Source organism: Pan troglodytes, chromosome 20 (genome assembly GCF_028858775.2).
Source record: "Pan troglodytes isolate AG18354 chromosome 20, NHGRI_mPanTro3-v2.0_pri, whole genome shotgun sequence".
NCBI lineage: Eukaryota > Metazoa > Chordata > Mammalia > Primates > Hominidae > Pan > Pan troglodytes.
Window position 1 is genome coordinate 11,603,930 of NC_072418.2, and position 263,846 is coordinate 11,867,775.

The window sequence follows — 263,846 nt, forward strand, 5'->3', positions numbered from 1 at the left end:
CAGGCACCTATAATGCCAGCTACTCGGGAGGCTGAGGCAGGAGAATCGCTTGAACCCGGAGGCAGAGGCTGCAGTGAGCCGAGATTGCACCACTCCACTCCAGCCTGGGTGGCAGATTGAGACTCTGTTTCAAAAACAAAACAAAACAAAACAAAAAATTACACTCCTTTGTGTGACACAAGGGAATAAAGACAATAATTTCTTTTTGAGGTGAGAGATTGGGTTTCAGGTGGGCAGGGAAAGGAGATTTTTTCTTTTTCATGTTATACTCTCATTTTTATTTACTATGTATGTATGTATGTAGTCCAGGCTGGAGTGCGGTGGTGCCATCATGACTCACTTGCAGGCCAGGTGCGGTGCCTCATGCCTGTAATCCCAGCACTTTGGGAGGCCGAGGTGGGTGGATTGCTTGAGATCAGGAGTTCAAGATCAACCTGGCCAACATGGTGAAACCTGTCTCTACAAAAAATACAAAACTTAGCTGGGTGTGGTGATGTACACCTGTAGTCCCAGCTATTCGGGAGGCTGAGGCAGGGGAATCACTTGAACCCAGGAGGCAGAGGTTGCAGTGAGCCGAGATCACCCCACTGCACTCCACCCTGGGCAACAGAGCAAGACTCCATCTCAAAAAACAACAACAACAACAACAAAAACCAAAAACCAAAACAAACAAAAAACCCCAAAACAAACAAACCAAAAAACCCAAACAAACAAACAAACAAACAAAACCTCACTGCAGTCTTGAACTCTTGGACTCAGGTGATCCTCCTGCCTCAGCCTCCTGAGTAGCTGGGACTACAGGCACATGCCATTACATCTGGCTAATTTTTTCTATTTTTTGCAGAGACAAGGTCTCACTCTGTTGCCCAGGCTGGTTTCAAACTCCTAGACTTAAGCAATCCTCCCACCTCAGCCTCCCAAAATGCTGGGATTACAGGTGTGGGCCACCATGCCTGGCCAGTATTCTATCATTTTTAACACATCAATCTCAGAAACTGGTAAATCCATCAAACAAAAGCAAACTAATGATAAAGAGGACTGGAATAATTCAATAAGCTTGATCAGGCAAGTAGACAAGTAGACTTTAACTCGTATTCCCAACAAGCAGAACGGTGGTGCATTGTTAGATTCTTAACACTGAAAAGTCTCTCTCTCTTTTCTTTTTTTGAGACAGGGGTCTTACTCTGTCGCCCAGGCTGGAGTACAGTGGTGCGATCTTGGCTCACTGCAACCTCTGCCTCCTGGGTTCAAGCGATTCTCATGCCTCAGCCTCCCAAGTGGCTGGGATTACAGGTGCCCACCACCACACCCAGCTAATTTTTGTATTTTTAGTAGAGATGAGATTTCATCATGTTGGTCAGGTTGGTCTCGAACTCTTGACCTCTAGTGATTGGCCCACCTCAGCCTCCCAAAGTGCTGGGATTACAGGCGTGAGCCACCACGCTCGGCCTGAAAAGTTTTTCTTGATATTATTATCCCTCAAATTGTGTCGACTTTCCTGATTCAAATTTCAAACACATATAGACTTAGAGAATCAGGGAAAGTCTGGTATTTCATTAAATGCAACTCTGAAATAATGGGCAATCAAGAACAGAAAAATAACTAGAGTTAGATAGCTTATTTGAGAACGTAGATATAAAAAACTCTTTCCTGAAATATTATTTTGGAATCCACTGGGATATTTCACAAAAATAATAATCAATTCTGATTGGGTAGGCTTTATCCTGTGATGATGAGGACAAAGCACTGAATAATTTTATAATCTTGAGTACTGCCTACTGACTTTAAGATAAGTGAATTAAGTCAGACACAGATAGAAAATGATGCATTGACCTCACTTCCGTGTGGAATCTAAAAAAAGTCATATAGACTGGATGTAGGCTATTGGTATTTTTTTTCAAGCAAACAAAACATTAAAACACATTCTAAGGCTGCACGCAGTGGCTCACACCTGTAATCCCAGCACTTTGGGAGGCTAACGTGGGTAGGTCACCTGAGGTCAGGCATTCAAGACCAGTCTGGCCAACATGGCGAAACCCTGTCTCTACTAAAAATACAAAAATTAGCTGGGTATGGTGGCACCCACCTGTAATCTCAGCTACTCAGGAGGCTGAGGCAGGAGAATCGCTTGAACCTGGGAGGCGGTGGTTGCAGTGAGCTGAGATCGTGCCATTGCACTCCAGCCTGGGCAACAGAGTGAGACTCCATCTCAAAACACAAAAGAAAACAAAACCAAAAAAATCCCCACATTCTAGGACACACATGATTACCACGTGGAAGCACAGAGCAGAAAAGATGAAATTTTAAAATAACAAATTTTTAGGGAAGCTATAAATAATATAGATATTGCACTCTATTTTTTTTTTAGAGATGGGGTCTCACTGTGTTGCCCAGGCTTGGAGTGCAGTGGTACGATCATACTGCAGCCTCAACCTCCTGGGCTCAAGGGATCTTCCTGCCTCCGCCTCCCTAGTAGCTGCGACTATAGGTGTGTGCCACCACATCCAGCTATTTTTTTCTTTTAGTAGAGATGGGGGTCTCATTATGTTGCCAAGGCTGGTCTCTAACTCCTGGCCTCAAGCAATCCTCCTACTGTGGTCTCCCAACATGCTGGGATTACAGGTTTGAGCTACTGTGCCTGGCCCATAGAACCATTTCTGACCCGTTTATGTCTTCTTGGTCTACTTCCCATTGTAGAGGACCCGTGAGATGGATAATATGCCACCCAGGGAACACTAATCTGGAAATTCTGGTGCATTTGAGTTTCAGAGAATGAAATAGTGGAAGAGAAACTTGCAACTGCCAGGGTTTCTTGGGGTCAGGGATGTGGGAATATAAAGGAACAGGATGGGTGTGATGGCTGGTATAGGAGTCAAGGGTGGGTGTGTACTGAGTGACAAAGGTGGGAGACCTTACACTGAAGTGGAATGTTGATTTTCCACCATGGCAATTTCTTTTTTCTTTTTTTGAGATGGAGTCTTGCTCTGTCGCCCAGGCTGGAGTGCAATGGTGCGATCTTAGCTCACTGCAACCTCCACCTCTCAGGTTCAAGTGATTCTCCTGCCTCAGCCTCCCGAGTAGCTGGGATTACAGGCACCCACCACCACACCCAGCTAATTTTTTTGTATTTTTAGTGGAGTTGGGTTTCATTATGTTGGTCAGGCTGTTCTTGAACTCCTGACCTCAGGTGATCCACCTGTCTTGGTCTCCCAAAGTGCTGGGATTACAGGTGTGAGCCACCGTGCCCGGCCTCCATGATGGCAATTTCTGTATCAGTGAAACAGGAGGATTCCCTGAGCTCCCTTGCAGGACATGAGACAGGGGTGTGGCTCATCTGTTTGGCTGCTGGGTGCACTCAAACCCCTTATGGGATGGGGAGCACACAGACAGGCAGGTGCAGGAGCCAGGGCCAGTGTCCCTGGGCTCTGGCCCCATGGCAGCGTCCACGGGTGGGAGACTGCAACTCCCAAAGCCCAAGTGGCTGTGTGTTACAGTGTGCTCCTTAGCCTTGCTGTCTGTGGATGGCTTAAGTGTTAACCAGCTCAGTGCCCTCTTGGTACCCAAGTCCTTGTCCAGCATCCAGGAAGAATCAGGTCACACATAGACTTGAAGGATGAATGCCAGAGTTTTGTTGAATGGGGGAGGTGGTTCTCAGTGGGATGGATGGGGAGCTGGAAGGGGGATGGAGTGGGAAGATGATCTTCCCCTGGAGTTTGGCTGTCCAGTGGCTAGTCTCCTCTCTGACTGTCCCCAGTTGAACTCCTTTTGGCATTCAGATGCTCCTTCTCTTCTCTCTGCTGTGTTGTTCTGCCATTCTTCTGCTTGTGGAGCCTGGGGTTTGAGGTTTATATGGGTACAGGATAGGGGGGCATAGTGGGCCAAAAGGTGACTTTGGGGCATGAAAACAGGATTGTCTGTTCCCATTTAGGGCCACAGGTCTCCAGGCTTGAGGGTGGGGCCTTTGCTGGGGAACCTCCCTCTTCTACCCAGTATTTCCTTGTCTCCTGTCCATATCATCAGTAATGTAGTTTGGATATGTGTCCCCACCAAATCTGATGTTGAATTGTAATCCCCAGTGTTGGAGGTGGAGCCTGGTAGGCGGTGCTTGGGTCATAGGGGCAGATCCTTCATAGTTTGATGCTGCCTTTGCAACAGGGAGTCTGTACTTGTGAGATCTGGTTAACTGTGTGGCACCTTTGCTCCCCCCAACTCTCCCTTGCTCCTGCTCTGGCCATGTGACATGCTGGCCCTCTCTTGTGACATGCTGGCCCTCCCTTGGCCTTCACCATGATTGGAAGCTTCCTGAGACCTCTCCAGAAGCTGATCAGATGCTGACATCATGCTTCCTGTACAGCCTGCAGAACTGTGAGCCAATTAAACCTCTTTTCTTTAAAAATTACCCAGTCTCAGGTATTTCTTTTTCCTTTGTTTTTTTTTGTTTTTTTTTTTTTTGAGACAGGATCTCACTCTGTCATTCAGGGTGGAGTGCAGTGGTACAATCACAGTTCACTGCAGCCTCAACCTCCCAGGCTCAGGTGATACTCCCACCTCTGCCTCCTGGGTAGCTGGGACTACAGGCACGCACCACCATGCCTGGCTATTTTTTAAAATCTTTGTAGAGACAGCATTTTGCCATGTTTCCCAGGCTGGTCTCGAACTCTTGGGCTCAAGCAACCTGCCTGCCTAGGCCTCCCATAGTGCTAGGATTACAGGCGTGAGCCACCGAGCCTGGCCAGGTATTTTTTTTTTTTCTCTTTTTCTTTTTTTGAGACAGAGTCTCGCTCTGTCACTCAGGCTGGAGTGCAGTGGCATGATCTTGGCTCACTGCAACCTCTGCTTCCTGGGTTCAAGTGATTCTCCTGTCTCAGCCTCCCAAGTAGCTGGCACTACAGGCGTGGACCACCATGCCTGGCTAATTATTGTATTTTTAGTAGAGACAGGGTTTCACCAAGTTGGCCAGGCTCTGGTCTTGAACTCCTGACCTCAAGTGATCCACCCGCCTGGGCCTCCCAAAGTGCTGGGATTACAGGTGTGAGCCACTGCGCCCGGCCAGGTATTTCTTTATCGCAGTGCAAGAACAGCCTAATACAATCATTTTCACCAATTCTGGTGTTCCCAAGGGATGACATGGTGCGAAACCACAACACACAACTGAGAGTTGCCTTTGGGACTTCACAAAGGTGGAAGATTGTTCTCTTAGTCCAGCATGAACCAGTCAGGGGTCACGTCAAGGAAGGCTCAGAGACTGTGTCCGACCAACATGGTTTATTTCTGCCCCAGCCAAGCTTCTTTGGACCCTGGCTGGGGGAAAGGCACCCCAGGCACCGGCAAGTTCCAGTCATTGCAGATCCTCCAGGTCTAGGTGTGACTGGTAGTAGCCTGGGCACTGTTGCTGGACGTTGTATTCTCCTTCCTTCTTCCGCCGGTGGGTGGTCACCTACGAGGGTGAGGAGGAGGCGTGAGAATGGACTGGTCAGCCGTCCAGGGAGAGGAGACCACAGGGGTGAGAATATGGCCAAAGCCAGAGGCCTTATGCTTCCTCTGTCTCCCTTCATTGTTTCATTTAATTTCTCCCTCAGTTCTTTTCCTCTTTTCACCACTTTCTTTTCTTCTGTCTCCTTGTTTCACTCTCGGTTTAAAAAAATTTTTCCCCCTCCGATATCCCCTTCATTTCTCTCTCCTCTTGCCCCTGAATTTCTTTATCAATATATCACATATCTACCAATGATCTATTTATCTATCATCTAGCTATCAATATTTATCTACCTGTCAATCAATTATCTACCAATCAATAACCATCAATTATCTCTCACCTCTCAATCATCTGCTATTTATAATCCATCAATCATCTATCAATCACCTGTCATCCATCAATCATGTATTTATCATCTACTTATCAATATCTATCAACTGTTACCTACCAATTTATTATCTACCAATTATCTATCAAAAATAATCTATTTATCATCTACCTATCAGCTATCCACCAATCATCTATCAACTATCAATCATCTATCGCCTGTCTTCTGTCTAAATATCATTTCTCTCTCAGCTCATTCTCAGTCTCTTTCTCTCTGGCTTTTGGTCCTGATCTCAGCCCCCTCTCTCCCTCCCTTCCTCCTCGACACCTGTCCAGCTTAACTGAGGCATAACTGACATAAAATAAACTGCACACATTTAAAGTGAATGTTTTGATAAGTTCTGATCATAACTTATTGAATCGTCACCACAATCAACATAAGGAACATCCATCCATCATCCCCAAAACTTTCGTCCTGGCCAGGCATGGTGGCTCACGCCTGTAATCCCAGCACTTTGGGAGGCCGAGGCGGGTGGATCACCTGAGGTCAGGAGTTCGAGACCAGCCTGGCCAACATGGTAAAATCCCCATCTCTACTAAAAATACAAAAATTAGCTGAGTGTGGTGGTGCGCATGTGTAATCCCAGCTACTTGGGAGCCTGGGGCAGGAAAAACGCTTGAACCCGAGAGGCAGAGGTTGCAATGAGCTGAGATCATGCCATTGCACTCCAGCTTGGGCGATAGACTAAGACTCTGTCTCAAGAAAAAACAAAAAAAAAACAACAAAAAAACTTTCCTCCTGCTCTTTTACAATTCCTTTTTCCCTGCCACTGCAAACACATTTTCATTCCCAGGCAACCGCTGATCTGATTCCTGTCCTTACAGATTAGTTTGTATTTTCTAGACTTTGTCTATTAAGGGAATCATATGGCATGTACTCTTTTCTTCATCTGGATTCTTTCACTAGGCATAACTATTTTGCAATTTATACGTGTTGCTGTATAATTTATTAATGTATTAATAATTCCTTTTTGTTGCTGAATAATATTCCATTGTCAGGATATATTTGTTAATGGACATTAGGGTTGTTTTCAGAGTTTGGCTATTACAAACAAAACTGTTATGAACATTTACTTGTGTACAAGTCTTCATATAGACATATGTTTTTATTTCTCTTAGATAAATTACTAGTAGTGGGATGGTAGGGTCTTACGGTAGGTGTGTGTAATTTTCAAAGAAATGGCCAAGCTATTTTCCACTTGCAGTTTATGAGAGTTCCAGTTCTGTCACATTTTCACCAACACTTGTTATAGTCAATCTTTTCAATTTTATCCATTCTTGTGAAAAGTGGCCTCTCATTGTGACTTCCGTGTACATTTCCCTAACCACTAATTTTGTTACATTTTTCCCTCTTACATTATTTTATTTACACTCTTTGCAATCACTTTTTCTCTCAATATCTTGTAATCAGCATATAGGTTGTGAAGTTTTTGAGATCTGCACAACATAGTAACTATAGTTAATAATAATGTAGATTTCAAAATTGCTAAGAGTATAGGTTGCCAATGTTCACACCACAAAGAAATAATAAGTATGAGAGGTGAGGGACATATTAATTAGCTTGATTGAGTCATTCCATAATTGTACATATACCAAAGCATCACATTGTATCCCCTAAATATATGCATTCATTATTTGTGAATTAATTAAAAATAAAATTATAAAAAGAAAATAGGAAAGCCACTCTGTGAACTGGGAGAAAATATTTGCAAAACATATATCCAGCAAAGGACTTGTGTATAGTATAGTATGGTTTTATAATATATTAAGAACTCTTACAACCCAATTGTAAGAAGACAAGCAACCCTTCCTTGCTCACCAGGACACTGCAGATCAGGCATGTGATGAGTCCCAGGAGTCCTGCCAAGCCGATGAGGATGACAGCCCAGAAGGGAAGGTCTGGGGAGACAAGGGCTGGGGTGAGCCACCTCCTGCCACATCCCAGGGCTCCTTCTTGGACCCTATGTGGCCTGAGGATGGGCACAGCCCTGGGGAAGAGAGCTTAGTGGCTCAACACCTCATGCCTCTGATGCCCCCAAAAACTGGGCCCCCAGCAAGCCAGGATCCCTGCTATCCCTTTACCATGCCTCAATAGTCTTTGCCATGGGTTGGCAACTTTGATCCTCATCCAAGACTCTGTGTGCCTGGTGCTCTTGGACAAGGCAAAGCACCATCAGGCTACCCCCTCCCTACCCTGGGCTGGGGCTTCTTTGAGACTTACCAGAATTCCCAGTTAAGGGCTCATTTCTGTTGGGAGAATACCCTAGAAATGAAAGAAATGGAGGGTGCATGTGAATGCGTCTTTTTTTTTTTTTTTTTTTTTTTTTTGAGATGGAGTCTTGCTCTGTTGCCCAGGCTAGAGTGCAGTGGCGTGATCTTGGCTCACTGCAACCTCTGCTTCCCGGGTTCAAGCAATTCTCCTGCTTCAGCCTCCCAAGTAGCTGAGATTACAGGTGCCCGCCAAAATGCCCGGCTAATTTTTGTATGTAGTGATGGAGTTTTACCATGTTGGCCAGGCTGGTCTTGAACTCCTGACCTCATGATCCACCCACCTCGGTCTCCCAAAGTGCTGGGATTACAGGCGTGAGTCACCACGCCCGGCCGAGTGTGTCTTATTCTTTTAAATACAATTTTACAAGCGTACAAAAAAGCAGAGAGAAGAGTATAATAAATATTCATCACCTAGATTTAGTGGTTTATATTTCCTTCAACTAAAACATATACATCCAATTTATGATTTATTGACATTTCAGTGAAAGTAAATGTTTTCACTGAAGTTTTAGAGGCCAGTAGACACCATGACATCTCACCCCAAATATTTCAATTTGTATCTCTAAAAAAATGACACATGGTTACATAAGCCCAAAGCCATTATTCCACCACAAGAGTGTCGTAAGTTAAATTCATGCCTCTGGGCATGTGGACCTAAATTGGGCTGGGCCCAAGGGCAGTGGTGGAGAGAATGGATCATCGCAGTTGGAAACTGATGGGACCTCTCTAAGTTTTAAATTTTTCACCCAAAAGCTTTTTCTTCTGCCTAAAAACACATTTAAGCTCTCCTTCCCTTGGTGGTTTTATCGTCATCTTTTAGAATTCACCTTCAATGTCATTTCCTCCAGGAAGCCTTCCCTGATGACCACACCCATGTATGAATAGGTTCACATCAAATAATTTATAATTGACAACTGCCTGTTCTTGTTATTCCTCACGACAGCATAAACTCCATGAAGATAGGGATGTAAAGCCATCATCGGGCATGGCGAGAAGGGTTACTGGTTCCTCTACTTCTACAACCCTGTTATAGCCAACTTCTTTTTTTTTTTTTTCTCAAGATGGAGTCTCACTCTGTCACCCAGGCTGGAGTGCAATGATGTGATCTCGTCTCACTGCAACCTCCGCCTCCTGGGTTCAAGTGATTCCCCTGCCTCAGCTTCCTGAGTAGCTGGGATTACAGGCGCACCACCATGCCTGGCTAATTTTTTGTATTTTTAGTGGAGGCAGGGTTTTACCATGTTGGCCAGGCTGGGTTTTAACTCCTGACCTCGTGATCCGCCTGCCTCGGCCTCCCAAAGTGCTGGGATTACAGGTGTGAGCCACTGCGCCCAGCCCATAGCCAGCTTCTTAAAGATGTAGAAGACATACCAATGGCTAACAAGCATATGAAAAAATGCTCGACATCACTAATAATCAGAGAAATACAGATTAAAACCATGTTGAGATACCACCTTACGCCAGTCAGAATGGCTGTTACTAAAAAGACAAAAAATAACAGATGTTAAAAAGGATGCAAGAAAAGTGAACTGTTACACACTGTTGGTGGGAATGTAATTTAGTATAATCTCTATGAAAAACGTGGAGATTTCTCAAAGAACTAAAAATGAAACTACCATTTGATCCAGGAATCCCACGACTGGGTATCTACACAAAGGAAAATAAATAATTCTGTCAAAAAGACACCTGAACCTGTGTGTTTATCACAAAACTATTCACAATAGCAAAGATATGGAATCAACCTAAGTGCCCATCAATGGAGGACTGTATAAAGAAAATGTGATCTCTCTCTCTCTCTCTCTACACACACACACACACACACACACACACACACAATGCAATACCACCCAGGCATAAAAAAGAATGAAATCATGTCTTTTGCAGCAACATGGATGGAAGTGAAGGTCATTATCTTAAGTCAAACAACTCAGATACAGGAAGTCAAATAGCACATGTATTTGACTAAATAATGCATAGACATGTCAATGCTAAATAATGCATAGGCATGGACATAGAGAGTGGAATAATAGACAGTGGAGACTTGGAAGGGTTGGGGACTGGAGGAGAGTGGATGATGAGAAATTACTGAATGGGTACAATGTACATATTCAGGTAATAAGCCCAGACTTCCCCACTGGGCTATAAATCCATGCAACAAAATTGTACTTGTGCCCCTTAAATATATACAAATAATAATTTTAAAAAGTAGTGTGCAATATGGAGCAGCCACAAGTGGCTTTTTAAATTAAAATTAAATAAAATTAAAACTTCGGTATCTCAGTTACATTAACCACACTTCAAGCTTAGTAATCACACATGGCTTTGTGCTGAATAGCACAGATAGAAACATTTTCTATCACTGCAGAAAGTTCTATTGGATGGTACTGATTCAAGGCAAGGTTTGGCAAACTACAGCCATGCTGGGTCCATGGCCTGTTTTTAGAAAGCTTGTGAGCTGACAACAATTTTAATTTAAAAAAAAATTGGGGCTGGGTGTGGTGGCTCATGTCTGTAATCCCAGCACTTTGGGAGGCCCAGGTGGGCAGATCACGAGGTCAGGAGATCGAGACCATCCTGGTCAACATGGTGAAACCCTGTATCTACTAAAAATACAAAAAACATTAGCCAGACATGGTGGAAGGCGCCTGTAGTCCCAGCTACTCAGGAGGCTGAGGCAGGAAAATGGCGTGAACCCAGGAGGCGGAGCTTGCAGTGGGCCGAGATCGTGCCACTGCACTCCAGCCTGGGCGACAGAGCGAGACTCTGTCTCAAAAAAAAAGAAAAAATAAAAACAAATAAAAAACAAAAGCAAAACAAAACAATAACAACAACAAACAAACAAACAAACAAAATTGGTAAAACAAGAAAAAGAAAAACCTGTGACAGGCATGTGAAAGGCTTGTTGATTCTGAAGGATCAACAGTGCTCTCTTGCACAACAATAATTCAGAGCCAAGGACAGTGCACATAGGCATTGGAAGGTCCCGTCTAAAACGTTATTCGCATTTGACTTGAAAAGAACCTTGTATGAAATCTAGTTATTCCTTCTGCAAATATGAGTTGAGTGTTTATTATGTGCCAGGCAGAATATGGGGTTCTTGGAATATAGTGGTGAAAGAGCAAACAGTTACTCTCTGTTATATTCCTGATACATGGTACAATGTATATAACTATTCTTTGAATGGGTAAAATTGGATATGCAAAGTTGAGCCACCTTGAATCCATCTCTGGAGTTGGAAAATAGGTCCATCCTACCACATTTGTTGAGGATGAATCACATACAGCTTGAAACTGGAAGCCCTCATTGACCTGCTGAGGCAGGAGGATCACTTGTGGCCAGGAATTAGAGACCAGTCTGGGCAACATAGTGAGACCCTGTCTCTACAAAAAATTTAGAAATTAGCAAGGCGTGGTGACACGTGCCTGTAGTTTCAGCTACTCAGGAGGCTGAGGTGGGAGGATCGCTTGAGCCCGGGAGTTCAAGACTGCAGTGAGCTATGATTGCACCACTGTACTCCATTCTGGTTAACAGAGCGAGACCCTTCCTCTAAAAGAAAAAAACAAACACAAAAAACCAGAGCCAGGTGCAGTGGTGCCTGCCTGCCTGTAATCCCAGCACTTTGGGAGGCTGAAGCAGGTGGCATGCTTGAGCTCAGGAGTTCAAGACCAGCCTGGGCAATGTTGCAAAACCCCATCTCTAGAAAAAATACAAAAATTATCCGGGTGTGGTGGCGCATGGCTGTAGTCCCAGCTACTTGGGAGGCTGAAGTGGGTGGATTGCTTGAGTCCAGGGGTTGAGGTTGCAGTGAGCTGAGATCATGTCACTGCACTCCAGCCTAGGTGACAGAGTGAGACCTGTCTCAAAAACAAACAAACAACACAACAACAATAACTAATCAGGGTAATTGTTTAACACTGCAGCTGCCTGGGGGTGGAGGAGCAATACCATCTAGGGCAGGCAAGATGGGAACGAAAAACCAAGTGGCTTGCTAAGTACAGAGAGATAAGAAGTCCAGAAAGGAGATGTGACTAGCCTGAGGTCACAGAGCTGGCCAGAAGAGGGCAAATGCCTCCCATATCCCTCGGGCGTCCTTTTCTTTCCTTCAATGATGGGTAAAGCTTAGGAGAACTAAGCCACTTTCTCCCAGTCTGAGAAAGCTCGATGATGAATCAACCCCAAGCCTTCAGATTCCCAGGGAAGGACCCAGGTGAGGAAGTGGGAGCTTCCACCTCAGTACCAATGACCCAGGGAGCTTTACCATCCACAAGGACACTGCTCCTGTCCAGGGTGAAGTTCTGCAGCTGGGTACCATTCCGGGTCATCCGCAGAAATTCCTCATAGATGGCAACTCTGTCTACTCTCCGAGCCAGTGGCGAGAAATTACACAGGGAGTCCACCCCGGTGTGGTGCCTGTTGGGGACAGACCTGGAAGGGAACAGGGATAAGCAAAGATATCTGCAATTTTATCATGATTCTAGGCTTTCTCCTTCTAGGCTCTTCCTGCAGGAACTTTCTGCAATGATGTAAACATTCTATGTCGGCCGGGCACAGTGGCTCACGCCTGTAATCCCAGCACTTTGGGAGGCCCAGGGCGGATCATGAGGTCAGGAGATCGAGACCATCCATACAAATCACGAGGTCAGGAGACTGAGACCATCCATACAAATATTAGCTGGGTGTGGTGGCATGTGCCTGTAATCCCAGCTACTTGGGAGGCTGAGGCAGGAGAATCACTTGAATCAGGGAGTAGAGATTGCAGTGAGCCGAGATCACGCCACTGCACTCTAGCCTGGTGACAGAGCGAGACTCCATCTCAAAAACAAAACAAAAAACAAAAAAAAATTCTACATCTGCACTACACAATGCAGCCATTAGTAGCTTCATGTTGTTATTAAATGCTTAAAATGCAGCTAGCGTGGGAGAAGAACTGAATTTCTAATTTTATTCCACTTAATTCATTTAAAAATAGCCACAGGGAGGTCAGGCACAGTGGCTCATGCCTGTTATCCCAGCACTTTGGGAGGCCAAGGCGGGTGGATCACTTGAGATCAGGAGTTCGAGACCAGCCTGGCCAACACAGTGAAACCCCATCTCTACTAAAAACAGAAAAATTAGCCGGTGTGGTGGTGCACACCCATAATCCCAGCTACTTGGGAGGCTGAGGCAGGAGAATCGCTTGAACCTGGGAAGTGGAGGTTGCAGTGAGCTGAGATTGCGCCACTGCATTCCAGCCTGGGCAACAGAGGGAGACTCCGTCTCAAATAAATAAATAAATAAATAAAGTAATAGCCACAGGGAGAACATTTCTGGAATGTTGGGGTAACAACTTCTTAATACCCATAAAATCAATGAGAACATTGGCCAAAATAGTCCAAATCAATTTTTCCAGAAGTCTAGAAGTGAATCAAAGGCTTGCAAAAATTCGAGGGGTGTTTAGTTAAGGAAAGTGTTAAATCTCAGTAAAAAGAGCAAGCTTTGTGGCATTTTAACTTGCATTATTTCCACAGTGCTCTTTCAAGATCCTCAGTATTTTTTTATTATTATTATTATTTTTTTTTTTTTTTTGAGACAGGCTTTGGCTCTGTTGCCCAGGCTAGAGTGCATGGCACAATGTCAGCTCACTGCAACCTCTGCCTCCTGGGCTCAAGCCATCCTCCCACCTCAGCCTCCTAAGTAACTGGGACTACAGCACATGCCACTATGCTCAGCTGATTTTTGTATTTTTTGTAGAGATGGGTTTTCACCATATTGCCCAGGCTGGTCTCAAACTCCTGAGCTCAAGCGATCCACCCACCTTGGCCTCCCAAAGGGCTGGGATTACAGTCGCGAGCCACTGCATCCAGCAAGATCCTCGGTAACTTTGAAAACTGGCAGCCTCAGAATCATGATATCTGTGAAAACCAGCTGCCTAGCAGTCAAAATAGCTTTAGAGTTCTCCAGACATCAATCTGCAGAACATAGTCACTATTTGATCTGTTTGGCAGCTCCTTGAAAAAGCCCTGTTCTCAGGGCTTATCTTTATTTGTTCTGATTCAGAATTTGTTTAGTGAGGAAAGCCTGTTCTCAGGGCAGTTGTCAAAAAAAAAAAAAAATCATTGGTACCCCCCACCGTTGGAAATGATACCTCTCATTGAAAAGCACAGTTAGGCTGCTAGATTCTAAGTCATCTGGTTTTAGTCCCCTCCTTCCCCCATCTTCCATGGGTCCTGATTTCAGTAGCTGATGTCTTAATGTAGTAGATTCTACACTCTAGACTCCATGGCCTCAGCACCAGGTACCTTTATGTCTGCTGAGATTTACACCAGCTCTCTTGAGTGTTGAAGCCATTTGGGCTCCAGCTTTAGGAAAAAGCTGGTTTTTAGTTAACAGCTCTCTCTTTCTAGGGCTCTCTTCCATCAAAGCTATGGCTTGGGGACACTTCTATTTAAAGGACAGCAGAAGTTCCTAGAGTCATTAGGTCCTGAGTTAGAACTTACCTGAATGTTGAAACTTGACAGTCAGAAAAATAACTCTTGATGCTGCTGTTTCGGAAGAGTTGGTTGAGCTGAAAGACAGGGCGATGTTTCTTAGGTCAGAATCCTGGCCCCAGTAGCATCAGAGAATTTTCAGCCACTGAGCACACTTCTCCGTCTATTTTGCTTCTTGTCATGACAACCACTTGCCCAGGTATGTATATCAAAGGGCATGCTCTCCTAGGGTATGACTTAGCTGTGTGACCTTGGGTCAGCTACTGAACCTCTCTGTGCTTGTGTATTAAATGGGAATAAGAACCTGTCTTTGTGGATTGTTATAAAAAGTCACCCTGTGGCTACCCAGTATGCATAAGTCAGTTTCTGCATGGCAACAGAGTGGACATACCACCCCCTTCTCACCGCGTCCTCAATATTCCTTTTGTTCCTCTGGTAATTGGTGGTGCCTGGCTGGGCTTTGTCCTGGGAATATGGTAGGTTGGTGATGGTGAAATTCAGGAAGAAGTGCTGGGTGCTGGAGCTGCTTGTTGGTTGATAAACTGATGACTCCATTTCTAGAATTTAAAAAAAAGTATGTAAAAATCCACTATCAAGGCAGGGTTTTAAGAAAGAGATTATTCCAGCTAGCTTACTTATTCCTGACAGTGTGAGCTGAGCTAGGCTTTTCTTTTTTTCTTTTTTCTTTTTTTTTTTTTTTTTTTTTTTTGGCAGGGGGGTCATTTGTTTTGTTTTTTGAGACAGTTTCACTCTCTTTGCCCAGGCTGGAGTGTAATGGCGTGATCTTGGCTCACCACAACCTCCACCTCCTGGGTTCAAGCCATTCTTCTGCCTCAGCCTCCCGAGTAGTGGGATTACAGGCATGCGCCACCCTGCCTGGCTAATTTTTTTTTTTTTTGTATTTTTAATAGAGACAGGGTTTCTCCATGTTGGTTAGACTGGTCTCGAACCCCCGACCTCAGGTGATCCGCCCGCCTTGGCCTCCCAAAGTGCTGGGATTACAGGTGTGAGCCACTGCGCCTGGCTGAGCTTGGATTTTAAAGGTGGGATGGAGGGTTTTAGGTAACAGCTCTATCTTGGATGGAGGATCTTCCTCCATCCATCTGTCCAACTTGTATCCATCCACCCATCTACCTGTTCAATTCTCTTTCTACCAAGCATTGTAAGAATTCCCTACAACATGGGGGAAAAGAGACTGGGTTTCTCTGGGGGTGTAGTCAGCAATTGCAGGTGCTGAGAAACCCAGAGTCTTCTAACTAATGATCTTTGTTCCTAAAGGGTCTTCTTGCCTTTGCTCTTCTCTCCCCCCACCCTCTATTCTGCACACAGCACCCAGAGGATGAGCAGAATTCATTTCATTTTCTTTCTAAAGCAGAACTCATGAGTGTGTCATGTTCCTCCCCAAGCCATTCCAGTGCCCAACAAAGTCTCTGCCCACATCTTTGGCTTCAACGGTCACCTCTCCAGTATCAAAGTGGATGCTCCAGCTGCACCAATCTTCTTAAACTTGCCCCAAAATGCCATATTTTTTTTTTTTCAGACGCAGTTTTGCTCTTTTTGCCCAGGCTGGAGTGCAATGGCACAATCTCGGCTCACTGCAACCTCCGCCTCCCGAGTTCAAGCAGTTCTCCTGTCTCAGCTCCCAAGTGGCTGGGATTACAGGCACGCACCACCATGCCTGGCTAATTTTTGTATTTTTAGCAGAGATGGGGTTTCATCATATTGGTCAGGCTGGTCTTGAACTCCTGACCTCAGGTGATCCACCCATCTCAGCCTCTGAAAGTGCTGGGATTACAGGCGTGAGCCACCGCACCCGGCCAGATGCCATATTCTTTCTATCTTCTAGGTTATAGATGCATGGAGCACAATTCTCCATCTATTACCCCTGGCTAGGTCCCATTCTCTGTCAGATCTCAGCTTCTTCACCTCTTCCTACACAAAACTTTCCAAGACAAGGTTGTGTGTTCCTCCTTGGGGCTCCCACAGGCCCCTGAAATTCCCTTATCATAGCAATGATCACACTGTATCATCAGTACATGTTTACTTCCATTGTTTATTTATTTTTTATTTTTATTTATTTATTTATTTTTGAGACAGAGTCTCCATCTGTCACCCAGGCTGGAGTGCAGTGGCGCAATCTCGGCTCACTGCAAGCTCTGCCTCCCGGGTTCACGCCATTCTCCTGCCTCAGCCTCCCGAGTAGCTGTGACTACAGGTGGCCACCACCATGCCTGGCTAATTTTTTTGTATTTTTAGTAGAGACAGGGTTTCACCGTGTTAGCCAGGATGGTCTCAATCTCCTGACCTCGTGATCTGCCTGCCTGGGCCTCCCAAAGTACTGGTATTACAGGCGTGAGCCACCATGCCCGGCCTACTTCCATTGTTTATTGAATGAATGAATTATTCATTTACTGATTCATTCATTTAATTAATCATTTTAATTGATCAATTAATCAATTAAATCAATTCTCAATTACATCAATTAATCAATTATGTACTGAATCATTTATTATTCATTAATTAAATGAACGAATCAATAAATTGATTCAAAATAAATGATCTATTGATTCATTCATTCAACACAATTCTTTTTACATGTAAAAATAGCTATTCTCTTAGACTCAGTGGCTGGTGTTCTGTTCCTGCCTCGTTGGATGATCTACTGCCACAGGTCACCTACATGGGTCTCCAGAAAGCTTCCCTTTCCCTCTCTAGAGCCTCCACCAATTCCACTGGTACCGAGAAGCCCCATCTTTCCTCATAACCCCACCTCTTCCAGTTAGGAAACCAGCCACCCCACCTTGTACCTGTCACATGGATGTCCACCAACTGGTAGGTGGAGCCCAGCCAATGGAATGAGGCATTCAGGGTCTTATCTAGAAAGACTTGCTCCACCAGGCTGGGGTCCAGATTGGAGGAGAACAATGCCTTGACAGTGACCAACACGGAGTCCATCCTAGGGACAGAGACCACAGGAATTCAGCCAGTACTCAGCATCAGCAGGGTCATCGGTTGCTGTCTTTAAAGAGAGAAAGATCTAGAGGCACCCACCCCCAGTCTAGAGAAGGGTTCTGATCAAAATGGGAGGCCTTCAGCTGGATGCAGTGGCCCACGCCTGTAATCTCAGCACTTTGGGAGGCTGAGGCAGGCAAATTGCCTGAGGTCGGGAGTTCGAGACCAGCCTGACCAACATGGCAAAACCCTGTCTCTAATAAAAATACAAAACTTCACCGGTTGTGGTGGCGCGTGCCTGTAGTCCCTGTTACATGGGGGGCTGAGGCAGGAGAATTGCTTGAACCCAGGAGGCAGTTGCAGTGAGCCGAGATCATACCACTGCACTCCAGCCTGAGCAACAGAGCATGACTCCATCTCAAAAAAAAAAAAAAAAGGCTTCCAGGAATTACGTCTAGAAGCAATAACAGTAACAATAATCGACATTTATTGAACACTTTTTATAGATCAAGACCACTAAGAAGTTACTTATGCATTCTTCATCATCACTCTGGTGGAAGGTATTGTTAAAATTATCCCAATTTCTCCCACATTTTCCCTCTTGATTTCTACTTTTTATTATTTTATTTTATTTTTTGAGATAGAGTCTCGCTCTGTCACCCAGGCTGGAGTACAGCCTCCTAGGCTCAGGCAATCCTCCCACCTCAGCTTCCTGAGTGGCTGGGACTACAGGTGTGTGCCACCATGCCTGGCTAATTTTTGTATTTTTTGTAGAGACTAGGACTCCCTATGTTGCCCTCACTGGTCTTGAACTTCTGGGCTCAAGAGATCCGCCTGCCCTGGCCTCCCAAAGTGCTGGGATTACAGGCGTGAGCCACTGTGCCCAGCCTACTTTTGATTTTATTTGTTTTTAATTTTTTGGGGTACATAGTAGGTGTTTTTATATTTATGGGGTACATGAGATGTTTTGATACAAGCATGTAATGCATAATAATCATCAGGGTAAATGGGGTATCCATCCCCTCAAGCATATATCCTTTGTGTTGCAAACAATCCAAGCATACACCTTTAGTTATATTTTAAAATGTACAGTCAAGTTATTTTTGACTACAGTCACCCTGTTGTGCTAGCAAATACTAGGTCTTATTCATTCTTTGCATTTTTTTGTTCCCATTAACCTTCTCCATATTCCCAGCTGAAATACAAAAATCTTTGAAGTTTAGAAATATACAAAGTCAGCCCTGTGTCCTGTGACCCTCCTCTTCCCAAGTATAGATATCTTCATTCCTTCATCCAGTCATCAGAGACCTGGGTTCAAATCCCAACTTTGACAGTTCTTGGGAAGTTCACTTTTCTGACCCTCAGTTTTCCCATCTGCACAATAGGGATGATTTTTGCACTCAACTCATAGATTCTGTTGTGAGAATTAAATGAGAGGAGGCTGGTTGATGTTAAATATTATTATTGGGCTAATATTTTGAGTTCTACATCAAAAAGTTATATTTTCCCAAGTGTCCAGAAAAAAAAGAAGGTGTATGCTGGGAGTTGGTGGCCCCATGAGGCTAATCCTCACTCCCTACCTTGAGGATTTATGGGAGGAGATGGTAGGATTAGCTAGACAGGGATGTAGGGGAGAATGGGTACCCCACTGGGGACGTCTAGCTCAAGGGTGCTCAGAGACACAGCCACAAGCTTGGTCACTGCTTATGACCTTCAGAACTTACGTCAAGTTGGTGACCAGGCAGAAGCGGAACGTGTCACGTAGTTGACTGCCTTTGTAGAGTGTGGTGACCTAGAAAGATGGGTAGGGAGAGTGGGTGAGATGGAGGCCTCTTAGGGGTGGAGGGGCCGCTGATGCCAGTGGAAAAAATCACAGGACTTGGAGCAAAGGGGACCAGAGTTCAAATCCTAACTCTGTTCCTAAAGCACTGTGTGACCCTAGGCACACCACGCCCCTTTCTGAGCCTCAGTTTGCCCATCTGTGAAATGGGAACGGTAGTCAAGAGAGTACTTTTGGAAACTGAGAGAGAACCAAGAATACGTAGTGAAGTGAAGCATTTGAAATGACAACTTAATAGACAAATCAGGTAGAAGAGGGAGAGAAGCACACAGGGCAGGGAAGATGGGAGGGGTGAGAGATGCCCCACCTTGTCCTGGATGTCTCTCAGCAGGGTGATGTACTCTGAGGATGTGGGGTCTGGATTACTGAGGTTCCAGTTGACGATGTGGAAATTTATCTGGTACTCACCCCAGATTGATAAATTCTGGGGTGCATAGCCTGGAGCCACAGAGAAGAAGAAAAGACAACATATGGTGGGGAAATGTTGATCACAAAATGCAGAGCCAGAATGGCCCAGCGGTCCCCTGCCTACTGTCAGAATCAGTCAATTTCAGGTCCACATGCTGGGCATTGCAGGAGCTCTTAGACGGAAAGTTGACCCAAAGAGAGGGAAAAATGGAATATTACACAGATTCTCCTGAGCTGAGCTTTCCTGCATGTGCTATGTAGTTCCCGCTTCTAGGAATGCATCCTTTTCATTTCCTGCAAAACTCCTGCTCACGCTTCAAGAGCCCAGTGAGAGGGAGCTCCAGGACAGCAGGGGCCCAAGTCTGTCTTATTCATTATTGTGTCCCGGCACAGGGCCGGGTATATAACACCCTCCTCCAGGAAGCCCTCCTTAATTTACTCCTCCTCTCAGCTCCCATAGTACCCTGTTAATAACAGCAGTGGGGTCTTTGTTGTGCCCCTAATTTGTTGTTAACTTGAGTATGAGTTTTTCAGAGACAGAAAAATGTGTCTTCTATCTCCAGACCCAGCACAAGGCTTGGGGCAGAACAGCCACCCATATATGTTTGCTGAATGAATGAATTAATGAATGTGAGTTACAGCAGAGACACAAATCTTTAATTTGCTCACTCATTCAATGATTCTTTCCATACTATGATGTGCTGATGTACTGAGAACCGAGGGTACAGTGGCACTCATAATAGACCGTAATTTTGTTGAGTTCACAGGGTAAGGGGGAATCAGATAAGTTAACAAGTAATTACAGTAAAGTGTGATAAATGTCAGCCTTGTGCCCACCTAGGAACTTTGGGACCATGTACAACAGGATTTCTCACCCTTGAAATTATTGGCATTTGGGGCTGGATCATTCCCTGGGGTGGTTGTCTCCTGTGCACTGGAAAATGGGCTACTGACCCACTAGGTGCCAGTTGCACCCTCCTTCCCTCCCTGAGTTGTGATACCCAAAAATGATTCCGGATATTGCCTAGAGTCTCCCAGTTGGGGGGTGGGGTGGGGCAGAAGTGCAGAATTGTCCCCTGGTAATAACCACTGACACAGAGGATCCTTATATAGAAGGGACCTGCTATCCTGTCCCAAAGGATGCCACGGCTCAGCCACTTGGGTTTTGAATTGAAATTCATTATGGATGTACCTGGAGGGGGGGTTCATTATGCTAAGTGAAATATACCAGATAGAGAGAAACAAATACTGCATGATCTCACTTATATGTGGGATCAGAAGTCAAACTTACAGAAGCAGAGAGTAGCATGATGGTTATCAGGGGCTAGGGGCATGGGGGTGGTGATAGAGAAAATGGGGAGATGTTGGTCACAAAATACAAACTTTTAGTTACAAGATGAATAAGTTCTGGGGATCGAGTATAAAGCTTGATGATTACAGTTAATAATACTGTATTGTAAACCTGAAATTTTCTATGAGGGTAGACCTTAAATGTTCTCTTTCTCTCTAACTCACACAGACACACACAGACACACGGTAACTATGTGACATGAAAGCAGTGTTAACTAATTTGATCATGGTAATCATTTCATAAGCTACACATATATTAAATCACTGCATTATACATCTTAAATACATACAATTGTATTTGATAGTTATACCGCAACCAAGTTGGAAACAAAAGTGAAGGAGAAAGAGACAAACAATTTATGACATTAATTTGTTCAAAGAATTTCATGCTATTTACTCAAAATAATGGGAAAGACCCTCCCCTTGGTGGTTTGGGGAAGGGTGTCCCCCAGCCAGGCCTTGGGCTATTTTTTTTAGAGAGGAAAGGGCATACAACAGGGACAAATAATAGTCATGGTGGGCCGGGCATGGTGGCTCATGCCTGTAATCCCGGCACTTTAGGAGGCCAAGGCAGGTGGATCACCTGAGGTCAGGAGTTCGAGACCAGCCTGGGCAACATGGTGAAACTCCATCTCTACTAAAAATACAAAAATTAGCTGAGCGTGGTGGCATTCACCTGTAAATCCCAGCTACTTGGGAGGCTGAGGCAGGAGAATCACTGTTGCAGAGCCGAGATTGCACCATTGCACTCCAGCCTGGGTGATAGAGTGAGACTCCATCTCAAAAACAAAGAAACCAACCCCCCAAAAGTCACTGTAAATCCAAGTTCAGCCTGACACTCACCATTGATGAAGAGGCTATCCCTGTCCAGGACATAGAAGCCCAGTTGGGTGACACCATGGGTCAGCTGACTCAGCTCCCAGTAAAGCTGCTGTATGTCCAGCCCGGGGCCCACAGGGTCAGGGTGGTAGGTGCAGGTGGTGTCCACGCCAGTCGCTGCCCCATCCTTCTCAGGCCTGGGGAGAGAGGCATTTGAGGACTCTAGAGAGGTCCCAAGACCTCTGCAGGTAAAGAGCAGTGGAGGGAGGAGCAGGGGAAAGCTGAGGAAGGGGTGGTCACAAAAGGGGTGGTTGTTACTGGCAAATGGCCAGGAAGTGGTCTCACCTGAGGGAGATCAGTTGGCAACCCAAGTAGAAGGGGCCCATGCTGCTCTTCTGGAACAACGGTCTGAGCTTGAGAGGAAGGAGGAAGAGGGTAAGCCGAGGAACAGAGGTTGGGGGTAGGATTTATCCCACCGGGAGCTGCTAGGACCAGGGTCTCACCAGGTGCTGAAGGACCCCCTCGGTGGAGTTGAATGTAGCTGAGCCCTTGCCCATATCTGGTGAATACTGGAGATTGGAGATGGTGAAGTTGAGTGTGAGGGTCTTCAGGTGGTACCCCATGGCTGCAGGAGGGGAGGAGAGATGTCTGCAACTGAGGGCTGGTCTGAGACTAGATCAGACTGCGCTCATTATTAACTAGTGTGGCCATCCAAGTCAGAAGCTATGTGTCTTCTCCCCTCCAAGTAACACCAATTCTCTTTGCTGAATATTCATCACATATATCCTCTCTCTCCTCCCCTATCCCAGTTCAGGTCTTATTTTCTCTCACCCTGATTAGCACCCTGGCAGACTCACTGGATGCCCTGTCTAAAGGACATTCTCTATACTGAACACAAGAAGAATCTTTCTGAAATGACAATCTCACTATGGCTGCCCCTGCTCTAGTACCATCCACAGCTCCCTATGGCCTTCAGTGTTAAGTTCAAATTTCTTGACTTGGCACTCAAGGCCCTTCCCAATCTGGCTCCTGCTGACCTTTCAGTCTCACTTATCCATCCACTCTGGGTTAAGCTTTATGTTTCATGCAAACCAAATTTCTCTCACTTCTCCCTATACTCTATGCTGTTTCTGGCCACTGAGGCTTTGCTCACAGATTCCCCTCCTTCAGTTATACTATTCATGCCCTATTTGCCTGAATCACTCTTAGTCATCCTTAAAGACTCAGTTCAGGTGAAACTTTCTCCAGAAAGCCCTCCTCCTTCCCAATTATGCCAGGTGTCTCACCCCAAAACATCTGACATTATGATGGTCTATTTATTTCATAAAATCTGGGACTCCACGAGGGCAGGTGTCTGATTGAAATGCTATTCTAATCTTCGAGGAGGAAAAATGGCCCCAAATACCTGTTGTGGCTTCTGACAGAGGAGGCAGGAATGTGGTGGCTGGCTTGGGAGCTGTGGAAGGAACAGTCCGTCAGAGAGGAAAAAAGCCCACCACCTAGTGGGAGAAACTCCCCTGGGCTTCATCAGTGGTCCAAGCCAGACAACCATTCACAGGTGGGCCATAAATGAGACTGAGGGAAGGAGTGACTGTGTGAGTGGAGGAGTGAGCAAGATGGATGGATGGATAAAAGGACAGGTGGAAGGAAGGACAAGCAGGTGAATGGGCAAGAGGATGAGTGGGTGGATGGGCAGATGGATGAATGGTTGGAAGGACAGAAGGAAGGAGAGACAAGCAGATGAATAGGCAGGAGGATGGATGGAGAGATGGATGGATGGTTGGAAGGACAGAAAGAAGGACAAACAGGTGAATGAGGAGAAGGATAGATGGATGGATGATGGATGGGTGGATGGATGGATAAAAGGACAGATGGAAGGAAGGACAATTGAGTGAATGGGGAGGAGAATGGGTGGAGAGATGGCTGGCAGGATAGATGGATGGATGGAAAGACAGAAATAAGGAAACAGGTGAATGAAGAGGAGAATGAATGGAGAGATGGGTGGATGGTTTGAAGGACAGAAAGAAAGACAAACCAGTGAATAGGGAGAAGGATGGATGGATGGATGGTGGATGGATGGAGAGATGGATAAAAGACAGATAGAAGGAAGGACAAGCAGGTGAATGGGCAGGAAGATGGGTGGATGGATGGATGGAAGGACAAAAGGAAGGAGGGGCTAGCAAGTGAATGGGCAGAAGGATGGGTGGGTGGTGGATGAGTGGATGGGTGGATGGGTGGATGGATGGATGGATGGATGGATGTATAGAAGGACAGAAGAAAGGAGGGACAAGCAGGTGAATGGGCAGGAGGATGGGTGATGGATGAATAGATGGGTAAAAGGACAGATGGAAGGAAGGACGAGGAGGTAAATGGTCAGGAAATGGGGTGGATGGATGGATGGGTGAATGGATGGATGGATGGATGGATGGAAGGACGGATGGTGTCTGAGAGATGACTGGAAGGATAGAAAAATGGATGGCTGGAAAGATAGATGAGTGGATCACTGGATGAGGCAATGGGCAAATTTAGCCAAAACCAGTAGCCAGCAGAGTCTGCAGCTTGACCATGAAGCCTCTGCTGGGGCACTTGGAGGAGATTTTCTTATCAGGAGGTACAGACTAACAAGGTCATCATCTGACCTCAACCTCTATCCCTGTAGGGAATGTTTGTTCAAACTTCTTCCTCCAACCCAGAGGGCCATGGAAAATTCACAAAGCCAAGACTATGGCTGCAGGTCTAAAAACAGGCCAAGGACTCAGCATTCTTCCTCCCACTGAGACGTTGCTCCTCACCACCTCAGGGGACCAGCCCGAATTTGGGGCAACCTTCCTTCACGAATGAGGAGAAAAGCTTGAACCAAGACCCATGGAGATTGAAATGGGCACTGGATTCAAAGACACGTACTTGTAGGAGACTCATCTGGACCAGGTTCATTGTAACCTAGAAACAAAGAAGTCACACATAAGAGGAGGTGGTGGAACCGTCCCAGATACTCCATGCCTTTGTCCTTATGGGGCCCCTGCCTGGATGCCTTTCCCTTTGTGTATCTAGAGATTATGGATACATTTATATATCATCTAATATTTGACTTAAATGTGTTCACCACTAGAAAGAATTTCCTGATATTTCAATTAGCACTGACCCTTCCCTACTCACGTCTCCAGCATGCCTCCAATGAGAGGCTCTCACTACCTTTGTGTTCACAAGTCTATCCTCCTATCCATCCATACCCCCCACCTCCCCTTCCAGTCCTCCTCCAATCTATTCCTCCACCCAATGAATGTTTATTAAGGGTTTACTATGTGCAAGCCTCCCTTTACATTTGGGGAATATAGGGTAGAACAAAACAGTCTCCACCCCTCTGGAGATTACATTAGGACAGGATGCACATGTAACCTATCTCTGTTCCTGGGGCCAGGCACATTGTGGCCTGGTTAATAGTAGCTGCTTGGTAAATCTAAATGAAGGAACAAAATGAAGCATATAAGCTGTGCAGTTTACAAGGGGGAACAGCTCCCTGCAATAGCCAAGTTGAAGGGACTGGATGTTAAAACTGAGATCATCAAGACCCAACCTGCACCTGTGTGTTTATCACAGCACTATTCACAATAGCAGAGATGTGGAATCAACCTGTATGTCCATCAACAGATGAATCCATAAAGAAAGTGTGGTATATATGCACAATGGAACACTATTCAGCCATAAAGAGAAATAAAACCATGCTGCTGAGGTTGCAGATAAAAAGGAGTGTTTATACACTGTTGGTGGGAGTGTAAATTAGTTCATCCACTGTAGAAAGCAGCAGGATGATTCCTCAAAGAGCTAAAAACAGAACTACCGTCTGACCCAGCAATCTCATCACTGCATATATGCCCAAAGGAATATAAATTTTTCTATCATAAAGACACATGTTCATTGAAGCACTATTCACAATAGCAAAGACATGGAATCTATTTAAATGCCCATCAAGGATAGACTGGATAAAGAAAATGAGGAACATATACACCATGGAATACTATGCAGCTATAAAAAAGAATGAGATCATGTCCGTTGCAGGAACATGGATGGAGCTGGAGGTCATTATCCTTACCAAACTAATGCAGGAACAGAAAACCAAATACTGCCTCTTCTCACTTATAAGTGGGAGCTAAATGATGAGAACACATGGACACATAGAGAGGAACAACAGACACTGGGGCCTACCTGAGGTTGGAGGGTGGCGGGTGGTGGGTGGAGGGTGGGAGGAGAGAGAGGATCAGAAAAAATAACTAATGGGTACTAGGCTTAATACTTGGGTGATGAAATAATCTGTACAACAAACCCCTGTGACATGAGTTTAACCATATAGAAAATCTGCACGTGTATGTCTGAACTTAAAAGTTAGAAAAAAAGAATGAATCCATGTCTTTTGCAGCAACATGGATGAAACTGAAGTTACCTTAAGTGAAACAAGTCAGACACAGACAGACAAATATCACATGTTCTCAATCATAAGTGGAAGCTAAACAATGTGTAGACAAGAACTCAGAGAGGGGAATGATAGATAAAGGGGGCTTGGAAGGGTGAGGGGGTAGGAGCAAGGTGGATGATGAGAAAGGACTAAATGGATACAATGTATGTTATTGGAGTGGTGGATACTCTGAAAGCTCTGACTTCACTACTGTGCCATCTATGCATGTAACAAAATTGCACTTGTACCCCATAACTGTATACATACAATGATGATGGTGAGGAGGATAGTAATAATAATAATAAAGAACATCAAGACCCAGACTAACCAAAAACTCACTGTGGGCATGGGCAAGTCCCTTCCCTTCTCTGTGCCTCAGTTTCCCTCTTTGCTAAAATAAGAATAATGAAAGCCCAGGATGTCTCTCTACATCCCGGTACCTACCTAAAGGTACCTCATATAAGTGATATGGGGTGCCCACCTCATGGGGTCATGATGATAAGCACTGTTCTTGGGTTGGCGGTGGAGGGGTTGAAAGGCGAGCTATTTTGTCAATTCTCCACGGTCATGCTTTGCCTCTCAGAACCCCATTTAGGGGATGCCTTCTTAAATGCTATCTTTTCCTGAGTTCTAGACCAATGCTGAGGCCCAGTGTGCCTGAAGATTAGATCCCATAGATCTTCCTGGTATAGGGACCTCAGGTAGGAGAGAAGCCCATCCCTCGTCAATGGTGAGAAGAAAGCAGGGAGGGGAAATTGTTTTGTTTTGTTTTGAGACAGAGTCTTGCTCTGTCACCAGGCTGGAGTGTAATGGCACAATTTTGGCTCACTGCAACCTCTGCCTCCTGGGTTCAAGCGATTCTCCTGCCTCAGCCTCCCGAGTAGCTGGGACTACAGGCGTGCGCCACCACACCCAGGTAATTTTTGTATTTTTAGTAGAGACAGGGTTTCACCATGTTGTCCAGGATGGTCTCAATCTCTTGACCTTGTGATCCGCCCGCCTTGGCCTTCCAAAGTGCTGGGATTACAGGTGTGAGCTACTGCACACGGCCGGAAATGTGTTTTTTGTCTCCCAAGTGCCCCCACCAGGAAGACTCTTCTGTGAGTTAAACATGTGGAGTGGATCATAGCACCGAATGCTGACAAGTGGAGTTCATATCCTGGTTCCACCACTGTCAAGGTAAATTGCTTAGCCTGTCTAAGCCTCAGTTTCTTCATCTGTAAAATGGGATTAATCAAAGTCCAACCTTGCATGGTGGTTATGGGAGGGCCAGTGGTAATGCCAAGACTTGAACCCCAAGTCTTTCCCTAGAGAACCGGGAAACAGACACCCTCCTGGACTGCAGTGGGGGCTGGGGGGTTGGGCAGGGAAATGGGGCTGAGAGCTGCTCACCGTTAAGGTAGAGGCTGTCTTTGTCCAGAGAGTAGGGGCCCAGCCGGGTGATGCCGTGGGTCTGCTGGCTCAGCTCATGGAACACCTGCTTGATAGGCAGACCTGGGCCGCTGAGGGGCTGCAGATAGGTGCAGAGGAGGTCTACCCGTGTCTCAGCGCCGTTCTTCACAGACCTGAGGAGGGAGAGGTGCAGCTTTGGGGGATGAAGGCCACCTAGCACCTCTCCACTTGTGGTCACTGCACAACTCACAGTCCATATTTTGGTCTCGTTGACAGTTTGCACTTTCTCCACCTGGCCTTATCTATCATCTCAGGATCTTTGCAATTGCTGTTACTTTTGTCTGGAAGCTTCTCCCCATTTCTCCTTACCTGGATAACTTCCTGGTCATCCTCCAGGTCTCAGCTTAGACGACTCCCTCCTCCTCCTCCTCCTCCTCCTCCTCCTCCTCTTCCTCCTCTTCCTCCTCCTATCTTCCTAGGCAAGGTCAGGAGCCTCCTCTGGGTCCCACAATCCTCCACTCTTCCCCTGTCACTGCCCTGGTCACCCTCTATGTAATCATAAATTATTTGTTCCTGTTCCTACCAGAACATGGTCTCCACGAAGGAGGAAATGAACCAGTTTAGCTTACTCTTATTATATTGAAGCCCCAGAACCCAGCAGCCCTTGACAACTCCCTGCAAAAATCAAAGTCCTAATGAATGGAGAAACACAATACAGCATTTACATACAAGTGGAAAAGGAAGGGAATTCTGACACATGCTACAACATGGATGAACTTTGAGGACATTATGCTTGGTGAAATAAGCCAGCCATACAGTATAAACCAGGACATATACCATATGATTCCTCCATTCATAGGAGGTCCTCAGAATCATCAGATTCACAGAGACAGAAAGTAGAGTGGTGGGTGCCAGAGGCTTGAGGAGGGGGATGAGGAATGAGTATTTCATGGGGATGGAGTTTCAGTTTGGGAAGATGAGAAAGTTCTGGAGATGGATGATAGTGGTGATGGTTGCACAATAATGTGAATGTGCTTGATGCCACTGAACGGGAAATATAGCTAAAATGGTCAATTTAATGTGATGTGTATGTTACCACAATATAGAAAAAAAAATCCAAGCCAGGTGCAGTGGCTCACACCTATAATCCCAGCACTTTGGGAGGCCAAGGCGGTCGGATCACCTGAGGTCGGGAGTTCGAGACCAGCCTGACCAACATGGAGAAGCCCCATTTCTACTAAAAATACAAAATTAGCCAGGTGTGGTGGCACATGCCTGTAATCCCAGCTACTCGGGAGGCTGAGGCAGAGGAATCGTTTGAACCCAGGAGGCGGAGGTTGTGGTGAGCCGAGATCATGCCTGGGCAACAAGAACAAAGCTGTCTTTAAAAAAAAAAAATCCAAGTCCTCCAAGGCCCTTCAAACTTGCTGATGTCTTGAGTCTCATCCTCTCTCTCTTTTCTTCTTGCTCTCTCTCTGCTCCAGCCACACTGGCCTCTTTGCTGTTCATAGAACATGCCAAGCTCATTTGCACCTCAAGACCTTTTCTCATGCTGTTCTCCCTGCCTGGAACAGTTTTCATGGACATTTGGGACACAGCCCAAGATTCATCCTGGGTAAAGTTGCTCTACCCATCACTTGCTATTTATTTATGTTTCATATCACTTTACTCCATTTGAAGCCATTTTACTTAGATATTTATGTTCCTGTTTAGCATCTGTTCTTCTCCACTGGGTGAGGGCAGGGACAGCATCTGTCTTATCACTCTAGTACCCAGCACCTGCCTCAGAGGAGCGGTGCCATGGGCATCAGTTGACTAAAAATATAAATGGAGAAGTAAATAGTAAATACCAAGAGAGTGCAAACTGACCCAAAGAAGTCAAGTTGGCAAGGATGCAAGAAAAGGAACTCTTATACATGGTTGGTGGGAATGGAAGAGGAGTGGTGTTATGGGCATGGGTTGAGTAAAAATATAAATGGAGAAGTATGTAGTAAATACCATGAGAGTGCAAACCAACCCAGAAAACTCAAGTTGGCAAGGATGCACTAAAAGGAAACCTTTTTTTTTTTTTTTTTGAGATGGAGTCTCTCTCTGTCGCCTAGGTTGAAGTGTGCAGTGGTGCGATCTCAGCTCACTGCAAGCCCCGCCTTCAGGGTTCATGCCATTCTCCTGCCTCAGCCTCTCCAGTAGCTGGGACTACAGGCACCCGCCACCACGCCTGGCTAATTTTTTGCATTTTTAGTAGAGACGGGGTTTCACCATGTTAGCCAGGGTGGTCTCGATCTCCTGACCTCATGATCCACCCACCTGGGCCTCGCAAAGTGCTGGGATTACAGGCATAAGCCACCGTGCCCGGCCTAGGAAACTCTTATACACTGTTGGTGGGAATGTAAATTAGTACAACCTCAAATGAAAAACAGTATGGAGATTTCTCAAAAAACAAAAAAAAAATCAGAACTACCATTTGACCCAGCAATCCCACTGTTGGGGATCTACCCAATGGAAAAGTATTAGAAATAAATAGTGGTGATGGCTGCATGACATTGTGAATATAATCAATGTCACTGAATTGTACATTTAAAAATGGTTAAAATGGCAGATTTTATGTTACATGTATTTTTGCCACAATATAAAAACATGTGATTTTCTTAAATAGATGCAGAAAAGGACCCTCTGAGAATAGCTCAACCCATATTTATCTAAAAGAAATGAGGCCATGTGTGGTGGTTCATGCCTGTAAAATCCCAGCACTTCAGGAGGCTGAGGCAGTTGGATCACTTGAGGCCAGGAATTTGAGACCAGCCTGGCCAACATGGCAAAACCCCGTCTCTACTAAAAATGCAAAAAAATTTAGCCTGGTGTGGTGTTGGGCGCCTGTAATCCTTGCTACCTGGGAGGCTGAGGCACGAGAATCGCTTGAACCCGGGAGGCACAGGTTGTGGTGAGTGAAGATTGCACCACTGCACTTCAGTCTGGGCAGCAAGAGCAAAACTCCTTGGGAGGTTGAGGCACGAGAATCGCTTGAACTCAGGAGGCAGAGTTTGCAGTGAGCCGAGATTGCACCACTGCACTCCAGCTTGAGCGACAGAGTCAGACTCTGTCTCAGAAAAAAAAAAAGAAAGAAATGAAACCAGTATCTTAAAGAGATATCTGCACTCCTATGTTCATTGAAGCACTATTCAAAATAGCCAAGATATGGAAACAAGCTAAATGACCTTCAATGGATGAATGGGTAAAGAAAATGTGGCATACACATATACAATGAAATATATAAGAAAGATGAAAATCCTGCCACTTGGGATAACATAGATGGAGCTGGAGGACATTAGGCTAAGTGAAATAAGCCAGGCACAGAAAGACAAATACCGCATAATCTAACTTATAGGTGGAATCTAAAATTGTCAGACTCATAGAAGCAGAGAGTAGGGTGGTGGTTGCCAGGGGCTGGGAGGAGGAGCAAATGGGGTGATGCTGGTCAAAGGGTACAAACATGATAACTATGTAGAGATAATAGATATATTAATTAGCTGAAACGTGGCCATCATTTTACAATGTATACCAAAATATCAAGTTGTACACTTTAAATGCAAGCAATTTTTATATGTCAAAAATCAAACTGTCATGAATAAATAAAAAAGTTATTAATACCAGTCAGAATAACTATTACTAAAAAGACAAAAACCAACCAACCAACCAAACAAACAACAAACAACCAGATACTGGCAAGAATAAAAGAAAAGGGAACTCTTATACACTGTTGGTGGGAATCCAAATTAGTACAATCTATGGAAAATGGTATGAGGATTTCTCAAAGAACAAAAATGTAGAACTACCATTTGACCCAGCAATCCCACTATTGGGGATCTACCCAATAAAAGAAATCGTTATATCAAAAAAAAAGAAAGAAAAAAAGAAATCATTATATAAAAAAGACACCTGCACGTGTATGTTTATTGCAGCACTATTCACAACAGCAAAGGTATGGACCCAACCTAAGTGTCCATCAGTAGAAGACTGGATAAAGAAAATGTGGTATATATATATATATACCATGAAATACTATTCAGCCATAAAAACAGTGAAATCATGTATTTTGCAGCAAGATGGATGGAATGGGAGTCCATTATCTTAAGTGAAACTCAGAAATAGTCAAATACCGCATGTTCTCACTTATAAGTGGGAGCCAATGGACTCCATGTCCATTAGCTCATGGTAGAATACCATACGTTCTCACTTATACGTGGGAGCATGGACCTGGAGTGTGGAATAATAGACACTGGATACTCAGAAAGGTGGGAGAGTGGGAGAAGGGTGGGGAACCTCACTTAATAAGTACAATGTACACTATTCGGGTGATACACCAAAAGCTACTGTCTGGAAGTCTACTGTCTGCAGACTTCACTATGGAATATATGCATGCAACAAAAACTGCATTTGCACTCCTTAAATTCATTTTAAAAAAAGAATGGGGCCAGATGTGGTGGCTCACGCCTGTAATCCCAGCACTTTGGGAGGCTGAGGAGGGTGGATCACCTGAAGTCAGGAGTTCGAGACCAGCCTGATCAACATGGAGAAACCCCATCTCTACTAAAAATACAAAACAATTAGCCGGGCATGGTGGTGCCTGCCTGTAATCCCAGCTACTGGGGAGGCTGAGGCAGGATAATCACTTGAACCCGGGAGGCAGAGGTTGCAGTGAGCCAAGATCGTGCCATTGCACTCCAGCCTGGGCAACGAGAGCGAAACTTCATCTCAAAAAAAAAAAAAAGGAAAGATAAAAAGATTTAAAAAAATATGTAGCCCACCCCAACCCAAGAGGGACCTCCCAGTCAGAACTCTAAGTTCTTGGTGGTGCGCTGTGGGTGGGGGAGTTTCTCACCTTAGTGCGATGACCCTGCAGCCTGTGTACCGTGCACCCAGGCTGCTCCTCTGGAACAAAGGACTGAGCTGCAGAGGGAGAAGGGAGCCTGGGTTGGTCAGAGGCAGGCAGGCAACAGCCCTAGGATGGGCATGGCAGGGCTGCAGCGGGAGGCAGGCCTCTCACCAGGTGCTGCATGATGTTGTCTGTGATGTTGAACTTGAGGGAGCCGGGTTGGCCCATGTCCGCCATGTAGCGCAGGTTGTTGATGGTGAAGTTCAGTGTGAATGGCTCCTCGCTGACCACCCCGGCTAGGGCAGGGGGAAGAGAGAGAGAGAGAGAGAGATGAAGCTCTTGGGGAGGATGATGGGTGGGTGGGGGGTGGTGTGGGACAGGGTGGGGGCAGTGTGTTCTAAGGACCCTGTGTCCGCCTCTTAATAAACCCAACGGTGACTTTTAATGGAGACAACTCCAGCAGCCAGTAAGGGTGTGCTTAATGATTTGGGATGTCCAGATGGGGTCCTTCTACCCAAATGCAGGAAGGGAAGATTCTGTAAAAAGTACCAATGGTTCTGATCTTTCCCAGGGTAAAGGCTGCATATTACCACACTGATGCAGAAGTCATGAGTCTAGACATTTTTTAAAAATTTATTCTCTCTCTCTGTCTTCCTCTCTCCCCATCGATTCTTCTCTGCCTTTCTCCCATTTCTCTCTCTCTCCTGCACTCACAACCAGGTATGCTAATCTTCTATGCATTGGTTAACATGGCCAACAATCTTTGCAGCCATAACCAACCTCTCAGCACTTCAGTTTACTCATCTGTAAAATGAGATGACAATGGTTCACAATGATGTTTCCTGCCTCAACAGTTGTTATAAAGCTTAAACAAGTTAATCATTGTAAATCATGTAAGCACTGCTGGGCACACAGGTCAATATGGGTACATGTTTATTATATAAAATATATCAGCAAATGCTTTCTAATCACTCCCTGTGTGTGTAACTTTATGAAAGTATGAGCTAAGGTTTTTTTTTGGTTTTGTTTTGGTTTTGCTTTTTTGTTTTGTTTTTGTTTGAGACAGAGTCTCACTTTGTCGCCCAGGCTAGAGTGCAGTGGTGCGATCTTGGCTCACTGCAAGCTCTGCCTCCCAGGTTTTATGCCATTCTCCTGCCTCAGCCTCCTGAGTAGCTGGGACCACAAGCGTGCACCACCACGCCTGACTAAATTTTTTTTTTGTATTTTTAGTAGAGACAGGGTTTCACCATGTTAGCCAGGATGGTCTTGATCTCCTGACCTCATGATCCACCCGCCTTGGCCTCCCAAAGTGCCGGGATTACAGGCGTGAACCACGGTGTCCAGCCAAGCTAAGGTTTAAGACAAACCTCTAGAAGAAAAGTTTACTTCTCCTTCTCTCCCTGCCTTTCTTCTTTTCACCACTCTTGAACTTCCTTCTGTTCATTCTTCCTTCTCTCCTTCTTTCTCTCCTGAACTTCCTTCTGTTCATTCTTCCTTCTCTCCTTCGCTCTTTCCATCCTTTCTTCTTCCCTTCCATCTTTCATTCTATTAATGCATCCTTTCTTTCTTGCTGGCTTCCTTCCTTTCATTGTACCTTCTATCATCTGTCTATCCTTCCTCTTCCTTCTCTCACTTCTTTCCTTCCTTTCACCCATCCATCCATTTATCCATCCAACCATCCATCCATCCATTCACTTATCCATCCATCTATCCATCCATCCACCTACCCACCCATCTGTCCATCCATCCATCCATCCATCCATCCATCCACCTACCCATTTATCCATCCATCCATCTATCCACCCACCCATCTGTTCATCCATGTGTCCATCCATCCATTCATCCCTTCACCCACTCACCCACTGATCCATTCATCCATCCATCATCAATCTTTCCTTTCTTACACCTCTCTTTTCTTCCTTCCATCTATTTATCCATATTTCCTCCTCCTTTTTTTTCTTTCATCCATTTTTTTCTTTCTTCAATCGACTCATCCATCCTCTCTCCCTTCCTCCTTCCATTCATCACTTCTTCTTTCCGTCACTTCTTCCTTCCATCTATCCACCTTGCCTTCCTTCCATATATACAGTATTGGTCCTACACCGCTCCAGGAACATTGGAAGGGGAGCAGGGGGGCGGGGTACAGAAATAGTCTGGCCCTTCCATAGCCCCGCCCACCGTTGTCCCACCAATGCCTCCTATTGGCTGAACCTAACAGGAAGCTAGTTAGCATGGGAGCCTGGGAAATGTACTTTTCATGAGTCAGACGTCTATCCCACAGAGCACGGGAAGGTTGGAGGAGGTTGGAGAATGGATCCGAGGACAAAAACAAAACAAAACAAAACAAAAACCCACATGTGGTATAATAGAGAAAGCCCATAAGAAGTCACATTCCTATAAAAGAGAAGCAGACAACAGAATATAAACAAATGAGCTCAAAAAAGTGGGAGAAGTATTGTGAAGGATTAACAGAAAAAAAAACCCCAGGATCTCGTTTGGAAGTAGGAGTGAGACAAATTCGTATAAGAAATTGACTTTTCCTTCACAGTCAGCAGAGTAAACAGACAACCCACAGAGTGGGAGAAAATCTTCACAATCTATATATCCAACAAAGCACTAATATCTAGAATCTACAACGAACTCAAACAAATTAGCAAGAAAAAAACAAACAATCCCATCAAAAAGTGGGCTAAGAACATGAATAGACAGTTCTCGAAAGAATATATACAAATGGCTAATGAACATATGAAAAAAATGTTCAACATCACTAATGACCAGGGAAATCAAAACCATAATGTGATACCACCTTACTTCTGCAAGAATTGCCACAATCAAAACATCAAAAAATAACAGATGTGACTCTGGGGGCCAAGATGGTCGACTATAAGCAGCAGCGCTCAGAGGCTCACATTGAAAAAAACTGTAATAAGTGTGTGATCCTTCCTGGCAACCAAAATGTCCAGGTTCCCTCATCAAAATTGACTAGAAGGCTGGCAGTGACCCACGGAGAGAAGGAAGAGCAGTGTGGTGTGGTGGCCCACCTGAGAGACACACGGGGAAGGGGAATCCCCTCCTTCCAGCCAAGGGAGGTGGTGAGTGAGCGGGCTACCCAAGCGGGGGAAACTGTGCTTTTTCCACGGAACTGTGCAACCCACAGATTGGAAGATCTCACTCGCAAACCCATGCCACTGGGACCTAGTGTCCCAACCCCAGAACACGCAGATTCTTACAGCTGGAATCTAAGCCTACGGAACTCCCCGGGGGAGGGGCAACGAGCACTGGCTGCGGCTGCCGGCTAAGTCTTTTTTGTTCCTTGGGGAAGGGGCGACAGCCAGCACTGGGACTCACAACTGCCTAACACGCTAAGCTCCCTGGGCGGGGGAAGGGCGGCACCCCTTTCAATAGCTCCAGGCTGTGCTTTTCCCCTGCTAGAGCCGGATAGGCTGGACGGCTTGGTCCCAAGACTTGCCCCACAGCCCAACATACCGGCTGTGGCAGTCTGCAGCCAGAGTGCCTCTTCAGGGCTAACCCTGACCCATCCTTCCTCAGTGGGCAGAGCTTCCTTGCAGGATCTCCAAGGACTCCAGCCAGAGGCTCAGAGACAGAATTTGGACTCCCTGGGCTTGGGCCCCTAGTGGGAGGGATGGCTGTAGTCTCTGTGGACCAGCAGACTTAGCCTCTCCTCTGGGAGTTCTGAGGAATCCAGGCAGCCCAGACAAGTGGTTTCCCCCCAGTGAAGAACCCCCTCTCCACCAGGGGACAAAGTGCTTCATTAAATGGGTCCTGCTCCCCATGCCAGTCAACTGGGCGAAACCCTCCAACAATAGTTGTCAGACACCCTATACAGGAGCGATCCTACTGGCATCAGGTTGGTGTCCCTCGAGGTCAGAGGTCCCAGAAGAGGCAGGCACCTATGTTTGCTGCTCTCCAGCCTCCCTGAGTGACACCTCCAGACATGGGAGCAAATCAGATGAATAGGGCCTGAAGTGAACCCCTAGCAAATTGCAGCAGCCCTACAGAAGAGGGACCTGACTATTGAAAGAAAAACAAGCAGAAAGTGACAATAACAGCATCATCATCAACAACAACAACCAAAAGACCCCCACAAAAACCCCACCCAAGGATCAGCAGCCTCAAAGCCTGAAACTAAAACTCCTGAAGATGGGAAAGAATCAACAAAAAAATGCTGAAAACCCAAAAGGCCAGAGTGCCTCTTTTCCTCCAAATGACCGCAACATCTCTCCATTAAGGGTGCAGAACTGGATGGAGGATCAGATGGATGAATTGACAGAAGTAGGCTTCAGAAGACGGGCAATAAAAAAGTACGATGAGCTAAAGGAGCATGTTCTAATGCAATGCAAAGCTAAGAACCTTGATGTAAGGTTAAAGGAATTGCTAACTAGAATAACCAGTTTAGAGAGGAACATAAACCAACCGATGGAGCTGAAAAACACAGCACAAAAACTTCGTGAAGCATACATAAGTATCAACAGCCAAATCGACCAAGTGGAAGAAAGGATATCAGCAATGACCAAGCTGAGCCTGAACTGAGCCTTCTAGGAAAACCAAAGAGCCAACTACACATCATCAAGGAACCTAACTCTCTTGAATTCCCTCCCATAATCCTGAGTCAGCTCCAAATGAATTGGTAGCGACTGAATTTTTTTTTTTTTTTTGGTAACCATTCTGAAGCTGTTTTGAACTGAGAGAAAATGAATGCTATTATCAATTGGTGATGTCTGCCATGAATGCTGTAATCAATTAATGATGTCTGTCATGGATGAGGGAGTGGAGCAGATGCCATATAGTTTTCCAGTGTAAACTCTGGCAGACACTAAAGTTGAACCAAGGCAGAAGAGGAAAGTTTCCATACATTATAAGAAAGCATACTTCATTCCTTCCTTCCCTGGGAAAATCCATATTTTCCTGTAGATCTAAATCTGTCGATCTACTATGTACAAGGTCCTGAAGCAGATACTAGGGAAGCACAAGGGAGTAAGACACAGTTGCTCCAATCAGCAGGTTTATGCACTATTAGGGTGACTGGATATAAACAAAATGTTCAAAGCCGAGAAATTGTGTTTGCAATTGACCTAAAAAAAATATGCAATATGACTTAAAGTGAGTGACAAAATAAAAGGTTCCCATGATTCTTTTGCCTATAATAATTCAAGATTTTTTTAAGAAATCATATTAAATAGTACTAAACACTGAGCATAGCACTTTGGTGCATATTCAGTAGCCAATAAGTTCATATATTATCTATTAACTTTGTTATCACCACCACCATCATAACCATCACCATCCCTGTCACCATCACCATCATTATTGTCATAATTACCACCATCATTACCAACATCACAATCATCATCATTACCATCACCACCACCATCACCATTGTCATCATGATCATAATCACCATCATCATCATCATCATTGCTACCATCAGTATCATCATAAAAATAGCTCTCTGAGAAGAGAGATTATTAATTGTTTCATGATCCATGCCATATCCCCAGGATTTGGCAGAGCCCCAGGGCTTGTCACAATGCTCAATAAAGTTTGTTGGTTGGCTCATGTTCACTAGATTTATAAAGAATTTCCATCTTTATTTGACTGATTAATAGAAGAGATGTTTACACTCATCAGCCATGCTCTAACAGAGGTGCCATTGGCTGGTACTTATTCAAGGGACCAGTAGAAGGGGTGGATCCCCAGAGTTTCCCAGGTACACTGTGGTAGTCCCAAGAGCTACAGAGAAACCCTCTTCAGAGGAAGCATCCAAGCCTCTCATGGCAGAAAGGTCAGCAAATAAAACTATTTACAGGCCTTGCTGCATATGGGGCCCGAGCTGAGTCTCTCTGGAGCTGGCCAGAAGGGAAAGGGAATAACTTGTGCCCTCCCAGCCCCTTCCCTTATGAAGAGGACATAGGGGCATAGGAAGAGAGGACAGCTCCTGCCCTGCTTGGTGTATAATTGGGGCCACTGGAGCATCGGTTGAATACTCACTGCTGGTGGTGGGTACAGAGCTCCGATGGGTGAAACCTGCATAGACAAGGAGGGAGGAGAGTGGGTAAGGGTTAAGGGAGAGGTGGGGAATCAAATAGGGGTCACAGATACCCTAGTGGAATGGAAGAAGTTTCAAGGAACAGGGGCCTTTGAAGATTCTCTATCAGTACCCTCACATCAGGGAAGAAGGTACTGAGGATGAACTCAGTCCAAGATGAAGAAACTATGAAGTTCAGACATCAGTCATCACATACAGACAACATAGCCAAGACGTCAATGGCCAGTCAGGGAGTGTGACCTCAAGTCAGAGAGTAAGAGGCTGTCCAGCAAAGAGGAAGAATCTCCAACCACATCACAGCCGCTCACCATTGACATAGAGACTGTCCCTGTCCAGTGTGTAGGGGCCCAGCTCAGTGATGCTGTGGGTCAGCTGGCTCAGCTCCAAATACAGCTGCTCTCTGTCCAGCCCAGGGCCTGTGGGGTCAGGGCCGTGGGTGCAGATGGCATCCACTCTGGTGGCTTCCCCATCCTTCTCTGGCCTAGGGAGGGCAGATAAGTGGAATGACATTAAATAGATTGCCTACGGGGAGGCATTCTGAGATTCCTGGGGGCAGGACAGGAAGGGGACAGAGGAAATGAGAATCCTGGTAGACAGGTGAGAAGCCATACTAAGATTCTCTGAATGCACCAACTTCCAGGCAGCCTGGGAATGTGAGTAGAGTCAGGAATACAAGAATTTTATAAAATTGCATTCTCATGGTATGGGGACAGGAGAGCCCAGACTTGAGAAATATTAAGAGCTGGAATTGGGGGTGAAAGCAAGTGGATGGGGGATGTTTATCTTGAGAGAAACCTTGGAAGAGAATTTAACACCTGAAGGAGAGGGAGGTAGGGAGAAGTAAGAAATTCAGAAGGATGACCAAGGTAGAAGCCTGATCTGGCTGATGGGCCCTGCAAATTCTCTCGATTGATGAGGGAGGTGGTAGGATCAGCAGATATGTTCATCCTGGAGCCACCAATGCCTGAATTCCACTTGTGCTGAGGACTTCCGTAGGGAGGGAAGGAAGAAAGCTGATGAAACTCCTTGGGCCTGGGAACACTTGGGGCAGCCAGACTGGTTATTCTCAGTTCTCACCTGAGCAAGGTCAGCCTGCAGCCAGAGTACAGAGGGCCAACACTGGTGTTCTTGAACAAGGGCCTTAGCTGTGGAGGAGGAAGAGGGAGGTGAGTAAGATGGCTGAGGACATAGAAGCGAGGAAGATGTAAGGTGGAAGGGGCTGTAATCAGGGGGCGGGGCTATCAGATGAGGGGAGGTGGGTGAGATCTTCTTCCATGCCTTGGAATGGGTGACGTAGGTGGAACGAGACAAGGTGGGCAGGGCAGAGTGAGGTGGGCAGGGCTCTCACCAGGCCCTGAAGGACCCTCTCTGTAGTGTTGAACTTCCTGGAGCCAGGCCACATGTTCTCCTCATACCGCAGGTTAGTGATGGTGAAGTTGAGGGTGAATAGTATCAGGAGATGGCTGGCAGCTGTAGTGGAGGTGGGAAATAAACACTATGTTCAAAAGTAGAGAACATTTAAGAGTTTGTAATAGACTTATTTCTAAACATATGCAACCAGATTTAAAGAGAGTGATAAAATAGAAGGTTTTCATGCCTCCCTTGACTATAATGATCAAACTTTTTCATAGAGCATGCTAAATAATAATAGTTAGATGCTGAGCATAACCTTTGGTGCATATTCTGTGTTCCATAATACTAGATACTATCTATTACCTTTGTTATCACCACCATCATCATCATCACCAACACTGTGACCATCATTTTCATTATTGTCATCACCACCAACATCAGGACAAAAACCATGATCTTCATAATCCCTATCATCTCCACCACCATCACCATCATCATCCACATCATCACCTGCACCATCACCACCAGGAACATGGTCACCAACACCATCACTGTTTCATCCTTACCATCATGACAATCACCACCATCATCCTCATCATCATCATGATCACCACCATCACCACCACAACCACAACCATCACGGTCCACATCACCACCACTAGTACCATGATCACCAACACCATCATCACATCATCCTTAACCATCATAACCACCACCACTATCATCATCATCCTCATTGTCAATATCACCACCACATTGTCAATCACCACCACAACCACCACCATCACCACCACCACTGTCATCCTTCCCATAATCACCACCACCACTATCATCATCATCATCACATCATCATTACTGTCAAAACCACTACCATCATCAATATCATCATCATCATCTTCATAATCACCATCATCATCACATCATGGTCATAAGCATCACCATCATTATTGTAATCATCTCCAGCAACATCATCATCACTACTATCCCACATCATCCTCAAAATAAAAGAAGCTCTCTGAGGGCAGAGATTTTTACCTCTTTTGTGTTCCCTGCCTTATCTCTAGGGCCTGGCAGAGAGTGGGTACTCAAAGAAGTTTGTTGGGTGACTCATCATCAGTAAATTTGCTATGATTTTTAATCTTATTTGAATGAAAAGGACAGAGATGTTGACTCTCATCATGCATACTCTAATAGAGGTGCCATTGACTGGTACTTACCTGAAGGGCCAAATATCGAGGCTGGAGTCTTAGATGCTCCCAGATACACTGTGGGGGTCCCAGGAGCTGAGGAGAAGCCCACATTGGTTAAAGCAGCATAAGCTCTTTAGCTTATGCTAAAGAGCATAAGCTCTTTCATGGCAGAAATGCCAGCAGATAGGAGTATTTCTGCATGTGGGGCTTGAGATTAGTGTCTCTCTGGAGCTGGGCCAGAGGGAAAGGGAATCACTTGTGCCCTCTCAGATCCTTCCCTCATGAAGAAGATATAGGGGCATAGGAGAAGGGGGTCAGCTCCTGTCCTGCTTGGAGTAGGACTGGGGTTACTGGAACATTAGTAGAATACTCACTGCTGGTGGTGGGCACAGAGCTCCGATGAGTGAAACCTGCATAGAGAGGGAGGGAGGAGAGTGGGTAAGGGTTAAGGGAAAGGTGGGGGACCAAAAAGGGGTCAGTGCTACCATGGTGCAATTGAAGGAGTTTCAGGGAACATGGGCTTTGAGGATTCTATACAAGTACACTCAGATCAGGGAAGAAGGTCCTGAGGATGAAGGTCTCCAGTACAAGATGAAGAAGAAACGGTGAAGTTCATATCAATCATCAAATACAGACAACATGGCCAAGACCAGTGGCCAGGCAGGGAGAGTGACCTCAAGACAGAGAGTAGAGGCCTGCTCAGCAAGGAAGAAGAAACTCCAACCACATCACAATTGCTCACCATTGACAAAGAGGCTGTCGTTGTCCAGGACATAGGGGCCCAGCTCAGTGATATTGTGGGTCAGCTGGCTCAGCTCCCAATACAGCTGCTCTCTGTCCAGCCTAGGGCTTTTGGGGTCAGGGTGGTGGGTGCAGATGGCATCCACTCCAGTGGCTGTCCCATCCTTTTCAGGCCTGGAGAGGGCAGGTGAGGGGAATAATAATAAAGTTTTGTCTAGGGAGGAGTCCCAAGATTGCTGAGGGAAGGACAAGAAGGGGCCACAGGAAATGAGAAGCCTGGTACACAGATGAGAAGCCACACTTAGATTCTCTGAGTGCACTGACTACTGTCCAGCTTGGGACGGTGAGCATACTTGTGGATAAAAGAATTTTTCTAACATTTCAGTGTGGTTCTTGCATTCTCATGGCATGGGGACAGGACAGCCTAGACTTGAGACAGGTGACAAGCTGGAATTGGGAATTAAACAAGTGAATGAGGCACATTTGTCTTGAGAGAAATCTTAGTTAGAGAATTTAACACTTAAAGGCAAGGGAGGTGGGGAGAAAAGAGGGAATTCAGAGGGATGGTCAGGGTGGAAGTCCAATCCTGCTGATGGACCCTGTGGAAACTCTCAGTCAATTTGGGTGTGATGGCAGGGGGCAGTGGTAATATTGGGAGACAGGTTAGTCTTGGAGCCACTGTTCCTTGAGTTCCATCTTTGATCAGAATAACCACAGAGAGGGCAAGAAAAAAGAAGTCCAGACTCATGGAGACTGGGAACAATTGGGGCAGACAGGTTGGCAATTCTAAGGTCTCACCTGAGCAAAGTCAGTCTGCAGCCAGAGTACAGAGGGCCAACACTGGTGCTCTTGAACAGGGACCTGAGCTGTGGGAGAGGGAGAGGGAGGTGAGTAGGATGGCTGAGGGGGTAGCGTCAGGGAACTAGTCATTGGGGCTGGCACCAGTAGGCGGGCCTGGCATCAGTGGATGGGGGCTCACGTCTCTGGGTGTGAGAGGAGGTGGGTGAGATCTTCTTCCATGCCCTGTCATGAGTGAGACAGGTGGAACTAGACAAGGTGAACTGGGCAGAGTGAGATGGGCGGGGCTCTTACCAGGCCCTGAAGGACCCTCTCCGTGGTGTTGAACTTCCTGGAGCCAGGGTGCTGCATGTTCTCCTCATACCGCAGGTTGGTGATGGTGAAGTTGAGAGTGAATAGCACCAGGAGAGGGCTGGCAGCTGTCGTGGAGGTGGGAAAGAAACAACATGTTCAAAAGTGGAGAACTTTATACATTTCCAAAAGGCCTACTTCTAAACATATGCAACAGGATTTAAAGAGAGAATAATATAAAAAGTTTCCATGCGTCCCTTGACTATAACGATAGAAGTTTCTAACAAAGCCTACTAAATAATAGTAGTAGTTAGCATACCTCTTGGTGCATATTCAGAGTTCTATAATACTAAATATTATCTGTTACCTTTATTATTACCATTGTCATCATCAATGTCACCAACACTGTGACCCTCACTACTATTGTCATCACCACCAGCATCAGCACCACCCACATCAGCACCAAAATCATGACCAACACTGTGGTAGCATCCCCACTACCATCATCATCATCATCACCACCACCACAATCATCATCATTTGCATCATGATCACCAGCACCATGATTACCAACACCATTGTCATATCATCATTATTCTCATCACCACAACCACCATCACAACCATCATCATTATAATCATCATTATCTTCATTGTAACCATCACAATCACTATTGTCAATCACTACCACAACCGCCACCATCCTTACCACCATCATTCTTCCCATAATCACCCCCACAACTGTCCTGATCATCATCACATGATTACCATCATAACCACCACCACTACCATCATCATCATTATTCTCATTGTCAACATCGTCATTACTATTGTCAATCACTACCAAGACTACCACCATCACCAACACCACTATCATCCTTCCCATAATCACCACCACCATTGTAATCATCATCACAGCATCACCATCATAACCCCTGCCACCACCATCATCATCATCACCACCACCATCTTCATAATTATCATCCTTATCACCATCATCATCACTAGCATCACCATTCTTATTGTCATCATCTCCAGTAACTTCACCACCACCAACTCCCATCACCCTCACAATAAAATAAGCTTTCTTGCAGCAGATATTTTTAACTGTTTTGTGTCCCCTTCCTTATCCCTAGAGCCCTGCAGAAACTAGGCACTCAATTAAGTTTGTTAGATGACTCCTCATCCGTAGATTCACTAGGATTTTTAATCTTTATTTAAGTGAAAATGGCAGAGATGTTGACAGTCATCAGGCATGCTCTAACAGAGATGCGATTGATTTGTACTTACCCGAGGGACCAGGTTTAGAAACTGGAGTCCCAGATGTTCCCAGGTCCACTGTGGAGGTCCCAGGAGCTGAGGAGAAGGCCTCATTAGTGAAAGTGTCGAACCCTCTCATGGCAGAAATGCCAGCAGGTAGGAGTATTTATGGACCTTGCTGCATGTGGGGCTTGAGCTGGGTCTCTCTCTGAAGAGACTTGGGCCAGAAGGGAAAGGGAGTAACTTGTGCTGTCCCAGCTCCTTTGCTCATAGAGGACATAGGGGCATGTGGGGAGGGGTCAGTTCTTGCCCTGCATGATGTAGGATCAGGAGCACTGGAAATCAGTGGATACTCACTGCTAGTGGTGGGCACAGAGCTCCGTTGTGTGAAACCTGCATAGAGAGGGAGGGAAGAGGGTGGGTAAGGGTTAAGGGAGTGGTGGGGAACTATATAGGGGTCAGGGTACCCTGGTGCAATGGAAGGAATTTCCCAGAACACGAGCCATTGAAGATTCTCTATCAGCACCCTCAGATCAAGAAAGCAGATCCTGAGGATGAACTCAGTCCAAGATGAAATAGAAACCATGAAGTTCCAACCTCAGCCATCACATACAGACAACATGGATGAGCATTCAATAGCCAGGCAGGGAGCGTGACCTCAAGGCAGAGAGTAGAGGCTGCCCAGCAAGGAGGAAGAGACTCCAACCACATCACAACTACTCACCATTGACATAGAGACTGTCCCTGTCCAGGGTGTAGGGGCCCAGCTCAGTGATGCTGTGGGTCAGCTGGCTCAGCTCCCAGTATAGCTGCTCTCTGTCCAGTCCAGGGCTTTTGGGATCAGGGCGGTAGGTGCAGATGGCATCCACTTTGGTGGCTGCCCCATCCTTCTTGGGCCTGGGGAGGGCAAGATTGGGGAAAGACAATACACGGATTGCCTAGGGAGGGGTTCTGAGATCCCACAGGGCAGGACAGGAGGGGGCCAGAGGAAATGAGAAGCCTGGTAGAGAAGTGAGAAGCCATACTTCCATTCTCTGAGTGCACTGACTCTTAGCAACTATGAGCAGAATCATGGATGCAAGGATTTTTATAAAATTGCAAAGTGGAAACTGCATTCTTGTAGCATGGGGTAAGGAGAACTCATACTTGAGACAGGTGAAGAGCTAGGTTTGGGGATGAAAGCAAGTGGACGAGGCATGTTTTTCTTGGGAGAAATCCTGGGAACAGAATTGAACCACTTGTGGAAAGGCAGGTAGGGGAAAGGAGGGAATTCAGAGGGATGACCAAGGTAGAAGCTCAGTCCTGCTGATGGGCTCTGCATCTCTCAGTTGAGGTGGGAGGTGGTGGGATCAGGAAGCACATTGGTCTTAGAGCCACTGCCTCCTGGATTCCACCTGTGCTGCGGACATCTCCAGGGAGTGCAGAAGGGAAGCAGGTCAAACTGCTCAGATCAGTCAGACTGGCTGTTCTCAGTTCTCACCTGAGCAAGGTCAGTCTGCAGCCAGAGTACAGAGGGCCAACACTGGTGTTCTTGAACACAGGCCTGAGCTGTGGAGGAGGGAGAGGGAGGTGAGTGGGAGGACTGAAGTCATAGGGGTGTGGTAGAAGGGAGGTGGGCAGGGCTGGCAACAGTTGGTGGGGCTGGCATCAGTGGTTGGGGTATGCATATCTGGGGGCAAGATGAGGTAGATGAGATCTTCCATGCTCTGCAATAGGTGAGGTGGGCAGGACTAAACATGGTGAGTGGGGTAGAATGAGGTATGTGGGGCTCTTACCAGACCCTGAAGGACTCTCTCCGTGGTGTTAAACTTTCTAGAGCCAGGGTGATGCATGTTCTCCTCATACCGCAGGTTAGTGATGGTGAAGTTAATTGTGAATAGCACCGGGAGAGGGCTGGCGGCTATAGTGAAGATGGGAAATAAACAGTGTTCAAAAGTAGACTAACACTTAAGAATTTGTGATAGAATTGTTTCTAAACATATGCAACATGATTTAAAGTGACAAAATAAAAGGTTTTCACGCCTCCCTTCACTGTAATGGTACATAGTTCTCATAGAGCATACTAAACAATAGTAGTTAGATGCTAAGCATAGCTCTTGGTGCATATTCAGTATTCCATACTACTAGACATTATCTACTACCTTTGCTAACACCACGATCATCATCAACATCAGCAACACTGTGACCATCGCTATCATTATTGTCATCACCACCAGCATCAGCACCAAAACCATGACCATCATAATCCCTATGATCCCCACCCATCATCAACATTACACCACCAGCACCACAACTATCATCATCCATATAATCACCACTAGCACATGGTCACTAACACCATTATCATATCATTCTTACTATCATAACCACCATCACCACCAACATCATTATCATCATTATCATCATCACCACCATCATTATCCTCATTGTCAACATCATGATCACATTGTCAATTGCCATCAGAACCATCACATCACCACCACCACTATCATCCTTCCCATAATCATCACCACCACTATCATCATCATCACCATCAAAACCACTACCACCACCATCATCATCATCATCACCAACATCATCAGCAACACCATCATTGTTGTCATCATGTCCACCACCCCTATCATTATCATCATCATCATCACAACAATATAACCTTCCTGAGGATAGAGATTTTTATTTCTTTTGTGTTCCCTGCCTTATCCCTAGGGCCCCAAAGAAGCCAGACGCTCAACAAAATTTGTCGGTTGACTTGTCATCACTAGATTCACTAGGACTTTTCATTTTTATTTGAGTGAAAATGGCGGAGTTGTAGGCCAGGTGCAGTGGCTCACGCCTGTAATCCCGGCACTTTGGGGGGCCAAGGCAGACAGATCACGAGGTCAGGAGTTCGAGATCAGCTTGACCAATATGGTGAAGCTCCATCTCTACTAAAAATATAAAAATTAGCTGGGCATGGTGGCATGCACCTGTAATCCCAGCTACTCAGGAGGCGGAGGCAGGAGAATCGCTTGAACCTAGGAGGCAGAGGTTGCAGTGGGCTGAGATCACGCCATTGCATTCTAGCCTGGGTGACAGAGCAAGACTCTGTCTCAAAAAAGAAAAAAAAAGAAAGAAAAGAAAATGGCAGAGATGTTGACACTCCTCAGGCATGCTGTAATAGAGATGACACTGAATGGTACTCACTCGTGGGTCCAGACAGGGAGGCTGGAGTTCTCGAGGTGGCCAGGTGCATTGTGGAGGTATCAGGAGCTGAGGAGAAGGTTTGCTGTATTAGTGAAAGCAGCAAACCCTCTCATGGCAGAAACACCAGCAGGTAGGAGTATTTATGGCCCTTGCTGCATGTGGGGCAGTATCTCCATCTGGAGCTGGGCCAGAGGGAAAGGGGAATAACTTGTGCTCTCTGTTCCTTCCCTCATGAAGAGGATATAGGGGCATAGAAGGAGAGGTAAGCTCCTGCCCCTTATGGTGTAGGATCAGGAGCACTGGAACATCAGTCAATACTCACTTCTGGTGGTCGTCATAGAGCTCTGATGGGTGAAACCTGCATTGAGATGGAGGGATGAGAGTGGGTAAGTGTTAAGGGAGTGGTGGGGTATCCTGGTGCAACAGAAGGAATTTCCCAGAACACGGGCCATTGAAGATTCTCTATCAGCACCCTCAGATTTAGAAAGCAGATCCTGAGGGTAAATTCACTTTGAGATGAAGAAGAAACCATGAAGTTTTGACCTTAGCCACCACATACAGACAACATGGTTGAGCCTTCAATAGCCAGATGGGAAGTGTGACCTCAGGCCAAAGAATAGAGGCTGCCCAGCAAGGAGGAAGAGACTCCAACCACATCAAAGTTGCTCACCATTGACATAGAGACTGTGCCTGTCCAGGTTGTAGGGGCCCAGCTCAGTGATGCCGTGGGTCAGCTGGCTCAGCTTCCAGTACAGCCGCTCTCTGTCCAGTCCAGGGCTTTTGGGGTCAGGACGATGGGTGCAGACAGCATCCACTCTGGTGGCTGCCCCATCCTTCTCAGGCCTAGGGAGGGCAGATGAAACAAATAACAATTTAAAAATTGCCACAGGAGGAGTTCTGAGATTTCCTGGGGCCAGACAGGAAGGGGCCAGAGGAAATGAGAAGCCTGGGAAAGAGGTAATAAGTCACATTTAGATTCTTTGAGTGTCCCGGCTGCCAGCCAGCCCAGGACTGTGAACAGAGTCATAGACGCAAGAACTTTTTATAAAATTGCAAGGTGAAGCCTGCATTCTCATGGCGTGGAGACAAGAGTACTCAGACACGAGACAGATGAAGAGCTGGAATTGGGGATGAAAGCAAGTGGATGAGGCATGCTTGTCTTGTGAGAAATCCTGGGGACAGAATTTAACAACTGGAGGAAAGGGAGGTAGGTGGAAAGGAGGGAATTCAGAGGGATGACCAAGGTAGAAGCACAATTCTCCTGATGGACTCTGCAGAATCTCTCAGTTGATTGGGGTGGTGCTGATGGTATGAGGAGACAGATTAGTTTTGAAGCCAATGCTTCCCGAATTCCATCTGTTGTGAGGACATTCACAGGGATGGCAGGAAAAAAAAAAATCCAAACTCTTTGCGACTAGGAACAATTGGGGCAGCTAGGCTAGCTCTTCTAAAGTCTCACCTGAGCAAGGTCAGTCTGCAACCAGAGTACAGAGAGCTGACACTGGTGTTCTTGAACAACCGCATAAGCTGTGGAAGAGGGGAGAGGGAGGTGACTAGGAGGGTTGGGGACATAGTGGTGGGGCACAAGTGTGGCGAGTGCAGCTGGCACCAGTGGGCAGGGCTTGTGTCTCTAGGGGAGATGGATGAGATTTTCTTCCATGGCCCTGGCATGGGTGATGTTGTTGGGACCAGGTAAGGTGGGAGGGGCAGAGTGAGGTGGACAGGGGTCTCACCAGACCCTGAAGGACCCTCTCCGTGGTGTTGAACTTCCTGGAGCCAGGGCGATGCATGTCCTCCTCATACTGCAGGTTAGTGATGGTAAAATTGAGGGTGAATGGCAGCAGGAGAGGGCCAGTGGCTGTAGTAAAAGGTGGGGAAACAAACACTATTGTGTTTGTTTGTATTTTTAATCTGTTGCATATAGTTCATATAGTTAAAAATAAGTCTATTGCAAACTCCTCAAGTTTCTCGACTTTTGCAATAGACTTGAAGAGTTTGCAATAAGTTTATTTTTAATCGTATGCAACAGAATTTAAAATGAATGACAAAATTAAAGGTTTCCATGCCCTTCGTGATAGAAATTATTTTTTTAAAAAGCATATTACATAATATTTGTTAGATTCTGAGCCCAGCTTTTGGTGCATATTCAGTGCTGAAAAATATCAGATATTACCTGTTACCTTTGTCATCACCATTATCATCATCATCATCATCATCACCATTATTGTCAGCATCAGCACCAAGACCATCACCACAACGATAATCCCCATCAATACTACCACAAACATCATTATCACCATTGTCATATCATCATTACCATCATAATCATCATCATTGTCATTATCTGAATAATCATCATCACGATCATTGTCATCATAATCACTATCGCCATCACTATTGTCATCCTCACCATCACGAATGTCACAATCCACATCAACACCACCACAAACATCATCATCATCACCATAATCACATCATCATTACCATCATAACCAGCAACATTACTGTCATCATCCAAACAACCATCATCATCTTTACCATCATCATCACCATTGTTATCATCACCACTCCAACATCATCACCACAATCAACACAACTGTCATCATCATCATTATTATCATTATTGTCAAAATCCCCATAATTATTGTCAATTGTAATCCCCACCACCACCATCATTCTTCCCATGATTACCAGCAGCATAATCATCATTATCCTTACCATCATCACCACCACCACCACCACTGCAATCATCATCACCGCCACCCCCATCATCATCATCACAATTATATAAGCTCGCGGAGGGCAGTGTTTTTTCTTTTTTTGTTCCCTGATGTATATCCAGGTCCTGATACAGAGGCAGTGCTCAATGAACTGGGTTGGTTGACCTATGGTTACTACATTTACTATGAATTTTCATCTTTAGTTGAGTGAATAATGACAGAGATGTTTACACTCATCAACCATGCTCTAACAGAGTGTAAACAGAGATGTTTACACTCATCAACCATGCTCCAAATACCATTGACTGGTATTTACCTGTGGGGCCAGGGAGGGATGATGGAGTCTCAGAGGTTTCCAGCTGTACTGTGAAAGTCCCAGGAGCTAAGGAGAAGCCCTCATCAGTGAAAGGAGCAAGTGCTCTCATGGAAGTAATGCCAGCAGGAGGCACTATTCATGGGGATTTTTGCCTGTGGGGCTTCAGCTGGGATTCTGGTTAGCTGGGGCAGTGGGGAAGGGGAATAATTTGTGCCCTCTATGTTCCTTCCCTTATGGAAAGGACATAAGGGCTTATGAATAGGGGTCAGCTCCTGCTAAGTTTGGTGTAAGATTGCGGCCACGGGAACATCAGTAGAATACTCACTGCTGGTGGTGGACACAGAGCTCCGCTGGGTGAAACCTGCATAGAGAGGGAGGGAGGAGTGTGGATAAGAGTCAAGGGGGAGGTAGGGGTTCAAACAAAAGTCAGGCCTACCCTGGTGGAATGAAAGGAGTTTCATGGAACAGGGGCCTTTGGAGATTCTCTGTCAGAATCTGAGTATCAGGGAAGAAGCTACTAAGGATGAAATCAGCTCAAGATAAAGAAGAAATCATGAAATTCTGACATCAATCACCACATACAGATGTGTCCTAGCCTTCAGTGTCCAAGCAGGGCATGTGACCTCAAGTAAGAGAGTAGAGGCTGCCCAGCCAGGAGAAAGAGACTCTAATCACATCAGAGCTGCTTACCATTGACATAGAGGCTGTCCCTATCCAGGGTGTAGGGGCCCAGCTCAGTGATGCTGTGGGTCAGCTGGCTCAGCTCCCAGTACAGCCGCTGTCTGTCTAGCCCAGGGATTTTGGGGTCAGGGCGGTGGGTGCAGATGGCGTCCACTCTGGTGGCTACTCCGTCCTTCTCAGGCCTGGGGAGAGGTGGTGAGGGGAATGGCAATAAATGAATTGCCTAAGGAGAGGTCTTGAGATGGCAGAGTGTAGGACAAGAAGGACAGAGGAAGTAAAAAGTCTAATACAGAGGTGGGAAGCAATACTTAGATTCCCTGAGTGTACTGGACAGCTTGGGACTGTGAGCATAGATATGGATATAACAGTTTTCCCAAAATGGCAGGGTGGATCCTGCATTCTTAAAGCATGGAAACAGGAGAGCTCAGACTTGAGATAGCTGAAGAGCTGGAATTGGGGATGAAAACAAGTGGTTGAGGCATGTTTGTCTTGAGAGAAATCCTGGTTACAGAATTTAACACCTAAAGTCAAGTGAAGGTGGGGGGAAAACAGGGAATTCTGAGGAATGGCCAGGGCAGAAGTCCAGTCCTGTTGATGGACTCTGGAATCTCTCAGTCAGTTTGGAAGTGGGGGCGGGGGCACTGCTAATACTAGGAGACAGGTTAGTCCTGGAGCCACAATTTCCTGAATTCCATCTTTGATAAGAATAATCACAAAGAGGACAGGAAAAAAGAAGTCCAAACTCATTGAGACTAGGAATAATTGGGGCAGCCACACTGGAAATTCTAAGGTCTCACCTGAGCAAGGTCAGTCTGCAGCCAGAATACAGAGGGCCAACACTGGTGCTCTTGAACAAGGGCTTGAGCTGTTGGGGAGGGAGAGGGAGGTGAGTGGCAGGGCTGAAGAAGTAGAGGCAGGGCAGAAGTGAGGTGGGTGGGGCTGGCTGTAGTTGGTGAAGCTGACATCAGTAGGTTGTATGGGGCTTTTATCTCTTGGGGTGAGGGGAGGTGGGTGAGATCTTCCATGGCCATATAGGTGACATAGGTGGGACTAGGTAAGGTGGGTAGGGCAGAGTGAGATGGGTGGGGCTCTCACCAGACCCTGCAGAACCCTCTCCGTGGTGTTGAACTTCCTGGAGCCAGGGTGACCCATGTTCTCCTCATACTGTAGGTTAGTGATGGTGAAGTTGAGTGTGAATGGCACCAGGAGAGGGCCGGTGGCTATAGTGAAGGTGGGAAATAAACACTATGTTCAAAAGTAGAGAAAATTTAAGAGTTTGCAATAGACTTATTTCTAAACATATGCAACAGGATTTAAAGTGAGTGATAAAACATAATGTTTTCACACCTCCTTTGACTATTATGATAGCTGTTCTTGATAGAGCACATTAAATAGTAGTTAGAGGCTGAGCATAGGTCTTGGTGCATATTCAGTGTTCCATAGTGCCAGATACTATCTAGTGCCGTTGTTAACACCACCTTCATTTTCAACATCACCATGATTGTCTCCATGAGTATTATTATCATCACCACCATCAGCACCAACCCCACCACCACCACCACCACCATCATCATTATCACCATTAACACCACAACCATCATCATCCCAATCATCACCTCCATCACCATTATCATCATCACCATCATCACCGTCAATATCACCATGATTGCCACCATCAGTAGGATTATTGTCATCATCACCACCACCATCATCATTATCCTCATCATCCCCATCACCACCAGCGCTATCATCATCACCATCTTCATTATCATCAGTGTCAACATCATCATCATTTTTGTCAATCACCACCACCATAATTATTACTGTCTTCACATAATTATTATCATCATAACCACTACCCACACCATTATCATCATCCTCATCACTGTCATCATAATTAGCATCATCACCACCATCATCTATATCATGATCATTATCATCATCATCATCACCATCACCACCATCATCATCACCATCACTTACATCATCATCATCACAGGAATATAAGCTATCTTAAGCAGAGATTGCTATTTCTATGTTCCCTGCTGTATCTCCAGGGCCTGGCACAGAGTAGGTGCTCAATAAAGTTTACAGGTTAACTCCTCATCACCATATTTACTACGACTTTTATCTTTATTTAAGTGCATAATGGCGGAAATGTTTATATTCATCAGGCACACTCTAATGGAAGTGCCATTGGCTGACACTTACCTGTAGTTTCAGGGAGGGAAGGCGGGATCCCAGAGGTTCCCAGGTTCACTGTGTAGGTCCCAGGAGCTAAGGAGAAGCCCTCATCAGTGAAAGCAGCAAGCATTCTCATGGCAGAAATGCCAGCAGGTGGGACTAGTATGAGGCTTGCTGCAGGTGGGTCTTGAACTGTGTTTCTCTTTTGGGCATAGGGGAGAGGGAATAACTTGTGCTCTCCCAGCACCTTCCTCTCATAAAGGGGACATAAGTATGTATGAGGAGGGCTAAGCTCCTGCCCTGCTTGGGGTAGAATTGGGAGTACTGGAACATCAGTTGAATACTCACTGCTGGTGGTTGGTATGGGGCTCCAATGAGTGAAACCTGCAGAGAGAGGGAAGGAGGATAGTGGGTAAGGGTTAAGGAGAGGTGGGGGGACCAAATAGGAATCAGAGCTACCCTGGTGGAATCGAAGGGGTTTCATGGAACAGGAGCCATTAGAGGTTCTCTATCAGCACATTCACCTCAGGGACCAGGGTCTGGAGAATGAACTCAGTCCAAGATGCAGAAAAAAATAATGAAGTTCTAACATCAACCATCACATACAGACAACATGGCAGAGGCTTCAACGTCCAGACAAGAAGTGCGACTTCAAGCCAGAGAGGAGGCGCTGCCCAGCAAGGAGGAAGAGACTCCAACCACATCAAAGCTGCTCACCATCGACATAGAGACTGTCCCTGTCCAGGGTGTAGGGGCCCAGCTCAGTGATGCCGTGGGTCAGCTGGCTCAGCTCCCAGTACAGCTGCTCTCTGTTCAGTCCAGGGCTTTGAGGGTCAGGGTGGTGGGTACAGATGGCATCCACTCTGGTGGCTGCCTTGTCCTTCTCTGGCCTGAGGAGGTTAGGTGGGGGGGGGTGACAATGAAAGGATTGCCCAGGAAGGGGTCCTGAGATTCCTGAGGGAAGGACAGGGAGGGGACAGAGGAAATGAGAAGCCTGGGAGAGAGGTGAGAAGCCACAGTTAATTTCTCTAAATGCACCAACTCCCAGCCAGCCTTGGACTGGGAGCAGAGTCAGGGACACAAGAATATTTATGAAATTGCAAGGTGAAACCTGCAGTTTGATAGCGCGAAGACAGGAGAGCTCGGACTTGAGATAAGTGAAGAGCTAGAATCAGAGATAAAAGCAAGTGGAAAAGCCACCTTTCTCTTAAGGGAGACCTTGGGAACCGAATTTTAAAACTTAAGGGAAGGGATATAGGGGAATGGAAGGCATTAAGAAGGATGAATGGAGTAAGAACCCAAACTTTATGTTGGGCTCAGGAGAATCTGTCACTTGAGTGGGGAAGTGCTAGGATCAGGAGACACGTTCTTTCTTGAAGCCACCGCCAACTGAATCCCACTTCTGCTGAGGACGTTCACAAGGAGGGCAAGAAGGATGCTTCTGGGGCCTGGGAACACTTGGGTAAGCCCTGATTGGCTATTCTAAGGTCTCACCTGAGCAAGGTCAGTCTGCAGCTGGAGTACAGAGGGCTGATACTGGTATTCTTGAACAAGGGCCTGAGCTGTGGAGGAGGGAGAGGGAGGTGATTGGGAGGGCTGATGAGGAGGGGCAGGGTAGAAATGAGATAGGTGGGTGGGGCTGACACCAGTGGGTAGGGCTTGTGACTCGGGGTCGAAGGTGATTCACATGGGATCTTCTTCTATATCCCGGGCATGGGTGATGCAGGTGGAATCTGGTAAGGTGGGCCAGGCAGAGTGAGATGGGTTGGACTCTCACCAGACCCTGTAGGACCCTCTCCGTGGTATTGAACTTCCTGGAGCCAGGGTGTCGCATGGCCTCCTCATACTGCAAGTTGGTGATGGTGAAGTTGAGGGTGAATGGCACCAGGAGAGGGCCAGGCACTATAGTGGGAGTGAGAAACAAACGCTATGTTCAGAAGTAGAAAAATTATGGGTTTGCAATAGAATTATTTTTAAATATACACAGCATTAAACGGGTTGGACAAAATGAAGATTTTTAATCCCTCCCTTAACTATAATGATAGAATTTTAAAAAACACATACTATATCATATCAGTTGGATGCTAAGCCTAGCTTTCATTGTATGTTTATTGCTCAATAATGTCATGTTATCCCTTACCTTTGTTAGCGCCATCATAATCACCATCATTGTCACCTACAGCATCATTATTGTCATCATCATTGCCACCACCACCACCGTAATAATCCCCACAATCACCACCAGCACAACCATCACCACCATCATCATGATCATCAATATCATTACTGTCATCATCACTGCCACCATCATCACCATGATAATCCCCATCACCACCACCATAATCATCATCATCACCATCATTACTGCCATCATCACCGCCATCATCATCACCAGGATAATCCCCATTGTCATCATCATCATCACTATCATTGTCACCCACACCAAAATTGTCATCATTACTGCCACCACCACCACCACCATGATAATCTCCATCATCACCACCAGCACCAGAACCATCATCATCACCATCACCATCACTGTCACCCACACCATCATTGTTGTCACCACCACTTCCATGACCACCACCATGATCATCTCCATCATGACCACCAGCACTATCATTTATCACACTCAACACATCATCATTATCATCATAACCCCCACCTTCATCCTCATCCTCACCTGTCATCATCCTCACCACCTTCATCATCATTATCATCATTGCTACCATAAGCATCACCATCATCATCAAAACCACCACCACTATCATCATCACTACCTGCCACAGGCATCATCACAAGAATATAAGCTCTCTGATAGCAGAGACTTTTATCTGTTTTGTATGCTTGCTCTATCCCCAGGGTCTGGCACAGAGGAGGTGCCCAATAACATTTGTAGGTTGACGCCTCATCACTAGATTTACTATGATTTTTACATTTATTTGAGTAAATAATGGCAGACATGTTGCTGCTCATCAGTCATGCTCTAACAGAGGTTCCTTTGACTGGTACTTACCTATGGGTCTAGGTAGGGAGGATGGAGTTTCAGAGGTTCCTAGGTGTACTGTGGAGGTCCCAGGAGCTGAGGGAAAGACCTCATCAGTGAAAGCAGCAAGCTCTCTCATGGCAGAAATGCCAGTAGGTAAGACAATTTATGGGCCTTGCTGTATGTGGGGTTGGAGCTGGGTCTCTCCCTGGGGCACAGGGTAAAGGGAATAACTTGTGCCCATCCAGCTCCTTTGCTCATGAAAATAACAGAAAGGCATATGAAGTGGGTTCAGGTCCTGCCCTGCTTAATGTAGGATTGGGGGCACTGGAATGTCAGTTGAATACTCACTGCTGGTGATGGGCACAAAGTTCCGATGGGTGAAACCTGCAGAGAGAGAGAGAGGAAGAATGGTGAATAAGAGTCAAAGGAGAGGTGGGTGACCAAATAGGGGTCAGGGTACCCTGGTTTAATGGAAGGAGTTTCATGGAACAAAGGCCATTGGAGATTCTCTATTACCACCCTCACGTCAAGGAAGAAGACCCTGAAGATATAACTCAGTGCAAGATGAAGAAGAAACCCTGAAGTTTAGATGTCAGCAATCACAAAAGACAAAGTGGCTGCACCTACAATAATCAGGCAGGAATTGTGACCTCAAGCCAGAGAGTAGAGGCCACTCATCAAGAAGGAAAAGCCTGCAACCACATCACAGGCACTCACCATTGACATAGAGACTGCCTCTGTCCAGGAGGTAGGGGCCTAGCTCGGTGATGCCACGGGTCAGTTTGCTCAGCTCCCAGTATAGCTGCTCTCTGTCCAGTCCAGGGTTTAGAGGGTCAAGGCGGTGAGTGCAGATGGTGTCCACGCCGGTGCCTGCCCCACGTTTTTCAGGCCTGAGGAGGATAAGTGAGGGGAATGACAATAAATGGATTGCCTAGGAAGAGATCCTGAGATTCCTGAGGGAAGGACAGGCAGGAGCCAGAGGAAATGGTACAGAGGTGAGAAGCTACATGTAGATTCTGTGAGTACACCAACTCCCAGCCAGCCTGGGTCTGTGAGCAGAATCATGGACACAAAAATATTTGTAACATTATAAAGCGGATCCTCTATTCTCAGGGGATGGGGACAGGAGAGCTCAGACTTGAGACAGGTGAAGAGCTGGAATTGGGGATCAAAGCAAGTGGATGAGGCATGTTTGTGTTTGAAAGAAATGCTGGTTGTAGAGTTTATTATCTGCAGGAAAGGGAGGTGGTGGGAAAGGAGGGAATTTAGAGGGATGACCAGGGTAGGGGCCCTATCCTGCTGATGAGCTCTGCAGCATCACTGTTGAGTGGAGAGATGTTACTATCAGGGACACCTTGGTCCTGGAGCCACTGCCTCCTGGATTCCACCAGTGCTAAGAGCACCCCCAGGGAGGGCAGGAAGGAAGTTGTCCAAACTTCTTGGGACTGGGAACAATTGGAGAAGGTAGGCTGGCTCCTCTAAGGTCTCACCTGAGCAAGGTCAGTCTGCAGCCAGAGTACAGAGGGCCAACACTGGTGCTCTTGAACAAGGGCTTGAGCTGCAGAGGAGGGAGAGGGAGGTGAATGGGAGAGCTGAAGTGTAGGGGCATGGCAGACATAAGGTAGAAGGGGCTGGCATCAGTGGGCAGGGCTTGTATCTCTGGGACCCAGGAGTGGTGGGTGAGATCTTCCGTGGCCCTGGCATAGATGATGTAGGTGGGACTGGCAAAATGGTAGGGCTCTCACCAGGCCCTGCAGGACTCTCTCCGTGGTGTTGAACTTCCTGGAACCAGGGTGACGCATGTCCTCCTCATACTGCAGGTTGGTGATAGTGAAGTTGAGGGTGAATGGCACCAGGAGAGGGCCAGGGGCTGCAGTGGGAATGGAAAGTAAACGCTATGTTCAAAAGTAGGAAAAATATGATATTGCAACGGACTTATTTTTAAACACATGAAGAATTTATCACGCCTGTAATCCCAGCACTTTGGGAGGCCGAGGCGGGTGGATCACGAGGTTGGGAGATCAAGACCATCCTGGCCAACATGATGAAACCCCATCTTTACTTAAAAAAAATACAAAAATGAGCTGGGTGTGGTGGCACTTCTGTAATCCCAGATATTTGGGGGGCTGAGGCACAAGAATCACTTGAACCCACGAGGTGGAGGTTGCAATGAGCTGAGATCGCGCCACTGCACTCCAGCCTGGCGACAGAGTGAGACTCTGTCTCAAAAAAACAAAACAAACAAACAAAAAACCATATGCAGCACTTAAAGTGATAGAATTTTGTAGAAAGCATACAATAGTAGGTAAATACTGAGCATAGCTCTTGATGCATATTCAGTGCTCAATATTGCCAAAAATTATCTATTCTCTTTGTTTCTACTATCGTCATCATCACCATCATCCTCACTACCACCATTATTCTTGTCCTTCTCATTACCACCACTATCATCAGCATCACCATTATCATCATCATCATCACAGTCATCATCATCATCACCACTGTCATCACCATTATCATCACCAACACCCACTTAATCATCATCATCATGGAAATATAAGCGCTCTGAATGCAGTTATTTCATCTCTTTTCTGTTCCCTGCTGTATCCCTGGGCATTAAAGTTTGTGAGTTGACTTACCGTCACTAGATTTGCCATTACTTTCCATCTTTATTTGAGTCAACAATGGCAGAGATGTTGGCACGCTCAGGCATGATCTAACAGAGGTGCCACTGAATGGTGCTCACCTGTGTGGCCAGGGAGGAAGGCTGGAGTCCCAGAGGTTTCCAGGTGCACTGCAGAGGTCCCAGGAACTGAGAATAAACCCTCATTACTGAAAGCAGCAAACCCTCTCATGGTGGAAATGCCAGCAGGTAAAACTATTATGGGCCCCACTGCATTTGAGGTTTGAGCTGAGCCTCTCTATGAAGCTAGGACACAGGGGAAAGGAAATAAATTGTGCCCTCCAAGCCTTTTCCCATAAGAAGAGGATGTAAGGGGATAAGAGGTAAGGTCAGCTCCTGCCCTGCTTGGTGTAGGACTGGGGGGACTGGAACATCAGTAAAATACTCACTACTGGTGGTTGGCACAGAGCTCCGATGGGTGAAGCCTGCAGAGAGAGGGAGGGAGGAGACTGGGTAAGGGTTAAGGAGAGGTCAGACCAAATAGGGGTCAGGGTTACCCTTGTGCAATGAGGAAAGTTTCATGAAGCATGGTCACTGGGATCCCTCACCAGCACCCTCACATGGGGGAAGAAGGCCTTGAGGGTGAAATCCGTGCAAGATGAAGATGAAACCATAAAGTTGAAAGTTCAATCATCAGATATAGAGCACATCATCAAATCCTCAATGGTCAGAAAGGGCATGTGACCTCAGGACAGAGAGTAGCATCTGCCCAGCTAGGAGGAAGAGCCTCCAATCACATCACGGCTGCTCACCATTGACATAGAGACTGTCCCTGTCCAGGGTGTAGGGGCCCAGCTCTGTAACGCTGTTGGTCAGCTGGCTCAGCTCCCAGTATAGCCGCTCTCTGTCCAGTCCAGGACCAGTGGGATCAAGGTGGAGGGTGCAGATGGCGTCCACTCCAGTGGCTGCCCCATGTTTCTCAGGTCTGGGGAAGGTAAGAGTGGGGAATGGCAATAAGTGGACTGCCTAGGGAGGGGTTCTGAGCTTACTGGGTGAAGGACAGGAAGGGGCCAGAGGAATTAAGAAGCCTGGTACAGAGTGAGAGAAGCCACACTTTGATTCCCTGAGTGCTTCGACTCCCTGCCAGCTTGGGACTGTGAGCAGAGTCATGGATGCAAGGATTTTCATGAAATCACAAGATGCAACCTGCATTCTCAGAGCAATGGGGAAAGAAGAGTTCAGTCCTGAGACAGGGGAAGAACAAGAATTAGGGGTGAAAGCAAGTAGATGAGGCATGTTTGGAGAGAAATTCTGGGAACAGAGTTTAACAACTGGAGGAAAGGGAGGTGGAGGGAATTTAGACGGGTGATGGGTAAGGGATCAATCCTGCTGATGGACTCTGAAGAATTTGTCAGTTGGTGTGGGTAGGGCAGGAAGGAATGTGAGCAAACTCTTTGGGCCTGGGAACAATTGGAGAAACCAGGCAGGAAATTCTAAGGTCTCACCTGAGCAAGATCAGTCTGCAGCCAGAGTACAGAGGGCCAACACTGGTGCTCTTGAACAAGGGCTTGAGCTGTAGAGGAAGGGGAGGGAGGTGAGTGGGTGGGCTGAGGTGGAGGGACGGGGCAGACATGAGGTAGGAGGGGCTGGCATCACTAGGTGGGGCTGGCATCTCTGGGGCCAAGGAGTGGTGGGTGAGATCTTCCATGGCCCTGGCATGGGTGATATAAGCGGGACTGGTAAGGTGGTGGAGCTCTTACCAGACCCTGCAGAACCCTCTCCGTGGTGTTGAACTTCCTGGAACCAGGGTGTTGCATGTTTTCTTCATAATGCAGGTTGGTGATGGTAAAGTTGAGGGTGAATGGTATCAAGAGAGGGACAGGGTCTGTAAAGGGGTTGGGAAATAAACACTATGCTCAAAAGCAGAGAAATATATAAAAGTTTGCAATAGACTTATTTTTGAACATATGCCAACAGGATTTAATGTGGATAAAAACTAAAAGATTTTCAAGCCTCTCTTGGCTAAAACGATAGAAGTTTTTCATAAAGAAGCATATTATATAATTGTAATTAGATGGTGAACACAGCGCTTGGTGCAGATTTAGTACTCAATATGGTCAGATGTTATTTTTTACCTCTGTTATTGCCATCTTCATCAGCAACATAACCATAGTTGTCGCCATGGACATCATCACTTTCATCACCATCAACATCAGCACCACCATTACCACCATCCTCATCACCATCACCACCACAGTGATCATAATCAGCATCATTACCACCAGCACCATCATCATATTATCATTACCAGGATAACCACCAACACAATCATCATCATCATCATCATCATCGTCATCATCTTCATTATTCTCATTGTTAACATCACAATCATCATTGGCAATCATCATCATCACCACAATCATCTCAAACATCACCACTATCACCACAATCATCACATCACCACCATCACATCATCATTCCTGTTATAATCAGCACCACCATTATCACCATCATCTTCATCACCATCTCCATAATCACCGTCACCATCACCAACATCAGCAGCAGCATCACCATCTTTATAGTCATCTCCATCATATCATCATCATCTCCATCTCCACCATCATCATCACCACCACCCTTATCATCCTCATCATCACAAGAATATAAGCTCTCTGAAGGAAGACATTTTTATCTCTTTTGTATTCCCTGCCATATTCCATGGGCCTGGCACAGAGTAGGTGCTCAATAAAGTGTGTTGGTTGCATCAGCAACACTAGATTTGATTTGCTATGATTTTTCATCTTAATTTGCATGAAAATGACAGAGATGCAGACACTCACCATCGACTGGTATCATTGACTGACTGGTGCTCACCTGTGTGGCCAGGCAGGGAGGATGGAGTCCCAGAGGTTGCCAGGTGCACTGTGGATGTCCCAGGAGCTGAGAAGAAGCTCTCATCAGTGAAAGCAGCAAGTCCCCTCATGGCAGAAATGTCAGCAGGTAAGACTATTATCGGCCCTGCTGCATTTGAGGTTTGAGCTGAGCCTCTTTATGGAGCTAGGGCACAGGGGAAAGGGAATAATTTGTGCCCTCCCAGCCTTTTCCCTCATGAAGAGGACATAAGGGGATAAGAGGTAAGGTCAGCTCCTGCCCTGCTTGGTGTAGGATTGGGGGGACTGGAACATCAGTAAAATACTCACTGCTGGTGGTTGGCACAGAGCTCCGAGGGTTGAAGCCTGCAGAGAGAAGGAGGGAGAGTGGGTAAGGGTTAAGGAGAGGTCGGACCAAATAGGGATCAGGGTTACCCTAGTGCAATGAGGAAAGTGTAATGATGCATGGTCATTGTGATTCTTCACCACCACCCTCACATGGGGGAAGAAGGCCTTGAGGGTGAAATCCGTGCAAGATGAAGATGAAACCATGAAGTTGAAACTTCAGTTATCACATATAGAGCACATCCTCAAAACCTCAATGGTCAGACAGGGCATGTGACCTCAGGACAGACAATAGAGTCACCCCAGCAAGGAGGAAGAGACTCCAATCACATCACAGCTGCTCACCATTGACATAGAGACTGTCCCTGTCCAGGGTGTAGGGTCCCAGCTCTGTGATGCTGTTGGTCAGCTGGCTCAGCTCCCAGTATAGCCGCTCTCTGTCCAGTCCAGGTCCGATGGGATCAACGCGGTGGGTACAGATGGTGTCCACTCCAGTGGCTGCCTCCTGCTTCTCAGGTCTGGGGAGGGTAACAGTGGGGAATGGCAATGAATGGATTGCCTGGGGAGGGGTCCTGAAGCTTGCTGGGTAAGGGACAGGAAGGCACCAGAGGAATTGAGAAGCCTGGTACAGAAGTGAGAGAAACCACACTTTGATTCCCTGAGTGCTTCGACTCCCTGCCAGCCTGGGACTGTGAGCAGAGTCATGGATGCAAGGATTTTTATGAAATCACAAGGTGCGATCTACATTCTCACAGCAATGGGGAAAAAAGAGCTCAGTCCTGAGATAGGAGAAGAACAGGAATTAGGGGTGAAAGCAAGCAGATGAGGCATGTTTGTTTGGAGAGAAATTCTGGGAACAGAGTTTAACAACTGGAGGAAAGGGAGGTGGAGGGAATTTAGAGAGGTTATGAGGGTAAGGGGTCAATCCTGCTGATGGACTCCGAAGAATTTGTCAGTTGATGTGGGAGGTGGTAGAATCAGGAGACAAATTGGTTCTGGAGCCAGTGCCTCCTGAATTCTATCTGTGCTGCGGCCATCCTTTTGTAGGGCAGGAAGGAAGCTGAACAAATTCCTTGTGCCTGGGAACAACTGGGTAAGCCAAGCTGGAAATTCTAAGGTCTCACCTGAGCAAGGTCAGTCTGCAGCCAGAGTACAGAGGGCCAACACTGGTGTTCTTGAACAAGGGCGTGAGCTGTGGAGGAAGCATAGGAAGGTAAGTGGGTGAGCTGAGGTGTAGGGATGAGTCTGACATGAGGTAGGAGAGGCTGGCATCAGTAGGCGGGGCTTGCATCTCTGGGTCCAAGGAGTGGTGGGTGAGATCTTCCATGGCCCTGGCATGGGTGATATAAGCGGGACTGGTAAGGTGGTGGAGCTCTTACCAGACCCTGCAGAACCCTCTCCGTGGTGTTGAACTTCCTGGAACCAGGGTGTTGCATGTTTTCCTCATAATGCAGGTTGGTGATGGTAAAGTTGAGGGTGAATGGTATCAGGAGAGGGCCAGGGTCTGTAAAGGGGTTGGGAAATAAACACTATGTTCAAAAGTAGAGAAATATATAACAGTTTGCAATATATTTATTTTTTATTTTTTATTTTTTGCAATGAAGTCTCACTCTGTAGCCCAGGCTGAAGTGAAGTGGTGTGATATCGGCACACTGCAACCTCTGCCTCCCAGGTTGAAGCGACTCTCCTGCCTCAGCCTCCTGAGTAGCTGAGTATACAGGTGCGTACCACCACTCCTGGCTAATTTTTTTTGTATTTTTAGTAGACATGGGGTTTCGCCATGTTAGCCAGGATGATCTTGATTTCCTGACCTTGTGATCTGCTTGCCTCGGCCTCCCAAAGTGCTGGGATTACAGGCGTGAGCTACCGCGCCCGGCCACGATAGACTTATTTTTTAACGTATTCTACAGCATTTAACGTGAAAGAAAAATAAAAGATTTTCATGCCTCTCTTTACTACAATGATAGAAGTTTTTCATAAAGAAGCATATTATATAATTGTAATTAGATGGTAAACATAGCTCTTGGTGTGGATTCAGTGCTCAATAATGTCAGATGTTATTTTTTACCTCTGTTATTGCCACCTTCATCAGCAACATAACCATAGTCGTCGCCATGGCTATCATCACTTTCATCGTCATCAACATCAGCACCACCTCTACCACCATCCTCATCACCATCACCACCACAGTGATCATAATCAGCATCATTACCGCCAGCACCATCATAATATTATCATTACCAGGATGACCACCAACACAATCATCATCATCATCATCATCGTCATCATCTTCATTATTCTCATTGTTAACATCACAATCATCATTGGCAATCATCATCATCACCACAATCATCTCAAACATCACCACTATCACCACAATCATCACATCACCACCATCACATCATCATTCCTGTTATAATCAGCACCACCATTATCACCATCATCTTCATCACCATCTCCACAATCATCATCACCATCACCAACATCATCAGCAGCATCACCTTCTTTATAGTCATCTCCATCATATCATCATCATCTCCATCACCACAACCATCATCACCACCACCTTTATCATCCTCATCATCACAAGAATATAAGCTCTCTGAAGGAAGACATTTTTATCTCTTTTGTATTCCCTGCCATATTCCATGGGCCTGGCACAGAGTAGGTGCTCAATAAAGTGTGTTGGTTGCATCAGCAACACTAGATTTGATTTGCTATGATTTTCATGTTAATTTGCATAAAAATGACAGAGGTGCAGACACTCACCATCGACTGGTATCATTGACTGGTGCTCACCTGTGTGGCCGGGGAGGGAGGATGGAGTCCCAGTGGTTGCCCGGTACACTGTGGAGGTCCCAGGAGCTGAGAAGAAGCTCTCATCAGTGAAAGCAGCAAGTACCCTCATGGCAGAAATGCCAGCAGGTAAGACTATTATGAAACTTGATGCATATGGGGCTTGACCTAGATCAGTTTGTAGCTGGGGCAGAAGGGAGTGTGAATCACTTCTGCCTTCCCAGCTCCTTCTCTTAAGAAGAGGAGCTATGGATTTATAAGGAGGAGGGTCAGCTTCTGCTCTGCTTTGTGTAGAATCAGGGGCATGAGATTATCAGTTGAATACTCACTACTGGTCGTGGGCACAGAGTTCTGATGGGTGAAACCTGCACAGAAAGAGGGAGTAACCTGAGTAAGGTTAAGGTAGAGGTGGATAACAAAATAGGGGTCAGGGCTACCCTGGTGAAATGGAACCGGGGCTGCTGGATGTTTTCTATCAGGACCCTCACATCAGGGAAGAAAACCCTGAGGGTAGACCCAGTCTCCAACATAAAGAAGAAACCATGATGTTCTGACGTCAACTATCAAATATAGACAACATAGTCAAGCTTTCAATGGCCAGGCAGTGAGTGTGACCTCAAGCCAGGGAGTAGAGGTTGCCCATCAGAGAAGAAGAGCCTCCAACCACATCATAGCTGCTCACCATTGACATAGAGACTGTTCCTGTCCAGGCTGTAGGGGCCCAGCTCAGTGATGCTGTGGGTCAGCTGGCTTAGCTCCCAGTACAGCTGCTCTCTGTCCAGCCCAGGTCTTTTGGGATCAGGGTGGTAGAGGCAGACAGCATCCATTCCAGTTGCTGCCCCATCCTTCTCGGGCCTGGGGAAAGGAGGTTGGGGGAATGACAATGAAAAGATTACCTAGGACAGGTCTTGAGATTGCTGATGGAAGGACAGCAAAGGAGAAGAGAAAATGAGAAACCTGGGAAAGAGGTGAGAAGCCACACTTAGATTCTCTGAGTGCACAGACTACCAGCTTGCTTGGGACCGTGAGTAGAGTCATGGATACAACAATTCTCATAAAAGTGCAAGGGTGAAACTTGCATTCTCATGGCATGAGAAAAAAGAGCCCAGACTTGAGACCAGTGAAGATCTTGAAATGGGGATGAAAGCACGTGGCTGAGGCATGATTGTCTTGAGAGAAATCCTGGGGACAGAATTTAACACCTAAAGGAAAGGGAGATGGAGGGAAAGGAGGGAATTCAGAGGAATGATCAGGGTAGGAGCTCAATCCTGATGACGGACCATGCAGATTCTGTTGAGGTGAGGTGTGGGGTTGTTACTATCAGGAAACACACTGGGTCCTGAAGCCAGTGACTCCTGAATTACACCTTTGGTGAGGATATCCCTAGGAAGTGTATAAAGGAAGATGTGCAAAGTCTATTGGGGTGAGAATAATTGGGGCAGCCAGGCTGGCTATTTTAGCCTCACCTGAGAGAGGTCAGTCTGCAGCCAGAGTACAGAGGGCCAACACTGGAGTTCTTGAATATGGGACTAAGCTGTGCGGGAGGGAGAGAGAGGTGAGTAGGAGGGCTAAGGTCCCTGTATGGGGACAAAAGTGAGGTGGGTGGGGCAGACACCCATGGGAGTGGCTGGCCTCAGTGGGTGAGGCTTGCATCTCTGGGGATGAGGGCAAGGTTGGTGCGATATTCTTCCATTGCCCTGGCATGAATGTTGTACGAGGGGCTCGGCATCCAGGGCGGGGGAGAGTGAAGAGGGCAGGGTACTAACCAGACCCTGCAGGACCCTCTCTGTGGTGTTGAACTTCCTAGATCCAGGGCGATGCATGTCCTCCTCATACTGCAGGTTGGTGATGGTGAAGTTGAGGGTGAATGGCACCAGGAGAGGGCCAGCAGCTGTAGTGGGAGGGGGAAATAAACACTATGTTCAAAGTGGAGAAAATAAGAGTTTGCAACAGACTTATCTTTAAACATGTGCAACATTTAAATTGAATGACTAAATAAATATTTACCGTGCATCCCTTCCCTATAATGACAGAATTTATTTATTTATTTATTTTTTGAGATGGAGTCTCGCTCCGTCACCAGGCTAGAGTGCAGTGGCGCCATCTCGGCTCACTGCAGTCTCCACCTCACTGCAATCTCCACCTCCTGGATTCAAACGATTCTCCTGACTCAGCCTCCCAAGTAGCTGGGACAGGCATGCACCACCACACCCGGCTAATTTTTGTATTTTTAGTAGAGATGGGGTTTCGCCATGTTGGCCAGGAGAGTCTTGATCTCTTGACCTCGTGATCTACCCACCTTGGACTCCCAAAGTGCTGAGATTATAGACGTGAGCCACCGCACCCGGCCCGACATAATTTATTTTTTAAAGGATGTTTTATAATAGTAGTTAGATGCTGAGCGTAGCTCTTGGTGTATATTCAGAGCTTAATATTGTCTGATGTTATCTGTTATCTTTTTTATTGCCATCATCATTGTTGCTATCATTGTCACCATCACCATTATTATCACCACTACCATAATAATCCCAAGCATGACCACCACAAACATCATCATCACCACACTCAACACATCATCACAAACATCATAACTGTCACTGACATGCTGATGTCCATCATCTTCATGGTCAGCACCACCACCACCATTATCATCAATAGCATCACTATCATCATCGTCATCATAATCATCATAAACAGCACCACCACCATCATCATCATCCCACTCAACATATCATGATTAATATCATAACCACCACCACCATCATCATCATCATCATCATCATCACATAAACAGAAGCTCACTGAGGGCAGAGATGTTTTTACTGGTTTTATTTTCCTTGCTGTATCCCTAGGGTCTGGTACACTGTAGGTGGCCAATTAATTTTTTTGGTTCACTCACTATCACTAGACTTATTATGATTTTCTATCTTTATTTGAATGAAAATGGCACAGATGTTTACATCAGGCATGCTCTAACAGAGACGCCATTGACTGGTACTTACTTATGGAGCTGGGGACGGGGGATGGAGTCCCTGAGGTTCCAAGGTCCACTGTGGAAGTCCAAGGAGCTGAGAAAAAGTCCTCATCAGTGAAAGCAGGAAGCACTCTCATGACAGAAATGGCAAGAGGGGAGACTATGGGGTCTGCTGCCTGTGTGGCTAGAGATGGGTCAGTCTTTGGAGCTGGGGCAGAGCAGAGCTTGAGTAACTGCTGCCCTTTTATCTCCTTTGCTGAAGAAGAGGACCTATGGGTTTATGAGGAGGGGTAGCTCCTGTTCCGCTTGGTGTAGAATCAGGGGCATGTGGACATGAGTTGAATACTCACTGCTGGTGGTGAGCCCAGAGCTCCGATGGGTGAAACCTGCATAGAGAAGGAGGCAGGAGAGTGCGTAAGGGTTAAGGAGACATTGGCAACCAAATAGGGGTCAAGGCTACCCTGGTGCAAAGGAATGAATTTCATGGTATGGGGCATTTGAAGATTTCCTATCAGCATCCCCATATCAGCAAAGAATGCCCTGAGGGAACACAATCCACGGTGATAAAGAAACTATGAAGTCCAGAACTTAGTCATCCCATGTAAAACAAGTGACAGAATTTTCAATTGCCAGGCAGGAAGTGTGACCTCTAGTTAGAGATTAGCTGCTGCTCAGCAAGGAGGAAGAGACTTCAACCACATCACAGCCACTCACCACTGACGTAGAGACTGTTCCGGTCCAGGGTGTAGGGGCCCAGCTCTTTGATGCCATTGGTCATCTGGCTCAGCTGCCAGTACAGCTGCTCCCTGTCCAGTCCAAGGCTTTGAGGGTTAAGGTGGTGGGTGCAGATGGCATCCACTCCAGTGGCTGCCCCATCCTTCTCAGACCTGGGGAAGGTAGGTGGGGAGAATGACAATGAAAAGATTACCTAGGATGGGTCTTGAGATTGCTGAGAGAAGGACGGCAAGGGACCAGAGGATATGAGAAACCTGGGAAAGAGGTGAGAAGCCACACTTAGATTCTCTGAGTGCGCAGACTACTGGCTTGTTAGAGACTGTGAGCAGAGTCATGAATACAACAGTTTTGATAAAAGTGCAAGGTGAGGCTGGGCATGGTGTCTCACGCCTGTAATCCCAGCACTTTGGGAGGCCGAGGCAGGTGGATCACCTGAGGTCAGGAGTTCAAGACCAGCCTGACCAACATGGAGAAACCCTGTCTCTACTAAAAATACAAAATTAGCCGGGTGTGGTGGCGCATGCCTGTAATCCCGGCTACTCGGGAGGCTGAGGCAGGAGAATCGCTTGAACCTGGGAGGCAGAGGTTGCGGTGAGCCGAGATTGTGCGATTGCACTCCAGCCTGGGCAAAAAGAGTGAAACTCTGTCTCAAAAAAAAAAAAAAAAAGTGCAAAGTGAATTCTGCATTCTCATGGCATGGGGACAGGAGAGCCCAGACTTGAGGCCAGTGAAGAGCTGGAAATGAGGATGAAAGCACGTGGCTGAGGCATGATTGTCTTGAGAGAAATCCTGGGGACAGAATTTAACACCTAAATGAAAGGGAGGGGCAGAGAAAGGAGGGAATTCAGAGTGATGACCAGGGTAGGGGCTCAATTCTGATGATGGACAATGCAGATTCTCTCTGTTGAGGTGGAGTGTGGGGGTGTTACTATCAGGAGACACACTGGTCCTGAAGCCAGTGACTGCTGAATCCCACCTTTGGTGAGGATATCCCTAGGAAGTGCAGCAAGGAAGCAGTGCAAAGCCTTTTGGAGTGAGAATAATTGGGACAGCTAGGCTGGCTATTCTAGCCTCACCTGAGAGAGAACAGTCTGCAGCCAGAGTACAGAGGGCCGACACTGGAGTTCTTGAACAAGGGACCAAGCTGTGGAAGAGGGACAGAGAGGTGAGTAGGAGGGCTAAGGTCCCTGTGTGTGGGTGCAGAAATAAGGTGAGTGAGGCAGGGCCTAGTGGGTGAGGCTAGCTTCAGTGGACGTGGCTGGCCTCAGTGGGTGAGTCTTGCATCTCTGGGGGCAAGGACGAAGTGGGTACATTCTTCTCCCATTACCCTGGCTTGGATGTTGTAGGAGGGACTGAGTATCTTGGTCAGGGCAGAGTGAGGAGGGCAGGGCACTAACCAGACCCTGCAGGACCCTCTCTGTGGTGTTGAACTTCCTGGAGCCAGGGTGACGCATGTCCTCCCCATACTGCAAATTGGTGATGGTGAAGTTGAGGGTGAACGGCACCAGGAGAGGAACAGCTGCTGTAGTGGGAGGGGGAAATAAACACTATGTTCAAAGGAGAGAAAATAGGAGTTTGCAATATAGTTATCTTTAAATATAGGCAGTATTTAAATTGACTGACAAAATAAATATTTACCATGCCTCCCTTGCCTTCAATGACAGAATTTATTTTTTAAAGGATATTATATAAAATAGTAGTTAGATGCTGAGCATAGCTCTTGGTTCATATTCAGTGCTCAATATTCTCTGATGTTACCTGTTATCTTTATTATTGCCATCATGATCATTGCTATCATTGTCACAATCACAATCGTTATTATCACCACCACCATAATAATCCCCACCATGACCACCACAAACATCATCATCACCACACTCAACACATCACTATTATCATCATAAACCCATGACCATCTCTGGCATCATCCTCACCACCATCACCAGTTATTGTCATCAACATCACCAGTTTCATCATCATCATCATAAACAGCACCACCACCACCACCATCATCATCACTAACATCATAACCGTCACTGACATCATCCTCATATCCATCATCATCATGGTCGGCAACATCAACACCATTATCATCAACAGCATCACTATCATCATCATCATCATCATCATCGTCAACAGCACCACCACCATCATCAACAGCATTACCATCATGATCATTATCATGATCATGATCATCATCATCATCAACAACTAGCACCACCACCACTATCATCATCACATGAATAAAAAAGCTCACTGAGGGCAGAGACATTTTTATTGGTTTTGTTTTCCTTGCTGTATCCCTTGGGTCTGGTACACAGTAGGTGGCCAACAAATATTTTTGGTTCACTCACTATTACCAGATTTACTATAATTTTCCATCTTTATTTGAGTGAAAATGGCAGAGATGTTCACACTCATCAAGCATGCTGTAATAGAGATGTCATTGACTGGTACTTACTTGTGGGGCTGGGGAGGGAGGATGGAGTCCCTGAGGTCCCAAGGTCCACTGTGGAGGTCCCAGGAGCTGAAGAAAAGTCCTCATCAGTGAAAGCAGAAGCACTCTCATGGCAGAAATGGCCAAACAGGGGACTATTATGAGGTCTGCTGCATGTGGGCATGAGCTGGGCCTGTCTTTGGAGCTGGGGTGGAAGGGAGCTTCAATAACTTCAGCCTTCCCAGCTCCTTTGCTCATGAGGAGGACTTATGGGTTTATGAGGAGGGGCAGCTCCTGCTCTGCTTGGTGTAGGATCAGGGGCATGTGGACATGAATTTAATACTCACTGCTAGTGGGGGCCACAGAGCTCCGATGGGTGAAACCTGCATAGAGAAGGAGGGATAAAATTGTGTAAGGATTAAGGAGATGGGGGTGATGCAATAGGGGTCATGGCTATCCTGGTGCCATGAGACAGGGACTATTAAAGGTTTCCTATCAGCATCCTCACAACAGAGAAGAATGCCCTGAGGGAATGCAGTTCACGATGACGAAGAAAACATGAAGTTCAGAACTTAGTCATCCCATGTAGAGCACATAACAGAATTTTCAACGGCCAGGCAGACAGTGTGCCCCCAAGCCAGAGATTAGAGTCTGCCCAGCAGGGAGGAAGAGACTCCAACCACATCACATCTGTTCACCATTGACATAGAGACTGTTCCTGTCCAGGGTGTAGGGGCCCAGCTCTTTGATGCCATGGGTCAGCTTGCTCAGCTCCCAGTACAGCTGCTCTCTGTTGAGTCCAGGGCTTTTGGGGTCAAGACGGTGGGTGCAGATGGCATCCATTCCAGTGGCTGCCCCATTCTTCTCAGGCCTGGGGAAGATAGGTGGGAGGAATGCAATCAAAAGATTAACTAGGAAGGGTTTTGAGATTGCTGAGGGAAGGACTGCAAGGAACCAGAGGAAATGAGAAATCTGGGAAAGAGGTGAGAAATCACACTTAGATTCTCTGAATGCACCGACTACTGGCTTGCTTTGAACTGCAAGCAGGGTAATGAATACAAGAATTTTTATGAAAGTGCAAAGTGGCTTGGCACAGTGCCTCATGTCTGTAATCCCAGCACTTTTGGAGGCCAAGGCGGGCAGATCACTTGAGGTCAGGAGTTCAAGACTAGCCTGGTCAACATGGTGAAACCCCGTCTCTACAAAAAATACAAAAATTTGCTGGGTATAGTGGCGGGTGCCTGTAATCCCAGCTACTTGGGAGGCTGAGGCAGGAGAATCACTTGAACATGGAAGGCGGAGGTTGCAGTGAGCTGAGACCAGCCTGGTGTGCAGTAAGACTATGTTTCAACAATGAAATAATAAAATAAAATAAAATAAAATAAAATAAAATAAAATAAAATAAAATTAAATTAAAAAGTGCAAGTTAAAACCTGCATTCTCATGGCATGGGGACAGAGACACCAGACGTGGGACCAATGAAGAGCTGGAAATGGGGATGAAAGCCTGTGGATGAGGCACGATCATCTTGAGAGAAATCCTGGGGACAGAATTTAAGACCTAAAGGAAAGGGAGGTGCAGGGACAGGAGGGAATTCAGAGGGATGATCAGGGTAGAGGCTCAATCCTGATGATGGGCCATTCAGATTCTCCCTGTTGAGGTGGGGTTTGGGGGTGTTACTATCAGAAAACACATTGATCATGAAGCCAGTGACTCCTGAATTCCACCTTTGGTGAGGATATCCCTAGGAAGTGCAGCAAGGAAGCAGTGCAAAGTCGATTGGAGTGAGAACAAGTGGGGCAGCCAGGCTTGATCTTCTAAGGTCTCACCTGAGCAAGGTCAGTCTGCAGCCAGAGTACAGAAGGCCGACACTGGTATTCTTGAACATGGGACCAAGCTGTGGAGGAGGGAGAAGGAGATGAGTAGGAGGGCTAAGTTGCGTGTGTGGGTGTGTAGGGCAGAAGTCAGGTGGGCAGAACAGGCATCAGTGAGTGGGGCTGGTTTCAATGGGCATGGCTTGCATCTCTTGGGGCAAGGGTGAGGTGGGTATGATCTTCTTCCATCACCTGGCATGGATGATAGTAGTAGTAGTCAGTAGGAGGTACTGACTCTCTGGGGTGGGGCAGAGTGAGGAGGGTGGAGCACTAACCAGACCCTGCAGGACCCGCTCCGTGGTGTTGAACTTCCTGGAGCCTGGGTGATGCATGTCCTCCTCGTACTGCAGGTTGGTGATGGTGAAGTTGAGGGTGAATGGCACCAGGAGAGGGCCAGCAGCTGTAGTGGAGGTGGGAAACAAACACTATGTCCAAAGTAGAGAAAATAGGAGTTTGCAATAGACTTATCTTTAAATATATGCAGAATTTAAATTGAGTGACAAAATATTTACCATGCTTCCCTTGCCTACAACAATACAATTTATTTTTACAAAAATATATTATATAATAGTATTTAGTTGCTAAGCACTGCTCCTGGTGCATATTCAGAGCTCAATATTGTCTGATATTATGTACTATCTTTATTGCCATCATCATCCTTGCTATCATTGTCACCATCACCATCATTATTATGACCATCACTGCCATAGTAATCCCCATCACGACCACCACGAACATTATCATCACCACACTCAACACATCATCATTATCATCATAACCCCACAACCATCACTGGCATTATCCTCATCACCATCATTGTCATTGTCATCAACATAACCACGACCAACATCAATATCATCAGTACCATGGTCACCATCATAAACGGCATCACCACAGTTATCATCATCATCACACTTAACACATCATCATTGTCATCATAATCTTCACGACCATCACAGACAACATCCTCAAGTCCATCACCATCATCATCAGTAATATCACCACCACCATCATCAACATCATCCCACTCAACATGTCATTATTACTATCATAACCACCACCACTATCATCATCACATGAACACAAGCTCACTGAGGGCAGAGATGTTTTTATTGGTTTTATTTTCCTTGCTGTATCCCTAGGGTCTGGTACACTGTAGGTGGCCAATACATTTTTTTGGTTCACTCAGTATCACTAGATTTACTATGATTTTCCATCTTCATTTGAGTGAAAATGGCACAGATGTTCATATTCATCAGGCATGATCTAATAGACATGTCATTGACTGGTACTTACATGTAGGGCTGGGGAGGGAGGATGGAGTCCCTGAGGTCCCAAGGTCCACTGTGGAGGTCCCAGGAGCTGAAAAAAGTCCTCATCAGTGAAAGCAGAAAGCACTCTCATGGCAGAAATGGAAAGAGGGTAGACTATTATAAGGTCTGCTGCATGTGGGCTTGAGCTAGGACTGTCTTTGGAGCTGGGGCAGAGGGGAGCTTGAGTAACTTCTGCCTTCCTAGCTCCTTTGCTCAAGAGGAGGTCTTACGGGCTTAAGAGGAGGGGCCAGGTCCTGCTCCACTTAATGTGGGATCAGGGGCATGTGGACATGAGTTGAATACTCACTGCTGGTGGTGGGCGCAGAGGTCTGATGGGTGAAACCTGCATAGAGAAGGAGGGAGGAGACTGGGTAAGGGTTAAGGAGATGTGGGAGATGCAATAGGGTTCAGGGTTACCCTAGTGCAATTAAATGAGTTTCATGGGACAGGGGTCATTAAGATTTCCTATCAGCATTCTCCCAAAAGGGAAGAGTGCCCTGAGGGAATGCAGTTCATGATGACGAAGAAAGAATGAAGTCCAGAACTTAGTCACCCCATGTAGAGCACGTGACAAAGTTTTCAATGGCCAGGCAGGGAGTGTGCCCCCAAGCCAGAGATTAGAGGTTGCACAGCAAGGAAGAAGAGATTCCTACCATATTACAGCTCCTCACCACTGACATAGAGACTGTTTCTGTCCAGGGTGTAGGGACCCAGCTCTTTGATGCCATTGGTCAGCTGGTTCAGCTCCCAGTATAGCTGCTCCCTGTCCACTCCAGGGCTTTTGGGGTCAAGACGGTGGGTGCAGATGGCATCCACTCCAGTGGCTGCTCCATCCTTCTCGGACCTGAGGAAGGTAGGAGGGGGAATGACAATGAAAAGATTGCCTAGGACTTGTCTTGAGATTGCTGAGGGAAACATATCAAGGAACCAGAGGAAATGAGAAATCTGGGAAAGAGGTGAGAATCTGCACTTAGATTATCTGAGTACATAGACCACTATCTTGGTTGGGACTGCAAGCAGAGTCATGGATATAATAATTTTTATAAAAGTGCAAGGTGAAACCTGCATTCTCATGGCATGGGAACAGGAGAACCCAGACTTCAGACTAGTGAAGAGCTTGAAAGGGGGATGGATGTATGTGGATGAGGTATGATTGTCTTAAGAGCAGTCCTGGGGACAGAATTTAACACTAAATGAAAGGGAGGGGCAGGCAAAGGAGGGAATTCAGAGGAGTGATCAGGGTAGTGCCTCAATCCTGATGATGGATCATGAAAATTCTGCCTGTGGAGGTGGGGAATGGCGGTGTTACTATCAGGAAACAACTGGTTCTCAAGCCAGTGACTCCTGAATTCCCTTTTTGGTGACGATATCCCTAGGAAGTACAGCAAGGAGACAGTGCAAAGTCTTTTGGAGTGAGAACAATTGTGGCAGCCAGGCTGGCTCTTCTAAAGTCTCACCTGAGCAAGGTCAGTCTGCAGCCAGAGTACAGAGGGCCGACACTGGTGTTCTTGAACATGGGACCAAGCTGTGGAGGAGGGAGAGAGAGGTGAGTAGGAGGGCTAAGGTGTCTGTGTGTTAGGGGCAGATGTGAGGTGGGAGGAGTAGGCACCAATGAGCAGGGCTGGTCTCTGTGGGCGGGGCTTGCATCTCTCAGGGGCATGGGTGAGGTTGGTGTTATCTTCTTTCATCACCTTGGCATCTATGATGTAGAAGGGACTGGATATCTGGGGCTGGCAGAGTAAGGAGGGCAGGGCACTTACCAGACTCTGCAGGACCCTCTCTGTGGTGTTGAACTTCCTGGAGCCAGGGCGAGGCATGTCCTCCTCGTACTTCAGGTTGGTGATGGTGAAGTTGAGGGTGAACAGCACCAGGAGAGGGCCAGCAGCTGTAGTGGGAATTGAAAATAAACACTATGTTCAAAGTAGAGAAAATAGGGGTTTGGAATAGACTTATCTTTAAACATATACAAAATTTAAATTGAGAGAAAAATATGTACATCTCCCTTGCCTATAATAATACAATTTATTTTTATAAAAATATATTATATAATAGTAGTTAGATGCTGAGCATAGCTACTTGTACATATTCAGTGCTCAATATTGTCTGATGTTATCTGTTATCTTTATTATGGCCATAATCATTGTTGCTATCATTGTCACCATCACCATCATTATTATCATCATCACCATGAGAATCCCCATCATGATCACCCAAACATAATTATCACCACACTCAACACATCATCATTATCATAATAACCACATGACCATCACTGGCATCATCCTCATCACCATCATTGTTATTGTCATCAACGTCACCACTACCATCATCAACATCATCAGTACCATGGTCACCATCATAAACAGCACCAACACCACCATCATCATCATCATCATCACACTCAACACATCATTACCATCATAACCTTCACAACCATCACTGACAACATCCTCATGTCCGTCATCATCATTATCAGTAACATCACCACCACCATCATCAACAGCAACACCATAATCATAAATTATCATCACACTCAATATGTCATTATTACTATTACCACCACCACCACCACCATCATATCATCACATGAACACAAGCTCACTGAGGGCAGAGATGTTTTTATTGGTTCTATTTTCCTTGCTATATCCCTAGGGTCTGGTACACTGTAGGTGGCCAATACATTTTTTTGGTTCACTCAGTATCACTAGATTTATTATGATTTTCCATTTTCATTTGACTGAAAATGGCACAGATGTTTGCATTCATCAGGCATGATCTAATACAGATACCATTGGCTGGTACTTACTTGTGGGGCTGGGGAGGGAGGATGGAGTCCCTGACCCAAGGTCCACTGTGGAGGTCCCAGGAGCTGAAAAAAGTCCTCATCAGTGAAAGCAGAAAGCACTCTCATGGCAGAAATGGCAAGAAGATAGACTATTATGAGGTCTGCTGCATGTGGGCTTGAGCTGGGTCTGTCTTTGGAGCTGGGGCAGAGGGCAGCTTGAGTAACTTCTGCCTTCCCAGCTCATTTGCTCAAGAGGAGGACTTATGGGTTAAAGAGGAGGGGCCAGCTCCTGCTCCACTTGATATAGGATCAGGGGCATCTGGACATGAGTTGAATACTCACTGCTGTTGGTGGGCACAGGGGTCCAATGGGTGAAACCTGCATAGAGAAGGAGGGAGGAGACTGGGTAAGGGTTAAGAAGATGTGGTGGACGCAATAGAGTTCAGGACTACCCTGGTGCAATTAAATGAGTTTCATGGGACAGGGGTCATTAAAGATTTCCTATCAGCATCCTCACAACAGGGAAGAGTGCCTAGAGGGAATGCCTCTCATGATAACGAAGAAACCATGAAGTCCAGAGCTTAGTCATCCCATGTAGAGCACGTGACAGAATTTTCAATGGCCAGGCAGGGAGTGTGCCCCCCAAGCCAGAGATTAGAGGTTGCACAGCCAGGAGGAAGAGACTCCTACCATATCACAGCTGCTCACCATTGACATAGAGACTGTTCCTGTCCAGGGTGTAGGGGCCCAGCTCTTTGATGTCATTGGTCAGCTGGCTCAGCTCCCAGTATAGCTGCTCCCTGTCCACTCCAGGGCTTTTGGGGTCAAGACGGTGGGTGCAGATGGCATCCACTCCAGTGGCTGCTCCATCCTTCTCAGACCTGAGGAAGGTAGGAGGAGAAATGACAATGAAAAGATTGCCTAGGACTTGTCTTGAGATTGCTGAGGGAAACATATCAAGGAACCAGAGGAAATGAGAAACCTAGCAAAGAGGTGAGAAGCCACACTTAGATTATCTGAGTACACAGACCACTATCTTGGTTGGGACTGCAAGCAGCGTCATGGATATAATAATTTTAATAAAAGTGCAAGGTGAAACCTGCATTCTCATGGCATGGGAACAGGAGAACCCAGACTTTAGACTAGTGATGAGCTTGAAAGGCTGATGAATGTATGTGGATGAGGCATGGTTATCTTGAGAGAAATCCTGGGGACAGAATTTAACACCTAAATGAAAGGGAGGGGCAGGGAAAGGAGGGAATTCAGATGGGTGATCAGGGTAGTGTCTCAATCCTGATGATGAACCATGAAGATTTTGCATGTTGAGGTGGGGCATGGGGGTGTTACTATCAGGAAACAACTGGTTCTCAGGCCTATAACTCCTGAATTCCCCTTTTGGTGAAGATATACCTAGGAAGTGCAGCAAGGAAGCAGTGCAAAGTCTTTTAGAGTGGGAACAAGTTGGGCACCCAGGCTGGCTCTTCTAAAGTCTCACCTGAGCGAGGTCAGTCTGCAGCCAGAGTACAGAAGGCCAACACTGGTGTTCTTGAACATAGGACCAAGCTGTAGAGGAGGGAGAGGGAGGTGAGTAGTGGGGCTAAGGTGTGTGTGGGTAGGGGCAGATGTGAGGTGGGTGGAGCAGGCACCAATAAGCAGGACTGGTCTCTGTGGGTGGGGCTTGCATCTCTTGGGGGGAAGGGGGAAAGTTGTTGCTATCTTCTTTCATCACCCTGGCATGGATGATGTAGAAGGGACTGGATATCTGGGGCTGGGCAGAGTGAGGAGGGAAGGGCACTAACCAGACTCTGCAGGACCCTCTCTGTGGTGTTGAACTTCCTGGAGCCAGGGCGATGCATGTCCTCCTCATACTTCAGGTTGGTGATGGTGAAGTTGAGGGTGAACGGCACCAGGAGAGGGCCAGTAGCTGTAGTGGGAATTGAAAATAAACACTATGCTCAAAGTCAAGAAATAGAGGTTTAGAATAGACTTATCTTTAAACGTGTGCAAAATTTAAATTGAGAGACAAGATATTTACCATATCTCCCTTGCCTATAATAATACAATTTATTTTTATGAAAGTATGTTATATAATAGTAGTTAGATGCTGAGCATAGCTAATCATGCATATTCAATGCTCAATATTGTCTGATGTTATCTGTTATATTTATGATGGCTGGCCATCATGATTGGTGCTATCATTTTCACCATCATAAACAGCACCATCATCATCATCATCACACTCCACACACCATCATTACCATCATAACCTTCACAACCATCACTGACAACATCCTTATGTCCATCATCATCATTGCCAGTAACATCACCACCATCATCATCAACAGCATCACCATCATCATCAATCATCATCACACTCAACATGTCATTATTACTATCATAACCACCACCACCATCATCACATGAACACAAGCTCACTGAGGGCAGAGGTGCTTTTATTAGTTTTCTTTTCCTTGTATCTCTAAGGTCTGGTACGCTGCAAGTGGCCAATAAATTTTTTTGGTTCACTCAGTATCACTAGATTTACTATGATTTTCTATTTTCATTTGAGTGAAAATGGCACAGATGTTCACACTCATCAGGCATAATCTAAGGGAGATGCCATTGACTAGTACTTACTTGTGGGGCTTGGGAGGGAGAATGGAGTCCCTGAGGTTCCAAGGTCCACTGTGGAGGTCCCAGGAGCTGAGAAAAAGTGCTCATCAGTGAAAGCAGAAAATAATCTCATGGTAGAAATGGCAAGAAGGTAGACTATTATGAGGTCTGCTGCATATGGCCATGAGCTGGGCTGTCTTTGGAGCTAGGGTGGAAGGGAGCTTCAATAACTTCTGCCTTCCCAGCTCCTTTGCTCAAGAGGGGGACTTATGGGTTTAAGAGGAGGGGCCAGCTCCTGCTCCACTTAATGTAGGATCAGGGGCATGTGGACATGAGTTGAATACTCACTGCTGGTGGTGGGCACAGAGGTCCGATGGGTGAAACCTGCATAGAGAAGGAGGGAGGAGACTTGGTAAGCGTTAAGGAGATATGAGGGACACAATAAGGGTCATGGCAATCCCAATGCAATTAAATGAGTTTCATGGGACAATGAGTTTCATGGGACTGGGGCCATTAAAGAGTTCCTATCAGTATCCTCACAACAGGGAAGAGTGCCCTGAGGGAACACAGTTCACGACAATGAAGAAACTGTGAAGTCCAGAACTTAGTCATCCCATCTACACCACATGACAGAATATTCAGTGGCCAGGCAGGGAGTGTGACTTCAAGCCAGAGATTAGATTCTTCCCAGACTCTAGAAGGAAAAGACTCCAACCACATCACGGCTGCTCACCATTGACATAGAGACTGTTACTGTCCAGGGTGTAGGGGCCCAGCTCTTTGATGCCATTGGTCAGTTGGCTCAGTTCCCAGTACAGCCGCTCTCTGTTGAGTCGAGGGCTTTTGGGGTCAAGATGATGGGTGCAGATGGCATCCACTCCAGTGGCTGCTCCATCCTTCTCGGACCTGGGGAAGGTAGGTGGGGAGAATGACTATGAAAAGATTACCTAGGTTGTGTCTTGAGACTGCTGATGGAAAGACAGTAAGGAACCAGAGGAAATGAGAAACCTGGGAAAGAGGTGAGAAGCTACACTTAGATTCTCTGAGGGCATGGACCACTGGCTTGCTTGGGACTGTGCACAGAGTCACAGATACAACCATGCTTATAAAAGTGCAAGGTGAAACCTGCATTCTCATAGCATGGGGACAGGAGAGCCCAGACTTGAGACCAGTGAAGAGCTGGAAACAGGGATGAAGGCACTTGGATGAGGCATGATTGTCTTGAGAGAAATTCTGGGGACAGAATTTAACACCTAAATGAAAGGGAGGGGCAGGGAATTCAGAGGGATGATCAGGATAGAGGCTCAATCCTGATGATGGACCATGCAGATTCTCCCTGTTGAGGTAAGGTGTGGGGGTGTTAGTATCAGGAAACACATTGGTCCAGAAGCCAGTGACTCCTGAATTCCCCTTTTGGTGAGGATATCCCTAGGAGGTGCAGCAAGGAAGCAGTGCAAAATCTATTGGAGTGGGAACAACTGGGGCAGCCAGGCTGGATCTTCTAAGGTCTCACCTGAGAGAGGTCAGTCTGCAGCCAGAGTACAGAGGGCCAACACTGGTGTTCTTGAATATGGGACCAAGCTGTGGAGGAGCGAGAGGAAAGTGAGTAGGAGGGCTAAGGTGCATGTGTGTGGGGCAGAAGTCAGGTGGGTGGAGCAGGCACCAGTGGGCATGGCTGGCCTCAGTGAGCAGGGCTTGCATCTTTTGTGGGCAAGGGTGAGATGGATACAATCTTCTTCCATAGTCCTGGCATAGATGTATCTGGGATGGGGCAGGAGTAAAGTGGGTGGGGCTCTCACCAGACCCTGCAGGAACCTCTCTGTGGTGTTGAACTGCCTGGAGCCAGGGTGACCCATGTCCTCCCCATACTGCAGGTTGGTGATGGTGAAGTTGAGGGTGAATGGTACCAGGAGAGGACCAGCAGCCATAACTGGAATGGGAATAAACACTATGTTCAAAGCAGAGAAAATAGGAGTTTGCAATAGACTTATCTTTCAATATATGCAGAATTTAAATTGAGTGACAAAATATTTTCCATGCCTCCCTTGCCTATAATAATGTAATTTATTTTTATAAAAGTATATTATATAATAGTAGGTGCTTAGCATAGCTGTTGGTGAATATTTATTGCTCAATACTGTCTGACATTTTCTGTTAACTTTATTATCATCATCATCACCATCACCATCATCGTCACCATCACCATCATTATCATCATCACCACCATGATAATCCCCATTATGACCACCACAAACATCATCACTCTCAACACATCATCATTACCATCATAACCCCACCACCATCACCTGAATCATCCTTATCACCATCCTCATCATTGTTATCAACATCACCACCACCATCAACATCAACACTATCATTATCATGATCATTATAAACAGCAACACTACCACCATCATCATCACCATCATACTCAATACGACATCATTACCATCACAATCTCCACCACCATCACCTGCATCATCCTCATTACCATCATCATTGTCATCAACATCACCACCACCATCATCAAGATCACCACTATCATCATTATAAACAGCAACACTATCACTATCATCATCACACTCAATACATCATAATTACCATCATAACCTCCTCTACCATCACCAGCATCATCCTCAACACCATCACCATCATCATCAACATCACTACTGCCATCATCAACAGTATGACCATCATCATCATCATCATCATAAACAATGTCACCACCACAATCATCATCATCCCACTCAACACATCATCATTACCATTGTAACTACCACCACCATCATCATCATCACAAGAATACAAGCTCACTGAGGGCATAGATTTTTTTAAAATTGATTTTCTTTTTCTTACTGTATTCCTGGGGTCTGGTACACAGTAGGTGGCCAAAACAAATTTGTCACAAGCATTCTTATACACCAATAACAGACAAACACAGAGCCAAATCATAAGTGAACTCCCATTCATAATTGCTTCAAAGAGAATAAAATACCTAGGAATGCAACTTACAAGGGACGTGAAGGACCTCTTCAAGGAGAACTACAAACCACTGCTCAATGAAATAAAAGAGGATACAAACAAATGGAAGAACATTCCATGCTCATGGGTAGGAAGAATCAATATCGGGAAAATGGTCATACTGACCAGGGTAATTTATAGATTCATTGCCATCCCCATCAAGCTACCGATGACTTTCTTCACAAAATTGGAAAAAACTACGTTAAAGTTCATACGGAACCAAAAAAGAGCCCGCATCACCAAGTCAATCCTAAGCCAAAAGAACAAAGCTGGAGGCATCATGCTACCTGACTTCAAACTATACCAAAAGGCTACAGCAACCAAAACAGCATGGTACTGGTACCAAAACAGAGATATAGATCAGTGTAACAGAACAGAGCCCTCAGAAATAATGCCACATATCTACAACTATCTGATCTTTGACAAACCTGAGAAAAACAAGCAATGGGGAAAGGATTCCCTATTTAATAAATGGTGCTGGGAAAACTGGCTAGCCATATGTAGAAAGCTGAAACTGGATCCCTTCCTTACACCTTATACAAAAATTAATTCAAGATGGATTAAAGACTTAAACGTTAGACCTAAAACCATAAAAACGCTAGAAGAAAACCTAGGCATTACCATTCAGGACATAGGCATGAGCAAGGACTTCATGTCTAAAACACCAAAAGCAATGGCAACAAAAGCCAAAATTGACAAATGGGATCTAATTAAACTAAAGAGCTTCTGCACAGCAAAAGAAACTACCGTCGGAGTGAACAGGCAACCTATAAAATGGGAGAAAATTTTCACAACCTACTCATCTGACAAAGGGCTAATATCCAGAATCTACAGTGAACTCAAACACATTTACAAGAAAAAAGCAAACAACCCCATCAAAAAGTGGGTGAAGAACATGAACAGACACTTCTCAAAAGAAGACATTTATGCAGCCAAAAAACACATGAAAAAATGCTCACCATCACTGGCTATCAGAGAAATGCAAATCAAATCCACAACGAGATACTATCTCACACCAGTTAGAATGGCAATCATTAAAAAGTCAGGAAACAACAGGTGCTGGAGAGGATGTGGAGAAATAGGAACACTTTTACACTGTTGGTGGGACTGTAAACTAGTTCAACCATTGTGGAAGTCAGTGTGGCGATTCCTCAGGGATCTACAACTAGAAATACCATTTGACCCAGCCATCCCATTACTGGGTATATACCCAAAGGATTATAAATCATGCTGCTATAAAGACACATGCACACGTATGTTTATTGCGGCACTATTCACAATAGCAAAGACTTGGAACCAACCCAAATGTCCAACGATAGACTGGATTAAGAAAATGTGGCACATACACACCATGGAATACTATGCAGCCATAACAATGATGAGTTCATGTCTCTGTAGGGACATGGATGAAATTGGAAATCATCCTCAGTAAACTATCGCAAGGACAAAAAACCAAACACTGCATGTTCTCACTCATAGGTGGGAATTGAACAATGAGAACACATGGACACAGGAAGGGGAACATCACACTCTGGGGACTGTTGCAGGGTGGGGGACGGGGGAGGGATAGCATTAGGAGATATACCTAATGCTAAATGATGAGTTAATGGGTGCAGCACACCAGCATGGCACATGTATACATGTGTAACTAAACTGCACATTGTGCACATGTACCCTAAAACTTAAAGTTTAATAAAAAAAAAGTGAAAAGGATGAGAAAAAACAAACAAATTTGTCCACTCAGTATCACTAGATTTACTATGATTTTCCATCTTTATTTGAGTGAAAATGACAGAGATGTTTACACTAATCAGCTATGCTCTCATAGAGATGTCATTGACTGATACTTACTTGTGGGGCTGGAGAGGGAGGATGGAGTCCCTGAGGTTCCAAGATCCACTGTGGAGGTCCGAGGAGCTGAGGAAAAGTTCTCATCAGTGAAAGCAGAAAGCACTCTCTTGGCAGAAATGGCAAGAGGGGAGACTATTTATGGGGTTTGTTGCATGTGTAGCTTGAGCTGGGTCGGTCTCTTGAGCTGGGCAGAGGGGCACTTAAATAACTTCTGCCCTCCTAAATCCTTTGCTTATGAAGAGGACTTAATGGGTTTATGAGGAGGGGCCAGCTCCTGCTCCTCTTGGTGTAGGAACCGAGGCATGTGGATATGAGTTGAATACTCACTGCTGGTGGTGGACACAGAGCTCTGATGAGTGAAACCTGCATAGAGAAGGAGGGAGGAGAGTGGGTAAGAGACAAGGAGAGGTGGGGGACCAAATGTAGGTCAATGCTACCCTGGTGCAATGAACTGAGTTTCATGGTACAGGGACCATTGAAGATTTCCTATCAGCATCCTCACATCAGGAAAGAATGCCCTGAGGGAACACAGTCCATGATGGTAAGGAAACCATGAAGTCCAGACCTTAGTCATCCCATGTAGAGCACATGACAGAATTTTCAAAGGCCAGGCAGGGAGTGTGACCTCTAGTTAGAGATTAGAGGCTGCCCAGCAAGGGGGAAGAGATTTCAACCACATCACAGCCACTCACCATTGACATAGAGACTGTTCCTGTCCAGGATGTAGGGGCCCAGCTCTTCAATGCCATTGGTCAGCTTGCTTAGCTCCCAGTACAGCTGCTCCCTGTTGAGTCCAGGGCTTTTGGGGTCAAGGCGGTGGGTGCAGATGGCATCCACTCCAGTGGCTGCCCCATCTTTCTCGAGCCTGGGGAGGGTCAGTGGGAAAAATGACAATGAAAAGATTATCTCGGAAGGGTCTTGCGATTGCTGAGGGAAGGACAGCAAGGACCAGAGAAATGAGAAACCTGGGAAAGAGGTGAGAAGCCACATCGACTCTTAGTGCATGGACTATTGGCTTGCTGAGGACTGTGAGCAGAGTAACGGATACAATGACAAGATGAAACTGACATTTTCATGGACGAGACAGGGGAGCCGGACTTGAGCCCAGTGAAGAGCTCGAAATGAGGATGAAATCACGTGGATGAGGCATGATTGTCCTGAAAGAAATCCTGGGGACAGAATTTAACATGTAAAGGAAAGGGAGGCACAGGGAATGGAGGGAATTCAGAGGGATGATAAAGGGAGAGGCTCAATCCTGATGATGTGCCATGCAGAGTCTCTCTGTTGAGGTGGAGTGTAGGGGTGTTACTGTCAGGAAACACACTGATCCTGAAGCCTGTGACTCCTGAATTCCATCTTTGGTGAGGATATCCCTAGGAAGTGCAGCAAGGAAGCAGTGCAAAGTCTTTTGGAGTGAGTACAAGTGGGGCAGCCAGGCTGGAAATTCTAAGTTCTCACCTGAGCAAGGTCAATCTGCAGCCAGAGTACAGAGGGCCAACACTGGTGTTCTTGAACAAAGGCTTGAGCTGTGGAGGAGGGAGAGGGCGGTGAGTAGGAGGGCTAAGTTTTATGTAAGAGCCAGGCAGAAGTGAGGTGGGCAGGGCTGGCCTCGGTGGGGGAGGCTTGCATCTGTCTCTTTTTTTCTTTTTTTTGTGAGATGGAGTTTCGCTGTTTTGCCTAGGCTGGAGTAAAGTGGCATGATCTTGACTCACTGCAACCTCTGCCTCCTTGATTCAAGTGATTCTCTTGCCTCACCCTCCCAAGTAGCTGGGATTACAGGCATGCACCACCATGCTTGGCTAATTTTTGTATTTTAGTAGAGATGAGGTTTCACCATGTTGGCCAGGCTGGTCACAAACTCCTGACCTCAGGTGATCCACCCGCCTTGGCCTCCCAAAGTGCTGGTATTACAGGCATGAGCCACTGCTCCCGGCTGAGGCTTGCATCTCTTGGGGCAAGAGTGAGTTGGGTGTGATATTCTTCCATTGCCCTGGCATGGATGATGTAAGAAGGACTGGGTATCATGAGCAGGGCAGAGTGTGGAGGGCAGGACACTAACCAGACCCTGCAGGACTCTCTCCGTGGTGTTGAACTTCCTGGAGCCAGTGCGACGCATGTCCTCCTCGTACTGCAGGTTGGTGATGGTGAAGTTGAGGGTGAACGGCATCAGGAGAGGGCCAGCAGCTGTAGTGTGAGTGTGAAATAAACATTATGTTCAAAGTAGAGAGAATAGCACTTTGTAATAACCATACGCAGCAATTAAATTGAGTGACATAATAAATATTTTCCACGCCTTTCTTATCTATGATACAATTCATTTTCTAAAGTAGATTATATAATAGTAGTTAGATACTGAGCATAGCTCTTGTTACATATTTAGTGCTCAATATTGTAAGGTGATATCTGTTATCTTTATTATCACCATCACCATCATCACTATCATTGTCATCATTATTATTATCATTATTGTCATCACAAGTACCACCAGCACCACCATGACAATCCCCATCATGAACCACAAACATCATCATCACCATCATCACATTCAACATATCATTAACATCATAACCCCACCACCATCACCGACATCATCCTCATCACCATCATTGTCATTGTCATCGATATCACCATTACCATCATCAATGTCACTAGCATAATAATAATAATCATCATCATCAACACCACCACCATCATCGTCACACTCAACATATCATTATTACCATAATAACCCCCACCACCATCACCAGCATCATTTTCTTCAACATCATCATCATCATCATCATTGTCATCAACATCACTATCACCATCATCAACAGTATCACCAGCATCACCATCATCATCATCGTCATCAACAGCACCACCACCATCATCATCATCATGACAAGAATACAAGCTCACTAAGAGCAGAAATTTTGTGTTGGTTTTGTTTTCCCTCCTGTATCTCTAGGATCTGGTACACACGAGGTGGCTAACAAATTTCGTTGGTCCACTCACTATCAGTAGATTTGCTATGATTTTCCATCTTCATCTAAGTAAAAATGACAGAGATAGCATGCTCTAATAGAGATGCCATTGACTGGTACTTACTCGTGGGGCTGGGGCTGGAGGATGGAGTCCCTGAGGTTCCCACATCCACTGTGGAGGTCCCAGGAGCTGAGGAGAAGTCCTCATTAGTGAGAGCAGAAAGCATTACCATGGCAGAAATGCCAAGAGGTGACACTTTTATAGGGTTTGCTGCATGTGGGCTTGAGCTGAGTCTGTCTTTGAAACTGGGGCAGAGGGGAGCTTGAATAATTTCTGCCTTCCCAGCTGCTTTGCTCAAGGGGAGGACTTATGGGTTTATGAGGAGGGGCAGCTCCTGCTTTGCTTGGTGTAGGATCATGGGCATGTGGACATGAGTTGAATACTCACTGCTGGTGGTAGGCATAGAGCTTCGATGGGTGAAACCTGCATAGAGAAGGAGGGAGGAGTGTGGGTAAGTTACAAGCAGATGTGGGGGACCAAACAGGGGTCAGGGCTACCCTGGTGCAATGGAAGGAGTTTCATGCAGCAGGGACCATTAAAGATTTCCTATCAGTGCCCTCACATCAGGGAAGAATGCCCTGATGGAATTCATTCCATGATGATGAAGAAACCATGAAGTCCTGGCCAGGTGTGGTGGCTCAAGCCTGTAATCCCAGTACTTTGGGAGACCAAGGCAAGGTGGATTACAAGGTCAAGAGATTGAGACCATCCTGGCCAACATGGTGAAACCCTGTCTCTACTAAAAATACAAAAATTAGCTGGATGTGGTGGCATGCACCTGTAGTCCCAGCTACTTAGGAGGCTGAGGCAGGAGAATTGCTTGAATCCGGGAGGCGGAGGTTGCAGGGAGCTGAGATCATGCCACTGCACCTCAGCCTGGTGACAGAGCGAGACTCCATCTCAAAAAAAAAAAAAAAAAAAAGATACCATGAAGTCCGGAAATTAGTCATCCCATGTAGAGCACAGGACCAAATTTTCAATTGCCTGACAGTGAGTGTGACCTCAAGCCAGAGATTACAGGCTGCTCAGCAAGGAGGAAGAGCCTCCAACCAATCACAGCTGCTCACCATTGACATAGAGACTGTTCCGGTCCAGGGTGTAGGGGCCCAGCTCCTGGATGCCATTTGTCAGATTGCTCAGCTCCCAGTACAGTCGCTCTCTGTCCAGTCCGAGGTCTTCAGGGTCAGGGCGATGTGTGCAGATGGCATCCACTGCCGTGGCTGAGCTATCCTTCTCTGGCCTGGGTAAGAACCTACATATGCTTAGTCCATCCACCTCTCCATCCTTTTGTCCTTCCTTTCCACTCTTTGTCAACCCCTAATGCGGACTCTGGGGAAACTGTGGTTAACAAGAATGTGGCTCTCAGGCCGGGCATGGTGGCTCATGCCTGTAATCCCAACACTTTGGGAGGCCAAGGCAGGTGGATCATGAGGTCAAGAGATTGAGACCATCCTGGCTAACATGGTGAAACCCTGTCTCAACTAAAAATACAAAAATTAGCTGGGCATGGTGGTACGTGCCTGCAGTCCCAGCTACTTGGGAGGCTGAGGCAGGAGAATTGCTTGAACCTAGGAGCCAAAGGTTACAGTGAGCCAAGATCGCGCCACTGCACTCCAGTCTGGGCAACAGAGTGAGACTCTATCTCAAAAAAAAAAAAAAAAAAAGAATGTGGTTCTCATCAGAGAGATGCCCACCATAAACAAATTACTAGGATGATTAGTGGAAGCAGAAAGCATTACCATGGCAGAAATGCCAAGAGGTGACACTTTTATAGGGTTTGCTGCATGTAGGCTTGAGCTGTCTGTCTTTGGAACCGGGGCAGAGGGGAGCTTGAATAACTTCTGGCCTTCCCAGCTGCTTTGCTCAAGAGAAGGGCTTATGGGTTTATGAGGAGGGGCAGCTCCTGCTTTGCTTGGTGTAGGATCCTAGGATAATAATGCCAGGGATCTGCATGGCCCCGAATAAGCCTCCTAAAGTACTAGGTGTGCGACAGCTATACTTAGGGTTAATCTGTAATCCATAGCAGTGGCCCTTGTACTGGTGCACGTAGCAGTGGCCCTCCTACTGGTGCCCATGGCATGGCGTTTTCAAATGGTGGGATCAGAAGGTTCAAGTCATCCTCTCTAGATCCTATGGACCAGCAGGGCTAGGAGATTTGTTATGAGACTCAAGGGAGCTAAATGGCTTGGGGAAAATGCCCTTTTTGGCTGGTCCGTCTGAAACTGTGGCTGGTCCAACATGCAGTCAGAAGGTCTTCATGTCTCAGCACCTGTTCCCGGCCACAGGACGTGGACTCACCTACCTAGCCACCTACTATTGAGTGATTAGAGGGAAACGGGCTCTTTCCCTACGTCCCAGGGTTGTGAGTAGCTCTATAGTAGGAACGACTTTATAGTAACAACTACCATTTATTAAATACTTCCTATGCAGCAGGCCCAGCATTTTGTATTCATAATCACATATTTTCATCCTCAAATATCCCTATGGGTTAGTACTGCTCAATTCCCCAAGTCAGTACTATACTAATTATATTATGTACAACACAATTATATATAAGATAAAATATATAAAATGTAGATCTGTAAATATAAACTTAATATAGAAATATATGATATCGTTTTGCATTTTATACATTATATTATATAGTATATATAATATATATTATTATACCTCTACCTAACATATATTAAACTGGTTTATATATAACTATTTTATATAATTATAGAACTCTATAACTATTATATAACTATTTTTTATATAACCACCATATACCTCTACCTAACATATATTAAACTGGTTTATATATAACTATTGTATATAACTATATAACTATTTTTCTATAACTACCATGTACATTTAGATGCTTCTTGACTCATGATGGTATTATGTCCTGATAAACCCATGTTTTTTATTTTATTTTTTTGTTTTTGTTTTCTTTTGTTTTTGGAGATAGAGTCTCACTCTGCTGCTCAGGCTGGAGTTCAGTGGTGTGATCTCGGCTCACTGCAACCTCTGCCTCCCAGGTTCAATCCATTCTCCTGCCTCAGCCTCCCGAGTAGCTGGGACTACAGGTACCCGCCACCACACCCAGCTAATTTTTGTATTTTTAGTAGAGATGGGTTTTCTCCATGTTTGCCAAGCTGATCTTGAACTACTGACCTCAGGTGATACACCTGCCTCAGCTTCCCAAAGTGCTGGGATTACAGGCATGAGCCATGCACCCAGCCTGTTTTTTGTTTTTTGGAGAAAAGAGTCTTGCTCTGTCATCCAGGCTGGAGTGCAGTGGTGTGATCTTGACTCACTGTAACTTCCATCTCCTAAGTTCAAGTGATTCTCACGCTTCAGTCTCCCGAGTAGCTGGAACTACAGTTGTCACACCACGCCTGGCTAATTTTTGTATTTTTAGTAGAGACAAGATTTTGCCATTTGGACAGCCTGGTCTCAAACTCCTGGCCTCAAGTGATCCACCTGCCTCAGCCTCCCAAAGTGCTGGGATGACAGGTGTGAGCCATCATGCCCAGCCCTGACAAATCCATTGTGAACTGAAAATGTCATAAGTCAAAAATGCTCTGTAGCCAGGCGTGATGGCTCACACCTGTAATCCCAGGATTTTGGGAGGCCAAGGTGGGAGGATTCCTTGAGCCCAGGAGTTCAAGGCCACCTGGGCAACATGGCAAGACCCTCCTCTCCACAAAAAAAAAATTAAAAAAAAATAGCCAGGTGTGGTGGCACACACCTGTAGTCCCAGCTACTCGGGAGGCTGAGGTAGGAGGATCACTTGAGCCCAGGAGTTCGAGGCTGCAGTGAGCTATGATCGCACCCGTGCATTCCAGTCTGGGTTACAGAGCAAGACTCTGTCTCAAAAATAAAAATAAAAATAAAAATCGACTATACCTAACCTACAGAACATGATAGGTTAGCCTATCCTACCTTAAACATGCTCTGAACCTTTACATTAGCCTACATTTGGGCAAAATCACCTAACACAAAGCCTATTTTATAATAAACTGTTGAATATCTCATATAATTTATTGAATATTGTACTGAAAGTGAATGACAGAATGGTTGCATGGGTGTTGAAGGTATGCTTTCTACTGAATGCATATTGCTATGGCATTATCACAAAGTTTGAAAAATCATAAGTTGAATCATTGTAATTCATGGACTGTTTATATATAGAATATATACTAGGTATATGTAGTTGTATGTATCCACATGTATACTATATATAATATATATTTGAATATTATATGTATTTATACTTATATGATTTAATATATTATATATACACATATTATTATACATGATGTATATTATATGTAACATATATGTTATATTATAACATATGTTATATGTTAATGTCAGATATGTTATATACATCACATACACATATATGTTATATACATTATATATAACATAAGTTATACACGTTATATATGTATATATTACATTATATACAACAATACATAATGTATATGTTATATGTTGTATATAATACATAACAAATACAATGTATACATTATATATAACAATTATGTATAATAAATAATTATACATCATATATCATATATAACACATTATATGTAACATAATGTATATTAAACTGATTTATAAAATATAATGTATATGTTACATATGACAGATAGTATATATTATAACATATAATATTGTTATATTATAACATATGTTATATGTTATAACATAATATTGTTATATTATATCATATGTTATATACATCACACATACACATATATGTTATATACATTATGTATAACATAAAAGTTATACATGTTATATATATTATATTATATATAACAATATATAATGTATGTTATATGTTGTATATAATATATAACAATTATAATATATAACTATATACAACAATTATATATTATATATAATTATATATAACAATTATATATTATATATAATTATATATAACATATAGTTATATATAACATTATATATAATATATAATTATATATAAAAGCTTTATATAATATATAATTATATATATCATATATAACATATACATTATATGTAACATAATGTATGTGTTATATATAACTTGTACTATATATGCTATAACATATATAACATGTATACAATATAACAATATGTATAATATATACATTATATATAACATGTTATATATGTATATAACGTGCATATAAAAATGTGTCTATAAACATGTTTATAAAATATGCCTCAATATGTATATAAAATATATGTCTATATATAATATATGTATTTTATATATATAATATGTCAGGAAATAGGGCACAGAAGGCTTCAGGCACTTGCTCAGAGTCACAGATAGTAAATGGCAGAGCTGGGTTGGTTTAGAACTGAGGTCTGCCTGAGTTCACCAATGCTCTTAGCCATTAGGGCCCCCCTGTCCCCTCTTCCCCCTGGGAAGGAAAGGAAACTGGAGGTAGATGACTGACAGTCTCTCTTGGGAGAGCCGCACTTGGAGATTCTGTGAGAGAGGTGTGGAAGGTGAGAATGCCAGGCAGGAAATGATATCAACCGCTGTCTACCCTAAAAGACCTGCCCTTTCCAGCACTCAGGGACAGTGCCCTCGGTGCCTCTCAGTCACCCTCAGACCGGCCAGGCCCTCTGTGGCTGCATCTGAGCCACTCAGGAGCTGACCTCCTGCCTGTAAGGGCTGAACGCCTTCCTTTCCTCCCCTCTTAGATTCTCTGGGCAAGTTCCCTTAGAGGGAAGTCAGATTGGGGTTTTCCACATGCTGCAAGTTCATAATGGGGGCAGAGGAGGAAGTGCCACCTAAGGGATAGGAGTTTGGATATAGAACCTGAAGTCCTGCAGTTGCTTTGTGTGTCCTGGCACAAGCCACTTAACCTGGGCCTCAGTTTCCCCTTCTGCTCCTGCTTCATGAGGCTGTTGCAAGCACTGATGAGGCATTAAATATAAAGTACATAATGCAGTGCCTTGGGTCTTAGGAATAGTTATCTGCTGCTGCTGGTGGTGATGCTTAGTATCCACGGGCAATAGTTGTTCCAAGTATGAACAGAGTCAGGGAGCCCAGAGACTAGGGTCATATTCACCTGTTGGGCTGTGTTTTTCTTAGGGAGGGTCTCACCTGAGTGAGGCTAGTCTGCAGCCTGAATAGAGGTATTCCAGACTGCTATTCCTGAACAAGGGTTTGAGCTGCAAGGAAGGAGAGGGGAGGTGAGAAACAACAGCTGTGGGAAGCCAGGAAGAGTGGGGCATTGGAGGGGTGGACCAGGGTGAGGTGGGCGTGGCTGAAATCAGTGGGTGGGGCAGGGAAAGGTGGGCATGGCTGGCATCAGTAGGCGGGGTAGGGTGAGGTGGGCTTGGCTAAAATCAGTGGGTGGGGCAGGGAAAGGTGGCTAGGGTTGGATGAGGTGGGCGTGGCTGGCATCAGTGGGCGAGGCAGTGTGAGGTGGGCTGGTTTGTCTAAGTGGGCGAGGGAGGAGTACGGTGGGCGGGGCTCTCACCAGACCCTGCAGTTCTCTCTCTGTGGTGTTGAACTTCCTGGAACCAGGGTGCCGCATGTCCTCCTCGTACTGCAGGTTGGTGATGGTGAAGTTGAGGGTGAATGGCACCATGAATGGGACTGTGGCTGCTGCAAGGAAGGAGAAAAGAAGGCCACGCCTGAGTCAGATCTGAACTGACTCTAAGTCAATTTCTGAGGACCCAGACGGAGTGCTTGAAGCAAGAGTCTGAAGCAGACAGGTGGGTGCTTTAGTTTGGACGGATAATGGAAAGCCAGGTAAGGAGAAAAGTGGGATGTTCCTAAAATGCCTTACCTGGGCCCAGAAGCAGGTTAGGGGACCAGAAGCAGGTTAGGGGACCAGGGTAGGTGTATTGGGTCAGAACGTGTGCCTACTGGAAGCTGAGGTCTCAGACTCTGCCAGGTGCCCATACCCGCCCTAACAAACTCTAGCTGAGAAGTTAAAAGGGAAAAGGACTGGAACAGTCTCATGCTTTGGGGAACAAGAAGGGAAAAAAGAGTCAACTCAATCCCATTGAACACTGAACAACAACAATAAAAATCAAACAGCAGTCCTTAAAGCAGACCTTCTCTCACCTGCTTTACTTGGCTACCCTTCCCTACTCAAGCCCAAAACTCCCAAAACTCCCAGAACTTGCCCTTCCTTTAATAAAGAGGAGACCACATGGTAGAGAGACATAGTTACCGTGGTTATGGCCACACTAGTGAGTCAGATTTGGTTTCAAATCTCCTCTCTGCCCCTCACCAGCCAAGTGACCATGGACATGTTACCTGTCCATACCTCAGTTTCTTCCGCTGTAATACAATGGGCAATATGGGCCAGGCGCGGTGGCTCACACCTGTGAGCTCCCAGCACTTTGGGAGGCCAAGGCGGGCAGATCACTTGAGGTCAGGAATTCGAGACCAGCCTGGCCAACACAATGAAACCCCGTCTCGACTAAAAATACAAAAATTAGCCAGGCGTGGTGGCATGCACTTGTAATCCTGGCTACTTGGGAGGCTGAGGCAGGGGAATCCCTTGAACCCGGGAGACGGAGGCTGCAGTGAGCTGAGATTATACCACTGCACTCCAGCCTGGGCGACAGAGTGAGACTCTGTCTCAAAAAATAAAAAAATTTTAAAAAGGCGGCGAGGGGCATAATGATATTTTGGAGGGAAATTAGGAAGGTTACATGACTGTTAAAAAGAGCACATCTCCAGGGCATTACACTGAGTGGAAAAGAAGCCAATTTCAAAGGTGACATGTTGTACATTTCCATTTATATAACATCTTCAAAATAAAATTGTAGAGACGGAGATGGAGATGGAAAGCAGAATAGCTATTCTATGCAATAGTGTTGGGCTCAGTGGGCATGATTATGAAGGCTAGCATGAGGGGAATCTTTGGGGGAATGGAACAGTTCTGAATCTTGATGGTGGTGGTGATTATAGGGCTATGCCCATGTGATAAAAATTGCATAGGGCTACCCACACGCACGCACACACACATGCATGCACACACGTGCACAGATGCACACACGTGCACACATGCACGCATGCACACACGCATGCACACATGCACATATGCACACACATGCCTGCACACACACGCACATACACAAGCTCACATATGCACACACGCGTGTAAAACCAGTAAAATGGATTTTAACAATGTCAGTTTGCTGCTTTTGATATTGTATTAGAGTTATGTAAGATGTAGCCATTGGGGAGAAACTGGGTGAAGGATACAGGGGAATGCTACACTATTTTTGCAACATCTCCTGAATTTATTTATTATTTATTTCAAAATGAAAAGTTATTTATTATTTATTTATATTATTATTTACTTTATATTTATTATTTATTTCAAAATGAAAAGTTAAAAATAAAAAAATACATAGCATATGGCATGCCATATAGTAAGTGCTCAATAACTTGGTTGTCTTTTATTGTCAATTGTAATTGCTTATTCCATTTCAGTCTTGCCCAATACACTGTAAACTTGGTGAGGGGAGGGACTGCATTTGACTTAGTCAACATCTTATCCCCCTGCCCAGCCCAGAATAGGTGCCTGATAAATATTTGTTAAACCAAATTCCCTGGTAGCCCCTGTGCTAGGTGTTCTTACATAGAGTTGCATTTAACATTTGCAAACAATTTATGAAATATTATTATCCTCAATTGGCAGGTGAGGAAACTGAGGTACTGAGAGGATAAGTAAATTGCTCAAAGTCAACATGGCTGGAGAATGAGGAGGACCCTTCTCCTGCTCTTGAGGAGTTCGGAGCAGAGCGAGGATTATCATGACTGCTCCAGGTTTCCTCACGCCATCCTTTACCAACATCTCCCAGTTATATATATAATTTGTATAACTATATATATGGAATATATATATTTATATACAGAGAAACATACATATATAACTATATACAGTTACAGATATAGAAACTATATATATAACTATATATAGAGAGACACTATATATATAACTATACGTTTTATATATGTGGTTACTATATGGTAACTATATATATGGTTATATATAGTTATGGCTATATAAATAACTATATATGGTTATATATAGTTATGGCTATATAAATAACTATATATAACATATATGTTATATGTATAGCCATAAATATATTTTTATATAACATATATGTTATAACATCTATCTATCTAACCAAATAGAAACTTTCGAACTGAAACATAAAGTAACTGAGATAAAAAGAATTCAATGGATGGGCAGGCAGAATGGAACTGATAGAGAAAAGGCTTGGTGATTGTGAAAATATTCTATAAAAATTATTAAACCTGGGCCGGGCACGGTGGCTCACGCCTGTAATCCCAGCTCTTTGGGAGGCTGAGGCGGGCGGATCACGAGGTCAGGAGATTGAGACCATCCTGGCTAACACGGTGAAACCCCGTCTCTACTAAAAAATACAAAAAATTAGCCGGGCATAGTGGCGGGTGCCTGTAATCCCAGCTACTCCGGAGGCTGAGGCAGGAGAATGGCGTGAGCCCAGGAGGCGGAGCTTGCAGTGAGCCGAGATCGCGCCACTACACTCCAGCCTGGGTGACAGAGCGAGATTCCATCTCAAAAAAAAAAAAAAAAAAAAAAAATTATTAAACCTGAAATTCGGAGAGGAAAAAAGATTGGTAAATAACAAAATGAACAGAACCTCAGGGTCTCTTGGGGCAACATCATTTCATTGGAGGTCCGAAGGGGAGAAAGAATCAGAGCAGAAAATAAACACTTTGAGACTCAAGAAGCTGAGAACACTTTAAGCAGGATAAACTCAAAGAAAACCATGCCCAGACACATCGTAATCAAACTACTGAAAATCAATGATGAAGAACAAATTTTGAAAGCACCTAGAAAAAGTGACAGCATTGATCATGGAATGACTTGCTTTGTAATACATGTTACATACGTACAAGCCGAGAGGGGTTAGACATGTCACATAAATGGTTGAATTGATTAGAGCAGAGCGGTGAGGATGTGGAGAGTGAACATCCTGTCTACAGCATGTAAAAAGTTTTCAGTGTTGTGACTCACAAAACATAAGGCCTGAAGGCAGAATTTAAATTACGGGACACCAAGTTCTATCTCATAACTCCAGAATCACAAGGCAGGGTTAAGGGTTAGGAATGCCCGACTTCCATCTTTTTTTTTTTTTTTTTTTTTTTTTTGAGATGGAGCCTAGCTCCATTGCCCAGGCGGGAGTGCAGTGGCACGATCTCGACCACTGAGAAAATTTCTGGCTGAGGCAGGAAAATTGCATGAACCTGGGAGGTAGAGGTTGCAATGAGCCGAGATTGTGCCACTGCACTCCAGCCTGGGTGACAGAGCGAGACTCCATCTCAAAAAATAATAATAATAATAATTTTTAAAAATTAGAAAGTTGAGAAGATACCAACCATAGCTGGTCCCCAGGAATCACTAGTGCAAAGCTCCTGAGGTTAGACAGAGGTTAGGGTGCTAGAACACCACTCAAGGCAGGGTGGCCAAAATTTAGAGAGTGGGCCTGGCGTGGTGGCTCATGCCTATAATCCCAGCACTTTGGGAGGCCAAGGTGGGTAGATCACTTGAGGTCAGGAGTTCAACACCAGCCTGGCCAACATGGTGAAACCCCGTCTCTACTAAAAATACAAAAATTTAGCCAGGCATGGTGGCGTGCACCTGTAATCCCAGCTACTTAGGAGGCTGAGGCAGGAGAATCACGTGAACCTGGGAGGCAAAGGTTGCAGTGAGCCGAGATCACACCATTCCACTCCAGCCTGGGTGACAGAGCAAGACTCCGTAAAAAAAAAAAAAAAGAGAGAGAGAGAGAGTGAGAGGGCGAGTGGAACAGGCTGAGTCTGGGTGGTCAGCAGGGAACAGACCATGCAGTGTTAAATTTCATAGATGCCAGAGAGGAGCTTCCTACCTGTGGAGCTGGGGATGGAGGATGTGGAAATCCCTGGGGAGAATGTAGAAGTCACTGGAGCTGAGAAAAAAAGAACATGGAGAAATGATTGGGTGTCTTCCTAAAGGAATATGGGACAGGAACTGCTCATTGGAATTTGGACTTCTATCTTGACTCACACCAAGACCTTGACAGGTTAGGGGCTGCTCTGAGGCTGTGGCTGGGCATGTAGGGAGGGAGAATGATCAGTTTCTCTTCTGAGGAATGCACCTTGGGGAGGAAGGGTCCCAAGGGCATTGGAATATCACAGGTTTGAATACTCACTGCTGGTGGCAGGGGTCCAGTACCGACGGTTATAACCTGCAGATAGGGAGGAAAGAGTAAAGAAGGACAATTATGATGGGTGAGAGGTAGGGGAGGGGAAGATGGTAGATCTAGAAATGGAAATAATGGGAAACTTTCATGATGAGCCCATCTGGACTATCCCTCAGCCAGCCAGAGGGAGGGGAGGGGCTTCCACCTTCGATGTGTGACTTCAGCTCACAAGGGAACCTCCATCTCTCAGCCCAGAGTGGCCAAAGTTGAACAAGTCATGGACATTTCATTGAGAAGAGGTGGGGCCAAGATCTTTTGTGAATGAAGGATAATGACTATATTTTATTTGGTACATATTTTGTGCTTTGTCCTTTGACAATAATGGTGGAGATCATCACTATTATTATTCCTGAAATAAAAATACCATAATAGCTGTCCCTATTTATTGGGAATCTAGTATGCACAAACAATAATAATAAATACATTACAAGGGCGGAAAGACACATGTATGGATGAGTGTGCTTTCTACCCATAAAGATAATTTAGTTTGATTCTTACTCTCTCAGCTTACCTCCTTTCACAAAATTTCATGATAGTATAATTTTTTTCCAACTTACTTTCTCTCTCTGTGTGTGTGTGTGTGTGTGCGTGTATGTGTGTGTGTGTGATGTAGAATTGACAAAAATGCGATGGGTGAAGGGAGTGGTGTTTTTAGGTAAAAGTATAGAGAAATGAGGAATAGAAATGGTTCATATGGGGCCGGGCTTGGTGGCTCACGCCTGTAATCCTAGCATTTTGGGAGACTGAGATGGGCAGATCACTTGAGGTGAGGAGTTCAAGACTAGCCTGGCCAACATGGTGAAACCCTGTCTCCACTAAGAACACAAAAATTAGCGTGGCATGGTGGTGGGTGCCTGTAATCCCAGCTACTCAGGAGTCTGAGGCAAGAGAATCTCTTGAACCTGGGAGGCGGAGGTTGCAGTGAGCAGAGATCGTGCCATTGCACTCCAGCCTGTGCAACAGAGTGAGACCATGTCTCAAAAAGAAAAGAAAAGGAGAGAAGAGAAGAGAAAAAAGAAAGAAAGAAGGAAAGGAAGGAAAGGACGGAAGGAAGGAAAGAAAGGTTTCATATGGTTTGGAATATTGGAGAAAATTTGGCAAAATGGGTGTGGTGGTAAAAACAAGAGACTTCAGGATGAGAGGGGTGGTGTTGCCATTGGAGCAAGAAAGGAACTGGGGAAAAGAGAATTTGTCCTGAGTGTTTCTCTAGGTCATGGATTGCATCTCCTTTGAGGCTCTGTGAGAGATACAAGGAAAGACAGAACCCAGGGCAGCCCTGTAATTTATCTGGGTTGTTCCTGAATTATCTCATTTGATTATCACAACAATCCCACGTAGTATTTTTATCCCATTCCACAGAGGGGACACTAAAGTCTGGAGAGGTTACATGGCTTGTCCTGCATCCAACAAAACAGACATCTGTCTGTCATTCAATAGTACCACACTGTTAAGCCGTGCCCTAAATTAGTCATAATCCTATGGACACAGAACAGGATGTGTACTTGATACTACAATGAAATACTTTCTGTGTATTATCTCCTATGTCAAGGATAGAGGAGTATATATCCTCTATTTCAAGTCAGATATAAAGGAAATCTCCAAGTGGATTCAGAGGGGAAGTAACAAATTCAGCATTAGGTTAGATCATTAGCATAGAGGCCATTCATGCCTCATTCCTGTCCTGAGATTGGGGCTTGCTCTATTTGGACGATCCACAGTGATGTCTTGTAGTTAGGAGCCTGGAGTTTTCATGAGTCTCCAATCTTCGGTTGGAGTTTTCATACTGTCCTGTGTCATAACTGAGTAATTCTGGGCTAATTACTTCCTCCCTGGATGCATAAAGGCTCTCTGTAGAAATGAGTATAGTAACTCACGGAGGTTTGGGTAATATTAATAGGAGATAATGCATATAAAGTTCTCATCACAATTCCTGGCACAATTCCTTTTTTTTTTTTTTCAGACGGAGTCTTGCTCTGTCACCCAGGCTGGAGTGCAGTGGCACAATCTCAACTGACTGCAACCTCTGCCTCCCGGGTTCAAGCAATTCTCCTGCCTCAGCCTCCCGAGTAGCTAGGATTACAGGCACATGCCACCAAGCCTGGCTAGTTTTTGTATTTTTAGTAGAGATGGGGTTTCACCATGTTGGTTGGGCTGGTCTTGAACTCCTGACCTCAGGTGATCTGCCTGCCTCAGCCTCCCAAAGTGCTGGGAATATAGGTGTGAGCCACTGTGCCCGGCCCTACAGTTTCCTTTTGATGAAAATGAGCTGCTGTTATGGTTGCTATTCTGGTGGTGGCATTGCTGCTTGGGTCATTGTTGCCATTGATGTTGTGTGAACAGTTATTATTTGAGGGGTATTTGCTCAGGGTGGGGTTATTTCATGAAGTCAGTGGATTCCACTGGCCCATGGAAACTGAGAATTTGCCTTGAGTTGTCATGATGGGGAAAATGAAGGGGAGGAGGGTGAACTGGGCACCCAGTGCCCACTGCAGAGACTCAACCATAGGACCCTCCCTCACCCATTTCTTTCCCCGTCGTCTGCAAACTCCAGCTGGGCTCTTACAGGATCAAGGTGGAGGAGGAAACATTTCATACCAGGAGGTGAAAGGGAAGAGGAAATTGGCCTCCTTTGATGTGCTAGGCATTGAAAGATGAGCCCTCAGAGAACTACGAGATTTGTACCAGAACTTGGAATCTGTGTACAGCAGATGCTCAACCTCAGCCCTATTGACACTTTGGTCTGGATAATGCGTTTTGATAGGAGGCTGCTTTGTGCATCGTTGGATGTTTTGCAACATCTCTGGCCTCTACTTACTAGATGCCATTAGCAAATGGCCGGGCATCATGGCTCATGCCTGTAATCCCAGCACTTTGGGAGGCCAAGGCAGGCGGATCACCTGAAGTCAGGAGTTCAAGAGCAGCCTGGCCAACATGGTGAAACTCCATCTCTACTAAAAATACAAAAATTAGCCAGGCATGGTGGCAGGCACCTGTAATCTCAGCTACTTGGGAGGCCGAGGCAGGAGAATTGCTTGAACCCGGGAGGCAGAGGTTGCAGTGAGCCTAGATCGTGCCATTGCACTCCAGCCTGGGCAACAAGAGTGAAACTCTGTCTCAGAAAACAAACAAACAAACAAACAAACAAACAAATGAAAATGTCTCCAGACACTGTCAAATGTGTCCTGGGGTGAAAAATTGCCCCTAGTTAAGAACTACTGGTGCAGAGTGACCTGGGATTGTAGGAGACCCCAGCTGCAGTATAGACACTCACCATTAACATAGAGGCTGTTTCTGTCCAGGGTGTAGGGCCCCAGCTGGGTGATGTCGTGGGTCAGCTGGCTCAGTTCCTGGTACAAATGCTCTCTGTCCAGCCCAGGTCTTGTGGGGTCAGGATGGTAGGTACAGACAGCGTCCACTCTGGTGGCTGCCCCATCCTTCTCAGTCCTGAAGTGATCGGGACATACAAATGGGAACATTCAGAGACGTGGGAGAGTTAAATAGTCTGCTCAACTCTGTCTTTAAAATGGAGACTCCCACATTCTTGGCCTTAGGACATCTCTATTTACTGGGTGTTGTCTCGTTTCTCAAACGCATTTCTTTCTGGGTCTTCTTTATATAGCCCCGTCTCCCTTCTGTAAAGAGATTGATCTCCAGGGTCTCATTCTTAACTGACCTCTCTCTCTCTTTTTTTTTTTTTTTTTTTTTTTTGAGATGGAGTCTCACTCTGTTGCCAGGCTGGAGTGCAGTGGCGCGATCTCAGCTCACTGCAACCTCTGCCTCCCAGGTTCAAGCGATTCTCTTGCCTCAGCCTCCCGAGTAGCTGGGATTACAGGCAGGTGCCACCACACCTGGCTAATTTTTGTATTTTTAGTAGAGTCTGGATTTCACCATGTTGGCCAGGATGGTCTTGATCTCCTGATCTCATGATCTGCCTGCCTTGGCCTCCCAAAGTGCTGGGATTCCAGGCGTGAGCCACCGCGCCCCACCCTAGACACTATTAATGCTTAAAATACTATAAAATGTCTCTAGTATGTCCTCTAACCCCAACTCCACCCTGAACTCTTGATGACACCCCCTCATCCCACAATTCATTCACTCCTCATGCAACTATACTCCATGCACTCATCCATCCACTCAGGCAGTCCCCCCATCGATCTCCTTTCTTCCCTCCTCTTCCTTCTTTTTTCCTGTCTCCTCCCTTCTTCTCTCCTTCCCTCCTATTCTGTGTTTTTTCCTCCCATCTCTTCTTTTTTCTTCCCGTCTCCCTCTCTCACCCTCCTCTCCCTCCATCACTCCCTTCCTTCCTTCCATTTTTTCATTCATTCATGCATGCAATTGCTACTTGCCCCACACTCTTGAATTTTATAGAACTTTTTTCATGTACTAGGCTATTTCTTCCATCTATCCCATTCCGTAAGATGTGCCACCCCTTTAAATAATATCTTTGCCAGTGTTTATCTTCTGGCCATTGTTCACTCAATTGTCAAACTTGGCTCAGGCATCATCTTCTCCAGCTTCTGCCCAGCTCTCCCAGGTTGAGCTAAAAGTCCTTTTTCTGGGCTCCTGTGGCCCTGTGTAGAGGTGTATTGTTGTCCTAACTCTGTTTCTCCTAGTGTTTTAAGTCCATGTGGTTGCTGCCTTCTCTACATTGTGGGCTTCTTGAGGGAAAGGCCCATGGTTGACTCTCTCAGTACCCTTAGCCCCTGTCACATGGCATGACCTGAGGCACCTCATTCCATGTTCACTTAATGAGTCAATGCTGCCCTTTCTAACAGGTGAGCCTCAGCGCTCCCTGCCTCTGCTTCTCTAAATAATTTAAGGTCCTTGAGAGACACCTCTTTCAGGAAGCCCTCTGTGATATACTCAGCCAGAGAGGGTGCCTTCTAAGTCTTCATTGATGGAAGACCCCAGTCATTGATAATCCTTGCTTACTGGGCGTCAGGCTCAGGTCCTCACCTCCAGGTGAGCTTGCCTGTGAGCGTGCAGCCCTTCATGATGTGAGGGAAGGAAGTCTCACCTGAGCAAGGTCAGTCTGCAGCTGGAGTAGCCAGAACCAATACTGGTGTTCTTGAACAAGGGATTGAGCTAGAGGAAGGAAGGGAGATGAGCAGGATAGAATGAGTGGACCAGGTGGGGCAAGGGCAAGGTGGGCCATGGTAGGCACTGTCCAGCTCTTACCAGGTGATTCAAGGTCTTCTCAGTAGAGTTGAAGATCAAGGAGTCTGGGTGCCCCATGTCTGGTGTATAAAGCAGGTTGGTGATGGTGAAGTTGAGAGTAAATGGTATAAGGACTGGACTCACAACTGCTGGAGAAAGAAAGGAAAGAGAGAGAGAGCCCATCTCAATCTCAGTTTTGAGCTGCATGTGGCGTAAGGAGCCAATGCTGTTTACCTGACCATAGTGTTCAGTAGGTGAGGTTTGAGATAACCCATCTGGGCTATCCCTCAGCCAGCCAGAGAAAGGGGAAGGGCTTCCACCTTTGATATGTGATTTCAGCTCACAAGGGAACCTCAATTTTCTCAGCCCACAGTGGCCTAAGCTGAACAAGTCATGAACATTTCATTGAGAAGAGGTGGGGCCAAGATCTTTTGTGCTCAAGTCTTGGGGCACAAATACTTGAGCAGGCAAGAAATCCAAATACAGCTGACCCGCCAGCAACACGAGTTTGAACTGCATGGGTCCACTTATATGTGGATTTTCTTCCACCTCTGCCACTCTTGAGATAGCAAGACCCACCCCTCTTCTTCCTCCCCCTCCTCAGCCTGCTCAACATGAAGAGGACGAGGATGAAGACCTTTACAATGGCCAGGTGCAGTGGCTCATGCCTGTAATCCCAACACTTTGGGAGGCCAAGGTAAGCGAATCATCCGAGGTCAGGAGTTCAAGACCGGCCTGGCCAAGATGGTGAAACCTCGTCTCTACTAAAAATACAAAAATTAGCCAAGCATGGCAGTGCACTCCTGTAATCCCAGCTACTTGGAAGGCTGAGGCATGAGAACCGCTTGAACCTGGGATGCAGAGGTTGCAGTGAGCCAAGACTGTGCCACTGGATTCCAGGCCGAGCGACAAACCAGGACTCCATCTCACAAAAAAAAAAAAAAGAAGAAGAACTTGATTTGATGATCCACTTATGATTTTCTTAATAACATTTTAACTCTAGCTTCTTAGTTTATTGTAAGAATACAGTATATACTACACGTAGCACACAAAATATATGTTCATTGACTATGTTATCAGTAAGGCCTTCTGGTCAATGGTAGGCTATTAGTAGTTAAGTAAGTCAAAAGTTATGGCTGGGCACGGTGAAGTTAAGGAAAGTCAAAAGTTACGGCTGGGTGCGGTGGCTCAATCCTGTAATCCCAGCACTTTGGGAGGCCAAGGCGAGCAGATCACCTGAGGTCAGGAGTTCAAGACCAGCCTGACCAACATGGAGAAACCTCATCTCTACTAAAAATACAAAATTAGCTGGGCATGGTGGCACATGACTGTAATCCCAGCTACTCAGGAGGCTGAGGCAGGAGAATCACTTGAACCCAGGAGGCAGAGTTTGCGGTGAGCCAAGATGGCGCCACTGCACTCCAGCCTGGGCAACAAGTGTGAAACTCCATCTCAAAAGAAAAAAAGTTATATGTGGATTTTTGAATGCATAGGGGTCAGCACCCTGAACCCTCATGCTGTTCAAGGGCCCAGCTATAGTAATAATTGCCAGGAAGGAAGTGAGCATAGAGGTAGAATAGAGATTGGCTGTGTGCAAGATGCATATATGGGGGAAATGGTACTTTATAAAGGGTGACCCAAGCTGAGATTTGAAGGACAAGAACACCAGGTGCAAAGACTCTGAGGGTGGAGGGATGTTTGGACCCTGGAGGAAAAAAAAAATGAGGCTGATATGGCCAGAGATGATTGGACACAGCTTATTCACTTACTCCATTCTAAAAATGGACACTGAAGCCTGGAGAGGTTACATGGCTCTTCCGGGGCCACACAGTGAGCAAAAGAGAGGACCAGGACTTAAAGTAAGACCTGTAATTTACCAAAACCTACACCATTCATTACTGCTTTTAAGTCAGAGTCGGTCTCAATGACTTTTTTTTTTTTTTTTTTTTTTTTTTTGAGACAGAGTCGCTCTCTGTTGCCCAGGCTGGAGTGCAGCAGTGCGATCTCCACTCACTGCAAGCTCCGCCTCCCAGGTTCACGCCATTCTCCTGCCTCAGCCTCCTGAGTAGCTGGGACTACAGGCATCTGCCACCATGCCCGGCTAATTTTTTTTTGTATTTTTAGTAGAGATGGGGTTTCACTGTGTTAGCCAGGGTGGTCTTGATCTCCTGACCTCGTGATCCACTGGCCTCAGCCTCCCAAACTGCTGGGATTACAGGCGTGAGCCACTGCACCCGGCCTCAATGACTATTGAAATACAAGTTTTTGGCCTGGTGCAGTGGCTCACACTTGTAATCCCAGCACTTTGAGAGGCCGAGGAGGGCGGATCACTTGAGGTCAGCAGTTCGAGACAAGCCTGGCCCACATTGCAAAACCGTTGTCTCTACTGAAAACACAAAAAATTAGCCGGTGTGATGGTGCGTGCCTGTAGTTCCAGCTACTCAGGAGGCTGAGGCAGGAAAATCGCTTGAACCTGGGAGAAGGAGGTTGCAGTGACCCGAGATCATGCCACTGCACTCCAGCTTGTGCAACAGACTGAGACTCTGTCTCAAAAAAGCCCCAAAAAAACAAAAAAACAAAAATTAGCCAGGCATAGTGGCATGTGGCATGAGAATCGCTTGAACCTGGGAGGCAGAGGTTGCAGTGAACCGAGATTGCACCATTGCACTCCAGCCTGGGCGACAGAGTGAGACTCTGCCAAAAGAAAGAAAGAAAGAAAAAGACAGGAAGAAAGGAAGAAAGGAAGGAAGGAGGAAGGAAGGAAGGAGGGAAGGAAGGAAGGAAGGAAGGAAGGAAGGAAGGAAGGAAGGAAGGAAGGAAGGAAGGAAAGAAAGAAATGGAAGCTTTAAATCCAGGCAAAAAGAAAGTGTCCAAGGTGGTATAGTGAGGACATCATTAAACAAGCATTAGCTTAAATTGTTGGATGAGATTGGACAGGGGGGGACACGCTGAGACTTGGTGGGCATCAGGACTCAGACCACACAGCAATTAATCAGCCACTGAATGGCAGCCGACGTTTCATGGGAGCTGGAAGCCAGATTCCTACCTGTAGCGCTGGGGGTGGGGCTCACAGATACGAGAGGCCTTGGAGAGAACATGGAGGTCATCGGAGCTGAAAGAAAACGCAGCGTGAATCGGGTTTGTTGGGTCGTATCATTTAGCGAGGGGAGAATAGGACTCTTGGTGAGCACTGGCATCTGTGCCTTGGCTCAGCCTGAGACTTTTGCTATTCTGGAGTTTCTGTGGGGATGAGAACCTAGGGAATGGGGGATACTTTCCTCCTGGAAGGCAGGCTTAGGGAGGAAGAATTCCCAGGGCATAGGGACTTCAGGGCCATGTTTACTCACTGCTGGTGGTGGAGATCCAGGACCGATGGTTATAACCTGCAGAGAGAGAGGGAGAGGAAGGAAGAAAGAATAAGAGTGAGAAGACAGGAGGAGGTTAAGAGAGGAAGGAGGGGTAGAACTCAAAACACAGGTGCACCAACCCTCCTGTGTGCTTTCTCTGAGGTTCATTCATGAATAACAACAGCTGGGGAGGCTGAGGCGGGAGAATCACATGAACCTGGGAGGCAGAGGTTGCAGTGAGCCAAGATTGTGCCGCTGCACTCCAGCCTGGGTGACAGAGCGAGACTCCGTCTCTAAATAAATAAATGAATAACAGCTAGTCTTTTTGTGTTTGGTTTAGTTTTTGTTTGTTTGTTTTGTTTTTTGAGACAAGAGTCTCCCTCTGTTGCTCGGGCTGGAGTGCAGTGGTTCAAGCTCAGCTCACTGCAGCCTCCGCCTCCCAGGTTCAAGTGATTCTCCTGCCTCAGCCTCCCAAGTAGTTGTCATTACAGGCACACGCCACCACACCTGACTAATTTTTGTATTTTTGGTAGAGACCAGGTTTCACCATGTTGGCCAGGCTGGTCTTGAACTCCTGACCTCAAGTGATCCACCCACTTTGGCCTCCCAAAGTGCTGGGACTGCAGGTGTGAGCCAGCATGCCCAGCCGACAGCTTGGTCTTATTAGTTAACTGCCTCCTACACTGATGCTCATGATATCCTCACCCTCATTATCATTAACAACAATGACAATAATCAATCGCCAGAGGCCCCTTCTTATTGTGGGGGTTCACTATGTGGCTGGAATACTGCCACCTTCATTAAATAAATGATGGGGACAAAATTTTCTGTTTCCAGCCTTATTTGTGTTTCCTTCATCCATTACGTATAATTTTGTCATTGCTGTCTGAGTTTCTCCTCTTTCCCAACTTTTCAAAGACAGGAAAGACTTTTGGCAGTATAGTTTCTGGAATTCTTTCATGTGAAATTGAGATAATAAGAGGGGAGGGAAAGAGAGAGAGAGAGACTGACTATGGGGAGGGGAGAGGCTGGGGGGTCCGCAGGAGATGATAAAGTTGCAGAATGAGAAGAAATGAGGAAAAGGGGATTTTAGTAAGTATGGTATGTTCTGAAACATGAATTAGATCCTCTTTGGCGCTCTGTGAATAGTGCAAAGAAAATTTAGACTTATTTTACATTTGATGGTCTGACTGATTTTCTTGAAACTTCTGAGACTGGTCCAAGTGGAGCCCTGTGGTTTACTTGGGTTATTAGGATTTTATCTTATTTGATCTTCACAATAATCTTAGGTGACATTTTAAAAATTAAAAAAAAATCCATTCCGAAAATAGGGCCAGGTGAGGTGGCTCCTACCTGTAATCCCAGCACTTTGGGAGGCCCTTGGGCGGATCACTTGAGATCAGGAGTTTGAGACCAGCCTGGCCAACATAGTGAAATCCCATCTCTACTAAAAATGCAAAAATTAGTCGGGCGTGGTGGCACGCGCCTGTAGTCCCAGCTATTCGGGAGGCTGAGGCAGGAGAATCGCTTCAACCTGGGAGGTGGAGGCTGCAGTGAGCCAAGACCGTACCACTGCACTCCAGCCTGGGTGCCAGAGGGAGACTCTATCAAAAGAAAGAAAGAAAAAAAAAAGGACACTGAATCCTCTTGACAGGATTAGTAAGATCTAACACATATGGCCGGGAACAGTGTCTCACACTTGTAATCCCAGCACTTTGGGAGGCCAAGGCGTGTGGACCACCTGAGGTCAGGAGTTTGAGACCAGCCTGACCAACATGGTGAAACCCTGTCTGTACTAAAAATACAAAAATTAGCCAGGCACGGTGGCGTGCACCTGTAGTCCCAACTACTCAGGAGGCTGATGCAGGAGAATTGCTTGAACCCAGGAGACAGAGGTTCAGAGGTTGTGGTGAGCCGAGATTGCACCACTGCACTAGGGAGAATGGGGAATGGGAAATTATTCCTTCAGTCCTGTTTGGGGTGATAAAAAAAGTTTTGAAAACAGATGGTGGTGAGGGTTGCACAACAATGTGAATGTATTAGTACTGCTGAGTTGTACATTTAAAATGTTTAGAATGGCAAGTTTTATAGTATTTATATTTTACCACAATAAAAAAGTTATTCTTACTTGTTCTTGAGGTCACGCTCTCAGAGGCCAAGGTGGACATCCCAGGTGTGGTCAGAGGAGTAAAGAGGCTTCCAGCCAGTGTATTGAAGGTGGTTGTTGTCTTGGCCACAGTGGGACTGGAACCTGTGGTAGCTAAATTAGTGGCTTCAACCATTGTAGTTCTCAAGATAGTGGTTGGACTCACTCCTTCTCCATGACTGGTTTTAGGTGGTGTTGGCATCTCTGATGGTATCAAGGTCATAGTGGTGCCTGTGACAGTCCTGGAAAATTCTGGGGGTCCAACTGAAGTTACAGATGGTGAGGTTTCTGGGTTCCAGGAGGTCACAGTTTGGGGCTTATCAGTTGTTATAGAGGCACTGGGAAGCCCAGAGACAGCAGGGGAAATAGTCAGAGTTAGAGTACTCGTGCTGGTCTCTGCTGAAGAGCTGGTGGCCAGTAAGCCTGTAGTCTCTAATAAACCAAGGGAAAGAGTTGAAGTTGGAATCACTGTGCTGGTTTCTGTCCCTGGATGGGTGGAAAATGAGGCTGTTTTTGCAGAAACACCAGGTGAAGCAGTTGGATTTAGATCAACTCTGCTGGTTCCAGTTACAAGTAGGGTGAAGAGAGAGGATGTTGTCTGAGTTGGGAGAGCTGTGCTAGTCTCTGCACCAGGTCTAATGGTGAGTGAGGCTGTGGTCTCTGATACTTGAGGAAACACAGTTGAAGCAGGAAATGTTTTACTTGTCTCTGTTCTGGGATGGGTGCTCAATAAGGCTGTGGTCTCTGGCATACCAGGAGAATGAGTCAAAGTTGGAACAGTTGTACTGGTTGCTGCCCCAGAACTAGTGATCTGTGAAGTCACCATCTCTGGTGCACCAGGTGAGATTGTTGTCAGTACAGCTGAACTGGCTTCTGTCCTAGGACTGGTGGCCATTACAGGTGTGGCATCTGGACTACTATGGGAAAAACTGGAGGTTGTTCTGGAAACAGGTGTGCTGGTCTGTGGAGGATGAGTGACCCAGGAAGCCGTTGTATCTGGCTCACTAGAGGGAACAGTCCGAATTGGAACAGTGAAGCCAGTCTGTGTCCCAGGATGGGTAGCCAATGAGGCTGTGGTCTCTGGTTCACCAGGAGAATGAGTCAAAGTTGGAATAGCTGTACTAGTGTCTGTTGCAGAACTAGTAACCTGTGAAGTCACTACCCCTGGTATACTGGGTGGGATGGTTGTAGTTGGAACATCTGACCTGGCGTCTACTCCAGGACTGGTGACCATTGAGGGTGCAGTGTCTGATCCCCTATGGGAAAAGTTGGGAATTGTCCCAGAAACCATTGTGCTGGTTTCTGCAGGATGAGTGAGCCATGTAGCTGTAGTCTCTGGTTCATATGGGGTCTCACTCAATGTTGGGAAGGTTGTACTGGTGTCTGTCCCAGAACTAGGGACCGGTGAGGTCACCAGATCTGACATATCAGGTGAGATAGTTGTCGTTGAAACAGCTGAACTGGCTTCTGGCCCAGGACTGGTGATGGCTACTGGGAGTGTGGTGTCTGACTTACTATGGGAAAACTTGGGAGTTGTCCTGGGAACCATTGTGTTGGTCTCTGCAGGATGAATGAGCTGTATGGCTGTTGTCTCTGGTTCATATGGGGTCTCCGTCAGTGTTGGGAAAGTTGTAGTGCTGTCTGTCCCAGAACTGGTGACCAGTGAGGTCAGCATCTTTGATGCACCAGGGGAGACAGGGAGAGTTGGAATGGCTGAACTTGTGTGTGTCTCAGAATAGGTGATAAATGAGGTTGTGGTCTCTGGCTCACCAGAAGAAAGAGTCAGAGTTGGAATAGTTATACTGTTGTCTGTCCCAGAACTAGTGACCTGTGAGGTTACCATATCTGGTACATCAGGTGAGACAGTTATTGTTGGAAAAGCTGAAGTGGCTTCTGCCCCAGGACTGGTGGCTATTGAGGGTGTGGTGTCTGGTTCACTATGAGAATAATTAGGGGTTGTCCTGGGAACTGTTGTGCTGGTGACTGCAGGATGAGTAACCCATGAGGCTGTTGCCTCTGATTCATGTGGGGACTCAGGCACTGTTGGAAAAGTTGCACTGGTGTCTCTCCCAGAGCTAGTGACCAGTGATGTCAGCACACCTGGTATACCAGGTGAAATAGTTGTTGAAATGGCTGAGCTGGATTCTGCCTCAGGACTGGTGACTGTAGAAGGCATGGTGTCTAATTCACCGTGGGAAAACCTTGAGGTTGTCCTGGGAAGAGTTGAGCTACTCTCTGCAGGATGGGTGACCAATGAGATATTTGTAAACGGCTCACCAGTGGAGACAGTCAAAGTTGGGACAACAGAACTTGCTTCTGTCCCAGGATGAGTGACCCATGAGGCTGTGGTCTCTGGTTGACTTGAGGCAACAGTTAGATTTGAAAACGCACTGGTCTCTGACCCAGAACTAGTGACCAGTGAAGTCACCAGCCCTTGTACAGTAGGGGAGACAGCTAAAGTTGGAATGGCTGAAATCGTCTTTGCCTCAGAATGGGTGACCAATGAAGTTGTGGTCTCTGGTTCATCAGAAGAAATAGTCAGAGTTGGAATAGTTGTACTGGTTACTGCACTAGAACTAGTGACCAGAGAGGTCACCACTCCTGGTACCTCAGGTGAAACAGTTAGAACAGCTGAGCTGGCTTCTACCCCATGACTGGTGGCCATTGAAGGTGTGGTCTCTGGCTCACTAGAAGAAAGAGTTAGAATTGGAATAGTTGTACTGGTCACTGCCCTGGAACTAGTGACCAGAGGGGTCACCACTCCTGATACCCCAGGTGAAACAGTTGGAGTTGGAACAGCTGAGCTGGCTTCTGCTCCATGACTGGTGGCCATTGAAGGTGTGGTCTCTGGTTCATCAGGAGAAAGAATCAGAGTTGGAATAGTTGTACTGTTTACTGCACTAGAACTAGTGACCAGAGAGGTCACCACTCCTGGTACCTCAGGTGAAACAGTTGGAACAGTTGAGCTGGCTTCTGCCCCATGACTGGTGGTCGTTGAAGGTGTGGTCTCTGGTTCACCAGGAGAAAGAGTCAGAGTTGGAAGAGTTGTACTGGTTACTGCCCTAGAACTAGCGACCAGAGAGGTCACCATTCCTGGTACCTCAGGTAAAACAGTTGGAACAGCTGAGCCGGCTTCTGTCCCATGACTGGTGGCCATTGAAGGTGTGGTCTCTGGTTCACCAAGAGAAAAAGTCAGAATTGGAATAGTTGTACTAGTCCCTGCCCTAGAACTAGTGACCAGAGAGGTCACCACTCCTGGTACCCCAGGTGAAACAGTTGGAATTGGAATAGCAGAACTGGCTTCTGCCCCATGACTGGTGGCCATTGAAGGTGTGGTCTCTGGTTCACCAGGAGAAAGAGTCAGAATTGGAATAGTTGTACTGATCACTGCCCTAGAACTGGTGACCAAAGGGGTCACCACTCCTGGTACCCCAGTTGAAACAGTTGGAGTTGGAACATCTGAACTGGATTCTGCCCCATGACTGGTGGTCATTGAAGGTGTGGTGTCTGATTTACTATGGAAAAAAATGGAAGTTGTCCAGGGAACTGTTGGGCTGGTCTGTGCAGGATGCGTGACCAATGAAACTGTTGTAGTTGGTTCACCAGGGGAGTTTGTCAGAGCTCGATTAGTTGTACTTATCTCTGCCGCCAAACTGGTGACCATTGAGGTCACCAACCGTGATACAGCAGGCGAGATAGTTGAAGTTGGAATGGCCAAACTTGTCTGTGCTTCAGGATGGGTGACTAATGAGGCTATGGTCTTTGGTTCACCAGGAGAAAGAGTCAAAGTCGGAATAGTCATATTTCTGTCTGTCCCAGAACTAGTGACCTGTGAGGTCACCAGATCTGCTGCACGAGGTGAGACAGTCATAATTGGAATAGCTGAACTGGTTTCTGCCCCAGGACTGGTGGCTATTGAAGGTGTGGCATCTGATTCATGATGAGAAAAATTGGGGATTGTTCTGGGAATAGTTGAGCTGGTCTCTGCAGGATGAGTGAGCCATGTGGTTCTTGTCTCTGTTTCATGTGGGGACTTAGTCAGTGTTGGGAATGTTGTACTAGTATCTGTCCCTGAAATAGTGACCAGTGGGGTCAGTGCATCTAGTTCACTAGGTGAGATATTTGTTGGAATGGCTGAGCTGACATCTGCCCCATGACTGGTGGCTGTGGAAGATACAGTGTCTAATTCACTGTGGAAAAAATTGGGGGTTGTCTTGGAAACAGTTGGGATGGTCTCTGCAGGATGAATAACCCATGAAGCTGTTGTATCTGGCTCACTAGAAGAAACATCTAGAGTTTGAATAGCTGGACTTCTCTCTGCCCCAGAACTAGAGACCAGTGGGGCTGTGGGCTCTGATTCTCTATTGAAAACAGATGGGGTTGTCCTGGGAACAGCTGTGCTGGTTTCTGCTCCCAGACTAGTAGCCAATGAGGATGTCGTTTCTGGAACATCAGGGAAAACATATGGGGTTGTGATCATCATTTCTGTGGGGATTGTGCTGGCCATTTGCATTGATGCATTGAGGGGAGTCAGTGTTCCCAAAGTGGGAGTATAGACACTGGTGGTCAAGGTGGCTCTGGAAGTGGTCTTCAGAGCTGTGGTGGTGGTCTTCAGAGCTGTGGTGGTGGTCTCCATTCTTTTTGTCCCTCCTGTGTGTAGTCCTGTGAATTGGGGAATGGGCACACAATTTGAACAAAATGATTACACTTACTGGACTAGCAATAGCTTATTTATTCTCCATAGGAGGAAAGGGAGAGAAATGTCTCTCGGTTACTAGGATGTGTCTGGGATGCTTCTGGAATGGGAAAAGAGATTGTGGTTGGTATTCCCCTATCTTACCTTGGTCTGTAACTTGGTTGCATCTTCACCTATAAATCCTCTGTGAATTCTTGACCGCTACTCTATTCCCTCTTCCCATGTGTTTCCTGCACTGTCAGCCTCTGAGCCTTGTTCAAGCTCTTCTCTCTGCCTGAAGTGCCCACTTCTCATCAGATTCCTTAAGTTCTGCCATTATTGAAATCCAAGCCCACATCCACCTTTACAAATTCACGCCAGAACTCATCTTTGCTTCTCAATATTTCCTTATCACACTGTCTGCATCTGCGTTGTACCATCCTTCACAGTCTCATTTGTAACAGCTATTCACGTCTGACTGTTTGGCATACGGTAAGTGCTCAACTAATATTTGTTGAATGATTGAATGAATGAATATGCGGATGGATGTATACTTAAGTGGATCTCCTCTGACTTGAGAGAGATTAAGTATTGTGTATCATGTGTTTGAGAGCTTGGGCTCTGGAATAAGATAGACCTGCCTGGGATTCTGGCTCTTTCTCTAAAGAGATGGGTGGCTCTTTAAGTTAAAAAATATTGCTGGACCTCCATTTTCCCATCTATAAAGTGGGGATAAGTACAACGGCCATCTCAAAGTGTTGGTAAAAAGGCGCCAAGCACAGTGCCTCCTGGGTCACCATAAGACATTACTACTATCACCACGACTATGACCTGCTATTGCTACTGTTATTACTATCACTTCTCCACCTACCATTACTGCTGTTATTGCTACTGTTACTACTACCTATTGCAATGGTTATTACTATGATTACTACTAGTAGTACTGCTACTACTACTGTTACTACCACTATTACCATTGCTACTGTTACTGCTACCACTGCTACTACTACTGTTACTACTACCACCACTCTACCTACCATTACTGCAGTTATTACTACTGTTACCACAACTATTACTACCTATCACTATGGTTATTACTATGGTTACTGCTACTTACTATTACTACTGCTGCTGCTATTACTATTGTTACTACCACTACCACTTAATATTACTACTCTACCTACAGTAGAGTAACAGCAGTAATGGTAGTGCTCTGTCATTACTGCTGTTATTACTACTGTTACTACTATTACTGCCTATTGCTATGGTTATTACTATGTTATTACTATGGTTACTACTATTACTACTATTGTTGCTGCCACTAACACTTATGATTTCTACTGTCACTACTACCACTGCTACTACCTACTACTACTACTGTTACTACCAACACAACTCTACATACCATTACTGCCATTATCACTACTATTACTACTAGTATTACTGCTTATTGCTATGGTTATTGCTACAGTTACTACTACTTACTAGTGCTATTGCTGCTATTGTTACTACCACTACTACTTACCATTACTACTGTCACTACTAATAATTCTACTACAAAATAAACATTTGCTAAATAGAATTCTCCACCAACCACACTAGACACTACCAGAGCTGACCAAGGTGACTGGAATACCTTTGAACAAGATTCCAGTAGCATTGATGAGACAGCAGCTGCTGACCAGGCTTTAGAAAATGGTTCCTAGGGAAGAGGAAGAACTAACTGGAGGCTTCTCTATAAAGCCCACAAAGCCTACTGGAGCTTGGTAGAGAAAGGGGGTAAAATGAAGGGGATTTTGACTCTGATTATGGAGCAGTGTCCCTGTGTTGCTGGATATACTCTAAAAACAATATGTCTGAGAATGCACTCTCAAGTGCTTCATGTGTATCTAACAATAATGGTGATGATGATGGTGATTTTGTTAATGGGAAGGAGGAGGAGGAGGAGGAGCAATTGCAGAGCACTTGACATGCACTGTCTTTTTGAACCTCACAAGAACATTAAATGGCACATTCTGGCCAGACGCAATGGCTCACGCCTGTAATCCCAGCATTTTGGGAGGAGGAGGTGGGCGGATCACCTGAGGTCAGGAGTTCTAGACCAGCCTGGTCAACATGGTCAATCCCCATCTCTACTAAAAATACAAAAATTAGCCAGGCTTAGTGGCGTGCATCTGTAATCCCAGCTACTCGGGAGGCTGAGGCAGGAGAATGACTCAAACTCAGGAGATGGAGGTTGCAGGGAGCTGAGATTGCACCTCTGCACTCCAGCTTGGGTGACAGAGCAAGACTCCGCCTCAAATAAATAAATAAATAAAATGAGATAAAATAAAATAAAATGCACATTGTATAATTCTTGTCATTTTACAGGAGAAAAAGAGAAATCCAGAGACCACAATTTACCAAGGTCACACACAGCTATTGACAGGGTGAAAACTTGAACATCATCGTATCTAAATCCTAAACCCATATTATTAACCATTGCATTATATTAATTCCCTAAAGGGACTTCTGGATCTTGTGGGGACCAGAATGGAAAGAGAATGAAGTGAGGTGAAAACGCCCATCTAGTAAGATGGATCTTAGGATACATTCTCCAGTTCAGTGGTTCTCAACCAGGGGCAGTTTTGCTTCCAGGGGACACTTAACAATGTCTGGAGATATTTTTGGTTGTCACAACTGTATGTGGGCAGAAGGTATGGCATCTAGAACAGAGGCCAGAGAGGCTGGTAAACATCCTACAATGCACAGCACAGCCCCCATCGCAGAGAAGTATCTGCCCCAAATGACAATAGTGTCAAAGTTGAGAAACCCAGATTTTTATTTATTTATGTATTTCATATTACTGCCTTTTAAAGTGAAAATTTTTTTTCAGAAATTTTGTTTCAGACTTTATTCAAAACAGAAGGAGGAATTACTAAATATTGTGACAAAGAAAACATATAACAGTGATGTCATAAACCATCTTACATTTATATCGTGTTTTTATTCCCCCCATTGTACTTACATATTGTGATTTAGCTCTCCAGTGATGACAAACAAAAATAACCCAGGAGCTCACCCATCTTCTTTATTTAAGTGAAAGTTTAAAAAAATGTACAGTTCCAAATTTTTCATCATGGGAGATATAATCCTAGGTATTTTTTTTTTGAAGTTTCTCTTACAAGAGAGTTGTGTCTGTTTTTCAACCAGGGCATACATAAAGGCTGTTAATTTATACTTCTTTTTCCTACATTTGCTAGAACTATTGGGATGTATTTTCAGACATTCTCTCTCTCTCTCTCTCTCTCTCTCTCTCCATATATATATATATATAGTATATTTTATTTAAATAAATAATATATATATTATTTATTTATTTATTTTTGAGCTGGAGTCTTGCTCTGTTACCCAGGCTGGAGTGCATTGGCACAATCTCAGCTCACTGCAGCCTCTACCTCCTGGGTTCAAGTGACTCTCTTGCCTCAGCCTCCTGAGTAGCTGTGATTACAGGTGTGTGCCACCATGCCCGGCTAATTTTTATATTTTCAGTAGAGATGGAGTTTCACCATTTTGGTCAGACTGGTCTCGAATTTTTTACCTCAGGTGATCCACCCACCTCAGCCTCCCAAAGTGTTCGGATTACAGGCATGAGCCACTGCGCCCAGCTCATAGTAAGTTTTTAATGAGCATTTTAAAAATTTGGTTAATATGGACAAATTTCTGAATATTTGATGTTGGACAAAACTCACTCAGCATGCCATGAGGAGAAAGAGAAGTGGTAACATCTGCCTGGTAACCATTAGATAAAGACTCAGTTCAGACAGGGAAACCTATGACAACCACACACAATTCTCTCTCTAAAGAATACAAACATTTTGTCTCTCTGGAGGAGGAAATATGGTCACGAGTCGCATTACTGGGAGGTAAGCAAAGTTCAACCTACCTTTAGGACTGGCAGGCGAAGTGGATGTCTGAGGGCCTTTGACTGGTCTTATGGTACCTCTGTGTGCTGCTTCATTGGGTATTTTTGTGATGTGTTCCATAATGCCATCAGTTCCTGAAGATGAAGGTGGGGAGAAAAACTGGGGTAACTCATCTCATTCAGAAGAAGAGCACTGTCTAAATGGATCCACTTCATTGGCCACAAACACTCCTCAAGTCCATCAGTATGAACTGGAGCTGGGACTATGTGCCATAAGTGGCCACACCTGTCCATAGATCCATCCACCTACCTATAGATTTGTCCATCCTTCCTTTCATTCATCCCTAGATCTGATCATCTATTCTTCCATTTTTTCTTCCTTTTATTCTTTCCTCCTATCACCCATTCTTCCTTTTGTCTTTCCTCCCTTCTTTCCTTTCTCTTGCTTTTTAAAAATTTAATTTAAAAGTTTGTATTTCAATAGCTTTGAGGGTACAAGTGGTTTTTTCTTATATGGATGAATCATATGTGGTGAAGTGTGAGATTTTTTGTGCACCCTCCTTTCTTCTTTCCATCCATCTTTTCTTCAATCTTTACTTCATTTCATCCTTCTACCTTTCTTTCCTTCAATCTATATCCCCTTCAATCCTGTCTTCCATCATCTTTCTTTCTTTTCATCCTTCCTTCTGTGCATCTATCCTTCCTCCGCTTCATCTTTGCTTCCTTCCATTCACTCATCTCTCCATTCTTCCTTTTATCCATCCAACTACACTTCTCCCTTCTCGCCATGCCATTCATCACTTGCTTACTGAACACCCGTGACTCAACTACTGAGTCACATAGTAACATATGGGTCAATAGCCACCAATGTGTCTAAAATTAGTGTGAATTACAAAATAATGTGAAGAAGGAGAGGGAGCAAATCATTCTCCTGGAGATATTGTCCAGTGAGGCAGAAACTCCAGTCGTTGGAGGGCCTCTTTGGATTTGTGTCCAGAACAAAAGTTGGTGCCAAGCTCAACCCTTTCAGAGGAATGGAATCCCCAAGAAGTTCCTTCCTTTATCTACTGACCTCTTGGAAGTAGTGTTTCCTCCTTCTAGGCTCTGGGTGCCTTCTACCTTCTTAGGTACTTTGTTCCCTCTATTTTCATTAATTCACTTTTTCCTTTCACTTTCCCTTTTGTCTCTTGCTCAACTCAAAGGGAGAAACCCTCCCTTATGTCTACGTAGTATTTTAGCTGTTCTTCTAATGCCCTATACCTCACTGATGCTCCCTTCGTTAGAATCCCTGAGAACCCCCATGTTGCCAAAGCACTTCTCACCTCATTTCAACTTGGCAATTCTGTGGTATTTAACAGAACTTACCATTTCTCCTTCCTAAAACCCTCCCCTCCTGTGGCTTCTGTGATGCCAGAACTTCTTGCCTTTTCTGTTACCTCTCTGACCACTCCTGTTTAGCCCAACAGTTAGGAGCATGAGTTCCTAGTGACACACAATTTGAGTTCTTATCCTAGTTCTATTGCTTTCTAGCTAAATGGCCTTAAGAAAGTTACTTAATCTCCCTGTGCCTAAATGTCTTCATCTCCAAAATAGGCTTCTAATAATCTCTACTTCAATTAGTGTTACAATTGAGGATCAAATAGCTGAATAAAACTGCACTTGAAACAGAGTAAGTACTGTTATAAATATTTTCTGTTGTCATTCTTATTGTCATCATCATCATTACTAGTAGTAATATTAGAGCACCTATCACGATACTGTAACGATTCAATTATTTGCTTATTTTTGTTTCTCCAATTCCTTAACCCAGTGCCTAGAAGTGAAATTAGATAAACACATGTTCGCTAAAAGAATTTCTGGTACAGGAATAAACTAGTTAACTCTTTTTTTGCTTCTTAGGAAGGGATCATTTCCTATGAGCCCCCAATAATGGGATTGTAGGGGCTGTGGGTCCTTACTTGTCAACCGTGTTGAGAGTGAAGGAACTTGATAAGCACTTGTCACTGTTCCCAGCTCAACACTCTCTGTCATTCTGGTATCCAAAATGGGCAATGAAGATGTCCTGCCTGGTTGGCTTGAAGTGTCCAAAGTACTGACCATAACCAAGCGTCCTTCAGTAGTGCTGCTCTCTGTCCCAAGACTGGTGTCCATTCTATGTGGGGTAGCTGAAGAGGAAGTTATCTCATGGAGGGCTGGGATGGTTGAAGAATCAGTGGTAGTGAAGGTTGAAGAGGAGAATGGCACAGGAGTGGATGAAGGCAGGCTCTCTGCAATGGTGGACGGAGTAGCATCCCCAGGGCCTGACTCTTTCCTAGAGAATGGACTACCTGAACCTGAGATGGCTCGTGGAACTCCAGTGGTGGCAAATGAAGTCATGGCCTCTGATAGAGAAGGCATCACTGTGCCAGTGGAAATAGTCTCAGCTGAAGGCAGCAAATCTGTACTCAGATGATGAGTACTGTCTGTTACAGACATAGTAAACCTGGATTCTGGGAAGGAGGTTATCCCAATGGACTCCGTAATAGATGGAGAAGCATTAAAGGGGGTGATTATGTCCACTGGAATTTCAGTATACTGTGAGGCTGGAGGCCAGTCTGGGGATGATGTTTTTGCAGAAGAGGTGAAATCAGTCTTGGAACTCTGTAAAAGGTGAGTGGACCCAGGAGAAGAAGGTGTATTTGTTGGTGTGACTGAGCTGGTGTCCAGGGACATGTTGGTCTTCCTAAATCCAGAAGTCAAATGAGAAAATGGCTCAGCCTCAAATCTTGTGGTCTCAAAATTAGCAGGCATTGATGTGGAAATAGAGGTTTCAGCCATGGAAGAGGGAGTACCCACTGGGTATGTAGCCTTGGATGGCTCCGAGTGGATTGAAACAGAGGAATATAGTTCATGTCCAGAACTGGTGGTTCCCACATTGGTCACTGCCATGCTTGAAGAAGGATGAATTTTCTCTGTATCTGTGGTGACTTCAGAGGCAGCCAGTATTTCAACTGAGGTGCCACTCAGATTTGGAGATAAACTGGTTCCAGGTTCTGTGCTCGTGTCTGTAGTCTTCACCATGCCTGGGGTGAGGAGTGAAGTCACAGAAAAAGAGGAGGAAGGGATACTCTGCGGTAATGTGGAAGAAACAGAAGGTGAGGTCGTGACAGGTAAGGACAACAGAGAAGATGAAGAGCTAGTTTTTTCCACAGAGGGAGAGCTCTTCCATGGTGGATTTTCAGGACTCCTACTCATAACAGTTGTCATCTCTGAGTGTAAAAATCTTGGAGGAACAGTTGAATGGGTCCTTGCCAAGGGGGCTGTTGTTGTGGCCAAGGTAAGAGTACTCTGTGCTGTAGCCCCAGGAGAACTTGTTTGGGTGGTGATGGTCATTTGTGTTGATTCTGACATCATGGATGAGGAAGAGAGCCTGGTGATCACTTCAGTGATGATGTCTGGAGACATCGTGGACTGATCAGAGTCAGGGATATGTGTTCTATTAGAGGACATGATTTCTGTCATGGAGACTTCAGTAGTAGCACTAGTGGGCACTCCAAAAAGGACTGCACTTGTTTCTGTGATTGAGGTGGTCTCTTCAGAGGTGCTAGTCTCCCTGAATCCAGGAGTCAGTGAGAATGTTGGCTCTGTCGGAATCCTCCTAGTCTCAGAGAAGGCAGGATTTGATGTGAAAACAGTGGTATCCTCCACAGCGGAGGTGATACCCATTGAAGGTATGGTTATGGTTGTTTCTGAGTCAGCTAGGACAGAGGAATGAGATTCATGAACAGAACTGGAGGTCCTCACTTTGGCCACCGCTGTGTTTGAGGAAGGATGAATTTTCTCTGTATCTGTCATGATTTCAGAGGTGGCCGGTATTTCAACTGAGGTGCTGCTCAAATTTGGAGATGAACTGGTTTTAGGCTCTGAGCTTGTATCCAACACTTCTGTAGTCTTCACCAGGCCTGGGAGGATAAGTGAGGTCACAGGAAGAGGAGAGGAGGGGCTACTGTCTAGTAATGTGGAGGACACAGGAGAAAGTGAGGTCGTGAGAGGTAATGATGTCAAAGAGGAAGATCCAGTTGTTTCCACAAAGCGAGGGCTCGTCCATGACAGATTTTCAGGACCCCTGCTCATAAGATTGGTCATCTCTGAGTGTGAAAGTCCTTGAGACACAGTTGAGTGGGTCCCTGACAAAAAGGTCATTGAGGTGCCCAAGGGAAGGGTAACCTGGGATGTAGCCAGAGAAGAACCTGTTTGGGTGGTGATGGTTATTTCTTCAGATTCTGTCATGATGGGAGAGGTAGACAGCCTGGTGACAACTTCATCGGAGATGTCTAGTGACATTGTGGACTGAGCAGGGCCAGGAATGGATGTTCTGCTAGAGGGCATAACTTCTGTCCTGGAGACCTCAGGAGTGGCACCAGAGGGCATCTTGTAAAGGACAGTGCTTGTCTCTGTGGATGAGGTGATGTCCTGGGAGGTTCTGGTCTCCCTCAGTCCAGGGGTCAGAGATGACATTGACTCTATCTCAATCCTTGTAATGCCAGAGGAGCCAGGCATTGTTGTGGAAACCATGTTGTCTCTTATAGAGGAAGAGGTGACCACTGGAGATATCACTTTTGTTGGCTCTGAGAAGCCTGGGGAAGAGGAATAGAGTTCCTCTGTAGCACTGGTGGTTTCCACATGGGACACTGCTGTATTTTCAAAAACCTGAATTGCCTCTGTCTCCGTGGTGGCTTTAGAAGTGGCCAGACTCTCATCTGAGGTGATATTCATATTGGGAGCTGAAGTGGTCTCAGGTTCCAAGCTTGCATCCAACATGTCTGTGGCCTTCATCATGACAGAGGTGAAAAGAGAAGTGACAGGGACAGGAGAGGAGTGGCTACTCCCAGATGGTGTGGAATAAAGTGGTGAAGGTGAGGTTACTGCAGATGAAGACACCAGGGAAGATGGAGGGCTGTTTGTTTCCACAGACAGGGGGCTTGGCCATGACACATCCTCAGGACCTCTGCTCATAGGAGTTGTCACCACTGACTGTGGAAATCTCTGAGTTGCAGCTGAGTGAGTTCCTGGCCAGGAGGCTGTGCTTGATGAGTCCAAGGTAAAGGTACCCTGTGAGGTAGCCCCAGAAGGACCTGTTTTGGGGGTGATGGCCATGTCTATTGATTCTTTCCTTGTGAGGGGGGTAGAAATTCTAATGATGGTTTCCATGGAGGTGTCTGATGACATTGTGGATTGAGCAGGGCCTGGGATGGATGTTCTGCTGGAAGAGATGGCTTCTGTCCTGGAGACCTCAGTAGTAGCACCAGTGGGCACACTAGAAAGGACAGTGCTTGTTTCTGTGGCACAGCTGGTCTCTTCAGAGATGCTGGTCTCCATCAACCCAGGAGTCAGTGAGAGCTTTGACTTTGTTTGAATCCTACTGGTGTCAGAGAAGGCAGGGGTTGATGTGAGAACATTTGTATGTCCTGTGGGGTAGGTGATACCCATTGAAGATGTGGCCTTTGTTGTCACTGAGTCAGCTAGGACAGAGGAAGGAGATTCATATGTATAATCTGAGGTTACCACATTGGTCATCTCCAGTTTCTCTGTATCTGTAGTGACTTCAGTGGTGGCCAGTATTTCAGCTGAGGTGCTGCTCAAATTTGGGGGTGAACTGGTTTCAGGTTCTGAGCTTGTGCCCAACAGCTCTGTGGTCTTCACCAGCCCTGAGGTGAGAAGTGATGTCACAGGAAGCGAAGAAGAGTGGATGCTGTCTGGTAATGTGGAAGAAACGGGAGAAGATGAGGTCATGACAGGTGAAGACAGTGAGAAAGAGGCAGAGCTGGCTTCTTCCACAGAGGGATGGCTCAGCCATGGCACATCTCCAGGAGTTCTACTCATAAGAGCGGTCATCTCTGAGTGTGAAAATCCTTGAGATGCAGTTGAGTGGGTCCCTGACATAAAAATTGTTGTTGAAGTGTCCAAGGTAAGGGTACCCCGTGATATAGCCCCAGGAGAACCTGTTTGGGTGGTAATGGTCATTTCTGTAGATTCTGTCTTGATGGGGGAGGTAGAGAGCCTGGTGATCACTTCAGTGGATATGTCTTGTGACATTGTGGACTGATCAGGGCTAGGTCCTCTGCTAGAGGACATGACTTGTGTCATGGAGTCCTCAATCATGGCACTAGTGAGTGCCTTGTAAGGAACAGTGCTTGGTTTTGTGGCTGAGTGGATCTCCTGGGAGGTGCTGATCTCCCTTGGTGTGGGGGTCAGGGTGGATGTTGACTCCATCTCGATTCTTGTTATCTCAGAGGAAGCAGGTATGGTTGTAGAAACAATGTCTTTTATGGTGGAAGAGGTGACCATTGGAGATGTCACTTTGGATGGCTCTGGGAGGCCTGGATAAGAGGAATAGAATTCTTGTCTAGCACTGATGGTGCCCACCTGAGTCACAGCTGTGTTTTCAGAAAGGTGAATTGCCTCTGTCTCCATGGTGGCTTTAGAAGTGGCCAGACTCTCATCTGAGGTGATATTCATACTGGGAGGTGAAGTGGTCACAGGTTCCAAGCTTGTGTCCAACATGTCTGTGGTCTTCATCATGACAGGGGTGAAAAGAGAAGTCACCCGGAGAGGAGACGAGTGGCTACTCTCAGATGGTGTGGAATAAAGTGGCAAAGGTGAGGTTACTGCAGATAAAGACACCAGGGAAGATGGAGGGCTAGTTTTTTCCACTGATGGGTGGCTTGGCCATGACACATCCTCAGGACCTCTGCTCATAGGAGTGGTCATCCCTGAGTGTGGAGATCTGTGAGTTGCAGCTGAGTGAGTTCCTGGCCAGGAGGCTCTGCTTGATGTGTCCAAGGTAAAGGTACCTTGTGAGGATGCCCCAGAATGACCTGTTTTGGGGGTGATGGTCATTTCTGCTGATTCTGTCGTGGTGAGGGGAGTAGAAATTCTAGTGATGGTTTCCATGGAGATTTCTGGTGATATTGTGGATTGAGCAGGACCTGGGGTGGATGTTCTGCCTAAGGAGAGGGCTTCTGTTCTGGAGACCTTAGTAGTAGCACCAGTGGGCATTCCAGAAAGAGAAGCACTTCTCTCTGTTGCTGAGCTGGTCTCTTGAGAGGTACTGATCTCCCTTAATCCAGAAGTCAGGGAGGAAGTTGGCTGTGTCATCATAGTTTCTGGGAAGGCAGGAGTTGATGTGGAAACACTTGTATTCCCCAGAGTGGAGGTGGTAGCCATTGGAGATGTGGCTTTTGTTGTCACTAAGTCAGCCAAAACAGAGGAAGGGGATAGAAGTTTATAAATCACAGTCCCTACATTGACTACAGGTGTGTTTGAGGAGGGATGAATTTTCTCTCTATCTTTGGTGACTTCAGAGGTGGCTAATATTTCAGCTGAGGTGCTGCTCAAATTTGGAGGTGAACTGGTTTCAGGTTCTGAGCTTGTGCGCAACATGTCTGTGGTCTTCACTGGGCCAAGGGTGAGAAGTGCAGTCACAGGATGAGGAGAGGAGGAGATGCTCTCTGGTAATGTGGAGGAAAAAGAAGTTGAGGTCATGGCAGGTGAAGACAGTGAGGAAGAGACAGAGCTGGCTTCTTCCACAGAGGGAAGGCTCGGCCATGGCACATCTCCAGGAGTTCTACTCATAAGAGTGGTCATCTCTGAGTGTGAAAATCCTGGAGATGCAGTTGAGTGGGTCCCTGACCAAAAGGTTGTTGTTGAGGTGTCCAAGGTGAGGGTACCCTCTGATGTAGCCCCAGGAGAACCTGTCTCAATAGTGATGGCACTTTCTGCTGATTCTGTCATAATGGGGGAAGTAGAAAGCCTGGTGATCGCTTCAGTGGAGATGTCTGGTGATATGGTGAACTGATCAGGCCCTGACATGGATGTTCCCCTAGAGGATATCACTTCTGTCCTGGAGACCTCAGTGGTAGCACCACTGGGCACTTCAGAAAGGACAGTACTTCCCTCTGTGGCTGAGCTGATCCTCTCAGAGCTGCTGGTCTCCCTCAATCCAGAAGTCAGGGAGGATGTTGGTTCTATCTGAATTCTGCTGGTCTCAAAGAAGTCAGAAGTGGATATGGAAACACTCGTTTCCCCCATGGTGTAGGTGGTACCCATTGGAGATGTGGCTTTGGGTGTCTCTGAGTCAGCTAGGACAGAAGATTGTGATTCATGTCCAGAAATGGAGGTCCTCACGTTGGTCACTGCTGTGTGTGTGGAAGGATGCATGGCTTCTGTATCTACAGTGTCTTCCAAAGTGGTCAGTCTCTCATGGGAGGTGCTGCTCAAATTTGAAGTGGAACTGGTTCCAGGTTCTCTGCTTATGCCCATCCTGTCTGTGGTTATCACCAGGCCAGGGGTGAGAAGAGAAGTCACAGGAAGAGAAGGGGAAGGGAAATCCTCTACTAATGTAGAGGAAACAGGAGAAGGTGAGGTCGTGGCAGGCAGAGACAGCAGGGAAGAGGCAGAGCTGGTTTCTTCCACAGAAGATTGACTAGGCCATAACATATCACCAGGGCTTCTGCTCACAAGAGTGGTCATCTCTGAGTGTGAAAATCTCTGAGTCACAGTCGAGTGGGTTTCTACCCAGTTGGGTGTTGTTGATATGTCCACAGTATGAGTACTGTCTGGTGTAGACCCAGGAGGATCTGTTTGTGTCTTGATCATCATTTCTGCTGATTCTGTCATTATGCTGGAGGTAGGGAGTCTGGTGATGGTTTCTGTAGAAGTCTCTGGTGACACTGTGAGCTGAGCAAGGCCTGAGATGGATGTTCTGCTAGAGGAGGTGACTTCTGTCCTGGAGACTTCAGCAGTGGCACCAGTGGGCACTCCAGAAAGGACAGTGCTCATCTCTGTGGCTAAGCTGGTCCCCTCAGAGCTGCTGGTCTTTCTCAGTCCAAGGGTCAGGGAGGATGTTGGTTCTGTCTGAATTCTGCTAGTCTCAAAAAAGCCAGGAGTTGATGTGGAGACACTCGTATCCTCCATGGTGGAGGTAATAACCATTGGAGATGTGACTTTGGATGTCTGTGAGTCAGCTAGGACAAAGGAAGTGGATTCATGTCCAGAACTGGAGGTCCCCACATCGGTCACTGTTCTGTTTGAAGAAGGATGAGTTTTCTCTGTATCTGTGGTGACTTCAGAGGTGGCCAGTATTTCAACTGAGGTGCTGCTCAAATTTGCAGGTGAGTTGGTTACAGGTTCTGAGCTTTTGTGCAACATATCTGTAGTTTTTGCCAAGCCAGACGTGAGGAGTGAAGTCACAGGAAGAGGAGAGGAAGAGATGCTCTCTGGTAATGTGGAGGAAACAGGAGAAGGTGAAGTTGTGGCTGGTGAAGACATCAGAGAAAAGGAAGGTCTAGTTTTTTCCAGAAGGGGAGGGCTCATCCATGATACATCCTCAGGACCCCTCCTCGTAAGAGTGCTCATCTGTGAGTGTGAAAATCCTTGAGATATAGTTGAGTGTGTCATTGTCAAAGAGGTTGTGCTTGACGTGTCCAAAGTACTGGTGCCTTGTATTGTGGCCCCTAAAGGACTTGTATGGGTGTTCATGGTTATTTCTGCTGATTCTGTCATGACAGGGGATGTAGAGAACCAGCTGACGGTTCTTGTGGAGATGTCTGGTGATATTGTGGATTGAGCGGGACCTGGGATGGAGGTGACGTCTTCCTTGGAGATCTCAGTAGTAGCACCAGTGGGCACTTTAGAGAGGACAGTGCTCATCTTGGTGCCTGAGCTGGTCCCTTCAGAGCCGCTGGACTCCCTCAATCCAGGGGTCAGGGAGGAAGCTAGCTCTGTCTGAATCCTCCTAGTCTCAAGGAAGGCAGGAGTTGATGTGAGAACACTTGTATCCCCCATGGTGGAGGTGGTACCCATTGGAGATGAGTCAGCTAGGACAGAGGACTGTGATTTATATCCAGAGCTGGTGGTTGCCACATTGGTCCCTCCTGTGTTTGTGGAAGGATGCACAGCTTCTGTATGTGCAGTGTCTTTGTAAGTGGTCAGTCTCTCATGGGAGGTGGTGCTCAAACTTGAAGATGAACTGGTTCCAGGTTCTGTGCTTGTACCCAAGATATCTGTGGTTGTCACCGGGCCAGAGGTGAGAAGTGAAGTCACAGGAAGGGGAGAGGGGGGGATATGTGCTAGGAATGTGGTGGAAACAGGATGAGGTGAGGTCACGGCAGGTAAAGACAGCGGGGAGGATGGAGGGCTGGTTTCTTTCACAAAGGGAGGGCTAGGCCATGACACACCTCCAGGACCTCTGCCCATGGAAGTGGTCATCTCTGGGTGTGGAAATCCCTGAATTACTATAGAGTGGGTTTCCACCCAAGAGGATGTGGTTGCTGTGTTCAAATTAAGGGTACTTTCTAGTGTAGACTCCGGAGGACCTGTTTGGGTTGTGATGGTCATTTTTGCAGATTCTGTCAGGACAGAGGAGGCAGAAATCCTGGGGATGGTTCCTATGGAGATGTCGTGTGACATTGTGGACTTCTCAGGGCCTGAGATGGATGTTCTGCTAAAGGAGATGGCTTCTGTCCTGGAGACCTCAGTAGTAGCACCAGTGGACACTTTAGAAAGAACAGTGTTTGCTTCTGTGGCTAAGCTGGTCTCTTCAGAGGTGCTGGTTTCCCTCAATCTGGTGGTCAGTGAGGAAGCTGGCTCTGACTGAATTTTCCTAGTGTTAGATAAGGCAGGAGTTAATGTAGAAACACTTGTATCCCCCATAATGGAGATGGTACCCATTGCCGATGTGGCTTTGGTTGTCTCTGAGTCAGGTAGGACAGAGGAAGGGGATTCGTGTCCAGAACTGGAAGTTCCAACTTTGGTTACTGCCGTGTTTGAGAAAGGATGAATTTTCTCCGTATCTGTGGTGACTTCAGAGGTGGCCAGTATTTCAACTGAGGTGCTGCTGAAACTTGGAGGTGAACTGGTTTCAGGTTCTGCACTTGCGTCCAACACCTCTGTAGTCTTCACTTGGCCTGGTGTGAGAAGTGAAGTCACAGAAGCAGAAGAGGAGTGGCTACTTGCTGGTAATGTGGAAGAAACAGGAGAAGGTGAGATCATGGCAGATAAAGACAGCTGGGAAGATGGAGGGCTGGTTTCTTCCACAGGGGGAGAGCTGGGCCATGGCACATCTCCAGCACCTCTACTCACAAGAGTGGTTATCTCTGAGTGTGGCAATCTCTGAGTCATAGTCGAATGGGTTATTACCAAGGAGGGAGTGGTTGATGTGTCTAATGTAAAGGTACTCTCTGGTGTAGACCCAGGAGGACTTGTTTGGGTCTTGATGGTCATTTCTGATGATTCTGCCAGGATGGGGGAAGTAGGGAACTTAATGATTTTCCTTGTGGTGGATATTTCTGGCAACATTGTGGACTCAGCAGAACCAGAGATGGATGTTCTGCTAGAGGAGGTGATTTCTGTCCTGGAGATCTCAGTAGTAGCACCAATGGACACTTCAGAAAGGACAGTACTTGTCTCTGTGGCTGAGCTTGTCTCCACAGAACTGCCTGTCTCCCTCAATTTAGGGCTCAGGGAGGAAATTGACTCTTTCTGAATTCTGCTAGTCTCCAAGAAGTGAGGGGTTGATATGGCAACAGTTGTGTCCTCCTGGGTGGAGGTAATAAACATTGGTGATGTGGCTTTGGGTGTCTCTGAGTCAGCTAAGGCAGAGGAAGGGGATTCATGTCCAGAGCTGGGAATCTCCACATTGGGCGCTGCTGTGTTTGTGGAAGGATGCACAGCTTCTGTATTTGTGGTGTCCTTGCCAGTGGTCAGTCTCTCATCTGAAGTGTGGCTCAGCATTGGAGGTGAACTGGTTACAAGTTCTGGGCTTGTGTGTAACATGTCTGTGGTCGTTACCGGGCTAGAAGTGAGAAGTGAAGTCACAGGAAGAGGAGAGGAGGAGATAGTCACTGGTAATGTGGAGGAAATGGGAGGAGGTGAGGTTGTGGCAGGTAAAGACAGCAGGGAAGGGAGAGAGCTGGGTTTTTCCAGAGAGGGAGAGCTTTGCCATGACATATCTCCAGGACCTCTGCTCATGAGAGTGGTCATCTCTGAGTGTGGAAATCTCTGAGTCAAAGTTGAATGAGTCTTTGCCTGGGACTTTGTGGTGGATGTGTCCAAGGTAAGGGTATCCTGTGAGGTAGACCCAGAAGGACCTGTTTGAGTGGGGATGGTCATTTCTGCTGATTCTGTCATGGTGGGCGAGGCAAAGAGCCTTGTCATTGTTCTTGTGGATATTTCTGGCAACACTGTGGACTGAGAAGCGCCAGGGATGGATGTTCTACCAGAGGAGGTGACTTCTGTCCTGGAGACCTCAGCAGTAGTACCAGTGGGGACTTCTGAAACAACAATACTTGTGTCAGTGGAAAAGCTGGCATTTTGGGAAACGCTGGTCTCCCTCAGTCCAGGAGTCAAGGAATATGTTGACTCTCTCTTGATTTTTGTAGTCTCAGAGGAAACAGACATTGATGTGGAAACAGTTGTATGCCCCATGGTGGAGGTGGTATCCATTGGAGCTGTGGCCTTGGTTTTTTCTGAGTCAGCTAGGACAGAAGATTGTGACCCATGTCCAGAACTGGTGGTTTCCACATTAGTCGCTGCTGTGCTTGTGGAAGGATGCATGGCTTCTATAGCTGTGGTGTCTTCATCTGTTGTCAGTATCTCATGTGAGGTACTGCTCAAATTTGGAGGTGAACTGGTTGTAGGTTCTGGGCTTGTGCCCAATGTGTCTGTGGTCATCACTAGGCTAGGGGTGAGCAGTGAGGTCATAGGAGGAGGGGTGTGAATGGTCTTTGGTAATGTTGAGGAAACAGGAGGTGAAGTCATGGCTGGTGAAGGCATCAGGGAAGAGGAGAAGCTGGTTTTCTCTATAGAAGGAGGGATTGTCCATGATAGAATCTCAGAGTCCTTGTTCATGAGAGTGGGCATTTCTGAGTGTGGAAATTCCTGAGTCGCCATCGAGTGTGTTCCTGCCCTGGAGGATGTAGTTGGTGTGTCCAAGGTAAATGTGCCCTGTGATGTAGAGCCAAGAGGAGGACCTGTTTGAGTGATGATGGTCATATTTGAAGATTCTGTAATGCCAAGGGAGATAGGCAGGCTGGGGATCACTTCAGTGGAGATGTCTGGTGACTCTGTGGAATGATCAGGGCCTGGAATGGATGTTCTTCTAGAAGAGGCAACTTCTGTCCTAGAGGTCTCAGGAGTAGCACCAGTGGTCAACTTGTGAAGGACAGCACTTTTCTCTGTGGATACGATGGGGTCCTGGGAGGTGCTGGTTTCCTTCAGCCCATGAGCCAGGGAGGATGTTGACTCCATCTCAATCCTTGTAATCTCAGAGGAGCCAGGCATGGATGTGGAAACAATGGTGTCCCTTATGTTGAAAGAGGTAACCATTGGAGAGGTGACTTTGGGTGGTTCTGAGTAGGCTGGGACAGACGAATAAGATTCCTTTTCAGAAGTGGTGGTCCCCACATTGGTTACTGCTATGTTTGTGGAAGGATACATTTTCTCTGTATCTTTAATGTCTTCAGAAGTAGTCGGTATCTTATGTGAGGTGCTGCCCAAGTTTGGAGGTAAACTGGCCACAGATGCCAGCATATCTGTGGTCTTCACTAGGCCAGAGGTGGGGAGTGAAGTCAGATGAACAGGAGAAGATGGCCTACTTTCTGGTAATGTAGTAGGTACAGGGGATGGTGAGGTTATTGCTGGTAAAGACAGAAGGGAAGAAGAAGAGCTGGTTTTTTCCACAGAGGGTGGGCTTGTCCCTGATATGTACTCAGGAACTCTACTCGTAAGAGTGGACAAATCTAATTGTGAAAATCCATGAGTCATAGCTGAGTGGGTCCCTGCCTGTGAGGTTGTGATTGATGTGTCCCAGGTAAGGGTACCCTGTGATGTCGCCCTATGAGGACCTGTTTGGGTGGCAATGGTCGTTTCTTCAGATTTTGTCAGGCCAGCAAAAGTAGAAAGCATGGTGACAGATCCTGTGGAGGTGTCTGGTGACATTGTGGGCTTTTCAGTGCCTTGGATGGATGTTCTGCTAGAGGAGGTGAGTTCTGTTCTGGAGACCTCAGTAGTAGCAGCAGTGAATGCTTTGTCAAAGACCGTGCTCGTGTCTGAGGATGAGCCAATTTTCTGGGAGGTGCTAGTCTCCCTCAGTCTTACTATCAGGGAGGAAGTTGTCTCAGACTCAATCTTTGTCATCGCAGAGGATCTAGGCATTGATGTGGAAAATATTGAGTCCCCTGTGGTGGAAGTGATAACTACTGCGGATGTGGCTTTATATGGCTCTGAGTCAGGTGAGACAGTAAAATAGAATTCATGTGGTGAACTGGTGGTCCCCACATTGGCCGCTGCTGTGTTTATAGAAGGATGCATTGTGTGTGTATCTGTGGTGGCTTCTGAAGTGGCCAAGGTGTTCCTTAAATTTTGAGGTGAATGAGTCACAGGTTCTAAGTTTGTGTCCATGTCTGTGATCTTCGCCAGTGCAGGGGTGGGTACTGAGGTCACAGAAACAAGAGAGGAGGTACTGTGCACTTGCAATGTGGAAGTTACAGGAGAAGGTGAGGTTGTCACAAGGAGAGGTGCCTGAGAAGAGAGAGAGTTGGCTTCTTCTGCAGAGAAAGGGCTTGTCTTCAACACATCATTGAGATCATTGTTCATGACACCGGTTGTTTCTGAATCTACAAAATCCTGAGTTCTGGCTGATGGAGTTCCTGCTGGAGTGGCTATGGTTGATGTGTCCAGGGTCAGTTGGCCAAGAGATGTCACCCCAGAAGGACCTGTTTGTGTGGCGATGGTCTTGTGTGTAGATATTGTCAAGGGAGGAGAGTTAGAGTGACTGCTTCTGGCTTCAGGTGAAATGTCTGGGGACTTTGTTGACTGAGCAGAAGCTGGCATGAATGTAGGATCATAGTAGGTGACTTCTGCCCTGGAGACCTCAGTAGCAGCATCCATGGACACACTGGAGAAAACAATGTTTGATTCTGTAGTTGAGTTCATCACCAGGGCGGTGCTGTCCTCTTTCAGTTCAGGAGTCAGAGGGGATGTTGAGTCTCTGTCAACATTTTTAGTCTCAGGAGAACCAGGTGTTGATGTGGAAACAATAGCGTCCTCCATCATAGATCCAGTAACATTTGGAGGTGTGTGTCCGGATGGCTGGGAGTGGATTGAGACAGAGGAATGTAGTTCATGCATAGAATTGGTGGTCCCCATATTGGTTTCTGCTGTGTTCTCTGAAAAGTGAATTGTCTCTGTATTTGTGGAGGCTTCAGAAGTGAGTATCTCACCTGAGAAGCTACTTGCACTTGGTAAGGAGCTGGTCACAAGTTCTGAGTGTGTGTCCAACATGTCTGTGGTCTTCCTCCTGCCAGAGGTGAGAAGGGAAGTCACAGGGAGAGGAGAAGTGGGGCTACTTCCTGATACTGTGGAATAAAGAGGTGAATGTGAGGTTATTGCAGGTAAAGGCACCAGGGAAGAAGGAGAACTGGTTTCTTCCACAGAGGGAGGGCTTTGCCATGACACGCCCTTAGTACTTCTGCTCATAGTAGTGGTCTCCTCTGAGTGTGGAAATCTCTGAGTCACAGGTGAGTGAGTCCCTTCCCAGGAAGCTGTGCTTGATGTGCCCAGGGTAAGGGTTGCCTGTGAGATAGTCCCTATAGGACCTGTTTGGTTGGTGATGGCCATTTCTGTGGATCCTGTTACAACAGGAAAAGTGGAGAGCCTGGTGATGGTTTCTGTGGGGATGTAGGGTGACATTTTGGAATGATCAGGCCCTGAGAAGGTTGTTCTGCTAGAAGTGATAACTTCTGTCCTGGAGACCTCAGTAGTAGTAGTAGTAGTGGGCACTTCTGAAAGGACAGTGCTGGTCTCTGTCACAGTGTTGATCTCCTCAGACGTCCTGGTGTCCTTTAATCCAGGAATCAAAGAGGATGTTGATTCAGTCTGAATTCTAGTCTCAAAGAAGGCAGGAGTTGATGTAGAAACACTTGTATCCCCCATGGTGAAGGTGGTACCCATTGGAGATGTGGCTTTGGATGTGTCTGAGTCAGCTAGGACAGAAGATTGTGATTCATGTCCAGAAATGGAGGTCCCCACGTTGGCCACTGCAGTGTTTGTATGCATGGAAGTATGCATGGCTTCTGTGTGCGCAGTGTCTTTGTAAGTGGTCAGTCTGTCATGTGTGGGGCTGCTTAAATTTGGAGGTGAACTCGTTACGGGCTCTGGGCTTGTTGTGCCCAATACATTTGTGGTTGTCACCAGAACAGAAGTAAGAAGTGCAGTCACAGGGAGAGGAGAGGAGGGGATGCTCTCTGGTGATGTGGAGGAAACAGGAGAAGGGGATGTCATGGAAGGTGACATCAGGGAAAACCCAGAGCTGGTTTCTTCCACAGGGGGAGTTGTCATCCATGACACATCTCCAGGGGTTCTGCTCCGAAGAGTGGTTATCTCTGAGTGTGGGAATCCCTGAGACACGGTTGAATGAGTCCCTCCCTGGAAAAGTGTTGTTGATGTGTCCCAGGGAAGGGTACCCTGTGATGTAGCCCCAGGAGTAGTTGTTTGAGTGGTGATGGTCATTTCTGCAGATTTTGTCATGATGGGGGAGGTGAAGAGCCTTGTGATCATTCCTGTGGAGATGTCGGGTGCTATTGTGGACCGATCAAGGTCTGAGATCGATGTTCTGCTAGAGGAGATTTCTGTTCTGGAGGTCTGAGTAATAGCACCTGTGGGCACATAAGAAAAGGCAGTATTTGTCGCTGTTGTTGAGCTGGTCTTCTCAGACGTGCTGCTCTCCCTCAGTCTAGGGCTCAGGGATGCTGTTGGCTCTGTTTGAATTTGGTTAGTCTGAGAGATACTAGGAGTTGATGTGGAAACACTTGTGTCCCCCAGGGTGGAGGTGGTACTCATTGGAGATGTGGCTTTTGATGTCTCTGAGTCAGCTAGGACAGAGGATTGTGATTCATGTCCAGACCTGGAGGTCCCTATGTTGGTCACTGCTGTGTTTGTGGAAGGATGCATGGTTTCTGTATGTGCAGTGTTTTTGTAATTGGCTGGTCTCTCATGTGTGGGGCTGCTCAAACTTGGAGGTGAACTGGTTACAGGCTCTGGGCTTATTGTGCCCAACACATCTGTGGTTGTCACCAGAACAGAAGTAAGAAGTGCAGTCACAGGAAGAGGAGAGGAGGGGATACTCTCTGATAATGTGGAGGAAACAGGAGAAGGGGATGTCATGGCAGATGAAGACATCAAGGAGGACGCAGAGCTGGTTTCTTCTACAGAGGGAGTTGTCATCCATGACACATCTCCAGGAGTTCCGCTCCTAAGAGTGGTTATCTCTAAGTGTGGGAATCCCTGAGACATGGTTGAATGAGTTCCTCCCTGGAAGAGTGTGGTTGATGTGTCCAAGGGAAGGGTACCACGTGACGTAGCCCTAGGAGTCGTTGTTTGAGTGGTGATACTCATTTCTGCAGATTTTGTCACGATGGGGGAGGTGAAGAGCCTGGTGATCATTCCTGTGGAGATGTTGGGTGTCATTGTAGACTGATCATGGTCTGAGAAGGATGTTCTGCTAGAGGAGATGACTTCTGTCCTGGAGGCCTGAGTAGCAGCACCCGTGGGCACATAAGAAAAGGCAGTATTTGTCTCTGTCGCTGAGCTGGTCTTCTCAGATGTGCTTCTCTCCCTCATTCTAGGGGTCAGGGATGCCGTTGACTCTGTTTGAATTTGGCTAGTTTGAGAGATATCAGGAGTTGATATGGAAACACTTGTGTCCCCCATGGTGGAGGTGGTACTCATCAGAGGTGTGGCTTTCGATGTCTCTGAGTCAGCTAGGACAGAGGATTGTGATTTATGTCCAGACCCGGAAGTCCCTACATTGGTCACTGCGGTGTTTGTGGAAGGATGCATGGCGGCTTCTGTGTGTGCAGTGTCTTTGTAAGTGGTCGGTCTCTCATGAGTGATGCTGCTCAAATTTGGAGGTGAACTGGTTACAGACTCTGGGCTTGTTGTGCCCAACACATCTGTGGTTGTCACCAGAACAGAAGTAGGAAGTGCAGTCACAGGAAGAGGAGAGGAGGGGATGCTCTCTGGTGATGTGGAGGAAACAGGAGAAGGGGATGTCATGGCAGGTGAAGACATCAGGGAAGACACAGAACTGGTTTCTTCCACAGGGGGAGTTGTCATCCATGACACATTCTCAGGACCCATGCCCATGAGAGTGGTCACCTCTGAGTATGGGAATCCCTGAGTCACAGTTGAATGAGTCCTTCCCTGGGAAAGTGTGGTTGATGTGTCCAAGGGAAGGGTACTGTGTGATGCAGACTCAGGAGGACTTGCTTGGGTGGTGATCGTCATTTCTGCATATTTTGTCTTAATAGAGGAGGTGAAGACCCTGGGGATCTCTCCTGTGAAGGTGTCAGGTGGCACTGTAGACTTATCATGGTCTGGGGTGGAAATTTTGCTGGAAGAGATGACCTCCGTACTGGAGACCTCAGTAATAGTACCAGTGGGGACTTTGGAAAGTAGAAAACTTGTGTCCGTGGAAAAGCTGGACTCCTGAGAGGTACTGGTCTCTCTCAGTCTAGGAGTCAAGAAATATGTTGGCTCTCTCTTAATGTTTGTAGTCTCAGAGGAACCGTGCACTGGCATTGATGTGGAAGGAGCTGGATCTCCCACAGTGGTGGTGATAACCATTTGAGTTGTGGCTTTGGGTGTCTCTGAGTCAGCCAGTGCAGGGGAATGGGATTCATGTCCAGAGTTGTTGGCTTTCACATTGGTCTCTTCTGTGTTTATAGAAGGAAAAATTTCCTTTGTGTCTTTACTGTCTTTAGAAGTGGCCAGTATCTTATCTGAGGTGCTGCTGAAATTTGGAAGTGAACTGGTCACAGGTTCCAAGCGTGTACGTAATATGTCTGTAATCTTCACTAGGCCAGAGGTGAGAAGTGAAGTCATAGGAGAGGAGAGCCTATCCTCTGGTAAGGTAGAAGAAACCAGGGAAGGTGTGGTCATTGCAGGTGAGGACAGAAAGGAAGAGGGGGAGCTGGTTTTATCCACAGAGGGAGGACTTGTCCATGATACATCCTGTGAAATTCTGCTCATAAGAGTGGTCACATCCAATTGTGAAAATCCATGAGACATAGCTGAGTGGATCCCTGCCTGGGGGGTTGTATTTGATGGGTCCATGGTAAAAGTATCCTGTGATGTAGCCCCATGAGGACCTGTTTGGGTGGTGATGGTTATTTCTGCAGATTCTGTCATTATTGGGGAGGTAGACAGCCTGGTGTTGGTTTCTGTGGAGATGCCTAGTGACACTGTGGACTGATCAGGGCCAGGGAAGGATGTACTGCTAGAGGAAGTGACATCTGTCCTGGATACCTCGGTAGTGGCACCAGTGAGCTCTTTGTAAGGAACAGTGCTTGTCTCTGTGGACGAGGTGATCTCCTGGGAGATGCTGGTCTCCCTCAGTTTAGGAGTCAGGGAGGAAGTTGTCTCAGTCTCAATTCTTGTAGTCTTAGAGGATTTAGGTATTGATCTGGAAATTGTGGTGTCTTCCATGGTGGAGGTGGTAACATTTGGAGATGTGACTTTAGATGGCTCTGGGTCAGCTGAGACAGTAGAATGTGATTCAAATGCTGAACCAGTGGTCCCCACATTGGTAACTACTGTGTTTATGGAAGGGTGCGTTGTCTCTATATCTGTGGTGGCTGCTGAAGTGACCAATATGTCATCCAAAGTGTTGCTCATACTTTGAGGTGAACTGGTCACTGTTTCTAAGCTTGTATCCACCTTGGCTGTGGTCTTTACCAGTGAAGAAGTAAGAACTGAGGACATAGAAGCAGGAGAGGAGGTACTGTGCCATTGCGGTGTGAAAGCAACAGGAGAAGGTAAGGTTGTGACAAGGACAGGTGCTTGAGAAGAGGGAGAGCTGGCTTCATCCTGAAAGGGAGGGTTTGTCTGTGACACGTCCTTGACATCATTGTTCATTGCAGTGGTTATTTTTGAGTGGGCAAACCCCTCAGTCACCACTGATGGAGTCCCTGCTGAGGTTTCCAAGGTTGATGTGTCTAAGGCAAGTGGAATCTTTGATGTAGCTCCAGAAGACCCTGTCTGGGTGGTGGTCATGTGGGTAGATATTGTCATGGGAGGAGAGTTTGAAAGTCTACTGCTGGCTACTGAGAAAATATCTGGGAACTTCGTTGACTGAGCAGGAGTTGGTATGAATGTTGCATCAAAAGAGGGGACTTCCATTTTGGTGGCTTCAGTAATAGCCCCCACAGACACATTGGAGAGGATGATGTTTGACTCTGTAGTTGAGTTCATCTCCTGGAGGGTGCTGTTCTCTTTTCGTCCAGCAGTCAGGGAGGATGTTGGCTCTCCCTCAATGTCTGTGGTCTCAGAACCAGGTATTGATGTAGAAGCAAGAGCATCCCCCATGCTGGAGGCAGGAACCATTGGAGATGTGGCTGTGGATGGTTCTGAGCTGACTTGGAGAGTGGAATGCAGTATATGTGCTGAACTGGCAGTCCCCATATTGGTTACTGCTTTGTTTATGGAAGGATGAATTGTCTCTATATCTGTGGTGGCTTCCAAAGTGGCCAGTATCTCATTTGATGGATTGTTCAAACTTTGAGGTGAATTGGTCACAGGTTCCATGCTTGTGTTCAACAAATATGTGGTCTTCACCAGTCCAGAGGTAAGAACTGAAGTCGCAGAAACACGAGAGGATGTATGTTGTCCTTGTAACGTGGAAGTGGCAGGAGGTATGGTTGTGACCAAGATAGGTGTCAGGGAAGAGGGATAGCTGGTTTCTGCCACAGAGGGAGGGCTTGTCCAGGACACATCCTTGGGACCTTTGCTCATGAGAGTGGTCTTCTCTGATTGCATAAAATCTGGAGTCACAGCCAATGGAGTCTCTGTCAAGTAAGGCATGGTTGATGTGTCCAAGAGATATGGACCCTGTGTTGCAGCTCCAGTAGGACCTGTTTGGGTGGTGACGATCACTCCTGAAGATTCTGTCATTATCGGAGAGGTGGAGGGGTTGGTGCTCACATCTGTAAATGTGTTGGTAGAAGTTATGAACTGATGAGGGCTTGAGATGGATGTTCCGCTAGAGAAAGTAGCTTGTGTCTTGGTGACATGAGTAGTAGCATCACCACTAGACACATGGGTAATGACAGTGCTTGTCTCTGTAGCAGAGCTGGCCACCTGGGATGTGCTTCTTTCCTGAAGTCCCTGGTTCACAGAGGACACTGTCTCAATCTCTGTGGTCTCGAAGGAGCCAAACACTGATGTGGAAGAAGTGATGTCCCCCATGATGTGGGAGGTAACCAATGGAGATGTGGCTTTGTATGGCTTTGTATGGCCTGGGATAGGAGAATATTCAGAACTGGTTGCCTCCATATTCATCACTGCTGTGTCTGCAGAATGATGAATTGCCTTTGTATCTCTGGAGGCTTCATAAGTGGATAACGCCTCACCTGCTGTACTGCTCAAATTGGGAGGTAAACTTGTGCCAGGTTCCAAGCTTATCCTCAACATGTCTGTGGTCTTCCCCAGGCCAGAGGTCTCAGACAAGAAAACTGAGGTCACAGGTGGAGTAGAGGAGGGACTGTGCCCTTGTGATGTCAACAAAATATTGGAAGGCGAGGTTGTAGCATGGATAGGTACCAGGGAAGAGGAAGAGCTGGTTTCTTCCACAGAGGGAGGGCTTGGCTGTGATGTATCCTCAGGACCTTTGCTAAAGAGAGTGGTCTTCTCTGAGTGTGTAAATCTCTGAGTCATAGCCAGTGGAGTCCCTGTCCAGGAGGCTGTGGCTGATGTATCCAAAGTAGGTGCACTTAGTGATGTAGCGCCAGGTGGACTTGTTTGCATAGCAAGGATCATTCCTCCAGATTCTGTCATGGCAGGAAAGTTAGACAGCCTGGTGATGGCTTCTGAGGGGCTGTCTGACGACCTCATAGACTGGGCAAGGAATGAGCTGGATATTCTCTTAGAGGAGATAATTTCTGTTCTAGGCCCCTTGGTGATCGCAGTGGAACCAGGGGAAGAGATAATACTTGTTTGTGTGGTTGAGCTGGTGTCCATGTAAGGGCTGACGTCCCTCAGTTCAATAGTCGAGAAGGAATTAGGCTCTGTTCTAGCCCTTGTAGACTCTGGCCATGTGGTTGTTGACATAGAAACAATTGCTTGTTCCCTGGTGGAGGTTGTAACCACTGGAGATGTGAGTTTGGATGACGCTGAGTGGGCTGGGATAGTGGAATGAGAAGCATGTTCAGAACTTGTGACCCAGCCTGTGGTCTCTACTGTGTTTGTAGAAGGGTGAATTGCCTCTTTGTCTGTGGTGGATTCAGAAGGGGCAATTCTCTCATATGGGCTGCTTTTCCAACTTGGGGATGAAGTTGTCCCAGATTCCAGCGTATTCAGGGTCCTTAATACACTGGAGGAGCTGGTAACCTCCTTGATGGTATCTTCTGAGACAGAATTCATCATCTCAGTGATCCAAGGTGCACTTGGGGTTGATTTTTCTTTCTCATTCCAGGAGTCAGATGTAGCTCTTGCCTCTGTTGTAAGAGCTGTCTGCCCTTGTCTCTGAAAAGTTGCATCTGGAGTTTTTGCTGTGTGTGGGATCACATCCAGAGTTGTTGCTGCTGATCTGGGCACCTGCCCTGGATGTGCAGAAGTGGTGGTGGGAAGCTGAGTGGAAGTCTGCTCTGCCTTTTTGCTTGTGGGATCTGGTCTTGAAAAAGTAACTCCAGAGCTCCTTGCCATTGCAGCTGGTGTGACTGCACTTGTAATGTCCCCTATAGAGAAGGGCAGCTGTGAGGTAGCTGGGCTGATCATGGTTTCCAAAGTGAGTTCTTGGGGAGTTGTGGCCCCCTGAGGAGCTGAGGTAGTGGCTGTGGCTGATGACAGAGATCTCCCAGTGTCCCAGTCAAGAGTGGACAGAGAATCAAACAGAAAAGTGGACAGGGGCATATTTGGGTCAGTCTTTGTACTAGCATGATCTGTAGAAACCATTGAAACAGGCACATCTTCTGCTTCTGTACTACTGGGAGTCCAACTTGTACTTAAAATGTCAGGAACTGAGATGCTCATCCTCTGGACACGAGAAAAAGTTGAGATGGGAGTAGATGCAGTTGTGTCTGAAGAACTCAATGTTCTTTCACTTGCACTGGTCTCTGTCTTTACAGCTGAAGCATCAGAGGATGGAGTGACCAGGCTGGTTCCAATGACAGTTATACGGCCATGGGGAGTAGACATGGAGTCTAATTCAGTGCTTGAGGCTAAGAATGAAGTTGTATGCATTGTGGAAATCGTTCCAGGAGATCTTGCAACTTTCAGGTTTGAAGTCATGTCTGTGACAGTCCAGGAATCTGATGCAGCTGTGGAAGACCAGGTGGAAGGGTGTTCTGTAGAAGTTGTGCGCCTCTCTGTGGCCGGGGTGCTGTCCATGGTACTCATACCCACTTCTGGGTTGGGTGTGGTAGTTGAGATTGAGTTGGTTCCCATGGTGGTGATGGTGGTGGAGATACCTGGAGTAGGAGCTGTGGTTACGTCCAGGATGCTCACTTCCGCAGGAGATGAAGTCTGAGATAGATGCCCAGCAGTAGGGGCAATGTCACTTGTCACTGCACTTACATTGGCCATCAGAGTCTCAAGCCCTATTGAAGGAGATGTGACAGATGATGCAGAGCTTGTTTTTCCTCCTGAGGGATTGGTGAGGCTTGTAATGCCTTGGTCTCCAGAGGGCAGAGATACTAGTGAGGTGGTTTGTGCTGTGGAGGTGATGTATAATGTGTTTGTGACATCAGGAGATGCACCAAGGGTGATGTCACTCCCAGATGTCTGATCTGACCAAGAACTAGTTGATGAATAAGCCTCAACCACAGATCGACTTGTCTGTTGTTCAGCTGCCATTATCTTATTATTCAGGACAGTGGAGGGAATGGCTGTGGTGCTGACCCATGTCTCGGTTTTATGTTTGGATTTATCTGTCAATGAGCTCACAGAGTTTGGGCTGGTTACAGGGTCTTCAAGGATATTGGAAGATGTGCTCAGAGAGACATGTGTGTCCCCTGTGGTCCCTCCAGTAGAGCCATGCCACATAGAGAATTCCATTCCAGTTGTCTTTGAAACCAGTTCTGGACTGCTTTGCTGACCAGTCCCTGTGATGCTTCTAGCAGTTGGTGACTCTAGGGAGACAGAGGACATTGTGGCCAGTGACTGCCTGGTCCCTCCTGGAGTTCCAGAATAAAGGTTGGTCCAAGCCTCAGGTGGGGATGGGGAGAGGGAGACCCTTTCTGTAGCCAACATATTTTCTGTTGGTGACTTGGTTGGTGATGTGGTTCCTGTGGGCAGGTGAGAGATGCTGGTGCTGCCACTTCCTAGGGCTGTGGACTGAAGGGTGACTGGTTCCACTGTGGTCTCCATGGGAACAGCTTTTTCTGGAGTCTTCCAAGGAGAATTTCTCACAGTGGACCTGATCTCTGGGCTGATGCCGGGTTCCTTGGAGCTCATGATTTTGAGAGTGGTAGACATTTCTGGGCTTCCTGGGGATGTGCCTGTGATTAGAAAGTAAGTCAGTGGAGTATATGCAAGTGGTACAGAAGATGAAGTTTTTTGGTTTGACACTATCATTCATTTCCTCCCGGGATTTCAATTAAAACTATTTCCTCCTTCCCTGGGAAAGAAAATGTTGAGCTTTTAATTCTCACACTTTAAGCCTCTGGACACCAGGGAACACATTAAACATTCCAAGGGAGATGGTGAAGTTAGAGCTTTGACCATCTGGCTTGCTCAGGAGAAATTATCACCTTTATCTCAGTTTTTCCCCATGCCCCATATAAAAGGGCTCTTTGCATAAGGGAGGATATGATGAACCAGGGCTCCACTCATGCAAGAGGCTACCCCCAAACTATTTCCACTTTTGTCTTTGGAGCTTGCCCTTGCTAAACCAATTTCAGCTTCCAACTTTCAGCCTCCTCTAGGTTCCCCCAAATCTTAGTTCACTGCAAAGCTACTTAAGGATTTGAGAAGAAGAGGATAAGGGAGATGAGCTCATTCTTTCTCGTCACCTTCATTTTCTTTCAAATTCATTCCTCCCTCTGAATCCTTTCCCTGTCCTTCAGGAAAATAACATCTACCTGTCAAAGGAGTGAGAAAAATGTGACATCCCAAGAGCACTCCTAGGGACCATATTTCACATTTTTCTAAGCAATTTGGCACTGCCAAGGACTTCAACCCATAATCCCTTCTTCCGTAGTAACAAACGCAACATTTGCCATCTCAGGTTCACCTAGGCCCTCCCTGTGAACACAGTGATGGTCTCTGATTTAGAAAGATCCTTCACTCTGGAGCAGAAGAAAGTACAGAAAGAATCGACTCTGTAGCATTCTCTCCTGCTGAATTAATTGGCTATTGATCATGTAAATTAGTAAGTTGAAGCAACAGAAGTGTTCAATTAGTAACATCTATTGGGGAAAAATGATCAATATCCTCAGAGAAGAGTGTCAAGAAGTCAAAGGAACTTTTTTTTTTTTTTAGATGGAGTCTTGCTCTGTCACCCAGGCTGGAGAGCAATGGCGTGATCTCGGCTCACTGCAACCTCCGCCTCCCAGGTTCAAGTGATTCTCCTTCCTCAGCCTCCCGAGTAGCTGGGATTACAGGTGTGTGCCACTATGCCCAGCTAATTTTTTGTATTTTTAGTAGAGACAGGGTTTCACTATGTTGGCCAGGCTGGTCTCAAACTCCTGACCTCGTGATCCGCCCACCTCAGCCTCCCAAAGTGCTGGGATTACGGGCGTAAGCCACCACACCCAGCCTAGGAACCTATTTTAAAACCTAGTCCTTGCCGGGTGTGGTGGCTCAAGCCTGTAATCCCAGTGCTTAGGGAGACCGAGGTACGTGAATCACTTGAGTCCAGGAGTTTGAGACCAGCCCAAGCAATATAGTGAGAACTATCTCTACAAAAAATTTAAGAAATACACACACAATTAACCAGGCTAATTGGTGATGATCACCTGCAGTTCTAGCTGTTGGGGGAGGCTGAGGTTGGAGGATTGCTTGAGACTGAGGAGGCTGAGGCTGCAGTGAACCATGAACACGCCATTGCACTCCAGCCTGGGCAACAGAGGGAGACCCTGTTTCAAAAAAAAAAATGCTGTCTAGGCTGGGCACAGTGGCTCACACCTGTAATCCCTGCACTTTGGGAGGCTGAGGTGGGAGGATCTCTTGGAGCCAGGAGTTTAAGACCACCTTGGGCCACATAGTGAGACCCCATCTGTACAAAAAAAAATTTAAAAAAACAACAACAATAAGCTGGGCATAGCACAGAGGCTCTAGAGCCCAGTGAGTGAGCTGGACTGCTGCCCAGCTACTCAGGAGGCTGAGGTGAGAGGATAGCTTGAGCCCAGGAATTTGAGGCTGCGGTGAGTACAGTGAGTACTGCAGTGAATATACACCGCTGTACTCCAGCCTGGGTGACAGAATGAGACCATGTCTCAAAAATAAATGAAAGAAAGAGAGAGAGAGAGAAAGAAGAGAAGAGAAGGAGAGGAGAGAGAAAGAGAGAGAGAGAGAGAAAGAAGAGAAGGAGAGGAGAGAAAGAGAGGAAGAGAGAAAGAGAGAAAGAAAGGAAAAGTTGCTAGCATTTACTTATAAAATAATGAAACTGAAGCCTTGTATATTTTTTCTTCCCAGAATCAATAAGCAGCACTTTTAGTCAGCAGCAAGCTGTCCTCCCACCTTGGCCTCTTGAGTAGCAGGGACTACAGGCCTGCACGATGCCCAACTTATTGGTTTTTTTTTAATTTTTTTTATAGAGGTGGGGTCTCACTATCTGGTCCAAATTGGCCTTAAGGCTTGGGTGAAAAAAATTAAGTAAAAAAATAAAAAATTTAAAAAGAACAAGAGAAAGAAAGAAAGAGAGAGAGAGAAAGAAGAAAGAAAGAAAGAGAGAGAAAGAAAAGAAAAGAAAGAAAAGAAAAGAAAGGCTTGGGTGGCATTAGCAGAGCATAAATGGAAACAAGGTCTATATTTACCTGCTGGACTGGTCTCCGTCTCCTCTGCTGGGGCAAGCCACGTGGAATTTCCTTGTGCTGCCTGGCTTGACATCTTTATGGTGGTCACTAGCGTTCCATCAGTTGCTGAAAGAAAAGGGCAATAGGAAGGTTTAGCTATCCATTACTTCAGAATGTCAGTTTTTGAGCTTTCTTTACATTGACTGATCTTTCTATTTTGCTTCAACTCAGAGGCTCTAGAGCCCAGTGAGTGAGCTGGACAGCTGCCCAGGTGACCTCCCATCAAACACTAGTCTAACAGGACATGGTAGAAAGCAGACACCAGGCACTGTCACCAGAAAGACTGACAGATCTCAGATGGGAAGGGGTTCATTTTATAAGTAATCACAAATTAAAATGTGACAAGTGGCCAGGCACAGTGGCTTGCCCCTGTAATCTCAACACTTTGGGAGGTCAAAGTGGGAGGATTGCCTGAGCCCAGGAGTTTGAGACCAGCCTGGGTAGGATAGTGAGACACCATCTCTACAAAATAATTTTTAAAACTAGCTGGGCATGGTGATGTGCACCTGTAGTCCCAGCTCCTCTGGAGGGTGAAGCAGGAGAATTGCTTGTGCCCAAGAGTTCAGGGTTGCAATGAGCTATGATCACTCCACTGCACTCCAGCCTGGATGACAGAGTGAGACTGTCTCTTTAAAAATAAATGAAATAAAATGGAGTAATATTCTGTTTAGAGCATGGATTCTTAACCTCTTTTTATTATAGGTCCCTTTGACAGGCTTGTGAACCATATGAATTCCTTTATAAATTAAAATAAAAATATAGAATAAAACAAAATAACAATATAAAATATTAGATTACAAAGGAAATCATTGTGGATAAAGAAAATCTGGTACACATACACCTCGGAGTACTACGCAGCCATAAAAAAGAATGAAATCATGTTCTTTAAAGCAACGTGGCTAGAGCTGAAGGCCATCAACCTAAGCAAAATAACTCAAAAACAGAAAATTAAATACTGCACATTCTCACTTATAAGTGGGAGCTAACCAATGGGTACATGTGGACGTAAAGATAGAAATAATAGACACTGGGACTCCAAAATACAGGAGGCTGGGAGTGAAGTGAGGATTGAAAAACTACTTATTGGGCACAACATTCACTATTTGGCTGATGGGTTCACTAGAAGCCAAACCTCACCATTATGCAGTATATCCACATAACAAACCTGCACATATACCCCTGAATCTAAAATTTAAAAAACAAAGGAAAGATTATATTGAAATGTTGTTATCAAGATCTTAATAAACAAATGTAATACAATAATACAGGCACTTCTTTTACTAACTCATTAAATAAGATCTATTGAAAAGCCTAATAACCACTATAATTATGAATAAAGTCATACATGATTTTTAAAAGTGCTTGCAACAATTGTCATAGGATATGAAAGTGTCCGGAATTTCTGTTGTTGGCAAAGGCACAGGCACCGCTAGGATTAATGTGGTTTGTTTTGTTACCTCTATTCATCAATAAAACAAATGCTAAATTTCAGTTCGAGGTTAGCAAAAATAAAGATGTAGTTTACAAATACCGCATGTTCTCACTTATAAGTGGGAATTAAACCTTGAGTACACATGGAGACATGTGAATTGAGGGTGGAGGCTGGGAGGAGGGAGAGGATTAAAAAAAATCTACTGATCAGGTACTAGGCTTATTACCTGGCTGATGATGTAATCTGTACCCCAAGCCCCCATGACATGCAATTTACCTATATAACAAACCTGCACAAGTTCCCTGAACCTAAAATATTTATATTTTCAAATATAAAAGTTTAAAAAATAAAAAAGATGTAGTTTATTTCCAGATTCATCCCCAGCACACTTGGGGAAGGAGCAGGGCATTCTTACTTTCAACCAAGGTCTTGGCAGGAACTGAAATAGAGCTTGCCCATGTTTCTGGAGAACTCTTTCTTCTGGCTGTGGGTTCTGTGGGAGAAGAGACAGGTAACAAGGATGTCGGGGTCTCAGATGGTGTGAAGGTTAACGTCTGTGTTTCAGCTGTTGTTCCCTCTTCTTCTGTAGTGGTCTGGCTTGAGGTTATCTCAGGAGGCTCCTCCTGGGACATATTTAGAGTGGATGTGGGAGAAAGTGTCAGAGCTGAAGTCTGAAGATGCACCAATAAGTTGGGCTGCCTTGCCATGGAAGGCCCAAGAAAGAGTGAAGTCTTTCTGGAGGTAGATGCAGTGGGGGAAAGGAAGCTTGTTTCTTTCTCAGTGGATAGGCTTATGGGAGAGGAACTAGAACCAGACCTTGCTGCTTGATCTGTGCTGAAGAGAGTTGTGAGTTTTGATGCAAGAGAGGTCGATGTCATAGCTGATGATGCCTTGCTTGGGTCTGGATAAGACATGCTCTCTGAGGCATATCTAGGGTCCCCTGTTCCTGAAGTGGGGACTCTGGGTTCATGCCCTGCCATAGAAGGGGAGGCAGATCCCTCAGGGGTTTCAGTAAAACCTGTTGATTGAAATGAGCTTGCACTTATGGCCTTTGTGGAAGTCATCATCCCTGCCCTTGGGTTTTTTTCTGGAGACTTGGACAGTGAGGAAGATGCTGTGCTTGCATCTGAGTCTGGAATGGTGTTCAGGGACTGTCCAGGAGTTGGTAAAGAAGCAGACTTAGTATCCAAACTTGGGACCTCAGAAAACTCAAATGTCAAGGTAGACTGTGGGATCCCCCAAGTTGGGGGAGCTGTAGTCAGTGAGGCAAAGGCCTTTGATGGGCTTGAGGAGGCAGAGACAGGTGTTAGGAGCCCTGACTCTGCACTGGTGGGCTTCACAGGTATCCCTTTGGGTGCTGTTGATTGAGTAGCTGTCAGTCTGTTCGTGGTGATTTCAGACATGGCTGTAACCTCACCTGGGTTCATGGTCAGAGGGAGAGAAGAAAATGTTTTGGTTCCAGTTGAGTGAGTGGACCCACTTCTGATTCCTCCAGAGCTGGCCATACCCTGGCTTCCTGTGGTTAGTGGCATCACAGATGCCCTCTCAAGCCCAGCTGATGAGTCTACCAAAGCCGTTGTCTCTGAGTTTTCAGAACTCTGACTGAATACAAGGGAACCAGTAGTTCCCGCAGGCAAAGTAGAAAGTGCCACTGTGGTCGAACCTTCATAGGTTGTATTCCGTGGAGCAACAACCTTAGAGGGGGAAGTGGAAGGAGGATGGAGTGGACTTTCTGTTACTCCTTGGATAGTGATTCCAGGGATGCTCCTATCTGGGTTACTTACTGTATTAAGAACCAGTGCATCACCATTTGAGGTCTCTGACATGGTCAGGGTAGTCTCTGGGACTGTGCCAAGACTATCCGAAGCTATAGTCACCAGTGGGGTGGAATCAAAGGATGTAGCTAATGAACTTGTTGGCTCAGTGGCAGTGAGAGGGATGGCTGGAGTGTCCGGGAGTAAAGTAGGGAAGGAAGCTCCAGACAGAGTCCCCGTACTTGGAAGTTTAGAAGGTGGCGTGGACACAGTTGAAAACAAGATGGTATCTGTGACCAAAATCTTTGACGTAAGTGTTGTGTCTGAAGTCTCAGTGACTACCAAAAGGCTCTCAGGAGTAGCTGAAGTTTCCCAGTTTGCTCCAGAGGTGGGTGTAGTTGGGGTCTGTGGTGAAGAATGAATGGCTTTGCTTTCACTCGTAGTGAGAAGACTGGCTTCTGATGTAGCACTGGATCCAGTGACCACTGCTGCTGAGAGATGGGGAGTGAAGGCAGTGGCTGGTTCAATAGTTGATGCTAGAAGTGAGTGTGTCTCTCCTGCAGGACTTGTCTTGAGAAAGCCCATGGCAGGTAAGTCAGTAGTACTGCCTACACTGGTCCATGTACCTGGTGCTGGAACAGAAGTCACCACAGAATTGCTAGAGGTAGGATTTTCTCCGGAGGCAGTGTCAGTGCTGACCATGGTGCTGAAAGTTCTTACAGGTCTAGACCAGGCTAATAGGGCCGAGCTTGTCTCGACAGGGTGGGTGATTGTAAAGGGTGGTAAAGTGGATGGAGTGCCACCCACATTGGAGCCCCCATCAAGAGAATAGGTGTTACTGGAAACAGATGGAGAGGTGGCTGTATTTGTCTCTGTTGTAGATGTGGGAACCTGGAGTCTATCTGAAGAGAAGAGAGATGGGGAGGAACTTGCTGTCATTCCTGAGATGCTAGTGGGACTGATGGAGGCTGTTTTAGTGACATCCATAGTTGAAGAAGCTATGGAGGTGTTGATCAGATCAGAAGAAGAACTGCTATCTGAGGGGAGCTCATTTGTTTTCCGTGCGTCAAGGATATCTGAGGTTTTTACTGTAGTTTCATTATCCAGTGAAACTGTGCTGGTCTCTGTGAAACTAGCAGTGAGAACTATGGGGGAAGTGGTTGGAGCAGCAGAGGTGATTGTCCTTCTCTCTCCCAGTGTAATGGAGGGACTGGCTCCTGTGGGCTTTGTAGACATAGCTGAACTCATCCAATCCCCAGGAATAGGTGTCACTCTTGAAGTCAACTCATGAGTGAGAGATGAAATGGTTCTAAATGAATGAGTTGTCTTTTCTGGGAAATGTGAGATAGTTGTCACTTCAGTATCAGGGGAGGGGGAAAAGGAGACAGTGGGAATACTCTCAGCCCCATCTGAAGGTGTGTCAATTACATCTGATGCTACTGTGGACAAGCCAGGTGGACCTGCGCTGTTTACTGGGATGCTTGTTTCTGTATTAGTAGTTGGATGGGACCCCAAAGGGATTGACACTGTCCATGGATCCTTGTTCATTCTAAAGGAAACCAAAGACTCTGAAGTGGGCAGGGATATTGTCCTAGTTAATTTGGTCCCTGCTGAAGAGGCTGTGCCTAAACTCGGGTTAGCAGTACTCTCAGATGTAAGGCCAGAAACATCTGATCTAGAAGTTATGGCCATTGGAAGAGGGACTTCAGAGCTGATGCTTGCCCCCACAGGAGTCTCAGAAAGACCTGTGACCGAGGATGCATCAGTGTTCAAAGTACTCGGGGCTGTATTCTGGGGACCATGGGTCTCTGTTTCTGGATTTCTTTGCTTAGCAGCAGATGTGGATGCAGCTGAAAAGAGTGGAAATTCAGTCGTAGTTGAACTTGGGTTTGAAACCCCAGAATGAGCTGAGGACAGTGCCTCAGATAAACTAGTACTTGGCCAAGTTGTAGTGGGGAGAGATGTAGTGAGGTCCCATAGCCAGGAAATGATTGCATTCCTCCTACTGATTGTGGAATCCAAGGATTCAAGTGAAGCTGAGGAATATGGAGAGGATGTGCTGCTTCCAGAAGAGACTGAATTCTCATGGGTAGGGGAAGCAGACACTGCCACAGAGTTAACATATGGAGTTGACTGTGTCTGCACAGAAACTTTTTCTGAAGAAACTGCATGTAGTGGTTGAGTGGACTGTTCAATTGTGCCTGTACTGGTCCATACAATTTTTGGTGGGGTGATGGGAGAATGTGTCATGGGTGCTGAGTTGATGTCTGGTCCTGAGGTTATGCCTGTAGAAATGACTTCTTCCACTGGAATGGATGAAAAAGGCAATGTTAAGCTTATGGCCCTGTTTCCAGGAGTGGAAGTCAAAGTGGTCTCTGCTCCGGGAGCTGAGGTCTCAGGTCGGGGATGGATTGAAGAAGACACTTCACTCTTCTCTGTGTAAGTCATGGAAGTGTGAGTGCTGGTTCCCATAGACAGGGACTTAGAAGAGGTATCAGAGCCGTTTTCCAATCTGGAGGCTCTAGTGACACCAGTATTCAATGACCTGTCAGTGGCCAAAGTCCCTGCAGAGCTGGTGTGCACCCCATGGCTGAGGTCAAGTGAATCTGTGGTCTTGGGGGCATTACTGAGAGTGAGAGAAATCCATGGTGTCACCTCCATTGATGGAGTTGGAGATGGAAGATCCATAGAGGCAGTTCTGAGTTTTTCTTTTCCTGTACTTTCAGCGCTTCCCAAAACTGTGGACATAAGGGTAGCTGAGCTGGACTCTGTCCTTGCTGAAGACTTGGAGATGTCTGAGGTCACAACTGTGGTGACCTCCTTGGTCCGAAATGTGCTGCCCCCTATGAATTCCACATCAGGAGTTGTAGGAGATGAGGTTAGAGGGATGCTTGTGCTCATCTGGCTTCCTTCAGCATAGCTGGGTTCAAGAGAGGAGGAGAGAGCTGTATTTCCCTGTGTGTTCAGCCTTGGGCTGCTTCCCTTACTAGAATCTGTGACTCCTTCAGTAGTTGACTCAGAAAGGACAGAGGAAACTCTTCCTGATGACTGGCTGATGCTTCTTCCTGGAGCACTAGTAACAAGGAGTCCCATTGTCCCAGCCATAGAGACAGTGGCTGTAGAACTTCTTTCCAGTGCCATGTTTGCGGATGTCTCAGCTGGGGAGGATGTTCCTATGGGAAGGTGGGCTATGCCCAGTGTGACTCCACTACTACTGCTCCCTGTTGTTGTGTTGTCCATGGGTGGAGTGGATTGAATGTTTGTTGGGCCAGTCTCAATCTCTCTGGACAGTGTGTCTGTAGATGGTTTCCAAAAAGTGGTTGCCTCAGAGGAGCTTCTCCCTTGTGTCCCGAGCTCAGGGTAGACTTCAGTAAGATGGGAAGGGGATGCTGAGGCTGGTATAGATGTTTGATCTTTGAGTGACTGTGTGACGTGAATAGGACTCATCTTTGCAGAAAGGGTGTCCTGTGCTTGTGTTGAGTGTTCAATCACACTGGTCCACGTGGTTGTCAGTGGGGTGATAGGAACAGTTGTTAAGTCCCCAGTTCTGCCCAAACTCCTGATTCCTAGGTGCTGATCCAACATTGTTGAATCTGTATTTCTAATGGCACTGGTATCTGCCTCTGACTTTGAAAGTTCATGAGAAGGTGTGGACATAGGTGGAAAAATAGCAAATGTACTCATGGGTGAACTTGGACTTGAAATATCAAGGTCTGTTGAAGCCATTTCCTCTGTCAAACTGGTACTCAGCCATGTTGCCATGGGGAGAGTGATTGTGGTCTGCTCACTGGTAGCAAGGACCAGGGGTTCCCCTGGGACATCAGAAGTTAGTTCCAATGTGCTGCTTCCAATGGTAGGGGAGGTAGGGATTACTACAGAGACAGGTCCTGGAGCTGACTGTGTCTCAAATCCAGATGATTTTTCTGCCAAATTTGTGTAATGTAATTGAGTGGAGTGTTCAGTTGTGTCTGTGATGGTCCATGCTTTTGTGGCCGGACTGGTGAGATTGGGTGAACTTGAGATTTTAGGACTTCCAGAGTAAGCAGCTGGGGTGGCGGACTCTGTCTTTGGATGGTTTTCTGTGGTTCGGAGTGTCCTCACTGAGTGGGGTGTAGAGACCTGAGCTGAACTTGTATCCTTAGGATCCGTAGTGGTGATGTAGGTGGTGGGGGCCCAGGTACTACCAGTGTTAGTCTTTCCAGGAGCTGTCATCTCAGGTGAAGACCCAGAAGAGTAAGCCATTCTGGCTGTTGATACATGAATGTGGGTCTCTATTGAGGGGAAGGTGAGAGGTGTGTAAGAGCCAGGTTTTACTACTGAAGCCACAGTAAGGTTGATGGTGCTTGGACTTTCTGAACTAGCGTGTGCTCCGAGGTGGATGCTGGGTGTGTTTGTTGATTCAGGGTAGGTGCTGAGGGTTGGAAGTCCCCCTTCTGATGCCTCCATTGATGTGGCTGGAGATGGAGTGTCCAAGGGAACCAGGGTGCTTTTTCCTATGGCACCACTTGTTGGAATATTACTTGGTGTCAAGGAAGTCATGGAAGGTAAGTTGGGCATGTTCCACTGACTAGTTTCAACTGTGTCCATTATCATGCTTGTGGTGACTCTCTGAGTTGAAAATGTGGAGCTCATTGTGACTTTGGGAGTAGGAGAAGAAGGAGATGAGGACAAGATGCCAAGCCAGGTGCTTCTAGCAGAGCCAGGATCAGGAGATGGAGGGTGAGTTGCAGTCATTTGTGGAGTCAGAGCTGAGCTTGTTCCAACTCTAGGTATTGTAATTTCTCTAGATGTTAAATGATAGACATCATCAGAAAATGTGTCAACGAATTGGCTTGTCCTTCCTGGAGTGCTTGAGCCAGCAGCATCCATGGACTGAGATGGAGATACTGACATTGAGACACTTTCTTTGGCCATGGTAAAATCCATAGATGTCTCAGAGGAAGCTGTGGTTCCAATGGGCAGATGGCTTGTGTCCAATCTTCCTTCAGTAATGTAGCCCTTTCCAATTGGGATGTTAGTAGAAGCCACAGCCATAGTGCCTGGGCCATTCATGGTCTCTGTTGTGAGGATGATTGTTGATGGTTCCCTGATAGAAGTTGCTTCCATGGAACTAGTTGCTGGAGAAGTGAATTTAGAGACCATTACAGTAGCAGAGAGAGAAGTGGCAGAGGTTGAAACAGTGGTTGTTGCTGAAGGTAACCCTGTCTTGAATCTGGGACTAGTCTCTGGCCAAGTTGTGCTTTGGGTTGCAGCAGAGTCATTAAACGTGTCTCTATTGGTCTGTGACATTGCTGCCGTCCCAGTGAGGTGAGATATTTTAGGAAGAGCTGAACCAGTTGAGTTTGTAACTGAGGTACTGCTCGTAGCTCTGAGCTCACTCACTAGGTGGGATGAAGAGAACTGAGCTGAACGTGTAGGCCAGGTGTCCATGGTGGGGAATACTGGGGTAGGGACAGAGGTGCTGGCCAAGGTGGTCCTTACTCTGGAAACAGAAGTCTTAGGTTGAGACACAGATGGATTCGAAGTTTCCTCTGTTTCTTCTCCACTAGTAAATAGATGAGTGAAAGGAGTAGATGAAGAAAATGTGGTTTTGACTCCAGAGACACTTGGGAGGCTGAGAGTGCTAGGACTCTCTGACGATTCTGAAGTCAGTGTCCCAGTTGGGTGGATGTTAGGTGAGTCTGTAGTCTCAGCAGAGGTGCTGAGAGTGAGGACACTCCCTGCTGTCTCTTCCCCTGATGGAGATGGATGAGTCAGAGGGGAAGTTACATTTCTGACTCTTTCAGGACTTGTTGCTGCATTGCTTAGGGTCATGGAGGAAAGAACGGCTGAGCTGGGCTTTGTCTTTGTTGAGATTTCAGGAGTCCCTGTGGTAATAGATGAGGTGGCTTTGTGGTGTGAGAATGTGCTGGTCGCTGACACTTTATCCTCAAGAACTGAAGCAGATGACAACAGAGGAATGCTGGTGCTTATCTTGGTGTGTCCTGCAGAGTCTGGTTCAGGGGAAGAGAAGGGATGTCTAGTGTTTAATGGAGTCAGTCCGAGGCTGGTTCCTTCCCTGGAAGCTGAGGACTGTAGAGATGATGTCTCAGGGATGACAGAAGAAACCATTGTATATGATGGCTTTGTCCCTCCTGGAGGACTTGAGCCAGCAGCCGTCTTGCTCACTGCTGGAGACACGGAGATTGGGACACCGTTCGTGGCCAGAGTCAAATCTGCGGATGTCCCAGATGATGCTGTGGCTCTGGTGAGTAGGTGGGTTGTGCCCTGGCTTCCCCTGGTGCTGCTGCCTCCTGTCATTGAAATCCCAGTGGGAACAGCTAACTGATGGGTGGTTGGGCCAGCTGTGGATTCTCCGATGAGTGTGTCTGCAGATGTTTCTTCAAGCCAAATCCCTTTTGTGGAGCTGGTCTTCAGGGTGGTGAAGCCAGAGACCACTGAGGGAACAGAAGTGCTGATAGGGGCTGCCACACTGGTTGATGCTGGGGGTCTCTCTGTTTTCATGCTAGGACTTGTCTCCACCCACTGTGTGTGCTGGGGTTCACTAAATTGCTGAGCTGTGCTTTCACTGGTCCATGATGATGCTTTTGAGGTGCTGGAAGTGGTTGCCCTCAGGATGTCAGAGCTCCCGTGGGCAGCTGTGCTGGAACTCTGCCTCCCAGAGGTGCTGCCTGTGGTTCTGAGCTCTCTTGTTGGGTGGGATGAAGAGACCTGAGATGGACTTCTGATCTTGCTGTCAAGAGTGGTAAAACCTAGAGTGGGGACCAAGGTGGCAGTCATTTCGGTCGCTTCTCCAGGAGCAGAGGTCTCAAGTGGAGTCATAGATGTATTCAAAGTTCCTTCTGTTTCCTTTCCACTCGTGGAGTGATGGGTGTTGGTCTCCTCTGAGACTAAAGTGGTAGATGGAGATGTGGTTGTCAGCGCTGAAGTGCTGGTGCCACCAAGGGTACCTGGACTTCCCGACCATTCTGAAGCCAAAGTCTTGGCTATGTGGGTGCTGGGTATATCCGTGGTCTCAGCGAAGGCATGGAAGGTAAGGATAGTCTCTGCTGTCTGCTCTGTGGATATTGATGGAGTCCCCAGAGAGGAAATTGTGCTTCTGACCCTTTCGGCACTTGTTTCTGCATTGCTTAGTGTCATGGAAAAAGGGATAGCTGAGTTGGGCATTGTGCTGGCTCTAGCCTCAGGCACCCCAGGAGACAGAGGGGAGGTGAGACTCTGGCCTGAGAATATGCTGGTCTCTGATATTTTATTATCGAGAACTGAAGCAGATGATGACAAAGGCACACTGGTACTTATTCTGCTGTGTCCTGCGGAGCCAGATTCAGGAGAGGAGAAGGGATATCCAGTGGTTGATGGAATCAGTTCCACGCTTGTTTCACCTCTGGAATTTGGGGTCCCTTTAGGTGATAGGTCAAGGAAGGAAGAATAAAGTGTCCCAAATGATGGATTTGTCCTTCCTGGAGTATGTGAGTCAGTAACTGTGGTCTCAGCTGGAGTCATAGACACTGGGGCATTTTCCTTGGATGCAGTTGAATCTGCAAATGTTTTCATTGGAGATGTGATTTTTACAGGAATATATCTTGTGTCCCAGGGGGTCTCTGTGCTGTCACCTTCAGTTGTTGAGGTCTCAGTGGGGACTGTGTACTTCTCAGTGACTGGGCCACTTGTGGTATCTACAGTGAGTGTGTATGTAGATGCTTCTTTGGTAAAATTTCCTTCTGTGGAACTGGTCCTGGTCCTTGGGGAACTCAATCCTGAAACCATGCTTGTAGCAGGGTAGTTCCTAGAGGGAGATCCATTGACCTGGGGACTCAGTGATGGGCTGGTTCTTTGCTCGGAGTGTGTCATTCCTCTAGAGGTTGACTCAGGGAGAGCAGAGGACATCACCCCCGAAGACTGGGTGGTTCTTCCCACAACCGAAGATGTAGGACTGGCCAAGGTCTTATCTGGGGAAGTAAAGGGCAGAGTATGTTCTGTCACCACGATTGCACCTGTAGATGTCTTAGGTGACAAGGTGGCTCCTGTCAGTCCTGAATCCATTTCTGGTGTGGCTTTAGTGCTCCTGCTCCCTGTCATCAAGGAGCGGGTGGGAGAAGATGACCCAGGAAGGCCTGAGGGTTTCAGCATGGACAGGTCAACATTTGCCTCTGGATGGAGGTCTAAGAAGAATCCCCTCAGAGAGGGTGGCCTCTGCAGAGTTTCTGAGCTCCCTGAAACTCCAAAATTTCTCAGGGTGGGAGATATGGCTGGGGTCCCTGCATTTGACCTGGGAAAACCTGTGTCTAGAAGAGCTGCCGTATGTATGGAGGTTGGGGGAATTGTGCAACGCTTCTAATTGAGAAGACCAAATCTCAGGGAGAGAAAGGAAAGGATAGTTCAACCACAGACAATTTCCTCAAATAAACACCTGATGATCTCAATTCTTCCCTTCAAACTTTTTAACGGATTCTTGGTGTCTGCAGAATAGAATTTCTTAGTGTATCATGTCTTAATGATCCTCTCTCTCTCTCTCTCTCTCTGAGAGTGTGTGTGCGTGTGTGTGTGTGTGTGTGTGTGTGATGTCTTAGAAACCAGGAACCAGGCTGGGCACGGTGGCTCATGCCTGTAATCCCAGCACTTTGGGAGGCTGAGGTGGGAGGATCACCTGAGGTTGGGAGTTCGAGATCAGCCTGACCAACATGGAGAAACCCCATCTCTACTAAAAATACAAAATTATTTTTAATTTTTAAAAAATAATTTTAAAAAATTTTTAATAAAAATAAATATTGGGTGTGGTGGCATGTGTCTGTAATCCCAGCTACTTAGGAGGCTGAGGCAGGAGAATCACTTGACCCTAGTAGGCAGATGTTGCAGTAAGCCAAGGTCACACCACTGCACTCCAGCGTGGGTAATAAGAGCTCTGTCTCAAAAAGAAACAGAAAGAAAGAGAAAGAAAGAAAAAAAAAAAGAAAGAAAGAAAGGAAGGAAGGAAGGTAGGAAGGAAGGGAGAGAGAGAGAGAAAGAAAGAAGGAAGGAAGGAAGGAAGGAAGGAAGGAAGGAAGGAAGGAAGGAAGGAAAGAAAGAAAGAGAAAGAAAGAAAGAAAGAAGGAAAGAAAGAGAGAGGAAGGAAGGAGGGAGGGAGGGAAGGAAGAGAGAAAAAGAAGGAAAGAAAGAAAGAGAGAGGGAGGGAGGGAGGAAGGGAGGAAGGAAGAAAGAAAAGGAAAGAAAGAGAGGACCGAGGGAGGGAGGAAGGGAGGAAGGGGAAGAAAGAAAAAAAGAAAGAAAGATGCAGATAGAACCCCTACCTACACCCTCCATGAGATGGAGCTAACGCTCAGTGTGTGATACTGGCAGATACTAAGGCTCTTGAATTGAGAAGTGGAGGTCAGAGAAGACACAGCACTTCTGTTCAGATCAGAGCAGGGGCCCACAGATGCACTCTCAGGAATCAGTGGAAGTTGCTCTTGATTAAAATCTCATGACCCTGGCCTGCCGGGTGCGGTAGCTCATGCCTGTAATCCCAGCACTTTGGGAGGCTGAGGTGGGCGGATCATGAGGTCAAGAGATGGAGACCATCCTGGCTAATATGGTGAAACCCCATCTCTACTAAAAATACAAAAAATTAGCTGGGTGTGGTGGCACCCGCCTGTAATCCCAGCTACTCGGGAGGCTGAGGCAGGAGAATCGCTTGAACCCAGGAGGCAGAGGTTGCAGTGAGCCAAGATCACACCACTGCACTTCAGCCTGGGCGACAGAGCCAGAGTCTGTCTCAAGAAAATAATAAATAAATAAATAAATAAATAAATAAATAAATAAATAAAATTTCATGACCCAGAGGTTGAATCATGTAAAGGTCTAGCGATGGTGATTTAGGACAGAAGAGGAAAAAAAAAAAGAATTTCCTGGCAGCTCACTATCTCTGGCTGTTTTTGTTGAGGGAAAAGTGCAGGGAAGATTTTCCACTTTGGGCATTGCTATGATTTGAATGTCCCCTCCAAAACTCTGTTGAAACTTAATCCCCAGTGTGGCAGTATTGAGAGGTGGGGCCTTTAAGAGGTGATTGGGTGATGAGGGCTCTGTCCCTATGAATAGATTAATCCATTCATGACTAATCCATGGATTAGTGGGCTATCATGGGAAGGGACTTGGTGGCTTTAAAAGAAGCTTCAGGCCATGCATGGTGGCTCATGCTTGTAATCCCAGCACTTTGGGAGGCTGAGGTGGGCGGATCACTTGAAGTCAGGAATTCGAGACCAGCCTGGCCAACATGGTGAAACCATGTCTCTACAAAAAATACAAAAATTAGCGAGACATAGTGGTGCGCACCTGTGGTCCCAGCTACTCGGGAGGCTAAGAGAGGAAAATCACTTGAACCCAGGAGGTGGAGGTTGCAGTGAGCCAAGATCGCAGCACTGCACTCCATCCTGGGTGACAGATTGAGACTCCATCTCAAAAAAGAAAAGAAAAGAAAAGAAAAGAAAAGAAAAGCTTTAAAAGAGGAAGTGAGACCTGTGCTATCACATTAGCACACTCAGCTGTCTTGACGTGTGATGCCCTGTCTACCTCTGGATGCCACAGAGTCCCCACCAGCAACAGGGCTCTCACCAGGTGTGCCCCTCTGGATTTCAACTTTCCAGCCTCCATATCTGTAATAGATACATTATTTTTCTTTGTAAATTACCCAGTTTCAGCTGTTCTGCTATAAGCAATGCAATACAGACTAAGATAGGCATGGCTCATGGATTTCTCTCAAGATGAGGCCCACCTTGGTTCTAAGCTGCCTCTCCTAGGAATTGAGTTTTTCCCTAGGCCGGTGGGGTAAGTGAAACTATAATTCATTCCTCATGCTTTCCCAATATTCTTTTCTACTCAGGAGCTACCAATTTTATCCAGGTCAAAATGATTGAAGAACCACGTCCTTTGCCCACTTTTTAATGTTTCTTTCGTTTGTTTGTTTTGTTTTTTTGCTGGTTTTTTTAAATTATAGATTCGTTTATGTTTCTTTTTTTTTTTTTTGAGATGGAGTCTCACTCTGTCACCCAGGCTGGAGTGCAGTGGTGCAATCTCGGCTCACTGCAACCTCCACCTTCCGGGTTCAAGCGATTCTCCTGCCTCAGCCCCTGGAGTAGCTGGAATTACAGACATGTGCCACCATGCCCGGCTAATTTTTGTATTTTTAGTAGAGATTGGCTTTCTCCATGTTGGTCAGGCTGGTCTCGAACTCCCAACCTCAGGTGATCCGCCAAAGTGCTGGGATTACAGGTGTGAGCCACCACACCCGGCACGTTTCTTTTAGATGCTGGATATTAGACCTTTGTCAGATGCAAAGTTTGTAAAGCTTTTCTCCCATTCTGTAGGTTGTCTGTTTACTCTGTTGATAGTTTCCTTTACTGTGCAGAAGCTCTTTAGTTTAATTAGGGGCCTATTGGAGGGTGGAGGGTGGGAGGAGGGAGAAGATCAGGAAAAATAACTAATGGATACTAGGCTTAATACCTGGGCGATGAAATAATCTGTAAAACCAACCCCAATGGCAAAAGTTTACCTATATAACAAGCCTGTACATGTACCCCTAAACTTAAAATAAAAGCTAAATTTTAAAAAAGAAAATAAAAGTCTTCTGATCCCAAATAAAACAACTTAGATGCAAAAAAGTGCTATAAGACATATACATTATTAGCTCACTCTTCTTCTGAACTAAGAGTTCCTGCTGGGCGCAGTGGCTCACGCCTGTAATCCCAGCACTTTGGGAGGCCAAAGCGGGCAGATCACCTGAGGTCAGGAGTTCAAGACCAGCCTGGCCAACATGGTTAAACCCCGTCTCTACTAAAAATACAAAAACTAGCTGGGCGTGGTGGTGGGCGGCTGTAATTCCAGCTATTCCGGAGGCTGAGACAGGAGAATCACTTGAACCTGGGAGGTGGAGGTTACAGTGAGCCAAGATCGCACCATTGCACTCCAGCCTGGGAGACAAAGAGCAGTACTCCATCTAAAAAATAAATAAATAAATAAAAATAAAAATAAAAAATCCTTCCAAGAGAGTCCTGAGGAGAGCAGATTACTTGAGGTCAGGAGTTCAAGACCAGCCTGACCAACATGGTGAAACTCCGTCTCTACCAAAAAATACAAAAATTAGCCGGGGGTGGTGGCAGGCGCCTGTAATCCCAGCTACTCAGGAGGCTGAGACACCAAAATTGCTTAAACTCAGGAGGCAGGGGTTGCAGTCAGCTGAGATTGTGCCACTGCACTCCAGCCTGGGTGACAGAATGAGACTCTGTCTCAAAAAAAAAAAAAAAAAAATCAGGGGTTATAGGCTGGGCTTCCTGTCCCCCAACTACTCAGGATTAGAATCTCAAAACAAGATAAAGATTAGAATTGCATACTTGTACGTGGTCATAAAGCTGGAGGTTAAATAAAAAGTTAGGGAGCCGTGTAGCTGGGGAGCAAACTCCAACACAGGCGTCCCTTGCACTTCCCCTATGGAAAAGATCAAAAATGTTTGTCTTCAAAGAGATTAACAAAGCTCCGGGAGACCATGACAATGTGGAGGAGATGAGATTGGAGCATACCTGCAGGACTGATTGTTGATTTTTCCACCAGACGGCTGCCTATTGGCCGTACTGAGGTTCCATGTGGGGATGACGAACTCTCTCCAGGCTCATGAGTTCCTGTGAGGAGAAAAGGATGGAAAGAGCACCTAAGTAAGGAAGCTCAGAACAGGGCATGATGGTTCCCACCTGTAATCCCAGCACTTTGGGATGCTGAGCAGTAGGATCACTTGAGGCCAGGGGTTCAAATCCAGCCTGGGCAATATAGCAAGACCCCATCTTTACAAAACAATTTAGAAAATTAACCAGGCGTGGTGGTGCTTGCCTGTGGTTCCAGCTACTCGGGAGGCTGATGTTGGAGGACCACTTGAACCAAAAATTAGCCAGGCGTGGTGGCACGTTCCTGTAATTCCAGCTACTTGGGAGGCTGAGGTAGGATAATTGCTTGAACCCAGAAGGCGGAGGTTGCAGTGAGCCGGGGTCATGCCACTGCACTCCAGCCTGGGTGACAGAGCGAGACTCAGCCTCAAAAAAAAAAAAAAAGAAAGAAAGAAAGAAAGCATGATCTGTAGACCAAAAAGGAATTGGGGAATTGGGGATGACAGTAGGTGAGGCATTCCAGGTTAAATAATGGCTTTGACCCAAGTAAGACATGAAAACATGCTACAATGGGAGTCCTTCTACCATCTTCACAGATTGTTTTGCAAATAGAGCATCAACATGGGTGGAAGTAGCTACACCGTCTACATTGCATTGACTCAGGAATGGCACAGGAGACTGTCCTCAATGACTGAATCACTGAGCCAGGAGTAGCTGTGGTCTCAGCTGGGAGAACCCATACTCTGGGCTGTATTCATGACCTTGGGAGGCTGCTGTTGTGAATCATCTGGATCCACTATGTGGTGCGGCTGGTGTGGATTTTGCAAATTCTGCTCTGGGTAGACGTGGCCTGGAGGGCAGTGGAGATGGCTGTTGTCCCCATGGTGATGACTGCTGTTGATATCTACCTTGCAAAAGTCGCCTCAGTGATCCTATTTGTTGGGCAATGCTGGGCTCGTTGGTTCCTCTGGTGACGACAAGCTTTCTGGTGCTTTGGGCAGCCAGGCTGTCACTGATGTCACACCTTTGGGGTGTTCCTTTGAGTACAGAATGTGCTCTGATCTTTCCCTGTTGCATCGCTGTCTTGTCTACTGGGTCAAAACATTAGCAGAGAAGATGCTACATGCAGGTGTTATGTGGAGTGCCTTGGTCCTCACCACAACCTGGGGAGACAAGTGCTATCCTTCCCATTTTACAGCTGAAGAAACTGAAGTCTAAGGAGGTGAAATGACAAGGCTCAGGTCCCAGAACCAGGAAGTGGCAGAGTTAGGATTTTCTTTAGAGAGTTAACAATATATATATATATTTTTTTTTTGAGACAGAGTCTTGCTCTGTTGCCCAGGCTGAAGTGCAGTGGTGTGATCTCAGCTCACTGCAACCTCTGCCCCTTGGGTTCAAGCAATTCTCCAGGCTTAGCCTCCCGAGTAGCTGGAACTACAGGCATGTGCCACTATGCCTGGCTAATTTTTGTATTTTTAATAAAGACGGGGTTTCACCATGCTGGCCAGGCTGGTCTCAACTCCTGACCTCAGGTGATCTGCCCGCCTCGGCCTCCCAAAGTGCTTGGATTACAACCATGAGCCATTGCACCTGGCCAAGTTAACAGTATTTTCTTTAGAGAGTTAACAATGTTTTTAAAGTAAAGTTAACAATATTTAAACACCATGATATAAAGTTAATATGTTGCTTTAGAGATGGGGTCTTGCTCTGTTGCCCAGACTGGAGTGCACTGGTACGATCTTAGCTCACTGTAGCCTCGAACTCCTGGGCTCAAGTGATCCTTCTGCCTCAGCCTCTCAAGTAGCTGGGACTACAGGTGGGTGCCACTATGCCCAGCGAATTTTTTTTAATTTTTAGTAGAGTTGAAGTCTCACTATGTTGTCCAGACTGGTCTTAAACTCCTGGCCTCAAGTGATCCTTCTGCCTCAGCCTCCCAAAGCACTGGGATTACAGGCACTAGCCACCACACACCACACACAGCCAGAGTTAGGATTTATTATTTTATTTTATTTTATTTTATTTCTTTATTTATTTATTTTAACATGGAGTCTTTTTCTGTCACCCAGGCAGGAGTGCAGTGGCATGATCTCGGCTCACTGCAACCTCCGCCTCCTGGGTTCAAGTAATTCTCTTGCCTCAGCCTCCCAAGTAGTTGGGATTACAGGCACGCACAACCATACCTGGCTAATTTTTTTTTTTTTTTTTGAGATGGAGTCTCACTCTGTCGCCTAGGCTGGAATGCAGTGGCAGGATCTCGGCTCACTACAAGCTCCACCTCCCGGGTTCACGCCATTCTCCTGCCTCAGCCTCCCGAGTAGCTGGGACTACAGGTGCCGGCCACCACGCCCGGCTATTTTTTTTTTTTTTTTTTTTTTTTTTGTATTTTTAGTGGAGACAGGGTTTCACCGTGTTAGCCAGGGTGGTCTCGATCTCCTGACCTCGTGATCCGCCAGCCTTAGCCTCCCAAAGTGCTGGGATTACAGGCGTGAGCCACCGCGCCCAGCCTAATTTTTGTATTTTTAATAGAGACGGGGTTTCACCACGTTAGCCAGGCTGGTCTCGAATTCCTGACCTCAGGTGATCCGCCCGCTTCGGCCTCCCAAAGTGCTGGGATTACAGGCCTGGGCCACTGCGCTTGGCCCAGAATTATAATTTAACTAGTAGTTTTTGTAGATGCTACACCCCGCGAGGAAGACACAAGTGCCCCCTGCTGGCCAATCCTTTTAGTTTATCTTCTTGTATGTATCAGATTTACGTACTTGTATGTATCAGATTTAGTTATTATTTACGTAGCTAAAAGAATCTCGGTCTATTTGGTTACTTTGGTTACCTAATACTTGACCTATTTGGAAATAGAAAAGGATGTTTCCTGTTTGTTTAGAGGCATTCCAAAGGTTCTACAGACAGTGATATTTCACTACCTAGTCATAGCCTTGTCCATGTCAAGTAGTTCGGGTGATTTCTTACCTTGGGTCCTCACACATTCTTAGTTCTTAGCTGAATCTTCTATTTTTGAAACAGGGTCTTGCTCTGTCACCCAGGCTGGAGGGCAGAGGTGTGATCGTAGCTCACTGCAGCCCCGATCTCTTGGGCTCAAGCAATCCTCCCGCCTCGGCCTCCTGAGTAGCTGGGACTACAGGCATGCACCACCATGCCTGGCTAATTTTTTCTTTTTTTAATTGTAGAGATGCAGTCTTGTCATGTTGCCTAAAGTGATCTCGAACTCCTGGGCTCAAGCAATCCTCCCTCCTCAGCTTCCCAAAGTGTTGGGATTATGGGTGTCAGCCGCCACGCCCGACCTCAGCTAAATCTTTTCTATCTTTGAAAATGCTACAGTACCCGATGTTTCCTAGAATTTAGATGGCAAGCTGTGTCATAGGGACATCTCGTGCAGGAGGGGAAAAGGGTGAAGGCATGACGCATTGCTGAACAAGACTAGTAGTAATACTTAGTTGGCGGGGGGGCGGGTCTTGAAATTTATGGCCGGGCGTGGTGGCCCACACCTGTAATCCCAGCACTTTGGGGGGCCGACGTGGGTGGATCACCGGAGGTCAGGAGTTCAAGACCAGCCTGACCAACATGGAGAAACCCCATCTCTACTAAAAATACAAAATTAGCCGGATGTGGTGGCGGGTGCCTGTAATCCCAGCTACTCCGGAGGCTGAGGCAGGAGAATCGCTTGAACCCGGGAGGTGGAGTTTGCGGTGAGCCGAGATCAAGCCATTGCACTCCAGCCTGGGCAACAAAAGTGAAACTCCGTCTCAAAAAAATAAATAAATAAAAATTAAAAAATAAATTTGGAAAGCTATTCCCAAGGGCAGGTAGCCCTAGATGATTTTCCAGGGAGACTGAAAAGCAATACTTACGAACATAGTTAGTCAATTTGTAACCTTAGGATTGACTAGGAACAAGTAGAGCTTGAAAGGGCAGCTGAGGCTGGGCGCGGTGGCTCAAGCCTATAATCCCAGCATTTTGGGAGGCCGAGGCGGGCGGATCACGAGGTCAGGAGATTGAGACCACGGTGAAACCCCGTCTCCACTACAAATAAAAAAAATTAGCTGGGTGCAGTGGCGGGCGCCTGTAGTCCCAGCTGCTCAGGAGGCTGAGGCAGGAGAATGGCGTGAACTCTGGAGGCAGAGCTTGCAGTGAGCCAAGACTGCTCCACTGCACTCCAGCCTGGGCGACAGAGCGAGACTCAGTCTCCAAAAAAAAAAAAAAAGAAAAGAAAAGAAAAGGGCAGCTGAACCCCTGGAGAGGCAGAGAATGGGGCACTTCTGTCAATCAGCACCACAGTGGTAGATGTCTCTGCCCCAGTTCCTGTGGGTAGGTGGGCTGTGTGTGTATGGAGTCAGGATTGTTGTTCTCTAGTTCGAGGAACTGAATGGGAGATAGGAAGGACTATGCTCCCCATTGCCCCTCCCCAGCCCCAGGCACCCATTATTCTGCTTTCTGTCTTTATGAATGTGATGACTCTAGGAACCTCACATAAGTGGGATCATACAGAATGTGTCCTTTTGTGACTGCCTTATTTCCCTTAGCACACTGTCCTCAACGTTCACCCACATTGTAGCATGTGTCACAATGCCCTTCCTTTTTAAGGCTGAATAATATTCCATTGTGGGGGCCAGGAGTGGTGGCTCACGCCTGTAATCCCAGCACTTTGGGAAGCCAAGGCAGGCGGATCACTTGAGGTCAGCAGTTCGATACCAGCCTGGCCAACATGGTGAAAGCCCGTCTCTCCTAAAAATACAAAAATTAGGCTGGGCACCGTGGCTCATGCCTGTAATCCCAGCATTTTGGGAGGCCAACGCTGGCGGATCACCTGAGGTCAGGAGTTCAAGACCAGCCTGGCCAACATGGTGAAACTCTGTCTCTATAAAAATACAAAAATTAGCCGAGCGTGGTGGCAGGCACCTGTAACCCCAGCTACTCAGAAGGCTGAGACAGGAGAATTGCTTGAACCCAGGAGGCAGAGATTGCAGTGAACCGAGATCTCGCCATTGCACTCTAGCCTGGGCAACAGAGCGAGACTCTGTCTCAAAAAAGAAAAAAATACATATATATCTTATATATATATATGCAAAAATTAGCTGGGCGTGGTGGTGCCCTATAATCCCAGCTACTCAGGAGGCTAAGATGGGAGGATTGCTTGAAGCCAGGAGGCGGAGGTTGCAGTGAACTGAGATCACGCCATTGTACTCCAGCCTGGGCAACAGAGTGAGACACCATCTCAAAAAAAAAAAAAAGAAAGAAAAGAAAAGAAAGAAAAAAAATTCCATTGTGGGGATGGTATATATTTTTTTAATCCATTTATCTGCCGAAGGACATTTGGATGGTTTCCACATTTGGGGCATTGTAAATAATGCTGCTATGAGCACCGGTGTATAAATACCTGCTTGAGTCTCTGTTCTGCTTTCAATTCTTTTCAATATATACCCAGAAGTGGTGTTGCTGGATCATCTGGAAATTCTATTTCTAATTTTTTTTTTAGGAAGCATCATACTCTTTTCCACAGTTGGGGCACCATTTAGACTCCCACCCGCGGTGCACAAGTGTTCTAATTTCTGCACATCCTCAGCCTCATTTGTTATAATATTTTTATGTTTTCCTGTGTTGTTTTGTTTGTTTTTGTAGCAGCCACCTAAACGGATGTGAAGCTTACAGTGCTCACATGGTGAATAATCTCTCCCTCCTTCAGCAGTCACACTTAACTAATTAATGTAAGTTGCATCCTCATAGGATGCACATTGAAACAATTCCAGCTTTCACCAGGGTTAGGAAGAGGGGCTTTGCTTTGTGTCACTGGCACCCACCCTCCTATTTCTGACAACCAAAAATGTCTCCAGATATGACAAATGTCTCCTGGGAGACAAAAATCACATTCAGTTGATAACCACTGTTTGGAGGCAGCATGTAATTTAATTCAGATTTTACAGTTACTCGGTCACATAGGGCGTTTGTTCCCAAGACACTGGAGGTTCAGAGAGGTTTCCTTATTTATCCAGAAAGTAGCAGAGGTGGGATTTGAACCCAAGCTGTCCAATATCAGTGTCTCCTCTGTTAACTGCTCTGTTGTGCTGCTTATAAAGTCATCATCCCAATACAAGGTTGGGCGCAGCGGTTCACGCCTGTAATCCCAGCACTTTGGGAGGCCAAGGCAGGCAGAGTCAGGAGTTCAAGACCACCCTGGACAACATGGTGAAACCCTGTCGCTACTAAAAATACAAAAATTAACCTAGTGTGGTAGTGCGCGCCTGTAATCCCAGCTACTCAAGAGGCTGAGGCAGGAGAATCGCTTGAGCCCGGGAGGCGGAAGTTGCAAGTGAGTCGAGATCGCACCGCTGCACTGCAGCCTGGGCGACAGAGCAAGATTCTGTCTCAACAAATAAAGGGAACAGAACTAGACTCCTAGGAAAGGGAGGACCTAACACCCAGAGGCAAGGAGCAGGAGGCAGCAGGAAGAACCTCAACAGGGCTCCTGCCTTGAACCCCCTCTCCCTGCCTGGGCTGGTTCCCTCCAAGGAGACACCTGGGGAATCATCTCCCAGCAATGGGAAACCTGCCTGTTTATGTGACAGGGTTGGTGGCCACACTCACAGCAGCCCCATCAACGCCATCTGCCTCTAGGACACTGTGGATATGGAGAGAGAAGGTGAGCGGGTAGATGAGAGGGTCAGGGGGAGGATGAGGACCGGGCTCTCTCCTGCCTGCTCCTGAGGAAGCCAGTGTTTGTTCATTTTTTTTTCCCCCTCTTTTGAGACAGTCTTGCTCTGCTGCCCAGGCTGTAGTGCAGTGGTTCAATCATGGCTCACTACAGCCTCCAACTTCTAGGCTCAAGCAATCTGTCCGCCTCAGCCTCCTGAGTAGCTGGAAGTATAGGTGCATGCCACCACACCCACCTAATATATATATATATGTGTGTGTGTGTGTGTGTGTGTGTGTGTGTGTGTGTGTATGTATATATATTTTTTTTATGGAGATGGGATTTCACCATGGTACCCAGACTAATTTCAAATTCCTGGGCTCAAGTGATCCTCCTCCCTCAGCTTACCAAAGTGCTGGGATTACAGGCGTGAGCCACTGTGCTTGGCCTGTTTTTTGTTTTTTGTTTTTGAGACAGGGTCTTTCTCTGTCAACCAGGCTGTAATGCAATGGTGCAATCATAGTTCACTGCACTCTCCAACTTCTGGGCTCAACCAATCCTCCTGACTCAGCCTCCTGAGTAGCTGGGACTACAGGCATTCACCGCCATGCCAGCCTGCCAATATTTGTGAGTAAGGCAGAAGACACAGAGTTTACTTATGCAGTCCTCATATTCAAATCACCTTTCTCTTTTTCTTGGGTGGGGGGGAGACGGAGTCTCACTCTGTCACCCAAGGTGGAGTGCAGTGATGCAATCTTGGCTCACTGCAACCTCCACCTCTTGGGTTCAAACGATTCTCCTGCCTCAGCCTCCTGAGTAGCTGGGATTACAGGCTGGCACCACTACATCTGGCTAGTTTTTGTATTTTTAGTAGAGAACATGGGGTTTCACCATGTTGGCCAGGCTGTTCTTGAACTCCTGACCTCAAGTGATCCACCCGCCTTGGCCTACCAAAGTGCTGGGATTACAAGGTGTGAGCCACTGTGCCCAGCCCAAATCATCTCTTGAAGACTCATTTTCTTTCCTTCATAAAATCAAGCCAATTGCAATCTTCCCAGAGCAGGAAACAAAATGCACAGTGGGAGGAAAATGAAAGAAGTGGACTCAGTGGGACTCAAGTCCCAATTACTCACTGTGTGATCTGGGGCAAGTCACTTAACCTCTCTGAGCCTTGTCTCCTCATATGCCCAACAGGGATAACAGCAGAGGGCTGTTGAGATGATGCAGTGATGTGATCCACCATGCAGGGTGAGGGAATTAGGACTTAATAAACTCCTGTTACTGTTTTTTTTGGGGGGGGTGGGGCGGTTTTTTGTTGTCATTTTGTTTTTTTATTTTTGTTTTTTGTTTGTTTGTTTTGAGACGGAGTCTTGCACTGTCGCCAAGCTGGAGTGCAATGGCGTGATCTCGGCTCACTGCAACCTCTGCCTCCTGGGTTCAAGCAATTCTCCTGCCTCAGCCTCCCAAGCAGCTGGGACTACAGGTGTGCGCCACTACGCCTGGCTAATTTTTGTATTTTGAGTAGAGATGGGGTTTCACTGTGTTAGCCAGAATGGTCTCGATCTCTTGACCTCATGATCCGCCCGCCTCAGCCTCCCAAAGTGCTGGGATTATAGGCGTGAGCCACCGCCCAGCCTGTTACTGGTTTTTATTATTTATTATTATCGAATTATTATCATTATTATTTATTATTTTATTATTACCTACCCACGGAGCTGATGAGTGACGCCGGGGAGGAAGGGTCGTGGGTCAACTGCCTGGTGGCTCCAAGTGTTCCTTGGTCTGTGGTTTGGGCAAAGACCACTGCGTCGAAAGGCAGCCCTGTGGAGGAAGAACCAGGTTGGTTATCCCAGCAGGAAGTAGAACGAAAAAAATAAAAAAAAATTTCTTCTGGACTTGCTCTTCTTTCCATAGGAATCTCTGCATAGTGACTCGTTCATTTACCATTTCATTTATTTAATATTTATTCCAGACCCTCAGTCACTCATTCATCCAACCAGCAAATATGTCTTGAGCACCTTTTATACGACAGCTGATTCTGAAACCAACCCGATAGTCTCATAGACAGTATTTATATACATATTTAAATACTTGAAACTGACATTTGTTATTGTTTAACTATTTTAGGTTTGGGGCTACATGTGAAGGTTTGTTATATAGGTAATCTCATGTCACGGGGTTTGTTGTACAAATGATTTTATCACCCAGGTATGAAGCCTAGTACCCAATAGTTATTTTTTCTGCTCCTCTCTCTCCTCCTAATGCTTACCATGAAGTAGACCCCAGTGTTTTTTATTCCCTTCTTTGTGTTCATGAGTTATCATCATTTAGCTCCCACTTCTAAGTGAGAACATGCAATATTTGGTTTTCTGTTCCTGGGTTAGTTTGCTAAGGATAATGGCCTCCAGCCCCATCCATGTTCCCGCAAAAGCAATGATCTTGTTCTTTTTTGTGGCTGCATAGTATTCCATGGTGTATATGTATCACATTTGCTTTATCCAATCTGTCATTGATGGGCGTTTAGGTTGATTCCATTGTCTTTGCTATTGGGAATAGTGCTGCAATGAACATTCACGTGTATATGTCTTTACGGTAGAATGATTTATATTTCTCTGGGTATATACCCAATAATGAGATTGCTGGGTCAAATGGTAGTTCTACTTTTAGCTCTTTGAGGAATTGCCACACTGCTTTCCACAATAGTTGAACTAATTTACACTCCCACCAACAGTGTATAAATGTTCAATTTTCTCCACAACCTTGCCAGCATCTGTTACTTTTTGACTTTTTAATAATAGCCATTCTGACTATGGTGAGATGCTATCTCATTGTGGTTTTGATTTGCATTTCTCTAATGATCAGTGATAGTGAGCATTTTTTTCATATGCTTGTTGGCTACATGTATCTCTTCTTTCAAAAAGTGTCTGTTTTTTTGTTTTTTGTTTTTTGTTTTGATACAGTGTCTCACTCTGTTGACCAGGCTGGAGTGCAGTAGCGATCGCGCCTCACAGCAACCTCCGCCTCCCAGGTTCAAGTGATTCTCCTGCCTCAGCCTCCTGAGTAGCTGGGATTACAGGCGTGCACCACCATGCCCGGCTAATTTTTGTATTTTTAGTAGAGACGGGGTTTCACCATGTTGGTCAGGCTGGTCTCGAACTCCTGACATAGTGATCTGCCCGCCTTGGCCTCCCAAAGTGCTGGGATTGCAGTTGTGAGCCACCGTGCCCGGCCTTTGCCCACTTTTTAATGGTGTTGTTTTTCTCTTGTAAATTTACTTAAGTTCTCTATAGATGCTGGATATTAGACTTTTGTCAGGTGCATAGTTTACAAATATTTTCTCCCATTCTGTGGGAAACTTACATTTGTTTTATCTGAGTTCCTTCCTCATTAAAGGACCCCCAGTCCTCTCAAAAAGTATCAAAGAAAAGAAACTCAGCAGATCATCATATCCAGACAATGAGATGTCAGACCCCTCATTCCTCATGATTGCTTCCTGACCCCTCTTGATTTCCTGTTTTACTACACGTAGTCACATTTCTTCCCTGCTATATAAACCTGTAATTTTTGTTGGTCAGGGAGATGGATTTAAGACTGAGCTCCCATTTTCTCACTGCAGCCAAGGAGATTAAAGTCTTCTTCCTTGGTAATAATCGTTGTCTCAGTGATTGACTTTCTGTGTGGTGAGCAGCAGGACCTAGCCTGGACCCCTGGTGTTTTGGCAACAATTCCAAGATTGGGGCACAGAGTGAGGAACAAGACAAGTCTTCACTCCCTCAAAAAGTTTATGTCCAGAACAGAAAACCAAATACTGCATGTTGTCACTCATAAGTGGGAGTTGAACAACGAGAACACATGGACACCAGAAGGGGAACATCACACACTGGGGCCTGTCGGGGGTTGTGGGGCTATAGGGGAGGTATAACATTAGGAGAAATACCTAATGTAGATGATGGGTTGATGGGTGCAGCAAACCACCATGGCACATGTATACCTATGTAACAAACCTGCACGTTCTGCACATGTACCCCAGAACTTAAAGTATAAAAAAAAAAGTTTACATCCTAGTGGAGAAAGCAGACAGCGATTCATCCAACAGATAAATAATTAATGTCCTTGCAGAGAGTGAAGGGAATTTTGAAGTCACTCTACCCATGGGAGAGAAGCATAATTTTCCATAGAGTCATCAGGGAAGACTTCTCATAGGAGGTAATATTTAAGGAGGGCCCTGAGAGATGAGAAGGTACTTATCACAGGAGAAGTGTGCTTGTGATGGAGGGAACTATATATGCAAAAGCCCAGAGGCTGGAATAAACCTGACCCACTCGAGAAATTTCAAGAAGGCCAGGGTGGCCAGAGTGCATTGAGAAAGCATGGCTGGAGTGTAAGACGAAACCAGCTGGGTAAGCAGAGGTCAGATCTAATGAGGAGAAAGAGGAGGAAGGGTTGCAAACCAGTGATGTATGAAGTTTAGATTTTCTTGGAAGTGCAATGGAAAGTCACTGGAGGATTTGAAGCAACGGGTGAGGGTTGTGACCAGGTTAGCATTATTAAGAGATAATTCTGCCAGAAAGCAAGGAAGTGCTCAAAGACTAAGGAGATGATGTTACAAGGACAAAGAAGAGGCTATAAAGTCCTCAAGATTGGCCAGGCACCGTGGCTGATGCCTGTAATCCCAGCATTTTGGGAGGCTAAGGTGGGTGGATCACGTGAGGTCAGAAGTTCCAGACCAGCCTGGCCAACAAGGTGAAACCCCATCTCCATAAAAATACAAAAATTAGCTGGGTAATCCCAGCTACTTGGGAGGCTGAGGCAGAAGAATCACTTGAACCTGGGAGGCAGAGGTTGCAGTGAGCCGAGATCATGCCACTGCACTCCAGCCTGGGTGAGAGAGCCAGGCTCCATCTCAAAAATGAATGAATAAATAAGCAAATAAAGTCCTCAAGATCAGAGGCTATGACTTCAAACTATACTACAAGGCTATAGTAACCAAAACAGCATGGTACTGGTACAAAAATAGACATATAGACCAATAGAACACAATAGAGAGCCCAGAAATAATGCCACATACCTACAACCATCTGATCTTCAACAAAACTGACAAAAACAAGCAATGGGGAAAGGATTCCCTATTCAATAAGTGGTGCTGAGATAACTGGGCTACCCATATGTAGAAGAGAGAAAAAAAACAAACAAAAAAGGAAAAAGACCATGGGATGTAAAAATGTGAATGACTGAAATTTTGGGGAAACTTTTATTGGATGTGTATTTTCATACCTACAGCCCTCACCAAGAAAATACACACAAACACACACACACACGGTCCTACTGAATGGCACTAAATTATCCACATACTCCTGATAGATTATTTCACTCCCTACAAACTTCTGAGATGGAAGAAGCCAGCTTCCTAGGACTCCAGGGAGGAGAGGAATTTATGATAAGATAGAGCAATCCCAGTTTCTTAGACTAACTAGCCAAACCCCTGTCAACCTAAATAGCAAACAGAGACAGACTCTCTAAAGGAAAATATGTTCATTTGGGAATAGAACATTGCAGTGGGAATATGCATGCCACTGTAATATACATGCCTATTCAGGAAGACAAAGCTTTTTAGAGGAAAAATTGAGGAGAATTGCATAATAGTTTTGAAATATTTGTCCTTGGCTACAAAGATCGATAACAAGGATAACACCTTTTCTGTAGAGACAGTGTCTTCGAAGGCTGGGCACGGTGGCTCACGCCTGTAATGCCAGCACTTTGGGAGGCTGAGGTGGACAGATCACAAGGTCGGAGTTTGAGACCAGCCTGGCCAATATGGTGAAACACCGTCTGTACTGAAAACACAAAAATTAGCCAGGCATGGTGGCAGGAGCCCGTAGTCCCAGCTACTCGGGAGGCTGAGGCAGGAGAACCACTTGAACCCGGGAGGTGGAGGTTACAGTGAGCTGAGATCACACCACTGTACTCCAGCCTGGGTGACAGAGCGAGACTCCATTTCAAAAAAAAAAAAGAGAGAGAGAGCAGCCTGGGTGCGGTGGCTCAGGCCTGTAATCCCAGCACTTTGGGAGGCTGAGGCGGATGGATCACGAGATCAGGAGTTCAAGACTAGCCTGGCCAACATGGGGAAACCCCATCTCTACTAAAAATACAAAAAATTAGCCGGGTGTAGTGGTGCGTGTCTGTAATCCCAGCTACTCGGGAGCCTGAGGCAGGAGAATGGTGGTGAACCCAGGAGGCAGAGGTTGCTGTGAGCAGAGATCACGCCATTGCACTCCAGTTCCAGCCTGGGCAACAGAGCAAGACTCCATCTCAAGGAAAAAAAAAAAGAGAGACAGCGTCTTGGGTTCAAGGGATCCTCCTGCCTCAGCCTCCCACACTGCTGGGATTACAGGCGTGAGCCACTGCGCCCGGCCTGCAGGAGTATTTTTTGCGTAAGGTTGAGATGGCCTTTGTGCAATGTTGTGGCTTTTGGAATCTTTTGTGATAGTTGTTATCAGGCATACCAGCATGAGAACCCTCCTTTCGTGGCCCTCCGTGACTCTATTTGCCCCCTTCATTCATGCAACACATATTTATTGCACAACTACTATGTGCCAGGTACTGCAACAGGCTGCATTTGGCAATGTCTGAAGACATTTTTGGTTGGTGGGAGTGCTGCTGCCATCCCGTTGTAGGGAACCTGGGATACTGTTTAGCACTTGACCAATATACGAGACAGCCCACCCTACCTCCCCAAAGGATTATGAGACCCAAATCCATTGACTTTTGTGCTGGGATTGAGAAACCTCGCTTCAGTGGGATTGGTCCAGGTTGTAGCATACAGGGTTGTTGCCATGGAGACAGGCAGATAACGAACCTGTTCGGTGGGTTGAGAGCAGCATCCAAAATAAATAAATAAATAAGAGAATATAATAGAATTAAAAGGCATCAGGGGCTGGGCACGGTGGCTCACGCCTGTAATCCCAACAGTTTGGGAGGCTGAGGTGGGTGGATTACCTGAGGTCAGGAGTTTAAGACCAGCCTGGCCAACATGGTGAAACCCCATTTCTACTAAAAATACAAAAAATTAGCCAGGCATGGTGGTGGGCACCGGTAATCCCAGCTATTCGGGAGGCTGAGGCAGGAGAATTGCTTGAACCCAGGAGGCAGAGGTTACAGTGAGCCAAGATCGCGCCATTGCGCTCCAGCCTGGGCAACAAGAGTGAAATATCTTCTCAAAAAAAAAAAAAAAAAAAGAAAAGAAAAAAGAAAAAAGTATTTTCATCATGCATCTATAAGCAAAACTGGTCACAATGTATTGCACACTGGTACACAATGGTAGGATGGTACTGGTACACTGGTATACAATACATTGCACACTGGTACACAATGTGCAATATATTTCTTACCATGGATCCCAGTCTAAAAAGACTATTAGACTTTTTAGCTAATAGTTAATAATTAATGTTAGGTCCTGCATTAGCTCATCGACTGATAGACAGCACCTGCCTTCCTCCCTACCTCATCTCTTTGCCTCGTTCTCTCAATACTGGGAGTCATTGAGAAAGAGGATGTCTCAGATCACAGGGGAGCTGGGTCAGAATCACTAGGGTCTTACAGACCCAGTCTGCCCAGGGTCAAAGCCCAGCCCTACCACATAGCAGCTATGTGCCCTTGGACAGTTTGCCTAACTAACTGCGCCTTGGTTTCCTTTTCTGCAAAATGGAAATGATAACAGGACGTACCTCCTATTGTCCTCCAAGTTGTTATGAGGATTTAATGAATTCATATCTGTAAAGAGCTTAAAAGAGTGCCTGGTACATGTTAGTGTTCCCTGTTAGCTATTATCATTATCATGACTTGCTCTAGAATAGCACTTACCCCAGAGTATAATTCTTTTTATTATTAGGGGAAGCGGGCAATGTGGGTTCAGAGTCACTGAGAGGGGGTGGATCAGAGCCAGGATAAGGATGAGAAGCCCGGCTCAGATTCACTGTGTATTGGGGACAGGGTTGGTAGAGCTGCAAGTGCTAGGACAGGTGCACCAAAACAGGTGTGACAAAGGATTAAATGAAGCAGATGGGATTGTTCAGGGCGGGATGAAAGGTCCAGGGAGGGTGAGGACAATCAGGCAGGCTGCCTCCCTGCACCGCAGTGTTTGTTTCCTTGACAGGTGGGAGGCCCAGCTCCACTCAGGTATGTGGCCAGACCAGCCAGGGCAGCCCCCTGGACCTCTCATCCCAGGCAGAGATGAGGAGAGGGACAGGGTGGGGCCCTCCAGCCCAGGATGGCCCCGGCCCACCTCCTCTCTCCCACCCAGGAAGGGCTGAGCCACTTTGGACAATGGGCTGAGTCCCCTGGCCCCATTCAGCCCCACTGGCCTGTCCTGTCCCCACAGGGACTGCTGGAGGTCCTTGGGGGATGTTGGCACCAACTGCTCCTTTGTCTTGCTACTTACCCTAGAAAGAACAAGCTAAGGGCTCTCCTCCCCAACTGAGGAAAGCAGGATATTTTGCCACGAGTGGCAAAGGAGGACCCCCGCTGCCCCAGAGGAAGAGGAGGGAAAACATATGTACCTACACATGCACACACACAAACACTCATGCACACTCTCACACTTATGCACACACAAAAACTCATTTGCATGCATGCACACACACTCTTACACATGGACACACATGCACGAATACAAACACTCATGCACACACTTAAACTTATGTACATACTCACACAGTCTCACACATGTGCAGACTCAAACACAGTCACTCATGCACACACTAATACACACACAAACGCACATACATATGTATGCACTCTCTTGTACATATGCATACACACACAGCTACACACTCACATGTAAGCATTCAAACACACCCACACATGGACACACATGCTGAAAAACAAACACACCCTCATTCATGCACACCCACACACCTATGCACACATGCATACACACATGCACACACATATTCACACTCACACACATATTCACACATGCACACACATATTCACACTCACACACATATTCACACATGCTTATGCACACACAGTCACACCTGTGCAAACTCACTCATTGCACACACTTGTAGACACATAGATGGATGCACACACTCACAAGTATGCACGCAAGCACTAAGTTGCACACTCACACATGGACACGTGCACACACTTATGCACATTCACTCTAACACACACATGCTCATGCAGACGCACAGGAAGCACACACAGACACATAATCACACACTTATCCACATGCATACTCACTGGGCAGGAACTCAAGTCCTAGAGTTCTGGGTTTCATCCTGGTTCTGCCCCAACTCGCTTCATTGAGTCCCAGTTTCCCTACAGTTAAAGCAGAAATAGCAGCATACACCTCCCCAGGCATTGCAACAAGGTCAACCTGAGATGAGCTAGTCGTGAATCTGTAACAAGAACCCCACCCCTCAAGTCTTAGCTTCTCAGTGAGGGCCTTTCCTTGAACCCACTTTATTGGAAAGAGCAATGTGCCCCCACAACACGCTCCAGCACCCCCGAGTCTCCATCCTGTTTCTTTTCTCCTTATTCCCTTCTTTTCTGGAGTGCAATGGCTCAATCTTGGCTCACTGCAACCTCCATCTCCCATGTTCAAGCGATTCTCCTGCCTCAGCCTCCCGAGCAGCTGGGATTACAGGCATGCGCCACCACACCCTGCTGATTTTGTATTTTTAGTAGAGATGGGGTTTCTCCATGTTGGTCAGGCTGGTCTCGAACTCCCGACCTCAGGGGATTCACCCGCCTCAGCCTCCCAAAGTGCTGGGATTACAGGTGTGAGCCACTGCACCCGGCCCCCTTATTCCCTTCTTAACAATGCATCACGTACTTACTCTGGTTTTGGTTTAAGGTCATCCCCCTTTGCTGAAAGTGTCAGCTCAGCAGGGATCTTTTGATTTGCTCACAGCCATCCCCTCATTGCCTAGAACAGTGCCTGCACACAGTAGGTGCTCAATAAACACTCATTGAACAAATTGAATGAATGAATCTCTTCAAAAGTATTGACTAAAGAGGTAAAGGGCCCTTCTTGATAGAGTAAAACTGCAAAGAGGACCCTTCCTTGATATCAGTGTGCAAAATCTCACATCAAGGGACCTCCCCTCCACAAAAAAAGAATAATAAAGAGTCTTTCTTTTCCAGGTTGAGAAAGGAGGGGGATGTCTCCTCTCCTGGGAAGAGTGATGACATCTCTAGAAGCCAGGCATGAAAGAAGAGAATGAAAACTCCATCCGGTGTGGATTGAGGCAGAGACCCTACTCACTTCCTGCGGTTCCTCAAAAAATTAAAAATAGAACTATGAGCCAGGCACGGTGGCTTACGCCTGTAATCCCAGCACTTTGGGAGGCCGAGGCGAGCAGATCACTTGAGGTCAGGAGATTGAGACCAGCCTGGCCAACATGGTGAAACTCCTCGTCTCTACTAAAAATACAAAAATTAGCCAGGCATGGTGGCAGGTGCCTGTAATCCCCGCTACTCAGGAGGCTGAGGCAGGAGAATCACTTGAACCCGGGAGGTGGAGGTTGCAGTGAGCTGAGATCACTCCACTGCACTGCAGTCTGGACAACAGAGGAAGACTCTGTCACAAAAAACAAAAAAAGAAACAAAAAAAAAAAAAACTGTGAGCTGAGCATGGTGATTGATGCCTGTAGTCCCAGTGACTTGACAGGCTGAGGCAGGAGGATGGCTTGAGCCCAGGAATTGGAGGCTGCAGTGAGCTATGATTGTGCCACTGCACTCCAGCCTGGGTGACAGAGCAAGATTTTGTCTCTAAAATAAATAAATAAATAAATAAAAGTAGAACTACCATATGATCCAGCAATCCCACTTCTTGGAACATATACTGTGAAAGGAAAATAAATCTCGAGACCCCAAAATCACAAAGACAAAGGGAAAAGTCAGGTTGAGAACTACATCAGGCAAACCAGCCTCCCATTTCATTCCCAAATAAGATAGCTACCAAATTGTTTGTTTGTTTGTTTGTTTGTTTTAGACAGGGTCTCCCTCTGTCACCCAGGCTGGAGTGCAGTGGCTCAGTCTCTGCTCACTGCAACCTCCACCTCCCAGGTTCAAGTGATTCTCCTGCCTCAGCCTCCTGAGTAGCTGGGATTACAGGCGCACACCACCACGCCTGGCTAATTTTTTTTGTTTTTAGTAGAGATGGGATTTCAGCATGCTGGTCAGGCTGGTCTCGAACTCCTGACCTCGTGATCTGCCTGCCTTGGCCTCCCAAAGTGCTGGGATTACAGGCGTGAGCCACCGCACCCGGCCAATAGCTACCAAGATTTAAAAGGCAACATACCTCCCTCAAAATTTGCCCACAAGGAAATTCTCTGTGGGACTCAAGATATTTACCCTAAAACAGTTCTGTTGAATTTCACCTTGGCAATGTAAATGGACAGCTTATCTTTACAGATGCGGGACAGAAAGTCATCCCTCCGCTCGCCTGAGACAAATGCATATCTGACTGCTTCCTCTGCCCTATTGTTCATGTAAAAATGCAGATTTATGGACCCAGACTAAGGTTTAAGTGACTATTCCTCTACCTCCCTCTCACGTGTAAACTGTGTATTCAGTGAAAGGCTGATCAAAGACTCAAAAGTAGCCGGGTGCAGTGGCTCACGCCTGTAATCCCAGCACTTTGGGAGGCTGAGGTGGGCGGATCACAAGATCAGGAGATCGAGACCATCCTGGCTAACACGGTGAAACCCCGTCTCTAGTAAAAATACAAAAAATTAGCCAGGCGTGGTGGCAGGTGCCTGTAGTCCCAGCTACTCAGGAGGCTGAGGCAGGAGAATGGCATGAGCCCTGGAGGCGGAGCTTGCAGTGAGCCGAGATCGCACCACTGCACTCCAACCTGGGCGACAGAGCGAGACTCAATCTCAAAAAAAAAAAAAAAGACTGAAAAGTATGCAACCATTTGTCTCTTACCTACCTATAACCTGGAAACCAGCCCCCTCCCCACCCCCCGGCCCACGCCGCTGCCACTTCAAGTTGCCCTGCCTTTCCAGACCAAGCCAATGTATCTTACACATCTTGATTGATGTCTCATGTCTCCCTAAAGTGTATAAAAGCAAGCTGCACCCTGACCACCTTCGGCAAATGTCATCAGGACCTCCTAAGGCTGTCACAGGCATGTTCTCAACCTTGGCAAAATAAACTTTCTAAATGGATGGAGACCTGTCTCAAATACTTTGAGTTCACAATCCAAACAAAATCAAATCAGTATCTCCAAGAGACATCTGCAACCCCCACGTTCATTGTAGCATTATTCAGAGTAGCCAAGATATGGAAACAATTTAAGTGTCCACCAATGGATGAACAGACAAAAAAATTGTGGTTTATCTACAGTGGAATATTATTCGGTCTTTAAAAAGAAAGACATTCTGCCATATATGACATCATGGATGAATTGGAGGACATTATGCGAAGTGAAATAAGCCAGTCACAAAAAGACAATTACTGCATGATCTCACTCACGTGTGGAATCTAAAAAAGTCAACCTCGCGGACAGGTGCAGTGCCTCATGCCTGTAATCCCAGCACTCTGAGAGGCCGAGGCAGGCAGATCACCTGAGGTCAGGAGTTCGAGACCAGCCTGACCAACACAGTGAAACCCTGTCTCTACTAAAAATAGAAAATTAGCCGGGCATGGTGGTGCACGCCTGTAACCCCAGCTACTTGGAAGGCTGAGGCAGGGAAATCGCTTGAACCCAGGAGGCGGAGGTTGCAGTTAGCCAAGATCATGCCATTGCACTCCAGCCTGGGCAACAAGAGTGAAAATCCATCTCAAGAAAAAAAAAAGGAAAGAAAGAAAAAATGCTAAAAGAGTTGATCTTAAATGTTCTCACAATCTCACTATTGCCCCCGCGCCGGCACTAACCGAGACTCAAACTCCTCGTTGTCGTATTTGTCGGAATAGTAAATTTGTTTGTGGGACATGACCGCTCCATCTGCGAGCCTTCAGCCCCAAGCTGCCAACCTCCAAGCAACTCCCAGCAGCAGGCAGGTATAAAGTTTTAGTTATGCAGGATGAACAAGTTCTGGAGACCTAATGTACAGCATGGTGACTATAGGTAGTAACACTGTATTATATACTTGAAATATGGTAAAAGAAGGCTGGGAGCAGTGGCTCACGACTGTAATCCCAGTACTTTGGGAGGCCAAGGCAAGCAGATCACCTGAGGTCAGGAGTTCAAGACCAGCCTGACCAAAATGGGGAAACCCCGTCTCTACTAAAAATACAAAATTAGCCTGTAATCCCAGCTACTCGGGAGGCTGAGGCAGGATAATTGCTTGAACCCGGGAGGCAGAGGTTGCAGTGAGCCAAGATTGCACCACTGCACTCCAGCCTGGGCAACAAGAGTTGCTCCAATTCAAAAAAAAAAAAAAAAAGAAAGAAAGGAAGAAAGAAATATGCTAAAAAGAGTTTATCTTAAATGTTCTCACAACATAAAAAAAGGTAATCATATGAGGTGATGATGGGTATGTTAATTAGCTTGATTGTGGTAATCATTTCACAAGATGTACATATATCAAAGCAGTGTATTGTACATGTTGTATATGTATATGGTGGGATTGCTGGATCATATGGTAGTTCTACTTTTATATAAATACATGCAATATTTATTTTTCGAGTATACCTCAATACAGCGGGGAGTGGGGGGGAAGTAGTCTATTACCTTGTTAATTCATTCATTCATTCATGTAACAAATATGTCTCGTACACTTACTATGTGCCAGGTACTGGAACAGGCTGAAGAGAGGAAGTGTCAGGAAGGAAATCCATATAGGAGAGCATCTGGGATGGAAGAGTGACCCTCATGTCCTGGTCTACCCAGGGCTTTCTTAGTTTTACTAAAGTCCCTCATCCAAGGAACTGCCTCAGGCTCAAGCGAACCAGGATATCCTACTGGTCATCCTACTGAGATCTGTGTCCTCCTGACCTGGCATTTGTCCCTGTGGCTCTGGGACTGTGATCAGTTTAGGTCCCTGGGCACAGCTCTGAGCTGCAGGAGTGAGGAGCTTTTGGGAGCATCTCCAAGGTGGAGAAGAAGAGGCTGGTACCTGGATTAGAAGTCGGGCCTGGATAATGGCAGGAAGATCAAGAGAATGGGTTCAGTCCTACCCTGGCTACCTGGGGGTCTTCTCTTTGAGCTTTTTTTTTTTTCTGAGACAAGATCTCACTCTGTTGCCCAGGCTGGAGTGCAGTGGTGCGATCTCAGCTCACAGCAGCCTCTGCCTCCAGGGTTCAAGCGATTCTCGTGCCTCAGCCTCCCGAGTAGCTGAGGCTACAGGCGTGTGTCACCACGCCTAATTTTTGTATTTTTTGGTAGAGACAGGGTTTCACCCTGTAGGCCAGGCTGGTCTCGAACTCCTGACCTCAGGTGATCCACCTGCCTCGGCCTCCCAAAGTGCTGGGATTACAGGCGTGAGCCACCACACCCAGCCCTTCCTCTTTGAGCTTCTGTCCTCTCATCTGTAAAACGGGGATGGTCATCTGGACCACTGAATCTACAGTCAGCATGAGTGCATGCCTGGATAATCTGCTATGTCTGGCCTTCTGGCCCTTGAGGCTCCAGGGAGGTAGGAAGAGTCTCCTTCACTTGCTCAACCCACCCTGGGAGAACCAAGTGACCAGAAGAATCCACTGAGCATAAAGAATGCCCAGGCCGGCCGGGCACCATGGCTCAGGCCTATACTCCCAGCACTTTGGGAGGCTGAGGCAGGCCGATCACTTGAGGCCAGGAGTTCAAGACCAGCCTGGCCAACATGTTGAAACCCCATCTTTACTAAAAACACAAAAATTAGCTGGGTGTGGTGGCACACGCCTGTAATCCCAGCTACTAGGGAGGCTGAGGCAGCAGAATCACTTGAACCCGGGAGGCGGAGGCTGCAGTGAGCCGAGATCACGCCACTACACTTCAGCCTGGGCGACAGAGTAAGACACCGTCTCACAACACACACACACATACATACACACAGAGAGAGAGAGAGAGAGAGAGAGAGAGTACACCCAGCCAGGCCTGCCCCTCTTGGACCTATTGTCTTCCTTTGCTACCCAGCAACTGGGAAGAAAGGTAATTCTCTCTCCAGGATTGGAGGAAACAGTAAGCAAACCTTTCTGCTTTTTGGTGAACCAAAAGTGGTGAAAGATAAACTGTAACTCTGAACTCTGGCAAGGGCAGGTTAGACCAGGAACCCACCTCACAGTTCCACCCATGCCCACTACACACACCCACTCCCACCAATGCCCCCTTCCCTTCATAATCCAACTCCCTTAACTTCATATCCCCCTGGCCAGGCCTGGGCTGGGACAATGACCACTGTTCAGGGACCCAGGAAGGGGCTCAGCAGCGCACGATGAGATCTGCCTACGTTCTGTGTCTTCACAGCCCTTCTCCTGGGACGGGCAGTACAGAACTCATTTCCTCGGCGGTGTGGGGGGACTCACGTACCCAGAAACTGCCAGGAGAGGAGAAATCCTCAACCTTCAGTCTCTTCCCAGGCAAAGGATAAAAACCAGCATTTAGGAATCATCCGGAAACTGGAGTTGGAATCCTGGCCGTGTGACTTTAAACAAAAGGCTTAAGCTCTCTGAGCCTGTTTTCTTTTCTGCAAAATGGGGGATAACGGTGCCCCTGTGTTCACCCATCAGGCAGGTTCAACGGAGACAACACATGTAAAGTGCAGGCACATATTACATAGAAGGTGAACCCTGTAAAATGATGGTGGGCCGGGCGCAGTGCCTCACGCCTGTAATCCCAGTACTTTGAGAGGCTGAGGCGGGTGGATCACCTGAGGTCAGGAGTTCAAAACCAGCCTGACCAACATGGTGAAACCCCCATCTCTACTAAAAATAGAAAAAAAAAAATTAGCTGGGCATGGTGGCAGGCACCTGTAATCTCAGCAACTCAGGAGGCTGAGACAGGAGAATTGCTTGAACCGGGGAGGCAGAGGTTGCAGTGAGCCAAGATTGCGCCACTGTACTCCAGACTGGGCGACAGAGTGGGACTCTGTCTCAAATAAATAAATAAAATAAAATGATGGTCACAGAGGTCCTTTGGGCTCTTGGAGTTTCTCAGCCACAGGGTGGAGGGAGAGGCAACTGGGAGATGGATTTCTCCAGCTCTGGAATTCTTCTAAAAATTGCTCTTTGGGGAGATGGAAATTCAGAGAGGTTAGATGTCTGGCTCAAGGATTCACAGCTTGCCAGCAGTGGGCTCAGATTTATGGCCAGGGATTAAGAGAGTCTTCTCCAGTGTTTTATGTCAAAAATCCCGCATGGTGTCTGGACTGACTCCAGGGGAATCCCTTGGGAAGGGACTGATGTGGCCAGAGGGGTGATGGGGATGGGGAGGGGTGTCAGCCCAAAGCCCAGTCCTCCCTGAAACAGGAGCAGGGTCTGCCCAATGCAAACAGCCCCCGGCATCAGACCCTGAGTGAACCTTGGGGACAAATGCAGTAAACAGCCTCTGTTGGTGGTGACCTGCTTTGAGTACAGGTCAGGGGGACACGCCCCACTGGAGGTGGTGGGGTTGTCCTATACAAACCCGCCCACCATTCAGGCCATTGTGTGGAGGCCTCACAATGGTGTCCAACCACAAAGCTCTCCCTCCGTCCCCGGCTGCCTGGCCTCGGTGACTCAGGGCTGGGGGACTGGGTTGCCTTCCTCACTTGCTGCTCAGGCTAGATCTGGGGCCTGAGTAGGGAAGGGCATGGGGGCAGGTGAATCACAGGCTGTCTGCATCCAGGGCACCCCCACTCCCCGGATGGGGGAGGTGGATGGGCCTCCCCCAACCCCAACCCCTTGAGGCCCCTCGTGGCCTCCGTTTCCAGGCCAAGCTGTGAGAAACAGTCCTTCCTCCTCCTCTGAGTAAATGAACAGACATCTGAGCACCCAGTTCATTATAGATCTCCTCTTCCGCAAGCCTCAGTTCATCTTGCACACGAGGGCTGTTTGGTGAAAAAGCCCCAACTTCCTGCCCCCGGAGGCAACCAGAGTAAAATAAGTTCTGGGTGGGTTTGGGCAGCCCTGGGTCCAGGTGTGAACAATCTTGAAACTTCCCTGTAGGGAAGAGAGGCTGGCTCCCTTAAGCCCGCAACAACACACAGAAACACCAAGCTGGATGCCAGCCCTTCCCTGAGCCCAGGGTCTTTTCTCTGGGCAGTAATGTCCAGGCTAATCTCCTAAAATGACCAACAGTTCTTGAAAGTCCCCTTTGGACCCAGGAACATGCCTCCCACAACCCTCCCACGCTGCGTTTCTGCTTCCAGTCCTTCCCTCGGTATCTCCCCATCACGCAGCCCAGATACATGCAGCTCACACGAAAGGACACAGATACGCCTGGTGGCTCCCTGCCTCCTAGTCCATGCCTACTCCGTCCCCGCTGCCGGGAACGCCCTTCTCTTTTGCTCCTAACTGTGCCTGTAAAATTCCAACCCTGTACAACTCAGATGCCACCCTGCAGTTTAAGACTCCCGCCCCCACCGCCGCCACCCTCACCCCATCAATGCCTCTTAGCAAAGTTCCTGCTCAGCCCTGTACCCCGACTGACTGGACGCCCCAGTCTCTCTCGCCCACCAGATCGGAGCTCCCAGAACCCTGCGGCGGCGACTTGCTCATTTCTGTCCCTGAGAGCTGGGCACAGATACTGGGACTGGAGGTGCCGCTAAAACCCCCTCAGGGAGTGAGTGTGTGAGTGAGTCGGTGATGGAAGGCATCCTTGGGTGTTTCCACACCCATCTCGGCAGATACTCAATTCACAATACAGCAGTTTTGTGAACTCGCCCACGTCAGTCTGGTAAATGCAGATTCATTGGGTCGGGTTGGAGGAGGCATTTACAGAAAAGCAAAAGCAAAAGCAAAAGAAGACCTCCTGGCTGTCCCTGCTGGGGCTTAGGAAGCACAAGTCATCTGTCATACCGGCCTCTCTCCCATAGGAATCCGTCCAGCTCCTCAATGAGCCCCAGCCCAGTCCCACTTACCTGGCCAGCAGGTGAGGAGGAGGCTCACGGCCAGCGCTAGCAGGGGCCTGCATCGGTGCCCTGGGTGTGCAGGGCCCTCCCGGCCCATCCTCCTGCCCGCCCAGGCTGTGCTCCTCACCCCCCGAGAGAGTCCCTGAGACTGAACCCAGCCCAGTCTGGCCCCAGCTGCAGGGAGGGTGGTGAGGACACACCTTGCTGAGCTTCTCAAGAGGGGCAGGGCTTGCCCTAGAGGGAAGCAGTGGGTGCCTTCCTGGCAAAGGTCAGCTGGCATGATTCAGTGCACTCAGTGACTGACACCTGCAGGCTGATACCTTCCGAGAGGGAGCCCCCACCGCAGACAGAGCCTGACTCCAGAGTCTGTTGCCAAACTGGGGGTCCCTCTGGGCTTGAAGGAAAACAGGGACCCCAGGCATAGACCTGTTCCATTCTCCAAAGCCCCCAGGTTCTACCTGACCCCCTCCTGCGCAGGGACTGGCACCGCCAGACTGGAGCTGGGTGGACCCTCCTCGGGGGAGGCACAGCTGCCTCTGGAGGGTTTTGGAATGTTCAGGAGTGTACGCAAGGCTGCATTCCCAAGCAGGAACTCCCTGGCTGCCAGGGGAGCTGAGGGCTGGCTTTCTCGTACCCTTCCAAAGCCCCACAGAGCCACACCCGCTATACTCCTGCCGTGCTCTGAGTCCTCCAAAACCACCTCGGGGCTGCAGTCCCTCACTCCCTGGTCAAGCTCTTCAGCTGCCCTTGACAGCAGCAGAGAGGCAAGGAAGGGGCTGGTGTGGGGTACAGGGAGGGGATTGGGGGTTCTTCCTCCTCCTCACCAGCCCTGCAATCTCCACCAGCTTCTTCTCACCGCAGGCCTGGGTGATGACAGTAGTCATTTCAGAAGTAGGCTCTTGCCCCTCAAATCGGCCCAGCACAGATTGCAGAGTGATCTTTTTTAAGTACCATGCCCCTCAAGACACCCCCCTGCTGTACCCCTTTGTCCAGGCACTCAAGAGACCCCCACCCCTCTAGCCTCTAACAGTCAGAGGAAGTGGGTTTATCATCACCCATCTTTTTTTTTTTTTTGAGATGGAGTCTCGCTCTGTCACCCAGGCTGGAGTGCAATGACGTGATCTTGGCTCACTGCAACCGCCACCTCCCAGGTTCAAGAGATTCTCCTGCCTCAGTCTCCCGAGTAGCTGGGATTATAGGTGTGCGCCACCACACCCAGCTAATTTTTGTGTTTTTAGTAGAGATCGGTTTTTGCCATGTTGGCCAGTCTGGTTTCGAACTCCTAACCTTAAGTGATCCACCTGCCTCGGCCTCCCAAAGCTCTGGGATTACAGGCATGAGCCACCGTGCCCGGCCTGTCATCACCCATCTTCAAGATAAGGAGACACCTGCAGGTGCCCAGTGTGAAGGAGGCAGACAGTGGATTTGGACCTCAGCGTGCCAGACACCCCCACGGGGCCACCCACTTCTCCTGGGTCTTGTACCTGGAGCCAAACTCCATGACCCTGTGGCTGGGCTCATGGCCCAGGGAAGTCTGTCAGCAACCCCTGGGGCTTATGCTCTGTGCAATTTCCTATTAACCATTTCTCTTCTCTCCTTGCTCTGTAGCCCTTCCTCTCAGCATAGACGTACCTTGAACCCCAGGAAACACCCTGGGCAGGCAATCTGGCCAAAACAGATAAATGAACAAGTACAGGTGATCAAGCTGGAAATGAGAGGTAGGTGGGAGATGCCAAACCCAGACTGGGAGGGGGCAGGGAATCAGGGAAGTCTTCCTGGAGGAGGTGGCATGTGCATCAAGATGGAAAGAGAGGCTGGAGTCCTCCAGACCAGGGGAGATGGAGAGAAGCGAAGGGAAGGGAGTTTCCCAGGGAGAAGACAGTGGCTGGAAGCAACAGAAAGGGAGGCAGGAAGGGGAAAGTTGAGCCTAAGTTTTGTCCAAACTCCCACCCTAGTTCTCTCTCAAGGTACCCGTCCCTCACTTAAGAAAAATCATCGCAGAGAAACAGAAGGCAAGCCAGTGAGTTTTCTGGGCAATCACTGTATTCCATTTCCCCTACCTCAGAGATGGGAAAACTGGGCCCCTAAAAAGAGTATCACCTATAATCGCAGCACTTTGCGAGGTCGAGGAGGGTGGATTACCTGAGGTCAGGAGTTTGAGACCAGCCCGGTCAACATGGTGAAACCCCGTCTCTACTAAAAATACAAAATTAGCTGGGCATGGCGGTGCACGCCTGCGATCCCAGCTACTTGGGAGGCTGAGGCAGGAGAATCGCTTGAACCCAGGAGGTGGAGGTTGCAGTGAGCGGAGATCGCGCCATTGCACTCCAGCCTGGGAGACAATAGCAAAACTCCATTTCAAAAAAAAAAAGAGAGAGCACCAGAATCTGCAAGATCAGCAACAGAACTGGAAACAGGCCCCAGGACTCTGGACTCCACAACCAGTGCTCTTCCCGAGTAAGCAGTGCAAATCCTCTTTCTCTAGCACACAGCAGCAAGTATCCCCAAGCGCCATGGTACATCATGCCTTAGGTCCAGGGGTCACCCGTTCTTACAAGGAGTGCATCTGGGAAAATGGGTTTAGATTCCAGATAGGTCATCATAGCTCCTGGTTTTTGTTTCGTTTTGTTTTTTGTTTTGTTTGTTTTTGTTTTTGTTTTGTTTTTTGGGGATGGAGTCTCGCTCTGTCACCCAGGCTAAAGTGCAATGGCGTGATCGCGGCTCACTGCAACCTCCACCTCCCGGGTTAAGCGATTCTCCTGCCTCAGCCTCCCAAGTAGCTAGGATTACGGGCATGCACCACCATGCCTGGCTAATTTTGTATTTTTTTTTAGTAGAGACAGGCTTTCACCATGTTGGCCAGGCTGGTCTCGAACTCCTGACCTTAAGTGATCCACCCACCTCGGCCTCCCAAAGTGCTGGGATTACCGGCATGAGCCACTGTGCCCGGCCCTGTTGTCCTAAATGAATAACCCAGGGACAGAAAATCAAATGCTGCATGTTCTCACTTATAAGTGTGAGGTAAACAACGGGTAGGTATGGATGTAAAGATGGGAACAAGAGACACTGGAGGGTACTACAGGTGGGAGGCAGGAGGCGGGGCTAGGGCTGAAAACCCACCTATTGAGTACTATGCATAGTATCTGGGAGACAGGTGCATTCGTACCCCAAACCTCAGCGTCATAGAATATACCCATGTAACAAACCTGAACATAATTTGTACCTCCTGAATCTAAAATAAAAGTGGAAATTATAAATAAATAAATAAATAAATGTTTTTAAAGTATGTTTTAAAAAATTAGGCTGGGTGCAATGGCTCACGCCTATAATCACAGCACTTTGGGAGGCCAAGGTGGGTGGATTGCTTGAGGCCAGGAGCTCGAGACCAGCCTGGCCATCAGGGTAAAACCTCATCTCTACTAAAAATGCAAAAAAATTAGCCAGGCGTGGTGGTGCACGCCTGTAATCCCAGCTACTCGGGAGGCTGAGGCAGGAGAATCGCTTGAACCTAGGAGGGAGAGGTTGCAGTGAGCAAGATCCAGCCTGGGCAACAGAGTGAGACTCTGTCTCAAAAAAATAAAATAAAATAAAATAGCCTCTGACTGTTGGTGGTAATGTAAATTAGTTCAGCCCCTATGGAAAACAGTATGAAGATTTCCCAAAGAATGAAACATAGAACTACCATTCAACCCAGCAATCCCACTACTACCTAAAGGGAAAAAAATCTGCCCAAAGGAAAACAAATTGTCTTATCTAAAATACACTTGCACCTGTATGTTTATTGCAGTACTATACACAAAAGCAAAGTTGTGGAATAAGTGTCCATCAGTGGATGAATGAATAAAGTAAATGTGGTAAGTATACGCCATGGAATACTATACACCCATAAAAAGGAATGAAATCATGTCCTTTGCAGCAACATGGTGGAGATGGAGGTCATTATCCTAAGTGAAATAACTCAGAAACAGGATGTAAAATACCATGTGTTCTCACTTAAAAGTGGGAGCTAAACAATGAGTATACATGGACACAAAGATGGAAATAATAGACACTGGGAACTCCAAAAAAAGGGAGGGTAGGAGGAAGAGTGAGGGTTGAAAAATTACCTATTGGCCAGGTGCGGTGGCTCATGCCTGTAATCCCAGTACTTTGGGAGGCCAGGGCAGGTGGATCACCTGAAGTCAGGAGTTCGATACCAGCCTGGCCAACATGGTGAAACCCCATCTCTACTAAAACTACTAAAATTAGCCAGGCATGGTGGCGCATTCCTGTAGTCGCAGAACTCGGGAGACTGACGCAGGAGAATCGCTTGAACCCGGGAGACGGAGGTTGCAGTGAGCCGAGATCACACCATTGCACTCCAGCCTGGGCAACAAGAGCAAAACTCTGTCTCAAAAAAATTTTTTTAAAAATTAAAAAAAAACGTGGATGATGAAATAATTTGTACAACACACCCCCGTGACATGAGTTCACCTTTGTAACAAACCTTCCATGTACCCTTGAACCTAAAATAAAAGTTTTTTTAAAAAGGAACTGGGGGAGAAGTGTACAGATTTCTGGGTGCTCTCTTCTCAAAGGTCTGCCTGCCCCTCTGTGGGAAAATGGAGAGGACCACAGCAGAATCAAAGAAGAAGCAAGGCAACCTCTGTCTCCTGCTATCCCCAGACTGACCTGGCCTCAGCCAGCTTTGCTTATGTGATAACATCACTAGGGGCAAAGAAGAGACGTCAGGGCTGGGTGGTGCTGGCCGAGCGAGACAGAGGGCTGAGGGACGCGGCTGAGTAGAGAAGAGGGAGAGAGATCAGTGGCAGAGACACAGGAGGCAGGGTCAGAGAGCAGGAGGAGAAACCCACAGTTATCACTAAACAGCAAGGTGCAGTGGGGCTTGTTTGTCTGAGCTTTTTTTTTTTTTTTTTGAGACGGAGTCTTGCTCTGTCACCCAGGTTGGAGTGCGGTGGTGACATCTCGGCTCACTGCAACCTCTGCCTCCTGGATTCAAGCGATTCTCCTGCCTCAGCCTCCCGAGTAGCTGGGGTTACAGGCACCTGCCACCATGTCCAGCTCACTTTTGTATTTTTAGTAGAGACGGGGTTTCCCCATGTTGGCCAGGCTGGTCTTGAACTCCCGTCCTCAAGTGATCCACCTGCCTCAGCCTCCCAAAGTGTTGGGATTACAGGCGTGAGCCACCGCACCCGGCCAGGGAGTGGATTTCAATGGCACGGGAGAGTCTCCCAGGGCAAACATCATGGAAAAGGTGGAACTAGAGGAAACTCAGAAAAGCAGTTGGCATTTCTTAATAAGATGGGGTTTCCACGTAGGAGAACAGACCAGCCTGGATTGTCAGGCTTACAAGTCACAGGGGACACTGGGCATGGTGGCTTATGCCTGTAATCCCAGCACTTTGGGAAGCCGAGCCTAGAGGATTGCTTGAGCCCAAGAGTTTGAGACCAGCCTGGGCAACATAATGAGACTCCATATCTACAAAAAATAAAATACAAAAATTAGCCAGGCGTGGTGGTGCTCACCTGTAGTCTCAGCTACTCAGGAGCCTGAGGTGGCAGGATGGCCTGAGCCTGGGAGGTGGAGACTGCAGTAAGCCAAGATCATGCCTCTGCACTCCATCCAGCCTAGGTGACAGAGTGAGACCTTGTCTCAAAAAAAAAAAAAAAAAAAGCCAGGCATGGTGGCTCATGCCTGTAATCCCAGCACTTTGGGAGGCCGAGATGGGAGGATTGCTTGAGGCAAGGAGTTCGAGACCAGTCTGGGCAATATAGTGAGACCCCATCTCTCTAAAAAAAAAAAAAAAAACCACAAGGGAATGACAGGGGAGCTGGAGGTAGTCTAGGTTCAAATCCCCACAGTAGAAGAAATGAACATGACCCTAAAAGTGTTTACCGAGAACTTAGTGTTTGCCAGGCATCCATCCGCGAAACCAGAAGAAAGGACACTGACATTAAATCACAGCATCCACAAATGACGTGAGTTCAATATTTTCTCTGAGCCACGCCCTTCCCAGAAGTGAATGGCTCTTCATTCTCGAGGTTTCTCTGTGAAGTGGTGCGTTTCATTGACCCATTTTACAGTGGGGGAAACTGAGGCACAAAGAAATTACATAACTCACACAAGATTGCACAGCTGGGCCCTGTATGTTTCCATTTGCAATGTGTTCAAGGACAGGCAAGAGGAATTGAGGGGAAAAAAGCCAAAAGAGTGTTCTGAGGTGGAGCGTGATGTCTCATGCCTGTAATCCCAGCACTTTGGAAGGCTAAGGCGGGCAGATCACGAGGTCAGGAGTTCGACACCAGCCTGGCCAACATAGTGAAATCCCATCCCTACTAAAAATACAAAAAAAAAAAAAAATTAGCTGGGCATGATGGTGTGCACCTGTAATCCCAGCTACCCGGGAGGCTGAGGCAGGAGAATTGCTTGAACCCGGGAGGCGGAGGCTGCAGTGAGCCAAGATTGCACCATTGCACTCCAGCCTGGGAAACAGTGCAAGACTCCACCTCAAAAAAAAAAAAAAAAAAGGGTGTTCTGAGGATGGGGGCACTGTCTGTCTGGAAAAGGGGTTTGAAGGAGCTTTCTACAGCAGTGGTTTTCTTTTCTTTCTTTTTTTTTTTTTGAGATGGAGTCTCACTCTGTCGCTCAGGCTGGAGGCAGTGGCGTGATCACAGCTCACTGCAAGCTCTGCCTCCCGGGTTCAAGTGATTCTCCTGCCTCAGCCTCCCCAGTAGCTGGGACTACTGGCGCCTGCCACCACACCTGGCTAATTTTTTGTATTTTTAGTAGAGACAGGGTTTCACCGTGTTAGCCAGGATGGTCTTGATGTCCTGACCTCGTGATCTGCCCGCCTCGGCCTCCCAAAGTCCTGGGATTACAGGCGTAAGCCACCGCGCCCGGCCAGCAGTGGTTTTCAAGTGAGGGCAATTGTGCCTCCCAGCTGCCATTTGGCAACGTCTAAAGACGTTGTTTTAACTGAGAGATAAGGGGTGCTACTGGTGTCTAATAGGTGGAGGCCAGAGATGCGGCTAAACATCCTACAACACACAGGACAGCCCCTTACAACAAAGTATTACCCAGCTTCTAATGTCAAAAGCGCCAAGGCTGAGAAATCCTGTTCTAGAAAAAGGGGGCCGCAGGTGGCTTATGTCTGTAATCCCAGGACTTTGGGAGGCTGAGGCAAGAGGATCACTTGAGCTCAGGAGTTCGAGACCAGCCTGGGCAACATAGTGAGATGTCCCCACTAAAAATAAAAAAAAAAAAATTAGCCAGGAGTGGTGGTGCACATCTGTCGTGCCAGCTACCCTGGAGGCTGAGACATGAGGACTGCTTCGGCCCAGGAGGTTGAGGCTGCAGTGAGCCATGACTGCCTCACTGTACTCCAGCCTGGGTGCTAGTATGAGACTCCGTTTCAAAAAATAAAATTAAAATTAAAAAAAAAATAGAGGAAGGGAACATTTTACATCGTGGTGTGCAATGGTTACACATATGTAAAAATTCATTGACACGCACTTAAGATTCAGGCATTTTGTGCACACTTTACTTGTGTCTGTTACATTGCAACAAAAAGTTGTTTTTTTTTTTTTTTTGAGACGAAGTCTTGCTCTGTCACCCAGGCTGGAGTGCAGTGGGCCAATCTCGGCTCACTGCAACCTCTGCCTCCCAGGTTTAAGTGATTCTCCTGTCTCAACCTCCTGAGTAACTGGGATTACAAGCGTGCGCCACTATGCCTGGCTAGTGTGTGTGTGTGTGTTTAGTAGAGATGGGGTTTCACCACGTTGGCCAGGCTGGTCTTGAACTCCTGACCTTAAGTGATCCACCCGACTCAGCCTCCCAGAGTGCTGGGATTACAGGCGTGAGCCACAGTGCTCGACCCCTTCTAAGTAATGACTCGGCCCACTGCCTCACCTCTGTTCATGCCCTCATCCTCTCTCTCTGCCTGCCTTCCCGAAATAGCTTCTTTACTCATATTCATCTTCTACCACCAGCTCCACCCTCCTCCAGTTCCCCTCCGCCCGCCCAGCCAACAGAGTGACCTTTCAAAAATGCAACACCGGCCATGCCCCGCCCCGGTCCGAATTCTTCAGTGCCTTCTCACCGCCCTCGGGACCAAGTCCAAACGCTGCAGCCTGGCGTTGAAGGCCCACCTTGAGCCGGGACCTGGCCTGCATTGGACTAACGTATGACTTCGCTTCTCACCCCCAAGCCTTTGCCTCGGCCTTTCCCTGTGCCGGAATTACCCTCCCTCCCTTTACCTGATTCTGTGTCCCCTAATTCTCTCCAGGCCTCCCCTACCTCCCTCCCCAGACAGAAAGCAGAGCTCCCCGCCCTGTTCCCAAAGCACCTTGTAACTTCCTTGTAAAATCGTTTGACCACAGGATCGCGTATCTGTGTTTTCATCTCTTATAACTCTCTCTAGTGTGTGAATATGACGAGGGTACCTGACTATGATAGGTGTGTCACACAGACAAAAAAAAAAAAAAAGCTTGTTGAATGATTTATTCATATATTGACCATTCACCAGGCACCAAGCGCTGGGGATAAAGAGAAGGAACAAGGCCGGGCGCGGTGGCTCAGGCCTGTAATCCCAACACTTTGGGAGGCCAAGGGGGGCAGATCACCTGAGGTCAGCAGATCGAGACCAGCCTGGCCAGCATGGTGAAACCCTGTCTCTACTAAAGACACAAAAAATTAGCCGGGCGTGGTGGCGCATGCCTGTAATCCCAGCTACTTGGGAGGCTGAGGCAGGAGAATCACTTGAACCTGGAAGGCAGAGGTTGCAGTGAGCCGAGATCAGCCCACTGCACTCCAGACTGGGTGACAGAGCAAGGCTCTCAAAAAAAAAAAAAAAAGAAGAAGAGAAGAACAAGGCCAGGTGTGGCGGCTCATGCTTGTAATCCCAACACTTTGGGAGGTTGAGACTGGAGGATTGCTTGAGCCTGGGAGGAGTTCAAGACCAGCGTGGGCAACATAGTGAGACCCCATTTCTACAAAAAAAAAAAAATTTTTTTAATTAGGTGGGCCGGGCATAGCAGCATGGAGCCCGGCTGCCGCAGCACCTCTGCTCCACGATCTGTGGGCATCCTCTTCACTGTGTCCATTGGATGTTTGCCTCCCAGACTGAGGGGGAGCTCAGAATGACCCAAATTCTCAAAAAAAGTTTCCTCACCGGGCGCGGTGGCTCACGCCTGTAATTCCAACACTTTGGGAGGCGAAGTCGGGTGAATCACGAGGTCAGGAGTTCAAGACCAGCCTGGCCAACATTGTGAAACCCCGTCTTTACTAAAAATACAAAAATTAGCCAGGCATGGTGGCGGGCACCTGTAATCCCAGCCACTCGGGAGGGTGAGACAGAATCGCTTGAGCTTGGGAGGCAGAGGTTGCAGTGAGCCGAGATGGTGCCACTGCACTCCAGCCTGGGTGACAGAGTGAGACAACATCAAAAAAAAAAAAAAAAAAGGAAAAAAAGAAAAAAGAAAAGTTTCCTCGAGCTACAGCTATCAAAGTCACTGACATTTCAAGAGGTTGTGGGGTCATGTATGAAATTAAAATTGAATCAGAAGAAGTTAAGGAGAAGAGAACTATTCAGCAGCACCAAATAGTGAATCAGTCACTACAAGAAGAAATCAAAGGGATGCATGGATTGCAGATATTTACCTCTGTCCCCAAACGCTGAGCACACCCTGGCTGCATAGATGCTGCTGCTTAAGACCTTGGATGAACTTGACTGACACCATTCTTCCCTAGGCATTTACCAAAAAATTTGTATATTTTGCTCATATACATTTCCATATTATAATTATAGAAGATGTATAATCTATTTAGATGTTAATTAAAGGAAACAACGAAAAAAAAATTAGCCAGGTTTTGTGGTGTGTGCCTGTAGTCCCAGCTACTCGGAAGGCTGAGGTGGGAGGATTGCTTGAGTCCAGGAAATGAAGGTTGCAGTGATCCGAGATCGCACCACTGCACGCCAGCCTGGGCAACAGAGCAAGACCTTGTCTCAAAGGAAAAAAAGAGAAAAGGAGAGAGAGAGAGAGGAGAACAAGATTCAGGAGGCTGATGCTAGAGGATCTCTTTGAGGCCAGGAGTTCAAGACCAGACTGGGCAGCATAGTGAGACCCCATCTCTAAACAAATAAAAAACTTAGCCAGGTGTGGTGGCACCAGCCTGAAGTCCTAGCTATTTGGGAGGCTGAGACAGGAGAATTATTTAAGCCCAGGAGTTCAAGACCAGCCTGGGCAACATAGTGAGATCCTGTCTCTACAAAATAAAAAAATAAAAAATTTAGACAGGCACGGTGTTACCTGTAGTCCCAGCTACTTGAGAGGCTGAGAAAGGAGGATCACTTGTGCCCAGGAGTTGGAAGCTGCAGTGAGCTATGATCACACCACTGCACTCCAGCCTAGGTGACAGGGCAAGACCCCATCTCTTAAAACAAAACAAACAAAAAGAGAGAGATGAACAAAGCAGATGCCGTGTATTTTCTGTACCCCTTTGTTTTGTTTTCATTTTTGTTTTGAGATGGAGTCTCGCTCCGTCGCCCAGGCTGGAGTGCAGTGGTGCGATTGCAGCTCACTGCAACCTCCAGCTCCTGGGTTCAAGCTATTCTCCTGCCTCAGCCTCACTCCACTTCCCAGGTGTGACAACCAAAATGTCTCCAGATATTGCCAACTGTCCCCTGGGGACAAAATCTCTCCTAATTGAGAACCACTGATTGATGTCAATACCAAAGAGTCTTTTTTTTTTTTTTTTTTTTTTTTTGAGACAGGGTCTCACTCTGCCCTCCAAGCTACAGTGCAGTGGCATGATCTCGGCTCACTGCAACCTCCGCCTCCTGGGTTCAAGCAATTCTCCTGCCTCAGCCTCCCGAGTAGCTGGGATTACAGGCACCCGCCACCACGCCCAGGTAATTTTTTGTGTGTTTAGTAGAGACAGGGTTTCACCATGTTGGCCAGGCTGGTCTCAAACTCCTGACCTCAGGTGGTCTGCCCTCTTCAGCCTCCCAAAGTGCTGGGATTACAAGCATGAGCCGCTGTGCCCGGCCAAAAGAGTCTAGACTAAAGAAAAGTCCAGTTATCAAGAAGAGACATGACTTCAAGTATAGTCCGGTGGCTAAAAGCTATGGCTCTCAGAACAGTTTATTGAGCACTTAAGATGTGTGGATTTTCGTGAGTATAAATTATACCTCCATATAAAGGAAAAATAGAGGAGGATAGTATTCTATATCTTTCTGTGGTGATGCTGATGTTCTATATCTTAGTAGGGATTTGGGTTAGACAGATGTTTGCATTTGTCCAAACTTAGCCAACGTACACTTGAGGTCTGTGCATTTAATTGAGTATAAACTTGACCTCAAAAGATAAAATTCTATACGTGAATACTGTCCTCTAGTTAATGCTCTGCGTGAAGAACTTTTTGTTTACTTTTATATTTATTTATTTATTTATTTTTAGAGACAAGGTCTTGCTATGTTGCCCAGGCTGTGGCGTGCAGTGGCACAATCGTAGTTCACTGCACCCTTGACCTCCTGGGCTCAAGCAATCCTCCCATCTCAGCCTCCTAAGTAGCTGGGACTACAAGCATGCACTACCACGCCCAGCTAATTTTTTACTTTTTTGTAGAAATAAGGTCTCGCTCCATTGCCCAGCCTAATCTGGAACTACTCTCCTCCTCCTTCGCCACCGCCGCCTCTTCCTCCTCCTCCTTCTCCTTCTTGTCCTTCCTCTTCTTCTTCTTCTCCTTCTCCTCCTCCTTCTTTTCTTTCTTTCTTCTTTCTCTTTCTTTCTTCTTTATTTCTTTCTGTCTCTCTCTTTTTCTTTCTTTCTCTCTTTCTCTCTCTTTCTGAAACCTCTTCCTCTTCTTCCTTCTTCCTTCCTTCCTCGTCCTCCTCCTTCTTCTTTCTTCTTTTGTGAGACAGGGTCTCACTCTGTCACCCGGGCTCTGAGTGCAGTGACACAATCATAGTTCGCTGCATCCTTGACCTCCTGGGCTCAAGTGATCCTCCCACCTTGACCCCCACCCAAAGTGCTGGGATTACAGGCATGAGCCACTGCACCTGGCCTGCAAAATTATTTCTATGTTTGAATTTTTTATGATAAGATTTTGGGGGAAATCCCTTGCATTTTTGCATGTTACTGCATACAAATTCTAATTTCACCTTCAAAAGGTGAAAATAAGAGTATACATGGCTTTGAAGTCAGATTCACCTGAGTTCAAATCCCCGAAGGGCTTCCCTTCTCACATGGCTATGCCCTTCCTTCTTCTGACCTGCTTTCTGTCCCATCAACCTGGGCTAATGATTTATTGAGGTGGGGTTTTAAGCACAAGCTAGGGAATCAGACACACTGGGTTTAAATCAAAGACCATTATTCTTAGTGAATTAATGCAAAACAGAAGACCAAATACCACGTGTTTTCACCTCTAAGGAGCTAAACACTGAGTACACACAGACATAAAGATGGGAATGATAGGCCGGGCGCAGTGGCTCACACCTGTAATCCCAGCACTTTCGGAGGCCAAGGCCAGTGGATCACAAAGTCAGGAGTTTGAGACCAGCCTGGCCAACATGGTGAAACACCATCTCTACTAAAAATATAAAACTTAGCTGGTTGTGGTGGCGGGTGCCTGTAATCCCAGCTACTCAGGAGGCTGAGGCAGGAGAACTGCTTGAACTCGGGAGGTGGAGCTTGCAGTGAGCTGAGATCGTACACTGCACTCCAGCCTGGGCGACAGAGGAGACTCCGTCTCAAAAAAAAAAAAAGAAAAGAAAGAAACAAAAATGACAACTCCACCAGTTCCCAGGTGTGCCTTCTTGGGCAGCGACTTCAGTGTTTTGTGCATTTGAAATGGGTAATGACAACACCTACTTTGCAGCATTGCTGTGAGGCTGAAATGAGGACTCCCGGTGCCCTTCCAGCAAAGCTGGTGAAGTGGCATCAAGCATGTTTATCTGTGAGAGGGTGCGAGACACCTGCAGTCACCCTGGGGGAGACTTTGAGAGACTTCAGAAAAGCAGGAGTGGGGCAGGGCCAAGGAAATATTTTCTTGCAATTATTTGCAATTACTAAATCTGTTTGCTTTTATCCTCCCCAGGCAATGGAACCTGAAAAACAGAGGTTTCAAAGGCACATCTGGGCTGGCACGGTGGCTCATGCCTGTAATCCCAGCACTTTGGAAAGCCGAGGTGGGAGGATCAGTAGAACCCAGAAGTTTGAGACCAGCCTGGGCAACACAGCAAGACCCCCATCTCTACAGAAAGTTAAAAAATTAGCCAGGCGGCCGGGTGCGGTGGCTCACACCTGTAATTTCAGCACTTTGGGAGGCCAAGGCGGGTGGATCACAAGGTCAGGAGTTCGAGACCAGCCTGGCCAACATGGCAAAACCCTGTCTCTACTAAAAATACAAAAATTAGTTGAGTGTGGTGGTGTGCACCTGTAAACCCAGCTTCTCGGGAGGCTGAGGCAGCAGAATCACTTGAACCCAGGAGGTGGAGGTTGCATTGAGCCAAGATCATGCCACTGCACTCCAGCCTGGGCGACAGAGTGAGACTCTGTCTCAAAGAAAAAAAAAAAAATTTAGCCAAGCATGTTGGTGCACACCTGTAGTATCAGCTACTCACGAGGCTGAGGTGGGAAGATTGTTTGAGCCTAAGAGTTCAAGGCTGCAGTGAGCCATTACCATGCCTCACTTCAGCCTGGGTGACGGGGCAAGATCTTGTCCAAAAATAATTTTTTTTAAAAAAAAAAGCACACCTGCTCTTTCCTGATTGTAAATCTTAAAAGCAGGATTAAGATGCCCGCCAGGACTTGCTGTGGGGTCTCCAGCCCTCAGCTCAATCCCCTATTATACTTATTAAGTCCATCTCTCCATATTTACTGAATTATGTAAAGGGTAGAGGCAAAGATAATTATGGTCTCAAGTATGGGTGACTCTGAAGCCAGAAGCCCCATGGGTTGAATTGTGTCCCCCTGAAAAATAGACGTTGATGTCCTAATGCCCAGTACCTCTCAGAATGTGACCTTATTTAGAAATATTGGAAATGAGGCTACCAGGGTGGGCTCTAATCCAATAGGACTGGTGTCCCCTTAAAAAGGGGAAATTTGAGGCCGGGTGTGGTGGCTCCCGCCTGTAATCCCAGCACTTTAGGAGGCCGAGGTGGGTGGATCACGAGGTCAGGAGTTACAGACCAGCCTGGCCAACATGGTGAAACCCCATCTCTACTAAAAATACAAAAATTAGCCAGGCATGGTGGTACATGCCTATAGTCCCAGCTACTTGGGGAGGGGGCTGAGGCAGGAGAATCGCTTGAACCCGGGAGGCGGAGGTTGCAGTGAGCCAAGACCATGCCATTGCACTCCAGCCTGGGTGACAGAGTGAGACTCCATCTCAAAAAAAAAAAAAAGGTTGGGGAGGAAATTTGGGCACCAAGACAGACATACACAGAGATAAGCCCATATGAAGATGACGGCAAAGATTGGAGTGAGGTATCCACAAGCCAAGGAACCTCGAAGATTGTCAGCAAATAAGGCCGGGCGTGGTGGATCACACCTGTAATCTCAGCATTTTGGGAGGCCGAGGCGGGAGGATGGCTCGAGGCCAGGAGTTCCAGACCAGCCTGGCTGACATGGCAATACCCCATCTCTACTAAAAATACAAAAATTAGCTGGGCATCATGGTGGGCACCTGCAATTCCACCTACTGGGAAGGCTGAGGCAGGAGAATCATTTGAACCTGGGAGGCAGAGGTTGCAGTGAGCCAAGATCGCGCCACTGCACTCCAGCTGGGCAACAGAGTGAGATTCTGTCTCAAAAAAAAAAAAAAAAAAAAAATTAGCAAACAACCAGACGCTGGGAGAGAGACATAGGACAGATCCTTCCCTCCACAGCCCCAGAAGGAACCAACCCTGTCCACACCTTGATCTCGGACTTTGGGCTTCCAAAACGGTGAGACACCAAATTTCTGTTGTTGAAGTCACCTAGTCTGTGGTACTTTGTCACTGCAGCCCTAGGAAATTAAAACACGCTGTAAATAGCAGTAAAGGAGCTGGTAGTGGGGCGGGAGAAGAGGGGGCAATGATTCAGTTCACAATGTCAGATTTTTGCCAGGGGCTGACAGGTACCAGGGAAAGTGTCAGGTATGAGGACGTGACAGTGACTGAGGGTTACAGCCCCTGCCCCCAGGGGGCTCAGAGTGACACTGCCGAGGTGGGTGATGAATAAGATATAGGTCCATGCCCCTTAGGTGACAACAGTGGGTTGGACCCACAAGGAGGGAGTTGACTCTAATCTGGGGCTCCATGCAACCTGAGGTTGGATGCCTAAAAGATGGGTAGTGTTGGCCAGGTGCAGTGGCTCATGCCTGTAATCTCAGCACTTTGGGAGGCCAAGGAGAGGACATCACTTGAGCTCAGGAGTTTGAGACCAGCCTGGCCAACACGGTGAAACTCCGTCTCTACTAAAAATACAAAACTTAGCCAGGCGTGGTGGCGCGTGCCTGTAATCCCAGCTACTCAGAAGGCTGAGGCAGGAGAATCACTTGAGCCCAGGAGGTGAAGCTTGCAGTGAGCTGAGGTCTCGCCACTGCACTCCTGCCTGGGCAACAGAGCAAGACTCTGTCTCACAAAATTTTAAAAATAGGCCGGGCCTGGTGGCTCACGCCTGTAATCCCAACACTTTGGGAGGCTGAGGCGGGCAGATCACTTGAGGTCAGGAGTTTGAGACCAGCCTGACCAACATGGAGAAAGCCTGTCTCTACTAAAAATACAAAATTAGCCAGGCGTGATGGTGCATGCCTGTAATCCCAGCTACTCTGGAGTCTGAGGCAGGAAAATCGCTTGAGCCCCGGGAGGCCGAGGTTGCAGTGAGCTGAGATCATGCCATTGCACTCCAGCCTGGGCAACAAGAGCGAAACTCCGTCTCAAAAAAAATAAATAAATAAAAATAAGAAATAAAGAAATAAATTACCCAGTCTCAGGTATTTCTTTACAGCAATGCAAGAATGGCCTAATATGCCTTGCCTCCAGTGTGAGCTGAACCTAATGACTCAGTTCTAAGGAACAGAAACCGGCAAAAGCAATGGTGTGTCACTTTTGTGATGAGGTTACAAAAGACTGCGATTTCCATCTCACTGCACTCTATCTAGCTCCTTCTTGGCTTGCATGCTTTGAAAAAACAAGTGGCCACCTGGGAGAAAGCCACGTGGCAATGACACTGAGGGTTTGGTTTTGTTTTGTTTTGTTTTGTTTTGTTTTGTTTTGTTTTGTTTGAGACAGAGTCTCGCTCTGTCGCCCAGGCTGGAGTGCAGTGGTGCGATCTCCGCTCACTGCAACCTCCACCTCCCAGGTTCAAGTGATTCTTCTGCCCCAGCTCCCGAATAGCTGAGACCACAGGCACGTGCCACCACATCCGGCTAATTTTTTCTTTTTGTTTGTATGTTTGTTTGTTTTTGAGATGGAGTTTTGCTCTTGTTGCCCAGACTGGAGTGCAATGGCTTGATCTCGGCTCACTGCAACCTCCCCCTCCTGGGTTCAAGCGATTCTCCTGCCTCAGCCTCCCGAGTAGCTGGGATTACAGGCATGCACCACCACGCTCAGTAATTTTGTATTTCTAATAGAGGTGGGGTTTCTCCATGTTGGTCAGGCTGGTCTCAAACTCCCAACCTCAGGTGATCCACCCGTCTCGGCCTCCCAAAGTGCTGGGATTACAGGCCTAAGCCATCACACCCGGCTGACACTGAGGGCCTGAATCTAATAGCCACTGGGACTAAATCCTGCCAACAGTGAGCTTAGATGTCAGTCCTCCCCTAGCTGATCCTTACAGTGAGGACAGCCTTGGATGACATCTGGATACCAGCCTAGGAGAGACCTTGAGGCAGAAAACCCAGCCCAGAGTCCAGGCCCACTGGAACTGTAGATAATAAATGTTGTTTTGAGCCCATTCATTTTGGAGTAATTTGTTACACGATGATAGCTGATACAAATGCCACACACCAACTGACTCATGTCCACTTCATTGACTTCCCTGTTTTTGTGGAGGATGGAGGCCTTCACTTTTCCAAATAAATTTTTTTTATTTTTACTTATTATTATTATTATTTTGAGATGGAGTCTCGCACTGTCACCCGGGCTAGAACGCATGGGCGCAATCTCGGCTCACTGCAACCTCCGCCTCCTAGGTTCAAGTGATTCTCCTGCCTCAGCCTCCTGAGTAGCTGGGATTACAGGTGTGTGCCACCACGCCTGGCTAATTTTGTATTTTTAATAGAGATGGGGTTTCACCATGTTGAACAGGCTGGTCTCGAACTCCTTACCTCGTGATCCACCCACCTCAGCCTCCCAAAGTGCTGGGATTACAGGCGTGAGTCATCGTGCCTGGCCTTCTTTTTTTTTCAATTGTTTTTTCTTTTATAGAGGTGAGGTCTTGCTGTGTTGGCCAGGCTGGTCTTGAACTCTTGGCCTCAAGCAATCCTCCCACCTCAGCCTCCCAAAGTGTAGGATTACAGGCGTGCACCACTGAGCCCGAACTCCAAATGAATTTTTGTTGCCTATGTGAAGTCACTTCAAAGAGGCTCTTATTGACCTCTGCAACAGAATCAAAGAAGTTGGACTTTTCTGTTTGGATTTCATAATAGTAAGTGAACCTGCCACTGGGCATTGCTTTTGTTTTTGTTTTTTGAGACAGGGTCTCCCTCTGTCACCCAGGCTGGAGTGCAGTGGTGTTATCATAGCTCAATGCAACCTCGACCTCCCAGGCTTAAGCCATCCTCCCACCTCAGCCTCGCGAGTAGCTGGGACTACAGGTGCACACCACCATGCCTGGCTAATTTTTGTATTTTTTGAAGAGATGGAGTTTTGCCATGTTGGCTAGACTGGTCTCCAACTCCTGGGCTGAAGCAAATCCTCCTGCCTCGCCCTCCTGAAGTGCTGGGATTATGGATGTGAGCCACCACACTCCACCTGGACTTCTTAACTAATATCTAGAAGAGAGCTGTTACTTCGGAAAAAACCCTCAAGCTTTTTTTTTTTTTTTTTTTTTTGAGGCAGAGTCTCGCTCTGTCACCTAGGCTGAAGTGCAGTGGTGCGATCTTGGCTCACTGCAACCTCAGCCTCCCAGGTTCAAGCGATTCTCCTGCCTCAGCCTCCTGAATAGCTGGGACTACAGGCACACACCACCACACCGAACTAATTTTTGTATTTTTAGTAGAGACGGAGTTTCACCATGTTGGCCAGGCTGGTCTCGAACTCCTGACCTCAGGTGATCTGCCTGCCTAGGCCTCCCAAAGTGCTGGGATTACAGGTATGAGCCAGTGCGCCTGGCAAAAATCCACAAACTATTTCAAGGAGAGGGGAAACCAAGATGTTCTGAGTGAGTAGAGGAAGAAGGTGAGGATGGAGCTGAGCTGGACCCTGGATGAGGGCATTTCAGGAAAATCTGAACCCCAAAAAATGACCCCGGTGGACACACTCTCCCCAATGCTGCAGACACTGCAATAACCAAATATCTAGCTAGTCATGTGAAATCTTCAGAGTTAACAAAAATTCCCTAAGATGTTGACAATTTAATTAAAACACTTCTAATCTACTTTTAAAAAAAAAGGTTAACTGACACATATTGTATATATTTACAGAGTACAATGTGATATTTCGATCCGTGAACACATTGGAGACAGATTAAATCAAGCTAATTTTTGTTTTTGTTTTTCTTTTTGTTTGAGAAGGCGCTCCGCTCTGTCACCCAGGCTGCAGTGCAGGGCCGCGATCTCGGCTCACTGCAACCTCCGCCTCCCGGGTTCAAGAGATTCTCCTCCTTTAGCCTCCTGAGTAGCTGGGATTACAGGCATGCGCTACGACGCCTGGCTAATTTTTTTGTACTTTTGGTAGAGACGGGATTTTGCCATGTTGGCCTGTCTGGTCTCGAACTCCTGACCTCAGATGATCCGCCCACCTTGGCCTCCCAAAGTGCTGAGATTAACAGGCGTAAACCATCGTGCCCAGCCATAAATCAAGCTAATTAACATATCTATCACATCACCTACTTAGCACTTTTTGCGGGGACGAGAATGTTTAAAATAGGCTTTATTAGGCTGGACGAGGTGGCTCATGCCTGTAATCCCAGCGCTTTGTGGGGCTGAGGTGGGTGGATAGCTTGAGCCCAGGAGTTTGAGACAAGCTAGGGAAACACGGCGAAACCCCATCTCTACAAAAAATACAAAAATTAGCCCAGCATGGTAGCTCACGCCTGTAATCCCAGCACTCTGGGAGGCCAAGGCAGGTGGATCACCTGAGGTCGGGAGTTCAAGAACAGCCTGACCAACATGGAGAAACCCTGTCTCTACTAAAAATACAAAATTAGCCAGGCGTGGTGGTGCATACCTGTAATTCCAGCTACTCAGGAGGCTGAGGCAGGAGAATCGCTTGAACCCAGGAGGCAGAGGTTGCGGTGACCGAGATTGCGCCATTGCACTCCAGCCTGGGCAATAAGAATGAAACTCCAACTCAAAAAAACAAAAATACAAAAATTAGCCAGGTCTGGTGGCATGCACCTGTAGTCTCAGCTACTCAGGAGGCTGAGGCAGCAGGATCACCTGAACCAGGGAGGGAGAGGTAGCAGTGAGCTATGATCACACCACTGCACACCAGCTTGGGGGACAGAGTGAGACCCTGTCTCAAAAAAAAAAGGCTTTGTTAGCAATGTTTAAATATACATGATTGCTAACTATGGCCATCATCCCATGCAGTAGATCATTAAAGTGTGTTACTATTGACTATTATTTAAAAGACAGGCCGGGCACGGTGGCTCACGCCTGTAATCCCAGCACTTTGGGAGGCCGAGGCGGGCGGATCACGAGGTCAGGAGATCGAGACCATCCTGGCTAACACGGTGAAACCCCACCTCTACTAAAAATACAAAAAATTAGCTGGGCGTGGTGGCGGGCGCCTGTAGTCCCAGCTACTCCGGAGGCTGAGGCAGGAGAATGGCGTGAACCCGGGAGGCGGAGCTTGCAGCGAACCGAGATCACGCCACTGCACTCCAGCCTGGGTAACAGAGAGACTCCGTCTCAAAAAAAAAAAAAAAAAGACAAAAAATATTTAATAACAGATGTTGATGAAAATGCTGAGAAAAGGGAACGCTTGTACACTGCTGGTCGGAGTGTAAATTAGTTCGACCTCTATGGAAAACAGTATGAACATTTCTCAAATAGGCCGGGCGCGGTGGCTCACGCCTGTAATCCCAGCACTTTGGGAAGCCGAGGCGGGCAGATCATGAGGTCAGGAGATTGAGACCATCCTGGCTAACACGATGAAACCCTGTCTCTACTAAGAATACAAAAAATTAGCCAGGCATGGTGGCGGGCACCTGTAGTCCCAGCTACTCGGGAGGCTGAGGCAGGAGAATGGCGTGAACCTGGGAGGCGGAGCTTGCAGTAAGCCGAGATCGCGCCCCTGCACTCCAGCCTGGGCGACAGAGTGAGATTCTGTCTCAAAAAAAAAAAAAAAAAAATTATCAAATAACTAAACAATAGAACTGTCATTTGATCCAGCAATCCTACTACTGGGCATATACTCAAAAAAAAAAAAAAAAAGTAATCAATATATCAGAAAGACTCCTGGCTGGGCATGGTGGCTAAGCATGTAATCCCAGCACTTTGGGAGGCCGAGGTGGACAGATCATTTGAGGTCAGGAGTTTGAGACTAGCCTGGCCAACATGGTGAAATCCCATCTCTAATATAAAATACAAAAATTAGCCAGGTGTGGAGGCAGGTGCCTGTAATCCCAGCTACTCAGAAGACAGAGGCACAAGAATTGCTTGAACCCGGGAGATGGAGGTTGCAGTGAGCTGAGATCACGCCATGCACTCCAGCCTGGGTGATAGAGCAAGACTCTGTCTCAAAACAGACAAACAAACAAACAGATACCTGCACTTGTAGGTTTATCACAGCACTACTCGCGATAGCAAAGATAAGAAATCAGCCTAAATGTCCATCCACAGAGGATTGGCTAAAGAAAATGTGGTACATATACACAGCGCAATACCACACAGCCATAAAAAAAAAGTCTTTGAGCCGTGAAATCATGTCTTTTGCTGCAACAGGGATGGAACTGGAGGTCATTATCTTAAGTGAAACAGGTCAGACACACAGTCAAATATTGCATGTTCTTACTCATACGTGGGTGCTAAAAAATGTGTTCATGTGGATGTAGAGAGTGGAATGACAGAGCAGATGCGGTAGGGTGATGAGAAATTACTTAATGGCTATGATGTACCTTATTGGGGTGATGGATACCCCAAAAGCCCTGACTTCACCACTATACAATTTATGCATGTAACAAAATTACATACCCTCTCTAGATTTATTTATGTATTTACTTATTGAGACAGAGTTTCACTCTCCTTGCCCAGGCTGGAGTGCAATGGCATGATCTTGGCTCACTGCAACCTCCACCTGTAATTCCAGCACTTTGGGAGGCCGAGGGGAGCAGATCACCTGAGGTTGGGCGTTTGGGACCAGCCTGACCAACATGGAGAAACCCCATTTCTACCAAAAATACAAAATTAGCCAGGCATGGTCATGCATGCCTGTAATCCCAGCTATTTGGGAGGCTGAGGCAGGAGAAACGCTTCAACCCGGAAGGCAGAGGTTGCGGTGAGCCAAGATCTCACCATTGTACTCCAGCCTAGGCAACAAGAGTGAAACTCTGTCTCAAAAAAAAAAAAAAAAAAGAGATGGGGTCTTGCTATGTTGCCCAGGCTAGAGTGCAGTGGCTATCCACAAGCAATCATCACAAACTACAGCCTCTGACTTCTGAGCTCAAGTGATTCTCCCACCTCAGCCTCCAAAGTAGCTAAGACTACAGGCACATGCCACGACCTGCAGCTGCACAGACTTTTTTACAACCTTTATCTTCTTGATTTTCTGCCTTGGCAAGGGCAGAAGCCCTGACCACATTGTTTACTGTACATCCCATGGTGTTTGACACAGGCGTTACCACCCAGCAGGTGCTCAATAAATATTTGCCAAACAAGCGAAGGAATGAATGAAGGAAGTTAGTGTCCACAAGACAGGTCTGCTTCACTCTGAGTTTGGAAACAAAGCAGATGACAGGAGCTGGTGGCACGTACACTCCCAAATGTCCAGTGCCAACACCTTGCCCTGCTCTTACTGGCTGGCCAGGCGGGAGCTGACTCGTACTTCCTCCAGCTCCCCAGCAGAAGCTGTATGGCACTTCCCAGCTGCTAGGAGGACCCCTTCTCATTGCACAGTTGGCCTCATGACAGCCTCGCCCTACTGCTCTTCATGGTCTCCTGGGCACACCTGTGGTGTTAGCCAGCTCAGGTAACATCATGACCAGCTGCTAATCTCAAGTGTTCACAGAAGCAGCTGAGAAGGACAGCAAGGAAGCATTCCCGTGAGGCCAGACTGGGAAAGCCCAGAAGGCTGAGGTGCACTGAGCTCTCCTGAAATATGTAAAGAGCATATTTGGCTCTAGGAGGTAGTGACTTAGAGGGTCTTCAGCAAATGACTTAAAAGAGGCATCCTCTACCTGATGCTTTCAGTGAGCCAGGCATTGTGTTAAGTGTTTGAATTTGTGCTATCTCTCTGTCTCCTTTTTTTAGATGGAGTTTCGCTCTTGTTGCCCAGGCTGGAGTACAATGGCATGATCTTGGCTCACTGCAACCTCTGCCTCCTGGGGTCAAGCGATTCTCCTGCCTCAGCCTCCTGAGTAGCTAGGATTACAGGCGTGTGCCACCACGCCCTGCTAATTTTTGCATTTTTAGTAGAGACGGAGTTTCTCCATGTTGGTCAGGCTGGTCTCGAACTCCTGACCTCAGGTGATCTGCCCACTTCGGCCTCCCAAAGTGCTGGGATTATAGGCATGAGCCACCGCGCCCGGCCTCTTTTTTTTTTTTTTTTTTTTTTTGAAGCAGGGTCTTGCTCTGTCACCCAGGCTGGAGTGGAGTGTAGTGACGTGATCTTGGCTCACTGCAACCTCTGCCTCCCGGGCTCAACCCATCCTCCCACCTCAGCCTCCCGAGTAGCTGGAACTACAGGAACCCACCACCAAGCCTGGCTAATTTTTTTGTAGAGATGGGGTTTTACCATTTTGCCCAGGGTGGTCTTGAACTCCTGGGCTCAGGCAATCTGCCTTGGCCTCCCAAAGCACTGGGATTACAGGTGTGAGCCACCATACCTGGCCAATGTGCTATATCATTAAATGCTCTTAGAGCCACATTGAACGATGAGCCACTGAGAACCAATGGGTTCAGCAATGTGTTCACAACCAAGGGTTCAAATCCAGAACTCTGAAGTCAGAGATGTACAAGAATAACCACTGGCCTCCCTGTCCCTCCCTACCTTACATGTGCCTTGCTCTGGGACAGACCCTGGAAACGCTCTAAAGCAGCTCTTACAGTGGAAATGCAATGCAAGCCATATATGTGTTTTAAAACTTTCTAGCAGCCCCTCCCCACACACACACATGTAAAAAGAAACAAGTGAAAATCACGTTAATAATATATTCCAGGCCAAGTGTGATGGTACACACCTGTCATTCCAGCTACTTGGGAAGCTGAGGCAGGAGAATCACTTGAACCCGGGAGGCGGAGGTTGCAGTGAGCCGAGATGGCGCCACTGCACTCCAGCCTGGGCAACACAGAGAGACTCTGTCTCAAAAAATAAATAAATAAAATAAAATAAAAAATAATATATTCCAGGTCTTGGCAAACTTTCAGTAAGGGCCCAGAGTGAGTATCTTAGCTTTCACAGGCCGTGAGAACCCTGCTCTGTCTTCCTCTTTTGTTGTTGTTGATTTCCCCAATCCTTCAAACATGTAAAAACCATCCTATTTTTTTTTTTCTAAGACAGAGTCTCACTCTGTCACCCAGGCTGGAGTCCAGTGGCGTGATCTCAGCTCACTGCAATCTCTGCCTCGCAGGTTCAAGTGGTTCTCCTGTCTCAGCCTCCCAAGTAGCTGGGATTACAAGCGCCCGCCACCAAGCCCAGCTAATTTTTTGTATTTTAGTAGAGATGGGGTTTCACTATGTTGGCCAGGCTGGTCTCAAACTCCTGACCTCAAGTGATCCACCTGCCTCAGCCTCCCAAAGTGCTGGGATTACAGGCGTGAGCCACTGCACCCGGCCAGTAAAAACCATCCTTAGCTTGAGATCTGGACAAAAAGGAACTACAGGCTTTGTCCATGACTGGAAGGACTCAAGAAACAAATAGTAATTCATTTTAAAAATAACTGAAGGAGGGCCAGGTGTGGCAGCTCACGCCTGTAATCCCAGCACTTTGGGAGGCTGAGGTGGGCAGATCACCTAAGGTCAGGAGTTCGAGACCTTCCTGGCCAATATGGTGAAACTCCGTCTTTACTAAAAGTACAAAAATTAGCCGGGCGTGTTGCCTGTAATCTTAGCTACTTGGGAGGCTGAGGCTGGAGAATCGCTGGAACCTGGGAGGCGGAGGTTGCAGTGAGCCCAGATCATGCCACTGTGCTCCAGCCTGGGTGGAGCAAGACAGAGCAAGATCTGGTCTCGAAAAATAAATAAGTAAATAAATAAATAAAATAATTGAAGGAGGAGAAGAAGGGGGAGGAGAAAGGGGAAGAAGAGAAAAGAACGAGGGGAAGAAAGGAAGGGGAGGGTCAGGGAGAAAAGGAGAGGGAAGCAGGAGGAGAAGAAAAGGAGGAAGAGAGAAAGAGGAGGTTGGGGCCGGGCACCGTGGCTCACGCCTGTAATCCCAGCACTTTCGGAGGCCGATGCAGGAAGATCATGAGGTCAAGAGATCAAGACCATCCTGGCCAACATGGTGAAACCCCGTCTCTACTAAAAATACAAACATTAGCTGGGCATGATGGTGCATGCCTGTAGTCCCAGCTACTCAGGAGGCTGAGACAGGAGAATCGCTTGAACCTGGAAGGCAGGGGTTGCAGTGAACTGAGATCCTGCCACTGCACTCCAGCCTAGCAACAGAGCAAGACTCTGTCTCAAAAAAAAAACCAAAAAAACAAAAAGAGGTTGGAAGGAGGGAGAAGAAACATCCACTAAATGCTTACATCATGTGGACGCCATCTTTGCTGGTTAACTCCTCAATGCAGCTTAAATTTCACTAGCAGAGAAACTCCTGATTCCCTCCCCTAGGTTCACCCTACCTGCCTGAATGCTACATGCTTCCCCCATCCTCCGCATCATCCTGTTTTATTGTGATACTTTGTTTCAAACTTGTCTTCACTAGTTGACTCTAAACTGCGTGAAGCTGCAACCAATTTGCCCATCCTCTGGCATCAGGCACAGTTTCAACGTCTACTAGACCAATAAAGAATCAAAGACATTTAAACACTGGCAGGGCCAATGTCTAGTTAGAAGATTAAAAAGGCAAGGACTTACTGTCTCCGGTCCTGGTGTGGGAATGTGACTGGTGCCTCAGCCTTGAGTGTGCAGGGTGTGACTGCTCAGTGGGCACGGGATACACTGGGATCCTGGGGCCTCCAGGGTCCCATCCCTGGCCTCTGGCGTCCAGCCTCCCGGAAGTCATAGGACCCTCTGGCCTCGCAGGTGACCTTGAAGGAACTGGGCTGAATGCTGCCCTTCTGATCAGCTTTCTCTTGTTTGGCTGCCTCTTGGTGTCCACAGAAGCATCACTCATGTTCCTGACTGTGGACAGTGAGCGTGTCCCCAGGGTTCTCCCACAGGAGATGGGCATATCAGGGCACAGGTCTTCTGCAGAAGGCTGAGATGTGGGTACATGGTGACCACCCAGGATTTCTGTGGCTGCAACCAGGCTTAGCAGGGCTCTGGTGTCCAGATGAGTAATTCCTCCTGGGGAGAGGAGAGAGAGGAGACAGGATCAGTGTTACCTCTTCAGTGATTTAGAAAACTCAGAGCCATAAGTATACTTCAGAAGAGGCAATCCTCTATAAGTCCTCCCTGAATAAGAACCCAAATTGCAAACAAATCTTGCAAACAAACCTTGCAAACAAAGAGCTAGTCTAGGCCGGGCGCGGTGGCTCACCCCTGTAATCCCAGCACTTTGGGAGGCCGAGGCGGGTGGATCACCTGAGGTCAGGAGCTCGAGACCAGCCTGGCCAACATGGTGAAAGCCCCCTTCTACTAAAAATACAAAAATTAGCTGGGCATGGTAGTGGGTACCTGTAATCTCAGCTACTCAGGAGGTTGAGGCAAGAGAATGACTTGAACTCGGAAGAAGGAAGTTGCAGTGAGCTGAGATCGTGCCATTGCATTCCAGCCTGGGTGACAAGAGCAAAACTCCGTCCCAAACAAAAAAAAAAGAGCTAGTCTAGTGCTAATCTGTCCAATTCTGGAAGCTACAATAATAAAAATTGAAAATAGCAGTCCTACTATTTATGGAGTCACCAGTGTATGCCAGCATTGACCATGCTTCCTCCCAATCTTTTCGGCAACTCTTGTCAATATTGGTAAAGTTTATAGCAGTATCCCTCAAGATTTGATTCACATAGGAATCATTTGTTAAAATGCAGTTTCTGATACGGAAGATCCTGCGGAGATTCTTCATGTCTAACAAGAACCCAGGTGACCATTCTGCTTCACAGACCTCGCAGAGAGTTCAAGTGGATATATTTGGGCAAACTGAGCATTTAGTGACTATTTGCTGGATGAATGAATGGATGGGTGGATGAGTGGACAGACGATAGATGGATGCATGAGCAGATAGATGGATTGATGGGTGGGTGGATGGATGGAGGAATGAATGGGTGAATAGATGAATAGAAGACGGATGGATTAATGAAAGATGGCTGCATGGATGGAAGAAGGGGTTGGTGGGTGAGTGCATGAATGGATAGATGGATGAGTGGATGAATGGATGGATGAGTGGATGAATGAATGGATCGGTGAATGGATGAATGGGTGGGTGGATGGATGCAGGAATGAGTGGGTGAATAGATGAATAGAAGATGGATAGATGAATGAAAGATAGTCATCTTTATTAAATATCGGATGAATGAAAGAGGCAAGTTCCCCCACAAGCCTCTGAAATGTGGTTATTAGAAAATAATTGTGTCCTGGAAGCCAGCTCAGGGCCAGGCACATCATAGGTTCTTAGTAATAAACAAGCACCTTGGCACTTGAAAAAAATATCCAAGGCATGAAGGTTATTCTCACATTTTTCTCTTCTCTCCTAAAGCAGGTTGTAAGACTCTCATGTGAGAGCAGCCCTCCCTATCCCGGGAGGAGAGGAACATCTTATCTCTGAAGACACAGGACACAGAGAAGAATCTGAACAAACAGGCCTGGCTAAGTTCCCCCAGTTTACTGGCAGAAGATCCTTTCTTTTTTTTTTTTTTTTTTTTTTTTTTCTGTTTAACCCAATCCTACTTGTCTATGACTATCCACCTCTTTATCAGACCTAGCATAAAAAATTACACAGGTTGGCCAGGCACGGTGACTCACCTGTAATTCCAGCATTTTGGGAGGCCAAGGCAGGCGGATCATTTGAGGTCAGGAGTTCGAGACCAGCCTGGCCAACATGGTGAAACCCCATCTCTACTAAAAATACACAAATTAGTCAGTGATTCACAGGCATCTCAGCCCTTTTAGATCATGCTCACCAAGCATCCTCCCTGGCCACTGCATGGTTTCAATAACCTCCCACGCACTTGGAACATCCAAACCTATAACTCCAGCCCCGCTCCAGAATCAAATACTCAGCTACCCTGTGGAGATAGCTGACCGACTCCAAGCCTAATATGGGTGTGACGGAGCCGATCACTGCTCTAGGTGCCGCTTTTCCTCTCTCTTGCTGAATGATTCCAACATCCACTTATTTGCCCCAAACTCCTAGAGATTACCCCATCTTCTTCCCTCATCCTCAGCCCCAAATACTATATTTCCTTCATATAACACCTGCTGTCATTTATGGTAATCACTAACTGGAGCTCCTACCCCCCAATAACCTTAGAGCTCTGCAAACAAACAGATGTGGGGAACCAGACTACGCCACCCCAAAATATGCCCCTTTAGCATAAGGACTGTTGAACTGAAGGCAATTAAGAAGTGGGCATGGGCTGAACGCAGTGGCTCATGCCTGTAATCCCAGCGCTTTGGGAAGCCAAGGGGGTGGATCACTTGAGGTCAGGAGTTCGAGACCAGCCTGGCCAACATGGTGAAACCCCGTCTCTACTAACAATATAAAAATTAGCCAGGCGTGGTGGTAGGCTCCTATAATCCCAACTACTCGGGAGGTTGAGGCACAAGAATTCCTTAAACCCGGGAGGTGGAAGTTGTAGTGAGCCAAGACTGCACCATGGCACTCCAGGCTAGAGTGAGACTCTTTCTCAAGAAAAAAAAAAAGCAGGTGCAGGAAGGCTGTCTATCCTCTTTCCATTTGCCCAAAAGCAAATAGAGACACAGGACAGAGAGCTGACTGTACTTGGAAATTGCTAAGAGAGTAGATTTTGGGCGTTCTCAAAAAAAAAGTATGGGCAGTAATATATATGTTTTGTTTTGTTTTGTTTTTGAGATGGAGTCTCACCCTGTTGCCCAGGCTGGAGTGCAGTGGCACGATCTCAGCTCACTGCAACCTCCGTCTCCTGGGTTCAAACGATTCTCCTGCCTCAGCCTCCTGAGTAGCTGAGATTATAGGCACCCGCCACCATACCCGGCTAATTTTTGTATTTTTAGTAGAGACAAGGTTTCATCATGTTGGCCAGGCTGGTCTCAAACTCCCAACCTTGTGATCCACCTGTCTTGGCTTCCCAAAGTGCTGGGATTACAGGCGTAAGCCACCGTGCCCAGCCAGTAATATGTATGTTAATTAGCTCAATTTACTCATTCCACAATGTATACAAATTTCAAAACATCATCTTGTATATCATAAATATATACAATGTTTTGTCAATGTAAAAAATGAAAAAGTGCCGGGCACAGTGGCTCACTCCTGTAATCCCAGCACTTTGGGAGGCCAAGGCGAGCAGACCATTTGAGGTCAGGAGTTCGAGACCAGCCTGGCCAACATAGTGAAACCCCGTCTCTACTAAAAATATAAAAATTAGCCAGGCATGGTGGTGGGCGCCTGTAATCCCAGCTACTCGGGAGGCTGAGGCAGGAGAATTGCTTGAACCCAGGAGGCGGAGGCTGCAGTGAGCCCAGATCATGCCACCGCACTCCAGCATAGGCGACAGAGCAAGACTTTGTCTCAAAACTAAAACAACAACAACAAAACAAAACAAAACAAAACAAACACAAAAGAAACCAAGGAAACCCTAACTCAATGCACTCCAACCTGGGCGACAGAGCGAGACTCCATCTTAAAAAATAATAAATAAATACAAAATTTAAAATTACACACCTGGCTCACATATTTCCACACTGGGTACTGCTATCTTGTAAGTATCCACATTTTACAAAGAATAAGATTGAAGACACAGAGAGGCTAAGCTCCCAGTGTAACACAGCTGATTAGTAGCACAGCTGGGACTTAAACCCAGACCACGTGGTTTCAAAGTCAGAGGACCTAGCCACTAGGCTACACTGCTGAATGCTATTGCCTCCATATCCTTCATCCATTATTGTGGGAAGGGGTAACTGAGGATCAGATACCTGCTCCCCAAGGAAGCCCTTTCACCTCGATTATCTACCCTGGACAGGAGTTGAGCAACATGTTTGGACTTGTCTGCCTCTCCCCTGCAGATTCTCAACCAGGGCGGATGTCAATCTTCTTCATTCACATCACACAAGCAAAAGGAAACTATTGGTGAGCGTCAGGTGGAAGAAAAAGTAAGGTGTGGAACAAAAAACAATTGTATTTCTGGATGGTTGCGTTTCAAATAAACGAAACTCACTCTCTGGGAGTGTGGCCCGAGGGACAGAACCAGGGTCACCGCCCGGCTTCCAGAAACACCTATTTCCAGCAGAAGTGCCCTCAACGGATCAGGGTCACTGGGACTCAAGACCTGGCCCCTTCCTAGGACTTTAGGGGCTGGCCTCCCAGGGAGAAGATAGAAGAGGAAGGTGAGCTCTTTTCTTTGTCTTTTTTTAGAACACTTCTATCTAGAGCCACACGCCCCTGTCACTAACGCCACACCGACCCACGGTCAGAGTTACTCATGGTCAGACTCACCCTAAACCTATCCTACACACCCAGATGCAGCCATTCCCAAGCCCTTACCCACCGCTGGTATGCTCCCTCAGGGACGTGCAGCCTCAGAGATATACTTCAACAGCATCTTCACACAACCCCCCGACCCTCTGAGACCCACCTGCTTACAAACATACAACCAGTTATTTGGCCCTACAACAGCATCATTTTCTTTTCTTTCCTTTTCTTTTAATTTAATAATTGCAAGGGAGCTTCGTAGTTCTGTTTCTGGTCACATATTCCCTTGCAAATCATGCCGTAAAGGCTGGGTGCGGTGGCTCACGCCTGTAATCCCAGCATTTTGGGAGGCTGAGGCAGGTGGATCACAAGGTCAGGAGTTCAAGACCAGCCTGGCCAACAAGGTGAAACCCCGTCTCTACTAAAAACTACAAAAAAATTAGCTGGGTGCGGTGGCAGGTGCCTGTAATCCCAGCTACTCAGGAGGCTGAGGAAGGAGAATCGCTTGAACCTGGATGGCAGAGGTTGCAGTGAGCTGAGATTGTGCCACCGCATTCCAGCCTGGGCAACAAGAGTGAAACTGTCTCAAACAAAAAAAGAAAGAAAGAAAGAGAGAAAGAAAAAAGAAAAAGAAAAGGAGAAAGAAAATCATGCTGTCGTCATGCCTGTAACCCTGCACTTTGGGAGGTCGAGGAGGGTGGATCGCTTGAGCACAGGGGTTCGAGACCAGCCCAGGCAACATGTGGAGACCTTGTCTATACAAAAATACAAAAATCATCTGAGGGTGGTGTCACGTGCCTATAGTCCCAGCTACTCAAGAGGCTGAGGCAGGAGGATCGCTTGAGGTCAGGAGGTCCAGGCTGCAGTGAGCTGAGATCACACCACCGCACTCTAGCTTGAGTGACAGCCTCTCGAGTAGCTGGGACTACAGTTGCGTAACACCACACCCAGCTAATTTTTCTATTTTTGTAGAGACGGGGTCTCCCCATGTTGCCCAGGCTGGTCTTGAACTCCTGGGTTCAAGCAATCCACTCTCCTTGGCCTCCCAAAGTGCTGGGATTACAGGTCTGAGGATGGCATCAAGGGAATACATGACTAGAAACAGACCTCCAAACCTCCCTTGCAATGATTAAATCTACCCTCCACATTGCAAGTCACCCCTTTAAAGGATAAAAGCTTTAAGGAAACATGACCGGGTGCGGTGGCTCACACCTGAAATCCCAGCACTTAGGGAGGTCAAGGTGGGTGGATCACCTGAGGTCAGGAGTTTGAGACCAGCCTAGCCAACATGATGAAACCCCACCTCTATTAAAAATAAAAAACTTAGGCAGGCATGGTGGCACACGCCTGTAATCCCAGCTACTCAGGAGGCTAAGGCAGGAGAATCGCTTGAACCCGGGAGGCGGAGGTTGCAGTGAGCCGAGTTAGTGCCATGCACTCCAGCCTGGGCAACAGAGCAAGACTCCGTCTCAAAAATAAAAACAAAACAAAAAACAAGAAACATTTATTTTCTCACATAATTCCTGTGAGCCAGGAGTTGAAGGGCAGCTTAGATGGGTGCTTAGTGGCTTTCAAGAGGTTGAAGTCAAATGTCCTCTGGGGCTGCAGTCATCTGAAGGCTTGATGTGGGCTGGAGGATCCAGTTCCAAGGTGGCTCATTCATTTGCTTGGCAAATTAGTGCTGGTTGTGGGCAGAAAACCTCAGTTCATTGCCATGTAGGCCTCTCTATAGAGCTGCTTGAGTATCCTGGTGACAATATGGAAGCAGTCATGTCTTTTATGATGTAAATTAGGGCCAGGAGCTGGGCACGGTGGCTCACTCCTATAATCCCAGCACTTTGGGAAACCGAGGCGGGCAGATTGCTTGAGTTGGAGACAAGCTTGGGCAACATGGCGAAACCCCACCCCTACAAAAGATACAAACATTAGCCAGGCTTGGTGGCGTGCACCTGTAGTCCCAGCTACTCTGGAGGCTGAGGCAGGAGGATTATCTGGGAACCTGGGAGGCGGAGGTTGCAGTGAGCCAAGATCCCAGCACTACACTCCAGCCTGGGTGACAGAGGGAGACTTCATCTCAATCAATCAATCAATAAATTAGGTCCAGGTGTGGACGATGGTCCTCAGGTATTATACCTTAAACACCTTGAGTACGACTTCTCTTGATCTAAAGACCAATAAATTTGCCTTCACTCACTCTTCTTTCTTTTTGAAGTTCCGGGCTTCTCTTTGATATCATTTCCCTTCAGCCTCAATAACTCTCTTTACTGTTTCTTTTAGAGCAATTCTGTTGATGATGACTTCTTTTCATTTTCTTTTACCTAACTATTTATTTTACTATCGTTCCTCCTAGATATTTTCACTGGTATAGAATTCTTAGTGAATTGTCATGTTCTCTCAGCATTTTAGAAACATTGTTCCATTGTGTTCTAGAGTCCACGATTTCCAGTGAGAAATCCAGTCATTCAAATCATTGTTTGCTAGAGGGTGTTTGGTGTTTGGTGTTTTTCTTTTTTTTAAGAGATGGGGTCTCGCTATGTTGCCCAGGCTGGACTCAAACTCTTGGGCTCAAGTGATCCTCCTATCTCAGCTACCCAAATAGCTGAAACTACGGACATGTACTGCGTTATTAATTCAAGCCTCTGCATTTTGGGGTCGTTTCTTCTATAACAATAGATAACTGGGACAGGTGCAGTGGCTCACGCCTGTAATCCCAACACTTTGGGATGCCAAGGTGGGCAGATCACCTGAGGTCGGGAGTTCAAGAAGAGCCTGACCAACATGGAGAAACCCCATCTCTACTAAAAATATAAAATGAACTGGGCATGGTGGCGCATGCCTGTAATCCCAGCACTTTGGGAGGCCACGGCCGGTGGATCACGTGAGGTCAGGAGTTCCAGACTAGCCTGGCCAACCTGGTGAAACCCCGTCTCTACTAAAAATACAAAAATTAGCTGGGCGTGGTGGCAGGTGCCTGTAATCCCAGCTATTCTGGAAGCTGAGGCAGGAGAATCACTTGAACCTGGGAGGCAGAGGTTGCAGTGAGCTGAGATCGCGCCACTGCACTCCAGCCTGGGCGACAGTGAGACTCCATCTCAAAAAAAAAAAAAAAAAAAAAAGTGTGGGGATTACAGGCAGAGCCACCATGCCTGCTGTCTGTGTCTGTTTTGTTGAGCCACCAACAGGCTGTTAACTTGAGTACATTTCTTCTGCTCTCTGACTTAGTGTACTCATCTGGAAAATGGGGGTGAATGTGCTCCCACACTGCTGAGCTGTAGAGGGCCTTAAATGAGTTAATCTCTCCCTGAAGTCTCTCTGTGAATGGCCCAACCGTGATCAGATTCCGTAAAGGGTAGCTGTGGTCATTCTTCTTTTTTCCCTCCTCCCCTCTTCCACTCATTCTGGTGACCCAAGATTTCCCAGTTCTTTACCTATGACTCACCCCACCCCAGAGCTTTTTCTTTTTTTCTTGAGATGGAGTCTTGCTCTGTCACCCAAGCTGGAGTGCGGTGGTGTCATCTCTGCTCACTGCAACCTCCGCCTCCCAGGTTCAAGCAATTCTCCTGTCTCAGCCTCCAGAACAGCTGGGATTACAGATGCACACCAGCATGCCTGGCTAATTTTTGTATTTTTAGTAGAGACAGGGTTTTACCATGTTGGCCAGGCTGGTCTCGAACTCCCGACCTCAAGTGATTGGCCCACCTTGACCTCCGAAACTGAGCTTTTTTTTCCCCTTCCTTTTTTTTTTGAGACAGAGTCTCACTCTGTCGCCCAGGCTGGAGTGCAGTGGCGCAATCTCAGCTCACTGCAACCTCTGCCTCCCGGGTTCAAGAGATTCACCTGCCTCAGCCTCCCAGGTAGCTGGGATTACAGGCGAGCACCACCACGCCTGGCTAATTTTTGTATTTTAGTAGAGACAGGGTTTCACCATGTTGGCCAGGCTGGTCTGGAACTCCTGACCTCAAGTGATCTGCCTGCCTTGGCCTCCCAAAGTGTTGGGAATACAGACGTGAGCCACCCCGCCCGGCCCAGAACTTTTTCTTACAGGCCTCTTGGACCACCTGACCCAGATACAGGACATTTCCTACAACTCCAGAGGAAAATCCCCTTCTTCCTGCCTCTACGGAAGTGACCAAGAGAAAGTAACACTCACTGTTTCCTCTCTTCCAGACCCTTCCGAAAATTCTAATTCCAGAAAGCTCATCTTATAAACCAAAAATAAAATTCTAAGCCCCCTAACTGACTGAATAGACCCCTCTTTTGGCCAAGAGGATCCCAAAGGAACCTGAAAAACTAGTTCAGCCCATGATAAGGAGAGGATTTGGACATTCCTCTTTGTACCCCTCCCTTTGGAGTTTAAGCACAACTGACCAGCATTAACATTAAAACAGAGGCCCAGAGAGTTGGCCAATATATTGTCTTTTTGTTTGTTTTTGAGACAGAGTTTCGCTCTTGTTGCCCATGCTGAAGTGCAGTGATGCGATCTCAGCTCACTGCAACCTCCACCTCCCAGATGCAAGTGATTCTCCTGCTTCAGCCTCCCAAGTAGCTGGAATTACAGGCACGCACCACCACGCCGGGCTAATTTTGTATTTTTAGTAGAGACGGGGTTTCACCATGTTGGCCAGGCTGGTCTCAAACTCCTGACCTCACGTGATCCACCCACCTTGGCCTCCCAAAGTGCTGGGATTACATGTGTGAGCCACCACGCCTTTTTGCCTTTCTAACTGAGCCCCTGGCAAATTCAAAAACTGTTTTGCTCTCTCTCTGCAAGTCTCCCTGGCAGATCCCTCAGTTATATTCGCACCCACCCCTTGAATGCTGTGGCTTCCAGAGATCCACCGGAACACCAAAGACTTCCATTCTCAACCACCTGAATCTCCGGAATCCCCTGCACCCACCTCCTCTCCCAGTGTTCACGAATCAGCTAATCCTTCAAGGTCTTTAAAATGTATCCACGTCTTCCTCCTGGATTATTGCCTCCTGATAGCCTCTCTGATTTCTTTCCACCTTGTGCCCTAACAGTCTGCTCTTTGTACAGCAGCCAGAAGGAGGCTGTGAAAAATAAGAGTCAAAGCATGGGCTGGGCGTGGTGGCTCATGCCTGTAATCCCAGCACTTTGGGAGGCCATGGCAAGAGGATTGCTTAGGCCCAAGAGTTCAAGATAAACTTAGGCAACATAGCGAGACCCTGTCTCTACAAAAAAAAAAAAAATTAAAATAGGCCAGGCGCAGTGGCTCATGCCTATAATCCTAGCACTTTGGGAAGCAGAGGCAGGCAGATCATCTGAGTTCAGGAGTTCAAGACCAGCCTGGCCACCATGGTGAAACCTTGTCTCTACAAAAATACAAAAATTAGCTGGGCATGATGACGGGTGCCTGTAATCCCAGCTACTCAGGAGGCTGAGGCAGGAGAATCACTTAAACCCAAGAGGTGGAGGTTGCAGTGAGCTGAGATCATGCCATTGAACTCTAGCCTGGGCAACAGAGCAAGACTCCATCTCAAAAATAAAATAAAATAAAAAATGAGCTAGGTATGGTAGTGCACACCTGTAGTCCCAGGTACTTGGGAAACTGAGGCGGGAGGATCACTTGAGCCCAGGAGGTTGAGGTTGCAGTGAGCTGTGATCAGCCACTGCACTGCAGCCTGGGGCACAGAGCAAGACCCTGTCCAAAGAAAAAGAAAAAGAAAATGATAGACCAGAGCTTAATGTCTTTCTATGGCTCTGCATGTATGTCAGAGTCAAAACTAAATTCCCTCCAAGGACCTATTGGTTTGTCCCTGCCCTCATGTCCCTCCCCAGATTCCTTCTCTCCCACCTCGTTCACTGTGTTTCAGCTGCTCTGGTTTATTTGCTGTTTCTCAAACTCACTCCTGCCTCAAGGCCCTTGCATTTGCTGTTCCCATTTCCTGGAACATCCTTCCACCTACCCAAATACCTAAATAGTTCCATCCTCACCTCATTAAGTCGTCTGCTCAGACGTCACCTCTTCAAAGACTGTGCTACCTCACCCCTGAACCCTGACACCCACTACCTCTCTTGACTTAGTAGGTGCTCAGTAATGTTTGTGGGATGAAAACATGATGGAAAAGAGCTTCTGCTCAAAGCTTTTTCTCCTTTTTTCTTTCTCTCCTTCCTTCCTTCTTTCCTTCCTTCCTTTCTTTTTGTTTCTTTTTTTTCTTTTTCTTTTCTTTTTTTTTTGATACATAGTCTCGCTCTGTCACCTAGGCTGGAGTGCAACGGCGCGATCTTGGCTCACTGCAACCTCCGCCTCCTGGGTTCAAGCGATTCTCGTGCCTCAGCCTCCTGAGTAGCTGGGATTGCAGGTGCCCGCCACCATGCCCGGCTAATTTGTTGTATTTTTAGTAGAGACGGGGTTTCACCATGTTGGTCAGGCTGGTCTCAAACTCCTGACCTCAGGTGATTCATCCTCCTCGGCCTCCCAAAGTGCTGGGATTGCAGGCATGAGCCACCACGCCTGGCCCTTCCTTCCTTCATTCCTTCCTTCCTCCCTCCCTTCTTTCTTTCTCTTTCTTTCATCTTCCTTCCTTCTCTTTCTTTCTCTCTTTCTCCTTCCTTCCTTCCTTCCTCCCTTCCTCCCTCCCTCCCTCTTTTTCTCTCTCTTTCTCTCTTTCTTTCTTCCTTGTTTTGCCATGTTGCCCAGGCTGCTCTTGAACTTCTGGGCTCAAGGGATCCTCCCAGCTCAGCCTCCCAAGTAGCTAAGACTATAGGCACGTACAACCATGCCTAGCTAATGTTTTGTATTTTTAGTAGAAATGGGGTTTTCCCATGTTGCCCAGGCTGGTCTTGAGCTCCTGGACTCAAGTACTCTTCCCACCTCTGCCTCCAAAAGTGCTAGGGTTACAAGTGAGAGCCACTGCGCCTGGCCCTCTCTCTCTCATCTCAGATTTTTCTCTCCACCTTTGCCACTCCCAGATGTTCTCCTCACTCCTGTCTCCTTCCGTTGAAAAACCACCCTCAAGCTACTCGTGGATGAAGGATGTGGACCACCCCACCCCTGGATCGAACCCCCAAGCCCCACCTCTATCACCCACAGCTATATTTCCTTGAGCAAGTTGCTTAATCTCTCCAAGCCTCTGTTTCCTCAACTACAAAACATATACAAATAGAAAGTGATACATGACGCTTCATTGTAGTAACCGTTGCACCATCTGCGTGTATCCCATAATGTCATGTAGCAAACAACAAAAATTATTAAAAAGAAAAAAAGACGATCTGATCTCACAGATCTGTTAAGAGGATTAAATGGGATTATTCATGTAAAGCTCTCCATTTGTGATGTCATAGTGTAAATATCAAATTAACGGTGGAACGAGCTGTTGCAATCAATTCTTATCTAAATACAACTAATAATAACAATGCTTAATGGGATTATTACTAATCATAGTTGTATTACCTCTTATATTAACCTCTCAGTCTCTCCTTACCATATTATAGATCATCAATAAATATTTATTGAATGAACGATTGAATGAATGGTTATTGAATTTTTGTAAGGAGGGAAAGATCACGGACTTCTTATAAAAAATATAAAAGTCAGTCCGGACGCGATGGCTCATGCCTGTAATCCCAGCACTTTGGGAGGCCAAGGTGGCTGATCACTTGAGGTCAGGAGTTCGAGACCAGCCTGGCCAACATGGTGAAACCCCCCATCTCTACCAAAAAAAAAAAATTAGCCAGGTGTGGTGGTGTGCACCTGTAATCCCAGCTACTCAGGAGGCTGGGGCAGGAGAATCACTTGAACCTGGGAGGCGGAGGTTGCAGTGAGCCGAGATCATGCCACTGCACTCCAGCCTGGGCAACAGAGTGAGACTCCGTCTCAAAAAAAAAGAAAAAGAAAAGTATAAAAGCCAGGTCTGTGGCCAGGCACAATGGCTCACACCTGTAATCCCAAGACTTTCAGAGGCCAAGGCGGGCAGATAACTTGAGGTGAGGAGTTTGAGACCAGCCTGGCCAACACGGTGAAACCCTATCGCTACTAAAAATACAAAAAATTAGGCCAGGCTTGGTGGCTCGTGCCTGTAATCCCAGCACTTTGTGGGACCGAGGCAGGCAGATCACGAGGTCACGAGCTCAAGAGATGGAGACAATCCTGGCCAACATGGTGAAACCCTGTCTCTCCTAAAAATACAAAAATTAGCTGGGTGTGGTGGCGCGCCTGTAGTCCCAGCTACTCAGGAGGCTGAGGCAGGAGATGGCTTGAACCCAGGAGGCGGAAGTTGCAGTGAGCCGAGATCACACCACTTGCACTCCAGCCTGGTGACAGAACAAGACTTCGTCTCAAAAAAAAAAAAAAAAAAAATTAGCCAGGCATGGTGGTATGTGCTTGTAATCCCAGCTACTGGGGAGGCTGAGGCAAGAGAGTCGTTTGAACCCAGGATGCAGAGGTTGTAGTGAGCTGAGATCAAACCACTGCACTCCAGCCTGGAGGACAGAGTGAGACTCTGTCTCAAAAAGAAAAAAGAAACAAACACAACTGGGTCAGGCAAGGTGGCTCACACCTATAATCCCAGCACTTTGGGAGGCTGAGATGGGAGGATTGCTTGAGGCCAGGAGTTTGAGACCCACCTGGGCAACATGGTGAGACCCCAATTTCTACTAAAAGTATAAAAATTAGTGCCGGGCACAGTGGCTCATGCTTATAATCCCAGAACTTTGGGAGGCCAAGGTGGGCAGGTCACCTGAGGTCATGAATTCGAGACCAGCCTGACCAAAATGATGAAACCCTGATTCTGCTATAAATACAAAAATTAGCCGGGCGTGGTGGCACTCGCCTGTAATCCCAGCTACTTGGGAGGCTGAGACAGGAGAATCACTTGAACCCGGGAGGTGGAGGTTGCGGTGAGCCGAGATCGCGCCATTGCACTCCAGGCTGGGCAACAAGAGCGGAACTCCATCTCAAAAAAAAAAAAAAAAAATTAGCCAGGTGGCAGGGCACAGTGGCTCACGCCTGTAATCCCAGCACTTTGGGAGGCCAAGGCAGGCAGATCACAAGATCAGGTGTTTGGGACCAGCCTGGCCAACACGGTGAAACCCCATCTCTACTAAAAGTACAGAAATTAGTTGGACGTGTTGGCGGGCGCCTGTAATCCCAGCTACTCGGGAGGCTGAGGCAGGAGAATTGCTTGAACCCGGGAGGTGGAGGTTGCAGTGAGCCGAGATCACGCCACTGCCCTCCAGCCTGGGTGACAGAGTGAGATTCCATCTCAAAAAAAAAAAAAATTAGCTGGGCATGGTGGTGCGTGCCCATAGTCTCAGCTCCTTGGGAGGTTAAGGCACGAGAATCACTGGAACCCAGGAGGAGGAGGTTGCAGTGAGCCAAGATCGTGCCACTACACTCCAGCCTGGCTAAGAGAGAGACTCTGTCTCAAAAACAAAAACAAAAGAGTTATTGGCCTGGCGTGGTGGCTCACGCCTGAAATCCCAATACTTTGGGAGGCCAAAGCAGGCGGATCGGATCATCTGAGGTCAAGAGTCAGAGACCAGCCTGGCCAACATGGCAAAACCCCATCTCTACTAAAAAAATGCAAAAAATAGCCAGGCGTGGTGGTGCATGCCTGTAATCCCAGCTACTTGGGAAGCTGAGGCAGAAGAATTCCTTGAACCCGGGAGGTGGAGGTTGCAGGGAGCTGAGATCGTGCCACTGCACTCCAGCTTGGGTGAAAGAACTAGACTCTGTCTCAAAAAAAAAAGAAAAAGGTTCTTGTAAGGACTCTGTGAGATGGACCACAGGCATGGGTCTCGGCACAATCTGTTTGTTTGTTTGTTTGTTTGAGACGGAGTCTCGCTTTACCCCCCAGGCTGGAGTGCAGTGGTACGATCTCAGCTCTCTGCAACCTCTGCCTCCTGGGTTCAAGTGTTTCTCCTGCCTCAGCCTCCCAAGTAGCTGGGATTACAGACGCCCACCACCACGCCCGGCTAATTTTTGTTTTTTTAGTAGAGATGGGGTTTTGCCATGTTTCCCAGGCTGGTCTCCAACTCCTGACTTCAAGTGATCCGCCCACCTCGGCCTCCCAAAGGGCTAGGATTACAGAAGTAAGCCACTGCACCTGGCCAGCACAATCGTTCTTGCTCCCTAGATGTGAACTGCTGTTTTCACCAGCAGGAGCTAAGGGGCAGGCTGTCTCAGATTAGATGCTTTTTAGAGCACTCTGTAGTTCCTTAAATGGAGCTGCAAATCCACAGGTTGCTGCTCAATGTCTGACTAGCTTCTACTTTATTTCTGACTTTATTTCTCATCTGTCTCCACCACACCCCTCCCTTCCACATACCCTGCATTCCAGCAAAACTGACCAATGCATCACATGGCAGACACACCCTGTGATGTCTACCCCAGGACCCTTGCACAGGCTTCTGCCTCAAGAGAGCTCATGATCCAGTGGACAGGCATGGGCATTGGAATCTCACAAGCCCAGATCACCTCCCAGTTTCACCTCTTCAATGCTATTGACCTTTGGGGACTGACAAAACCTCTCTGAACTTCAGTTTGCCCAGATATAGCATGGACTGAAAAAATGTGTACCTTCTAGGTACAAGTCATGCCTCACTCAGCAACGGGGATATATCCTGAGAAATGCATCACTAGGCAATTTTGTCATTGTGCAAATACCATAGAGTGTACTTATACAAACCTAGATGGTATAGCAACTACACACCCAGGCGGTAGGGTATGACCTCTAGATTTTACATATATATATATATAAATAAAAATATATAGAAATATATATATATTTTTTTTTTCCAGACGGAGTTTTGCTCTTTCGCCCAGGCTGCAGTGAAGTGACACAATCTCAGCTCACTGCAACTGCTGCCCCCAGGTTCAAGTGATTCTCCTGCCTCAGCCTCCCCAGTAGCTGGGATTACAGGCACCTGGCACCTCACCCGGCTACTTTTGTACTTTTAGTAGAGATGGGGTTTCACCACGTTGGCCAGGCTGGTCTCGAACTCCTGATCTCAGGTGATCCACCCGCCTCAGCCTCCCAAAGTGCTAGGATTATAGGTGTGAGCCACTGCGCCCAGCCTTAAAATTTATATTTTAACTTAAAATTTATATTTTAACTTAAAATATATTTACAACTAGAGATGGGTCTCACTATGTTGCCCAGGCTAGTCTTGAAGTCCTGGGCTCAAGTGATCCTCTCACCTTGGCCTCCCAAAGTCCTGGGATTATAGATATGAGCCACTGCACCAGGCCAATGATAAGCGTTTGTGTATCTACATGTATTTAAACATAGAGAAAGGACAGTAAAAATACAGTATTACAATCCCTTGGGACCACTGTCATATATGCAGTCTGTCATTGACTGAAATGTTGTTATACAGCACATAATTGTACTGAATGAGGATTAAAGCTAATGGGACGTTTAGCCAGGTGCAGTGGCTCACGCCTGTAATCCCAGCACTTGGGAGGCCGAGGTGAGCAGATCACCTGAGGTCAGGAGTTCGAGACCAGCCTGGACAACATGTTGAAACCCCTGTCTCTACTAAAAATACAAAAATTAGCCAGGCGTTGTGGCGGGCGCCAACTACTCGGGAGGCTGAGGCAGGAGAATCAGTTGAACCCAGGAAGCAGAGGTTGCAGTGAGCAGAGATAGCACCACTGTACTCCAGCCTGGGCAATAGAGTGAGACGCTGTCTCAGAAATAAACAAATAAATAAATAAATAAGTCGGGCGAGGTGGCTTACGCCTGTAATCGCAGCACCTTGGGAGGCCAAGGCAGGTGGATCACGAGGTTAGGAGTTCAAGACCCGTCTGGCCAAGATGGTGAAACCCCATCTCTACTAAAAATACAAAAATTAGCCGGACATGGTGGCAGGTGCCTGTAATCCCAGCTGTCCAGGAGGCTGAGGCAGAGAATTACTTGAACCCAGTAGGTGGAGGTTGCAGTGAGCCGAGATTGTGCCACTGCACTCCAGCTTTGGCGACAAAGCGAGACTCTGTCTCAAAAAAAAAAAAAATATATATATATATATATATATACACACACACGTATACTTACAATACATAATAATATTAATAACATGATATAAATATTAACGACTTAGTATAATGATAGTAAGGATTTACCATGTCAGGCATCTTTCCAAAAACTCTAAATATATTAAATCATAGAATTCTCACAACAACTTTTTTTTTTTTTCAAACGGGGTCTCACTCTGTCACCCAGGCTAGAGTACAGTGGTGCGATCTTGGTTCACTGCAACCACTAACTCCTGAGTTCAAGCGATTCTCCTACCTCAGCCCCCTGAGTAGCTGGGACTACAGGAGTGCACTACCATGCCCAGCTAGTTTTTGTGTTTTAAGTAGAGACAGGGTTTCACCATGTTGGCCAGGCTGGTCTCAAACTCCTGATCTCAAGTGATCTGCCCGCCTCGACCTCCCAACGTGCTGGGATTACAGGCACCTGGCACCGCGCCCAGCTCGTTTTTGCATTTTTAGTAGCGATGGGGTTTCACCATATTGGCCAGGCTGGTCTCGAACTCCTGACCTCAAGTGATCTGCCTGCCTTGGCCTCCCAAAGTGCTGGGATTACAGGCATTATCTACTGCACCAGGCCCTCACAACGACATTTTGATAGTACTATTATTAAGCTCATTTCACAGATGAGGAACCTGAGAGAGGTAAGGAGAAGTACAATAATCTGCCTAAGGTCGTCGTGGAGCTAGTGATTAGCTAAGCAGCTCCTGGAAGTCTCGCTGGAGAGTGTCACTGTTTAATGGACCGTTGGACATTTCCGAAGCCTTGGGTGTGTTTTACATCATTCGCTAGCCATGCACAGCGAGTGAGCTCTTGCAATGCAGCTACTGGGGCTACCACAGTTGTAGCCATAATGCTATGTACTATGGGTGAGGAACGTAATTTTTTTTTTTTAATTTGTATTAGCCAAGCATGGTGATGTGCACCTGTAGTTCCAGCTACTCAGGAGGCTGAGATGGGAAGATCGCTTGAGCCTAGGAGGTGGAGGCTGCAGTGAGCTGTATTTGTGCCATTGCACTCCAGCCTGGGTGACACAATGAGATTCCATCTCAAAACAAAAACCAGGTCATAGGTAGATAAGAGACAAATGGTTGCATTATTTTGAGTTTCTGATAAGCCTCTCCAAAGGAGCCAATCAGATATGAATGTATCTAAGTGAGCAGAGGAGACTGAATAGAATGAGAGGCAGGTCGGCCCTGAGCAGTTGCCAGCTTGACTTTTCGCTCTAGCTTAATGATTTTGAGAGGTGAAGCCCGCTGGGCTTCTGGGTCAGGTGGGGACTTTGAGAACTTTTCTGTTTAGCTAAAGGATTGTAAACGCACCAATCAGCACTCTGTGTCTAGCTAAAGGTTTGTAAACGCACCAATCAGGACTCTGTAAAAACACACCAATCAGCGCTCTGTGTCTAGCTAAAGGTTTGTAAACGCACCAATCAGCCCTCTGTAAAAACATACCTATCTGCACTCTGTAAAAACGGACCAATCAGCCCTCTGTAAAATGGACCAATCAGCGATCTGTAAAATGGACCAATCAGCAGGATGTGGTTGGGGCCAAATAAGGTAATAAAAGCTGGCCACGTGAACCAGCAGTGCCAACCTGCTCATGTCCCCTTCCACATTGTGGAAGTTTTGTTCTTTTGTTCTTCGTAATAAATCTTCCTGCTGCTCACTCTTTGAGCCCACACTACTTTTATGAGCTGTAGCACTCACTGTGAAGGTCTGCAGCTTCACTCCTGAAGTCAGCCAAACCAGGAACCCCCACTGGAAGGAAGAAACTCCTGACACATCTGAACATCTGAAGGAACGAACTCGGGACACACCATCTTTAAGAACTGTAACACTCACTGCAAGGGTCTGCGGCTTCATTCTTGAAGTCAGCAAGACCAAGAACCCACCGGAAGGAACCAATTCCAGACACAATCTGGGGACCCCGAAATTTACTTTCCCTTCACAGTCCCCTCCCTCTTCCTTCGTTCTCCTTCTCACTTCCTTTGTCTCTCTCCCCTTTCTCCTCACTCTTCCCTCATCTGATTCTCTCTCCATCTGTCTCCTTTTTTGTTGTTGTGGTGGTGGTTGTTGAGTTGGAGTCTCACTCTGTTGCCCAGTCTGGAGGCTAATGGCATGACCTTGGCTCACTGCAACGGCTGCCTCCCGAGTTCAAGCAATTCTTCTGCCTCAGCCTCCCAAGTAGCTGCGATTATAGGCACGGACCTGGATAATTTTTGTTTTGTTCTTTTTTTTTTTTTTTTTTTTTTTTTGATGGAGATGGGGTTTCACTGTTTTCCAAGCTGGTATCGAACTCCTGGGTGCAAGTGATCCTCCTGCCTCTGCCTCCCAAAGTGCTGGGATTACAGGTGTGAGCCACTGCCCCCAGCTCCATCTCTCTCTTCTGTCTGCCGCTTCTCACCCCTTCCACCCAACCAGGGCGGGAGAGGGAGGGGGATGAAACCAGGGCGGGGAGGTGGGAGAGGGATGAAACCAGGGCGGGGAGGTGGGAGAGGGATGAAACCAGGGCGGGGAAGTGGGAGAGGGATTACAAACTCCCTCTGTTTACTCTCAAGCTTCTCTGTTTCCACCTCCACTAACCCTGGAACCCTGAGGCGCCCCAGGCCTGCAGTGTATAAATGCCTTCCTGGCAGGCCTTGCTGAGACTTGAGCTCAGCAGTCGTCACCCTCCTTAATCCTATCCAAACAGGATCTGTCACTAGGCTCAGCATGCAGAGGACGCCTCGGGTCCTTTTCCTCCTGCGAAACCACAGAGGCAGCCCTAGGGGCAAACAATAAAACAGTGTGGAGGGCTGGGGGATGAGGGTGGGAGCATGCCTGGCAGGGAACGTTTCTTTTTTTTCCTCCTTCAAAAATTGGAGGGGAGGCCTGGCGCGGTGGCTCACGCCTGTAATCCCAGCACTTTGGGAGGCCGAGGCGGGCGGATCATCTGAAGTCAGGAGTTGGAGACCAACCAGACCAATATGGTGAAACCCCATCTATACTAAAAATACAAAAATTAGCCAGGTGTGGTGGCGGGAGGCTGTAGTCCGAGCTACTCAGGAGGCTGAAACAGAAGAATTGCTTGAACCCGAGAGTCAGGTGGCAGTGAGCCGAGATCGCGCCATTGCCCTCCAGCCTGGGTGACAGAGTGAGTCTCAAACAAACAAACAAGCAAAAAAAAAAAAAAACAAAACAAGGAAGGGGATCAAAACTGTCAGTTGGGACAAATAGAGGCTTTACTATGGTAATTCTCTGGCTTTGAGCCAAGGACTGCACCCTCCCCAGGGGGCAGCGCTGAGAGCTGAGTCAGCCAGGATGGTTTAAAATTAAACTCAATTTTCAACATTGTAACTCCTCACAGACAAACACAACTGTGTTTACTAATAGCATTTCTCGGTTTTATCTGACTTTTGAGTTCTGAAGTCGGGAGATGTGGAGGCTGGAAGTATAAACTGAGACGAAGTGAGCAGAACAGCTCCCTCCCCGGCTTCCCCATCCCCAGCCAGCCTCTCTGATTTTCTTTTTCTTTCTCTTTTTCTTTTTTTTTGAGATGGAGGCTTGCTCTGTCACCCAGGCTGGAGTGTAGTGGCCCGATCTCAGCTCACTGCGACCTCTGCCTCCCAGGCTCAAGTGATTCTTCTGCCTCAGCCTCCCAAGTAGCTGGGATTACAGGCACGTGCCATGATGCCAGGCTATTTTTTGATTTTTTTTTTTTTTTTTTAAGTAGCGACGCCGTTTCACCATGATGGCCAGGCTGGTCTCGAACTACTGACCTCAGGTGGTCCGCTTGCCTCAGTCTCCCAAAGTGCTGGGATTACAGGCGTGAGCTCCTGCACCTGGCCCAGCCTCTCTGGTTTTGATCCAAGTCATGCCCAAAGCTTGGAAGCGGCTTTACACTACCTTTCTTTGCTCAAAAGTTTGCCATCCGTCTGTCCATGCAATAAATATCTAGTGATCTAACAGAGGCTGAATTCTGTGCTAAAAGCTAAGGATTATAGTATTATTTATTTATTTATTTATTTATTTTGAGACGGAGTCTTGCTCTGTCACCCAGACTGGAGTGCAATGGCGTGATGTCAGCTCACTGCAACCTCCACCTCCCAGGTTCAAGCAATTCTTCTGCCTCAGCCTCCCGAGTAGCTGGGATTACAGGCACACCCCACCATGCCCAACTAATTTTTGTATTTTTAGTAGAGATGGGGTTTCACCATGTTGGCCAGGCTGGTCTCGAACTCCTGACTTCGTGATCCACCTGCCTCGGCCTCCCAAAGTGCTGTGATTATAGGTGTGAGCCACCGCGCCCGGCCCTATTATTACTGTTACTACTATAACAATAAAAACAATTTATTTATTTATTTATTGCGAGACAGAGTCTTGCACTGTTGCCCAGGCTGGAGTGCAGTGGCAGATCACAGCTCGCTACAGCCTCAACCTCCCAGGCTGAAGCTATCTTTCTGCCTCAGCCTCCTGAGTAGCTGGGACCACAGGTGTGTGCCACTATGTCTAGCTAGTTCTTTAATTTTTGTAGAGATGGGGTCTAGCTATGTTGCCAGGGCTAGTTTTGATTTTTTTTTTCTTGTAGAGGTAGGGTCTTGCTACATTGCCCAGGCTGGCCTCGAGCTCCTGGGCTCAAGCGATTCTCTCGCCTCAGCCTCTCAAAGTGCTGGGACTTTGGCTGGGATTACAGGCGTGCACCATCATGCCTGGCTAATTTTTGTATTTTTTGGTAGAGACATGATTTCACTGTGTTTTCCCGGCTGGTCTCGAACTCCTGGCCTCAAGTGATCCTCCTGCCTCGGTTTCCCAAAGTGGTGGGATTACAGGCATGAGCCACTGTGCCCAGCTCCATCTCTCTCTTCTATCTGCTGCTACTTCTAGAATACGTAGTGGGTGCAGAATAGGGACTATTTAAGTGTTTGCTGGCCAGACATGGTATCCCATGCCTGTAATCCCAGTACTTTGGGAGACACATAGCCCCTATTCTGTACCCACTACGTATTCTAGGAGTTGTTTATTTAGTCCTTCTAGAAACATTTCAAACCTGATGTGGTGGCTCACGCCTGTAATCCCAACACTTTGAGAGGCTGAGGCAGGAGAATCGCTTGAACCCACGAGTTTGAGGCCAGGCTGAGCAATGTAGCAAGACCCTATTTCTACAAGAAAAAAAAATCAAAAAATTAGTCAGTCATAGTGATGCACCTCCATGGTTCCAGCTACTTGGGTGGCTGAGGTGAGAGCATTGCTTGAACCCAGGAGGTTGAGGCTGCAGTGAGCTGAGATCACCTTGCCACTGCATTCCAGCCTGGGTGACACAGCAAGACCCTGCCTCAGAAATAAATAAATAAATAAATAAATAAAAACCCTTCTACGTCTCCCACTTTATAGAGGAGGATACAGAGGTTCAGAGAGGCTCCCAAGTCGTATGGCTGAGCTGGGATTTGAACCCACAATGATGGGTGCTCTTCACCACCTTGCAGCTTGCCACTCTCATGAAAAACATACAGTCTGGTGCGGTACACATGATAATTACACAAACAAGGTAATTCAGATATTTAAATGCTCTAAAGATTCTACATCAGGTTATTTCCAGTATTATTTTCCTGGTCATCCCTGGAAGGATGAGAAGGAACCAACCTTCAGAAGAGCTGCAGAGAGAACACCCAGAGTAAAAAGCAAGTGCAAAGGCCCTGTGGTCCAAACCACTTAAAAAGATTTGGAAGCAGCAGACGTCAGAGTAGCAGGAAGGAAGAGACAAGAGGCAACAGAGCAGGATATGATGATTTCAGGCCACAGCGGGAGTTCGGGTTTCGTTGTTTCTTTTTTGAAACAGGTTCTGGCTCTGTTTCCCGGGCTGGAGTGCAGTGGTGCAGTTTCAGCTCACTGCCTATCTTCACCTCCCGGGTCAAGCCATCCTCCCACCTCAAGCCTCTCAAGTAGCTGGGATTATAGGCATGTGCCATCACACCTGGCTATTTTTGTTTGTTTGTTTGTTTGTTTTTTGAGACAGAGTTTTGCTTTTGTTGCCCAGGCTGGAGTGCAATGATGCAATCTCGGCTCACTGCAACCTCCGTCTCTCGGGTTCAAGTGATTCTCCTGCCTCAGCCTCCTGAGTAGCTGTGATTACAGGCATGTGCCACCATGCCCAGCTAATTTTGTATTTTTAGTAGAGGTGGGGTTTCTCCTTGTTGGTCAGGCTGGTCTTGAACTCTCGACCTCAGGTGGTCCACCCGCCTCAGCCTCCCAAAGTGCTGGGATTACAGGTGTGAACCACCGTGCCCAGCTTTAATTTTTTTTTTTTTTTTGGAGATGGAGTTTTGCTCTTGTTGCCCATGCTGGAGCGCAATGGCGTGATCTCGGCTCACTGCAACCTCCGCCTCCCGGGTTCAAGCGATTCTCTTGCCTCTGCTTCCCGAGTAGCTGGGATTACAGGCGCCTGCCACCACGCCTGGCTAATTTTTTGTATTTTTAGTAGAGACGGGGTTTCGCCATGTTGGCCAGGCTGGTCTCGAACTCCTGACCTCAGGTGATCCGCCCTCCTCGGCCTTCCAAAGTGCTGGGATTACAGGCATGAGCCACCGTGCCCAGCCGTTAATATTTGTATTGTTTGTAGGGGCAGGGTCTTGCTATGTTGCCCAGGCTGGTTTGGGTTTTATCCCCAGTAGGACAGGATTCTAGGAGCACAGCAGGGACCGGGTGGCCGTTTTACGAGCACTCCAGGGGTGGGGTTGGTAAAAGCGTCACGTCCCAGCTGTCCTACCTCTAGGATGTTTATCAATCCTGTCCTGCAAGATCTAATTCTGTGATGTCTTTGCTGCCCCTGAATGACAACAACAAGGCAGATTACCCCAACTCTTTCCCCTCTGCTGTATATTTAAGCACCTCCCCTTTGACTTTATATCCTGGACTAGTCTGTGTAAAGACAAAGAAAAACGAGAAACAAGAGGCTTAATTCTTCCTGTATTCTGGTTTCGGGGGAGGGTCAAAATATAACTTCAGTGGATGCCTTGCTCCAAATTGCAAAACTCCCTCCTGTCATGATGAAAGATGTGTTTTTCCCCTGGATAAAGCCAATTAGCTCACACCGTCGTCACAATGACTAGGTGGCTCCAGGATGAACTATGCATTTGATAAACGGTGCTGTCAAGTTCTGTTACTGGAGAACTAATGATTATTTATCATGAGGCATGAAGGTGACAGGTTTATCTGCTTGGCTATAGAAAAAGGGTGAGATGTAGGCTGGACACGATGGCTCATGTCTGTAATCCCAGCACTTTGGGAGGCCGAGGTGGGCAGATCACGAGGTCAGGAGCTCGAGACCATCCTGGCAACACGTTGAAACCCCGTCTCTACTAAATACACAAAAAATTAGCCAGGTGAGGTGGCGGGCGCCTGTAGTCCCAGCTACTCGGGAGGCTGAGGCAGGAGAATGGCGTGAACCCGGGAGGCGGAGGTTGCAGTGAGCCGAGATTGCGTCACTGCACTCCAGCCTGGGCGACAGAGCAAGACTCTGTCTCAAAAAAAAAAAAAAAAGAAAGAAAAAGAAAGAGGGTGAGAGGCAGGCTGGACATGGTGGCTCACATCTGTAATCCCAGCACTTAGGGAGGATGAGGCAGGCGGATCACTTGAGGCTAGGAGTCTGAGACCAGCCATGGTAAGACCCCGTTTCTACTAAAAATACAAAAATGAAGGCCGGGCATGGTGGCTCAAATGCCTGTAATCCCAGCATATTGGAAGGCCAAGGTGGGCGGATTGCTTGAGTTCAGGAGTTTGAGATCAGCCTGGCCAACATGGCAAAACCCCGTCTGTACTAAAAATAAAAAAATTAGCCAGATGTGGTGGCGGGCGCCTGTAATCCCAGCTACTCGGGAGGCTGAGGTGGAAGGATCATTTGAACCGGGGAGGGGAAGGTTGCAGTGAGCCAAGTTCACACCACTGCACTCCAGCCTGGGTGACAAAGCGAGACTCCGTCTCAAAAACAAAACAAGGCCGGGCACAGTGGCGCACGCCTGTAATGCCAGCACTTTGGGAGGCTGAGGTGGGTGGATCACAAGGTCAGGAGATCGAGACCATCCTGGCTAACACGGTGAAACCCCGTCTCTACTAAAAATACAAAAAAAATTAGCCGGGCGTGGTGGTGGGCGCCTGTAGTCCCAGCTACTCGGGAGGCTGAGGCCTGAGAATGGCGTGAACCCGGGAGGCAGAACTTGCAGTGAGCCAAGATTGTGCCACTGCACTCCAGCCTGGGCGACTGAGCAAGACTCTCTCAAAAACAAAACAAAACATTAGCTGGGTATGGTGTCTCTTGCCTGTAATCCTAGCTACTCAAGCGGCTGAGGCAGGAGAATCGCTTGAGCCCAGGAGGCGGACCTTACAGTGCGCTGAGATCACTGAACTGCACTCCAGTTTGGGCGACAGAGCAAGACTTTGTCTCAAAAAAATAAATAAATAAAATAAATGAAAAAGGGCGAGATTTCTTTCTGCCTTTGCAATGTCCTAGGCCTTATCTACGATGTGCACCACACTCTGGATGAATGCTTATTCAGTGATAACATTAAGGGGTATTTTTTTCCTTTCCCTTCTACTTTTGTGGAGAGGTTTTCTGAGTTGAGAGAAGATTCTTGCATTTAGTTGTATTTCCACAACATCAGCACGTCCTACATTTTTTTAATCTGCCCAGCCAGCCTGAATTTCAGGAAGCCAGAGAGGCCCTAGTTGGTTGCTCTTATTTATTTACTTAGAGACACAGTCTCACTCTGTTGCCCCAGGCTGGAGTGCAGTGATGGCAATCTCCGCTCACTCCAACCTCTGCCTCGTGGATTCAAGTGATTCTCGTGCTTCAGCCTCCTGAGGAGCTCGGATTACAGGCACTGACCATCACACCCAGCTAATTTTTTTGTATTTTTAGTAGAGATAGGGTTTCACCATGTTGGCCAGGCTGGTATCGAACTCCCAACCTGAGTTGATCTGCCCGCCTCGACCTCCCAAAGCGCTGGGATTACAGGCATGAGACACGGCGCCTGGCCTGTTGCTATAATTTTAGAGAAACACAGTGGGCTCTATCATCAGTCCTGGGTTCAAATCCTGTGTGGTCCTGGATAGGCCACTCAAACTCTGCCTGTTTCCTCTCTAGTAAATTAGGGTTACATCTGACAGCATCTATTTTGGAGAGTCATTGCTAGGACTAATGATGACAAAGAGCTTAATACAGATCCTAGCCCAGATCAAACAATTTTAGTTAATAGTAATAACCACCTTGCTTTTAGGATAGCTGAGACTCAATGGGCCAGCACCATGCCAAGCTCCTATCTTAGTAACAATGAAATGAGGCCTACCTTTACAATAAAAGCTAACATATCCTGTTGGCCATGTGGCAGGCACTGGGCTAATTCCTTTTTAGTTTTTTAAATTTTTTAGAGACAGGATCTGGCTCTGTCACCCAGGCTGGAGTGCAGTGGCATGATCTCAGCTCACTGCAACCTCTGCCTCCTGGGCTCAAGTCACCCTCCCACCGCAGCCTCCTGAGTAGCTGGGACTACAAGGGTGCACCATCACACCTGGCTAATTTTTGTATTTTTTGTAGAGACAGGGTTTCGCCATGTTGGCCAGGCTAGTCTTGAACTCTTGAGCTAAAGTGATCCGCCTGCCTTGGCCTCCCAAAGTGTGGAATTACAGGCGTGAGCCACCATGCCTGGCTGTCTGCCTTTACTTTCTTTCTGTCCTTTTTTTTTTGCTTTGAGACAGAGTCTCAATCTGTTGCCCAAGCTGGAGTGCAGCAGAACAATCATAGCTCACTGTAGCCTCAACCTCCTGGACCCAAGTGATCCTCCGACCTCAGCCTCCTGAGTAGCTGGGACTATAGGCACGTAACATCATGCCTGGCTAATTTTTATTTTATTTTTAGTAGAGAAGGTTTTGCTGTATTGCCCAGGCTGTTCTCAAACTACTGAGCTCAAGTGATCCTCCCATCTTGGCCTCCCAAAATGTTGGGACTGCAGGCCTGGCTAATTAAAAAAAATTTTTTTGTAGAGATGGGGGTCTCACAATGTTGCCCAGGCTCGTCCTGAACTCCTGGGCTCAGGCGAGTCTCCCACCTCGGCATCCGAAAGTACTGGGATTACAGGCAAGAGCCACTGCGCCTGGCCTCTCTTTGCATTTTTCTTTTCTTTTCTTCTTTTCTTTCCTCTCCCTCTCTCTCTCTTTCTCTCTTCTCTTTTTTGAGATCAAGTCTCACTCTGTTGCCCAGGCTGGAGTGCAGTGGCGTGATCTTGGCTCACTGCAACCTCCACCTCCCAGGTTCAAGCGATTATTGTGCCTCAGCAACCCAAGTAGCTGGGACTACAGGCGTGAGCCACCACACCTGGCTAATTTTTTTTTTTGTATTTTTAATACAGATGAGGTTTCACCATGTTGGCCAGGCTGGTCTCGAACTCCTGACCTCAGGTGATCTGCCCATCTCGGCCTCCCAAAGTGCCAGGATTACAGGCATAAGCCACCTAACCCGGCCTGCATTTTTCAAGACTACAATAAACTGTCATTAACTATCGTCACCCTGCTATACAATAGATGTCTTGAATTTTTTCCTCCCATCTAACTGTAATTATGTATCTTTTTACCACCTCTCCTCATCCATCTTCCTCAACACCCTTCCCAGCCTCTGGTAACCACCATGGTAACCTGCAGACACCTTCATCTCCAACTTCCGGCCTGCAGAACGGAGAGACGATACATTTCTGTTGTTGAGGCCTCCAGTCTGTGGTACTTGGTTATATCAGCCTCAGAAAACTAATGCAACCTCCAAATCCCTCATCGCTCCCTCTGAGTGTCTTGTCTACTTTTTCTCCAGTGTCCTGTAAGTCCTCAAAGCCTGCAGGGGCACATAGCAGGGGCTCAATGTACAAATGCCCATTCACTGACTACATGATCCTCCCAGGGGAGGCAGAAGAAACACGAGCCAGTTAAAGAAGAGAGACTGGGGTCGGGTGCGATGGCTCATGCCTGTAATCCCAGCACTTTGGGAAGATGAAGCAGGAGGATTGCTTGAGTCCAGGAGTTCAGGACCAGCTTGGGCAACATAGGGAGACCCTTTTTCTCTACTTTTATTTATTTTTACTTTTTATTTTTTTGGAGACGAAGTCTTGCTCTTGTCCCCCAGGCTGGGGTGCGATGGCATGATCTCGGCTCAATGCAACCTCCGCCTCCTGGGTTCAAGCGATTCTCTTGCCTCTGCTTCCTGAGTAGCTGGGATTACAGGCGCCTGCCACCACACCCAGCTAATTTTTGTATTTTTAGAGACGGGGTTTCACCATGTTGGCCAGGCTGGTCTCGAACTCCTGACCTCAGGTGATCCGCCCACCTCAGCCTTCCAAAGTGCTGGGATTACAGGCATGAGCCACCGTGCCCAGCCTCCTTTCTCTATTTTTATAAAAATTCTTGGGCTGGGCGCAGTGGCTCACGCCTGTAATCCCAGCAGTTTGGGAGGCTGAGGTGGGCGGATCATGAGATCAGGAGATCAAGACCATCCTGGCTAACATGGTGAAACCCCGTCTCTACTAAAAAATACAAAAAAAAAATGAGCCGGGCATGACGGCGGGCGCCTGTAGTCCCAGCTACTCGGGAGGCTGAGGCAGGAGAATGGCGTGAACCCGGGAGGCAGAGCTTGCAGTGAGCCGAGTTAGAGCCACTGCACTCCAGCCTGGGCTACAGAGTGAGACTCTGTCTCAAAAACAACAACAACAACCAAAAAAAAAAAAAAAATTCTTGGCCAGGTGTGGTGGCTTACGCCTGTAATCCCAACATTTTGGCAGGCTGAGGCAGGTGGATCACCTGAGATTAGGAGTTTGAAACCAGCCTGACCAACATGGTGAAAACCCATCTCTACTAAAAATACAAAATTAGCTGGGCGTGGTGGCACACGCCTGTAATCCCAGCTACTAGGGAAGCTGAGGCAGGAGAATTGCTTGAATCAGGAAGGCGGAGGTTACAGTGAGCCGAGATGGCACCATTGCACTCCAGCCTGGGCAACAAGAGCAAAACTCCGTCTCGACAAAAAATAAATAAAATAAAATAAAAATTATTTAAAAAAAAAGAGAGAGAGAGAGAGAGAAAGAGAGAAGAGATTGGGTACTGGCCCCATGTCTCCTGCTACAGGACCTTGGGAAAATCCTGAACCCTTTGAACCTCAGTTTGCTCCTCCATAAAACGGGGCCATCAGACCATCAGCCAATATCTCTAAGCTCCCTGTGGGATTGTGAATCCTACATGTCCCCCACCCCAGGCTTGCATGAAAAATAAGGTTTCTCTTGGGTGCCACACAGAGAGGATCCCTTCTGTGTCCCTCAAGCCATCTGTGACCTTCCCACTTCATAAAAGCAAAGGTCACTTGCTCATTGAAACTTCCTCTGTGCCAGGCAAGAGCTGAATAACCATCTTGCATCGCCCCAACAGGCCCCTCAAGCAAGATGCTATTATCATTATCATGATGCCCTTTTTGCAGATGGGGAAAAGTGAGGCTCAGAAAGACCAAGCCTGCAGGCCCCATCTCTACTGAAAATACAAAAACGTTAGCGCCCGTAATCCCAGCTACTCCGGAGGCTGAGGCAGGAGAATTGCTGAGATCGCGCCATTGCACTCCAGCCTGGGCGACAAGACCAAAACTCTGTCTCAAAAAAAAAAAAGAAACAGAAAGTAAAGGGGGAGAAGGAAAGGAAGAGGGTGGTTGGGGACACAGAAGAGGTGACAATTGGGTAGGGACTCAAGCTGGAAAGGGGGACAAAGTGGAAGCTGGGTGCAGTGGCTCATGCCTGTAATCCCAGCACTTTGGGAGGCCAAGGCGGGAGGATCACTTGTGCCTGGGAGTTCTAGACCAACCTGGCCAACACCGGGAGACCTCGTCTCTACAAAATATTTAAAAACAATTAGCTGAGCTAGGTGGCACACATCTGTGGTCCCAGCTACTTGGGAGGCTGAATTGGGAGAAGCACTTGAGTTTGGGAGGTCTAGGCTGCAGTGAGCCGTGATCGTGCCACCATACTCCAGCCTGGGCAACAGAGCAAGATCCTGTCAAAAAAAAGGAAGGAAGGAAGGAGTGGGGTTGACATGCAAGGCCATTTGAGAATGGGCTGGGACATTGTGGACTCATTTCCCTCCTCCCCAGAGGACCAGAAGGAGCAAGAGATCCCCTTACCTGTGGGCAGCAGGTATCTCAGCATTAGTAACACCAGGGCCCACCGCCGGCCTCCAGGGGCACCCTGCCACAGGCCGGCCATTCACGGCTTCAGGAAGACTTGGGGGCTGCTCTTTGCCCTCGTTCCAGCCCCCCAGCCAAGCCCAGAGACATGTCCAGCAGCCCCGGGCGGCCAGTTGCCTAAGATCTGGCGGGTATCAAATGTGCCCAGTCAGCCTAATCCCTGCGAGGCCAGGCGGGGCTGGGAAGGATCCCCTCGCCTATTCCCAGGCCCTGATTGGCTCCCTGGGCCCTTGGTTCTGCCTGTCTGGGCTCCCAGGAAGACAGGCTCCATGGGCATTGAGGGGAGCGGGAGTTTCAGCTGCCAGGCTCAGCTGCGGGTGTCAGGAAAAGTCTCCCTAGAATGTTCCCCAGACCCAGAGCTGCACTGCGACTTTCATGGGCCACAATCACTTTTGCAATTTACCCATTACTTTTTTTTTTTTTTTTTTGAAAAGAAGTCCTATTGTGTTGCCCAGGCTGGAATGCAGTGGTGCCATCTTGTCTCACAGCAAACTCCACCTTCCGGTTCAAGCGATTCTTGTACCTCAGCCTCCCGAGTAGCTAGGACTACAGGCACACACCACCATGCCCAGCTAATTTTTGTATTTTTTAGTAGAGACAGGGTAGGGTTTCACCATGTTGGTCAGGCTGGTCTCGAACTCCCGATCTCAAGTGATCTGCCAGCCTTGGCCTCACAAAGTGCTGAGATTACAGGCGTGAGCCACAGCACCCAGCCTATACTTACATTCCTCCCTCCCCAGCTTTATTGAAGAATGATTGGCAAATAAAACATTAAATGTCTTATAATTTGTAATAATTTTTGAGCAAAGAGGCCCCCATTTTCACTTTGCACTGGACCCTGCAAATCATGCCTCTGGTCCTGCTGCAAGCGGTAGTCTCTGCTATTCCACAGCAGCCTCATGTTCTCTCTCTGTGACGCTCTGAATTGTATCCCCCTCAAATTCACAAGTTGAAGCCTTTACTTCCGATGTGACTGCATTCAGCAACAGTTTTCAGGCTGGGCGTGGTGGCTCATGCCTGTAATCCCAGCACTTTGGGAGGCCGAGGAGGGTGGATCACCTGAGGTCGGGAGTTCGAGACCAACCTGACCAACATGGAGAAACCCTATCTCTACTAAAAATACAAAAATCAGCTGGGTGTGGTGGTGGGCACCTGTAATCCCAGCTACTCAGGAGGATTCAAGCGATTCTTCTGCCTCAGCCTCCCAAGTAGCTGGGATTACACGTGCACGCCACTACACCCGGGTAATTTTTTTTTTTTTAGATGGAGTCTTGCTCTGTCGCCAGGCTGGAGTGCAGTGGCGCGATCTTGATTCACTGCAACCTCCGCCTCCCGAGTTCAAGTGATTCTTCTGCCTCAGCCTCCTGAGTAGCTGGGACTGCAGGCAGTGCCACCATTTTTGTAATTTTAGTAGATTTTTGTACTTTTAGTAGAGACAGGGTTTCACCATGTTAGCTAGGCTAATCTCGAACTCCTGGCCTCAGGTGATCTGCCCGCCTCGGCCTTTCAAAGTGCTGGCATTACAGGCCTAAGCCACCACGCCCGGCCTATTTTTTTTTTTTTTTTTTTTTTTTTTTGAGAGACAAGGTCTTGCTCTGTCACACAGGCTGGAGTGCACTGGTGCGATGGCTCACTGCAACCTCCACCTCCCAGGCTCAAGTGATCCTCCCACCTCAGTCTCCCGAGTAGCTGGGTTACAGGTGTGCACCACCACATCTGGCTAATTTTTGTATTTTTAGTAGAGACAGGGTTTCACCATGTTGCCCAGTCTGGTCTCGAACTCCTGAGCTCAAGCAATCCTCCCGACTCTACTTCCCAATGTGCTGGGATTATAGGCATGAGCCACTGCACTTGGTCATCTAAGTCTTATTGCTTATCTGCAGCACCTATCAACTTAGAATATGCTTGCTAAATGAATAAATATGTGAATTAAAGAATAAGTGGGCTGGGCATGGTGGCTCACACTTGTAATCCCAGCACTTTGGGAGGCTGAGTCAGGTGGATCACAAGGTCAGGAGTTCAAGACCAGCCTGACCAACATGGTGAAACCCTGTCTCTACTAAAAATACAAAAAATTAGCTGGGCGTGGTAGTGGGCACCTGTAATCCCAGCTACTTGGGAGGCTGTGGCAGAGAATTGCCTGCATCAGGGAGGCGGAGGTTGCAGTGAGCCGAGATCGTGCCACTGCATTCCAGCCTGGGAGACAGAGTGAGTCCGTCTCAAAAAAAAAAAAAAAAAATGAAAATAGAGTTGGCTTTGAGTGGAGAGAAATCAAGGAGGACCACCCACAGGAGGTATTCAAAACCTTCCAGTTAAAATTTGCCCACCAGCTTTGCCATATAATGTGGAATCAGAGAGTGTGATGTCTCCAGCTTTGTTCATTTTGCTTGAGATGGCTTTGGCTATTTGGGGTCTCTATCGATGGATAAATGGATAAAGAAAATGTGTGTGTATATATATATATATGGTTACCATATATATATATAGATAGATGGTATATATATATACCATATCTATATAGAGAGAGAGAGATATAGATGTGTATATATATATATAGATGGTTACCAGGGCTGGGGAAGTGGGAAGACTGAAGAGAGTTAGTTGGTCAAAGGACACATGTTTTAGTTAGCAGGAATAAGTTCTAGTGATCTATTGTAACTATAGGTCAAAATAATGTATTACATATTTCTTTTTTTTTTTTTGAGACAGAGTCTCGCTCTGTCACCCAGGCTGAAGTGCAGTGGCCCAATCACAGTTCACTGAAACCTCTGCCTCGCAGGTTCAAGCAATTCTCCCGCCTCAGCCTGCTGAGTAGCTGGGATTACAGGTACACGCCACTACACCCAGCTAATTTTTGGATTTTTAGTAGAGACGGAGGTTTCACCATGTTGGTCAGGCTGGTCTTGAACTCCTGACCTCAGGTGATCCACCTGCCTTGGCCTCCCAAAGTGCCGGGATTACAGGTATGAGCCACCATGCCCGGCCCACATATTTGAAAATTGCTAAAAAGAGTTTATTTTACATAGCGACGTCGCTATTAAGAAAAAAAAAAAGTTTATTTTAAATGCTCTTACCACACACACACACACACACACACACACGATAAGTAGGTGAGTTGATGGCTATGTTAATTAGCTTCTTAAATAATTCCACAAGATATACATACAAATATCAAAATATCAGATTGTACCCCATAAATAGATACAATTATTATTTGTCATTAAACTTTTTAAATAAAGAAAATTTTAAAATAAACAATTGTCCACCAGGTTCCTCTTTCTTTTTCTTTTCTTTTCCTTTTTTTTTTTTTTTTTTTTTTTTGAGACAGGGTCTCACTCTGTTCCTCAGGCTGGAGTGCAGTAGTGCAATCATAGCTCTCTGCAGCCTCAAACTCTTGGGCCCAAGCAATCCACCTGCCTCAGTCTCCTGAGTAACTGGGACTACAGGCATGTACCACCGTGCCCAGCTGATTTATACTTTTTTGTTTTGTAGAGACTGGGTCTGGATATGTTGCCCAGGGTTTTTGTTTTTTTTTTATGTGGGGGTGGGTGGGTGGGGGGTGAGGACCGAGTCTTGCTCTGGCACCCAGGTTTGAGTATAGTGGTGTGATCTTGGCTCACTGCAACCTCCGCCTCCCGGGTTCAAGTAATTTTCATGCCTAGCCTCCCAAGTAGCTGGGACTACAGGTGCTCGCCACCACACCTGGCTAATTTTTTTTTTTATATTTCTGATAGAGACAAGGTTTCACCATGTTGGCCAGGCTGGTCTCAAACTCCTGAGTTCAGGTGATCTGCCTGCCTTAGCCTCCCAGAGTATTGGGATTACAGGTGTGAGTTCGGCTCCAGGCTGGATCTTGAATTCCTGGGCTCAAGCCATCCTTCTGCCTCAGCCTCCCAGAATGCTGGGATTACAAAGCTTGAGACAGCACCTTGGCCACCAGGCTCCTCTTTTCTTTTTTCTTTTTTTTTTTTTTGAGACGGAGTCTCGCTGTGTCACCCAGGCTAGAGTGCAGTGGCACGATCTCGGCTCACCGCAACCTCTGTCTCCCGGGTTCAAGCGATTCTCCTGCCTCAGCCTCCTGAGTAGCTGGGACTATAGCCGCACACCACCAAGCCTGGCTAATTTTTGTATTGTTAGTAGAGATGGGGTTTCACCATGTTGGGCAGGCTGGTCGTGAACTCCTGACCTAGTGATCTGCCCACCTTGGCCTCTCAAAGCGCTGGGATTACAGATGTGAGGCACTGCTCCTGGCCAGGTTCCTCTTTTCAAAGGCAGCTCCCGGGGGCACGGCTGACTTGTGTCCGGTAACTTTTTTTTTTTTTAAGGAAAACCATCTAGTTTTTTGGGAAAACCAGACTCAGAGCTCAGAGGATCTGAGCAGAGATTTAGGCTCCTGGGTCCTCCAGCTCCTTGAACCCACGGGGAATCCAGCAGCGGTTGCTCCCTTCCCCCCTAAGGAATGCAGGAACCCTGCCCAGAAGTGGCATTAGTAACTGAGCTCTCCCTTTGTCCCTAAGCTGCCATTCCATTGTCTTCTCCCGGTGATCACAGAAAAGGTCCTGGAGGGTGGAGGAGAGGTGCTCAGAATGGAGGAGGAGGAGGGGTGCTGGGACTGCTCAGCTCCTGCTGAAGTAAACACCTGCTCTGTGTTCCATAAGCTGGGACCCCAGGGTCAGGCCAAAGGGAAATGGATACCCCGGGTTTGGGTGGTCGCCACAAATTCTAATGCATGTACTGCCTACATCATAGCCGCCCCCCCACCCCCCACCAAATAAGCCCAGTGGTTAAGCGTACAGTTTCTGGAGCCTGGTGCCAGAGTTTGAAACCTCCTTTTTTTTTTTTTTTTTTTTTTTGGAGACAAGGTCCTACTCTGTCGCCCAGGCTGGAGTGCAGTGGCACGATCTCGGCTCACTGCAACCTCCACCTCCCAGGTTCAAGCGATTCTCCTGCCTCAGCCTCCCTAGTAGCTGGGATTACAGGCACCCCCGACTGTGCCCACCTAATTTTTGTATTTTTAGTAGAGACGGGGTTTTACCATGTTGGCCAGGCTGGTCTTGAACTTCTGACCTCAGATGATCCACCCGCCTCAGCCTCCCAAAGTGCTAGGATTACAGGCTTCAACCACCACGCCCGGCCTAATTTTTTTTTTTTTTTTTTTTTTTGAGACAGTTTCGCTCTTGTCACCCAGGTTAGAGTGCAATGGCATGGTCTCAGCTCACCTCAAACTCCACCTCCCAGATTCAAGCGATTCTCCTGCCTCAGCCTCCGGAGTAGCTGGGATTACAGGCGTGCACCACGACGCCCAGATAATTTTTGTATTTTTACTAGAGACGGGGTTTCACCATGTTGGTCAGACTGGTCTTGAACTCCCGACCTCAGGTGACCAGCCCTCCTTGGCCTCCCAAAGTGTTGGGATTACAGGCGTGAGCCACCACACCCGGCCCTCTTTAAAGTTCTAAAATGCTTCTAACCTTTAAGCTGTCCTTGTTCATTCCTGGGCTTAGGCCAAACTGACTTTGGGAAGGAATTCAGCTCATGGTTTGACTCTGAAACAAAACTGATAACAGCCCTTTCCCCTAAAGACCCACTTCTTGCCTGGGAACCAGTCTGCCTTTGCAGGACTAACAAATTAGCTACAAGATTAGAAATTACAGTTTAGGAGTCATGCAGCCTCTGGGTCCAAGAGTCTGAACGTCCCCAAATTGCTCCCAGAGGTAGCATCACTATTGTAAAACCTAAAATCAGTGCTTGAGATAGTTTGCAGACCCTGCACTCGATGGATCAGCTGACACCCCCCAGACCATCAGACCAGACCACTCAAGATCGCGCCATTGCACTCCAGCCTGGGCAACAAGAGTGAAACCCCATCTCAGAAAAAAAAAAAAAAAAAAAAAAAGAAGGAAAAGAAAGGACACTTCCTGTCCGTATTCCTGGGAATTTATTTAACAATTTAATTTCTCACCATACCCAAGGGAAGGCACAGCCTATTGCAAAGTCATTTTGCACGAAAGCAAACTGGGGCTCAGAGATCCAGGCCTCCAGTCAGTGCTGGTGTCATGGACAACCAGGCTGAGGGCCCATGGCAGAACCTCTTTTATGACATGGCTGCTCTCCCTGAAGCCAGTGAGGCACAAAGCCTAGGGGAGTGGACAAGGGACAGGAAGGTGTGGGTTTCCATCCTGCTGTGTGACCTTGGGGAAGTCACCTAACCTCTCTGAGCCTCAGTTTTCTTTCTTTTTTCTTATTTATTTTGAGACAGAGTCTCGCTCTGTCGCCCAGGCCGGAGTGCAGTGGCGCAATCTCAGCTCACTGCAAGCTCCGTCTCCCAGGTTCAAGTGATTCTCCTGCCTCAGCCTCCCGAGTAGCTGGGATTACAAGCGCGTGCCACCACGCCCGGCTAATTTTTGTATTTTTAATACAGATGGGGTTTCTCCATGTTGGTCAGGATGGTCTCGAACTCCTGACCTGGTGATTTGCCCGCCTTAGCTTCCCAAAGTGCTGGGATTACAGGCATGAGCCACCGTGCCCAGCCTTCTTGTTTTTAGTTTTTGTTTTTTTTTTAATGAAAAAAAAAAAGTATTATTATGGCCGGGCACGGTGGCTCACGTCTGTAATCCCAGCACTTTGGGAGGCCAAGGTAGGTGGATCACCTGAGGTTAGGAGTTGGAGACCAGCCTGACCAACATGGCAAAACCTCATCTCTACTATAAATACAAAAATTAGCTGGGCATGGTGTCGCATGTGTGTAATCCCAGCTACTTGGGAGGCTGAGGCAGGAAAATCGCTTGAACCCGGGAGGCAGAGGTTGCAGTGAGCTGAGATTGTGCCACTGCACCCCAGCCTGGGCAACAGAGAGAGACTCTGTCTCAAAAACAAAACAAAACAAAACAAAAACCAGAAGAGATGTGTGGTGCATGTAAAATACACATGAGATGAGATTTTGAAGACTGATTTTGAAAAAAAGAATGTAAAATGTCTTGGCCATAATTTTCATCAGAATTACTTGATTTGTATTTAAATATCATGGCATTTAGTTTATGGGGGATTTTTTTGTTTTAATTTATCTTTTTTCTTTTTTTCGAGCAAATGCTTAACATCCAAAGTTTATGGTTATATGTTTGAGATGGGATCTCATTCTGTCGCCCAGGCTGGGGTGCAGTGGCTCACTGCAGCCTCTACCTCCTGGGTTCAAGCCATCCTCCCACCTCAGCCTCCCGAGTAGCTGGGACTATATAGGTATGTGCCATCACGTTTGACTAATTTTTAAATTTTTTTGTAGAAGCCGGGTGCAGTGGCAAACGCCTGTAATCCCAGCACTCTGGGAGGCCAAGGCGGGCGGATCACCTGAGGTCAGGAGTTTGAGACCAGCCTGGCCGACATGGTGAAACTCCATCTCTACCAAAAATACAAAATTAGCTGGGGGTGGTGGCGCGTGCCTGTAATCCCAGCTACTTGGGAGGCTGAGACAGGAAAATCTCTTGAACCTGGGAGACAGAGATTGCAATGAGCCAAGATTGTGCCACTGCACTCCAGCCTGGACGACAAAGTGAGACTCTGTCTAAAAAAAAAAAAAAAAAATTTTCTGTAGACACCGAATCTCACTATATATGTTCCCCAGGATGAACTTGAAGTCCTGGGCTCAAGTGATCCTCCCATCTCAGCCTCCCAAAGTGCTGGGATTACAGGTGTGAGCCACCGCGCCCGACCCATAGATGCTTGTTAAGGGAAAATCCCAGCACTTTGGGAGGCCAAGGAGGGTGGATCACCTGAAGTCAGGAGTTCGAGACCAGCCTGGCCAATATGGTGAAACCCCATCTCTACAAAAAATACAAAAGTTAGCTGGGCTTTTTGGCTGGTGCTTGCAATCCTTGAGAGGCTGAGGCAGGAGAATCACTTGCCTGTAGTCTCAGCTACTTGGGAGGCTGGGGTTGGAGGATTTGCTTGAGCCCAGGAGTTCGAGGCTGCAGTCAGCTATGATAGCGCCACTGTACTTCAGCCTGGGCAACAGAGGGAGACCTGGTCCCTTAAAAAAAAAAAAGACATTTCTCAAGAGGGCCTTCTACCTTCCTTCCTTCCCTTTGAAAAACCTAGGAGGGAGTTACAGATGTTATTGTTCACCAGCTGTATCCTAAGGAATTCAGGCTCCTCCTAAAGGAAAATGCCTTTTCCCCTTTCCTCGCCTCGTTTTAGATACTCTCTGGAGGATTTTCCTTAGATTCTCGCTGAAACCTGACTCTCTCCTAACAATGCAAACATTCCTGGGCTCTCTATGGGGAAGCTGTGGCCCTGTGCCTGACCCCAAGGCACTGGGAGAGAAAGCCTTTCCTGACCCCAAGGTGTTACAAGAAAGGGGTCCCAATCCAAACCCCAAGAGAGGGCTCTTGGATCTCAGGCAAGTCCATAAAGTGAAAACAAGTTTTTAGGAAAGTAAAGGAATAAAAGAATGGCTACTCCATAGACAGAGCAGCCCCGAGGGCTGCTGGTTGCCCATTTTTATGGTTAATTCTTGATGATATGCTAAACAAGGGGTGGATTATTCATGCCCCCACTTTTTAGAGCATCTGGGGTAATTTCCTGATGTCGCCATGGCATCTGTAAACTGTCATGGTGTTACCGGTAGAAGGTGTCCAGGTTCTTGGCATCCCAAACAAAGAATTGGACAAAACACACCAACAAAGCAAAAGCAAGGAAGGCAGAAGCAGGGATTTTTTTTTTTTTTTTTGAGACGGAGTCTTCCTCTGTCGTCCATGCTGGAGTTGGCTCACCGCAACCTCTACCTCCCGGGTTCAAGTGATTCTCCTGCCTCAGCCTCCCGAGCAGCTGGGATTGCAGGTATGCACCACCAGGCTCGGCTAATTTTGTATTTCTTTAAATAGAGGCGGGGTTTCTCCATGTTGGTTAGGCTGGTCTCGAACTCCCAACCTCAGGTGAACTCCCAACCTCAGGTGATCCGCCCTCCTCGGCCTCCCAAAGTGCTGGGATTACAGGTGTGAGCCACCGCGCCCCAGCCAGAGGCAGGGATTTATTGAGAATGAAAGCACACTCCACAGTGTGGGAGTGGGCCGGAGCATAGGGGCTCAAAGGCCCCATTACAGAATTTTTCGGAGTTTAAATACCCTCTACTTGGGGTACGCCCTATGTAAATGGAGAGGATGAAGTAAGGTTACAGTCATTGACTTGGCTTCCGCCCTTCCTGCCATAGGTGAAGTGTGAATCGACCTTATATTCTTGGCCTCCAGACCCTGTTTTCCTGACTCAATGACACTGATGGGAGTGTAGCAGTGAGGACAACCAGAGGTCACTATTGGGGCCATCTTGGTTTTGGTGGGTTTTGACTGGCTTCTTTTTGCAAGCTGTTTTATCAGCAAGGTCTTTATGACCTGCATCTTGTGCTGACCTCCTATCTCATCCTGTGACTTAGAATGCCTTAATTGTCTGGGAACACAGCCCAGCAGGTCTTGGCCTTATTTTACCCAGCCCCTACACAAGATGGAGTCGCTCTGGTTTAAACATCTCTGACAAAGGCATTCAGAGAGAAAGTCTGTCCACGTGAACATTGTCTCCTAAGCTTGCCGGGTGCTCCAATCACAGCCATGGGCAGGACGTGTGACAGCTGGTCTCCCCCTCCAAGACTCCCAGACTAGCAGGCAAATCTAACATTCCAGAAACCCTTAAATAGTTCATGAATGACACCTGAAACCTGCATTCTGCTGGGGGAGGCAGGGACGGACGTGTCTTGGCCGTGGCTGGGAAGCAAGATTTTTAAAGCTCAGGCCTGAGCTGGAAGAAAAGACTGGAGGAAGAGGGGAGGGGATGGGCAGGATTCCAACTCTCCCGGGGGAGTTCCAGGCTGGGGCAGCACCGGTTTCACTTTCTGAAGCGGAGGGAGGTCTCTGTCCATCTCCTGCTGACACCCACCCCACCTGGGCCTGGCTGCTACCCGAGGGTAACATCTGCACCCAGCCATGCACCGCACCGCCGTTCCCACTGCCCATGACTCACTCGGCCCCCCTTGCGTTCTTTGTTCTTCGCCTCCTTCCCCCACCTCCCTGCAGGCTTCACACTTTGCAGGCCTAGGTCTTAGTCATCTCTGGGAACGGCTCCAATTTTCTTACAATGATAAGTAAATGGATCATTCTTAGCTCGGCTAGAATGTCCCCATCTTTATTCTCAGAGCAATTCCTTGCACATAGCCGCATGCCCTCATCATAGGGATTTTGCCCTGGCTGCCACCTTGCCCTCCTTCTGGTTCCCTGTTTCATTTTTGAAGGTCTTTCTTCTTTGAGACAAGGTCTCACTCTGCCCCTAGGTGAAGGGCAGTGATGCGATCATAGTTTACTGTAGACTCCAACTCCTGGGCCCAATCGATCCTCCAACCTTGGCCTCCTGAGTAGCTGGGACCGTAGGCACCTGGCTAATTTTTAAAAATTATTTTCAGAGACAGGGTCTTGGCCGGGTGCGGTGGCTCATGCCTGTAATCTCTGTACTTTAGGAGGCCGAGGTGGGTGGATCACCTGAGGTCCGGAGTTCCAGACCAGCCTGGCCAAAATGGTGAAACCCCGTCTGTATTAAAAATACAAAAAAATTAGCCAGGCGTAGTGGTGCACGCTTGTAGTCTCAGCTACTCAGGAGACTGACGCAGGAGAATCACTTGAACCCAGGAGGTGGAGGTTGCAGTGAGCCGAAATTATGCCATTGCACTCCAGCCTGGGCGACAAGAACAAAACTCCATCTCAAAAACAAAACAAACAAACAAACAAAAATACTCAAAAGAGACAGGTTCTTGCTGTGTTGCCCAGGCTGGTCTCGAACTCCTGACCTCAAGTGATCCTACTGCATTGGCCTCCCAAAGTGCTGAGATGACAGTCGTGAGCCACCACACCTGGCCTCGTTTTGAAGGTCTTGAATCAAATATTACCTTTTCCTTGAGGTATCTGGAATATATAGATAACACAACCGGTTAGGTCAGGGGTCGATCTTTAACCAGGCCCAGGGTGCGGTGCCGGGCTGTCTGCCTATGGATTTGATTTCTGCCATTTAGTTTTTACTTCTTCTTTCTTTGGAGGCAGAAATTGGGCATAATATGAGGGGTGGTGTCCTCCCTTACTATGATTGTGCCCCTGCACTCCAGCCTGGTCAACACAGCAAGACCCTGTCTCAAAAAGAAAAGGGATCTAACATCTTTTTAAATTTACTTATTTATTCTACCTGTAGACTCTTAACACTAGAATGTCAGGGATTTTTGCATGTTGGTTTATTCACTGATCCGTTGTATTCTCAGACCTGGGGCTTGTCAAGCAGGCAGGCACTGAATGAACATCTGTTAAGGAAATGCCGAGTGAGCCAAGCATGGAATTTGTAAGGCTCTTGTGTCGGTTCGAACCCCGAGAGCAAGCCAACAAACAACATGAGCTGGTGTGGAGCAACACGCTGTTTTAATGTGCACCTGGGTGCAGACGGCTGAGGCCTAAAATGGCGTCAGCCCCAAGTAAAGACGGGGCAGGGGTTTTATAGTCTCCCGTAAACAGCAAGTGTCCCAGTCTGACGTAACTGCTACATGGTACCCGGATGGCCCATCTCTTGATCTTCAGGGGCATGTGTCTTCCGGCCAGGGTAGATGTCTTCCGGCCAGGGTACGTGTCTTCCGGCCAGGGTAGGTGTCTTCCGGCCAGGGTAGCTGTCTTCCGGCCAGGGTAGATGTCTTCCGGCCAGGGTAGCTGTCTTCCGGCCAGGGTAGATGTCTTCCGGCCAGGGTAGCTGTCTTCCGGCCAGGGTAGCTGTCTTCCGGCCAGGGTAGATGTCTTCCGGCCAGGGTACGTGTCTTCCGGCCAGGGTAGCTGTCTTCCGGCCAGGGTAGCTGTCTTCCGGCCAGGGTAGATGTCTTCCGGCCATCTCTCTTCCTGCTTCTGCTATCTTGCTGGCGCACGCTGCTGGGGCAAGTAGCCTTGCACCTTGGGACTGGGCCTGAGAAGGGAGGAGTTATTCATCCCCCCAAGTTTATCCTCCCAAGTTTTCAGGCCTCGGGGAGAATCTTTCAGAATTATTCTGTCAATACTGTTTCTTCCCCCTTACCCTGGCTCTCTTCTCCCAATCCTGCCCTGGTCCCCACTCTGCAGATGAGTAGACACTGTGTCCCACCTTGTCCTGTGGGTGCCTGATACTTGACTCTGTCAGTGCTTGTGGCTGCTGTAGTTTTATTTATTTTCGAGACAGAGTCTCACTCTGTCACCCAGGTTGGAGTGCAGTGGCGCTATCTCGGCTCACCGCAACCTCTGCCTCCCAGGTTCAAGCGATTCTTCTGCCTCAACCTCCCGAGTAGCTGGGATTATCTAGGTGTGCACCACCATGCCCAGCTATTGTATTTTTAGTAGAGACAGGGTTTCACCATGTTGGCCAGGCTGGTATCAAACTCCTGACCTCAGGTGATCCCCCCACCTCGGCCTACCAAAGTGCTGGGATTACAGGTGCGAGCCACCGTGCCTGGCTTGTAGTTTAATTTTTATTTATTTATTTATTTTATTATTATTTTTTTTTTTTGGAGATGAAGTCTTGCTCTATCACCCAGTCTGGAGTGCAGTGGCACAATCTCGGCTCACTGCAACCCCCACCTCTCAGGTTCAAGCGATTCCCCTGCCTCAGCCTCCCGAGTAGCTGGGATTACAGGCGTGCACCATCATGCCTGGTTAATTTTTGTATTTTTAGTAGAGATGGGGTTTCGCCATGTTGGCCAAGCTGGTCTTGAACTCCTGGCCTTAAGTGATCTGCCTGCCTTGGCCTCCCAAACTGCTGGGATTACAGGCGTGAGCCACTGCACCAGGCCAATTAACTTCTCCTAATCTGTAACTAAGGTCTGAGTCCTGAAGACCTTCCTCTGAGCCTCAGTAAATTTACTTAATCTAGATGGGTCCAGGTGCCAGGGGTAGTTACCCTTATCTTGTCTCCTGCTAAATTTTAGAGTCTGGAGAGTTTCTTCAGACTCCCAATAAAACTTGTTTAATCCTAAACAGGTCCATTAAGAATTCCTTCATTATCTTGTCATGCTTCAAGGCCCAGGAAAGGCCTGGGCAAAACTCTTGGTGTGCTTTTGTTACGTTCCAGCCTTTGTCTAAGCGCACTGGCACTATCATCTTTAAATATTTAACTTAACCACGCAGTCAGTGCTGAAACAGTTGTTAGAGAGGCCTGTGTTAGTGAGACCTGGCCTGTCACAGTATCTCTCTGTCTCTCTTTCCCTCCCTCTCTCTTTTTCTTGCATAACTGCAGTATCTCTCTGTCTCTGTCTCTCTCTCTCTCTCTGTAGCGCTCTCTCTGTCTCTCTCTTTCATTTTTCTTTTCTTTTTTTTATTTTTTATTTTTTTTGAGACAGAGTTTTGCTCTTGTTGCCCAGGCTGGAGTGCAATGGTGTGATCTCGGCTCACTACAATCTCCACCTCCCGGGTTCAAGCAATTCTCCTGCCTCAGCCTCCCAAATAGCTGGCATTACAGTCACACACCACCATACCTGGCTAATTTTTTTTTTTTTTTTTTTTTTTTTTGAGACGGAGTCTCGCTCTGTCGCCCAGGCTGGAGTGTAGTGGCGCAATCTCGGCTCACTGCAACCTCCGCCTCCCAGGTTCAAGTGATTCTCCTGCCTCAGCCTGCCGAGTAGCTGGGATTACAGGCGTGCACCACCATGCCCGGCTAATTTTTGTATTTTTAGTAGGGACAGGGTTTCACCATGTTGGTCAGGCTGGTCTCGAACTCCTGACCTCGTGAACTGCCCACCTCGGCCTCCCAAAGTGCTGGGATTACAGGTTTGAGCCACCACGCCTGGACTAATTTTTGTATTTTTAGTAGAGACGGGGTTTCGTCATGTTGGCCAGGATGGTCTTGAACGCCTGACTTCAGGTGATCCACCTGCCTCGGACTCCCAAAGTGCTGGGATTACAGGCGTGAACCACCAGGTCCGGTCTTCTCTCTCTCTTTTTCTTGCATAACTTCAGTATCTCTCTGTGGACAACAGAAACCAGATGACCCCAGTCCTGGGTTAGGTGGGAAGATATTCACCGAGCCCAGGGGCTGGGGTGGGAAATTTGGAAAACGTAAGGCTACTTTCAACCCTTTCCCAGTGTGCCTTAACTTGGGAAGCCCCTGGGCTATAGGCTTCTGGCTCCCCAGTGGCAAAAGGCACTGAGGTCAGGTGGGGAAAGGGACCAGGATTAAGCAAAATGTCTGTGCTAGGCGGGAGATGCTCTCTGTGAAAAGTGCCCGAGGGACTGGAGCACCTGAGACGTCCTCGCTGCGTGTTTCTTCTGCCCTCGTGTGTCTCCATTGGGAACTGCAGTAACCCAAGTCTAGGTTTTTGTTTTTTTTTGAGATGAAGTCTCTCTCTGCCGCTCAGGCTGGAGTGCAATGGTGTGATCTTGGCTCATTGCAACCTCCACCTCCTGGGTTCAAGCGATTCACCTGCCTCAGCCTCCCGAGTAGCTGGGATTACAGGCGCCCGCCACCACGCCTGGTGAATTTTTGTATTTTTAGTAGAGATGGAGTTTTGCCATGTTGGCCAGGCTGGTCCCAAACTGCTGACCTCAGGTAATCTGCCCGCCTCAGCCTCCCAAAGTGCTGGGATTACAGATGTGAGCCACCACACCCGGCCTTAAGTTTATTATTATTATTATTTTAGACAGCATCTTGCTCTGTCACCCAGGCTGGAGTACAGTGGTGCAATTATGGCTCATTGCAGCCTGGACCTCCCGGCCTCTGCTGATCCTCTTTCCTCAGCCTCCCAGGTAGTTGAGACTACAGGTGTGCACCACCAGGCCTGGCTACTTTTTTTTTTTTCTTTTTTGGTAGAGATGGGATCTCACTATGTTGCCCAGGCTGGTCTTAACCTCCTGGGCTCAAGCAATCTACCCACCTCTGCTGGGCATGGTGGCTCATGCCTGCAGAGCCAGCACTTTAGGAAACCTTTATTTCTTAACACAGAGCAAGTTGGAGATCTTTTTGTTTGGCTGACAGAATCTTAAGAGATTTATTGGTGCCTGAGGCATTTCTCATTTCACAGGGGAGGGAGGGGTCTAAATAAATGCTTCAGCTCAAGCTGGATACAGAGGGAGGGCTTTCCCCAAATTTCTAGCAGCCCCCAGGTTGTAATAACTTCCCAAGTCTCTGGCAATTCCAGCCTTCTGTCAATCAGCACGGTAATCGCCTGCGTGCCTATGGCAAGAGAGTGTAGGGAACTTGCAAGGAGAGAGAGCTGTAGTTTCGCTTTCCCATGGTTTCTGGTTACTCCAAAAAGGCCCTGACCAGAATCATGGACTCTCCATGGCAAACTCTCATCTTATTTTATTTTTATTTATTTATTTATTTATTTATTTATTTATTTATTTATTTTTGAGATGGAGTTTTGTTCTTGTTGCCCAGGCTGGAGCGCGATGGCATGATCTTGGCTCATCGCAACCTCCACCTCCCGGGTTCAAGCAGTTTTCCTGCCTCAGCCTCCCTAGTAGCTGGGACTATAAGCATGCACCACCATGCCCCGCTAATTTTGTATTTTTAGTAGAGACGGGGTTTCCCCATGTTGGTCATGGCTGGTCTCGAACTCCCAACCTCCGGTGATCCACCTGCCTCGGCCTCCCAAACTGCTGGGATTACAGGCGTGAGCCACTGCACCTGGCCTATTTTATTTTTTATGTATTTTATTTTTTGAGATGGAGTCTCGCTCTGTTGCCCAGGCTGGAGTGTAGTGACATGATCTTGGCTCACCGCAACCTCTGCCTCCTAGGTTCAAGCGATTCTCCTGCCTCAGCCTCCCGAGTAGCTGGGACTACAGGTGTGCACCACCATGTCTGGCTAATTTTTTTGTATTTTTAGTAGAGACAGGGTTTCACCATTGGCCAGGCTGCTCTTGAACTCCTGACCTCGTGATCCAGCCGCCTCAGCCTCCCAAAGTGCTGGGATTACAGGCATGAGCCATTGCGCCAAGGCTTACTTTATTTTTTTAGTTTAATTTTTTTTTTGAGACAAGGGTATTGCTATGTTGCCCAGCCTGGAGCACAGTGTTTATTCACAAGCATAATCATTGCACACTACAGCCTTGAACTTGGGCTCAAGCAATCCTCCCAACTTCCAATTATCTTAAATTCTGTTTTTGTTTTTGTTTTTGAAATGGAGTCTCTCTCTGTAGCCCAGGCTGGAGTGCCGTGGTGAGATCTTGGCTCCCTGCAACCCCCGCCTCCCGGGTTCAAGCGATTCTCCTGCCTCAGCCTCCCAAGTAAGTGGGATTATAGGTGCGCACCACCTCGCCTGGCTAATTTTTGTATTTTTAGTAGAGACCGGGTTTCACCACCTTGGCCAGGCTGGTCTGAAACTCCTGATCTCAGGTGATCCGCCTGCCTCTGCCTCCCAAAGTGCTGGGATTACAGGTGTTAGCCACCGTGCCACCTGGCCATTCTTTTTTTTTTTTTTTGCCAGAGTCCTGCTCTGTCACCCAAGCTGGAGTGTGGTGGCACCATCTCAGCTCACTGCAACCTTCGACTCCCGGGTTCAAGTGATTCTCTTGCCTCAGCCTCCGAAGTAACTGGGATTACAGATGCCCGCCACCACACCCAGTTAATTTTTGTATTTTAGTAGAGATGCGGTTTTACCATGTTGGCCAGTCTGGTCTCTAACTCCTGATCTCAAATGATCCACCTGCCTTGGCCTCCCAAAGTTCTGGGATTGCAGGCATGAGCCACCATCCCCGGTCAAATTCTGTGTTTCATTCACCAGAATAGTCACCAGAAAGCAGATTTTCTTCATCTTTCCAACCTGTGTACTTACTTATAGAAATCTACAGCAGGGCCACATCTGGAGGTCTGTTTGTTCACCTGAGAAATTAAAATTTAATTCTCTTGGAAGAAAAGTAACACAAATAAATCAGAGGTTTGATTATTCAAAGCCATTCTGCTTAATATCATGTCAGCTCGAGGCCGGGCACTGTGGCTCACGCCTGCTTTTGCTTTTGCTTTTGCTTTGTTGGTGTGTTTTGTCCAATTCTTTGTTTGGGATGCCAAGAACCTGGACACCTTCTACTGGTAACACCATGACAGTTTACAGATGCCATGGCGACATCAGGAAGTTACCCCAGATGCTCTAAAAAGGTGAGGCATGAATAATCCTCCCCTTGTTTAGCATATCATCAAGAAATAACCATAAAAATGGGCAACCAGCAGCCCTCGGGTCTTCTCTGTCTATGGAGTAGTCATTCTTTTATTCCTTTGCTTTCCTAAAAACTTGTTTTCACTTTATGGACTTGCCTGAGATCCAAGAACCCTCTCTTGGAGTTTGGATTGGACCCCTTTCCTGTAACACCTTGGGGTCAGGAAAGGCTTTCTCTCCCAGTGCCTTGGGGTCAGGCACAGGGCCGCAGCTTCCCCATAAAGAGCCCAGGAATGTTTGCATTATCAGGGATAAGAGATGGCCTTGCTTCCGGTTTGAAGGCTCACCAGCATCTTGGGGATGGTGTTGGTGGCCAGACAGAAATCAATCAGGGACAGGTTGGCCAGGAAGAAGTACATGGGGGTGTGGAGGTGGGAGTCTACGCTGATGGCCAGGATGATGAGCAGGTTCCCCAGGACTGTACCAGGTACATGCAGAGGAACAGAGAAAAGAGAAGTGTTTCCTGCTCCGGCTTTTCTGAGAGTCCCAGGAGGATGAATTGAGATGCACTGGTTTGGTTTCCTGGTTCCATGGGTGTGATTCCTCTGGAAGTATGGAAAGGGGAGGTTATAGGAATGCCAGGGAGATGGTTTTGGAAGGTTAGAATAGCTTGAATCTGGGAGGTGGAGTTTGCAGTGAGCTAAGATTGCACCACTGCACTCCAGCCTGGGTGACAAGAGCGAGACTCTGTCTCTCAAAAAAAAAAAAAGAAAGAAAGAAAGAATATCTCACCACTGAAATAACCTAATGATAGCAATTTTATTGATGATAAAACTGAGGGTAGTAAGTAGACGTTGATGTTGACCTGCACAGACAGACAGTTTAGTAGTGACTGGGCTCTAAAATTACAGAATTCTGGTATCAACAATCAGCTCCCATTTTGCACAATAGGTTTCACTCTGGCATGCATTTCATATGGCCCTAAATATTCAATCAGGCAATATCAATTCTGTGTTGCGAACACAGCCTTCTTTGGATTTTTGCCCTGACCTATGAGACGCCTCCTGCTTTTCTTCCTCTGAGAATATTTACCAACCAAATCACTGTAACACTTGCCACAGGTTAACTTTTTAAACACCACATGCAAAGAAACTGAGCTTTGAGAATAGAATTCATTTTTGACACATGACAGAGCTCCAAAAGAGGCAAGATTTCAACAACAACAACAACAAAACATACACATCCGTGATGCAGACTAGTCACTTTAAGAAAATCTTGAAAGGTCGGGCGCGGTGGCTCATGCCTGTAATCCCAGCACTTTGGGAGGCCAAGGCGGGCAGATCACTAGGTCAGGAGATTGAGACCATCCTGGCCAACACGGTGAAACCCCATCTCTACTAAAAAAATACAAAAAATTAGCCGGGCATGGTGGCGGGCGCCTGTAGTCCCAGCTACTCAGGAGGCTGAGGCAGGGGAATGGCGTGAACCCAGGAGGCGGAGATTGCAGTGAGCGGAGATCGTGCCACTGCACTCCAGCCTGGGTGACAGAGTGAGACTCTGTCACAAAAAAAAAAAAAAAGAAAGAAAGAAAAAGAAAATCTTCATGATGCAAGAGTCAGGCACTCTGGCTTACCAAGGAATCCTGTCATGTTGATTCCTTTTAGAAGCTCCAGTTCAAAGCAGAGCACAAAGATCACAAAAAAGAAAGTAGGTCAGGCATGGTGGCTCATGCCTGTAATCCCAGCACTTTGGGAGGCCGAGGTGGGTGGATTACCTGAAGTCAGGAGTTCGAGACCAGCCTGGCCAACATGGTGAAACCCCATCTCTACTAAAAATACAAAAAAAAAATCCAGGTGTGGTGGTGTGTGCCTGTAATCCCAGCTACTCGGGAGGCCAAGGCAGGAGAATTGCATGAACCCAGGAGGCGGAGTTTGCAGTGAGCCGAGATCATGCCACTGTACTCCAGCCTGGGCGACAGAGCGAGATTCTGCCTCGAAAAAAAAAAAGTAAATCTTGATGCAAGAGTCAGGCACTCTGGCTTACCAAGGAATCCTGTCATGATGATTTATTTTAGAAGCTCCAGTTCAAAGCAGAGGACAAATATCGCTAAAAAGGAAATAGCCTACCAATAAGTTTCCTCAAGGCTTTCTTCATCTCCTTATTTCTCAGGCTGTAGATGAAGGGGTTCATCATTTGTGGGACCACAGTGTACATCACTGAACCCACAGCAGTAATTCGGGAAGACTCAGCAACAGCAGAACTAATGGACACCCCAAAAGCTGTCCCATAGAACAAGGAAAAAACAGAGAGGTGACAGCCACAGGTGGAAAACGCTTTATACTTTCCTCTTGCTGATGGCATTCTCAGAACAGAGGTGACTATTTGAGAATAAGAGAAAATTATTCCAGAGAGAGGAATTGCACCAAATATGCTACTTGCAAAATATATGAGGATGTTGTTGATGAGGGTGTCAGAACAGGCGAGCTTGATGACCTGAACGACTTCACAGAAGAACAAAGGGATTTCAACGTTTTTGCAGAAGGACAGCTGAAATATCATCAGACTCTGAACCAGGGCATCCATAGTGCTCATGAACCTGGAGAGAAGAATCAGCAAGCCGCAGAAATGGATGTTCATGAGGACTGTGTACCTCAGTGGGTGGCAAATGGCCACATAGCGGTCGTAGGCCATGACTGCAAGAAAGCAACTTTCCAAGCCAGCAAAAACCAAGACAAGACAGATCTGGGTGAGGCAGCCTGTGTAAGTGATACTCTGATTCTGAGCTTGGATGTTCGCTAGGATCTTTGGGACTGTGGTTGTGGTTAAACAGATGTCAGTAAAGGAGAGATTAAAGAGAAGGAAGTACATGGGGGTGTGGAGGTGGGAGTCAGAGATGACAGCCAGGACGATGAGCAGGTTCCCCAGGATGGTGACCAGGTACATGGACAGGAACAGGCTGAAAGGGATTAACTTCAGTTCTGGGTCCTCTGTCACTTTCATGAGAAGAAATTCTGAAACAGCTGTTTGGTTTCTGGGTCCCATGTTTTTGATGATCAAAAAATAGGATGATTAGACAATCAAATGTGTTTTCTAGACTGCGGGAGCAACGTCACCAGAGGCAAACACCATCTTGAAAAGGGGTGGATTCTAAGGGAAGAAAATAAATAAGTGTTGCCTTTTGTATTGATATTACTTTATTGCTTTTACAAAACTTGAAGCTTATACAGCACAGCATCGATAATTGTTAATTCTGGAAATGGTTAAGGGGTCATCATTTTTTATTTTTATTTATTTATTTTTTAAATTTATTTATTTATTTTTGAGACAGAGTCTTGCTCTGTGGCCAGGCTGGAGTGCAGTGGCTTGATCCTGGCTCACTGCAACCTCTGCCTCCTGGTTTCAAGCAATTCTCCTGCCTGAGCCTCCCAAGTAGCTGGGATTACAGATGCTTGCCACAACACCTGGCTAATTTTTGTATTTTTAGTAGAGACGGGGTTTTGCCATGTTGGCCAGGCTGCTCTCAAATGCCTGGCCTCAAGTGATCTGCCCGACTTGGCTTCCCAAAATGCTGGGTTTACAGGCGTGAGCCACCACGCCCAGCCTCATCATTTTTTTTTTGAGATGGAGTTTCACTCTTGTTGCCCAGGCTGGAGTGCAGTGGCACAATCTTGGTTCACTGCAACCTCTGCCTCCCAGGTTCAAGCGATTCTCCATCCTCAGCCTCCTGAGTAGCTGGGATTACAGACATGTGCCACCACTCTGCTGTTCTGATTATTAAAAATATTTGGTAATGAAAAAACAAAAAATAAATAAAATAAAACAAAGTACATACCAGGAAAACGGCTGGAAGACTCTGTCTGGACCCCCAGAGACTTCACGCCAGCCAACAGAAATAATACAAAGCTGTGTCAAGAACCAGGAAAGGAGAATCACTTGAACCCAGGGGGCGGAGGTTGCAGTAAGCCGAGATCATGCCATTATACTCCAGCCTGGGCAATGGAGCAAAACTCCATAAAAAAAAAAATAAATAAAAACACCACAGGAAAGTGAAGATAAGGTGAAGTTTAGCAAGCTGCTCACCTCCTCTCCCCCACAAGACTGCAAGTAAATTACAGAGAATTTTATAACAGTCATCCTGTTTTCAAAGAAAATGGTAACTACAGAATTCGGGATAGTGTATTTGTTGCTGGAAGAAAACAAGGTGATTTGAGTAGAAAATCCTACAGGTAGGTTCTATGGTGATGACATTAACTTATTTTTAATGCCAGATAGGTATATGCGATTTTATCATGTTACTATTCTCTCAGAATTACAGATAGATTTTTTTTTTTCCTGAGACAGTGTCTCGTTCTGTCGCCCAGGTTGGAGTGCAGTGGCACGATCTCGGCTCACAGCAAGCTCCGCCTCCCAGGTTCACGCCATTCTCCTGCCTCAGCCTCCTGAGTAGCTGGGACTACAGACGCCCGCCACCACGGCCGGCTAATTTTTTGTATTTTTAGTACAGACGGGTATCACTGCGTTAGCCAGGATGGTCTCCATATCCTGACCTTGTGATCTGCCCGCCTCCGCCTCCCAAAGTGCTGGGATTACAGGCGTGAGCCACTGTGCTCTACACTACCTACAGATAGATAGACTTTATGCATTACTTTGTATATGATAATGTAACAAGTACGATTAAAGAAAGACCCTTCATATTTCTAACCCTAAATATGTTTCCTCATGTTCTCCTAATATTAAAGTTATGAGTATCAGGCTTCAGAGGTTATCAGCATCTCTCAAAGTGCTTATTAAAAATTCTCACACCTCACACATTTCTCAGAGATTTAACACCAGTAGTTCTCGGGCAAGGCCAAGAACCTTCTCTATGAGGAAATGTCTCGGGTGGTTCCTCTCTGTGTCTGTTCTGTGGACACTAACAGAGGAATCTCAGTCCTAGGAGACTCTATGAGTGCCAGAATAGGAGCTGCGTTCCAGATATGTAAGAGCTTTTTGTTTTGTTTTGGGGGTTTTTTAGAGACAGGATCTTGCCATGTTGCCCAGGCTGGTCTCAAACTCCTGGCCTCAAGCAATCCTCCCGCTTCAGCCTCCCAAGTAGCTGGGACTACAGCCACGAGCCACCATGCCTGGCTTCCCAGATATTTTGGTGAAAATAAAGCCAGCTCCTCAAGCTCCAAAGACAGCTGCAACAGAAGACTCTCCACCCACTCCTTTGATTCTCTTTTGACACCTCCATTGTTTGCTCCTCACACTTAGAGAGATAATTCTGACTGATGATCCTGCTGTGTGTGTGTGTGTGTGTGTGTGTGTGTGCTTATAGAAAAAAATTATGCCCCAAAATCTTGCCAACTTCCCTTTTCTCCTGTCTTGTCTTACACTCGACATCTCCTTCTCAAATGAAAGTAGTTCTCTACAGAGTAATCTTCCTAGTGAAGACACATTAAACAGTTTTGCACGGGAGCACTGAGACTACAGCTAATCCTACAATGATACAATTAGAATATATTTGTGTAATATACATATAATTATACATATAGAGGAATATATATATATATATATATATATATATATATCTCCAGGTGTGGTGGCACTCACTCATTTGTAGTTCCAGCTACTCAGGGTCGCTGAGGCCCAGGAGTTCAAGGCTGTAGTGAGCCATGATTGTGGCACTGCACTCCAGCCTGAGTGACAGAGTGAGACCCTGTCTCTAATAAACAAGTAAATAAAAATAAAATTT

At 47.0% G+C, this 263,846-nt stretch overlaps 2 protein-coding genes and 1 pseudogene across 4 annotated transcripts; 1 reads left to right on the forward strand and 2 right to left on the reverse strand.

Moving 5' to 3' along the window:
- Positions 1–5,250: 5,250 nt before the first annotated feature.
- Positions 5,251–241,013, reverse strand: MUC16 (mucin 16, cell surface associated). Of its 3 annotated transcripts, XM_054672882.2 has the most exons (115): positions 240,932–241,013; positions 211,079–211,510; positions 169,416–169,529; positions 160,988–161,086; positions 147,101–156,388; positions 145,215–145,319; positions 135,969–142,736; positions 120,165–135,095; positions 118,228–118,341; positions 109,610–114,289; positions 107,482–107,517; positions 107,181–107,246; positions 98,927–98,962; positions 98,624–98,683; positions 94,198–94,325; positions 93,819–93,886; positions 88,783–88,955; positions 88,103–88,138; positions 87,779–87,844; positions 86,751–86,875; positions 86,150–86,217; positions 85,384–85,556; positions 85,019–85,054; positions 84,692–84,757; positions 81,619–81,749; positions 81,333–81,400; positions 80,553–80,725; positions 80,168–80,203; positions 79,844–79,909; positions 79,006–79,130; positions 78,702–78,769; positions 77,915–78,087; positions 77,549–77,584; positions 77,228–77,290; positions 76,182–76,306; positions 75,879–75,946; positions 75,093–75,265; positions 74,729–74,764; positions 74,405–74,470; positions 73,384–73,508; positions 73,064–73,131; positions 71,933–72,105; positions 71,582–71,617; positions 71,259–71,324; positions 70,195–70,319; positions 69,874–69,941; positions 68,777–68,949; positions 68,413–68,448; positions 68,091–68,156; positions 66,855–66,979; positions 66,555–66,622; positions 65,771–65,943; positions 65,418–65,453; positions 65,092–65,157; positions 63,672–63,796; positions 63,417–63,484; positions 62,638–62,810; positions 62,278–62,313; positions 61,952–62,017; positions 60,838–60,962; positions 60,583–60,650; positions 59,890–60,062; positions 59,527–59,562; positions 59,201–59,266; positions 58,200–58,324; positions 57,945–58,012; positions 57,172–57,344; positions 56,803–56,838; positions 56,482–56,547; positions 55,243–55,367; positions 54,960–55,027; positions 54,183–54,355; positions 53,814–53,849; positions 53,493–53,558; positions 52,377–52,501; positions 52,079–52,146; positions 51,291–51,463; positions 50,926–50,961; positions 50,601–50,666; positions 49,298–49,422; positions 49,024–49,091; positions 48,235–48,407; positions 47,887–47,922; positions 47,565–47,630; positions 46,157–46,281; positions 45,862–45,929; positions 45,106–45,278; positions 44,739–44,774; positions 44,412–44,477; positions 43,126–43,250; positions 42,832–42,899; positions 42,035–42,207; positions 41,667–41,702; positions 41,320–41,385; positions 40,098–40,219; positions 39,827–39,894; positions 39,058–39,230; positions 38,692–38,727; positions 32,854–32,978; positions 32,689–32,756; positions 27,810–27,982; positions 24,872–24,907; positions 23,373–23,423; positions 22,471–22,592; positions 22,313–22,380; positions 21,992–22,164; positions 19,698–19,828; positions 19,275–19,342; positions 17,406–17,554; positions 15,004–15,155; positions 14,608–14,675; positions 12,390–12,556; positions 8,082–8,123; positions 7,680–7,759; positions 5,251–5,437 (listed from the first exon to the last, which is right to left on the reverse strand). In XM_054672882.2, the coding sequence occupies exons 1-115, from the start codon at positions 241,011–241,013 to the stop codon at positions 5,339–5,341; spliced, it is 46,476 nt and encodes a 15,491-aa protein (XP_054528857.1). In that variant the 3' UTR covers positions 5,251–5,338. The 3 variants fall into 3 exon arrangements, with proteins under 3 accessions (XP_054528857.1, XP_054528858.1, XP_024207085.2); XM_054672883.2 differs by lacking the exons at positions 211,079–211,510; positions 240,932–241,013 and adding an exon at positions 185,702–185,789; XM_024351317.3 differs by lacking the exons at positions 53,493–53,558; positions 53,814–53,849; positions 54,183–54,355; ... (25 more) ...; positions 211,079–211,510; positions 240,932–241,013 and having other exon boundaries at positions 147,101–156,569.
- LOC112206430 (bolA-like protein 3) lies at positions 193,738–195,429 on the forward strand (annotated as a pseudogene).
- A 19,205-nt stretch (positions 241,014–260,218) lies between the features above and the next one.
- OR7G1 (olfactory receptor family 7 subfamily G member 1) lies at positions 260,219–261,154 on the reverse strand. Its single transcript, XM_524094.6, has one exon. The coding sequence runs from the start codon at positions 261,152–261,154 to the stop codon at positions 260,219–260,221; it is 936 nt and encodes a 311-aa protein (XP_524094.5).
- Positions 261,155–263,846: the final 2,692 nt, after the last annotated feature.

Coding starts and splice junctions, on each gene's coding strand:
- MUC16 (XM_054672882.2), bottom strand. CDS start 241,013: ATGGCCGGCCTGTGGCAGGGTGCCCCTGGAGGCCGGCGGTGGGCCCTG. Junction 142,737..145,214: donor GACGGAGACCAGTCCAGCAG/GTAAATATAGAC, acceptor TTCTAATCACAG/GCACATCCCCAGGAAGCCCA. Junction 32,757..32,853: donor ACAACATCATGCAGCACCTG/GTGAGAGGCCTG, acceptor CTCCCTCTGCAG/CTCAGTCCTTTGTTCCAGAG.
- OR7G1 (XM_524094.6), bottom strand. CDS start 261,154: ATGGGACCCAGAAACCAAACAGCTGTTTCAGAATTTCTTCTCATGAAA.